The sequence below is a fragment of the Grampus griseus genome, assembly GCF_964374135.1.
Source record: "Grampus griseus genome assembly, chromosome: 20".
NCBI classification, from domain to species: domain Eukaryota; kingdom Metazoa; phylum Chordata; class Mammalia; order Artiodactyla; family Delphinidae; genus Grampus; species Grampus griseus.
Genome location: NC_139014.1, coordinates 9,181,520 through 9,417,010, shown reverse-complemented (window position 1 = coordinate 9,417,010; position 235,491 = coordinate 9,181,520). Strand labels below are relative to the sequence as shown.

Here is a 235,491-nt window from a genome sequence, read left to right as displayed (position 1 = left end):
TGAGCTCTTGGTTATTTAGTCACGTATTATTTAGCCTCCATGTGTTTGTGTTTTTTACATTTTTTCCCTGTAATTGATTTCTAATCTCACAGCATTGTGGTCAGAAAAGATTCTTGATATGATTTCAGTTTTCTTAAGTTTACTGAGGCTTGATTTGTGACCCAAGATGTGATCTATCCTGGAGAATGTTCCATGCGCACTTGAGAAGAAAGTGTAATCTGCCGTTTTTGGATGGAATGTCCTATAAATATCAATTAAATCTATCTGGTCTATTGTGTCATTTAAAGCTTGTGTTTCCTTATTAATTTTCTGTCTGGATGATCTGTACATTGGTGTAAGTGAGGTGTTAAAGTCCCCCACTATTACTGTGTTACTGTTGATTTCCTCTTTTATAGCTTTTAGAAGTTGCCTTATGTATTGAGGTGCTCCTATGTTGGGTGCATATATATTTATAATTGTTATATTTTCTTCTTGGATTGATCCCTTGATCATTATGTAGTGTCCTTCTTTATCTCTTGTAACATTCTTTATTTTAAAGTCTATTTTATCTGATATGAGTATTGCTACTCCAGCTTTCTTTTGATTTCCATTTGCTTGGAATATCTTTTTCCATCCCCTCACTTTCAGTCTGTATGTGTCCCTAGGTCTGAAGTGGGTCTCTTGTAGACAGCATATATATGGGTCTTGTTTTTGTATCTATTCAGAGAGCCTGTGTCTTGTGGTTGGAGCATTTAATCCATTCACGTTTAAGGTGATTATCGATATGTATGTTCCTATTACCATTTTCTTAATTGTTTGGGGTTTGTTTTTGTAGGTCCTTTTCTTCTCTTGTGTTTCCCACTTAGAGAAGTTCCTTTAGCATTTGTTGTAGAGCTGGTTTGGTGGTGCTGAATTCTCTTAGCTTTTGCTTGTCTGTAAAGCTTTTGATTTCTCCATCGAATCTGAATGAGATCCTTGCCAGGTAGAGTAATCTTGGTTGTAGGTTCTTCCCTTTCATCACTTTAAATACGTCCTGCCACTCCCTTCTGGTTTGTAGAGTTTCTGCTGAGAAATCAGCTGTTAACTTTATGGGGGTTCCCTTGTATGTCATTTTTTGTTTTTCCCTTGCTGCTTTCAATAATTTTTCTTTGTCTTTAATTTTTGCCAATTTGATTACTATGTGTCTTTGTGTGTTTCTCCTTGGGTTTATCCTGTATGGGACTCTCTGCACTTCCTGGACTTGGGTGGCTATTTCCTTTCCCACGTTAGGGAAGTTTTCGACTCTAAGCTCTTCAGATATTTTCTCGGGTCCTTCCTCTCTCTCTTCTCCTTCTGGGACCCCTATAATGCGAATGTTGTTGCATTTAATGTTGTCCCAGAGGTCTCTTAGGCTGTCTTCATTTCTTTTCATTCTTTTTTCTTTATTCTGTTCTGCAGCAGTGAATTCCACCATTCTATCTTCCAGGTCACTTATCTGTTCTTCTGCCTCAGTTATTCTGCTATTGATTCCTTCTAGTGTATTTTTCATTTCAGTTATTGTATTGTTCATCTCTGTTTGTTCTTTAATTCTTCTAGGTCTTTGTTAAACATTTCTTGCATCTTCTCGATCTTTGCCTCCATTCTTTTTCCGAGGTCCTGGATCATCTTCACCATCATCATTCTGAATTCTTTTTCTGGAAGGTTGCCTATCTCCACTTCATTTAGTTGTTTTTCTGGGGTTTTATCTTGTTCCTTCATCTGGTACATAGCCCTCTGTCTTTTCATCTTGTCTATCTTTTGGTGAATGTAGTTTTTGTTCCACAGGCTGCAGGATTATAGTTCTTCTTGCTTCTGCTGTCTGCCCTCTCGACAGTTGTCTTTTGAAAGATGCTCTGGGGGATGTGCTGCTGGGACAAGAGTGGGTGTGGAGAAGGAGAGAGGGTGTTTGTAGACCCCAGGGTGGGGGAGGGGTAATGCAGCTTGGACCAGAGGGCAGTAGCCATGGAGGAAGGTGGACCTGTCCAGAGACGTTGAGGAGGCAGAATTGACTGGTGTCGACAGTGGAAGCCAGGACCCCTCTGGTGCCTGAGCAGCTGGCTGGTCATCCACTGGGTCAGCAAAGCCTTAAGGAACACCAGGTGTGGGGGTGTATGGGAGGAGGTGGGGAGAGGGGGAGAGGTCAGTTTTGTGCACTCTGACTTTGAGGTGGTACTTCCAAATAGTAACCTTGAGCTCTAAGAATGGTTCTAGGTCAGCGTGATGGAGACTGGTTACTGTCCACAGATCCCCTTTATCCACTTAGTAACCTGTCAACTTAAAAAAACCACACAATTTAAGAACTGTGAGTTAAGTTTATTCAATGTCTTATTCAGCTGAGTATAACCTGGGAGACAGCCTCTCAGATGGCTCTGAGAAACTGCTCTGAAGAGGTAAGAGAGGAGCCAGGATGTATATGAATTTTTTTGCTGGAATAAACATGTCACATCAAAAGATGACTCCTAATCACAAAGAACAGTCATCTCAGGTTAATAATTCTAGTGCTTTTCTTTCTTTTTTTTTTCTTTTTTGGATTTCAACCACTTTATTTGCTTTCAGGGCACACCTTATAGCATTGTATTATAGGAATCAAGCCGTATATCAACAAAAAATGTTTTTCTAGAACTTTTCTATATATGGGAAGATTCAAGAATCTGGGGTGATTGAAATTTTTCTTTAGATATGCGTCTTAACTATCTAGGGGCAGGTATCCAAAGCTCAGAATGCTTCCTGTTTTTCTCCATCCTCAATGCCCCTCAGGCATGCAGTCAGTGGGCAGCTACAGTGGCTAAGGGCTTGACCCTTGTAGACCTGGAATTCTGGGCAAATTTTCCTTTTCTTTACAAACCCAGTCCACCAAGTCTGGGGGACACGTGGATGCCAGGTAGAGACTACAATTCCAGCCTCCCTTGCAGCTAGGTGTCCGTGTGACCAGGCATGGGCCAATAGGGTGTGAGCAGAGTGGCCTGGGCACCATCTGGACTAATCAGTGAAGACACGTCCTTCCCTCCAGTTCCACTCCTCCCGTATCCCAAGTACAGTGGACAGAGAGAAAGCCAAGTGAGTGTCTTCACGGAAAGAAAGAGAGATGGATGCGGACATTTCAGGCAATTCTTTAGAGAAGGGTGGCTGTGAAGGGAGTGGAAGTAGAAGGCAGGGTGAGTTTGAGGAGGGTTTTCCTCTAAGATGGTAACGGCTTGTTCATTTCTCAAAGATGATGGCAGAAAGAGGTTCAAAGGCAGAGACGAGGACGGGCAGGAGGAGAGGGGACCCAGGGCATGGTAGAAGGGTTCACCTACACGAGAGAGGGCTACAACTCAGTTTTATCAGGTTTGATTGTGGACATTTTAGAAAGTTGGTTCCAATGGTTCCAGTTTTCTACCTGAGGTGAAAGGTGAGACTGTCTGCTGAGGGGGAGGGAAAGGTCAGGGACTTGAGAAGAATTAAGACTCAGAGGAATTGTCCTAGAGCACAGTAGAGTGAGCTGACAAAAGTTAATTGAAAACAAAAACAACCCAGCAGCAACCTGGCAGTGTGTAGACCAGGTGAGTGTACAGGTGTGTGATTTTTTCCCCCCCAGCAGCACTGAGCCTGGGTACCAGTCCAACAAAGGGAGATGGTCAGTATTACCATGGGGGGTAAGGAAAGGACCAGTGGCGAGGTCAGTGCAAGTGTGATACACAATGGCCCTGGGAATCAGAGAGGGAGGGATGGAGGAGAAGACAGCAGGGGATGATGGAGGAGGGCAAGCAGAGGTGCCCACAGGAACTGGAGGGACAAATTAAAGCAGGGCATGGACATGCTGGAAGCAACTGAGGAGGCCGAGGAGCCAGGAGGCCAGGGAGTGATGAGGTTGTCTCTGTGGTCCCTGAAGTCCCCTAGGGGAGGTGGGAAATGAGGGTGCAGGGGACTGCCTCCTGACAGTGATCTAGAGTCCAGAGTCCTGCATGAGTGCAGATGTCTGGGATGTGGAGGGGGAGGCACAAAAGTGGCAGGAGAGCCCGGGTCTCAGAGTGAAGTGGGGATTTCTGTGTGTGGTAAAATAGACTCTGTTGTGCTAGTCTTAGCCTATCAACCACCAGTGTTGTGGTTGGAAAAGCCCTGTGGTTCTTACTGTGATTGCAAGATGCCCTTCAGCAATAACCATCCAGAAACTTGGAAAGAATTAGAAGTTTACTCCTTCCAAGACCTGTGTATGTAAGTTTACTACTTACATACACAGCACATCTGGGGGCACACAGTGAGGTCATGTGTGTGTGGGGGGTGTGTGCCTGAGCTTGTGCTTTTATTGGGGTAGAGGTTGGGGGCCTAGGGTTCTGAGGGCTCACTCTTTATTGGTGAACTTAAAACATAAGAGTGGGAATTTAAAGCGCAGGAAGAGAAAAAATAAACAAAACCAAAAACAAGTAGCCCAAATTGTCAGTTATTAAAATCAACCAAGATCTCTAAAACAAAGGAGCCTCAGTTTGGGGGGTGGCCTGGCTCTTTATCTGGTCGCGTGGCTGGCAACGTGTTGAAGGGGATGCCTCGGCAATGAAAGCTTAATTCAGGCGCTAGCACCACAAAAAAGAAAAAAAAAACTGTCAGAGCTTACACTACATATACCCAAAAGAAAAGTTACCATTCTGACCATTCTTAAGTGGCATTCACACTGTGGCGCAACCAATCACCACCGTCCATCTCCGGAAATTTTTCATCTTCCCAAACCGAAATTCTGTCCCCATTAAACACTAACTCCCCGTTCTTCCATCTTCTAGCCTCTGGCAACCTCTATTCTACTTCCTGTCTCTATGAATTTGACTACTCCAGGGACCTCACGTAAGTTCATTTCCCTGATGAGTTGCATTTCCCTGAAGACTAATGATGTTGAGCATCTTTTCATGTACTTATCAGTCATTTGCATACCTTACGTGGAGAAATGTCTATATCCTTTACCCGTTTTTAATTATGTTTGTGTTTTTATTATTGTGTTATGAGTTCTATATATTTTTTGAATACAAGTCCCTTATCGGCTATATGATTTGCGAATATTTTCTCTCATGCGGAGGGCTGTTTTTTCACTTTCTTCATAGTGTCCTTTGAAGCACAAAAGTTTTTAATTCTTCTTTTATTGATACACTTGATTTACAAAGTTGTGTTAACTTCTGCTGTATAGCAAAGTTACTCAGTTATACATATATACACATTCTTTTTAAAATTCTTTTCCATTATGGTTTATCCCAGGACATTGAATATAGTTCCCTGTGGTATGCAGTAGGACCTTGTTGTCCATCCATTCCATATGTAACAGTTTGCATCTACTAACCCCAAACTCCCAGTCCAACCCTCCCCAAACCCCTCCCCGTTGGCAACCACAAGTCTGTTCTCTATGTCTGTGAGTTTCTTTCTGCTTTGTAGATAGGTTCATTTGTGCCATATTTTAGAGTCCACATATAAGTGATATCGTATGGTATTTGTCTTTTTCTTTCTGACTTACTTCACTTAGTATGATAATCTCTAGTTGCATCCATGTTGCTGCAAATGGCATTATTTTGTTCTTTTTTATGGCTGAGTAGTATTCCATTGTATGTATGTACCACATCTTTATCCATTCATCTGTCAGTGGACATTTAAGTTGTTTCCATGTCTTGGCTATTGTGAATAGTGCTGCTATGAACATAGGGGTGCGTGTGTCTTTTTGAATTATAGTTTTGTCTGGATATATACCCAGGAGTGGGATTGCTGGATCATATATGGTAATACTATTTTTAGTTTTCTGAGGAACCTCCATATTGTTTTCCATAGTGACTGCACCAACTTACATTCCCACCAACAGTGTAGGAGGGTTCCCTTTGCTCCACACCCCTTCCAGCATTTTTTATTTGTAGACTTTTTAATGATGGACATTCTGACTAGTGTGAGGTGATACCTCATTATAGTTTTGATTTGCATTTCTTGAATAATTAGTGATATTAAGCATGTTTTCATGTGCCTATTGGCTATCTTTCTGTCTTCTTTGGAGAAATGTCTATTTAGGTCTTCTGCCCATTTTTCGATTGAGTTGTTGGTTTTTTTGTTGTTGTTGAGCCGTATGAGCTGTTTGTATATTTTGGAAATTAAGCTCTTGTTGGTTGCCTCGTTCGCAAATGTTTTCTCCCATTCTGTAGGTTGTCTTTTTGTTTTGTTTATGTTTTCCTTTGCTGTGCAAACACTTATAAGTTTGATTAGGTCCCATTTGTTTATTTTTGCTTTTATTTCTATCGCCTTGGGAGACTGACCTAAGAAAACATTGGTATGATTTATGCCGGAGAATATTTTGCCTATGATCTCTTCTAGGAGTTTTATGGTGTCATGACTTATATTTAAGTCTTTAAGCCATTTTGAGTTTATTTTTGTGTATGGTGTGAGGGTGTGTTCTAACTTCATTGATTTACATGCAGCTGTCCAACTTTCCCAGCAGCATTTGCTGAAGAGACTGTCTTTTCCCATTTTATATCCTTGCCTCCTTTGTCAAAGATTAATTGACCATAGGTGTGTGGGTTTATTTCTGGGCTCTCTATTCTGTTCCATTGATCTGTATGTCTGTTTTTGTGCTAATACCACACTGTTTTCATTACTGTAGCTTTGTAGTATTGTCTGAAGTCTGGGAGGGTTATGCTTCTTGCTTTGTTCTTTTTCCTCAGGATTGCTTTGGCAATTCTGGGTCTCTTATGGTTCCGTATAAATTTTAGGATTATTTGTTCTAGTTCTGTGAAAAATGTCATGGGTAATTTGATAGGGATTGTGTTAAATCTGTATATTGCTTTGGGTAGTATGGCCATTTTAACAATATTAATTCTTCCAATCCATGGGATATCTTTCCATTTCTCTGAATCATCTTTAATTTCTTTTATTAATGTTTCACAGTTCTCAGCATATAAGTCTTTAACTCCCTTGGTCAGGTTTAGCCCTAAGTATTTTATTTTGAAGCGTGTGATTTTAAAAGTTTTTTTTTTTTTAACATTCCCTTTCTGATATTTCATTGTTAAAGAAATGCAACCAATTTCTGTATGTTAATCTTGTGTCCTGCTACCTTGCTGAATTCAGTTGTCAGTTCTAGTAGTTTTTGTGTGGAGTCTTTAGAGTTTTCTATGTATAGTATCATGCCATCTGCATATAAGGACAGCTTTACCTCCTCCCTTCCAATTTGAATACCTTTTATTTCTTTTTCTTATCTGATTGCTATGTCTCAAACTTCTAATACTGTTTCAAAGAGAAGTGGTAAGAATGGGCATCCTTGTTCCAGATTTTAGCAGGAAGGCTTTCAGGTTTTCACCATCGAATATTATATTGGTTGTGGGTTTGTCATAAAAAGCTTTTATTATGTTGAGATATGGTCCCTCTGTACCCATTTTGGTAAAAGTTTTTATCATGAATGGATGTTGAATTTTGTCAAATGCTTCTTCTGCATCTATTGAGATGATCGTGTGGTTTTTGTCTTTTCTTTTGTTGATGTGGTGTATTACATTGATTTTTGCGTATGTTGAGCCATCTTTGTGAACTTGGGATGAATCGTACTTGGTCATGGTGTATGATCTTTTTTATGTATTGTTGTATTCGGTTTGGTAATATTTTGCTGAGATTTTTTGCATCTATACTCATCAAAGATATTGGCCTATAATTTTCTTTTTTGGTGGTATCTTTGTCTGGTATCAGGGTGATGGTGGCTTCATAGAATGCCTTTGGGAGTGTTCCCTCCTCTTCAGTCTTTTGGAAGAGTTTGAGAAGGATTAGTAAAAGTTCCTCTTTAAATGTTTGGTAGAATTCCCATATGAAGCCATCTGGTCCTGGACTTTTGTTTGTAGGGAGTATTTTTGGTTACATATTCTATTTCATTTCTAGTGATTTGTCTGTTCAAATTATCTATTTTTCTTGATTCAGTTTTGGTGGGCTATATGTTTCCAGAAAGTTGTCCATTTCTTCTAGGTTGTCCAATTTGTTGGCCAATAATTGTTCATAATATTCTCTTATGTTTTTCCCCCCAATATCGGTTGATGTTTCTCCTCTTGCATTTCTTATTTTGTTTATTTGGGTTCTCTCTCTTTTCTTCTTGGTAAGCCTAGCCACAGGTTTGTCAATTTTGTGTATCCTTTCAAAGAACCAGCTCTTGGTTTTATTGCTTTTTTTTTCTATTTTTTAATCTCTATTTTGTTTCCTCTCTGATATTTATTATTTCCTTCCTTCTGCTGACTTTAAGTTTTGTTAAAAGTTTTTAATTTTGATGAGGCCTAATTTATCTTTTTCTTTGGTCACTTATGCTTTTGGTGTCATATATAAGAAACCATTGCTTCATTCAAGGTTATAAAGATCTACTCCTATGCTTTATGCTAAGAGTTTTATAATTTTAGCTCTTACATTTAGGTCTTTGATCCATTTTTTAGTTAATTTTTTAGGTGGTGTGAGATGAGGGTCCAACTTCATTCCTTTGCATGTGTTCCAATACTATTTATTGAAAAGACTCTTCTTTTCCCAATCGAATTGTCTTTGTACCCTTGTCTAAAATCAGTTGCCCATAAATGTATGTGTTTATTTTTGGACTCATCAGTTCTATTCCATTGATCTATCCTTATAGCAGCCACACTCAGTCTTAATTACCATAGCTTTCTAGTAAGTTTTTAAAATAATTTTTTACTGAAGTATAGTTTATTTAAAATGTTTCAGGTGTACAGCAAAGTGATTCAGTTATAGATATTACTATTATATATTATAGATATTACTATTACTATATCTATTCTTTTTCAAATTCTTTTCCATTATAGGTTATTACAATATATTATAGTTCCCTGTGCTATAAGTAGGTCCTTGTTATCTGTTTTATATATAGTAATCTGTATCTGTTAATCCCAAATTCCAAACTTATCCCTCCCCCCTTTGGTAACCATAAGTTTGTTTTCTATGTCTGTGAGTCTATTTCTTTTTGTAAATAAGTTCATTTGCATCATTTTTTTAGATTCTACATATACGTGATATCATAATGATATTTGTCTTTGTCTGAGTTACTTCATTTAGTATGATCATCTCTAGGTCCATCCATGTTGCTGTAAATGGCATTACTTCATTCTTTTTTTATGGCTGAGTAATATTTCCTTGTATATATACCATATTCACCTGTCAATGGACATTTAGCTTGCTTCCATGTCTTGGCTGTTGTAAGTAGTGCTGCTATGAACTGTAGTAAGTTTTGAAATTGAGAAGTTTTGAAATTGGGAAAGTTTGCTGTTTTTTCAAGATTGTCTTGACTTTTTTTGGTCCCTCAGATTTCCCTAAGAAATTGAGGATCAGCTTTTCCATTTCTGCAGAAACACAGCTGGAATTTTGACAAGTATTGTGTTGAATCTGTAGATCAATTTGAGGAGAATTGCCATCTTAACAATATTAAGTCTTCCATTCCATGAACATGGGATGTCTTTCCATTTATTTGTCTTTAATTTCTTTTAATGATGTTTTGTAGTTTTCAGTGTATAAATCTTGCCCTTCTTTTAAAATTTTATTCCTAAATATTTTATTCTTTTTGATGTTACTGTAAATGGAAATTGTTTTCTGAATTTCATTATCAGGTTGCAATGAGTATTATACTAAGGTAAGTCATGCTATGCATGATGCATGTTATAATGTCCATGTACCTCTAAAAAACAAAAGATGTATAGTAACCAAGATAATGGGGAGGGGATGAAACAAATCTAGAAGAAGGCAAGAAAGGAAAAGAAAGGGAATCTAGAAAAGGCAACACAGATAATAAGCACTTAATAAGACAATAGTTTTAAACCCCAATATGTTAGTAATTTCGTGAAATGAAAATGACCTAAATGTTCAAAGGCAAAGTTTGTTTAATCCAAGAGCCTTTCCACTGTGGTGGGTAATTGACGGTTGTTCATTTGCTGCACCACCACCCGTCACTCAGGTCCTGAGAAGGTTCTAGAAGTCCCAGTTCCCAGGAGACTTGCAGAAGTTCCATGGCAGTTGGTGCCCGTCAAGGGAAGGGAGCCATTTCCTTTACTGGTCTGGGAAAGAGCTGCCCATTGTTTGGCTCTGCTCGCTACCTGAGAAGCCATTTGCTGTCAGCTGTGAGTGGCCATGAATTGTGTGAGGGGTGCTTGGAGGCAAAGCTGAGGAGGCTCCAGAGGACAGAAGGAGAACCCAGGCCCTGGTGGACAGAGTAGACCCACTACCCACCCCGGAAGGTGCTCTGTTCTCTGCTCGGGGCCGGTCAGGATTTTGGGCACCCCTTTAAATATTATGCCCACAGGGAATGCCTCATTTGTCCTGGCCCTTTGGAGCTTCAAGGGTGTCCCCGCAACTCTCCAGTTAACCCTGCCCCTATGGGAGAGCCACAAGGGATTGTCCCAGAGGGATGTGAGCAGCTTCTGTGGGGTCCATGGGCACATGATGGGGACTGGGGGGTGGGAGAGGCTGAAGGGCTGGACAAAAGTTGGGGTATACTGTGGCTGGGGTTAGGACAGGGGGAGTGTGATGAACCCCACACCTGCACATTGGGTCCACCCCCTCCTGTCTGAGTTTAGCCTATATCCTGGGGGTGTGATGTCACCTTCCTGGGATCTTTCAACCTGACCCTTTTGTTGCCTCATTTCACCTTTCCCCACCCCCTCACCTTCAGACTGTCTTGCTATGATCTTTTCCTTTTCTCCTTTTCCCCAGAGCCCATCTCAACCTTTCCCAGCCTATTAACTTCCTGGTCACAGTTAACACAAGCACACACCACTGCCGTGCGGCCCTGCTCCACAGTGATACCCACAGCGAGGCAGAGGGCAGCCGTCCAGCCAGAGCAGACAGACACAGCCCCCTGGTCCTCCCTCACCAGCAGCCCACCCACAGCTGAAAACGATGATGACCCTTTCCTTTCTCGATTGGTTAGAACAGGGATTTCAGATGGTTCCAGTGACAGGCGGGAAATGGAGATTCCCCAGGAGACTGTGCTGTATCCGTGTCTCTGTTCATTTAACAGGTGTAAGTGAACGTCAAGATGACGATTACACCAGACGTCAGGTTAGAGTATTTGGAGAGTGTCGCTTCCATCTTCCTAAAGTTCAAGCCGGACAAGTGGACTAAAATGGTCGGAGCAGAAGAGAACATGGGTTTGTTCACCGAGTTCTTTGAGAAACCGGACGTCCTAGTTCTGGTACTGACACTCAGCCCTGCCGGCATGATCATACCCTGCCTGGGCTTCCCGGCCTCCCTCAAGTCCAAAGGGATGTACTTCATCAAGAAGAAACCTGGGAACATCAGCAATGACAACTACAAGGACCGCCTGGTCTATGGGGACATAAGCCCCACTCCCGTGGACCAGCTGATCGCCATCGTGGAGGAGGTGGGTGCATCTAGGCCTTGCTGGGGCGGGGCACAGGGCTCAGGAGAAGCAACACGTGTTTCTCATACTGTGAGTGAGTGGCCTTGAGCGCCACCGCTCAGGGAGCAGGCCCAGGGGCCAGCAGCATCTGCATCGCCTAGAAGCCGGTCAGGTATTCGAGAGCTCAGGCCCGGCTGCCCTGACCGCTGAGACAGACCGGCTCTCTAACGTGGCCTCCAGCCGATGCTGTGCATGTGAGGGCTGAGTGGCCCTGGCCACCGCCTGTCCTCTCTCGAAATCATTAGAACCTCCATACTGCACCGGGGACATCCCTGCCTGTAGCCTCAGAAGGCATGGGCCATTTGAGATCCAGTAGATGGGTTTCCTAGTTCTGAGACTTCAAGCAAAGGAAGGGACCAAGCAGGTGCTGCCCTACGTATCTCTCCACTGTTGGCAGGCATGGCAGGTGCAGCTCCCTCTGGAGAGTCAGACCAGCCAGACTTCCAGTGACTTAGCTTTCCTAGTCATCGTTCTCCTCATCTGTGAGATGCGGCCGTGCGTCCCTGCCTTGTGCAGGCTCAGGCCACAGGGGCCGCTCAGCCGGGACCCAGGCCAGCCTCCTCTCACATCCACCGAGGCAGCTGGCCTGGCCCAAAGCTGGAGCACACGGGTGTTTGTCGTTCTCTGCTCGGGCTGCCCTGACAAAGCGCCACAATCTGGAGGCTGCAAGTCCCAGATCAAGAGGGGAGCTGGGCCGGTTCCTTCTGAGGCCTCTCTCCTTGGCGTGTGGATGGCCGACTTGACACGGCCTTGGGTCTTCACGTGGCCTTCCCTCTGTGCGTGTCTGTGTCCTCATCTCTGCTGAGGACAATGGTCTTATTGGGTTAGGGCCCCCCTTAATTACCCCTTGAAAGGCCCTCTCTCCAAATACAGTCACATCTGGAGGTGCTGGGGCTCCCGTGTGTGAACTGGGGGCGGGGGCACAATTCAGCCTATAGCAGCACTCTGAGGCAGCGCGAAATGTTTGCTTTCGGCCAGGAGTGTGTGCTCTTTGGGTCTCCCTTCATGGAGATGGCACAGGGGCTGGGCTGTCGTCACTGGCTTCAGCACCTCGACTGGCCCCACCTCCTTCTGCAACGGGAGAAGGGCTCAGATCCCCCCGGGACCCGGGCACTGAGGACCCTGCTTCTCCTTTCAGGTCCTCTATTCCCTGTTAAACCAAAGCGAAAACGTGAGCGGATGGCCCCGCGTGGTCTCAGAGGACATTGTGAAGCAAGTCCACAAGCTGAAGAACGAGATGTGTGTGATGGGCGGCAAGATCAAGGGGAAGCCGCTGCTGCCCATCCCGGAGCACCTGGGCAGTCTCGATGGTACCCTTGAGTCCATGGAGAGGTAGGGACCCGGCCGGGGAGCTGTCTGGAAGGAGGGGCATCTGGTCCCCGACCACTAAGGATAAACTGTCTCACCGAAAACTGGTTTCGGAGCTGATGAAACCGAGGAGGGCAGGATGGTGCCTTTAGGTGCTGAGTCTGAGATCGAAGGCACAAGGACAGAACAGGACAAGACACTGGAGCCCCTGAGACTCCAGCTCTGGCAACTGCTGGACACCTGTGCTTCAGCCCCTCCTCCGTCAGACACAAGGACTAGGCCAAGGATGTCACATTGTCACATGGGAAAGGGGATACCCAGCTTTAGGACGTGGGTACTGAGGGACAGTGAGGGGCATGGAAGGGATTTTCAGCAGGTGGAGGCTGGGCTTCTAACTCGAGGCTGTGGCATCCCAGTGGCCCACAGACGCACGAGGACTCCGAGGTGTCGCCTTGCACCCGCCTGAGCGCCATTTGCAACCGCCTGGTGTGTGCGACGCTTGAAGCAAGTTGCAGTGACAGTGTGTTCCCTTACTCCCATCAGAGGGCGACCGCTCCTGCAGGGCTTATCACATGGCAGGTCCTCTAGGCCCCCAGCACACGCCCCATGGTGACCCCAGTCAGAATTGCTGGAGGAGCCCTCGTGAACGTGGATTTTACTCCAGAGCTGGCCCTCCTCACCCTCTTTCTTGGGGGCACTGGCATCCCTGGCAACACCCAGTGTTGGTGCAGGGTCTCTCCTGGCTGACAGCCTCTCCCCCCGACTCTGCCCGGCAGGATCCCCTCCTCCCTGGACAACTCGCTGCTGCACGCCATCGAGACCATCATCATTGACTGGTCCCGCCAGATCCGGGATGTGCTAAGCAAAGACTCGGCCCAGGCCCTGCTGGACGGGCTGCACCCCCTGCCCCGAGTCGAGTTTGAGTTCTGGGACACCCGGCTGATGAACCTCAAGTGCATCCACGAGCAGGTAACGCCTGTTCTGCCCCTGGCGACCAGGCACCCACTGGAGTCCTGAGCACCCAGCCTCCCCAGGGGGACCCCTGAGGGGACCCGGGTAACCCGCGTAGATCCCTCAGCACCGGCAATGGGGTCAGGCAGCCTTCGTCTAGAATCTGTTGAAAGGCTAATTTTCTTCTTTCCTTCTCAGCTCAACAGGCCCAAAGTGAACAAAATCGTCGAGATCCTGGAAAAAGCCAAAAGCTGCTACTGGCCAGCCCTGCAAAATGTGTATACGAATGTCACTGAGGGTGAGCGGTGGCCCTATGAGAACCCTTCCCCCTCCAAGAAGAAGGTGTCAGCCCCTCCTGGGAGGGGCTGGGCAGGCCCCTTGCTGACCCTGGGGTGGAGGCGCCTTCCGCCTCCCCCATCAGCTTCCTTGGGCCCCGCCTTTTGAGGAAGACCCATTCTTGAGGCAGTGGGTGTCCATAAACACACAGAGCTGCCCGTCACCATTTCTGACCGTCGGGAGTGGGGTCCGGCTTCCGCTCCCCAGTGGATGAGCCCCTGTTCCTGTTTTGGGCAGGCCTGAAGGAAGCCAACGATATAGTTCTGTATCTGAAGCCTCTGCGGATCTTGTTGGAGGAGATGGAACAGGCTGACTTCACGATGGTATGTTAGCAAGACAAAGGTCATCTGGCAGGGGCTGGGCTTGTGTCTTGGGGGAGCAGGGGCTGCGGGCTTCCTGGCTGTGGTCGGGCTCGAGGACCTGGCGAGTGCCTCTTCCTTCCCCTTGGGGGTCCCCTCCTGGAGCCGTGGGGAGGGGCGTGCTGAGGTGCTGCGACAAAGCGCCCGCCCGGCCCGTCTCTCCCCAGCTCCCAACCTTCATCACCAAGGTGCTGTATACCATCTGCTTCATCTGGGCCACGTCCGAGCACTACAACACGCCCTCCAGGGTCATCGTCATCCTGCAGGAGTTCTGCAACCAGCTTATCGAGATGGTAGCCCCCCGGCCCTGGCCACCTTCCCTGCCTCCTGATTGGCGCCCCCCCATCCCTCCCCGTATTCCTCAGCAGTTTAAAAACAGGCAGAGATGCTGGTGCAGGGATTTACAGGCTCTGGGCTAAGGCTGGGCCCTCTGGGTGGCCACCCAGTGTTCTCCCAAGGCCTGGGCAGTGCCGGCCCAATCTGCCCCACGCCGGGAGTGGGGAGGAAAGAAAGTGGGGCGGCCCACTGAGTCCCGGCACCCCAAGACTCGGCCGGGGGCCTTGTGGGGTTTATGTGCTCTGACACCAAGCCTCCTCCTGTCTCCCTCAACACCGATTCCCTTTCCTTCTTCCATTTCACGAGCACAGATTACACAACCTCCAAGGTGTGAGTTGCAGCCTTGCGCCCCTGGGCTGCCTGCGTGTGTTAGAATCATGCTCGCAGCCCTGTCTGCAGGCCCAGAGGGACCTAGTGGCCCAGGATCCCGCAGCCGTAGCAGGACTGCGTTTCTGGACCCCTAGAGGGCCCCTAGTCATCTACCATCAAAATCTGGTTGTGCTGTGGCCTTAGCCCGGGGTGAGGGTCCCGGTGAGAGAAACGGTTCGGGCGCCGCGCCTATAAGTGCCCTGCAGTCAGCAGACGGGCTGGGACAGCGGATGTGTCAGAAGAAGTGGCCCAGGGGCCCGGGGTGGGTCATTCTAACCAGTGGAACAGCTGTGTCACCCCTCCGGCTGGTCCGAGCTTGGGGACACCTTCCCTTCTGCCCAGACTCGGACCTACCTGCGTCCTGACGACGTGCTGAAAAGCCTGCAGGGTGAAACTGAGGACGTGCTGAGCAGCGTCTCTCTGTCCCTGAGCGTCCTGAAGGAGCTGTACCGAGCCTACGAGTTCTGCTGCACGAACATGAAGCTTTTCTTCAAGGTACGGCCTGGTTGTAGAGAGCGAACCGGGGGAAAAGGGTCGGGGTGATGTTGGCCCCGGCGTCGGACCCCATGGACATGTCGGAGGCAAACGCAGCCTTTTTTCTCTCTCTCTCTCCCCTAGAAAGACAAGAAGCCAGTGCCTTGGGAATTCCCTTCTTCTCTTGCCTTTTCCAGGATAAATTCCTTTTTCCAGCGTGTCCAGACCATCGAGGTAAAGGTGGTATTTTCCGCGTCATGGGGAAACGGAGTCCCTGGGCCACCTCGGCCAGGCCCGGAGCTATTAGCCCAGAGCAAAGCGACCCATTGTGCTTGCTTTTCCCCTTTCTCTTGCTTTCTGTCTATGAGCAGGTTAATGACAAGGTCAGTGACCCTGGTCAGGAAGCCTGCAGGCCAAGGGAGAGAGTTAGTGGGACTAAGTTAGCCCAAGGGAAGACTTAAGAAGGACCCTATTTGGATACTTGGGATGACACATGGCAAATTAAAATTTTTTTAAAGTTTCAAAATGGTTTCCTCTGGGGAGAAGAGGTGAGGGATGCAGGCATGGGTAGGGCGAGAAAGTTTTCCTTTTTGTTTTGTAATCTTTATGGTCTTTTTTTTTTTTTTAACTTTGTGCACGTTACATCCTTTAAAAAAAAAAAAAAAGTGGGGAACCATTCATTCATTGGGCAGTGATTTTATGATGGATGCCGTCAACAGTGGCTCCAGGAAGGCGTGTCTAGTTCTCATCCACACCCTCTGGGAGGCAGAGCAGGAAGCCCCCTTTAAGACTCCCAGATTCCCATCCTGGAGTGTTTCTTCATGCCTGAAGGCTCGAGCCCAAGGGAAGGTCCCAGCCAAGTTTCTGGCCAAGTAACCACTGGTTCCTACATTATAGATTGTGAGTCAGGGTGATGCTTCTAGGAAAAGGGGGGCTTCTGGGGGTGGGGGAAATGGCCATGCCAGCCACCCCCTGCCTGAGTTCTGTGCCACCCATGCCGCCCTCCTTGGGTGTAAGGGCCCCAGAGCTCAGGGCATGAGGATGCTGTTACTTTGCGTTAGGTTTGCTTGGATTATAGCTCGATACATCTTGGACATCTGCGGGGGGGAAGTGGCATGAACCTTGGCACTGGCTTAGGGGAGGGACACGAGTACCCTACAAGCATCTTCTGTCTAAGCAGCAACAGGCACTGGGTCAGGCACCTGGGGACTGCTTGTCATCCTCAAGAAGCCTTTGGGGTCTCGATCAGGGAATAAGAGCTACACACAGAAGCGTTAGATAACGTGATAGGACTGAATGGAGTTAAATGCCAAAAGGAAGAGCACAGATAGCAATTGGGGATTCTGGAAAAGAAGGCACCACCATGGGCTAAAATAGGTGGGACGGCTTCCAGGAGAAGGCGAGGTGAGACCCACACCTCGGAGGGAGTGAGGGAGTGGGATTTACACGCAAACATCCATCAGGCACCCTGTGCGTGAGGCCATCAGGAACCACCGCGTGCCCTTCCAGCTGCTTCACCCCACAGCTGAGGGGGTGGGGCCCCGGTGAAGTGTGGTTTATTTAGAGGCACGTTTCGCCCAGTGTTGGGTCAGGACAAGAGCCCGACCTTCACCTCTTCCTCCTCCATAATCACAGCTTGGAGGTGGCTCATGGGACCCTCCCTTCCATCTCCTCTCTGCTACAGCAACCCTTCCTTCCATCTCCTCTCTGCTACAGCAACGGCTTTACAGAACATTAACACCAACACACAGAGGGCCGCTCCAGACTGCTGTGTGGCCCCGGGGCTCCTCCCTGCCGGGGTCAGAGCTGGATGAGTGACTGAACCGTTGGCGTAGTTAGGAAGATGAACTGACGAGGGTGCTGGGGTTTTCTCCACCAGGATCTTTATAAAACAGCCATCGAGTTTCTGAAGCTGGAGAAGATGGAGCTCGGGGGCGTGAGGGGCAGCATACGCGGAAGCCAGGTGACTCAGATCTCTGATGAGGTCTTTGAGCTGGTGAAGGTTTTTGCCGACTGCAAATACGACCCCTTGGATCCCGGAGATTCGGTAAGTCGGGGGCCTTGGCAGGATCGATGGCAAATGCCCCGAGAGTGGGAAGGCACACGGAGGGAGCACGTGTGGCAGAGAAAAAAATGGTGCAGAAGATCTGCCCCGGGACTTCCCTCGTGGTCCAGTGGCTAGGACTCTGTGCTGCCAACACAGGGGGCGAGGGTTCGATCCCTGGTCGGAGAACTAAGATCCCACATGCCACACGGCAAGGCCGAAAGATAAAACAAACACCAAAAAAACTCTGCCTGTGGAGCCGCCTCCAAGACGGCGAGCTTACTCAGCCCAGATGTAACCTGAATCCTGCCGGGGGTGGGGGGTGTCCGTGGGCATTAGAGTGAGCCCACCCCCCTGCTTTGCATGCTGGTTACGGTTACAAGGTTGGTGTTTTAATTCGCTTTCAGAGCTTTGATGACGATTACGCTGATTTTGAGACCAAAATTCAGGATCTGGATAGGAGGCTGGCCACGATCTTTTGCCAGGGGTTTGACGACTGCTGTTCTATTGAGTCCTGTGCAAAGGTACGGGTGGGCGGGGACTCTGCATTGACTGAGAGTTCGTCACAGCAGCACCGCGATGCCGAGAATGGTGGTAGAGATGGTCTAATCATGCAGCCTCATTCACAGGTGAAGAGCTAGGCCCAGAAAAGGCCAGGGACCTTCCTCGGGGCCTTAGAGCAAGTCAGCAGTCATCACCTTGAGTAGCACTGCCGCATCTTAGAGTAAGAGAGGAAAGTGAACACGAGGTGGTTATTTACTGAGTCCTGTTGTGCTCCATTGATCCTTATATGATTCAGTTCCCCCACTACTTATAAGGAACAGAAGTTAGAGAGAGGCAAAGTTGCTATAAAAATAAAACACATCCACATTTTGAGCCACTGAGCCACACTGCCACTTTCTTCAACATTTGAGACTCCAGAAATAAGCACAGTGTCCTTACGGGGGGCCGTCTCTAGGTGGTGGGGTGATGGCTGTCTTCTGTGTACTTTTCTACAGTTTCCGAGTTGTGTGCATGAAGTGTGTCGTACTTTTACAGTTAGAAAAAAGCAATGATGTGATAAAAACATTTTAAAAATAGATTGCAGAAAAGCACTAAAACCCCTAGAGAATGTCAACTTGAAAGAGAAACGCACATGTCCAATACAGACATAGGTTGTTTAGCCTCTCAAATAATCAGGAAAGTGCAAGTTAAAACAGCAAGGTGCCTTTGTTATGGGTCAAGCTGGCGTAGTTAGGAAGATGAACTGATGAGGCAGGGAGCTGTGAGGAGCTAGACACTCGTCCCCACTGCTGGTTGGCGCGCCCCTCCCCGAGGATCCCTCAACAGCAGGCACGTTAGGGGGCGTGGAGATGGGCCCCTGGACCTGCTCGGTCCAAGCTCACGAGGCAGCCAACATTCAGTACCAACACACCAGTGCCAGTTCACCAACTTGCAGGCAGAACACTCAACACGAAGCACATCCTGTCTCTGCCCACAGACCTCTTTCCCTAGGGCACGCTCACCCTGCTATTCCCAGGATGGTTTTGAAACAAAGTCCAGCATTTCAGAGACCCCCCACTTCTGTCCCAGGCAAACCAGTACCCTCACCAAGCAGTCAGGAGGGGCTCAGTAAGCGTGGATGAGAACAGAGTCTGTGTGGTAATCAAATGTTTCGCAGCATCAGCCTGTGTTACCTTTCCACTGCTGCCATAACAGATTACCGCAAGGGAAGCCAGCTAACTTAAATAGTAAACTCAGAAGGACAGAATGAACAGAGTAAATTTGCAGACCCCTTACTCAGAAGTTAAGCAGACATGGTGATTATCGGACTTTCCAGTGTTTTGCATACATCACCGTCTCATCAAATAATTCCGAACTCGGGCATTTACACCCATTCGTCAGAGTCACGAACAGATGCCTTGGGCTGCAGGGACCACTGGTGGGTTTCTCCCGGCTCACGTGGGACTTTTGAGATGTAGTTCACGTAGCGTACCATCCACCTGTTTAAGGTGTACAGTTAAATGGCTTTTAGTGCATTTAGAGTTGTACGGCCATCCACAATCACTTTTAGAACATTTTCATCACCCCCAGTCATTCCCCATTTCTCCCCGACCTCCCCGATCTTAGACAATCACTAATCTACTCTGTCTCTCTAGACTTGCCTATTCCCACGTGACACTTCTCTAAAACCTTGAATTAGTCACGATATTTAAAAATTGAGAGAGTGCACGTAAAAATCCAGGTTTTCACTCTCTCTTGGAAAAACAGATCTGGCCACACGGGACACACAGTCCCTCATGGTAACAAGCGGCTGCAGGGGAGGAGCTGTTCCTCGCGATAGACAGCAGTTTGCCTGGAGTTTGCCCCACTCCTCACCACTCCTTACTGTCCTAGCCCAGCATGCGTCACGCCTTTATGTGACCTGCCTTGCCCCTATGACAGAGAGGGGGATCTCTGCAGGATGTAGTGTGTGTAGCTACAACTCATCTGGACAACAGGTGTTGAGTATTTAAGGGGGCAATATAGGTATATGCTTGGGCACCTTTTTATTTCTCTGTCTAGTGTTATGCATGTTTATCATCCATGGCTCTCTACAGGTCAGAACTCTCTCTTCCCCTCACTTTGCAAGCCTCTGGGTTGCTGCCGGTAATGCAATGCCTGGGGGAGATGACCGATAATTAGCACATTAGCTCGTTTAGTTCTCACAAAACCCCAGCTCTTTGCTAAATTCGTTGCCCACATTGTCTATCCCATTTTACCAGCTCCGACAGGTCAAGGAAGTTGCGCAAGGTCACAGGGCTAGCCAGCAAGTAGGGAAACCAGGGCTCCAAGCCAGCTCCAAGGGCCACTGCTGGCAGGATCCCTGTTCTAGACCGCTCATCTGGATGGGCTCCCATGGCCGGGATGGCAGTCGGGTTGACCTGGGTGGCATAGGGCAGTGGCCGATCTTCCGGAGGATGCCGGGGCTGGGGTTGAGTTGGGGACCCAGGAAGCCCGCCACCCCTGAGCACAAAGATCTCTCTCATGCCAATGCCAGGCTGTCCTTTGCCTTTTAGGTTCTTTCAAAAAATGCAAATGCTTGGGGATTTGAAGCTCTGCAAATGTAATGATCAATTAAGTCTTGGATGGAGTTGGTGCTCCAGGCAAACTATCAGTGAATGCAAATTAGGACAGTGCCCCCATGCTGTTCCCTTCCGTGGAGCACCCTTCCCCTGGAGCTGCCTCAGGCGCCTCCTTGGAGAGGCCTCCCTCACTTTGTCCTCCAGGCAGGAGCCCTCCCCTCCGTGCTCCCCTCGCTGCCATCGCCAGCACTGACCTGCTCGGTTTTTCTTCTTCGTGCTTGCCCGCCCCGACCCGCCCCGCGCCGCCCCGGCATCTGTGGTGTGTGGATCTCTATGAGTTTGTCGTCTTCCAAACTAGAATATAAACTCCCTGAGGGCAGGCGCTCGGTTTGGGTTGACTCAGAACCGAGCCTAGCACACAGCAGGTGCTTTGGAGCTTTCCCGGTGGAGGGAACTGGCCCCAGCCGAGGGATTGGAGCTGTTACCACTGCTCACTCCTGGGGAAGACCTTAGGCGGAACCGAGAGGCTCTTACCACCAGGGCTACCCAAGTGCAAAGAGTCCCAGGTAGGGTTTGCAGCCAGTGCTTTAATGTGGAAACACCAGGTCCTCCCCTGTGGTGGGGTCTCCGAGAATTAAGACGATGCTGGAGCTGACGGACCGGGGTGCCAGGCGGTTAGTCCCTCTCGCCTCCTGTGCGGATGGAACCAGGAGAAGAAGCACCCCCAGACCTTCTGCTGGCTGGGTGCCACATTGCACTGTCTTCCAGTGATGGGGAAGGAGGTGGGTTGATGTATCCAAACCGAGACGCCTATTTCCTTCGCGATCGAGAGACCGTAGGACCCCCCTCGGAGGGGAGGAGCTGGTCCAGGAGGAACTCCGTTTGGCACCTGAGGGACTGAAGTCCATCCCCAGGTGCTCAAACTGGCAAACGCCCTTGTTCTACCCCCGGGCGTTCCCCACTCCTGTTGTGGCCTAAATCGGCTTCTGCACTCCACAAGGTGAAGTCCGCTTCTAACATGTAACTTTATGTCTGTGCTGAACTAGAAAGAAAATAAGGCAGAAAACTCTTGTGAACCATCCCCGTCTCTGTCTGCTCACCTTTCTCTCTGCACCGAAGAACATTTCCTCCCCCCTTGACAACCCTGTGCTCTAATCAGGACAGGCCCTTGGGGTCCCCTCCCTGCCGTCCCTTTGATCCCCTGCGTGTTCCCAAGCTGTCTGGATGCTCTTGCGCACTGTCAGTAATTCACACGCAGCCGGGAAAGTTCTAGAGCAATTTTCCACATGAACTCCTCCTGGCAGAAAATGAAATTAACCTCCTTCCTAGAAGCCAGAGGCCAAAAAACATGTAAGCATGAAATAAAAGGAATAGGAGTGGGAGGAAAAAAGCCAAGAGGGTCAGCAACCAACAAGAGGAACAGGTTCTTCCCAACTGTTACATGTCAGTTTCCAGAGAAATGACCCTGGTGACCTAATACGTCCGGAGCCTCTCCGCAGGTATCGGTGCTTAGCAACTCGGAGTTGCGGGGTCTTCCCGGGAGTCCCTGGCTGTCCCGTCTGGCTTTCGGGTACCTGAAAATCTTTCCTCCTTTCTCTGCAGCTATTATTCCACTGTTTCCCCAAAAGGCCATTTTTAGGGACAGTGGTCTTAGTTTTCATACCAAAAAGTAGGACAAATCTGAGACTTGGGTCCAGCCCTTCCAGGCACCAAGGGCTGCAGCCCATATCCCAGAGAAAACGGGGCCGTGTGGTCTGAGCCCTGATGAATCCCCGTCTGTCTCCAGGAGTGCTCTGCCGCGGGCACCCCCAGGCTCAGGCACCCCTCCCCTGGTGACCTCAGGCTGGCTCGGAGCTGCCCTAACATGTCACGTGTCACTGTCCGACCCCACAGCCTCTCTCTCCAGGCTGCAGTAAGGGCCCCTCCCTCACCACTCAGGCTCAGCCCCGGCCTGAGGCCTCCCTGGACACCCACCGCTGTGAGAGGATCTTTTAAGAAACTCTCCTCTGTGGCCCAATTTGAGCCATCCTCCTATTCCAGGCAAGACTCTAACTGAAACACCCAGGTAATTCTACCTTATTCTCTTCTACTAAGCCTTTCTTTAGTTTTAGTTTTTTTTTTTTTACAATTGCCAGTGTGTAGCATCCGCAGACCACAGGGTGATGAGCTCGTTACTTGCAAGGTGCTAGGCCATGTTTATGGTTAGCACCCTCAGATATGTGAGGTGATGTCCCCCACTGGAGTAATCAGGTCAGCGCTCTCGGGCTGACAGGCCATGGAAATGACACATTGAAGGGGACCCGGACTGTCCCAGCTCCTGGGGGAATCAGGCAGCCCACGCTTGAACCCCTGGTGTCACGGCCTGGGAAGGTGCCAAGCTCTCCCTGTAATTTCCTCAAACCCCCAGGAGCTGAGCTCTCCCGGTCAGTGCTTCCTGCTCTCAACACCTATGCACGATGTCTGGGCCCTGTCCCCACTGCCATCTCCACCTGGTCAGCCCAAGGCTAAACACAGGCCCCTTTGTTGGTGGGTGGAACTGTGTCCTCCAGAGAGGATAAAGCCTGGACCCCCGGGACCTGTGCATTATTGGAAATAGGGTCTGTGCAGATGTAACTGAGACGTAAATTGAGGTCCTACCACAGCGGTGTGCACCTTAATCCAGTGTGTCTGGGGTCTGTGCCAGAAGAAGGGAAGAGACACACACAGGGAAGATAGCCCCATGACCAAGGAGGTAGAGGATGGAGTGACGGGTCTACAAGCCGAGGGTTGCCGCCCACCCCCAGGGACCCAGGGGCTGAGACAGACTCTCCTCTGGAGCCTTCAGGGTAGCGCAGCCCTGTCCACCTTGATTGTGGACTTGTTGCCTCCAGGCTGTGAGAGAATAAATGCTGTTGTTGAAGGCTGCCCAGCTCACGGTGCTGTCGTGGCAGCCCCAGGACGCTCCTGCAGACCCTTCCCCACACCCAGCACTTGGCGACTTTAGTGGTTTGGGGACCCCACGTGGTTAAGATTGGCCTCCCTCTCACCTAGTTTGTTCCTGTTTTCCCCGGAGCATTTTTCAGAGCAAAACAAACTTCCCCATGGTGGCTTTTCTTTCCTGGGTGGGTCCTTGAGAATCAGAGCTCTTCCTAAAAGGAATAATTCTCATGACTAAGACATTTCTCCGAAGTGAGAGAGTAGCATGGACATATATACGCTACCAAGTGTAAAATAGATAGCTAGTGGGAAGCAGACGCATAGCACAGGGAGATCAGCTCAGTGCTTTGTGACCGCCTGGAGGTGTGGGATAGGGAGGGTGGGAGGGAGGCTCAAGAGGGAGGAGATACGGGGATATATGTATATGTATAGCTGATGCACTTTGTTATAAAGCAGAAACTAACACATTGTAAAGCAATTCTACTCCAATAAGGATGTTAAAAAAATACAGGAAAAAAAAAAGACATTTCTCCATCCAGTTATAGCGTAAGCCCTTGTTATATAAGTGCAGTATTGTGGTTACTTTTTCTTTTTTTTTTCAATTTTTGAAATGGTATTTCTTACATGTTTAAATCTTCTTTGCCCAAACCCTGATTTCTCCTGGGCCCAGAATAAATTTTTCCAGACCTTGGACCTAGTTTGTACTGTTGGTTTATAAGCTAAGTATGTAGGGACCCAGCGTACATCAACATGGAAATCATTGAGGCGCCTGGTTAGCCAGTTGCCACACAGAGAAAAGCTTCTTTGTCTGGAAGGCGTGTATCTTCCTGATCCTGAAGCGTGGCTGCACACGGTGTCCCAGACACGCAGCTGGGGGTGACGCGGGGATGGGGCAGGTGGCGGGCCCCGGCGAAGGCGCATCTCTCATTTCTCCCCAGCTCCTACACATGTGTGGCAGCCTCTTGGAACGGCCTCTGATTCTCCCCGAGGTGGTGCCCAGGTACTCGGTCATGCTGGAGCTGTTTGACGCTGAGCTGGACAACACCAAGACCCTGTATGACGCCCAGATTGCGGCCTCGGCAGACGGGAACATCCCCCCTATCCATAAAAACATGCCCCCGGTGGCCGGGCAGCTCAAGTGGAGCCTGGAGCTGCAGGAGAGGCTGGAGGCACCCATGAGGGACCTCAAGCACATCGAGCACCCGTGAGTGATGGCCCCGGGCGGCCAGCGCTCCTCCACAGCTGTGGAGTTTGCGGTGGGTTGTGGGGACGTCTGTCCCAGCTCTGAGGCAGGCCCATGCTTACCGTCGCCCAAGGCTTTCCTTCCCAGGGCACGGTCCCAGGAGAGACCCTGACTGCGCCTCCCCCTCCTCTGGGTGCCTTCCCAGCGAGCATGTCGGGAAGGTGACCTTGGTGGTCACCCTCGTGGAAATGAACAAAGACACCCAAATGAGAACAAGCAAAGGCTGCTTCCTCGGTGCTGGCCAGAGCAGGGAGCCGGCCACTGTCACTTGTTTTTGGCAGAGCCTGGAAAGCAGGGGGAGGAGTGGAAGAACCCACAGCAGAACAGAGAAGGCCCCAGGTCTCCCGGACTGGAGGCCATCAGCATGGGGACTGGAGGAGGGCGTCCTGTGTGTTTGGTCAGGAGGCATGTCTGGCTCTCTGGTTGGTCCTAAGTTGGAAGGGAGGACAGAAATTAAGGAAGGTGGCAGTTATGAATCAAGTCCTGGCCATTCAGGGCCAATATTACAAGGATTATCATTTGACTTTCTGGGCTGGTTGCCGCCTGTGAAGGGCGTCATCCACGTGTATGTTCAGTGTCTCAGCCTGGAAGAAACAGAGAGCTGGCTGCCTGCTGCATCACCCCAAGGTCTGGCAGGCACGGTTGGGGTGTTAGCGAGGCCCTGAGGGAGACGGCACCTGACCCTCCTTCTAACTCTGATTCCAGGGTCATGTCCAGTGTGGAGGCCAAGCTGATCTACCAGAAATACGATGAGATGGTGGAACTGCTGAGACGCTACCGTGAGAGGATCTACCAGCAGTGGGCGGTGGGGGTAGACCAGGACTGCCACTTCAACCTGGGGCAGCCCCTGATCCAGCGGGACCCCGTCACCAGACTCATCCGCGTCAACTTCAGCAAAGCGGTGGGTGTCGTCTGGCCGCAGCATCGGGAGGGCAGCTGGGCCAGAGGCTGTCCCAGGGACCTAGGGTTCCCCACGGGGCAAGCCCACGTGAGGCTGACCCCCCTCCTACCAACAGCATGGACTTGTGGGGTTGATGTTTATGTCATATCCAGCTAAAGCTTTATTATTCAAGTGTTGCTTAAAGTATGCCCAGGATATATTTAAGATATGAGACAGTCGTAGCCTCCTTGAAAATAGCTGGAATGAGTACGCTATTTTAAAGCTGGGCCGCCTTTCATGGGATCCCAAGGGGAACTATCAATTTGAGAATTTAAAAGAAAAGAAAAAAAAGGTCTTTTCAGGATCTGAATAAGTGGACCCCCTGGTCAAGTCGGGAAGGCTGGAGGGAATCCACACCGTCCAGGGCTAAACCCCAGGTAGTTAACTAGGTACGCGGGCAGAAGCTGGGGCAGCCTGAATCTCTACAAGCACCTGCCTTTCAAGAACGCATCTGCCCTGCTCTGAGGTCAGCGGTGATACCAGGAAGGCAGGGAACCCAGATGGGACTTTTCCTCTGAAACCTTCTTTCACCCAAATTCATTCTTTCATTCAACAAATAGTTACTGAACACCTACTTTGTGTATGTGTTTGGGATGAATTAGTGAACCAACAAAGATCTCTGTCCTTCTGGAGCTGCCTCCTACAGGGAGAGGGGGAGAGAGAGAGACAGAGAGAGGGGAGAGAGTGGTGGGGCCCCGGTGGAAGGGCCAGGAGAAGAGGGGGTGGGGACGATGAACCAGCATAACGTATAACACATGAGAACGTGATTGGTCGGTACCTCAAAGAATGGGAAAGGCAGGTAAGCGGGGAATGGACAGAGCCGGAGGAAGGGGGCAGGTTGCGGCTTTGGACTTGAGCAGAGACTTGCAGGAGGTGAGGGCGTTGGCCAGCAAAGATGGGAGGAAAGCCTTCGAGGAGAGCAAACAGCTAAAGCAAAGGCCAGGAGGTATGCGTGTGCCTGGTGTGTTGTGGGAGCAGCGAGGAGACGGGGGGGCCGGGGTGGAGTGATCAGGGGAGGTGCAGGGAAAGGGGGTGAGGAGACGATGGGGCACAGAGAGGCTCTCGGGCCCTGAAAGGGACTTGGGTCTTTGTTCCGGGCAAGATGGCAGCCGTTGCAGGGTTTCGAGTAGAGGAGGGCCCCGATCTGAGATGCTGTGTGTGAGTGGGCTTGGGGGGAGGGCAAGGCCAGAAGCACAGAGACCACTTAGGAGTGTTTTGCTGGAATCCAGGTGAGGGATGATGAGAGGGTGGTGGCCTGGACCAGAGCAGCAGCAGTGAAGGTGCGCAGAGGTTAGATTAGATTTTGATCACAGGGCCGATGAGATCCTAGACAGGTTGGAAATCACGTGTGCGGGAAGAGAGGGGTCAGCCCCAGCCTTCTGGGGCTGGGCAACTGGAAGGGAGAATGGCCATCAGATGAGACAGCGGGTGGAGGCGGCCGGCGGGCAAGACTGCTCTGTTTCAGTCACGTTGAGTTTGACATGTCAACTGGACATCCACGTGGAGACGCTGAATAGGCAGGTAGATGCAGGAGTCTCAAGTCAGGAGAGAGTCCCGAGCTGGGGACGTGAGCACAGGAATCACTCACACGTAGATGGTTCTTAATGCTGTGACACTGGGTGAGGTCACCAACGTGAGAGCAGATCGAGAAGGGACCCCATCCGCGGTTCTCCAACACTTAAATCTCAGAAGCATCAGAGAGACTGGTAATGGGGACCAGGAGAGCCTGGTGTCCTGGACGCAAAGGGGACCATGTGCCCAGGAGGGGGAGGGACCAGCTGCTGAGAGGCCACGTGAGACGGGGCCTGTGAAATGACCCCTGGATGCAGCAATGTGAAGGTTACTGGGGCCTCTCCAAGAACGGTGTTGGCCGAGCAGTGAGGGCAGAAGCTCTGTCGGAAGGGATGCCCTGCCGTTGGTCTCCTGGGCTGTAACCAGGGGGTGGAGAGGGACAAGGGAAGGTCAGACCCTAGGGAGGAGCCTTTCTTTAGACACCTGGCAGGTTAGTTACAATGATGGTGTCCACCATGCTGGTGATGCCAGCACTTCTAGACATCAGGAACAGTCAATAGGTGAAGGCACCGTGATCCTACCAGTGGAGCCCATCCCCAATCAGACCTCCCCCCAGCTTTGGGGGCTGTCGAAGCATCCCAGGGACAGACCCTCACTTGTGCTGCTACGTACCATGCCACTGAGGCCACCCCCTCACCTCTTGTGTTCTCTTCATTCACCTTAGCTGGTGGCAGTGCTGAGAGAGGTCAAGTACCTGAACTTCCAGCAACAAAAAGAGATTCCCAGCAGCGCCGAGAACCTGTTCTCACAGTACGAAACCTTCTGGAAGTTTGTGGGCAACTTGGAACTCATTGCCCGCTGGTACAATGAGGTGAGCTGGTGTTGCTTTGTTTTGTTTGCCACGATGGGGGTTTTGTTTAGAACAAACACAGGTGTACGATCCCCACCCAGAGTAGAACTGAGAATGTTTTCCTATTTGAAGGTGGTTGGAGCCACCCTCTGGGGAGAATCCACGTTCTCACCTTTTCCACCTTACAGAGTTGCCCGCGTTCCTTGGCTTGAGGCCACGTCACGCCACCTTCGGATCACAGCACCTTTGCTTTTGTTGTCATGTTCCCTTCCTTAGTTCTTCTTGACTCCCTCTTATAAGGACCTCGCGATCGCATTGGGCCCGCCGATGTCGAGGTCCTTAACTGAATCGCGTCTGCAAATTCTCTTTTGCCAAGTGCAAGGTGACATAGTCACAGGTCCTGTAGATTACGACGTGACGTCTTTGGGGGCCATTATTCAGCCTACCGCAGACACCTCATCCAAAAGGGGCCAATGAAATTCCCTCTCCTTGAACCCTGGGAACTTGGAATTGGGTCCCAGCATCATTCACACCGGAGTCTCAGGGGGAGCAGAGAAACCAGAATGAGCGAAACACGGGCCGCAGACGGAAGGGAGCAGGCGGGTGGAGCAGACAGGCGGAGAGGCCCCACGAGACAGAGGGGACCCCGGGCGTGGGCTTTGTGGGCCCAGTCCCCGGGGCTCTACCAGCGCACCTCCACGTGACCTGAGCCAGCTTTAGTGGGCTTATATTTCTTGCAGCCAGCTTGCCCCCGACTGGAGCCACTGGGTGGAACCTGGAATATTTCTGTTTCTGGGTTTTGCATCTCGATCTGTTGGAGAGATGCTTACACGCTCCCAAATCCCTGATGTGACAGCCCCTTTCCTAGAGCCCCGAAGAGCGTGCCTCGGTCGCCTTCCCTGGCCTGTCTTGTAGGGGCCTTGAACTTAATGCTCGGTTCCAACCAGAATGTGGAGAGGGAGGTTCCTGTTCTGCCCCTCCCCTGCCGGCTTGTTAAGTGCCCTCTGAGTCGGTAGTAACTGCAGCACAGCTCTGCCGTGCACCTCCTCCCTACGGTGGCCAGATTTGACCAAGCCCAGGAATTCCCTGCCAAAAAAGAGAATGTTGGAACATCAAAAGATTCAGAGCAAGGCCTTTGGGACACTGAGGAAGCCTCCCGACCTTGCTAGAAGTGACCGCCTCCTACCTGAATGTGAACTGAAGCACGCCAGGTCATGCCGTCACGTGGATTTGCCAAAAAGTATCACTCCCCCACTGCTCACCCCGACACGCCCACCACAGAACCAACCATAGACCCGTTCCTTACTCTATTCCACAAATTAGATCATGGGGGTGACGTCACCTGAAATGTGTTCAGGATAAACTGGAGTAAGCTGCTTTTCACTAATTTCATTTTTGAAGATAAAATCTTAATTGACTCACTTATTGGTGCTGCGAACTGTGACAGCCCAGGGCCCGCCTGAAGTGCGTTTCCTTGAATTAGCTTTCTCCAGAAGCAGCTCTCTTCAGGTTCAAAGAACGCCGTGTTCATCCGTTCCCTGGAACGCGTCCCGGACGCGGTGTTTAGGAAGAATGGAAGCCTTAGAGATACAGTCATGTGGAAAAATGTTTGTGGGTTACTTTCAGTGCAAGAGCTTTTTTTTTTTTTTTTTTTTTTTTTTTTTTTTTACAACGACGCAATCAGAAACAGACAAAAAAAATCCAACAAACGTTATTTAGAATGAAACAAAAAAATTGATCTTCCACTTCTGAATTTCCAAACAAAACCCAGCCAGTCCCATGCGGGGAAGCATGTTAGCTTCCGCTGTGAACGACATTGTTCTGCTAATAGAAACATCGGACAAGGATGGGGAGCCAGGCAGTGAGACCCAGAGCTCAGCGCCTGTGGTGACCATCATTACTGATGCCGGCTCCCCTCTCTGGGGTGCTCCTGGCCCCTTAGATGCGCTTCTTTTTTTTTTTTTTTTTTTGCGGTACGTGGGCCTCTCACCGTTGTGGCCTCTCCCGTTGCGGTGCACAGGCTCCAGACGCACAGGCTCAGCGGCCATGCCTCACAGGCCCAGCCGCTCCGCGGCATGTGGGATCTTCCCGGACCTGGGCACGAACCTGTGTCCCCTGCATCGATAGGTGGACACTCAACCACTGTGCCACCAGGGAAGCCCCGCGCTTCTTATTCTTAACGTACTTTCTGTTGCCGAGAGAGACCCCAGGCCCCCAGACTGCTAATATCTATTAATGTTTGAGCTAGGTGAGTGTTGGAGTGGGACTTTAAGGGATCTGCTGGGGGGTCTGGGAAAAATGCCCTAAAGGTGTGGATTTATTATATAGGCTGCTGGAAAATAATAAACAGGGCATATTAAATGGATCTCAGCGCTGTGAGCTGTGTTTACTCTGGGCAATCACAAAGGCATAATAACATTTAGCTCTTGTCTGGGCTATTCGTGTAATTGTTTAATATCCAAACTCTGATAAATGGAATCAAGATTTCACATTGACTCACTTTTCATTTCGTCAGTGCTTTCTTCTGCTCCTGTCTGGTTTCCACTGGTAATAGCTGTTAACCTTTATTTCTCTGCCATACCGTACCTTTTCTAAGAGTTAATTGTCTGAAAAGGGGGACATGGGTGGGGAGGGGGCACCATTTAAAGTACCAAATATATGTCAAGGATTATTGTGAGTGGAGCTGGGAAAACTGGACGGCTACGTGTAAAAGAATGAAATTAGAACACTCCCTAATACCATACACAGAAATAAACTCAAAATGGATTAAGAGACCTAAATGTAAGGCCAGACACTATAAAACTCTTAGAGGAAAACATAGGCAGAACACTCCATGACTTAAATCACAGCAAGATCCTTTTTGACCCACCTCCTAGAGAAATGGAAATAAAAACAAAAATAAACAAATGGGACCTAATGAAAGTTAAAAGCTTTTGCACAGCAAAGGAAACCATAAACAAGATGAAAAGACAACCCTCAGAATGGGAGAAAATATTTGCAAACAAAGCAACTGACAAAGGATTAATCTCCAAAATATATAAACAGCTCATGCAGCTCAATATTAAAAAAGCAAACGACCCAATCCAAAAATGGGCAGAAGACCTAAATAGACATTTCTCCAAAGAAGACATACAGATTGCCAAGAAGCACATGAAAGGATGCTCAACATCACTAATCATTAGAGAAATGCAAATCAAAACTACAGTGAGGTATCACCTCACACCGGTCAGAATGGCCATCATCAAGAGATCTACAAACAATAAATGCTGGAGAGGGTGGAGAAAAGGGAACACTCTTGCACTGTTGGTGGGAATGTAAATTGATACAGCCACTATGGAGAACAGTATGGAGGTACCTTAAAAAACTGAAAATAGAACTACCATACAACCCAGCAGTCCCACTGCTGGGCATATACCCTGAGAAAACCATAATTCAAAAAGAGTCATGTACCAGAATGTTCGTTGCAGCTCTGTTTACAATAGCCAGGACATGGAAGCAACCTAAGTGTCCATCGACAGATGAATGGATAAAGAAGATGTGGCACATATATACAATGGAATATTACTCAGCCATAAAAAGGAATGAAACTGAGTTATTTGTAGTGAGGTGGATGGACCTAGAGACTGTCATACAGAGTGAAGTAAGTCAGAAAGAGCAAAAGAAATACCATATGCTAATATGTAGAATCTAAAAAAATAAATGGTTCTGAAGAACCTAGGGGCAGGACAGGAATAAAGACGCAGATGTAGAGAATGGACTTGAGGACACGGGGAGGGGGAAGGGTAAGCTGGGACAAAGTGAGAGAGTGGCATGGACATATACACACTACCAAACATAAAATAGATAGCTAGTGGGAAGCAGCCATATAGCACAGGGAGATCAGCTCTGTGCTTTGTGACCACCTAGAGGGGTGGGATAGGGAGGGTGGGTGGGAGACGCAAGAGGGAAGAGATGTGGGGATATATGTATATGTATAGCTGATTCACTTTGTTATACAGCAGAAACTAACACACCATTGTAAAACAGTTATACTCCAATAAAGATGTTAAAAAAAAAAGAATTATTGTGAAAGGCAAATAGCATCTAATGTACAGTTTGAATTCTATGTACATCCCTCACTTTAGAGAGTAGACCTGTCCTTGAAAACTTACATGTAAATCAAAATGTTGCCGGATAGGACAGTATTCCAAAGCACAACTGGTGCTTGTTATTTAAAGGAATAATTAATAAAAACTGTATACACACTCTGTCTTTTTTTTTTTTCTGTTCTTTGAATCGAGGTTTTCGAGTGTTACATGAATTTCTTAGCTCAGGGTAGACCCGTATCGAGCCTGTATGGAACCTACCCTACCGTTCACTCTGATGCTTTAACAAGTGAAACAGCTTCTCCACAGATCCTGGACCTCCTTTGTATGATCACATTCCGAGCCTTAGATCATAGGCAAGGCGATGTTCTGAGAAACGCCCCAGAAGTGTCCCAGTTACCAGTGTGTATTCCTCTGATTTTCTTTTTATGATTCTAAGCCGGATATTTTAAGCTTTGGATTACGTACGCACTGTTTTTGCATTAGTGAATTCCCTTCTCTTTCTACCCCATAACATGGGTGATTAGGAGTTAAGTATATACGTAAATCCTTGGTGATAAAAAATAATTTAAAAAGTTGGAATCTCCTGAACTTTGATGTACACATAATTCCCAATTAAATACCACTAACTGTAATTGGTTTGGTTGGGATTGAGTAATAAACACCCTTACCAGGAGACGATTTTAAATCTGCTTGGATTTGGAACAAAGGCCCTGAAACTGTAGCCCTTGTTTTGCAGATAATGACCACTGTGAAGGACGTAGAATTTCCACTGATAAAGTCAGAATTGGAAACAATCGATGTCAAATTGTTGGACGCTGAGACGACCTTATTCTGGAACGGCCAAGGTACAAAGGCGACATTCATTCCCCCTTAGGTTGAACTTGGGTGAGGGGGATGGAGGGCCGGGTCCAACCTGTCGGCCACCTGGAGTTCCTGTGGAATTAGTGATCTGCCTACGTGGGGATAGGGAGACCTTGTTTCCCAAGAGACACGATGTGCTTTATTCCTCAGCGTTGCCTTTTGGGAAGCTCTCCGCAATTTCCTCTGCTTCAGGCTCCGGAGAAGCGGACAGACTCGCCGAGCATTGTGTTGTAATAACGAGTGTTAAGCCAGCCCTTGCTAAATCGTTCATTTTGTAAGATCCCTTTATCCTTCTGTTTTAGGTGTGTTTGAATATATTCAAGAGATGCGAGAAATGCTATACAACTTGCAGAACAGGATACAAAAAGCAAAGCAAAACATAGAGGGGATTTCCCAGGCCATGAAGGTGAGTAACCTGCAAAGCACAGAGCGGGGCTTAAATGGGGACCCCGGAGAGGGTCCTGGGGAAACAGGCCCCCTCGGAGACGATCACGGAAAGTGCCCAAGGCAGCGGGGGCCTGCTGTGTGAGGCTCTGGGCTGTACCATGGTGACGTCAGGGTGGCCCCAAGGCAGAAGGGCCCCTGGTCACTCTGCAGAGCTCCACTCCATCTGGGTCTGTTGAGCTCAGCAAGTGTGTGGGCAGGTCCCTCCGCCAGGTGGGTGCCAGGAACGAGGGTGGGGGTGGAGATGCGCTCAGACTCGGCCCCACCGGGAACACACTCATCCCTCGATGCAGAGCAGCACAGGTCCTTGCTTTCAAGCCTCATCCAGAAAACTGGGGGAAAGCCTTCGCTAGCACTTCCCTCCCCCACCATGCTTTGTCATCAGTGCCTGCATCTGCAGACACCTGCCCCGGGCCAGCGCTAGTTTGTTCATTAGAAAACACCTCTTCTGTTTTGAGACCCCTTTGGCTTATCACGGTGTGAAACTCTTTCCTTCGTTACAATTGACGTTCATTTCATCACCATCCACTTAGATTTAACTCAATACATTGTAAGCAAAAGCCATTGCTCACCCCATTTTTTTCTGATTTGTTTTCTGATTCAGTTTTCTTTCAATCAGATTATTTCCCCAAGTAATTGCCTCAGAAAGGGTGCGTTGATGACCTACTTTCTGAATCCTTGCTTTCCAAAACTATCTTTCTTTGGATGTTACCTATAGCTGTCTTGTCCAAGTAAAGGATTTTCTGATATGGTCCTTTTCTTTCAGTAGCCTAGAAGCATCCCTGTACTCGTCTGCTCTGGCTGCCATAACAAAGGACCAGAGACTGGGCAGCTTAAACAGCAGAAATGTATTGTCTCATAGTCCTGGAGGCTAGAAGTTTGAGATCAAGGTGCCAGCAGGGTTGGTTTCTTCTGAGGCCTCTCTCCTGGGTGTGTAGACGGCCGTCTTCTCCCTGTGTCCTCGCACAGTCGTCCCTCTGTGTCTATGTCCTAATCTCCTCTTCTTATAAGAACACCAGCCATATCAGATTTAGGCCCACCCTAATGACCTCACTTTAATCATCTCTTTAAAGACCTTCTCTCCAAATGCAGTAACATCTGAGATGTTAGAGGTTAGAGCTTCAACATATAAATTTGTGGGAGGAGGCACAGTTCAGGCCACAGCCACCCCTGCTTATAGCCTCAATGTTGAAAAAGCTGACAAAGGTATGACTTCCCTTTGCTGATATATTTGATATTTCCTCTGAAAGATATTTTTTGACTTTCCTGTTCTCTCCGTCCAGAGGTAGGTAGAGTCCTTGGTCATCTTCAGTGTTCAGACGTGTCACCAGAGTGTATCCAGACGTGTGTCTCCTTTTGTTAATGTTCCCTGGATCCACAAAGTACTTTCAATCCGAAAATGGCAACCTTGCCTCAGCCCCCAGGCACCTTCTCCAGTCACTCATTCTCTCCTGTGTGTCCCTTTCTGTCCTGTACTCTGAGCATCTCCACACGTGTCTCCAGATCTGGCTGCCATGTCCTGTCACCCCCAGCTCCTGAGGTTCCCCGACAAGAGGGTCAGACACTCCTTCCCCTAGAGGGGCTCCTTTGGGGCCTGACTGGGGAACATGCACAGAGGTCTCTCCGTGGTCCTCCAAGGCCCTGGTTGGTTTTGAGTCACATCATTGGAGGCTCTCTGGCCAACAGTCCTCAGCGGCCCCTTGGCCTCCGCGAGGCCAGCCTAGGATGGGGACACTCACTCTAAAGGCAGTGTAGGAGGGAGTAGGGCCAGAAGCTTTTTCTTCAGACACTTCTCTCCCGCTCACCTTTTCCCTCCAGGACTGGTCGGCCAACCCAATGTTTGAAAGGAAGGACAACAAGAAAGAGGCCCTGTTAGACTTGGACGGGAGGGTGGCCAACCTCAACAAGCGCTACACCGCGGTCAAGGACGCCGGCCTGAAGATCCAGTCCATGGTCATGGTAAGGAGCTGCCCGGGAGGGCCTTGGAGAGGCCATGGGCTCTCCGCAGCCGGGGAGGGAGGAGGGAGAGCTCAAGGCTTCAGAAAACCTCAGGCATCTAAGACCTTTAATCCAGGAGTCCGATCTTACAGTAGCAGACCCTGCTAACTGCTCCCCGGAAGTCTGATTCCTCTTGTCACGTGTCTGCCCTCCTCCCCTAAGGGTGTCAGAGCACCCTCCCCCCACCCCACATGAATCGGTGTGGACAAGTGACACCTTCGTACCAAGTCCCTGGGAGAAGCTGTATCACGGCTTCCCACCCCTGAGTGTGAGGAAGGCCCAGCAGCACGGAAAGAGAGAGGAGCACGGGATGTGGGTGCCCTGTGGTGTTTGGGTGCCAGCACGTTGAAACTGGGATAATGTGCGGGCACGTGCTTGCTGGGCTGCCCGGCCTGAGGGTTATTCCTTTCTGCCAGCCGTCTCAAGGGTCCTTGGGCCCGGGGCCCCACAGGCACGGGCACGGTCGGAGGGGGATGCAGAATGGGAGCCTCATGCCCCTGGTAGCTCTGCCTGATTCCCGGCAGCATGGGGTTCTCGCGCCTTCCTCTGTCTTCCTCCGTCCGTGGCCACTTTAGCCAGCTTGCATTTTCGCCTATTTCTGAGGCAAATGTGAAAGGTGCGGTTCTGCGTTGGCCTGGAAAGGAGAAAACTGCCCGCCCCCCCACCCCACCGAGCTCAAGATATTTTCAGGACAGTTTTTCGGGGTTTCCCAGTGCATGGTGCAAATCATTGCCATGGCCTTAAATGATGGGTCGCCACATCCAGACAGACCAGCAGGCCCCCCAGGAGGAGGGTCTGTGCTGGGCTGTTCTCATGGTCAAGTCATTGATTGGAAGGTCATTGCCCCTGTGGAGTGACTTGACTGGACCAAGAAATATTTTGTCTTGTTTCCAGATCCTCTTCCTTTCCCCTTTGCCCTGGTGCCAGAAGGGCCAACGAAATTAACATGTTAGACTGCAAAAAGGTTATTTGGAAGAGTTAACCGATTAACCTATTAACATTACCAGATGTGTTGGAAACAACATGGGAGAGATAAATCTAGCTTAGCATTGGGAAGAGGTTCACAGCACACTAGCCCAGCTGGAGGGGGAGCCAGGAGGGAACAGGAACCCCAGTGAGGCAGAGGCCAGCGAGCAATTGACAAGGCTTTGTTATCACAGCATTTTTCAGAGTCCTCTACTCCCATAATGGTCATTTGAACCATTGTTACACTGAAGTTATTTAAGCCTGTGTCTTCTCTCCCCTATTAGAATATAACTGCCTGAGGGTACAGACTGGGTCACATTCATCTTTGTGTTTTCCTGTAGCACTCAGTGTCTTACAGTTTCATCTATCCACCCACACATCCACCCATCCACCCACCCACCCACCCACCCATCCACCCACCCATCCACCCATCCACCCACCCATCCACCCATCCACCCATCCATCCACCCATCCATCCACCCACCCACCCATCCATCCACCCACCCACCCATCCATCCACCCACCCAAACATCCATCCACCCACCCAAACATCCATCCATCCACCCATCCATCCATCCACCCATCCATCCACCCACCCATCCATCCACCCACCCATCCACCCATCCACCCACCCATCCACCCATCCACCCACCCACCCACCCCCCACCCCCCACCCCTCCACCCACCCATCCACCCACCCACCCACCCACCCACCCACCCATCCACCCACCCATCCATCCATCCATCCACCCATCCACCCACCCACCCACCCACCCATCCATCCACCCACCCATCCACCCATCCACCCATCCATCCACCCATCCATCCATCCATCCATCCATCCATCCATCCATCCATCCATCCACCCATCCACCCATCCATCCACCCATCCATCCATCCATCCATCCATCCATCCATCCATCCATCCATCCATCCACCCATCCACCCACCAGCTCCTGCTCTGTTCCAGGCATACTACTTAGTGCTGGAGGTATAATGGTGGAAAAGACAGTCAATCCCTGTCCTCGTGATGCCTGGCATCAAGGGGAGGTACAGACCAAAGACAAAATAATTCAGAATTGTCATCTGTGCCATCACAGGCACAAATAACAAATTGCTAGAGGGAACACAGGTCAGCGGGCAGGGACAGGAACCAAACCTGAGATGAATGGGGGGTGGTCAAGAAGGGCCTTTGTGAGGAGCTGACATTTGACCTGAAACCTAAAAGATGAGAAGAAGCCACACCTGGCATGAATGGGAGGGAGCAGCCTGCAGGAAGAGCCTGGAGGGTTCAAGAAGCCGAAAGCAGACCACTGTGTGTGGAGGGTGTGAACGAGGATGAGGGTAGCCCAGGGAATTGTTGAATAAATTGCCTAAAGAGGGAACAGGTAGACCAGTGAGACGACAGCCAGCCACGTGGTTCTGTTTGCAGGAAAATGCGGAACTCTTCAGAGCGAATACGACGAGCCAGCCCTGGAAGGATTATGTCAACTACGTTGACAGCATGGTCTTGGATGAATTTGAGCATTTCATTCGCAAGTCTCTAAATCACCTAATGGACAACATGGTTGTAGATGTAAGTTACAAATGTGAGATACATATATGCATATACATATGTGTATTATGATATTATAAATATGAGAAAGGTTGACGCTGGAATCTATAATCTGTGGTTTCCTGATGAAAGAACAGACTGTCATGTTACAAATGAACAGACTTATTAAAGTCTTCCCAGGGTGACCAATTCGTCCCGATTTTAAACCTGAAAGTCCTGCGTCCCGGGACCCTGCTCAGTCCCAGGTGCTCAGGACATCTGGTCCTTAAATATGCTGCAGCGTAAGTGGGCTATAGAACACCTACAGGGATCTGAGTTGTCCTATGCTGCTGCCAGGTGAGGAAAAGCGGGTACCACTGCCCCCTCCTTATGCTGATTGGGGGTGGGAGGTGCCCTCCTATCGGCAACATCAGCCCCCAGCCCGCTCAACCCTCTGCTGAATTGAGTATAAGCTTAAACCAGGTCAGCACTGTGGCTTTGCTGGTTAATTGCATCCCAGCCTGTTCTCCAAGAGCTATTCCCTGCCCATGTCCTTTTCACTACAGTGGTTCCCAAGTGATTTTGAATACTGCCAGGAGGGCAAGATGAGAGACGCTCTCCCCCCCAAAGCCTACCCGCAGGAAAGGATGGTGGGCACTGCAGTGAGATGCCCTTACACAAGCTGCAGAGGGCGCTTGTCCCCAGAAAATCACAGACCCCAGATTCTGTTGATGAAAGTAGCCGGCATCACCAACTGTTAAGTCTCACCAAGCAAGGCACAGTGACACGGTATCAGCAATGAAGGTAGCTAATTTATAGTGAACTTACAAACTAAATTATCACTACAAAGAGAGGAGAGTCACGATCAAAAGCATGATGAGACCCCGATAACAAAGCATCCTCAGAAAATCCCAGGGAGCCCCCGTGTTTGTGAGTGGCCAAGCAGCGGGAGCGGACCCCTGAGCCAGAGGCTTTAGAAAAGTCTGGTCCCCTGAGTTTGTGACAACAGACCTCTCCCACTTAGCAGCTCACTCAGGCACTAGTGCAGACCCCGCCCTACTCAGTCATAGAACAGGGCTCTCTCAAGCCAGCCACCCACAGGGCCAGCATGGGACTACGTTTGGAGGAAGATCAGTGGCCACAGAGCAGGTCCCGAGGCCACCCATGGGCTTTGGCCCGCACTTTGAGGCTCGCCGGTACGTTGGGCGAGCCTCTACCCTGTCCCCTTACACATGAGGCTGCAACTCAGCCTCGCAGCCTCCCAAGAGGGACCCTCCCAAGAGGGAATAGACAGGGTTATGGCGTGTGTGCTTTAGAAACAGAATCTCCAAGGGACGTGAGGGCTTGTCCTTTCTGGAGCTCAGCGGAGACCATCCTGCCTGTCTGTGACACTCCCTGCCCCTGCCCCACTGAGCACTGTGGCCACAGCTGCTGACACACCTGAGACAGCCACCACCCCACGCGCTCTATGTGTTAGTCGTCCCTCTAGTCCTCACGGTAACCCAAAGAGACGGGGACAGTGATTGCCTCTGTTCTATAGAGCAGCTGTACTCATTTTGTATATTTGGCGAAACTGGGAAGCCGAGGTATCACCCAAGGCCACGCAGCTAGACAGTAGCAGATATGGGCTTTGAACGGAGGTAACGGGCCTCCTCGGCAGTCACGATCACTGCTGTATCCCGCCCTGGACACCCAGCCTGCATTTGGCCCGATGGCGTTGCATTTGGTTGTGTAGCTCTCGCTCAAGGGCCCTCAGGAAGTGTGTTCTCTGCAGCGGCCCCAGCCAGCAGGAGTCAGCCATATACCTTGTCTGGGGCTGGGGTGAACATCCAGGCACTGAAAATGGTTCAGCCCAGGGCAAGTCTTTGACCCCATGACGGCCTGTTTCAGGAGAGCATCGCACCGCTGTTTGAGGTCCGCATGGAGCTGGACGAGGATGGGCTGGTCTTCAATCCGTCCCTGGAGGTGGGCGGGGAGCAGGGCTTCCTGGCGCTGATCGGGAGCCTGGTCACTGACATCTACAATGCAGCCAAGCTCATCCCCAGGCTGGCCAAGGGCAGGATGAACTACAAGGTCAGTCTGGGCTTGGTATGGCCCCACCCCTTTCCCTGCCACCAACTGCTACCCCTAATGGGTCCTGAAGGTGAAGAGGAGCCCAGAGGCTTCCATTCCATCGGGTTCCCCAGGACGGTGGCCCAGATTTCTCTCTCCACTCCTGAGATCCCATCTTTCTCCCCAGAGCGGCTTCTCCTCGGTCGACCTGGTTTTCATTCCCCTGACGGCTCCCCACCCCCAATAAGACGCCAAGTGTGCATCTCCACCCTCACTGGGACTTCACTCCCTCCCATAATTTAAACCCCGTGATCCTCTGAGCATGCAGGCTCTTTGACAGGTGCGCCTTGCATGGGCTCCCGCACCCATTTGCTCTGAATGCATTAAACACCTAATGTGCATCTGACACGTAAAATGCAGTCAGATCAGATCCCGGGGATGCAAAGGTGTGGGAAATTCAGCCCCACCCCCCGCCAAAGGGAGGTCTGAGAAGGTGTGTTTGTCGGCGCATGGTTTGTGGGGCAGTTAAACAAAAATTGGAAAAGACCTAAATGACCATCAAGCACAGGTGTCCTTTAGTAGCTTCCGCCCATCCGGACAAAGGCGTCCGGATGAATCCCAAAAGCGAGCCCGGGATGGAAAGCTGCTCGCGACACGTTTGTTATTAAGTGTTTAAGTTGTGGAACAGTGTTTAGAATGTGATTTCATTCATTTAAACAAAACAAAAGCCTGCCCTCCTATGGATACACTCCAAACTGTTAAGAGTGCTTGCTTCTGGGAAACAGGATCGGGGTGAGGATGGTAGGAGGACAGGGGACGCCAAGGGAGCTTTTTATTTTACGTGCTTCTGCCTCATTTGAGCTTTTTGATAGCGGGCGCGTATTATTTGTAATAAATACTTACAGCGAGATGCTCTGTGCTATTAGGGACAGAGGTATGTGTGCATACGTGTGCATGTGTGAGTGAATGTAGTGATGTGAGGACATGAGGACATACGTGGCAAGGTCAAGGACAGCTTCCCAGAGGAGCTGACGCGCGTTCTGAGTCTTGAAGGGGGAAGGGGATTTCCAGGCAGAGAGAATGGCTTGAGGATTCCTGAGCCGCAAAAAGGTGGTATTTCTGGCCCAAGTGCACACAGCAGGCTGTTGCACAGCTCAGAATAAAGTGAACTATGCCACCAGTGGTCAGCTCAAGAATACACCCAACACAGAGCTGGACTCCCACGTGTGCTCCAGAATCTGACAGGATGCGCATCCGGGGCTCCTGCACCCACCCCGGGGTCCCGAGGGGCTTGGCATGATGAACAGGACAGAACAAAGCAGAATAAGGGTCCCGGTGATCAGGCCGTACCCCAGGCTGTGCACGCCCCGCTCTGGTCTCATTTGTATCCATGAGATTTTAACTCACAGAAGTGACCGAGTGACTACATGGAGAGGTCAGTGCCATTGACAGAAAACGTTAATGTCACTCACAGTTCCCCTGGAAAGGAGAAGCACGGCTGGCTACTCAGGGTCTCGGGGGAGGCAGCAGGTTGGTCAGAAAGCAGAAGCAGGACGGAGGGCGGAGCCCAGGCCAGAGGCTTTGCTGGGGTTTCTGCGGGAAGGTGAGACAGGACCAGGGAAAACACTCGGGGCCAGCCAGTCTGCACATCGGCGGCTCAGGGCTATGGGGGTCGTCTCCAGTTATCTGGTACCTGGCCCTGGGTGATGGGGCAGGGGGAACATGGGCTTGGAGTGTGAGGGTTAGTTAGATAAAGTAGGCGGTTGGGGGATTGGCTGGTTTTCACGTGAAAGGTGTGCTCCCACCCCAACCCTTTGCTCTCTTAGTATTGGCTGGCCCTACGAGGGGCAGTCTCTCCCCAGCCAGCAAGATTTTTTAAGATGCCAAAGCTTCTTAAGATACAGGAAATTTTAAAAGCATGGTTAATACACACCCTCCACCTTGAGATTCTCCAGTTACATAAGGCAATCACTGCCTTTTCGCTAACACCAATTTGGGTTGGGTTTTCTGTCACTTGAAACTCAGAGCATCCTGTCCAGCCCGGGCCTCCCGTGCTCCTACTCCGGCCATCATGTGGTCTCCACGCAGGTCCTCACACATCTGCTTCCCGGCCAGCACAGGGCCTTTGCACGTGCTGTGTTGCTACTCTTGCTCTTTACCTACAGTCCATCAGTTCTCAGACCAATGGTCACTTCCCCAGGGAGCGTTCCCCCACCTCCTCCCTGTTACACCTGAATGCAAGGGTCAGAGTCATGATGTCTCGTTTCTGTGATTTTTTTGGTGAAAATCTGACCCCACTCCTGGGCTGTCCACATCACATGAGCCCTGTCGACACCCCTAGGGCCCCCTCCCCCTGCGTGCACACAGCAGATTCTGAGTAACTACTTAATGAATGAAGCCACGTGAGTCGTCCTGGGGTTTGCCTGGCAAAAGTCACGTCCAGTATATCTTCTCACGGGAGAACATTGCAAACATTGTTTGCAGATGTCCCTGCGTCCCATCTAGAGAGGTTAGCCAACTTGCACCAACAGGGAGCCACTCTCCAGGGCGGGGAGACCACGGGCGAAGCGCTCACCCATCTGCGCCCCTCCTGCCCCTCGCAGACCGACCTGGAAGACATGACCGACCTCATAGAGATGGGGGAGGAGCTGTCCAACCTGGTCATCAGCGCCATAAAGGAGGCTGAGGAGTACCAGGACTCCTTCGAGCGCTACGCCTACCTGTGGATGGACGACCCCCAGGAGGTCATGAAGAGCTTCCTCATCTATGGGCACGCGATCAGCCCAGAGGACTGGGACCCCCAGGCCGAGGAGACCCTCCCCAAGATGCCGCCTACCCTCGCCCAGTTCCAGCAGCAGGTGTGTGTGAACCTCACCCACCGGCTTCCTCAACTCCAGAATCCCTGCCGTGGAGGGGCACTGGACTTGATTTAAAACTTGGGTGAACATTGTTTTTACATTTTTATTTATTTATTTATTTATTTATTTATTTATTTTTGGCTGCGTTGGGTCTTCGTTGCTGCACGCGGGCTTTCTCTGATTGCGGCGAGCGGGGGCTGCTCTTCGTTGTGGTGTGTGGGCTTATTGCGTGGCTTCTCTTTGTTGTGGAGCACGGGCTCTAGGCTCGTGGGCTTCAGTAGTTGCAGCACACAGGCTCAGTAGTTGTGGCTCGTGGGCTCTAGAGCGCAGGCTCAGTAGCTGTGGCGCACGGGCTTAGTTGCTCCGCGGCATGTGGGATCTTCCCGGACCAGAGATCGAATCTATGTCCTCTGAATTGGCACGCGGATTCTTAACCACTGCGCCACCACGGAAGTCCAGGGTGAACATTTTTTAAATGTAAGTTTTATTATAATTCAAGTATGGAGAGACCAACAGATCAGCAGACGCCTGCTGTGAAAAGAGAGGTTGCGACTCACGGCTCCCAAGAGGAGGGGGACACTCCATGCCATGCAGGGCCACATAGGGCCACGCGGGGAGGCACCAGCGTCGGGCAGGAGGCCGAGGGAATGAGGGGAAAGCGTGGCTGAGAGCCTGAACTGTGGTCTTCATGGGGAAGAATGGGCAAGGCGGGGCGAGCAGGCTTAGGATGGGCTAGTTTGGATCAGTGATTCAGGGGCGCACTGGCTGTCCCAGGTTGTCAGGGGCCTGGCCCTGGGGTGATTAGGGCAGGGGGACAGTGGCCTGGAGTGTGAGAGCCCCATAGAGGCGGCGGTTGGGTTGTGAGCTCTGGTTGGTTGTTTGCATGTGAAAGGTGTGGTCCTGGGGGGTTGTCTGCCATCTCTAGGACTTGGCCAGCCAGGGGGCAGGGGCAGTCCCTCCAGGGTCAGCGAGGCCCCCAGTACCAGAGCGTCAGTAATATAGAGCATGATGGGAATTCCCTGGCAGTCTGGTGGTTAGGACTCAGAGCTTTCACTGCCATAGCCTGGGTTCGATCTCTGGTCAGGGAACTACAATCCCGCAAGACGTGCAGTGTGGCAAAAAAAACAGGATATAGGACATGAGAAAACATAACGAACTTACAAAACTTCACCTCTTTTCCTGAAGCTCAGTGAGGGTGACCCAGCCACAGGGAGATGCACATGGGGTGGGGGGACAGCTGGCTGGTGGAGCTTGAGAGCCCAAGGACGTGCAGCAGCATAGAGTTAAGGGATGCCCCATGGGTGCCCGGGACCCCATTCACCCCTTGAAACTTTTGGCCCCTGCTGGCCTTGCTTGATGACGTCCGTTTTTGACAGGCTGTCCCGTGTCAGGGATAGACTGCTGGGCCGCAGGGCACCCCGGGGGTGCTGGGAGAAGGAAACTAGTGCCTCGTAAGGGCCTCCCCCACACACACGTGCTGTGCTGGCCCCAACCCCTGGCCCCGGCAGCCCGACAGGTGAACGGGGTTGTGTCTTCCAGATCGACTCCTATGAGAAGCTGTATGAGGAGGTGTCCAAGTGCGAGAACACCAAGGTGTTCAATGGCTGGCTGCAGTGTGACTGCCGGCCCTTCAAGCAGGCCCTCCTCAACACCATCAAACGCTGGAGCCTCATGTTCAAGCGGCACCTGAGCAACAACGTGGTCAGCAGGTGGGCCCCAGGGCCGCTGGCCTGCCATTGATCATGCCCCAGAGGGCCATGTGCGAGGGGCACCTGCAGGCAGCCTTCCATGAAGTGTCGGTTGGACACCTCCTCCCCCAAACCGGGTGGCTGTTGGGGTGAAGGTCAGGCTCAGAGGCCGGCAGCCCCACGGAGGGTGGGTCCCAGCAGGAAGGTGTCACCTGGCAGGGCGTGGAGGTCCTGGTCCCTCGGTCATTGCTTCTTTACTGAGCACTTACCGTGTCTGGGCTACAGATGCCAAGGAACCGTTCAGGAGCCCTGAGTCGGGCAGGGAAGCCTGACGTGAAACGTGCCGGTGGTACCCGTGCAGTTACAGGTGGGGTCGGGGCCGGGAGGGGCGTGGAGCCAGGAGAGCGTGTAATCCAGCTCCTCTGTCCGGGAGGCCCAGCAAAGGCTGCCCTGAGACGTGGCTCCATGCGGGACTCGCCGACCAGGCGAGCCGGTGAGGCACAGGGGTGCTGGGCAGGCACCCATCACAGGCGGCCTCTCGCCCACCAGCCTCGCAGACCTAGAAGCCTTCATGAAAGTCTCCAGGGCGGGCTTGATGAAGCCTCTCAAGGAGGGGGATTATGACGGCCTCGTGGAGGTGATGGGGCATCTGATGAAGGTCAAGGAGAGGCAGACGGCCACCGACAACATGTTTGAGCCCCTGAAGCAGACCATCGAGCTGCTCAAGTCCTATGGGGAGGAGATGCCCGAGGAGACGCACGTGAAGCTTCAGGTAAACAGGCCTGGGGGGCCCCCGCTGGGGGAGCTGGAGCTGCGGGCAGGGCCAGAGCCAGAGGAGGGCGGGCTCTTGTGCCGGAGCCTGCAGGCTAGACCTCCTCTGCTAGACATGGGGTCCCCGTGGAATGGCAGGGTGGGAGGACAGGGCTCTCTGGAGACAAGGGGACAGTGAGGCGGCCTCCAGAAGGGGGCGGCAGTAGCTCTTCCATTTGATTGGCGTTTCAGTGGATAAAAAGTACCTTCAAGTCCCACACCTGCTCCTGAGCGCAGCAGGAGCCTGGGCACGAGGGCTGGGGGACCAAGAATGGGGTCAGCAGAGACCTGATTGGGTGAGGGCGCCCAGAAGGCCCGCAGCCGGCCCCGGCCCCGCGTGGGACAGGTGGGCCACAGCGGGGAGGCTGAAGGGGACTTCCAAAAGCCCAGTGCTTTACAGGTAATTTGCAGAGCGTCAGCTGTCGGCATCAGAGCAGCTGTATGTGCAGCTGGGCTGGGGCGGTGGTAGTGCAGAAGCTGGGTGCTGAAGCCACAGCCCAGCCACCCCCCTGGAGTTTGTCTCCTCCCAGACCTGGCTGCCTGCCCCCCACTTCTCTGCCCTGGCTCTGGGACTGGTCAAACAGGTGTGACTCCCCCTGCCGGGAGGCACTAACTCCAACCAGTGCCCGAGACCCCACAGCACAGGGGTGACAGGATTGTGTGTCGATTGTGGGTCGGTGGCCGCCGTGATCTCCGCGGTGATCTCATGCTGCCCAGGCCCTGCTTTAGAGCACGTTGTGTTTTGCCCCAGCTGCCCCACCCGGGGCTCAGCTAAGGACCAGGATTCGAACCGTTTGTGGCCGGGCCCCAGGGGCTCCAGGGCTATGAACAGGGCGAGCGGTGAGATAAAAATTCTGACAAACATTTGAGGTGTGTCGCTGCCAACAGACGGTTAGTTAATCGTAGAAAAATGTGAAACAATGTCTATTTGTGGGTAAAGAATTTGGGGGCTGGGATTTTTTTCTTTAAAATATTTTATAATAAGTACAATATTTGCCCAAGCGTGGAGAACTTGGAAAATACAAAAATTCGTCTGCTTGCTAAAGCCATTCTTGCCATGACAAAATCGTAGAAACGGAGGACAGGTTAGTGGCTGCCCAGGTTGGGGCGGGGGGCGGTGCTGGGTGCAGGTACAAGGAGGTAACACAAGACAGTTCCCTCACTGTGATGGACAGCAAGGTATGTGGGTCACGGCGGGGGTTATGGGAATCTATACATGAGGTAGAATTGCCTAGGACTGCACACGCCCACGACGCAGGCACTCACACACACACACACGTGCATGCATGCACATGACACACGCACACATGGATTCAGCTTAAAACACAGGGTGAAAACCGCCAAGTTCCATCACCTGCTAACAGAAACGCCCCAGTGTCGGATGCCGGTTTGGGTGTCGAGCCTCTGCTTTGTGAGATGCCACCACCAGGGGAGGCTGGGGGCGGGCACACAGGACTCTGTGCTATTTTTGCAACTCCCCCCGAGTCTGTAATTATTTCACAGTAGAAAATTTTAAAAAGAGCAGGAAAAGGAGTGGTCCTTGGCCTTTGCCTGTGTAGGAACTGCCGGAGCAGTGGACCAACACCAAGAAGCTGGCCATCCAGGTGAAGCAGAACGTGGCACCCTTGCAGGCCAACGAGGTCAGCATCCTGCGACGGAAATGCCAGCAGTTCGAGGTACCACGGCCTCAGGGGGCGGGGCGGGGTGCAGCGTGCACCGCAGCTGGGCCCTGGGGCGGGAGCCTGATGGCTTCCACGTGGTCCTCCTGCAGCTCAAGCAGCACGAGTTCAGAGAGAAGTTCAGGCAAGAAGCCCCGTTCAACTTCAGCGACCCCAACCCCTACAAGTCCCTCAATAAGGTACATCTGCTCAAGGAGGAGATGGGGTGGTAACTCTGGGGACCCTGATGCTTTCTCATCCTTCCTCAAGCTGTCATTCTCATGAGCCCAGAAACGTGGCCTTGATGGGACTGGGCTCGGGGCCGTGCACGTGTGTGTGCGTGTGTGTGCACATCTGAATATCCTACGAGCCTCACAAACCCACCCTGCGGCTCAGCCCCTCCCTCTCCTAGGTCCCCACGTTCAGCAGTTTGCTGTCCCCTCGGGCTTTGCACTCACCCTGCTCCCTGGCGCCTTCTTCTCCCTGACTCGCCACGTGCAGCTGGTGGCCAAGCCTCACCTGTGTCCCCTGGTTCCCACTGCCCAAGTTCATGGTCAGTGTCCAACGTGCCAGCTCCATGGCCCCAGACCAGGCAGCCCATTCAGGCTCAGGCCCCATGGACTTCCACCTGGCAGGGACGTTTGGGGTACATGGGGCCTGGGGGGCCCCCAGGAGCACAGGGGGGCACCGCAATGCTCCCGGCACAGTGCTCAGCCCCCACTGTGCCCGGGCCCCAGCCCACACCTCGACCACACTCTGCAGTACCACAGGCGTGAGTGAGCGCAAGGGCACCCCAAGATGTCCTTTAGGGCCACCCCACAGTTTCCCTCCCCCGAGCCTCTGCTCTTTCCCCTGCTCAGCCTCGAAGCCCACCCTTCCCAGAGGCCAAGATCCTGCCTTCTCTCCATGGGCATTTTCTCAGTCACGCCCCCAGCCCACAGCATAGATGCCACCATTCTCTCCTTCGAGCCCCCTGAGCACTTAGCCGTGGACGCAGGCTAGGCTCTTTGAAGAACTCCCCTGTCAAGTCTGTTTAGGAACCATGTCCATAGTGAGAGAGGCCCGCAAGGCAGGGTGCAAACACTCGGGACCCCCTGTGTACCCAGTCGAGAGTGGTACACACTCCACACCAAAGCTTTCGCAGCTGCCCGCACTTAGTCGTGTGGCTCAGGACGAATCTTTTTTTCCTCCTCATTGCTTATCTAGATTTTTCTAGTTTTCAAAGCAATCAAGCATTACTTATATACATTTTAATACAATACAAATATATACAGTGAGAGAATGGGGGAGGTTCTGGGAAGTCAGAAAATGTTAGGAGGAAGTCTGGCGTTCGTGCAACGTCCATTAAGAGTCAGTCCTCACACCTGAGCTCGCCGAGATGACCCACCCTCCCATCAGAGGAGAAGCTGGGGGCGGGCGGGGAGGCCGCTGCCCTCCCAGCTGGAAAGTTTGCCGCCACCCTGTGTGCGTGGTGTTGGCTCTGGGCTTCACGGGGAGGGGGATGTGGCGGGGGAGACGGGGAAGGCTCCGCCGAGTGCCGGCACCCTGTTCACCGGCTTCTGCACGCCCCCAGCAACAAAAGAGCATCGCGTCCATGGAGGGCGTCATGGAGGCTCTGTGCAAATCCGGGAGCCTGTTCGAGGTCACAGTGCCGGACTACAAGCAGCTCAAGGCTTGTCACAAAGAGGTCCGCCAGCTGAAGGAGCTCTGGGACATGATCATCATGGTGAGGGGGGCGCCAAGCCTCAGGGGGCGGGATTGGGGGGGCTCCACGGGCAGCATCCCAGCACCAAGAGGGGGCGCTCCCGTTATCCTTCCGTAACAGCCACCTCTGATGGTTGATGGAGGCAAAAAGACGAGTAGGAAGCCTCACTGCTCCTGGTATCAAGGCTGTGTGTCCACAGCGGATGTGCGCGTGTTCGCTCCCCAGTCTCACCTCTTGGCTCCTGTATTTCCAGAGATATTTTAGCTCTTCTCTCTTTTTATTTTTTATTTCATTTTATTTTATGTTGGAGTATAGTCAATCAAGTGTTGTGTTAGTTTCAGGTGTACAGCAAAGTGGTTCAGTTATACACATACATGTACCTATTCTTTTTTTTGGAGGGGGGGCAAGGAATAGCGACTTTATTTGGAAAGCCAGCAGACCGAGAAGATGGCCCACTAGTGTCCCAAAGGACCTTCTTACCTGAGTAGAATTCAGGTTTCTTGTATACTAAAAGGGGAGGGAGTGTGGCTGGTTGTTGCAAACTTCTTGGTGCTGAATCCTTTGTTCTTGCAGCTGTCCACATAGTTCTGGTCGCAATGTTGACCTCCAACAAGACAAGTGTTATTTTCTGTTCTGCAACTTTTTAATCTCTATATGAATGGAAGAGTGTTATACCTTTAAAGGTCAAGCCCGGGAATATTTCAAGCTATAGGTGACATTCTTTTACAAAGGTGCAGGGACAGTAGGACCATGTATCTATTCTTTTTCATATTCTTTTCCCATTTATCACAGAGTATGGAGAGGAGTTCCCTGTGCTAGACAGTAGCTCCTTGTTGGTTATCTTTTTTTTCTTTATAGATAACGGCTTAATTTTATTTTTAAAATTTTTTTTTGACCATGCCGCGAGGCATGCAGGATCTTAGTTCCCCAACCAGGGATCGAACCCGTGCCCCCTGTAGTGGAAGCACAGAGTCCCAACCACTGGACCGCTAGGGAAGTCCCTGGTTATCTTTTTTTTTTAGAGAAATTAAAGTATTTATTCCATATACAATTTAGGTTTTTTTTAAACTTTTTATTTTATATTGGAGTATAGCCGATTAACAATGTTGTGATAGTTTCAGATACACAGCAAAGCGACTCAGCCATACATATACAAGTATCCATTTTATTTGTTTTGTTAATGTATTTATTTTTGGCTGCGTTGGATCTTCGCTGCTGTGCGCGGGCTTTCTCTAGTTGCGGCGAGCGGGGGCTACTCTTCGTTACGGTGCGCGGGCTTCTCATTGCGGTGGCTTCTCTTGTTGCGGAGCACGGGCTCTAGGTGCGCAGGCTTCAGTATTCGCGGCACTTGGGCTCAGTAGTTGTGCCTCTCGGGCTCTAGAGCGCAGGTTCAGTAGTTGTGGTGCACGGGCTTAGTTGCTCCGCAGCATTTGGGATCTTCTCCGACCAGGGCTGAAACCCACGTTCCCTGCATTGGCAGGCAGATTCTTAACCACTGCACCACCAGGGAAGTCCCTACACGTATCCATTTTAAATACAGCAGTGTGTACCTGTCAATCCCAAACTCCCAATCTATCCCTCCCCGCTCTTTCCCCCTGGTGACCATGAGTTCGTTCTCTAAGCCTGTGTTAGCTCTTCTCTCTTGTGCTCTTGAACGAACTTCAGAGTCTCTGAAAAATCCTCCTCCCTCCAAAAGAAAACTCTTACGACTGTAGCTAGAGTTAAATCTACTCCATGAGCAAATCTGGGGAGAATTCCCCTCTTGACAGCCGTATTCACTGTCCCCACCCAGGAGCAGGCTCTGTCTTGTCAGTTATCTTATTTTTTTTTTAATTACATCATAGTGAAATGCTCTAAACGTCTTCATCTTGACCATGCTGAATCTACCTATTCCTCACAGAGAGGGGGAAAAACATCTCTGGAGCCCCAGGCTACCTCACAACCACCCCCAAAGAGAGCGAACCCATCGATGCCTCTCGATGCTTTGTTGTTTTCGCAGTTCACTGAATTCAAGTCTCTTGTGCATGAACGACATTACTGAACAGTCGGTGAAGTCAGATGAGGATGCTGCACTTTCCCTCAATAAACAACCCTTAGCGCAGACCCAAGAATACGGTTACTTTTCCCAGGAGATGACGATAAGCGTTTCTGGTCAGGGTGTTGCAAGAAATATTCTCCAAAACAAACTAGCCAGGACAATTTTATGATCACGGATACAGAGCAGCTTAAACGCACCAGAAAGGGCCATCAACTCCTGTGGGGATTAGGGTTTCGAGTCTTGGGATCTGCAAGGTAAATCTCTTGTAAACACCCCAATTGTTTATCTTTATCTGACACGGATGTCTGTCAAGACCGTGTCTTTCCACCCCAAGCCTGTCTCAGCAACCTCTGACCCGCTCCAGGACCGGCCCGTCCAGCTTCACGGCTGTTCTCAGCCTACCCTGAATTAAAGACTGGCCTCACAGGGTTCTGTCTCCACTCTTGGTAGCGTTGTCTCCCAGTAGTGCCTGTGTCTTGTTTCATCCTTTCGTGAGTGAAATATCTTCTGGTGTTTTTAATCAGTCAGTATAAGCTAGGTTACTCTGCAGTGACAGACAGCCCTAAAACAAAACAAAACAAAACCAAAAAAACTGTGTGTAGTTAACCACAGACATGTATTTCTCATTCACGCAAAGTCCACACTCCAGTTCCAAGCAACCCTTGGGCAGCTCAGTGCACGCATCCACCATTGCCAAGGCAGATGGAGGGAACTGGGGGCCAGGCGTTGGCAATCCAGTGCTTCTGCCCCCAGGTGTCGGGCATCACCCACATTCCATTGGTCGAGGCAACTGACGTGGCTGCACCAGGAAGTGGGACAGAATAGATCCTGGTGAGCAGTGACGGGGCCCACGTTTTGCCAAAATACCTCTTAACTGCTGACTTTTAAGTTGAATCTTTCATGATAGAACTGGGTTGTTGGTTTTCTTCCCCCCTTGTATCCACCCACTTTACCAAGCTCTGTCATTAGTTCTCAAGACTCATTGGATTTTACTTCCTGAGAGCAATGGCAGGAAGGTGGCACAGGTGCCTTCCTGAAGTGTCCCCAGTAGAGGAGACAGTGAGAGTTTCCATCTCAGGTCAACACCAGCATTGGTGACTGGAAGACCACCAAGTGGAAGCACATCAACGTCGAGCAGATGGACATAGACTGCCAGAAGTTCGCCAAGGCTGTGAGGTCCCTGGACAAGGAGGTGAAGGGCTGGGATGCCTTCGTGGGGCTGGACAACACCGTGAAGAACACGATCGCGTCCCTGCGCGCCGTGAGTGAGCTGCAGAACCCCGCCATCCGGAACCGCCACTGGCAGCAGCTCATGCAGGCCACCCAGGTACCGCGCCTCGGGGGAGGAGGGCGCTGCTCCTTGGGGACTCGCTACAGGATGGGCGGGGCTGGCGCTGATAAAGCCGGCTTTGAGGTGCTTGGGCTCTGCGTGCTGGGTTGGATGCTCTGCTGTCACCATGTTGAAGTCCTTAATGATTTTTTAACAAGGGACCCCATCATTTTCATTTGCACCAGGCCCCTCAAATTATGCAGCCAGTTCTGTTGTAAGGTGAATGTCCCCGGGGCTCAGGAAGTTTGAGGCGGAGGAATAGCTCCCCGGGTCCCCCACGCACCACCGGAACACAGAGTCCTGGCACCCAGATTTTCCCAGGGATATCCCCCAGTGGGGGGTCACTGGCCTTGACACTCACAGAAGGCAAATAGGAACATCTCCATCGTCAGCAAACATTGAACAAAACTCTGTGGAACGGCTACTCTGCAGAGGCCCCACGTAGGTGCCAAGGAGGCAGAGAGACAGAACACGGGCCCTGCTCTCAGGGAAGCAAAGGAAGAAAGAACAGCGTGGGTCACGGTGTTTGGGACGCCGAGTGGGATGCTCAGGGTGGTTCTAGGAGCATAGAGTAGGCAGTCACCTCCATGGCGAGGGAAGGGCAGGAACGGCTTCAGGAGCACACGGGATGTGGCCTGGGCCCTGGTGGGGAGAAACAGACGAGCAGAAGGGTTATCCTGAGTGCTGAGACCACTGGCCAGCAGGCTCGTGTACCCCATCCAGGGCCTGGGAGAGACCCCCGGGCGGTGATCAACAAGCAACTAAAACGTCCCAGGAACTGGGCGTCACCGAGGACTGTTGATACCCGGGCAGGTATTTTTCCAGCCATGATTGAGAGACACTTGATTCCATCACTTGGTTAGCCAGTTTCCATGGCAGGCTTGGAATCGGGGCCTGGAAACGTCTGTCTATGTGACAGCGAGAAGGATTTGAGGACTGGGTGACACCATGAAAACACCTGGTATTGTTACTGGAGTAATAGTACCTGTGACTTGGCCACAACTGTTACTAACACGGCAGCTTCCTGAGGTGGTGGATCAGGTCCTGCGACTGCTGTAACAGAGCCCCACACCATGGGGGGCTTAAAACCACAGAAGTGTAGTCTTCCCTGGCTCTGGAGGCCAAAAACCTGAAATCAAGGTGTCGGCAGGACCGTGATCCCTCTGGCAGTCTAGGCGAGGGCCCTTCCCTGCCTCTTCCAGCTTCCGGTGGCCCCAGGCGATCCTTGGCTTGTGGCCGCATCCCTCCAATCCCTGCCTCAGTGGTCACGTGGGCTCTTCTGCATTTCACTCCCTCCCCTTTCTCTGTTGACAACACCTGTCATCGGATTTAGGTTCCGTGCAGTTGATCCAGGACGATTTCATCTCAAGATCCTTAACAGCTGCAAAGACTCTATTTCCAAATAAGGTCACATTCTGAGGTCCAGGTGGACATGAATTTGGGGGGGACACTATTCAATCCCCTATCAGTGGACTCTGCTGTTACCAGTTTGACAGGGAGGAGAGGCGAGGCCTGGAGAAGTGACTGCCCAAGTCACGGAGCTTCCAACTGCCCCCGCCATGGCCTGGGTTCCTCCCTCGCCTGCCTCTCCATGAAGGACAAAGCTGTCCCTCAACGGGAGAACATGTGACCTTACGTGGAATGTGCCTCTTTTTTTTCCCGTAGGTGAAGTTTGAAATGTCAGATGAGACCACCCTGGCGGATTTACTCCAGCTGAACCTACATAAATACGAAGACGAGGTCCAGAACATCGTAGACAAGGCTGTGAAAGAGTCTGGCATGGAAAAGGTAGCCTTTGTGGACAGCAAAGTGCGTTTGGTAGGGGGTGATGCTGAACCCGACCCACCTGCCTAACCCTACTGAACTCTCCTCCCCTACGAAGCACCCTCACTTGCAGTCCATCCTGCCTCGGCCTTCTGAGAAGCTGAAGGGGGGGCGGGGGCAGGAGGGCCGGCCATCAGCCAGTACCCGGGGCAGTTCCAGGACACACGGAAAGTCTGGCTGACTCCTTTGCGATCCAAACGTCTCTCCTCACCTGTTTTTTGAGTTTGAATTGTCACATTTTGGCTTTCTTTTTTTTAACAAACTTATTGAGCTCTAAATCACATACCATACCATTCACCCATTTAAAGCGTGCAATTCAATGGCTTTTAACATATTTACAGATACGTGCAACCATCACATATTAGAATTAGTCAATTTTAGAACATTTTCATCTCCTCAAAAAGCAATGAAACCCAGACCCTTACCTGTGACCCCCCATCTTCTCATACCCCCACCCCAGCTCTAAGCAACCATGAACCCACTTTCTGTTTCTACAGGTTTGCCTTTTCTGGACATTTCATATAAAGAGAAACAAATAATATGTGGGCTTCAGTGTCTGGCTCCTGTCACTGAGCATGTTTTCAGGTTTCCTTCATGTTGTAGCATGTGCCTGGGCTTCATTCTTTCTTATGGCCAAATAATGTTTCATTATATGAATACACCACATTTTGTTGATCTGTTCATCCACTGAGGGACATCTGGGCTGTTTCCATCTGTTGGCCATTGTAAATAACATTGGCATGAACATTTTGGCTTTCTGAAAAGCGCCTCCTTTCTGAAGGGGTTCCTTCCATGTTCTAGGAAACTCTGGGTCCTTTTCAGCCCCTCATGCCAGACACTTGCTGAGCCGATTTCTGTTCCCCCAAAAGGTGCTGAAAACCCTGGATAGTACCTGGTCCACCATGGAGTTTGAGCACAGGCGGCACCCGCGGACAGGCACCATGTTGCTCAAGACCGATGAGGTGCTGGTGGAGACGCTGGAGGACAGCCAGGTGCAGCTGCAGAACCTGATGATGTCCAAGTACCTGTCCCACTTCCTGAAGGAGGTGACGAGCTGGCAGCAGAAACTGTCTGCCGCGGACTCGGTCATCTCCATCTGGTTCGAGGTCCAGAGAACCTGGAGCCACCTGGAGAGCATCTTCATTGGTTCCAAAGACATCCGCGCCCAGCTGCCGGAGGACTCCCAACGCTTTGATGACATCGACCAGGAGTTCAAGGTGAGCACAGCTCTCTCGCCCCTGCCTGGGCACTTTCGGAAATGGCTCCGTTGGAGAAAACAGGGCTCCTGATGCCGTGGCGGCCCCTTTCTCTTCCCAGGCCTTGATGGAGGAGGCGGTGAAAACACCCAACGTGGTCGAAGCCACCAACAAACCTGGTCTCTATAACAAACTTGAGAACCTGAAGAAGAGGTGGGTCCCACACTGTCCAGGGGAGGGGCTTCACTGTGGCAGAAACCCGAGTCATGCGCCCCTTGCTGGCCAGGACGGGGAAAGCCCCAGGTTGTGGGTTAACACATCCCCTTCCTCAGAGTGCGAGCTCTCGGGCCACATCCTGCCACGCCGGCCACAGAGCGGGCCTTCAGCCTCAGAAGAAGCACTGACTGCAGAGCTTAAACTATACCCTATCATACCTGGGGACACCCACCAGGTCAGGGGCTGGCAGAGAACAAGTGTGGAAGATTTGAATCAAACTGGGGCTGTGAACAGCCTGGGCGTCTCCGGGGCTGTCCGTCTAGCGCGTGGAAGGATGGGCTGGAAAAGACCCTCTGTCGAGCAGGACTCAGCAGCCTTGTTTCCTCCCCCAAGGTTGGCCATGTGTGAAAAGGCCCTGGCCGAATATTTAGAGACAAAAAGACTTGCTTTCCCAAGGTTCTACTTCGTCTCCTCAGCCGACCTCCTGGACATTCTCTCCAACGGAAACGACCCCGTGGAGGTAGGTGGGCCCCTGGCATTGTGAAGAGAGGCCGACCTCAGGTGCGGCCTCCAGGCTCCAGGCGGGTCCCGGCTTGGCTCCATGTCCAGGTGGCCCTGGGATGTTGGAGGAGTGTCCACAGGTGTCCCTGTGGCATCTCCACGAGGTCATCCACACCTGAAACCACCCAGGGGCTGGGCCGTGACAGAAAGACCTGGGACTGGTCTCAGAGCCTGCCCTTCCCTCCCCAAGCCTCATCCGCGTCCTCTGGAAAATGGGTGAGATGCCCGTTTCTGAGAGACACGCCTGCTCCTCCTAATAAATCCCAGGCGCCAGGAAGAAAAGGTCTCTTGAGGTTCCTCTTCCAAAAGAGAGGAGGGTTAGCTACCCCGGCGAAGGGAAGCAACTGTCTTATTTTAATCATGAAGTTCCAGACGCACAAGAAGGCAGCCACAGGGTGGCCCACAATTTAGGTTCTGAGCGTCTGACCTAGGGACGCGGGTCCCATGCCGGGGACAGAACCTTCTCAAGGAAAAGAAATCTTCAGGAACAGACATTCGGAAGGTTCCACCTGAGAGCAGTTTTTGCCATTTGTTGGCTAAGTGCGTTCAGTCAACATCCCAGAGGCGGTGGGGGGGGGGGGGCGGGTATAAGCCAAAAAAAAAAAGATGCTTAAAACCTCCCGAGGAAGACCCAGGCTGCGTGTCTCCTGCCTTTGAACCCCTTGGCTGCAAAATCCAGTGATCCCCCCGCCCAATCCAGGTGAGCCGCCACCTGTCCAAGCTCTTCGACAGCCTGTGTAAACTGAAGTTCCGCCTCGACGCCGACGGGAAGCCGCTCAAGTGTGGCCTGGGCATGTACAGCAAGGAGGACGAGTACGTGGACTTTGACCGGGAATGTGACCTCTCGGGGCAGGTGCGTGCGTGTGCGGAGGGACGCCCCCGCCCCAACCCGGGACGACAGTGCAGCGTGTACAGGGCCACACGGCCTCAGACAGGCTGTCACCCCCAGCCTGGGACCACCCCTCTCTCCTTCCCTCTGCCTCTCAGAACAAATGCTTAAGGGGCTTCTCTATAGAATTTCCAGCACAGCCTTACCTACACAGTATGAGGTGCATTGTGAGAAAAAAAAAGAAGAGAAAGGAGGGGACGGAGGGGGAGAAAAGGTTTATTAATGCCGTTGAGTCTTTATTATTTTATTTATTATTATTAATGCCAAGGGGTTAGTGTTAGCGGCACCCGCCCCCCTCTTTGAAGGGGGCCACACACACCTGAAGCAGCCAGTTCTCATTCCTGCCCAGCGTAAGGGGCTTTACTGCTTTGATTTAGCAGAGGGGGGTCCCTTTACCTTGGGCAGCCCGGCCCCCTTTCCAGCTTCCCGCCACCCCAGGAGGCTGCTCCCTTCTGCTGACAGCAAGCTTCCCGGCTGCCCTCCACGGCCCCCCTCCCCCAATCTCTTTGCCCAAGTATTGATCAAGCCTTCGAATCGATCTTGACATTAGCCTAAGCGAAATGTAATTCAGAGGTAAGTCAGCTTGGGGGGTAAAAATCTCACACAAGAAAACCCAAGCTCCCACAACTTGAATTCGGAGAACCTGGCCAGATGGGGTTGGCAGGCCGGTGGCAGGATCCAGTCCTCTGTTCGTTCAGATGCTTCCCACACGTAACTGCTTACAGACATAACCACGAACTACAGTGAGCTCTGCCTGCACTGTCGTTGTAGTTTAAAAGAAAAACCAACCCAATTATCTCATTTCGATATGTTCCCCCCAGTTGCAGTCAGTTGAAGTTTTGTATTTTAAGATACACACAAGGCTCGTCAGCAAGTTTGTCCACATGACAGTCTAAGACCCTGAGATGATGCACCTGGAGAGCTAGTGGGGGCTCCACTAGTAAGGGACACGGGGCAGCGGGGCTGGGGGGACAGGCCCCGCGTCTCTGCACATCAGCACCACTTCATAGGGTCAGACATAGACTATCTTCTCCTCTTGATTTTTCTCTGGTTTCCCCTCCCTTCTCTGCGTAGAAACAGTTAATGCACACGAATGCCCAATGCAGCTAGTTGTGCGGGTACAGCTGGGCTTGCTGACCACATTTTTCAAGCTGGTCATTCTTACTGCTCTGAAAACCTGGGTATTTCTACCCCTGGGATGATAAGGAGGAGGATGACAGATGGTCATTTAATTTGTAAATGACAAAGCAAGCCATCGGAATGAGCTGTGCTCACCCCTCTCTGGTCCCTGTGGCTCCGTCTCCAGGTGGAGGTCTGGCTGAACCGGGTGTTGGACAGGATGTGCGCCACGCTCCGCCACGAGATCCCGGAAGCCGTGGTGACTTACGAGGAGAAGCCAAGGGAGCAGTGGATCTTCGACTACCCCGCCCAGGTCTGAGGCTGGGTGGACGGAGCTCACCTGTCCTGGGTTAGCCACAGTGGGCGGAGAACAGCCACCTTACTGATGTGAACTCTTCTGTCACGCTGAGAACGACACTCATGTTGGCGGGGGGCCGGGGGCCGCTCTGTTTTCAGATTGCGCTCGCGTGCACCCAGATCTGGTGGACAACCGAGGTGGGCCTGGCATTTGCCAGGCTGGAGGAAGGCTATGAAAACGCCATCAGAGATTACAACAAGAAGCAGGTGTGTGCTCCCATCCCCTGTCCATCCAAAGCTTCTTGCTCTGAGGTGCCCACTTGTGCCACTGCCATTTCTGTGGGTCAAAAGCAACCAAATACTGGCACCCCCCAACATCCTTCTGCCCAAGAGTAACCGCTTTAGAAGTACATGATTTTAATTCTCTCTCTTTTTAAAAAAAAATATTTATTTATTTATTTTTGGCTGTGTTGGGTCTTCGTTTCTGTGCGAGGGCTTTCTCTAGTTGTGGCAAGTGGGGGCCACTTTTGATTTAACTTTTTAAAAGATTCTTGGTTAGAAATTTAGAAACTAAAGATAATTTTTAAAATAAAAACCCCACCACCCATATATAACCCCGTCAACAAATTCTTATCTAACATTCTAATCTTTTTGTGTGCATGTAATCGATTCCTAGGCAAAAATATATAAACTGTCCACACAGCTTTAAAATCCTGGTTTTACGCAACGTCCGCCGTCTTTCACGGCATCCGATCTTTTTCTACACCATTTTTAGTGGCTCCTTGATATTCCACGGGGGGGCCTGTTCCCCAGCGTTCCCCACCCCCAGTTGGGGGATAGCGAGAGCTTCTTTCTGTGTCTCGTTGTTGTGAACAAGAGCATGGGGGTCTTCCCTACCCAACCGTGGGGGACCCCCCCCCAGCCCGGAGTCCGCCCCGCGATGGGTGTCCCAGCCGAGGCGCCTTCGCTCCTGCAGATCAGTCAGCTGAACGCGCTCATCACCCTGCTCATCGGAAACCTCAACGCCGGGGACAGGACGAAGATCATGACCATCTGTACCATCGACGTCCACGCCCGGGATGTGGTCGCCAAGATGATCACCGCCAAGGCACGGGCGCCGGGAAGGGCCGGGAACCCCGCGGGGGGCTGGTGCCTGGGACTCCCGTGCACGCCCCCATCCCAGTTATTGCTGCTTCCTCCTGGGTTGAGGGAGGCGGGCGACACTACTCCGGGCAGTGGCTACCGCCTCCTTCATCCCTTGTCTCGGCCCTGGTAAGCGACTGGACAAGCGGCCTGATCAGGGGTGCCCACGGTTCAGCGAGACTCAGTGGTGCACGGAGTTAGGCTTGACGTGGGCACCGTGGGAGGAGCCGGAGGCCGGGGAGCCCCCCCCCCCCCCGGGGCAGGGGCCAGCGGGAGGCAAACCGGCCTGCCCCTCCTGCAGGTGGAGAGCGCCCAGGCCTTCACCTGGCAGTCCCAGCTGCGGCACCGCTGGGACGAGGAGAAGAAGCACTGCTTTGCCAACATCTGCGACGCCCAGATCCAGTACTCGTACGAGTACCTGGGCAACACTCCACGACTGGTCATCACCCCACTCACCGACAGGTGAGGACGCACCAGCCGCCTTCCTGCCTGGCCCTGAGCAATGCAGCGGGGGGACTCTCACTGTTCTCTGGGCCCTTCCCCGTGAGTCCTTGCGCTGTCAGACCCGAACGTGCCCTGCTGAGGCTGACGGGTCCGGGCATTTGGGTCAGATTCAGTCCTGCCACCGGCCAGGCACCCAGACTCGGGGGCCACGATCCTATTCCCTCCCTCCGACCCTGGCTGTATGGCCTTGGGGGTGTTCCTCAGCCTCTCTGAGGACCTGCGAAGTGGGGACGTTATTTTATAAATGCTCAGCAGCTCGTTGAGGGTCAAGCGAGTCATTTAACAGCAAAAAGCACTCAGACCAGCAGCTGCTCAGAGCGAACCGCCAGTGACTGTGACGTTAGGCAGTGGCCTCCTCTAACGCCCTGGTGGGCACAGCCCCCATGTGGCATCCGCCCCGGCAAGACGGTGTCTGCTCTTTGGCGACATCACAAGTGCTTCCCACCGGCTCCCTTTGGTGCCTCCTTGGGGCTTGGGGGGGGTGTCACTGAACCACAGTGAAAGAACGTGGGCGGCTGTGGGGTTGCCGCCCGCGAGGTGATCGGAGGTCCTTTGCAGATGCTATATAACCTTGACCCAGTCCCTCCACCTGATCATGGGCGGAGCCCCCGCTGGCCCCGCCGGGACTGGCAAGACAGAGACGACCAAGGACCTGGGCAGAGCCCTGGGCACCATGGTCTACGTCTTCAACTGCTCCGAGCAGATGGACTACAAGGTACGCATCCCAGGCCCAGGGGGGCCTGAAGTCCCCAGGGAGGACCACCCACGGCCCCTCCCTCAGAAGGCACAGCCTCCACGCCCCAAGTGAGCTCTAGATGTGTGGACACTGCAGGCCGGACCCAGGCAGGAGGCACCAGCTCCCCAGCTTGCTGACGGCGTCCACCAGACAGAGAGGCTGAGTAGTGGTGCCCCGACTGGCGGCCTTGGCCCTCCTGGGAGGCTGGGCCTCTGCAGCATGACCAGCGTGTCTGGTAGAGGCTCTCAGGGTGGGCACAACCAGTCCTGCCTCCCCTGGGGAGGTAACCCCTCCCAACCTACATTCCAAGCTTGTCCCCGGCAACTGGGGGCACCAGACAGAGTGAGCACCTTTGAGAGCTTGGGGGGCAGGGTAGCATGAGGGGTGGGTATAGGGTAGGGGCTGGGTCCTAGCGGTCACTGGAGACTTTGCAGGACAGCCACAGCTCTCAAAGGGCCCGGAAGAGGGGTGGCCATGGAGGTCAGGTCAAAGCAGCCCCTGGGGGCCGGGGGGGACACTGAGATCAGGAGCTCGGGCCTGCAGGGGGCCTCCCTGCCCCACCCCCATCGGAGCCCCACAGTCCAGGGGACCCCATCTTGAGGCTGAGGGTGGGGACAGCTGCCCCTTCTGACTCTCAAGGCCGCAGCCTGCACCGGCCTTCTGGGTTTTAGGAAAGTGAAGTCTGAAGCTGGATCCTCCCAGAAGGAGTCCTGTATGTAAACGTTGAAGAGCCGTCCTGATTATCCAGCTGGGGCCTGCCGTCCGTCCCCATACCTTAGAGGGAAGCCCCCTCTCCTGTGTGCTAGCGGGAAATGCAAGGGCTGAACTTTACACAAACTCGCTAATCTGAGCCCGGGCAAAGCCCCCATGCCAGGGAGGGTCTGGACTCTTCCTGGCACCCGGCCCCGGGCAGGATTATCCCTCCCAGGGAGCGAACGTCCTGCCTCTAGCCTTCTGAGGGCCCCAAAGTTCCCAAGCCTGACCCTCGGCCAGGGGGCTGATGGGGCAGGTAGGGGCTCCCGGCAGGGCTCTCCACGCGTGCTTCTCCCATCTCACCCTTTCTAGTCCTGTGGCAATATCTACAAGGGCCTGGCCCAGACTGGAGCCTGGGGCTGCTTCGATGAGTTCAATCGAATCTCCGTGGAGGTCTTGTCTGTGATCGCCGTACAGGTAGGGCCCGCGTGGTCTCTGGGTCACGTACGGGAACTCACTGCCCTGCCGGCTTGGCGCTCGTCAGCTTTCCTGTAGGGTCAGGTCAGCCTCACTGAGTTGGGGGGTGTGGCACAAAGGTGAGCGGGACCCCAGCCCTGTCCTTCAGGGGCCCACAGAAGGAAAACAGTAAGGATCAGACCCAGTGGCACATATGTAACCGAATACAGACGAGGGGATAATCAGTTTTGCCTAGGGGACCAGGACAGAGGGCTTGGTCTCAATTACCAATGGAGCTGGGCATTGAAGGATGTCTAGGAGTTTATCAGTTAGACAAGGGTGCTGGGAGGGAGAGAAGGAGGAAATGAGCCCGAGTATCTTGGGAACACCCATGACAGAGTGCAGGACTGCCTAGTTCTGGGCTTTATTTGAACTGTCTGTGCCTTCATCTTCTAACCTGTAGAATGGGTTTGCTGGCAGGATTAGGGGTGAGTGCAGGTAGCTGGCCTCCTCCACTGTTGTTTCCCCACCTTGGCATAGACATGGAACTATCCCCAAGCCCTGGGGCTGGAGGCCAGTACTGCAAAGAGAGGACGAGGGCAGCCAGCGCCCCCTGGACCCATGGGCAATGCTGACGGCTGCCTTGGGGACCCCTGCCCCCAAAGTCAGTGCACAGACCCCAGGATAATCACGTAGAGCTCTGTTGACTCGGATGGAGGAGCAGGAACTGGGACGGAACATTAGGAGAGGCTCCACGTGGAGGGGAGAGGTCCCACCGCCAGCCCCTGCCCTGCTGGGTTGTGAGCCGCACGCTGCAGACCAGTCTGGGAGGAAAGTCCTGGACAACTAGGCATGCGCTTTGCTCCAAAGCCCCAGGCTCATAGGTCAGGGCTTAAACTGTGGCTGCAGGGCGCCCTCCAGTGGTGGCTTGGAGATTTGCAGCTGCTCAGCACCACCGAGGGTCAAAGGCAGCTAATGGTCCCTGAATTCAGATTTCACCCGGGGCTGAGTTTCTTTTTTTTTTTTTTTCTTTTTGCGGTAAGTGGGCCTCTCACTGTTGTGGCCTCTCCTGTTGCGGAGCACAGGCTCCGGACGCACAGGCTCAGCGGCCATGGCTCACGGGCCTAGCCGCTCCATGGCATGCGGGATCTTCCCGGATGGGGGCACGAACCCATGTACGCTGCATTTGCAGACGGACTCTTAACCACTGAGCCACCAGGGAAGCCCGGGGCTGACTTTCTGATGTGGGGATGGCTACCAGTCAGCCCTCCCACGGGTCACACTGCCCGAGCAGGAACGGGACACACAGAACGGCCAGGGGATGGGACGCCACTCAGTAATATCAAGGAACAACCCCAACCTGGAGGAACCCCCAGGGCGTCTCACTGAGTGACCAAAGCCCGTCTCAGGTGACACACTGTACCATCCCGCTTACTAACGTTCACGAAAGACAGAATCACAGAAACGGGAGCAGATGAGTGGTTGCAGGGGGTCGGGGAGGGCAGGGTGGGAGAACGGTGGGGGTGGCTATAGAGGGTGACAACACCTGAGGTCACAGAAACGTCCCATCATCACGTGGCTGTCCTGGTGGTGATGCTGCACTACGGTCACCCTTGGGGGGCGCCTGGGAGGGGCCCATGGGATCCCCTCCTCGTTCGTTCTTACAACCGCATGTGAATCTACGGTTGTATCAAAGTTTAAAGTTTAATTTAAAAAAAGAAAAATCAGGAAGGTCCTCTGCAAATTCACAGCCACACGCTTTAGCACAAACGGCGATCCGTCCCGCCCGTCGAAGGTGGTCATTCCCACGTGAACGCGTCTGTATACCCACTGTTTAGGTAAAATGTATCCAAGATGCAATTCGGGCCAAGAAAGAAACGTTTAATTTCCTGGGAGAGATGATAAGGCTTATCCCCAGTGTTGGCCTCTTCATCACCATGAACCCCGGGTACGCCGGACGCACGGAGCTGCCCGAGAACTTAAAGGCCTTGTTCAGGTGTGTGGTGGGCGCGGATGGCATGAGGAAGTGCCCAGGAGGGTGCTGTGGAGGGCAGAGGGCGAGGCCGACCAGAGGGGGCTGTGGGAGAGGAGGAGTCTGGAGACAAGGCCTGAGTAAGAAGGACCAGCCCGCCGGGGCCTCTGACACCTGGGATGGAGGTCCCGTTTCCGGTACATCCGGCCAGTGAGGGAGGACAGGGCTCAGGTGACTCTCAGAGGAGTTGAGTCAAGGGATGCAGGGCCTGGAGACGCCCCTGCGCAGGGTGTAGGAGGAACAAGTGAAGCGGGAGCGCAGCCAAGCGGCGGGTGGGGGCCTGGGAACCCGGCTCCGCACCTAGACTCTCAGCCAGTGGTGCTGTGCTCCTCCTGGCAGGTGAGGTGTGCCCCTAGGTGACAAGGGGCAGGTGGGGGCATAGTTGGAAGAGGGGGAGAAGCCAAGGCAGACCCCGCTGACCCCCTCAGGCCCTGCGCCATGGTGGTCCCCGACTTTGAACTGATATGCGAGATCATGCTGGTGTCTGAGGGCTTTCTGGAGGCCCGCCTTCTGGCCAGGAAGTTCATCACGCTCTACACCTTGTGCAAAGAGCTGCTGTCAAAGCAGGTGTGTGACAGCGTCCTGGGCCCACAGAGCTGGGGTCGGGAGGGGTTACAAACGCAGGTGGCCCGCATGCCTCCACGCGTCCCGGCGGCAGGCTGGCCTCCGTCCCAGCACCCCGCCGGCGCGCTCACGCCCGCCCGGCCCTGCCCTCCACTCGCAGGATCATTATGACTGGGGCTTGCGGGCCATCAAGTCTGTGCTGGTGGTGGCCGGCTCCCTGAAGAGGGCCGACCCCGGCCGAGCAGAGGACCAGGTGCTGATGAGGGCGCTCAGGGACTTCAACATCCCCAAGATCGTCGCCGACGACCTGCCCGTGTTCATGGGGCTCATCGGGGACCTCTTCCCTGCGCTGGACGTGCCTCGGAAACGGGACCTGAATTTTGAGAAGGTGGGTACAGCCAGGGTCACGGTGGCCCGGGAAGCCACACCCCAGCCTCCTTCCCGCCGAGGATGCCTCTTTCCGCCACACACTGTGGCAGGTACCCACACTGGGGTGGTGGTCACGTCTGCCAGCGGGCAATGGCCACACATGCACGGCTCCCTCTGCCTCGAGGAACGTCCTGAGGCTACGGGTTGCCTCTCCAGCCCCTCTTGCAACGCTGGGGGGTCGGGAGAGGAAGGGGAGGATGCTTTGGGCAAACCCATTCCCCGCACAGGGTTCTCAGTAGCACCCACGGCAGAGCACGTAAACATCCCCACGGGCAGGGCCGCTGTTCCCTTCTGAGCTCTCCGCTGGGCAGGGGGCTCAGCGCCCCGTTCCCACACGCCTTCCCCAGGTCATCAAGCAGAGCATCGTTGAGCTCAAGCTGCAGGCGGAGGACAGCTTCGTGCTGAAGGTGGTGCAGCTGGAGGAGCTGCTGCAAGTCAGGCACTCGGTGTTCGTCATCGGGAACGCGGGCAGTGGCAAGTCCCAGGTACATGCCCACCCGGGGACCCAGCCCAGTGCGTCCCGGGCGGAAGGGTGTCACGGACCGGGAAGGAAGCTGTGACGGGGGGCCGGGGACGGCAGGGGAGGCGAGGAGTGGCCAGCGGACCCTGGTCCCACCGATGAGGCCCTTCTCCCAGGTCCTCCTCTCTCCCTCCTCCCCCCTTGATATCAGTCACCCCGCCTCTCTGCAGCCGACCCCCCACCCTCCTGTCCCCTGCCCCCTACCACTGCCTGGGCACAGTGGAAAGCAGAGGGCGGCGGCCAACATGACTGATACCTATAACATCGGAAAATTCTAAACCAGCCGAGTATTCAGCTAGCCACCCACAGGATGGACTATTATGCTATTATTAAAGATCATTTCCAAAGACTATGTAACATGAGGGACGCTCACTGCAAGTCATTTTTAGAAGGCAGAAACTGTAGGAACCAGTTCTCTAAAAAGGAATGTGTGTATTTCTGTCTACACATATACCCATGGGAAACATCCTCAGATGTCCTCAGAAACCCTTTTCTCTGCGGGGGAAGAATGACAGGTAGTTTCCTTCCTTTAATTTTTCTTTCAGCGAGCACCTTACTTTTATTATCAGGGAACTAGTATGAATGTTACCCAGTCTGGGCACAGGTAGCCCTCCTCTGTGCACAGGCAGGAACCATCGCAGCGCGTCTTCCTGGACGTTGTTTGCGGGTCGCAGACTCACCCGCGTGTCGCCAAAGCAAACCAGGCCCAGAGCAGGGATTCTGCCCGTGGGTCTTCAAGGGCCCTTGGAGCTCACACAAGGGCCCTAGCGCAGGGTCTGGGTGCGCGATGTGGCCCTGAGTGAGCAGCCCCCGCCTCGGTGCAGGTCCTCAAGTCTCTGAACAAGACCTATCAGAACCTGCAGAGGAAGCCGGTCGCCGTGGACCTGGACCCCAAGGCCGTCACCTGCGACGAGCTCTTCGGCATCATCAACCCGGTGACCAGGGAGTGGAAAGATGGTAATGGGGCAGCATCCCCGGCAGGGCCGAGAGGGCGAGGGCTCGGAGCAGGCGTCCCAGGCCTGGGTCCACGGCGGGCCCGCTTTGTCGTGGCCGCTCGGCCGGCCTCTGTGCGGTGAGCACGTGGCCGAGCCCCTGAGGGAGGCCCGCAGCGGGCCCAGCGGCGGTGAGGGGGCCCACACGTACGCGTGCGTAATGATGGTGCTTGCGGAGAGCAGGAAGGTCACAGAGGGGGGCTGGTTCATGCTCCCAGGCGGGAGGAACCAGGGAGGCCATGGACACCGGAGCATCAGGGCTCAAGCAGGGCTGAGGGGAGACAGGGCCCCCACCCCATGGGCTACAGGAGGAGAGCCCTGAAGTGCAGGCTGGAGCCTCGGGTGCTGGGAATGGTGTTTCTCCGGGGAAGGGCCTTGGTGAGATCTGTGCTTTATATAAAAAAAAAAAAACTCGGGACATTGGAGAAAGGACAGGTGAGGGGCTAGGGGAGATGGGGGGCCCCAAGGGTGGTCCAGGCGGAGGAAGGGGCAACTGGAGGCGTTGGAAGAGGCGGGTGTGTACTGCTTGCCAGGGGACCATCCCCACCCCTGCCCCACCCAAGCTTCCATGCGTCCCCCTCCCGGGCCAGGAAGCCAGGGAGGCTCTGCTCCAGTCTCCCCTGTGAGAGGCCCCTGCCGCCGCATCACCCTCTGCCCCCCGCCCCGCTTTCTTTTTGTGACTTGGCATCTATCTCTGCACGTGTATCTTGCGTCGTCACCCCCTCCACTGGGATGCAAGCTCTATGGGGTGGGCAGGGGCTTCAGTTGTCCCCACGCCCCCTGCTCTGAGCCTGACTTTTTTTTTTTCCTGTTTTTTTTTTTAATTAATTTTATTTATTTTATTTTTGGCTGCGTTGAGTCTTCATTGCTGCGTGCGGGCTTTCTCTAGTTGCGGCGAGCGGGGGCTACTCTCCGTTGCGGTGTGCGGGCTTCTCATTGCGGTGGCTTCTGTTGTGGAGCACGGGCTCTAGAGCGCAGGCTCAGTATTTGTGGTGCACGGGCTTAGCTGCTCCGTGGCATGTGGGATCCTCTCGGGCCAAGGATCGAACCCCTGTCCCCTGAATTGGCAGGCAGATTCTTATCCACTGCGCCACCAGGGAAGTCCCTGAGCCTGACTCTTTAAGACCACTCAGCAAACCTTTATTGAGTGAATGAATGAAAGAGGGAAGGGATGAGTGAAGGGGTGCAGGGCGGGGCAGTGGCCTTCCATGTAAGGCTGTTGAATCTGAGAACTGGACCAGACTTGGGGGGGATGTCGGGGGGCAGGGTCAGGGGTGGAGTCACAAAGGTGGGTCCTCGGGGTCAGGAGAAGGGCAGGAAATGAGCCAGGTCCCCTCCTGTCTGAGGGCCTCTGCTGTCCCTCTGAAGTAGGGCACTGGCCACCTCTGAGAGAGAGGCCAGTGTTGGCCCGGAGGGGGCGAGCTTGGTCTCAGCCCCTGTGGCCCCAGGGAGAGCCGCCCAGAGCTGGACCTGACAGAGCCCCACCGCCCACAGGCCTCTTCTCCACCATCATGCGGGACCTGGCCAACATCCCTCACGACGGCCCCAAGTGGATCATCCTGGACGGGGACATAGACCCCATGTGGATCGAGTCCCTCAACACCGTCATGGATGACAACAAGGTACAAGGGACCCCTGGATCCCAGAGCTGACCCCCCCAGAATGGCAGTAACGTGGGGGAGGGGAGCATATGGGACATGCCACATGTCTCACCTGCCGCACTCAGCAGACAGGACCCGCTGTGCATGGAGACTCAGGAGGGGGCCTGCCTGGCGTTCTGCACAAAGCGTTATGGACGAGGGAAAGCCCCCCCCTCATCACAAGACGCGTTCCTCACAGGATGCAGGCCCGTGCACCCGGCTCACCTGCTTTTTGGCCGCAGTGTGGGCGAAGGATGCAGGTGTAGAGAGCGTTCCTGTCTGACTGACGCGTGGCACGATGTCGGAGGGGTAGCTAATATCTTGGAAGGCGCGGACAGTGTTGAGAATTATCTAGAAGCAGCTTAAGAAAGTGATTCTCAATTGGGTGGAGGAGGGACCCCCAGAGTTCCTGGGGGGCAGGGGCGGGGTCATGGTTTGAAAGGCAACTTTAGCCTCAGAGTGAAGTCCTACGTCATCCACGCACATCTGGACGCTCTCCATGGCCCCAGGCTGGGAAGGGCCGGGGGGGCTGGCATCGAGGACGGCAGGGAGACGCTGGGCTAGGGAGGCTGGTTGGTGGCTGGCGGGGGTACGGGGAGTGTCCCCGACCTCCTCCTCTTCTGAGATGTGACCTGTGAAACCCTCAGGACGAGGGTGCTTTGGGGCTGAAACCCACAGGCCCGTGTCCCTCACTAGGTCCTCACGCTGGCCAGCAATGAGCGGATCCCCCTGAACCGCACCATGCGGCTGGTGTTCGAGATCAGCCACCTGAGGACGGCCACGCCGGCCACCGTGTCCAGAGCCGGCATCCTGTACATCAACCCGGCCGACCTCGGGTGGAACCCGTGAGTTGGGCTTTTGTTCTCCGGCTCCAAACTATGCAGAGAAAGAGGAGGGCGTTGACGTTGATGTATGTTCCTGTGAATGCGTTCATTCGTTCACTCACTCGTTCATTCATACGATAAATACCTTGTGCTGGGCCCTCCCCAGGCAGCAGCGTGGGGGCGATGAAAGGATGCGGGACAGATGTGTGAATAAGCGATGTATTGCGTGGAGACTGCATCACGGCAGCTAACGAAACAGAAGCTTGTACCACATGCAGGGAACTCTGAGGAGGAGGGAGGGTCTGGGCCTGTTGTGGAGACAGGAAGTCTTCCTGGAGGAGCTGGAGGTTGGGCTGAGCCCCGACAGGAAAAGGAGCTTTCCGGGTAGACAGGTAGGGAAAGCATTCCAAGTGAGAACCAACATTTAAGGGGCATCAGGGCGAGAGTGTGAGCTTCCCAGGAACGGGCGGTGGTCAGGTGTTCGTGGATGGAGCGTGAAGCGAGGATGCTCTTGGCAGGAAGGGACTGACCCTGGACCAGCCTCCAGGGCCGGCACAGGGGCCGTTTCTGACGTGACGAGGAGAGTTCATGGCAGCAGATGACGGGTGGCCACTGGGGACAGGGGAGGAGGGATGGATGTGAGAAATGTTTGAAACCTTAAGAAATGGAAGGCTTGCCATTGATCCTGGAGGCATGTTTTTGTACTTGGACACAAGGCTAGTAATTTATACGCCAGGACGTCCTGCGTGGTCTTGAGTAGAAACCCCAGTGCAACATCCTGGGACGGACAGCCTCAGGAGAAACACCCCGGCTGCATTCGTTCAGTCGTCCACTTCATTCATTCATTCACTCGACCAGTGCTTTCTGCATCTGCTGTGTGTCTGACCCACGGCTGCTCCGTGCTGGGGAGACTGGGTCTCCCGGAGAGATGTGGAGAGTGGTAGGAGAGGTTGGGAGGAAGAAGAATCCTTGAAGCATTCGAGAAGGAACAGGTAGAAGGGAAACCGGGGAGGTGACGCCCCACATAGCCAGGGAGGAAGGAGCTTCAGGAGGGAAGCAGGGTCGCGTCCGGAGGGTCAAGGAGCCGAGGACAGGAAGTTGCCACTGGCTTTGGCAGCTGGGAGCTCACCATTAACTCAGGAAGAACAGCTTCCTGGCACGACAGGGGCAGAAGCCAGATGGCAATTCACGGAGGAGGAATTGAGAGGAGGCCCTGGTAATGAGGGTCCTTCTGGAAATGTCTCACGGCGGCCGGGGCGAGATGAGCAGGCATGGGTGTTTCCAGGCACAGGCAAGTGTGCCGGTGGGGAGGGGGGAGGGGGAGAGTTCATGCTCGATGTGTCTGTGCATCGAGTGGGAAGTGAGACCGCTGTCTCCCAATGCAGCGAGGCCGGGGCTAGGGCGCTACACGAGCGCAGTGACCCTGCAGGGACAGAACCAGAGCTGGCCTGACCCACAGGGGCCTGGGGGCCGCTGAGACCCAGCACCACTATGCCGCCTTCTCCAGCCACACCTGTCATTCTGCTTTCTTAGTGTCCTGTGGCCGCCATGACAAAGGGCCACAAACCGGGCAGCTTCAAACAGTGGAAGTTTTTTCTCTTCCGGTTCTGGAGGCCAGAAGTATGAAATCAGGTGTTGGAAGGGTTGGTTCCTTCTGGAAACTCTGAGGGGGGATCTCTCCTAGGGCTTCTCCCCCAGCTTCTGCTGTTGCTGGCAATCCTTGGCTTGTAGACACATCACCCATCACACAGCCACCTTTCTGAGCCTCACGTGGTCTCCCCTCTGCACATGCCTCTGTGTCCTAACTTCCCTCTTCTCATAAGGACCAGTCGTTGGATCAGGGCCCACCCTCATCCAGGATGCACCCTCTCAAGATCCTTATTTTTTTTTTTTTTTTGTGGTCCGCGGGCCTCTCACTGTTGCGGCCTCTCCCGTTGCGGAGCACAGGCTCCGGACGCGCAGGCTCAGAGGCCATGGCTCACAGGCCCATCCGCTCCGCGGCATGCGGGATCTTCCCGGACCGGGGCACGAACCCGTGTCCCCTGCATCGGCAGGAGGACTCGCAACCACTGCGCCACCAGGGAAGCCCGAGATCCTTAATTTGATTGCATCTGCAAACACCCTTTTTCCAAATACGGCCACATTCATAGACTGTGGGTGGACATGTCTTTTGAGGGGCCCCCATTCCTCCAACTACACATGTCTGGGCGTTTCCAGGGTGGGCAGCAGACAAGGCAAGAGAACTGGAACAAAGTCTGAGCGGGAGCCGCTAAGACGCAAGAGTACGGGAAGGAGACGGTGGGGCCGAGGGGCCCCCGGTGGACGCTCAGCGGGGGCGGGAAGGAGAGCGGAAGGTCAGCAGGGGTGGGCGGGGGCGGGACCCGAAGGCTCACCCTTCAGCCGGAGTGGTTCTTAGGGCTCCAGAGGGATAACCGAGAGAGTGAGTGGCATCCTGGGGACCAGGAGGAGACCCGGGTTTTGCTGGAGAGGAGTGGAGAGGCTGAGGGCCTGCTCAGGCCCCCCCAACCCAGAGAAAGAGCAGCCCTCCAGCAGGGGCAGCCACGACTCGAGGCAGGGGTGGCTGAGCGTATCCAGGAGCGGGAGGAGAAGCAAAGCTCCAGGGCCGGAGGGGCCCCGTGGCCTCTGGGGACAGGGCAGGAGCCTGCAGGGAAGCCACTCGTCCTCCCGGGGTCTGGGTCTGGGTCGGCTTTTCAGATCAAAGCCAGCGCGCACATCTGCACGCACTCAATGTCTCTAACAAGGCAAAATTTCAAATTTGATATATCCGCCTTCAAGAGAGAAGGCAAATGCAGCAGTCTATGTATAGATTTGCAAATCGGTCTCCGTTCTGAAGACCCACTGCATTTGGAATCCAGTTCTCAGCTGCACTGTGTTCGCTTGTGGACATAGAGTGTTTAATGGTTTCCTCTGTTACCTAGTGAGCCCAGGGGCAACGGGGCAGAGTTTTTGAGCTCTTGGTTCTCTGTTCTGCTAGGGGTGCAGTAAGAGGCAGAGCTTCCAGAACGTGCGCTCACTTGCAGAAAGGCATGTCTGCTGGGGCTGCGGAGGGCAGGCGAGCTGCCTCGGGTAACGCGAGCTTCCTGCTTACGTTTTGGGCATCCTAGAAAGGACAGCTCACTGAGCTCATCAGCCCGCAAGGGAGCCGACGCTCTTTCCGCTTTCAGCAGGCACTTGTTCAGCACTTACCGTGGGCCAGGCTCCCCTCTATGAGCTTTAAAAGTATCAGCCCAGGTAGTCCTTCGAATATGGGAGCAATTATCATCACTCCCATTTACGGATGAGGAACCTGAGACCCAGACATGTTGAGTAACTTGCCCGAGGCCACGGCTGGCCACGCTAGAGCCCATTCAAGCCAGGCAGTCGGGCTCCAGGATCCACACCCCTCACAGCCGTTGTGGGCCACCTCCATGCAACCCACTCCCGAGATGTATGTGTGCCGGACAACCCAACATGGCTCCTCAGGAATGCCTGTTGTATTGGTTTGGACTCTTCCATTAAATGCGTCAATTGGCTCAATTCACCATGTATGCTTCAGGCATGGCTGGATCCAGGAGTCCAGATAATGCAGTGATGTGTCCCTGCTCCTCTCCTTTCCTTTCCCTTTTCTTCCCTTCCCATCCCCTCCCTCTCTCTCCCCCAGGTGATGTTATGAAACTTCTCTCTCCTCTCTTCTTCTCCTATGTCCAGCTCTACTGTCCTCAGTATTATCTGCATTTGGGGGTGGAAAGGATGGCTCCCAGTTGTTCTAGGAGGACAGCACCCCACAGCTAGAATCCCAGGGAAAGAGCACACCCTCATCAGATCCTCTTAAGGTCTGGGACTGGCCCCATCACCAGGCAGGAGTGCCGGAATCCCATGGAAGCGTTCCCCAAGCGGAGGGTTGCCGGGGGACCCAGCGTGGTGGCCCAGTCCTCCAGCACCTCCCGTCTTCCCCAGGGTGGTGAGCAGCTGGATCGAGAGGCGCAAGGTGCAGTCGGAAAAGGCCACCCTGCTGGTCCTCTTTGACAAGTACCTGCCCACCTGCCTGGACAAGCTTCGCGTCGGGTTTAAGACGATCACCCCGGTGCCCGAGATCACGGTCATCCAGATGATCCTGTACCTGCTCGAGTGCCTCCTCACCGAGCAGAACGCACCCCCCGACTCTGCCAAGGAGCTGTACGAGCTCTACTTCGTGTTCGCCTGCTTCTGGGCCTTCGGAGGGGCCATGTTCCAGGACCAGGTGAGCAGCCGGCCGCGGCGGGTGCCTGGCCACCCAGACCCGGTCTCCCGGCATCCCCCTCAGCTGGGCCGTTTCTGCGCTCTATTTTGTTTCCCAACAGCTTGTAGATTATCGGGTCGAGTTCAGCCGATGGTGGATCAACGAATTCAAGACAATCAAGTTCCCCTCGCAGGGAACGATCTTTGACTACTACATAGATCCCGACACCAAAAAGTTCCTGCCGTGGACGGACAAGGTGCCCCGCTTCGAGCTGGACCCTGATGTCCCCCTGCAGGTAACTGCCCAGAGCGGTGACGATTTATGACGATTTAGGGGCAGGACTCAGAGCCCCATCCCACTCGCTTCTCAATGGGATGTCCGGTCGCAAACGGTTTTCAACAGTAGGACCTTCCAAGTAAGACTGGGGATTTGACAAACTGTCCAGGTCTGCAGGTTTGTACGGAGGGTGGGAATTGGAGGCTCAGGTGTGTCTGGGGTTACAGCTCCTCCCTCTCTCCCACAGGCCTCACTGGTGCACACCACGGAAACCATCCGCATCCGCTACTTCTTGGACCTGCTCGTGGAGAAGTCGTGGCCGGTGATGCTGGTGGGGAATGCAGGGACGGGCAAGTCGGTGCTGATGGGGGACAAGCTGGGCAGCCTGAGTACAGACGACTGGTTGGTGCAGGCCGTGCCCTTCAACTTCTACACGACCTCGGCTATGCTGCAGGGTGAGGCTGAGGACAAGCGCGCATCCTCACAGCCTGGCCTCGACACACCCCATCACTCTCATCCGACGCGACTGCCCCCCAGTCCCACCCTGACGTTCCTCACAGTGCCTTCTTACTGCAGACCCGGGAGCTTGCCAGCTGCCTCTCCACTTCCCATGCCCCCACCCACTGCCCTCTATGCCCAGAGCAGGGGGACGAGGGTGGCAGATCCCACAGGGAGCTCCCCTCGTAACCAGTCTCAGGTGGCCCCCAGGTCGATGAGCACAAGGTTCCTGTCCCCCTGCCTGGAGCCAGTGGTGCCCACCACCCTCTCCTTTACTCCTGAGGTGGCTGGAGTCCAACCCATCCTGTCTCTGGTGCCCCGGGGCTACCCCTCGGGCCACCGCCTCTGAGATCTACCAGGCACCGTGGTAGTCACCCCATTCCCTTCTCCAGGTGTTCTCGAAAAGCCGCTGGAGAAGAAATCAGGGCGGAATTACGGGCCACCAGGCACCAAGAAGCTGATCTACTTCATCGACGACATGAACATGCCCGAGGTGGACAAGTACGGGACGGTGGCCCCGCACACCCTCCTCCGGCAGCACATGGACCACAGGCACTGGTGAGTGGGGGCGGGGCGGGGGGGTTGCCACAGGGAGGATGCAGGGCTGGGACACAGGACCACGCTGATGGGGTCACAGTTCTGGGGAGAGGTGGGGGATCAAGGTCTCCTCCTCTCATACATTCCGCAAATACGTCCTGGGCATCTGCCAGGCCCCGGGCTGGCGGCTGGGGCCTGCAGTTCCATGGAGCAGGGACAGACAGGGGCCCCTCTAATTGAAGTGTCCATATGGCAGAGAAGACAGAGGGGTGCAGTTCCAGGGTGAAGGGAGCAGTCACAGAGGGCCCCAGCGGCTGGGTCAGAGACCCAGGGCGGGAGGAGGCAGCTGGGAGCTCCATTACTGGCCTTAGTGTCAGTACTTTGGAGGGAGAGCATCTCGGGCACAGTAGATGCCATGGACAGAGGGAGTGTGGCCCCTGGAGGGGGCCATAGGAGCCCAGCGTGGCTGGAGCACGAGAGCCAGAGGGAGAGGTTGCCCGGGGCAGGGGCGGCCAGACCCCAGGACTCATGGACCACTGGACAGAGAACACTTTCTCCCAAGGGCAACGGAAAGCCGAGGGTGGCATGTTTACATTTGCAGTCTGGAAAGGTCAGAACATTCAGTGTGGTTAAAACAAGTATCACTTGAAAGAAGTGTGCCACGATGACCTGGCAAGTGGCCCAAGCCAAACCTGGGGGTTTTGAGACCAGAGGAACCCGAGAAATCTCATCAGGGGTCAGTGAGGGGATGCGTGGAGTCTGCCCCTTACTGCCGAGAAATAGGGCATAGAGCGGATAAGTGGCCTGCTGGCGGTCACAGCCCTGATGAAAGGCACAGCTGGAGGTCAAGCCCACGTGTCTGACTCCATGGCGGGCCTTTCCCCGTGACATGACACCGACTCCAGGGCTCACGGGCTGTAGGAACCCAACAAGGACAGCAGTGAAGCCATGGGGGCTGTGGGCTGTGATGTGGGAACAGGGTGTTAGGGATGGCTCCCTGGGGAGGTGACAGAGCTGGGCCAGGGCGGGGCACACTTGAAGTGCAGCCCTGCGAGAGCTCGACATCTGTGAGGACATGAAAGTGGTGTGGGACGGCCAGGGCCCAGGACAGGTCTGGGGAGGGACAGGGCAGGACGCCGAGGACAAAGCAGGAGGGATACGTGAGGGCTGCCCGCACCCCCTCGGGAGGATCTGCTGGGGGACCCAGGGGTGGCCCCTCACTCTCCCGGGCCCTGGTTGCATGCTCTCGAAATGGGCTCACCAGGTCGTGCATCCTTGCAAAATTGACAGAACTAAGATGTGTTGCGCTCTTCTTTAAGAGGGCCCTAAGGGCTGTGAAACTTCAGCCCTGGGTCCACAGCTGCCCTTGAGTTTGTCCTGAAGCATCTCTCTAGGAGGGGGAGGCATAGTCAGATTTGGAAGATCCCTCTAGAATTTCAGATAAAGGGGCCCCACAAGCAACAGGGAAGGCTGGACCGTTCAGAGGCTCTGTCAGCAAGGGCAGAAGAGACGGCAACACAGACCACCCCCTCCCACACGGATCAGGCGGGCCCCGCGTGGAGGGCAGACCCACAAGCCAAAGGAGAAACTGCCACGTTGGTGGAAGAAAGTGTGACCCGGGGAAAGGTGGGGAGTGCGAAGGACTTCTCAGACCTAGGTTTCAAAAGCATAGGCCAGGAGGCCGAAGAATGGTGACTTTGACCTCCCTGAAAACTGAGTAACGCTGTTCACCCAGAGACACCATGGCCCAGCACAGTATGGGATTAACGGGAGAAATTACTTGCAGTGCCTGACACTGGCAGTGGATTAACACATGGGGCATACAAGGAATCCCCACAAATGGACAAGGGCCGGCGCCAACTCCCAACAGAAAACAAAAAACAATGGGGGGAAAAGCCAAAAGGTAAAAGGCACGTGAAAGACGCACAAGCTCTTTATAGCCTTTGACCTCGTCTGAGCCCCTGGAAGTGTTAGCAGTGCCCTGGCACCGAGGAAGCTCCTCAGCTTACTTGATCGTCGTCACCATCATCATCCTGGATAATTAGAGTGATAATGGGGGGGGTGGTAAACATCTGTGGAACCCTCGCTCTATTTCAGGGGCCCTTCTGAGTTTATTTTCATGCATTAGCTCCATTCGTCCTCATCATGACCCATTGCACAGACAAGAACACTGAGGCACGGCGGGGTTAGCCAGCCTCCCCAGAGTCACGAGGCCACTGAATGGAGGAACTGGAACATAAACCCAGACCTGAACACGGAGCCACTCTGTTGCCTCCTGTTTCAAAATTTCTCTTAAGAGCATGAAGTACAATTGGCCATTTCACATGTAATTGTTATTTTGAGGTGTTTTTTTTTTTTTAACCACATGCAGGGCAGTACTGGGGTGGATGGGGAGCCGGGGGGTGGCTCCGGCAGCAGGACATTATGCTGGCCTTGCCCGCGCAGGTATGACCGACAGAAGCTGACACTGAAGGACGTCCATAACTGCCAGTACGTGGCGTGCATGAACCCCACTGCTGGATCCTTCACCATCGACCCCAGGCTTCAGGTAGGCAGAGCCTGGACTCATCTCGGTCAGCTGCAGGAGCCCAAGGCTCGCTTTGGCAAATGAGAAGGAAAGCATTGATTTGGGATCGTGGGGCTGTGGGCTGGCATTCCCTGGAGAACGCCCCAGCCTTTCAGAAGATGTCAGGACACTCCCAGTGGGTGGGGGAAGGAGGGGGGTGTTGAGAGGCTAGTCAGCTCTCCCTGTGAGCCCATAGGGCTGCCAGACTTAGCAAATAAAAATACAGATGCCCGCTCAAATCTGAATTTCAGATAAACAGAAAAGCATGCCCCATATGATGTTTGAGACATATTTGTACTAAAAAAAAAAAAAATTTCCTATGTGAAATTCAGATTTAATAGGAAATCCTGTACTCTATCTGCAATGCCACCCAGGCAGGACCTCACCTCTGAATGACCGAAGCAGACGGAGACCTGGAATTTAAATCCAGGCTGCGCTCTAAGGCACTCTTTGGCCTCCTCCAAGTTTTTTCTGGAGAGCATGACACGAATTTGGCTGTTTGAGATGTAATCAGTATTTAAGGGGGCTTTACCACACACATGGCATGAGGAGAGAACCTGTCCATTCTGACCATGCCCACGAGACATTAGGCGATGAGGACAGAGTCTGCTCCCCAGGAAGGGGGCCCCGCCCCAAGCTGGTCCCTACGCGCAGCCTGACGAGGGTCTCTGGTTGTTCCGGGCAGCGCCACTTCTGTGTGTTTGCCGTGAGCTTCCCGGGCCAGGAGGCCCTCATGAGCATCTACAGCACCATCCTGGCCCAGCACCTGGCCTATCAGTCGGTCCCCATGGTAGTCCAGAAGATGAGCAACCACCTGGTGGCCTCCGCCCTGGGTAAGCTGACCTGCCTCGCCCCCTCTCCCGTCGGCGAGACCCGCTGCTTTCTGGGGCTGACGGAGGCTTCATACTTGCCCCTGGTAAATATTTTGTTTAGACTTCCAAGTCAATATTTTTTTTAACGATGCTGTTGAGGTATTGTGAAATCCAGTTTCTTGAGGGGGAGGCAGAGGATAGGAAATTCAGTACACAGAAACAATTTACACATCAGTAGAGTAGCGAACTTCCTCCCTCCTCAGCTCTGTAGGTTTCTTACTTAAATTGTCACCATCGCATAGTCCATTTGCTTCAGAAACGATAGCTTAAGCTTTGCACTTCCCGAGGCCATTAAGAGTGTGCAAGAATCGATGTGTCTTTTTCCTGTAACAGCCCTGCACCAGAAAGTGACATCAACGTTTCTTCCCACAGCCGTTAAGTTTCATTATGTCTTCAACCTCAGGGACCTCTCCAATATTTTCCAGGTACTGCTTTTAGCGCTGTGTCATGTCACGTTATGGCCAAGGCCTGACCCACAGATGCTCTCCTCCTCTGCTGCTCTCAGGAGAGAAAGCAAAGTGATCTATGGACTGATTACAGTGATGATGTTGATGATGATGGTGACCATGGTGATAATAATGGTGATAGTGATGATGGCAATAATGATGGTGATGACGATAATGGTAGTGATGGTGATGATGGTGATGACGATGGTGATGGTGGTGGTGATGGTTGTAGTCTTGATGGTGGTGATGATGTTTCCTCTTACGTATTGACTGAGCTAGCCAATGGGTTTGGCCACTTATATCCCCATTTTCTCCTCCAAACAACATGTAATGCTCGTATATCCCCATTTTACAGGTGGGAAGTCTAAGGCTCCCTCCACTTCGAGTGTCAGCTCAAATGTCGTGCCCTCAAGAGGCCCCTCCTCATCCCCACACGCTGTCTCACTGTCCCTGTTTATGTCATTCATAGCACACGTCACAATGTGTAATTACCTTGTGATTTTGTCTGGTTACATCTCCCCACTAGAAGGCAAACTCCATGAAGGCAGGGTCAGTCCCATCATCACTGTGTTCCCAGAGCCCAGAACAAGGGCCTGGAAGAAAAGCACCTGTTGAACTTGCCAGGTCCCTTGGTTAGTGAACGGCCAAGCCAGGCCTGGGCCTGCCAGGCTCGCTGCACGGCCCAAGCTCGCCGGCCACTCCGTGGCCTGATCAGCCCCCTTGTCCCTTTCTCCACTGTCCACCCCCTTAGAGGGGGCAGCCCTTAACCCTGTCTCGTGAGGAGAATCCCCCCACGTCTCTCAGGCCACAGACACACCCTCCAGCCTCCAGGACTTGCGCGGCCTTGGCAGTCCGTGGCTTCCTGGACCTCTGGTGGCCGCTGTACCACAGCCTAAAGGGTCATCCCCTGGGGAAGCGGCCACTTTCTCGTTTGATCCACACGCGGCGCTCGGCTTGCCTCCCGGACACGGCTAAGGAGGCCGACCGCCCCGCGTCTGGGGCAGGGGCTCCTGTTCTCCACCGCAGAGACCCTGAAAATCCCACTGGACCTCGTCCGCCTCTGGCTGCACGAAGCCGAACGTGTGTACGGCGACAAGATGGTGGATGAGAAGGACCAGGAGGCGCTGCGCAGAGTCACCATCGCTTCCACCAAGAAGTTCTTCGACGTACGTCAGGCCGCCACGTCCCCTGCCAAGCCCAGGGAGGCTCCGAGGGGCAGGGTGTCGGGACCCCGTGACAATCCCCGCCCCCCTGCAAGGGCCCTGGGCTGGGGATGGGAACGACCACGTTGGGTCCCACGAGGTGACTCTGCCACGTGGGTGTGGCCCGAGCGAGGAGGAGTGAAGACCTCCCTCTAGCCGCTGGGCACAGACAGCTCTGCTGGGGTCGATGTGCTCCGCTGATGTGTCCGGGGTTTTCGTGGTAGAGTCATTTTTCTGGACTCTCCGTTCATTCCCGATGTGGCAGGGGCCAGGGGATTTTGCCCAGTGGTTTGCGGGGGCCCCTGCAGACGTGGCCTGATATTCTGAGGCCGCCGGGCAAGGTGCTCGGGCTGCTGTTCGTGATCTGTGTGCCCGAGGCAGCGACAACAGAAGCATCTTGTCTCTGACGTCTAGGATCTTGCTGACGAGCTCTTATTCGCCAAACCCAATATCTACTGCCACTTTGCTCACGGGATCGGCGATCCCAAGTACCTGCCGGTGACTGACGTGGCTCCCCTGAGCAAGCTCCTGGTGGAAGCTCTGGACAGTTACAACGAGATCAACGCGGTCATGAACCTGGTGAGCGGGGCTCGAGCAGGCAGCAGCGGGCTGGGGAGGGACAAGGGAGGCGTGTCTGCGCGGTGAGACGCCCGGGGTCTCTCTGGCCCGGTCTCTTCAGGTGCTGTTTGAGGACGCGGTGGCCCACATCTGCAGGATCAGCCGTATCCTGGAGTCCCCACGGGGCAACGCCCTGCTGGTCGGGGTGGGCGGCAGCGGCAAGCAGAGCCTCTCCCGCCTGGCCGCGTACATCAGCGCGCTGGACGTGTTCCAGATCACCCTCAAGAAGGGCTACGGGATCCCAGACCTCAAGGTGAGATGTCGCCTCTCAGTAAGCCGCCCTTCGGGAGGGGGAGCGGAGAAGAGTCTCCCCACTCCCGTTCCCCAGACGAAGCATCCAGCGCAGAGAGTGGGAAGGTCACCAGCAGGGTGATTATCTTAGACGGTAAAGGCCAGGGACACATTCGGCCGGTGCCCACGGCCATGTGACGAAGGTAAAAGGAAGTGTGGGTTTCCGGTAGATTAGAGCCAGTAGAGAGTCACCCCAGATAATAGCGGCAAAGAGATTTGGTTCTCGTCTCTGGTCATCCAACCGTGCCGCATCTTTCCCAGTTTTCCAGATTAAATAATTGAGAACCGGTACTCACTAGCTGTCTAACTACATCCTCAGGGTTCTGGGGGCCTGCTTTTTTTAATTAATCAAATAAATATAAGCTTGATTCAGGTCTCCCATCCCCAAGACGTGCCGCCGAGGCTTTTTATTGATTCCTTTTTCCCGAAAATTTGCTCTCTCGGGGACCTGTGTGCTAGTCAAACACGATCAGTCTAGAGCTTACCATCGTTGTGTCTCGGATTAGAGCTGAAATTGACTGGACCGCGTCACACGGCTCGTCCCTCTTTGCCTTGGTGTCGAGGCTGCCTCTGTGGGCCAGGACAGTGCCAGACCCAGGGGACCCTCCCCTCCGCTCACGGCTCCGAGGCAGTTGCTGGCCAGGTGGCCTTAGGGGGGTGGCCTGGACCCCTGCCGGAGCCTGGCACCCTGGGACCTCAGCAGGACGGGGGTGGTCTGCGGGCAGAGGCCCCAGGAAGGACGATGGGGACGGTGAGCTAGTTCTCAGCCCTGCTCTCGCGACGATGCTGAGCAGGCTGTGCCAGGGCCAGCGGCCTCCAGCTTGGCATTGCCCCCGGTGCGTTCTACACTTCCTATCAGAGGACCAGCCAGCTGGCTGTGTTTTTAAAATCCCAGCCTTAAGGGAGAGGTCTCCCTAATGTAGGTTCTGCCAGACACCACCTCCTGAACTGAGCCGGCGTGTCGTGGGTCTTAGCGGTGCTCAGCTAAGCCGCGCGAGTGGGTTTGCACCGACTCCCCGCGTGCGCTCGGGGTGGTTAGAATCCTCGCCTCTGGAGCTGCGCGGTTGTACTGAGTTGTCTCCACTGGAAAAGTCTCTAGTCTGTTAGCTTAATTGTACTGCTTTATTTTCCTGATTGCATCATACTCTTTGCCCTGTGCTTGTGAGGATTTTGTTGGCCTCACCTTGGGGCCACCTGTGGCAGATGTTGTTTTATCCCCTGGCATTGGCTACAGCAGCTCTGTGATCTGTTTCGTCACAATTCATTGCTCCTGCGCCCGCGACGAACTGGGTCTGTACTCCTCATTGGTTATCATTTGTTAAGTGTTTATTATTATATTTTTATATTATATAAAATATATATTTTATATAAATATATATATTATATATATATTATATATATAATATATATTATATTTATATAATATTATATTATATAAATATATATATTTATATAATAAATATATATATTTATATAATATTAAATATATATTTTATATAAAATATATATATTATATAAAATATATATTATATATATTATATATATATTATAATATATATTATTATATTATTATATTATTTATTAAGTAGCTTCTGTGGATTCGGAAGTAAGGGCAGCCGTAAACAGGGCTATAGGACCTTGCATTGGACCTTGCGTCATATTAGGGGAAGCAGACTCCTGAACAGTTATAAGATGCATTATTATTGTTCTAATGAGAGCGTCACAGTAAGAAGTTAACAATGTGTATGTTATTAGCGTAACAGATGCGTTCATGATGATGTAACATTATTATAAAGTCGTACCATAAGCCACGGGCACCCACTGGAGTTTGGAGACGCGGCGGGAAAAGGGTCAGGATCCAAACCCAAGGGCCATCGAGTGCCTCATGGAAAACCCTGGACTTGGTCCCAAGAAAACAAGATACTGTCAAGGTCATGTGTGCAGAGGAGGGGCAAGATCTGGTGGTGTTCTGGGACAGAGTGGAGGATGGCTTGAAGACAGCAGAGATCGCTCAGGGGTGACGGGTAGAGGGGTACCACAGGAGCCCCGGTGACCCCACAAAGGCTGGAACCAGACAGTGCAACAGGAAGGGAGGAGGGAAAGATGGAGCGAGACCCTCGTCGTGGGCGAGTGCCCTGCACTGACGGGAGGAGTGGGACCTTAGCTGGACTCCCACCTGCTGGGTCCCCAGGCCCCACCCCCCGTGCAGTCCCCAGGCCAGGCAGCGGCGTGCTTTTGACTTCTGTGAGCCCTCTCCCCGAGGCCCGAGTGGTAGCCCAGAGAGCTGGACCAGACCCTCTGGAGAAATGCTTTAAGCTGAGTGAGGGGCCAGGCCCACGTCCCAGCAGCTCGGGCGGCCCCCTCGACCTTCAGCAAATGTTGACCGGAGAGGGGCAGGCGGGGCGAGCGCTTGCCTTCCTGCAGCCGGCAAGGCAGAAGGAGGAGAGCGCCCCTGGCCACACCTCTTCGACCCTCTTCCCTGAGACTCACCCCCAACCTGGGCTCCTTGTTCCTTCGTCTCTGCCGGCAATGACGACGGCCGCGAGGGGCCCCGGAAGTGTGCCCCGGCCAGAGAGGGGAGTGTGCGCCCTGCTCTGTTACCGCCAGTCCCGAGATGCACCCAGACGCAGGTGGTCTTTAACATCCTCAGATGCCGCTGTCCGGACCCGCTCCCTCCTCCTCTATGGTGAGTGAGGAGGGGACCCTCGGAGCTGAGCTTGTGGGGCTGACCATGACGTTGGCAGCTGGAGCAATTACTGACACGAAGTCTCCCTCAAGCAGACGGGAACTGAGGACAGAGGGGGACTGGGAGGGGTGGCGAGGACGGCCAAGACTCCAGTGCCAGAAGAAACCAAGATAGTGTGCAGCCTCGTGTGCGTGGGCGTCGGGGGAACTGAGGGGACACTCGGCAGGAGATGGCCAAGGCGCACTGGGACCTGTGGGGCTGGGACGTGCAGGAGAGGGCGGCAGGTGGAGATCTCGGCCCCTCAGCCTGAGCGCGTGGGGGTGGCGGAGTCCATGCCAGAGAGGTGCAGAGGCTGAGGGGGACGGGATCCCGGGGCAGGCAGGACGAGGACCACGGGCCAGAGCAGCGGTCAGCAGGGACAGAGCAAGCGCCACGGCAGGAAGGCCAGAGAGGGCCGAGCTTCACGACAGTCGAGGCCTCAGAGGCTCCAGGCAGGACAGTGGGCTGGGGCCGAGGAGAGGCCCTGAGGTCTCGGCCGGAGCAGGTTCCCCTGGGGGCCCCAGGAGAGAGCCTGGAAGCGGGAGCTAGAGAAAGGGCAGCGGCCAGAGGGCGCGGCAAACCCCGATTCTCCCGGAGACGAGCAAGCGGGATGGGGGAAGAGAGGTGCTGTAGGCCTGGGGCCACCACGCCGGCCCTCGGCCTTTAGGGACCATCGGTCTTTCCAGAACATTCCGCTCTGACCTGGGTCCCTGCAGCAACTAGCTTCCCTCGCTCCAAGCAGATCCCTTGCCTCAGCCAGTCGAACCGGATTCAAAAGCTGAACTTGGTGGAACTTCGAGGCCCCTCCCAAATTCGTTCATTCCCAAACCACAGGAGGGAGGAACACTCAGGGGTCAGCATGACAGCGGTGCAGGTTGAGCCCGCACCAGCCAGGAGCTGCCCTCTGTTGTGCAGTCGCCACACTCGCCTCCCCCAGGACGACCGCCGGGCTCACGCGCAATGAAGCTCCCGCGTTTAGGTACCTACGGCTGATTCCGGCGTTGTCGGCTCCCAGCCCACATCCACGATGGACTGTGAAATGGGAAGAGTGATGTGTCTCAACACCAAGGCCCCCCGCCGCCTCTCCAAGTAGGACCTGCCTTGGAGGCCACACCCGAGGGCGTGACCGGGGCTCATATCCCACCTGAGGCCTCTGCTCTCCCAGGCTCAGGGCTTCCCTTTGATTTGTTTTTTAAGCTTGTCCAAAAACCCTGGAATTTGGAACTTGCCTTGTGACCCCAGTTATACCCCTGTCAGCTCCAGCTGAGGGACCCTGGTGATGTTTCTCTCTGAACAGATGTCAGGGAGGTGTGCTGCTTCCAAAGGGCAGAAGAGAGCTACTCGGGATGCCTACAATGGACATTTTAAAGCCTTTAAAATAATTACAGAAGCTCTCAGGTCTTATTTAAAAATTAGACGGTAAAGAAAAGCAAATCACCAAACCCCTGAAAATTCACATTCATACTTGGATGACACTGACGTTTTAATATATATTTACAAGTTATACGTGTAAGTTGGCACTTTTCAAACATAGCAAGCTATTCATACTGCTCTGTAACATGCTTTTTTTTTTTTTTTTTTTACTATTCTCCTTCATTTATTCATCCAGAATTACCATGCAATTGTTTTGTCAATTATTTCTTTAAAACCTACCAGTAATGTGATAGGAGTTACGATGAGCAGAGGCAATACTTTCCAGCCTCCCCCTCCCAGCCCGTGGTGTATTCATTCGGGGCCTCTTCCAGGGTCTTCATTTAAGCTTTTTATTCCTTTTTATACGGTAAAGCATACACAACGCAGAATTTACCATTTTAACCACACCATTCAATGGCATTAATACGTTCACATAGTGGTGCCACCACCCCACCGTCCATCTCCAGAGCTTTCTCATCTTCCCCAACAGAAACTCTGTCCCCATGAAACACTAACTCCCCCTGCCCGCTCCCCACAGCCCCTGGCACCCAGCGTCCTACTTTCTGTCTCCATGAATCCGACTCTGCCGGGGACCTCGCATGAGTGGAATCCTACTCATGTGAGGACAAATCCTATTGGTCCTTTTGTGACTGGCCGACGTCACTCAGCATAATGTCTTCTAGGTTCCTCTGTGTTGTAGCATGGTCAGAATTTCCTTCCTTCTTAAGGCAGAATAATATCCCACTGTGTGAATGGACCCCATCGTGTTTATCCATCCATCCGTCGAGGGACGCCTGGGTTGTTTCCACTTTGGAGCTGTGGCGAGTAGAGCCGCCACAAGCCTGGGTGTCCTCCACGGAAGGCCCTGGGTCTCCATCTACAGACCCTGCCCATTTCTTACGGAGCTGATCTCCGGGTGCCCCCGTCTGGGTGGTGGTGGAAGATGCTTCTACACGAGCATCTTCTTGGCAAGACCTCTGAGGGTGTCCTCCTCGGGTCCAGCTCGACCTCAGCGCCCAGTACATCAAGTCGGCCGTGAAGAACGTTCCCTCGGTGTTCCTGATGACGGACTCCCAGGTGGCCGAGGAGCAGTTTCTGGTGCTGATCAATGACCTGCTGGCCTCGGGGGAGATCCCGGGGCTGTTTATGGACGACGAGGTGGAGAACATCATCTCCTCCATGCGGCCGCAAGTGAAGTCCCTGGGCCTGACGGACACCCGGGAGGCGTGCTGGAAATTCTTCATTGAGAAAGTGCGCAGGCACCTGAAGGTAGGGGGTCCCGGGCTTGGGGGCGGGGGGTCCCGGGGACCTTCTAAGGGCTGGTTCTTCACTCGGGGAGGAGTTAGGGGCTGTTCCCGCACAGGAAATGGAAAACTGTTAGGAGAGTATGGTGAGCTGCCTGATGGAGGTGGGCTGTTAGAAGTGCCTTGTGGCCGAAAGAAGTGATTTCTATATGCGCCCCCCCCCCGCAATAGAGCACGTTTAAATAGATTAGTTCACCTTGACCTTCAACATTCCCCCTTGGGGAAGCTGGCTGAGCTACCCAAGTTAGACCGAGAGCACTTTGGGTCCTTCTCTCCCTCCTCGTCCGTGACCAGTAGGACAGCTGCCCCTGGCCAGGTGGCCCTGCTTTCGTTCCTCCCGGCCCCCAAGGACCAGACCTGCTAAAGGACCATAGCCCTCCCTGTTCTGGGACCTCACCTACCCAGTGTGGTTGCCCACACCCTACTCCCTCCTGCACCCAGCCCTCCTTTCCCCTTTGTGGGGCCACCCCAGGAGGGCTCGGGGCTCCCCTGCACCCTCACATCGTGATGCGATGGCCACACTGCCAGCCCAGACCTGGGCGTGTTCTCCCCACCCCCGCACTTGGAGACGGACACCACGCAGAGAGCTTTTCCTTCTAAAGGGGCTTTCTGCAAAAGCAGCGCGATTTGGCCCCAGCACCACCGTCCCCCAACCAGCAGCAACTGTGTCCACTTCTAGGTAATCCTGTGTTTCTCCCCCGTGGGCTCCGTCCTGCGTGTACGAGCAAGAAAATTCCCTGCCGTGGTCAACTGCACAGCCATCGACTGGTTCCATGAGTGGCCAGAGGACGCCCTGGTGTCCGTCAGCACTCACTTCCTTGAGGACACCGAGGGGATTCAGGTGAGTCACGGGGCACAGAGCCGGGAGGGAGGGTTCCCGTCGGACCGGGATAGGGTGAGGCAGCTGAGGCACTCGCCTTGGGTGCAAAACTTAAGGGGGCACCAAAAACTTAATCAAGATCAGTGATGTTTTAATGCAGTATTTTAAAAATCAACATTAATGCTGAAATGCTCAAAAGTGTCAAAACCGTAAACAAAGACAGGCTGCCATTTGTTGGTTTTTCTGGCCCCGACTTACTGTGCCAGGGAAATGGTCGTTTCAATCAGCTGGGGGTTCCGGGCCTCACGCGGCCACGGGCCCACAGGGCTGGTTCCGGGGGATCCTACGTGCGAACAGATTGAGCAGCTCGGGCTTTGAACATAGTCCCTGATTGGAGCCGACTGCAGAGCCCGTATTTACTTTGATAAGTGTATGCGGGCGCACACTTTTTCCTCTTGCCTTGGGCTCCAACATGGCTCTGCCCCCAGGGCTCTGCCCAGGGCTGCTGCCTCACCTTTGACCTACCTTTTTTTGGGGGGGGGGCGGTATGCGGGCCTCTCACTGTTGTGGCCTCTCCCGTTGCGGAACATAGGCTCCAGACGCACAGGCTCAGCGGCCTGGGCTCACGGGCCCAGCCGCTCCGCGGCATGTGGGATCTTCCCGCACCGGGGCACGAACCTGTGTCCCCTGCATCGGCAGGAGGACTCTCAACCACTGCGCCACCAGGGAAGCCCTGACCTGCCTTTTATAGGGCATGACAAGTAAGACAGGGTGATGTAAGCCTTCTTTTTTTTTTTCTCTTTTTTTTTTTCTTTTTCTTTACAGCATCTTTCATTTCTTTTTAAAGACTCTTTTTTTTAACATTTTATTTATTTATTTATTTATTTATTTATTTATTTATTTTTTGTCTGGGCCGTGTGTTAGTTGCAGCACGCAGGATCTTCTTTGTGGCCCACAGGCTTCTCTTCAGTGTGGTGCACGGGCTTCTCTCTAGTTGTGGCATGCGGGTTTTCTCTCTCTAGTTGTGGCCCACGGGTTCCAGAGCGCATGGGCTCTGTAGTTTGCGGCATGCAGGTTCGCTAGTTGAGGCACACGAGCTCAGTCGTTGCCTGTGGGCTTAGTTGCCCCGTGGCATGTGGGATCCTAGTTTCCTGACCGGGGATCGAACCCACGTCCCCTGCATTGGAAGGCGGATTCTTTACCACTGGTCCACCAAGGAAGTCCCTACAGTGTCTTTCTTTTATTGAAAGACGGTGCCCGCATTCACCGTTTGTGCTCATTGCCGGCCTAGAAATGGGCATTAGCCTGTGACCCAGCTGATGCAAGTGATGCGCAGGCCCAGAATAAATCCCACGTGGTTATCGTGTCTGATTTATTTTGATCGCATATTCAGTTATTAAGTGGAATAAAATAAGCCTGAAATTAACCTCTTCCCTAGTTTTTAAAGATGGGTAAAGCCCCCCGCTTATCACTGTCAGAGCGTTCAGTTGCAGGCTGAGCCTTTCCCAGAAATGCCGCCGTCATATGTCCTCCACACCCCGAGTGCCTGTAGGGGCGGGGGCCTCCTGGGACCGGCGAATGGCCCCACTGCTGGCACCAGCGAGGGCTGCAGAGTAGATGCCGAAGAAGCGTGTGTTGGATGAACACATTCCCAAATTAACCTGAATTACAGTTAATGTCCCTTGAACAATTAATTCCTGGGGCAAAGCTCCTAGTGCCTGTCTTCGGGCAGGTGGGGCAGGCCCAGGTGGTGGGGCCGTGACCCTGGCGTGGACGCGGGCCAGAAAGGGCTGGGAAAGGAGTTACTAAAACCCCAGGGCCTGGAACAGGAAATGTCCGATAAATGCTTGCAGAAATTACCTGGTTAATCAAGCATGTTGTATATGCAAGTGTGTGAGTCCGAGAGAGAATAGTGATAACCTTGGCTCTGACCGGGCCCCTTGGCGGTGCAATACCACCGTCGCCCGTGAGAGCCCTGCAGACCTTGCTGTCTTGAGCCTCATTTGACAGCTGAACCACCAAGGTTGACAGAGGGGGTACCACTCATCCAGGGTCCTCGGCGAGGAAGGGAACCCACCTTGTGGTCCACGGTGGCCAGCAGCCTCCTCTTCCATCAGGGCACCGGGGAATGAATGGTTCTGTCTTGTCTTTGTAGCCGGAAGTTAAGGCCTCCATCAGCCTCTTCATGTCCTACGTGCACACGACCGTCAAAGAGATGTCCAAGGTGTACCTCGCCACCGAGAGGCGCTACAACTATACCACGCCCAAAACCTTCCTGGAGCAGATCAAACTGTACCAGAACCTACTGGCCAAGAAGAGGATGGAGCTGGTCGCCAAAATCGAGAGGCTGGAGAACGGGCTGATGAAGCTGCAGAGCACAGCCTCTCAGGTAGGAGAGCTGGGGCCTCGGGATGTGCTTCCAGAACCTTCCCCCAGGCATGTGACACAAAGTAAGGGCAAACCACAGCAAGTATACGGGTTTTAACCTAGACGGTGGATCCCAAACGCCTTCCGGGTGCTGATGTTACGTCGGGTGCTTCCCGGGGGTCCCGCGTCTGGGGGGGTTTGCTCATGCAGGCAAGTGCAGCCCGTGGAGGCGGGTCCATCCCGGAGCCCCGTTCACACTGTGGTGCCCAGATGGAAGCGCATCTGCCGTACTTTCACACCGTGTTAATTTTTAAGTTTTCTGCCTGGTTTTAAATATCCTCCGTGGTGTAGCCCCGGCTCCCTCTTTACTGCCCACCGTTGGCGTCTCCGCGGGAGCCTGGTAAACAGCTGCCGCAGGCCTTGGAGCTGCAGAAGCACAGGTGGAGGGTGGCCCCTGACACAGGCTGCTGCACAGAGCCAAGGCCACCCCGTGGGGGCGGAGAGGGGAACCCGGTGCTGCGGCTGTCCATTCCTTGGACAGAGCTTGCCGGAGCCACGAAGCAGCCTGCTCCCTCCCTGGATAGGAACAAGGGAGAAGCCCGGCTCAGCAGGCGTTTTTCCCCAAATGTACCTTCCGGGAGTGGTCCTGGGACACAGGAAATGCACCCAGGAGAGGGCGGTTACAGCGATGGAGTGGTGGCCTCCTCGTGCTAGAAGTCATCCAGATGGGGAAGGGTGTCTCAGCCCGTCACTTACCACTTCCCAGAACTCCCTCCGCCTGGCTGCCTAGGGCCTCACCCGAGTGCCCGAGGGAGCTTTTCATCCCCGGCTCCAGGCTCTCACAGCCCCACCAGCCTCCCCAGAACCCCTCAGCACCCTGCCTCTGCCGACATTGTTTTTATCCGGCCACCTTGACTGCCACCTCCTTGAACGACAGGAATGGGTCTTATACTTGCGACCCTGTGTACACAGTCGGTGCTCAGTAAATACTTACCTTGGAGAAGCTGAAAAAGCACTTAGAAATGCGTCACAGGGAGTGGTAAGCAACCGGCAGGCCTGCTGTTCTGCTCGGGCCCCGCGGCTCACATGGCCACCAGCCCGGCCGAGTAGGGGGCAGCGTGCGGTGGCCGGGGCCCCAGCCTGCCCGCCTCCCTTCCCTCCTCCTCTAGGTGGACGATTTAAAAGCCAAGCTGGCGGTTCAGGAGGCTGAGCTCAAGCAGAAAAACGAGAAAGCGGACAAGCTGATCCACGTGGTGGGTGTGGAAACAGAGAAGGTCAGCAAAGAGAAAGCCATTGCTGATGAGGAAGAAGTCAAGGTGGAAGTCATCAACAAGGTGGGCAGACGGGCAGCGGCACGTGGCTCTGCCCTGCTGGGCCCCTTCCCCTGGTGGCCAGTATCTCCTACGGGCCCGGGCAAACCAGCAGGAACCCCGCAGGGAGGGCTTCTCTCCCAAGCGCAGGGCCCCCAGCTCAGCAGAGGGCTGCCCTCCCAAGCCCCAGCAGTGGCATCTCCTGAGCTGGTAAGACATGCGGGTTCCCAGGCCCCAGCTCTGCTGAATCGGGTCTGCATCTCAGTGAGATGCCAGTGGCCTGTGAGCACGTTAAGGCTTGAGAAGCCTTCCTCGGAGCCCTGGTCCTCAGACTTGCTGCACCTGGAGCCCCGAGATGTTCCAGTGCCACTGGCCCTGGTGGGCTCCACGCCGAAGGTTCATGGCTTGGGTTGATTTCTCATCGCCTTCTCCTGCATGCCTTTTTTGTCATTAGTCATGCACCTGCGTGAGTGTCTAAATTAAGAGTCCCAGTAATTGTCTGCTGTCTCTTGAGAGGGAGGACAGCAGCAAGTCATTTCTTTGCCTGAGACAGCCTCCTTCCAAGGCCAACGGGAGGGGGACCTGAGCCCTGCCCTTCCCACCAGTGCTGGAGCGCGGAGGGTCCCGGGCCGGGTGGGGTAGCCAGGAGCTCTGCTCCATCCCTCATTGTAACCTGCATGACCACAGCCCTGTTAGGATGGTTGGCAATGTGCCTGAGGTCTCAAAATTAGCAAGTGACATAGTCAGGATCCAAGCCAAGACCCACACCTGCACCCTGAACTCAGGGACCTGCCGTCTGATACATGCAGCTGTTAACATCTGGGTGCCCACCCCTCTCCAACCCCTGATCCAGAAATGGCCCAACATGCTCCAGGGAAGCCTGGAGCTTCCCAGCACCACCGGCCAAGTCAGTGCCTTCCATGCCCTGTTCCCTGAGTTGTGTCCCGCATGTCCCTAAAGTAAGGTATGGAATGGGATTCTCCAGGAGGTGTTCTGCAAAGAGACCCTCTTCTTTCTGTCGTCCTTCCTCCTTGCCCAGCAAAAGCTCCCAGCCCCGACTGGCTTCTTCATCTCTGTTGTCACGCAGATGCTACTCCTGACTGATGGGTACCAAGCTTCTCCTGGTCTCTGCCTGGTGCCTGAAGGCTCAGAGGGGTTCTTCCCGAGCCAAAGAGTGAATGCATGCATGAATGAATGAAGGCGTGCATGCGTGAATGAAGATGTTCTCACGTTAAGGGGAGGATGGGCTGTACCTCTGAAATGGTCCATCCTGGAGGGATGACAGTGGCACCAAGAAATAAGGCCTCAAAGCCAGGGAGTGGCCTGTGTGGCCCCAGGTTTCCCCTCTGGTCCTGGAAGCTGGAGCCAAGAGAAGGACCAGTTCCCCTCCCTGAATCCCAGGTCAGCTGACACCCAGCTCCTTCTAACCTGAGTGTTTCGGGGCAAAGGAGGCAGGGCGGGGAAAGGCGGGCTTCACACGGTGACCCAGCAAGCGAGAGCGAAGGGCAACTCCCCTCGTCACCCCTCGTCACCCCTCCTTGCCCTCACACCGCCCAGGGTCCCCCCTTCACACACGCCACCCAGACGGACCCCTGCATCCATCTTTCCCATCTGCCTTCCTTCCAGAATGTTACTGAGAAACAAAAAGCTTGTGAAACAGACCTGGCCAAGGCAGAGCCGGCCCTACTGGCCGCGCAGGAGGCCCTCGACACTCTGAATAAGGTGAGGGCAGGAGGGGGAAGAAACGGGGATCACGACGCCTGAGAAGAGAGGAAGAGAGGAGACGCCGTGGGGTCATCACCGGGGGCCTCCTGGTCCTGCTCGGGGCTAAATCCCCATTCTAGTCTGTCCGTCTGTCTTTGCAGAACAACCTGACAGAGCTGAAGTCCTTCGGGTCCCCCCCAGACGCCGTGGTCAACGTCACGGCCGCCGTGATGATTCTGACGGCTCCCGGGGGCAAGATCCCCAAGGACCAGAGCTGGAAAGCTGCGAAAATCATGATGGGCAAAGTGGACACCTTCCTGGACTCCTTGAAGAAGTTTGACAAGGAGCACATCCCCGAGGCCTGCCTGAAAGCATTTAAGTGAGTTGGGGCTCGGCTGCCGCCATGGGGTCAGCTCAGTCCTCATCCTGTTGGGAGCACGTCACGTCCAGGCACCGTGTGGTCCCGAGTCTTCTCCCACCTGCCCCTGGCCCCATACCGCATGGTCCCAAGGGAAGTCTATGCTTGCTGGAGTGGGCAGGGTCTTGGGCGGCACAGAGCGAGGTGGGACCCCCAGAGACAGCAGGCAGCAGTCTGGGCGAATCCGCCTGCCCCTGAGCTGCCCAGGCGTCGAGGTGAAGCACGATGCCAAGCTTGCGGGGAGCCTCATCACCCTCTGTCTCCCCAGCCTTGCTCGGCGGGTGGGGGGCGAGCTGCTCCCTTAAATGGGGGGAGGGCAGGGGTGTATTGGTGGGTGGGGTCGGAGGGGGGGCTTAGGTGGCCTGCCCACCCCCTTGGTGGTGCTGTGTGCGGGGGTCATGCGCAGGACCCTGCTTTTGCTCCGACACCTCAGAGGAGGCAGTTGGGTTTCAGCCTTTCTGTATCTTTCTGTTCATAATTTGCCCCGATGTGCATGCACGTAGTACTTTTAGTCCCTTATAGTTTCTTTGCATTTTGCTGCTTGAGGAGGTATTTGTCCAGGTACGAGCACTCCAGCAGAGGGTCCTAGTGGGACTTGGGAAGGGTGTGCAGGGGGGACCTCCACGTCTTGCCCCATAAATCCGATGCGCTAGCATCGGTGAGCACTGCACTTGTGAACACTCTTTGCCTGGCCGTCCCCTGGCAACCCGATTTCAGGGCCGACCTGACCTGACCCCAACTGAGAAAGGGAGCCCCTCGCATGACCCCAGGTGAGACTCCAACCTCTCTCAGCTCCATCTGTTGAGGAAGAGGGCTGGACGATCGAAAACCATTTGCCGACTAAGGAGTAGTTTAAAGTTTAAGAGAAAAGACAAGAAAAACGCAGACCCACCTCCAGGGAGCGGCCTGTGTCAACATGTGGCCTGTTTCCTTTCAGTCTTTTTTCTCGTGCTTCTCCCTGTAGTTGAAAGAATGCTGTGTATATGCAATTACCTGCTCTGCTTTCTATCTTTTACTTAACATCGTGGGGGAAAAAGGCTTTTTCCTGTGTTGTCAAAACACTCGATCAGCTTGACTTTTTTGCCGCAGATGAACCGTAATTTACTTACTACACCTGCGTTGCTGAGGGTTTAGGCTGTCTCCGTGTCTGCCGTCATAAATAACGCCATGATAAATGTCTCCTCCTTGTCACCCAGCAAACTTCTCAACTGCCACCTCCCCATGCTGTCTGGAGTGTGCTTAAAAGATGCAGACGCTTTGTACTATTTGCCCAAACGAAGCGTAAAATATGCCAGAGTGAGGAGGTGATGGGCCGTGTTCCCCACCTACATTCAAATCACACTTCAATTATTATTTTAAATTGTCCCTTTAGAATTCTTCCTGCAGACAGGTCAGTCTGTTGTGCTCAATGACGTTGCCATTATTTTAAAAACACTAGTTAAGGTGCTCTAGTTTCTAGAGCATCTTAACTGCATCTATGGGCATTTTTCCTCATCCCTCTTGTACAATAACACCTACCACATCACCCCTTTTTTTCTTTAACGTCACCTCTTGTAAGTCTCATCCTTAGAGCCTTAGCCTCACTGGGGATCCCTGAAAACTGGGCACTGAGCTGAGGGGACGCAGAAGTGGCCCGTTGTGTGTGTGGGGTGCGGGGGAGCGGGGGTGGCCTCTGGGGCAGCCTGGCTCCGTGTGAATTCCTGCACTGCCCAGTCCAAGCTGTGTCACCTTGGGAGACACACTCAGCCTCTCTGGGCCTGTTGCCCAGAGTCAGATGGCGTGAGGACACGTGCCAGGGCAGGGGTGGCTCCAGGACCTGACATATGGGCAGCACTCAGGGCAGCACCTGACACGCAGCCCCTGATGTGAGAACTTGGTGAAGAAACCCTGGTTCCAACACTTCCTGTCGGCGTTGCTCTGGGCAAGTTGCTGACCCCCCCTGAACCCCAGTCTTCTTGCCTAGGACTGGAGTCGTTGCAGAATGAAAATGAGACCAGCCATATAAAGCAGCAGGAGCAGAGAGGATTAAAAAAAAAAAAACACAGGTTTTCTTCCATCATCTAGAATATAGGACTTGAAATCACTACTTCCGTTGCCCTTCACCCTCCAAATTCTACTCCAGAGGCCAGAATTCTGAGTTTCATTCTTTTCTTTCTTCTTCTTTCTAATCTTCTTTCTAATCACTAATCACTAAGATACAAAAAAAACAAAGTTAAATGTGCTCCCCGTCCTGTTGCTGGTAACGGGGACCGGAGCGGCGGACGGATGCGGAGCTGGAGGCAGGACGGGGGTGGCGGGAGGTCTGCGTCCTCAGCGCCCGCTGTCCTGCTCCAGGCCCTACCAAGGCAACCCGACGTTCGACCCCGAGTTCATCCGCTCCAAGTCCACGGCCGCCGCGGGCCTGTGCTCCTGGTGTATCAACATCGTCCGCTTCTACGAGGTCTACTGCGACGTGGCCCCCAAGAGGCGGGCCCTGGAGGAGGCCAATGCGGAGCTGGCCGAGGCGCAGGAGAAGCTCTCCCGCATCAAAAGCAAGATCGCTGTGAGTGCCGTCGGCAGGCGCAGCTGGTCCGTGTCTCCGTTTGAGAGGGGTCGGCACAGCCGCTGCCATGAATTACGGAGCAGAGCAAGAGCCCGCAGGCCGCTGTGGGGACCTGATCACCCCGGAGGCTGCCGGCGTCGGCCGTGTTCCCGGCCCTCCCGGGAGGAGAGCTGGGGACCCCCAGCGTTGCCCGATTTCAGGGCCTGTCTTGTTCCTTCAGGAACTCAACGCCAACCTGAGCAACCTGACGTCGGCATTTGAAAAAGCGACAGCCGAGAAAATCAAGTGTCAGCAGGAGGCTGACGCCACCAGTAGTGTGATCTCGCTGGCTAACAGGTGCCTTACTCCCTCCGAGGGGCCCCTCCTGTCCTCAGACACCACCCCCCGAAAGGGATGAGCCCACAGAATGGCCTTTCGGGGGGGGCTACGCCCCAGGTGGAGGCAGCAAGGCCCCCAGCCCCCGCTTTCTGAGCACAAAGTGATAAACCCCGGGAGACCCCCAGGCTGTGTGCCTGGCCTCCCGTGGGATGTGGACTCACCTCCACCAGGTCAAGTGACCTTTCGGTCCCTGGCAAGGAGGGCTGCTCGGAGGATGCTAAAGCCAGACCGCAGGCTAGTCAAGCACAAACCTGTCCACACTCTCAGACTCCTGGTGTCATTTAGGGTTGGGGACCAGCCCTCGAGCGGGGGGCCTGAGAAGCACGAGGCACACCCTGGAGTCCCCACTCCACACAGGGCCAGGGGGCCGCCTCTGGACTTCCCGCTGCCCAAAGCGCGTGCTCAGTGGTGTCCGGGCAGCAGCCTCGGCACGTGGGTGACGTGGTCAGGTAGCGTCAGCATCCACGTGACGTCGGCCCCTTGGGGAAGGGAAACTCGGCGTTCCCAACCGCCTCCAGAAAGCATTAGTTTTGCTTCCCTCAAGCGTTTATTGCCCAAAACTTCCCCCAAAGCATGTTTTGTCCTGAACCGCTGAGCAGAGTCAGGATTTGAAACTGGAAGGTCCCTGGCGTGTTAAAGGCGGAGGCGCGCCTTTCCTGGTCCTCCAGTCCGTCCTCTCTCCCCCCCGACACACGTGCTTCTCTTCTGCCCACTGACCCCTGTCCCCATCTCAGGCTGGTAGGAGGATTAGCATCAGAAAACGTCCGCTGGGCCGAATCGGTGGAGAACTTCAGAAGCCAGGGGGCCACACTGTGTGGGGACGTCCTGCTGATTTCCGCCTTCGTCTCCTACGTGGGCTACTTCACCAAGAAATATCGCAATGAGCTAATGGAGGGGTTTTGGATCCCTTACATAAATGAGCTAAAGGTAGGCGGTCCTGTCGCATCCATCACTCAGCACCTTTGGGGGCCCCCGGCAGGGCAGCCCCAGCCAGAAGGCACCTTTGCTCCTGCAATGGAGACTCCAGCCACTCAGGATGTAGACGGTGGCCCTGTGAGGCCGACGCCGACATCCCTTCTGGCCGGGCTCCAAGCTGCTCCTCAGCGTGATGCGAATGTGTGGCTGTCCTCCCCCACGCAGCCCGGCGGCCCACGTGTTGCTCGGAGAGCCGCTTTCCGCTGAGAGGTGAGTAAGGCCACATCGCCCCCTCGGCAGGTCCCCATCCCGCTCACAGAAGGTCTGGATCCCTTGAGCCTGCTGACCGACGATGCAGACGTGGCCACTTGGAACAACCAGGGGCTCCCCAGCGACCGCATGTCCACAGAGAATGCCACCATCCTGTGCAACACGGAGCGCTGGCCCCTCTTCGTGGACGCCCAGCTGCAGGGCATCAAGTGGATCAAAAACAAATACGGCAGCAAGCTGAAGGCCATCCGCCTGGGACAGAAGAGGTGCTCGGCCGTGGCGGGTGGGGTAGGGGCTCCAGAGGTGGCGGCCGGCCGGCCGGGCCACGGTGCTGGGAAGTCCACCTGGGGCCCTTCATACTCGCTAAATGGATGGATGGGTCTTTGAAAACAAACACTGACCCACATGTGGATTTCTTTAGTACTTGGCCCTGGGCACTGGCAGGAAAGAATTAAACTCGGGGCTCCTCTCTCCCCCGTTACCTGCCGCTCCTGCTGGGGGACGGCACTGGCCTCGGCTCCTGCCTGCGTTGGTCCTGCCTGGTCACTTGCCAGCCGGGGGGCTGCGGGCGGTCATCTTCCCGTCTCTCATCGTCATAGATGAGCAGCAGTGGCCGTGACACGGCTGCACTGGGAGGCTTCCCAGTGTGCTGGGCAGTGAGAGGAGACTCGCAGCTGTGGAACGGCTGGCTCAATAGCCCGGAAGCGCTCCACGTGCACCAGCCCTCCTGTCAGCCTGGGGGCGATTTACGCAGAAGCCCTGAGCTCCTCTTGGGAAGGAGGCGTTTGGGAGAGGAATGAGCTCTTGGCCCCTCGGTCCCTCTGGGGCAGGCAGTTGCGCCGTCACCGGGCCCCAGGGCGTTCACGGCCCCTGTGCTGTGCCCACAGCTACCTGGATATCATCGAGCAGGCCATCTCAGAAGGGGACACCTTGCTCATCGAGAACATTGGCGAGACCGTGGACCCGGTTCTGGACCCTCTGCTGGGCAGGAACACAATCAAAAAGGGAAAGTGAGTGGCAGCGTCCACCTCCGCGGGTTCACCCACGAGATCGTCCTCAGTGGTGAGGTCTGGCCTCTGGACTGAGAGAAAGGGCGGGGCATTTCCTTTCCTGGGAGGCAGCAGGGGCTTCAGCAAAATGCGTGAAGGGACACCCAGCTCCCAGGGGAGAGACTGACAACTGTGGGACCACGTTCCAATTAGGAAGGAAGACCTACACCAACAGTTTATTAGCGACTGCCTGCAGATCGCGATCCTTGATGGTCATCTTTTTTTTCTATTTCCATATGCATTTTGCAAATCCTGAGTCTCTTTCTTTCTATTCAGGTGAGATTCACATAACATAAAATTAACCAAAAGTGACCAGTTCCGTGGCCTGTAGGACACTGGTGCCTGGCTCCTTTCACTGAGTATCTTTTCCAGGTTCATCTGAGCTGTAGCGAGTATCTTTCATTCTTTCTTATGGCTGAGTAATACTGCATCGTGCGGACCTGCCACGTTTGGTTTACCCGCTCATTTGTTGATGCGTTGAGCTTGTATGACTGTTTTTTCTTTGGTTGCCCCATGTGGCTCATGGGATTTTAGTTCCCCGACCAGGGAACGAACAACCCGGGCCCTTGGCAGTGACAGTACAGAGTCCTAACCACTGGACCACCAGGGAACTCCCTGTATTGCTTTTCTAATAGAAAAAATTAAATCAACTTTAAAAATGTAAAGGTCGGAGTTGATCTGAGCCACCTATAAACTCAGGGGTGCAGGCAGAAGCCCAGAGCAGAGGTGACGTAAACGTGCTGACGCCCTAGACTCTGAGAAGGGCCTGGTGTGAGTAGTGATACCCAGGGCTGAAGTGAGAGGCCCCCCAGAATGTGAACTCGGCCAGAAAGAGGAGAGCAGAGTGGGGAGCCGGAGAGAAGCGACCCCCCCCAGTGGGTGAGCCGACCCGGGTTCCCACCCTGGCCTCTCATCAGATTCACCTGGGGAGCTCCAGGGATGTCCCGGTGTTCTGAATTGGGGTGTCAACATCTTTCGATGTTAATGGCTCTGGGGTGGAGCCCAGGCCAGAGTGTTTCTGCAGAGGCTTCCAGATGAGTAAGATGTGCAGGCAGAGTCAAGTAAATGCTCCTAAAAAATCAGAACAAGCCGGCTGGAGAGCGAGCAGGTGCATTTTCTAGAAGGGCCGGTCACAGACCAGAGAGGGATGGTTGTGAGTTTTTTGTTTTTTTCCAAGTTTCAGATTATTTATTAATCAGGGTAAACCCCCGCACAATATGCCAACATGATTTCGTGCATTTAGAGGGGAACTACTTCCCGGTTAAGTGGAAAATGGTGCCGACGGCTTCTGGAAGACCTTTATTCTAAGCAGCTTTATAGTGAAACATGTCGTTGAGAAGTCTGGACCTTCCTCCCAGGCTGGCGGGAAAGGCGGTCTGTCTGTGCTGCCATCCCTTGGTCGCCGGGAACCCTCCTAACCCCTCCGTCCGCCGCCCGCCAGGTTCATTAAGATCGGCGACAAAGAGGTGGAATACCACCCCAACTTCCGCCTGCTGCTGCACACGAAGCACTTCAACCCCCACTACAAGCCCGAGATGCAGGCCCAGTGCACCCTGATCAACTTCCTGGTCACCAGGGACGGGCTCGAGGACCAGCTCTTGGCCACCGTGGTGGCCAAAGAGCGCCCAGATCTGGAGCAGCTGAAGGTACGTGGAGACAGGAGGAGCGGGGCAGGCAGCTCAGAGACAGCAGGGGGCAGGTCACTGTGACCCAGGCGTCCGGCGGCTGTGAAGGTGCCCTGCTTGTCACACTGAGTGTAGCTGGTACGACAGCATGAGTAACTCCTCCTCCCCGGCCGCCTCCCGAATCTAATTCTAAATCAAGTGATGGCTTCGCTGAAAGAACAGGAGTCACAGCAGTGCCCGGGCTGCCCTAGAGCACCGCACTCCTGCCCCACGAGAATGTCTTTGCTGCCGGCCCCTGTGTACCAGGCCCTTCCTTGACTGGCTGAGCCATACACGTGGGCTCACAGGGGTCCCAGGCCCCACTCATGTCCCATGGTCCCCACGTTCTTGCTGCACAGCTGCCCATGACAAGCAGCTGCAAGACCCAGATGCAGGGCCCCCTACCCCGCACTGCTTGGGGGCCTCCACTCCGGCCCCTTTCTTCCAGGCTTGCCGTGTTCCTCCCGTTCCGAGTCCCAGGGCCTTGGCCCTGAGCCCCCCCGAGCCCCCCAGCTGGGGGACCAGGCCGTGCCAGCGACTGATTTCCCTTCCCGGTCTCTGCCCCTCCTGCAGGCGAACCTCACCAAGTCTCAGAATGAATTTAAGATTGTCCTGAAAGAGCTGGAAGATTCTCTGCTGGCCCGTCTGTCGGCCGCGTCGGGGAACTTTCTGGGAGACACAGCCTTGGTTGAGAACCTGGAGACCACCAAACACATGGCCAGCGAGATTGAGGAAAAGGTAAAAGACCATCTTGGGGGCTACCCCCTTGCACCCCCAGCCGGAGCACACAGGGGGCATGGGAGCTGGGCGGATGGTCACTGAGAAGAGAAGCCGTAGCCACATGGGGGCCCCTGGGGGCCCGGGGCAGGGTCAAGGCGCGTGGATGCCGGCCAGGCACATCTTCATCCGTTCATCTGTAGATGGACATTTAGGTTGTTTCCCTGTCTTGGCTATTGTGAAGAGTGCTGCCACGCACATAGGGGTGCGTGTAGCTTTTTGAATTATAGTTTTGTCCGGATATATGCCCAGGAGTGGGATTGCTGAATTAGACGGTAGTTCTATTTTTAGTTTTTTGAGGAACCTCCATACTGTTTTCCATAGTGGCTGCACCAATTTGCGTTCCCACCAACAGTGTAGGAGGGTTCCCTTCTCTCCACGCCCTCTCCAGCATTTGTTATTTGTAGACTTCTTAATGATGGCCGTTGTGACTGGTGTGAGGTGATATCTCCCTGTGGTTTTGATTTGCATTTCTCTAATTATTAGTGATGTTGAGCGGCTTTTCATGTGCCTGTTGGCCATCTGTGTGTCTTCTTTGGAGAAGTGTCTACATAGGTCTTCTGCCCATTTTTTGATTGTTTGTTTTGAGGTGCAAGAGGCAAAAATCACAGAAGTTAAAATCAACGAGGCGAGAGAGAACTACGTGCCAGCCGCGGGGAGGGCGTCCCTGCTGTACTTCATCCTGAACGACCTCAGCAAGATCAACCCCATCTACCAGTTCTCGCTCAAGGTGCGGCTGCATCCGGGTCCGGGGCCACTGGGGCCCAGGCTGCAGGTGGGCTTGGGGGGTGGGACCCAGGACACCAGGTCTGACCAGCACCAGCACCGGGTCCGAGCAGTGCCCCAGAGCCCGCATGGGCAGCGTGGAGCCCCCTGCATTCGGTGACCCCCCCCTCCCCAACCAGGCCTTCAACGTGGTGTTCGAGAAGGCCATCCAGAAGACCGCCCCCGCCGACGAGGTCAAACAGCGTGTGATCAACCTGACGGACGAGATCACCTACTCCGTGTACATGTACACGGCCCGCGGGCTCTTCGAGCGAGACAAACTCATCTTCCTCGCACAGGTGACATTTCAGGTAACATCTGGCCTCGATGCCCCATGTGTGGTCCTTGGACGGGCAGCACCGGAGCCCCGTGGGGTGAGGTGGGGTGCTGGGGGAGAGTGGGGGGGGGGTTGGAAATGCAGATTCTCAGGCTCCGGCTCAGACCTAGTGGATCCAAACCTGCATTTTTAACAATGTACGGAACACACCTGGGCTCTTGAGTTGGTACCAGGAAAGGTGTCCCAATGGGAACCATTGAAGGGGAGGGAAGGTCAGTTAAAGGGAGACGTCGTTCTAGTCCCTTCAAGTCATGCCGAGCCGACAGTCCCGCCTTAGCGGTTAGTCCGCTGTGGATGGGAAAGAAAGGTACTAATGAGTAAACATGCCCCCTGTTTTTACAGACCTGCTGAAATATTTAAAGATTTTGGTTCCACTAAATTGATTAAACAACCTCTCCGCCACTTTGTTTGCACCGTGTTATAAGTGTTATTGGGAACACGGATTTCATAGCTAGCTTGGGCATCAATGTCAACCCAGCTTTCCATCCAAACTCCAACTTGGAATTAGGGGTCCAGGTTAAGGAGGTTTCTTTTCCATGTGAATCTCTGAGTAACGGGTTCCCTGTTTCTCCCCTGCTAAGAGCACATCAAGATAAGTTTCCTTGATGCTCCCCCTAATTTTCCAGAGTAGAATGTATTCTTTTCAGGCCCAAAGAACTTTTTATTTTACTAAGATTAAAAAAAAAAAAAAAAAAGAGACCCTGACTCAGGGGAAACTCTCTGTGGAATCTGAGAAAGCAGCTGTGTGAGCTCCTGACTGGGGAGGTTACAGTGACCGCGGCCCCGGCTCCCCTGCCGTCCATCTGAGATGGAGGGGCTGGGCCAGTTGCCCAAAGAGCCACTTCAGTGACCAAGACAGGGCCTGCTAGAAGCCCAGAGAGCTTGTGCGCACCAGTGGCAAGGTGACTTCAAATGTGACCAGAAAACGTATATACCCCAAAGAATTGCAAACACGTATTCAAACAAATACGTGCATGTAAACATTCACGGCAGCATTTTCACGACAGCCAAACGGCAGAAACAACCCAAACGTCCAACGATGGACTGTTGGGTAAACGAGATGTGGTCTCGCCATACACTGGCCCATTATTCGTCCATAAAAAAATGAAGCAGTGACACGCGCTACAACACGGATGAACCTTGAAAACACGCTCAGATGCAAAAGGCCTCGTGTTGTATGATTCCATTTACTGGAAATGTCCAGAAAAGGCAAAGCTGTAGAGACGGAGAGTAGACTGATGGTCGCCTGAGGGCGGGACTGCTGAAGGGTAGGGGCTTTGCCTCTGGGGTGACGGAAAGGCTGTGCACCTGGACAGTGGTGCTGGTCGCACAACAGTGTGAATGCACTACATGCCGCTGGATTTTGGACCATAATAGGGTTAAAGTGGTGCATTTATGCTGTGTGTATTGTACCGCAATTGAAAAACAAACAAGGTGCTGACCAAGCTTTGGGCTGACCCCAAAGGGGCAGGACAGTGCTTCCCCTGCAGGCAAGGGGTATGAGCCCCTGTCGTAGGGCAACATCTAAGCGAGCCCCACGGCCCCTCAGGTCTTGTCCATGAAGAAGGAGCTGAACCCGGTGGAGCTGGATTTCCTTCTGCGGTTCCCGTTCAAAGCCGGGGTCGTGTCACCCGTGGACTTCCTGCAGCATCAGGGATGGGGCGGCATCAAGGTTGGCCTTCAGACTTGAACACTGTGTTCTCTCCCCACCTCGCGGCCTTTCCTGCTCGCCCCAGACATGTTTACAAGGTGCTCCCGGCCGTAACATTCAGTAGAACGAGGAGGCCTCAGAGGTGGGACCAGGCACTGATGGGCTGCCTGCCAGCTCACGGGGACTGTGCTGTCCTACTGGAGCGCAGCAACTTCATCATCACGTCCCTGCAGGCGGCAAGCTGAGCCGCGATGGGCCCCAGGGTGTGCCCAGGGGTCGCCCCTCCGCCGCTTCCCCTCACTTCCAGGAAAATGCAAAGTGTCAAGGCTATTCCTCAGAATCCTGGGGCCCTCACTGTGTCAGTTCAGAAAGACCAGAGGAAGGCGGCCCCCTGGGATGAGCAGGGCCCCTCTTCCAGAGCCCCCGGAGAAGCAGCCAGGAGTCACATCCCCGATCGGATTCCTCCCTCGTCCCAGCCATTCATCCCCAGCAGCTCATCGTTTGAGCGACAGGCCCCATGGTCATGCTTTTCCCGGAGCCCGCGGGGAAGGCGCCCACTGGGATGGGGGAGAGCTGAAAGGCCGTCTGCCCCCAGGCCCTCTCGGAGATGGATGAGTTCAAGAACCTGGACAGCGACATCGAGGGATCCGCCAAGCGGTGGAAGAAGCTCGTGGAGTCGGAAGCCCCCGAAAAGGAGGTCTTCCCCAAGGAGTGGAAGAACAAGACGGCGCTGCAGAAGCTGTGCATGCTGAGGTGCGTGCGGCCCGACCGCATGACCTACGCCATCAAGTGAGTGCCCCCAGCCCCGCCCCACCCCGCCCCAGCCTGGCCTTAGGGCTGGGGAGTGGGCGCCTCCCATCCCAGCCACCAATTCCAGTTCTGAGTTCTCGTAGCTCTGGGGTCTCTGAAGGTGGCCAACAGGAACCGCCGGCTCCCCTGACCCTGGGCGAGGAGAGGCGCCCCGAGATAAGCGACGGGAAGATAAAACTTCCCGTTTTATCTTGGTGGGTTGGCCACCAAGATTTTAAAAAAGCCTGGGCGCGCTGCCAGTGCAGGGGACACGGGTTCGAGCCCTGGTCCAGGAAGATCCCACATGCCGCAGAGCGACTAAGCCCACGCGCCACAGCCCCTGAGCCTGCGCTCTAGAGCCCGCGAGCCACAACTACTGAGCCCGCGTGCTGCAACTACTGAAGCCCGCGTGCCTAGAGCCCGTGCTCCGCAACAAGAGAAGCCACCGCGATGAGAAGCCTGCGCACCGCAACAAAGAGTAGCCCCTGCTCGCCGCAACTAGAGAAAGCCCGCGCGCAGCAACAAAGACCCAACGCAGCCAAAAATTAATTAATTAATTTTTTTAAAAAAGCCTGGGTGCTAATGACCTCCAAGGCCACGACCACGCGGGGTCCTTTAAGGATGCTGTGGGGAGAAAGCAGTGGCAGAGCCATCAGCACCCGAGGACTTTCATGGCCTCAGTGGCTGGATTTAGAGGAAATCTTTTATTTTTACGGCTCGTTTGCAAAGAGAACCATTCTGCTTTCGTGAACAATCTCTCTGGACCTGAAACGCCTCCAGGACTGGAAACTTAACCATCGGGTTTCAGCGCCCGTTCCTTTCACTCCCCAAAGCACAGAAAGACTTCAGGAATATCAACAGCTGTAACATCTGCACGGCCGGCCCGGGCAGGCCATGGCGTCGTGTGGGAGGGAGGGAATGAAACAGGCCCCGTTCTCAGAGGGGCGTCTTGGTTTTCCGTTTGCCCTAGTGGCCTGAAAGCCACCAGATTTCCCAAAAGGCGCCCACGTCTGACAAAGCAGAGGCCTGACTCACACCCACTGGTTGTTCACAGACACGTGTTTCTGTTTTGCTTTGTTTTCTCGGGACTGAAGAGGAAAGGGACCGCGAGGGGTTCTGGGTGCGGGAGGGGAGCGGGCGGAGTGAAGCAAGAAATCAAGTCACGAGGGAGAGTCGAGCTGGTCCAGGGAGAAAGCAGGAAGGCATCCCGGGAAGGTCGGACACGGACACAGCGTGGGGAAGGCCCAGGTGAAGGGCACTGAGCATCCAGGGGGACACCGCCTGCGGGCGAGCTGAGCACGGGTGGGTGTCCAGCCCCACGGCCCCCAGAGCACCCTTGAGAGCCACCCGAGTCACCACGGCAGAAAACGCATCGGAACCACGTGGGCGACCGCAAACGCCAGGCGAACCCAAGTCATGCTCTGCGGCGGTCGCAAGGAAAGCAGATTCACCTCCCGAATCAAACAGGGCGGTGGAGCTCAAGAGCAGGAAGTTCAAGTCCAAGTCCACGGCAAATAGCAACAACACACAGTCGTCAAGAGCGTGGGTTCACTCCGCCCTCCGCCAACCCCTCGAGCCGGGCACCTCCCCTCCTCCGGGTCCACAGGCCCAGGGAAGGGAACTCGCCCATGGCGGGGCGGGGTGCTGGTAACGGGCTCCCCAGAACAGCACCCGGGTCTGTAGCACCTGCCAGCATGCAAGCCGCTGGGGGCGGCTCCAGCACCCCCGTGCCCAGGACACAGCGCTAGGCGCAGCGGAGCCCTCCATTCTGCGTCATCACTGCAGCCGCAGAAAACGACCACGTGGCCCGGCCACGTCAGGAGCAGCAGGGAGCTTGTGACATTCCTGCCCCAGGCAGGACCTGTACCTTCTAGAATTCCTTCCCGGGCAAGGACTCTAGCACTGACATTCCGGGTCAATTCCAAAGGCCAGAATCAAGCACAACCAGGGGCCTGGAGCAGGAGCCCTCCCACCAGCCTGTGGTCAGCGCTGCTCAGGGTCTGTATAGAGGCCAGCAAAGGCCAGACCGGGGAGCGAATGACAGCTATCACTCCCACGGGAGTGGGAAGGCCCACCTGGCACCCGCCCGCAGACTCCCCGTTGACTCAGAGGGAAGCCTCTATGTGAACAGGTCCACCCACGGGTCTTCACGACGCTCAGAGCGCTCAGATCGCCGACTCCTCGGGAATAAGTGTGTTCTCTCCCGGGGAGACTGCCGTCGTCCTTCTTTCAAAGACCGCACTGGACATAAGTTTAGCTCCTGTGTTTCATTCAGATACAGTGAGCTCAGCCACCTGTGGTCAAGGGAGAGGGGCAGAGAGCTGAGATCCCAAGGTCACCCTAAGAGGGGCCTCGACTGACCCCAGCCTTATCAGGGTCAAGATAGAGTTTGGGGCTTGGAACAGAGGGGTGCTTATGTAAAGAGACGTTTGGGTTTTTTCTGTGACTTTCCTGATGATCCGTGTTTTGCGGTCCATGGAGCTCACCAAAGCGACTCTAATGCACGCGTCCTTCCTCCTCAGAGCCCCCGTCGGGGGAGATTCTCAGGACGCAGAGGCCGATCTAGGTTCTGTTCCGTGTTGCTGCTGCCCTGGTCTGGAGAGCAGATAGGAAGTGGGGGGGGGGGGGGACAGAAAGCCACTAGAAACTGATCCCTTCCTTGGGAGCGCTGAGGTGTGGTCACCTGGAACACTTGCGGCCCGGGTTCCCTCCCGGCTGACCTTGCACGCCTTTGAAAGTGGGGGTGGCATCAGCTGGCTGAGAGCCTCTCACCTGTCTGTGCACAGGTGGACGGGCGCAAAGGGTGCCCAGTGCGAACACCGCCAAATACCGCGCACGCTCCCCTCCACACCACCCCTGCCTGCAGGAGGGCCCTGTAGAGACCGACTCTCCAGCTAGAGGCCCTTCTCTGCCTGAGAAAGTCCCCCAGAAAAGCGGTCCCTCGCCTCGGGTCTGACCAGGCGTGTCCCCCTCAGGAACTTTGTGGAGGAGAAGATGGGCAGCAAGTTCACAGAGGGCCGGAGCGTTGAGTTCTCCAAGTCCTACAAGGAGAGCAGCCCCTCAAGCCCCATCTTCTTCATCCTCTCCCCGGGCGCTGACCCCCTGAAGGACGTGGAGGCCCTGGGTAAGTGCGGCCGGGTCTGGGGAGAAGCGCATCCAAACCACAGTGAGACGGCCCTTCACACCCACCAGCAGGGCAGGTATCAGACACACGGAGGTGACAGGTGTCGGGAGGGGACGAGAGACGGGGCCCTTTGCATTGCTGGTGGCAGTGTGAGCAGGTGGTCCCTCCCTAGGTCACACATCGAGTCACCACATGTCCCGGCAATTCCACTCCTGGGGACGTTCCCAACGGACCTGGGAACAGGTGTCCAAACAAACAGGTCCCCTCACGACGGCCAAAGGTAGATCCAACCCACACGTCCATCAGCTGATGAACGGCTGATGGCAAAGTGGTAAATCATGAAAGGGAAGGAAGCACTGACACAGGCTACGCCGTAGACGGAACGGAAAACACTGTGCCGAAGGCTCCACGGTACACGATTCCTTGTATCTGAAACGTCCAGAACTGGGGAATCCGTAGAGGCAGAAGGCAGATTAGTGGTTGCCAGGGGCTGGGGCGGGAACGGGATGCAGAATGACTGTTTAATGGGTACAGGGTTTCCTTCTGGGGCGATAAAAATGTCCTGGAACCAGATAAACAGTCGCACGACACTGAATTATTAAATGTCCCTAAATCGTACACTTTAAGATGGCTTTTAAAGGGGTACATTTGATGTTATGTGTATTTTACCACAATTTTAAAAGGGGTAGGGTGTGGAATTCCCAGCTGTGGATCACAGAAGCTCCATTTCTGTCATTCAGCCATCCCCATGCTTTTCCTGTTTTCCTTTCCTTTAGGGAAAAAATTGGGATTTACCATAGACAACGGGAAACTCCATAACGTGTCCCTGGGGCAGGGACAAGAGGTGGTGGCGGAGAATGCCCTGGACGTGGCTGTGGAGAAGGGACACTGGGTCATTCTGCAGGTATGGGGGTGGGCGGCACCTGTGCCTCTTGGGTGAGGGATCCCAGCCTCAGCGCCCGTGGGGCTTGGCCTGAAGGCCTGAAAGAAAGCAGGTTATGGGATTCACATGCACAAGCGTGGCTGGGGATCCTACAGCCCCTGAAGGAGGGGGCAGGAGGCGCCCACACCAAGCACAGCTCTGCCTGGGTTGGCAGGTGGTGTGAGGCATCACCACTGAAAGTGTGGATTCTTCAGCAGTGAGAAAGACATCCTCGCCTCCCCCCCTCCCCCTTGTTGGCTCGACTGCCCCTCCTCGGTCCTGCAGCCCCTCCAAGCACCCCGCCCCCCGACCACCGCCAGGCCCCGGCTGGTCCCACTGCAGGCCCGCCTCAGCTTCCGGCGTGGCTGACCTCAGTCCACAGGGCCTAGCCTGGTCCCATGCGGGGACCTCAGGTTCGAGTCATTTCTTTCTGTTCATTTTCTTTTACAAAATGATCGCCATGACGAGTCCAGTTACCATCTGTCACCTGTCACCTCATGTTCCCCACACTGTGCATTCATACCTGTGACTCTCCTACTTTGTACCTGGGAGTTTGTACCTCTTCATTGCCCTCACCTATTTCTCTCCTCCCCCCACCCCTCTGGCAACCACCTGTTTGTGCTCTGTATCTGTGACTCTCTTTCTGTTTTGCTGTGTTTGTTCATGTGTTTTGCTTTTTAGATTCCACGTATAAGTGAAATCATACAGTATTTGTCTTTCTCTGTCTGACTTATTTCACTCAGCATCATATTCTCTAGGTCGGGCCATGTTGCCGCAGGTGGCAAAATTTCATTCTTTTTTATGGCTAGTATTCCATTGTGTATATACACCGCATCTTCTTTACCCACTCACCTGTTGATGGGCACTTAAGTTGCTTCCACATCTTGGCAATTGTGAATAATGCTGCTGTGAACATAGGGGTGCACGTATCTTTTGGAATCAGTGTTTTCATTTTCTTTGGATAAATACCCAGGATTGGAATTACTGGATGACAGGGTAGTTCTATTTTTCATTTCGTGAGGAGCATCCAAACTGTTTTCCATAGTGGCTGTTTCAATTTACAGTCCCACCAACAGTGCGTGAGGGTTCTCTTTTCTCCAAGTCATTTCTTTTTTTTTTTTTATAAATTTATTATTTGGGGCTGCATTGGGTCTTCGTTGCTGCGTGCGGGCTTTCTCTAGTTGTGGCGAGCGGGGGCTACTCTTCGTTGTGGTGTGCAGGCTTCTCATTGCAGTGGCTTCTCTTGTTGTGGAGCAGGGGCTCTAGGGTGCGCGGGCTTCAGCAGTTGTGGCGCGCGGGCTCTAGAGCGCAGGCTCAGTAGTTGTGGCTCACGGGCTCTAGAGCGCAGGCTCAGTAGTTGTGACTCGCGGGCTCTAGTGCGCAGGCTCAGTAGTGTGGCTTGCGGGCTCAGTAGTTGTGGCTCACGGGCTCTAGAGCGCAGGCTCAGTAGTTGTGGCTCACAGGCTCTAGAGCGCAGGCTCAGTAGTTGAGGCGCACGGGCTTAGTTGCTCCGCAGCATGTGGGATCTTCCCGGACCAGGGCTTGAACCCGTGTCCCCTGCATTGGCAGGCGGATTCTTAACCACTGCGCCACCAGGGAAGTCCCTCCAAGTCATTTCTTTTTACTCAAGCCTCTCAGAGGAGGGGTGGGGACCATATAATTCTCAGCCCTTATGCTGGTGGAGGGCAGGAAGGACTCGCCGCAAGGCTGGAGGTCCTGAACGAACTGAGAACAAGCTTCAACTCTGGGGACTCAGTTGCTCAGTGAAATTATCAAGCGTGGCCAGCGCCCCGGGAAGGGCGGACAGCGGGGTGGGGAGTGCGGGTGCCGTTGGGGAGGGGCCTGCCCTATGGGCCCGGGGTGGAGAGGAGTGTGCGGGCACTAAGCGCTGGTCTTGGCTGCAGAACATCCACCTGGTGGCCCAGTGGCTGAGCACCCTGGACAAGAAGCTGGAGCGGTACAGCGTCGGCAGCCACGATGACTACCGCGTGTTCATCAGCGCCGAGCCGGCCCCCAGCCCCGAGTCCCACATCATCCCCCAGGGCATCCTGGAGAACGCCATCAAAATCACCAACGAGCCGCCCACGGGCATGTACGCCAACCTGCACAAGGCCCTGGACCTCTTCACCCAGGTAGCGTGGCCTCCCCCCGTGTCCCGTGCCTGGCTCAGCGTCAGCGCCTGCCGGTTCTCTCCCACCCACACCATCCCCAACGCGCACACACTCCCTGAGCCACAAAATGAACAGATCCCCGAAGGACTGTGCAGAATGCAAATGACCTAAAGTGCTGGCGCACAGCTTCAAAGAGCAGAGATGCGCGTCATCCGTGAGTTTCACGACCTGCACGTCAGGCCCGGTAAGTGTGGGCCGGGTCCTCTGCTTGTCCGAGCACCTTAGGAAGGGGCCAGGCTCCCGAGGTGGTTCCCCGAGGGTCATTCAGCCTTGCTGGGGCCACAGTGCTGCCCAGACCCCTGCTCTCACTCCCCGTGAGACGCGATGCTGTGGGAAGGCCGGGTGCGAAGGGGATGGGGCCGCAGCGCCCGGCTGGAGGGCGGAGGTGACAGACGGGAGGGCGGTAGTGCCCGCCGCACAGGTCTCCGTGCTCTGGTCCCGGGCCCAGTCTTCCTCCCTCGACAAGCAGGCCCCACTGCCTTGTGGAGGGACGCCGGGTGCCCTGGCCCTGCAGGGTGGGTAGGGGGGCCTCGGCTTGCCTGTCCACGCTGTGTCCGCCTGGACCTTTGTTCACGTGACTCCTCCCCCATCCAAACCTCCCAGTCCCCAACCTGCCACGTGTGTAGCCTTCCCTGGCACCCCTGCTCCGCTCCGCAAATCCCCAGCATCTGCGTCCGTTCTTCTGGTGCCTGACCTTCACCTGTCCTATACAAGAACCTTCTGGGTGCACGCGTTTGGTCTCCCAAGGGAGTCTAAAACCGTTTTGAAGAAGAGAGCCGATACTCTCTGATAATACCCAACAAAGATTATGTATGGAGCACATTGTGCCGATGTTGCGTAACGTCTGTATCTGATTTCTTTAATTTATGTGACAGTATCTGAGTCATCCACTAACCTCTCCCTATGGGCTTAAAGGACCCACCAAGGTCAGAGTGTAAAGTCACAGAGAATGGAAAGCATGAAAACAGATGTGCAGACCGGGTCCTTCCTCCAAACAGTACGTCCGTGTGCCCAGGACGTGGTAGGCTCAGGGAACAGTGAACAAGACCCGTTACGCGGGTGACTGGCCTAGTCTGGTGAGGGGCGTGGACGCGTTCACAGGAGTGAGAACAGGGTGTGATGAACATGTGGGGACATGCACGGAAACCCCAGGGCGATGCAGCTCACACTGGGGGCTGCGGGCCAGTGCGGGGTCCCAGAGCTGTTTGCTTCTGTCTGTGCTGAGTCAGTACGGAGGTGGAGAGGAGGCATGCGGTGAATTCTGTAGCATTTCAACATCACCGTCAATCCGAGCACGTGATCCGTTTTTCATTTCTATCATATTTTGCCAGAATATCAGTCAGTGATGGAGTGGCGGAGGGTGGCGAGGTCGGCAGGAAGCTGGTCCCCCACTTGCAGGAGTCTGGGGCCTGCTCCAGGCCGCAGAGTGGCTCCCGAGCCAGGCTTGGCCGAGGGGTGGGTGTCGAGGTAGAGACAGCTGACGCCCGAGGGGCAAGCAACAGAAAATGCAAGAGCCTCTGAGCCCCGGGAGCAGCTCCCCACGGCGCGTGGAGCCCGCTGGGGCCTCTGGCAGGGGACATGGGGGCCGGGAGGACGTGGACGGACTGCTGGGCTTTGGGGAGATGCTCTGGCTGCTTGGAGTCAGCAGGAAGCGCGGTCGCTGTCGGGCAGAAGCGAGGTGGGGCTGCCCGGCTGAGGACAGGCGAGCGGGCACGTGGCCGGGGCTTGCTGAGGTGCTCGAGGGCTCCCTAACTTTGTGCATCACCTAAGGCATCTGCAAAGATCGGAAGGGAAGCCATGCGGAAAGCTGTTGCTTCCTGAGGGGACCATCCCAAGTTCGGGGGCCCACTGCCTTCACAGAGTTTCACAGGAAGAGGCAGTAGTGGCTGGGATGCGCCCAGACCATCCCCGGGCACATCACAGAGCCCAGAGGCCCGGGAGGCCAGTGATGAGCGGTCCAACCAGAGGGAAGCCTCCGGAGGCAGACGGAACCCGCCAGGCCTTCCCTCATCCTCGGGCCTGGCGGGTTCCTCCCTCTGGTTGGTGGTCTCAGTCTGCACCCTTTCACGGCCGATGTCTGGAAGGGTCCAGCCAGGCCTGTCTCCTGGGCCCACAGCTGACAGGTGATGGCGCCGTCTCTAGGACAGGCATTGAGGAAGGATCTGGGGGGAACGTTGGGGTGATGGAGCCCCCATCTGTGCCCCTCCCTTCCCATGCTTGCTGGAGGGGACCCCAGCCGGGCATCCGTGTCAGGGCTTCCGTGGAATCAGGACAGGGCCCCTCCCTTGTTACGCCTCGTGTATCTTTTCCCGACGATGACCATTTGATAGGCGTCTGTCCCCTGGTCCAGCTTTCTGGCTGCTGTGCCTGCGGCCCCCGGCCACTGGGAGGCACTCATAGGGCTGAGCGGGTGAAGAGGAGCCCAGCTTAACTTCCAGAAGCCTCTGTGTTCAGAGGCACCCACTTAGCAAAGACTAATCCGTTAAAGTCGCACAAACCCAGAGAGAACTGGGCTTCAGAATTTGGGCTGGGTTGGCCTTTCCCTGGGGCCATCTGCTTTCAGAAAGGCTTTCCTCAGCATCCCCTCCTCCTTTACAGATCGTTTTTGGCGAGTTTGGGGTACTGCTTGCGTGTAGATGATGAGGAACGTTGATAATTGCGGGGGAATTATATTGGGGAATATTTTATTAGGAAGATGTATCAATAATTTGACTTGTAACCAATACTTAGAGTGATACAGCTGCATTTCTGGAGGAAGCAAGGACAAGAAAGCGTCCTCTACCCGACCCTACAGGTCGGGAGAGACTCGGGAAACCGGCTCAGAGCAGTCGATGGCCTTAGGCCCCACCCCTCATCCCCACCTGCACCCCCAGCGAAGCAGCTGGTAAAGACGGCCCTGGTCCTGCCCCGGCCGTCTGTGTGGACCCTGCCTGACCCGCGTGCCTGCCCTCCCGCAGGACACACTGGAGATGTGCACCAAGGAGATGGAGTTCAAGTGCATCCTCTTCGCCCTGTGCTACTTCCACGCCGTGGTGGCCGAGAGGCGCAAGTTTGGGGCCCAGGGCTGGAACAGGTCGTACCCCTTCAACAACGGGGACCTCACCATCTCCATCAACGTGCTCTACAACTACCTGGAGGCCAACCCCAAGGTAAGGGCCCACCTGGAGCCCAGCTGGGTGGTCCTCCCGCCCTGCCTTCCTTTCAATTATTCTGTCTCACGTTTAAGAGACACTGAATAGGTTTCATAGGCCAAAGAAAATCTGAAAACGTGCGACTCCTCTGTGACCCCAGCCATCTGATATAATGGTTACCACCCAGGCCCTGGCCACCACCTCCAGCAGTTCTCAGCCGTCTGGCAATTTTTCTAACTCCATGGGAGTCAATATCTTTGGGGACCTGCCAGTCCTGCACCCGAACAGCGACTCCCCAAGAAAGGCCAGCCCCCCAGACAGCGTGAGCCGAGAGAAGATACCAAAGGGCTGCCTGGGCTGCAGGCCTTGCCGACAGAACGCAGGTTCAGAGGGAAGGCCAAAAAAAAATCTCCCTGGAGACACGGAACGCTCCCTTTCATTTGTGTTGAAAATTAAAACCAGTGTGTCCGGTGCCGTGCAGGCTGTTGCGAGGGCTGCTGCGAGGCGGCCCCGTGGCCGGGAGGGCCTGTCTGCGGGCCCAGAGGGGAGACTCGCGCCCCAGGTGGGGTGAAGCCCGCTGCAAGCCCCCCTCCAGATGTGGCCACCCCCTCGGGAACTTAGAGCCGGCCGTTCTCCCCACCTGACATGGCTCCTCTTGGGATCTTACGTGGAGCGTGGCGCTGGCACAGGACCCATCTCCGTGACCCCCGGGGGAGGCAGAAGGGAACCCCATAAGCCCAGGGCTCCTCCGTGCTCCTGCGGCCGGCACCTTCCTACACCGACAGAGCTCGACGTTCCGCTTACCCAGGAGGCTCCCGAGAACCTGCCCAGGGTGACCGGACACACCCCTGTGTCACCCGCTCCCTGTCCCAGCGCCCCAGGGCCAAGGCACTCGCCGCTTTGGGGCTCGGTGGGCGCCCCAGGGGCCTGGCTAGAGGCCTGAGGCTCACACACCCCCTCCAAGCTTTGGGGACTGAGCGACCAGGGGCGGAGGGTGTCCCACCCATCGTAACAGAGCTCAGATGCACTGGGAGGAGAGACCTGGGCCAGCTGCCCCCAGACCCCAGAGGAAGACGACCCCCCAGGACGGCCACCACCCCAGCCTGAGCCTGGAATGTTGTTGGCTTAGTTCCTGGCCAAACACAGAAAGTCGGCCCTCCTCAGGGGAGGGGGACAGTGGTCTCCGTGGGCAGGTGCCGGGGGTCACTTCGCCTATGACAGGGTCTGAGCTGAATGCCAGTGGCACATCTTACAACACGCGCACAAGTAAATAAACGCAAGAAGATGTGAAGAAAGATTTTCCTCATCACAGCAGCTTCGTCAGAGCAGTTCTCTCCGGGGAGATTCCAGTGGGAGGAGCAGTCTTGCTAGAAGTTTCTAACGACATTTACGCAGACGCTTCCCTCGTTACACACCCACAGAACCCTAGCTGGGTAAGAAACTGCTCGAGAACGCACACCGTGTGCTCCAGTGACCAGCGGGCTGAGATGTGAGTGACACCCCGTGTCCCGCTCAGCAGTGTGTGATCAGGCCGGGCCCCAGGCCTCCACAGCCTGACCTTCCCTTTGTCCCAGCTCGCGGCGGGGAGGCAACGTTGAATAACCTCCTGTGAGGATGTCGCCCTCGGCCCGCAATGAGCCAGTCCATCCTCCCGACTCTGAGGAAGTCGACTCAGACTCTGAGGGCGAGGCCTGGCAACGTGTCTCTGACAAGCGCTCTGGGAACTCCATCCAGCAAGTGTGGGCACACAGACGGCACCCACCCCCCAGGGGTTAGTCCCACTGGCCCGCATCCCAGGAGGCAGGTCATGGGGCCGGAGAGGCAAACTGGGGTGTACCCAGCCCTACTTTGCAGGAGAAACAGAAGCTGTCCCCGAAGCAAATACGCAAAATGCAGAAAAGGCAGCTAGGCACATACCCAAGATAACTAAACAGAGAGAAAAAATGCAAGACACAAGATGACGATCGAGAGGATATTAATGGTTTGTTTTGTTTTGTTTTTTTATTTATTTATTATTTTTGGCTGCGTTGTGTCTTCGTTGCTGCGCTCGGGCTTTCTCTAGATGCGGTGAGCGGGGACTACTCTTTGTTGCGGTGCACGGGCTTCTCATTGCAGTGGCTCCTCCTGTTGCAGAGCACAGGCTCTAGGCGTGCGGACTTCAGTAGTTGCAGCACGTGGGCTCAGCAGTTGTGGCTCGCGGGCTTAGCTGCTCCGCGGCATGTGGGATCTTCCCGGACCAGGGCTGGAAGCCGTGTCCCCTGCATTGGCAGGCGATTCTTAGCCACTGCGCCCCCCTGGGAAGCCCCGATATTAATGTTTTAAGTCAAAGTTCATGAGAGCACATCGGACACTTGATAAATCAGCAAGTTCTTATCCAATTAACTTCAACTTGCCCACATTTGGTAAACAGCGGCCATCCAGGCAGGGCACTGTGGGAGTTACATAAATGCCCACCTTGCCCTTAAACAGCCACAATCCTCGGAGAAACTTGTGTGTGTGCTATGCTGCCCAGCGCGTCAGCTGCCACCACACGTGACATGCAGCAAGTCCCAGCGGAGGGGAGCGAAAGACACTCTGGATTTCAGAAGCTTGGTCTAAAACAAAAAAAGAACGTAAAATACCTTATTCATAGTTTTTATGCCGAGTGCCTGTTGGAACAATCTTTCTACTTAAGTGGCTGCTGGCAAATCTGAAGTTACGTGCGTGGCTGCCCCGTGCAGCTCCCGCTGCTGGACAGCGCCGTGCAGGAGGTGCAGCTACGTGCTGGGACCGGGGCGGGAGAATGGGTTCCTGGCTCTGTGGAGGGGCCGCACTCGAGCCGCTCTGGAGGAGGAGCACGGTCATGGCCATGTGGTGGCCAAAGGAGCGGCATCCCAGGCTGAGGGCACAGCGTGGAAGCAGAGGCAGAACAGAGAGTAGTGAGTGGCCAAGGGTGGGATGCACGGAGAGACCCGGCCGCCAGGGGGCGCACTTGTGTGCACTGCCCGGTTTGGTCCGGTTCCCTCGGGCCCGTGAGCCAAGGTTCTGGCGGGGAGGCTACTTGCTGGAGCTGGCTGTGCCACCGAGACCTCAGGGGCACGCGTGGGCAAGGCTACTGGAGTATAATCGGAACCAGGGCCCTTTGGGGGATCAGAAAGTAGACCCACTCGATAGATCCTGAAGGCACAACGAACTGGACGTGACTCATGGCCAGAAAGATCTACGGTGCCCAAGAGCCCATCCACAAAGAGTTACCGCTCTTGCTGGAGACGGCGGTGAAGGGAAAGGTCACAGGTGGCTCCACACTTCCATTTCCAAGCGTGGGGAACAAAGGGGGCACGGGCAGAGGGAGCGTGTGGGAGCTGGGGGGAGGGCCTGTGGGGTGGGCAGTGCCGGTGCTGGGGTCGGGGAGGTCACGTCAAGGGAGAGCGCAGAGAAGAGGGGCGGGCACAGGGCCGAGCCGTCCTGGCTGGGGGTGGGGTGGAGGCAGGGGAAGCCGGCAAGCCCCTCGTGCGAGGAGCCCGGCAGGAAGAGGGTCAAGGAGGAGCTGGTGGCCGAGTCAGGGGGCAGGAAGGGCCAGGCTTGGGCCTGGTGACCGAGGGTAGCAGGTGACCCTGCAGACCTGGTGGAGGCAGGGGTGACAGGAGGGGCTGGCAGACCCAGGAAGGGGTGGGGCACAGGGTCCCCTGACGGCCGCCGCCCTTCCGAAGGTGCCCTGGGACGATCTCCGCTACCTCTTTGGGGAAATCATGTACGGCGGCCACATCACCGACGACTGGGACCGCCGGCTCTGCAGGACGTACCTGGAGGAGTACATCCAGGCGGAGATGCTGGAGGGAGAGATCCTGCTGGCCCCGGGCTTTCAGATCCCCCCGAACCTGGACTACAAGGTGAGGGCTCCTTCCAGGGACGGGTAACACATTAAACATGAGCTCCCTCTGTGACGCAAAGCAACAGAGGTCAGTGCCGTCCCGCAGGCTCCCTGGCGAGAGCCTCTGTCGCAGATGGACCACCAATAAGCAAGCGGACAGGCAACCCAAGCAAGAGGGCTTCAAAGGCAGCCTCCATGGAGGAGAGTGGAAACTTCCTCTGTGTGCCTGGGGAGCAGCCCCAAAAGGGGGTCAGGGAAATGAGGTTTGGTACAGAGGGCAAGACGTGGACAGAACGTTCTGGGAAGCGATGCTTAATAAACGGAGGACACGGGTTCCAGCTCACACAGCTCTCCCTGCTTACCCGCCCCCCCCTTTTGCAGGGTTACCACGAATACATCGACAAGAACCTGCCCCCCGAAAGCCCCTGCCTGTATGGCCTGCACCCCAATGCAGAGACTGGCTTCCTGACGGCCACCTCGGAGATGCTGTTCCGCACTGTCCTGGAAATGCAGCCCAAAGAAACCGGGTCGGGAGCCGGTGGCGCCGGGGTATCTCGCGAGGAGAAGGTAGGAGCCTGACTACCCATCCAGCAACAGAGGAAGGGCAGGGCCTGGGACATGGGGGCACAACGACCGGCAGCAGCCCCTGGGAACTTGTTAGCAACTTCATCGGAGCCCACTCCAGACCCCGGGATCAGGAACTCAGGGGTAGGGGAGCCTGCAAGCGGGCTGCTGCAGCCCAGACGGAGCACCAAGTGCTGAGCTAGAGAGAGGCGGGGCGTCTCCGCGTACTCGCCCGAGCAGCCTCCCTCCCTGCAGCTCCTCACTTCCCTGGCTGGGCTCCCGAGAGGGCCTGCCCTTCAACCCTGCCCCGCGAACACAAGGGCAGCAGCTGAAGTCCTGGGAGGGCAGTGCATGTGGCTCAGGCAGGGCAGTCTAGACGCTTAAACCAGTCCCTCCAGATGTGCTTAGGTGAGCACGGGGGACAGATCCTATGAACACTCACCGCAACAGCACGGCGCAGACAACGTAAGAGCATGTAATAAACCCCCAGCTGCCAGGGTTACCTCTGCGTCTAAGAGGCGTCGGCACCTTGGCACTTCTTAAAATATTCCCGACAAGCTCTGCTAAAAATTAGCTAAGTACTGGGCTTCCCAGGTAAGTAGACCAGATTCTTGATTGGAAGACTCTCAGTGCTCTGAGGCCCCTTGACATTTTCTTTGTGTAATGACTGAAACCAGAGATCAGTAGATGCTCTGGTGGCCGTGGTGCTCGTGACCACCATGTGGGCCACCCCTTGAGAGGGTGTGCCCCGCACGGTCCCTGCAGACAGCCCACACCAAGGGCAAGGTGATCTGATGGGGGAGGGAAGCAGTGCATCCAGGGATGTCTGAAGGCACCAGGCTAGGGCAGCCTAATGCTCCCGTGGCCAGAGCCATACGGCCGTGACAACGAAGCCAGAACACTAAAGCCGGATGGCCAAGATTACCTTCCCCTGATCAGACGCGGGGCTGCACCTCCGTGATCCCGTTTTTCTGGCAACTCCACCTGCCTTGCTCCTGGGCTCAGAGTTGAACGTCGGGGCAGCACCCGGGCCCTGGCGCTGGGGGAGGGCTGGGGGTGCAGGCGCAGTGACACGGGCTGGCTGAGGGCTGGCTTCCAGGTGAAGGCCGTGCTGGATGAGATCCTGGAGAAGATCCCGGAGACCTTCAACATGGCCGAGATCATGGCCAAGGCCGCCGAGAAGACCCCCTACGTGGTTGTCGCCTTCCAAGAATGTGAGAGAATGAACATCCTGACCAACGAAATGCGCCGCTCGCTGAAGGAGCTGAACCTGGGGCTGAAGGTAAAAACGTGGGTGGCAGGACCTGGGGTGTGACTAGGGACGCGGGCTGGCCACCGCAGGCTGACTTCCCTTGGCCACAAGACCAACAAGCCCCAGGCCGCTGGGCCTCGGCACCTCGAGTTCCCCGGTCTGGAGGAGTGGGCACCTCAGGGCATCTGCAGATGCATCCAGGTGGCCATGGACGCCATCTGGACTGTTCCCTGGCAGGAAACCCTGGTATGGCCACCACAGGGCATCTGCAGGGGCACTGCACAGATCCACGTCAACTCACGACACGGGGGGGGCGGGGCTCGCCCACCTGAGAGCAGGTGAAACAAGGCATAGGACTGACCGGGTCTGCATCTGTGCCGAGCGCCCCAGCACCCCTGTCTGCGTGTCCCTCAGGGAGAACTGACCATCACGACCGACATGGAAGACCTGTCCACGGCTCTGTTCTATGACACTGTGCCCGACACGTGGGTGGCCCGGGCCTACCCCTCGAGGTTGGGCCTGGCGGCCTGGTACGCCGACCTGCTGCTCCGCATCAGGGTAAGGACAGGCTTCTGGGGAGCCGCTGGCCTGACTCTCAGCAAACCTGCCCCCAGGGCCTGAGGAGTGAGGCGGGGGCGGGGGGGGGGGAACATGCATCCCCGTCAGAGGCCTGGAGGCCCCTGCTGGCCTGGCCTTGGTCAGAGCACAGCCGGAAGGGCCTGGGCCACACCACGAGCACGCAGGCCCGACAACGCAGGAACTTCCTCCCCGAAGGAAGCAAAGGGCCAGCGCGAAGCAAGAGCAGCTTCTGCGGCCACAGATGCAGAGGGCCTCCCAGCAGAGCCCAGAGGCTCCAGGGACACCTGTCACGGGAGCCACCTCCTGGGGGAGAAAGAGAGCAGCAGCCTCTTTCAGACCCAAATCCTCTCAATCGTGAGCCCCCCTCCTGGACCCTGCTCTCCCCGTCCAGACCGTGAACGGGCGTCTCGGGCAGGCGGCCGTCCTCTGCGCAGAGGCGGGGAGGCTCTAGCACGGCCCCACGCCCATCTCCTCCAGGAGCTCGAGGCCTGGACGATGGACTTCACACTGCCTACCACCGTGTGGCTGGCCGGCTTCTTCAACCCGCAGTCCTTCCTCACGGCCATCATGCAGTCCATGGCCAGGAAGAACGAGTGGCCACTGGACAAGATGTGTCTGTCTGTGGAGGTGACCAAGAAGAACCGGGAGGACATGACCGCGCCCCCCCGGGAGGGCTCCTACGTGTACGGGCTCTTCATGGAAGGTAACAGGCACTGGCAGGGGAAGCACCAGGGGCACGTGGGCTCACAGTGGCCTGAGGAGCCCAACCACACACCGGCATCCGCTTGGCTCTGCTGCGGTGCAGGCTCGTCCGCAGACCTGAGCCCCCATTTTGAGGCCATGAGGAGCTCAGCCCTGGAGCCCAGGACAGGCATACGTTCTGGGGGTGAGGGTCCAGGAGCCCACCTCTGTCAGGGCTACTGTCCAACCACCGCACCCCCACAAGGCACAGGTTCAAGGGCAGGGAGGCCCGGCCGGCCCCCTCCCCTGAGCCGAGCCCAGTGCGAGGCCATCACATGGCCAGGTCCCAGCAGCGGCGGGGGGCGGGGGGGCAAGGCTGGCACTCATTCAGTTCCGCCCACGTCACCCCTGTCCCGCACCAGGCAAGGTCAGACAGGACCAGCCGGCAGACCCACTCTGAGTTGAGTGCCAGCGACTCCCCCACCCTCCTTAGCGACTGATGTCACCCCTTTACCCCCCCGTGCCCACATCACCAAAGACAAGCAGAGCAGCAACCATTCTCCGTGTTTATTTTGGAATTACAGACAGGAAATGTAAGCATCGTTAAATAGGGTGAGTAGAAGTAAGTCTGGTTCAAGGCAGGACAGTTGTGTGTGCATATACATATTTGTACTGTGCAGGTGCACGCAGGACAGTCGCTACAGAGGGAGGGAAGCAGGGAGTTTAGTCTGTCACTTTCAGCTGGAGTTATGATTTCCTGCCATTGAAACGAAGAAGGCTGGCACATGAGGCTCTGAAACCACCACGCACGTAGACAATGGAGCCCGCGCTTTAGGGCCGATCTGTCCCTCAGAGGTGCACAGCGAGACATACAGGCAGTCACGCCGTGCACACGACCCCCACCCCGTCCTCTGCCTACAGCCCCCCCTGCAGCAATTCCTGTGCAGTCCAGGCCCTGGCACCTGGCCTATCTCTACAGGGGTGCGGGTGCAAGCCAGGCCCCTCCCCTCCCCCACTGCCAGCACGACAGACGGGAACCGGGAACCAGTCACCTCACCCTGGGCCACCCTGACCCTTGGCTGTGCTGTCCCTGCAGGAGCTCGCTGGGACACCCAGATGGGAGTCATCGCCGACGCGCGGCTGAAAGAGCTGACGCCGGCCATGCCCGTCATCTTCATCAAGGCCATCCCTGTGGACCGCATGGAGACCAAGAACATCTATGAGTGTCCCGTGTACAAAACACGCATCCGCGGCCCCACCTACGTCTGGACCTTTAACCTGAAGACCAAAGAGAAGGCAGCAAAGTGGATCCTGGCAGCCGTGGCGCTGCTCCTACAGGCCTAGCTGGAGCCCCGGGTCCCGCCGTGAGGCCCACGCGGCCCGGCGCCAGGTCCTGACCGCAACGTCAAATTTACAGTTAGGAACTCAGCCTTGCAACTGTCCCTTATTTTCACAGGAACTGATGATTGCTTTTTTGTTCTCCTAAATAATCGAGGCACTTTATAACCATGCACATCGAGACTAGCCAGAGGGTGGAGGGCAGCCTGGGAGAGGGGGTGTGGATGGGATTAAAACAATGAAGCCACTTAGCCAGGTTTGTCTGATTGATTCACTTGAGCCAGCCTTCAGCCTGATGGCCACCAGGGGCCTGGCACAGGCTTAGGGGTGAGGCCCCAATTCCCGGCAGCCAGGGGAGCATCCCAGGAACCAAACCCCCAAATCCTGACTTCCCACAGGGTCAGCTGGGTTTATCGTTCTTTTCCCACCGGTGGCATGTAGGGTTAGAGCTGGAGGCAGCCACACCCTTGCCTGATGCTACCTGCAAACACCCACCACTAAGGGCCAGGGTGTTCCATTCCCGTACAGACAGGAGCGGCCACTGCCACAGGCACTGTCCCCTAAAGCACTATTCCTTCTCTCAAGCAAGAAAACCTCCCTCGATTATGGGTAATGCCGCCTCCCTGCCCCAGAATTCCGAAAAGCAAACTATTCCACCGAGGGGCCATTTCCATACAGCTCAAGTGCTTCCCTGTCAACTTCCCACTTTCTGAAATTGCTGGGAACGGGAGGGACCACTTTAAACACATGTCTGTGTCCTGGGAGGTCACAATAAATGGTCGTCCCCTCTTAGTTCTGGGCAGCATCTTCGTTGTCTTTTGTCTCCCTCCCCTCTCCCCACCGTCAGTTCTCACTTCCTGCCAGCAGACAAAGTAGACTTTAAAACAATGTCTACAACAGTAGACAAAGAAGGGCATTATATAATGATAAAGGGATCAATACAAGAAGACAATATAATGCTCATTAAACGTATATGCACCTAATATAGAAGCACCTAAACGTATAAGGCAAATAATATTAACAGATGTAAAGGGAGAAACTGACAATAACACAACTAATGGCAGGGGACTTTAACACCCCTTTAGATCAATGGACAGATCATCCAGAAAATCAGTGAGGAATCAGCAGTCTCAAGTGACACGTGAGGTCAGCTGGACTTAATAGATAACTAGAGCACATTCCATCCAAAAGCAGAATACACATTCTTTTCAGCGGTCAGGATGGATCATGTGCTAGGCCACAAAACAAGACTTGACGGATTTAAGAGTACAGAAATTGTATCAAGCATTTTTCCCAACCACAACAGTATAAAACTAGAAAGCAATTCTAGGAAGAAAAATGGGAAAAATACAAACACACGGAGACTAAACAACATGCTACCAAAATCAGAAAATACTTCGAGACAAACAAAAATAAAAATACAACTTTCCAACATCTATGGGATGCAGCAAAACCAGTTCTAAGAGGGAAGTTCATAGCAATACAGGCCTACCTCAAAACAAGAAAAATCTCAAAACAACCTAACCCACCATCTAGGAATTAATTAGAATTAGAAAATGAAGAACAAACAAAGCCCAAGTCAGCAGAAGAGGGACAACTGCTCAGCAGCCAAGACACCCCGACTTCCAAAAAGGTGAGCGTGTCCGCAGGCACTGCGCCCCAGGGCCGCACGCTGCAGCACCGCAGCGGGCACAGGCGACAGGCGCACGCGCGCACACACGCGCGCGCGCCAGCAGGGAAGGGACCAGAGGTGGCCCGCCTCATCCGGCCTCATTCTGTGAGCTCCTGCTCCAAGGGGAGCAGGTGGCTACCGCGGTGCTGGTCCCAGGGCTGCCCTGGGCCAGGCCCCCATCTGACGGACCCAGGTAATGGGTGCAGACAAAATGAGACGACGATGAACTGGGAAACCAGGGGTACAGGAAGGCAGCTAGCAGGGCCCACAGCCTCCAGCGGGGGCCCACAGGCTGGCACCTCGGTGTTTTCTAGCTTCAAAGCAGAGTAAAGCAAGCACCACGCCGCCGTCGCACGCACACACCTGGCCTCCTCCTAAGTTCAACTTGATGCTGAAGTAGTTCTGTGAAAACTTTTTTCCAAGTATTCACCCAATCCTTGGGTGAAGAAGAGGTCCTAGAAGCCCTAACTCCGAGGCCAATAATTTACAACAATCCTGGGGCCTGGTGGGGCTAAGAGGGAGAAGGAAAAATGCCCCTCAAATCCTCCCTCCCTGGGGCCTAGAGAATCCACCCCTTTGGAAGGCAGGAGTCCTGCCCCCAGAACCTGGCCACCGGGCAACCACCTCTGCCGGCCAGGAGGGGTCACTACAGCCCTTCGTGTCCAGGCTGGAGGGCCAGGAGAGCCACCACCCTGACTGGAGGACATAAAACTGCCAGTGGCCACCAGGCAACTCATTTTAATCCCTGGTAATAACCAAAAAATGGGGAGATTTTCCAGTTTTGCCTTTAGAGCCTGAAATAAAACATTTATTCCACACTCTACACATTGTGGGTAGATGACAAAATTCTCTTCGAACTTTGCGAGAGATGATTCACCTTGCTTGGAGTTGCAATCCAGCCTTGGGGAGACAGAGCCTGGGACAAAAGCTATGCTGCGTCTGAAGGTGCCGTGACGCCCGCAGCAGTCCTGGTGGGTGGAAGGGTAGGGGCCCTGGCTGGAGCGAGCGCCCGGGGGGTGGGGTGGGGGGGCCGCCCAGGACCGTCCCAAAGGCAACCAGCAGAGACAAAGCGAGCAGCTCGCAAAGCGGGCAGCCACAGATTGCTCAAGCCCGGCAGTGGCACAATGCTCGCTCTGGCCCCACAGCATCTGCAGGAATGCAAACGCTGTTTACCGAAAGCCTCTCTCCAAACAGAAACCCAGCGCCCCGGCACAGGCACATTCTTTTGGCTTCCCTCCTCTCACTGTCCCACAGGACAATTTAATAACTGGTTTGGAGGCAAACAGTGTTAACTGATGTGCCACTGCCCCCAGGCAGCGTGGTGTGGCCACTGCTCCACCCAACTCCCCACCACAAAAGCCTGCAGATCTGCCCAGGCCCAGGGGAGGGGCTGACGGGGTGATCCCCGCACCGGCGCCCCACGCACACAGCAAGGTGGCGCGAGCTAGGCCAACCACGGCCTCCCAAGACCCACGGACGAACGCGACCATCGGAGCCGCCAGCCCTTTGGAGGGAGACACGTGAAGCTGCCTCCAGGGCAGGTGGGCAGGGATGGAATCCCGTCTGCTGCCCCCAGCCCCAAGGATGAGCTGCCATGCCCTGGGGCTGCGAGGCCTTCTCTCTGGGCAAGGTTCAAGCACCTGAAGGTCTGGGGACTGGGCAGGGAGGTTCTGAAATCTCCTCCTGGAGACACTGGGGGCGGCGCAGGAGCACACGGGTAGATATCAGAAGAAACACAGGTAAAAGAGTCAAAAGTGGCTGCTAGGGGGAAGGAAGGGCAGCTGCATCTTGTTGGCCTTTCGGTATTATTTTACTCTCTAAATTCGCATGTTATTTGAATGAAATTTAAAGTAATTCAAATGCTGAGAAAAAAATGAAACAAATAAAATTTTTTAAAGTGAGGCTGAAAAGAGAACCATGGTACCAGGCCGCAGGGGACGCGGGCCGCACACAGTGCCAACGCGGACGACGCTCGGCCGCTCAACCCTTCATCCTTGTCCTCCCGCCTCCTCTCTCCCTTCCCCACAGGCCAAAGGCCCAACCATTCCCATCCCCCCAAACCCCTAGCGTGGGCTGGACCAGCAAAGTCCGGCCCAGACCATCCCACCCAGGAGACTGATCCCATCTGGGGCCACACGGCGGGGAGGTCAGGGTCTAAAGGGATCTGAAACACACGGGGGACTCAGGAGAGACCCCACCTCCGACGGCAGCTGCACCCTGGCCGGCCTCCTGGCGTCCGAACAGCCAAGGGGCAGCTCAGGTGAGGCCTCGTCTCGTCCTCCCGTGGGACACGGCCAGAGGCCCGGCCGCCAGGGGAAGGTTCCTGGGCGGGCGGGGCACGTCCTGCTACCAGCTGCCACCACGGCAGCATCTCATCTCCGCAAGCGCACGTCACAGAAACGTCAGGGAGATGAGGCAGCAGCCCCGGGGCCTCTCATGCTGGCAGCTGCAGCGGCCCAGGGCAGCAAGCCAGGACGCTCCCGACCAAGAGCGCTGCCCCTCCGCTCCCACTGCCTTCGGAACGGCGTGCTCAGCGGTGAGGAGGGGGCGCAGAATCTACCTCTGTACCCGGTGGCCACCAGGCCCTCACCCCAGGGCCGCCTCCGGCCCCCGGGGAAGGGAGAGCATTGGTGGGCCCCACAATGCTGACCGCACCACAGCCCCAGGACGTGGCAGAAGGTAAGAGGGCTGCCTCACTTAGCACCAGGCTTCCAAAACCTCCACAACCACCCACGAGCCCAGACACACACCCCTGGACATGTAACCAAGAAAGGATGGAAGGGCCCTGGAGTCCCTGCGAGAGGCCCTGGGGACCCCCGCTGGGGGGAGCCCCCTGTCCCTCTAGTGACCCCCTGGGAAACCGCACTGGGCCGGCCTGGTAGTCAGTACCTGCTGTCCTCAGAAGAAGTTCTTAATCAGCGGAGTCACCATCTTCACCCACAGCTTCACCTGCCGGCTCGGCTGCTCAAAGGTGGCAGAGGACACCGCACCAGACCTCAGGTAGAGCTGCGCCTGCTCCTGGGGAAGAGGGGCGGACAGGGGTTGGGGTCAGCTCCAGCACCGGTGACGCGGCCCGCCGGCCCAGGGGCTCCGTGGGGGCCCCAGCGCAGGTCGCCCCGGTACACATTCCTTAGAAAAGCCAAGAAGCCAGTGTGCTTCAATTTTTAAGACCAAGCAAGACGTGTGTGGGACAGGCAATTTAGAGTTGAAGAAATACAGCTGGTGGAAAAAATATTTAAAAGTTCGCCCTCACTAAATGAGGTAGTGCCAATTAAAATAATGAGATTTTCTTTAAATGAGACACAGTTTTTTCTCCTCTCAAACTAGCAAAAAGTTGTTTTGCATCATCGCCCTCTGCTGACGAAGGCCGAGGGAACAGGCACTCCCGGACGCGCTGGTGGAATGAATGGAAAGGGGGCTCGGATCATCTGTCTGTAGAGCAATTTGGCAACAAGTACCAAAAGCCTTATAAAGCTCCACTTGCAAGAGTTTATCCCGAGAAAACAACTGTGCACTAAGATCCCTGTGTACTGATATTTATCACAGCAACATTTATGACAGAGAAAACCTGGAAACCCCCTAAATGTCCACCAACCAGCTAATTAAATATAATAAACCCATATGACAAATCAGCATTCACCATAAGATAATCATACTCTAGAAAAACATTTACTTAACAATACGGGAATGTGCACAAATATATTAAGTGAAAGACACTGGACATGAGTTAACATACACAATATAATCCTACTTTCGTGAAGAAGAAAAAAACAAGTTACACGTCTCCATACGCACACAGAACAAGACAGACAAGGAGCAATCAAAACGATTTCAGTGACTCTCACTGGATGAAAGGTTTAGCGTCTTGTAACTTTTCTCGATTCTTACAATGAACGATTCTTACATATTTAAAAAACAAGTTAAAAAACACTGATAGAAGCCTCATCTTAAATTGTGTTTAGAATCTTTGAGAGGAAAAACTGCCTCTTTTTAAAACATTACACCCTACAAGTGCTGTGCTTCCTTAACAAGGTATCGAAGCTTTCAAAGGGCAAAAGGCAGCAGTCAGGGGATGTGGTTCTGTTTCCACCACCAGGAGTGGTGACATCCCTCTCCGAACCTTCTGTCCCTTTAATCTATAAAATACTGACTTAACCCACACTACGGTGAGGATCCACCCACGCTGGCTTTGCAAACACCCTGTCCACTGCGGGACCAGGAGCCCCAAGGGGACAGTGGATGCCGCCGCACCATCCCGCTGGGAGCTGGACGCTCTCTTCTCTGGGGGCAGGAACGGAAGCCACGTCCCTGGCAAACTCCTCTGGCCCAGTGAGGACAGGGGATGAAGGACACCGCGCCCTCCAGGACACTACAGAAGTTGCCCCAGCTCTCCGCGGCGCGGGCTGGGGCATCTCGTGCCCGGCCTCACATCTTCCGGCACATTCTTTGCGCTCACTCCCTTGTGAGTGGGTGCTCCCAGGGCCGGGGTCCCTGGCGCTTCAGGTCCGAGCAGACTTTGCCGGCCGCCCGCTGACCATGGCTGGATGGGCCTCATGGAGGAGCCAGCCGGTCTCGGGGGGCTGCTTTGCAGAAGTTTCCACAGACCCGGCTCCAGCTTTATGTTTTCCAATGAATACACAGCCAAGATTTCAATTAAATTACCAGAAACACTTAAGTCTCCTCACAGACTCCACACGGGGATGGAGAAGGAAGTCAGCTGGTCGAGGTTACAATGCTGTTCAAGGGAGTCTTTCTTAGGTCACAAGTGGTAAACCGTGTCCTCTGAACAAAACCAGGAAGCTTTCAGTTTTTATTGTACGTACTAAGTGAAGGGAGGGACTTCGGATTCGGATAAAAATATCTCCCCACTCTGGTGCCCAGTGTGACATGAACAGGGCCCTTCCCTGGGTCCCCAGGAGGACTCCAGAGGCAGCTTCTGAGAGCAGGGACCCAGGCAGCCGGGGTTTCAGGGACTTTCTGGGCTCGGGGAAGGTTGTGTGGCTGGGCAGTCCCAGCATCGGGCATCGTGTGGGCCTCTCCAGAGGGTGGCTGCAGTCCCAGTATATAATAGGTGGAGTTATCCAGAAATGCATTTTTGCATTTCAAAGGCACAGAAATCAACGTGCCTCTAAAGAACGGAAGGACTGCAGTGGCATGAACTGTCACCCTCCCACCATCAAAAGCCGCTGGGATTCAGGTTTGGGAAGAAAAACAAAATATCCCAAATATGTCATTTGGGAACGCAGCTCCTGACCACAAGCGGCCCAGCTTTTCTCAGATCCAGGATGTGGGTTCAGGCCCCTTACTCAGGAAGTGGGGGAGAGCGGCCAGCACCGGGACCCTGGGCAGAGACTTGCTCCCCCAAATCAGCCCAGACCCACAGAGACCTGGTCCTTGCCAGAGGCCACGTTCACACTGACCACTCGCTACCGTCTGAGGAAACCCAGCTCTCAGCAACCGAGGCAAAAGTCCAGGAGACCCCACTGTTCCTCTCAACCCAGCCCGCTCTGAGGCCGGCCGGCCCCTACTGGAACCTCCTCGGTCATTTGCTGGAAGTCTCACCATAGCATCTGTGATCTGCTGAGCAGATCAGATTCTCCCGCTGGCCACCCAGAGCCCGACCGCTGCCACTTCCTCTCAGCCCTGGTCGTGAAGCCCTTCCCAGCACCAAGGCCCCACTCAGTCACTGACAAGATTCCCAGATTGCAGGAGGCAGATCCCGGGGAACAAGGCAGTTACCATTTCCTCGTCCATCAACAAAGGCTCCAACAATTTCGCAACAGTAGTTCCCAAACACAAGAATAAAAGCTTAACTCAGTCTACACGCTTCTGAGGGCTGGCCTACAGCAGTGTTATCTACATTCCCATGACTCAGGAGGGAAGCTGGCACCTTCCCTGGAAAGGCTTTGTTGTCAAGGTCACAAATTTGTGACCCCAAAGGATCATCTAGGTTTCACATACACAGGTGCTGTGCTCGCATTCTCCGAAGTTCATCAGCACTGCTGCAGGTGCTCAAACGCGAAGATTCACACAGAAGCACTAACTTTCAGTTATTCTCGACTTCAAACAGAAAGACCATCACGAAAGGAGGCCGAGACCACTGCCCCTTTGGGAGTCACTGCCACGTTCCTATCCCAGGGAGCAAAGGGCATTCTCCCCTGCCCCGGCTCTCCAACCTGACCGTGGGTCTCCAGCAGCCAGCAGCAGGGGTTCAAGGTGCCGTCCCCCGTGACTCTCCAGCCCCACCTCAGAAGAAAGGGCTGCTCTCCCGTGAGCCGTGCCGGGAAGTCTCTTCCCAGGGGAGCGGGAGGTCCTCGGTGGGCCACATAACACGCCCACCGAGCCAGACAAAGCAAGTTCGGTTCTCTCTCAGGCTCTAGGTCCGCTCTCTCGAGAAAAATGCCTGCCTTCCCCTCTCACAACTGTAAGGAAAGAAATCCTATCACAACTAGGAACGTGACAAAAACAACACAGAAATTCCAAGATACCTTGGAAACAGGGGCCTGCCTTGCCCAACCGCCATCCCCTGACACGGGCAGGAGGCGAGGCAGCCACGACCTTCCACTGCGTCCCGCCCACCACCGGCCCCCACAAACATGCTACAAGGGGCCCCTGCGCCTGGCCAGGCACACCTCTGAGCAGTCCCTCCACCATCTCCTCTGTAGGTCAATCCCCAACCAGATCATTACCAAGTGAAACAATCTGAACTAAAATAAATAGAATTCAAGTTCTCAGCGCAGTAGGATCGTGCATGCTGACTCAAGGGCACAGACAGAAATCTGTGACCGGGACTGTCAGAGCGCTCGCAGCGGCTTAGCTCCCCACGAACCAGCTCTGTCTGCACGGGCGTCTAAGTTCATTCTATGGTTTGGCTCTTTTTTCCGGGTTCTCTGTCTCCACGTGCAGAGACTCTGGCTCCCTGCGTGCCCCTTCTGCCTGGGTGGCAACCCTGCCTCCTGCCTCTCCCTCCCCCGACTCTGAAGCACCTCCTGGGGAGGGTCTTCATCAGAAATGACCGAGGCCGCCTGAAGCTCTTCCCTAATGGACCCAGGTCCCGTGTAACCCTGGCTCCTAACCCCCTCTCATAGTTGATCCGCAGTCTCAGAAGAGGCTGGGAACCAGCGCTATATTCACATGCCAGTGAGAACAGTGTTCTCTTCCCATGCAGGGAAAGAAAATGTCCTCCAGGACGTAAGGAGTTGTGGGGGAGCCCCTGCAGGGCAAAAGCGGGCCCCGGGCTGGAGGCAGAAGGGCCCAGGCTTCGCAGGACAGCCCCGCGGCAGGTGTCCCTCAGGACCGGCCACCAGGACACGCGAGAGGACGCCGGTTCTTTCCTACTCTGCTCAGCCCCCGGCAGGAGACGACGGCAGAGGCAGCCCTCGGGGACCTGGCTCCCAGCTATGCCCCCCCCACCCCCGGGGAGGTCCCACCCACCCCAACCGACCTGGTGAAGCTGCTGCTGCAGGGCCCGGCTCTCCGTCACGATGGCGATCTGGGCCTCCAGGTCCCGGTGAACTGACCTGTACCCAAAATTAGGAGAGCCAATCAACGTGAGGCAGGGCAGGCTGCTCCCTGCCAGGTACAGCCAGAGGCCTGCAGGGAAAAGGAAACGTGCAGACAGGAAGTGAGCACAGCAGCTGCCACAGCCTCTCCAGTCGCGCTCCAACCTAAGAGGAGAGCAGCCCCCCACGGGGTTTGCGTGAACAAGACACCGAGGGGACGGGCTAAGCAGGGGCCACGTCTGCCCAGCCCAGGGTGCTGCCAGGAGGCGCAGGGACCGCAGCGTCTGCAGGGCAGCCCGGCACTAGGGACACTCACTAGGACAGCTCCCCTTTCTGCCACATGGCACGCTGTGGCCTCTTTTCCCGACAAGGCGAGAAGTGGGTTCTTAAAAGGACCATGGTGATGCCAGTGCTCAGGCTCTGTTCTCACCCCCACCCACCCCGCGATGCTACCAGAGCCCATCCCAGAGAGCGCAAGACCTCTAATCCCCACTCTCCGAACTGCCTCAGCCGCGTCCTGGCCACCATCCAGACTCCCCTGTCCTTCCGCAGGCCCGGAGGGAAAGCGGCCCCCAGAGCTCAGGTCACACCTGCTTCTCAGGAAAGAAGCCAGCTGACCCGTGGGCTCAGGAACAGAGATGCTTTCACCCAAGCCAGCAGACGTGGGGCGGTTACGGGCATGACGAAGGACTGGGTTTAAGAGCGGGTTACTTGGCAAAGCAGGCCGTAAGCAGCCTGTGGGGTGGAGGGCATCTGTCCTTCCTCCTAGAACTGGCATGAGGACGGCCCCACCAAAACCCTTGCAAGAGCAGAGGGCAGAGAAGCGAGGGGACTGGTCCAGCCCCCAACTCCTCCCAGAGGAGCGCTCCGTGGGCCCAAGTCAGAGCTCTCGATGTCTGGGCTCCTGTGGGATTTTGTCCCAAATCTCTTAAGGTGGAGCCTGGGTCTGACCGAGCTATTAAGGGTCCCTGCAAGGGGAGGAGCAGCCCAGCACGGGCCCTTTAAGAGGGTTTTGGGGCGGGGGACAGCCGATAGAGCCCCAGCCTGAAAACAGAGCTCAGGTTACTCCACGCTGCATCCACCTGCTGCATCTACCTGAAGACCAGCTGGGCCCTGCCTCCCCAGGGCCACTCGACTCTCCCTCGCTCAGACTGCTGACTGTGAAGCCCATCGGGGCACCAGAAATGAGCCTGCTGGGGGCTCGGGGCTTTAGGCCAGACAGACGAGAGGTCACGAGAGGCCAGCGCACGAGAGAACCTGGGAGGCCCGGTCCGTTTCAGTCCCAACCCAGACAACACTGCTTCTCCCTTTTTTGCTAGAAAATGAGCCAGTTAATACCACAGACAGAGGAAAAAGCAGGGCTCGGTGTGAGCAGCCATGTGGTAGTGGCTCCTGCCTTGCCCGCCACCCTCCCCCAGCCCTGGGAACTCGCCATCTCTGACAGCACCACAGCGACATCTCTGTAATGAAGGTGGTGGATTCTCTCAGAATCCTACATGTCACCTGAAACACGGCAGGCAGGTCCTCTGCTTTGCACCCCATTCCATCCCCTCTGAGTTCCAGGCCCCATCAGGACTACTTCTCCTAAAAAGACTATTCCCCAAACCTAACCTCTCAAGGACATCTGCTGCCCAGACTTCCTTCCTCCTACGGCGAGCCCAGGCTTGCATCTGGCCTCTTCTATCTTTCCCTCCACGCTGTACCAAGAGCGCCCAGGCCAGGACACCCAGTGTGGGAACGTCAGTCCCAGGCTCCTCTGCAGGCCACCCTGCACAGGGCTGGCCTCCTCGCACCCTTCCACCACCACGGGTCTCTCCCCTGCCAACGTGAGACTTTCAAAGGGCACACAGGCACGCAGGAGCAACACAAGCAAATCAACAACATGTAACACACACCACGCTCCTAAAATAGAAGGCCATTTCCTAATTCTCACTCAGAACAGGAGCATTTCCAAGAACGTCTTGGGTAAGAGATGACGACTCTCTGCTGCCTGTTCCTGTAATATGCCTGCCACCCCCCCAACACACACACACGCAGGGGCCACATCAAAGCCACTGGCTTGTCCGTGTGTATCGCTCGATCGACTGTAGCCCGCTCCGCTGGGCCGCTGCATGTAAGCAACCGTGTGGCTCATCTTAGCACGCGGCCAGACCACACGGGTGGGCAGGCTGGCCCTGGCACTCTGCTCCAGATGCCCAGGGAGGTCCGAGTGTCCTCCTCTGCAGTAAAGGCCCTCCATCTGCACTAGGCTCAGCTGCCCCGCCCCAGCCCTCCATAAGCCCAGGGCTGGGTGAGATCTCCACCTGTTGTCACTGTTCCAACTCTTCTTTTATTCAATGTATTTTATTATTTCATATATTTTTTTTTTTTGGCTGCACCACATGGCTTGCAGGATCTTAGCTCCCCAACCAGGGATCAAACCCGTGCCCCCTGCAGTGGAAGCTCAGAGTCCTAACCACTGGACTACCGGGGAATTCCCTGTTCCAACTCTTCTGATGCCAAGATTGGCCCCGTAAAGACATTGGGTCTGCTTGGTGCTACCTGTCCAGCTGGCTTGCCCAAGCCTACTTAGAGAGGGGACAGGTGAGAGCCAGGACTAAGGAGGCCCAACACCCACATGGGTGATGTGGGATTAGGCTGGTGTAAATCACTTGCCACCATGACCCTGTGTCCCTCCAAGGCTCCCAGACCACAGCGTCTGGCAGAGAAGGTGGGAAGGGCCTGGTCTTACACGTACTTATTTGTAAAATCTGCCTAAGGGCTTCCCTGGTGGTGCAGTGGTTGAGAGTCCGCCTGCCGATGCAGGGGACGCGGGTTCGTGCCCCGGTCCGGGAAGATCCCACATACCACGGAGCGGCTGGGCCCGTGAGCCATGGCCACTGAGCCTGCGCGTCCGGAGCCTGTGCTGGGAGAGGCCACAGCAGTGAGAAGCCCGCGTACAGTAAAAAAAAAAAAAAAAAAATCTGCCTAACCGCAGACCGCTCCCTCTCAAGGCAGCCTATGGGTCAGCCATCAGAGGCAGGCAGCCCATCTCAGCCCGGCCCGCAGCTCCCCAGTATGGACCACTGCTTCTCAACCTGTTTTCATTCCTGATCCCTGAAGGAGCTTTTTAGCCCTGCTGAAGACTTTTCCAGCACCCTCCCCAAGAACCAGTCTCTGCTCCGTGAGGCAGCATCAACCCTGTTGGTTGTGTATGACATACACCTATTTCTTCTCTTTTCTCTCTTCCCTGCCACCTCGGCCTCCCTCAGCTTCTTTCCTCTCTGGCCCAGGGTGGACTTCAGGAGAGGGCTTGGATTAAAGAGGCAGCGCTTTTTTACCTACTGACCACTTTGGTGAGGCCTGCAATCACTCAACCAACTTTCCCTGTAGACTCATTTGCACGGTCTTTCTCCATCGAAAAGAAAATAAAGACCATAAATGGCGAGACGGCCACCCTTTGGCGTGCCGTGATGGGGCGGGGGTTAGCGCAGCGCGGGAAGCCAGAGGGGGATGCCACACGGTGCCACCAGCAGCTCCACATGATGCCCACAGCCTCAGAGAGCCCGGGACAGGGGCCCACTACGAACAACAGTCCTTCTAGATTGAAGACCACCAAGTCAGGAGTTTTTAGCTATTGGTCTGTGCCCTGAAGACAACTGGGAAATTCTCACTCGGCCTCCCAAGAGGCCCTTTGGAGCTCCCCTCCCGCCAGACACACAATGCCACTCAGGATGTCAGGGTGAATACACACAAAGGGTGAGACTGCCGGGCAGGGACTCACTGTCGGGAAACACAGCACTTCCCAGCCCAGCCATAAATCTGTTATCAAGCCCCAAGTCCTCATCCCAGGGCCCGACCTTTGGGCCCAACACCTCCAGCATTCCCGGAACCAGTGGATCAGGGAGAGACTCTGCGGCAGCAAGGACGGCACAGGAGGGGAGAAAGTGCCTTTGGGGGTGGGGGGGGAAACACTGAACTTCAGCACCGGGGACAGCAGGTCTCACCACAGAGGGAGCGTGCCATGGGTACAGAGATGACTGGACTTGGAGGCCAACAACTTCCACTGCCTCCCAGCTCTGCAATGAGACATCCTGCCCCACGCCCTGGCCTCCTCTGTAGGGAGAGAGACACCTGCTTCCGCTCTGCTCGCGCCGACGGTCCTTCACAGTCCCAGCATCATGCTGAAGGGTAAACCAGAGAGCCCCAGGCTGCCCGCAGCCCTGGCTCACCCTGGCCTCCAAGCCGCTTCCAACTTCAGTGCCCATCCTCCGCTCTGACCACCCTGGCCCAGGGGGTGTCCTTCAAGCCTAGTGTAGTCTCGGGGCTCCACGCTTCTGTTCCCTCTGCCCGGACCTCTCCTGCCCGGGGGGTCTCTGCTCAGTGTCACCTCCTCAGAGAGGCCCTCCCTGACCCCCATCTAACAGACCGCCATCAACCTGGAGCCCCCTCCTGCTCTGATCTTCTTCAAAGCCCTTTCCACGACCTGACATTGTATTTGGATAGATTCATCCACTTCTTATCTGCTTCCCAGTAACCCACACCTCACGAGGGCAGGGAGTTGGTCTAGTCCCCAGTGATGTATCCCCAATGCCCTGAATGCTGCCTGGCACACAGCAGGCCCTCAATAAATACTTGTTTGAACAAAATAAGTAAAATGCGGATAAAAACACCTCTTCCAGGGCTTCCCTGGTGGCGCAGTGGTTGGGAGTCCGCCTGCCGATGCAGGGGACATGGGTTCGTGCCCTGGTCTGGGAAGATCCCACATGCCGCGGAGCGGCTGGGCCCGTGAGCCATGGCTGCTGAGCCTGCGCGTCCGGAGCCTGTGCTCTGCAACGGGAGAGGCCACAGCAGTGAGAGGCCCGCGTACCGCAAAAAAAAAAAAAAAACATAAAAAACCACCTCTTCCAACAAATGTTTAAGTATATAAAAAGGCCTTGAGGTTCTACAGCAGGAGCACATGAACATTTCAGGTTAGAGACCTTCTTTGAGGATCTCTCCAGGAAAAATTCGAAATTATGCACCCCTCCCTCTCCTCCCCACACAATATTCTGCAATAAATTTCAGAGGGTTCTCAGATCCCTGTAAAAACAAGAGGGGACAGAAGACATCACAGTCCTAACCTCAGATGAATGAATAAGCATCACCTATTCTGAAGCCAGAACAGAACCAAAACACTCCAAGAGGCCCGGAGGCTGGTGCCTGCTCGGTCCAAGGTGAGCGGCACCGCCCCAGGCACAACCCCATCCCCAGGTGAGAACTGCCTCACGTGTGCCCCACAAACAGGGTGGAGCTGCCCTGGTTCTCACTAGAAGTTCACCTTTGGGCGCCATGCCAAGTGGCCTATCGGGAAGGCAGTAAAAATAGTGACAATTCTCACAATCATTAACAGATTCCTCTGTCAGCAGAAGCCAGAAATCTCTTAATCCAGTGGCCCTGCCCCGCCCTCGCCACACACAGCGTGCTGTTAATGCTGGAATATTGCATCCACACGAAATCAAAGTCAACATCTTAACAGCAGGCAGAGCCCACGTCCCCCAGCATGGATGTGTCCCTTGCTCTCACAGCAAGAAATCCCACGATGGTGCATACACCACCTCTCAGCCCCCTCCTCTCCATGGAGCAGAAAGCTAAGAAGATGCGAGAACTAGGTTTGACACACTTCATACTCACTCAGACTCCCCTGAAGTTGCTGCCTCTCCAAGACCTAAAGAGGTTAGTTCATTGGCACAAGGTAGACAGAGCACGCACAACCGCTGACAATGCCATCCTGCTCCTGGTACCCTGTACCCTACTCTCAACCAGGACCAAGTTTAAAAGGGGAACCCCTGGAAGCAACTGAGATGTTGTTCAGTAGGCGAGAGGATAAACCGTGGTCCATCCAAAAAATGATATACATTCAGCCCTAAAAAGAAATGACCTATCAAGCCATGAATAGACGTGGAGGAAACTTCAATGCATGGTAAGTGAAAGAGGCCTGTTTGAAAAGGCTTCAGGCTGTATGATTCCAACTATATAATATTCTGGAAACGGCAAAACTATGGAGACAATAAAAAAAATCTACGATTGCCCAGGGCGGAGGCCAGGGGTGTTGGGGGGAGATAGGCAGAGCACAAGAACACAGAGCGGGGGGGTCCCCTGGTGGTGCAGGGGTTAAGAACCCGCCCGTCAATGCAGGGGACACAGGTTCGAGCCCTGGTCCGGGAAGATCCCACATGCCGCAGAGCAACTAAGCCCGTGCGCCACAACTACTGAGCCTGCGCTCTAGAGCCTGCGTGCCACAACTACTGAGCCCACGGGCCACAACTACTGAAGCCCGCGCGCCTAGAGCCCGTGCTCCACAATGAGAGAAGCCACTGCAACGAGAAGCCCGCACGCAGCAACGAAGAGTAGCCCCCACTTGCCGCAACTAGACAAAGCTCGTGCGCAGCAACAAAGACACAACACAGCCAAAAATAAACAAGTAAAATAAATTTATTTTAAAAAAAAAAAAAGAGCACAGAGGGATTTTAGGGTAGCGCAACTGCTCTATACATTTGTCCAAACCCACAGAACGTACACCACCAAGACGAACGCTGATGCAAACCGTGGACTCAGGGTGACAATCACGCGTCTCTGTGGGTTCATCAATTATAATAAATGTAGTGGGGGGGCTGTGCATGTGTTGGGGGGCAGGGAGAACACGGGAACTCTCTGTACCTTCCTCTCAGTTTTGCTGTGCACCTAACACTGATCTAAAAAAACTAAGTCTTTAAACTCCAGCTGAGCTGGTGGTGCTCCCCATTAGGTCGGAATGCTCCCCCGCTCCCAGAACCCTGTTCCACCTCACCCACCAGGTGAGGAACGAAGGCCGGGCAACAGGAAGCTGACAAACCACCAATCAGAAGCGTTGCCAACTGACGGATGTCGAAGGTGGACCCCTACCCTCCCACACCCCCAAAACCCTCCTGAGGCCAAGCAGATGCTGGTAATAAGACTTCCGGGTTCAGTGTCGCCCTTCACTGAGCCATGGGGAGATCAGCAACAAAACTATAGGTGAGGAGGGCTTCCCTGGTGGCGCAGTGGTTGAGAGTCCGCCTGCCGACGCAGGGGACATGGGTTCGTGCCCCAGTCCGGGAAGATCCCACATGCCGCGGAGCGGCTGGGCCCATGAGCCATGGCCGCTGGGCCTGCGCGTCCGGAGCCCGTGCTCCGCAACGGGAGAGGCCACAACAGTGAGAGGCCCGCGTACCGCAAAAAAAAAAAAAAAAAAAAAAAAACTATAGGTGAGGAGGATGCTTCTCCTCGCCAGGGGTCCCAGCCCTCTGACGCCACACATGGCGTCCCTGCCACGACCCCTGGGACTCTATTCCTCGCCCATGAACCACATGGTCACTTCACAGAAACTCGAACGCATGCATGTCACCATTCCCTCTGAGTACAACCCAAAGCCATCGCCCCAGCTGACACGGAGGTTGAACCTGGTCCCTCCACTTGTGCCAAAGGCAAATTTGGGCCAAGAACCAGGCTTCGAGACTCCCATCCTGGTAACCTGTCCACCACATCATGCTTACCCAGGGTAATAAAACTAACCAGATAAAAACTCCCAATAAAAACTAACCAGATGGGACCACATTGCCAAAGGGGTCTCTAGTACATGCCTTTAAAGAGTGGAAGGTCCCTCTGGTTCTTTGAAGCAGCTCAACTTACTAAAATGGGATATATATTCAAGTCTGCTAGGAAATCGACAGAGTAGCCAGTGAGGCGGCCTCCGCTCAGGCCACTGGGCAGAGCCAGCGCTGCTCCAGCCGAGCACGCACCCCTGCTCCACGTTCCTGGCGACATTCGGTGAGCAGAAAACAACAGAGTACACCCCAGCCCTCGGGGCCTCCCGTCACCAGACTGCACTGCTATCCACTAGCACCCGTGGACTGGCGTGGCCGTTGCCCACGAGAAGGCTGTTTCTCCCCACCTCGCCTGCCAGCGTCCACAGGCCTGGACCGAGCGGAGCTTTCCTGCATCGCCTCGCACGTGGCCACCAGCAGGTTCAACACAGTCAGGGCCCAGAGCCTCGGGGTGCCTGACTCCCAGAGGCATGCAGCGCTGACAGCGCTCTCGGAGGGCAAGGGTCTGGAAGCGGGAACACGGTGTCCCCGTTCCCCCTCATCGCCCAAGGGCTTCTGGGAGCAGGAGCCCGGGGAAGGGAACTGTAGTATAGGCCACTCAGCCATGGGGAAGAATTTTCCGGGGCCCAAACGCAGACACACCGCTTGCACCCAGCATGGCCTCTGCACAGGGCAGGCAATCAGTAGATGGTCCACCACTCCACAGTCCAAATCCAGCGCCACCTGCGCTGCCAGCTCCTTGTCCTAGGTTGCTTTGGGGGAAATGACCATCAAGAGATGACTCAGAAAGGGGGGCTGACGTAAGAGCCCCCACTATCGAGCACAGCCACTAGGCAGGGAAGGGCCTGGCCTCTCATTTCAGCGCTGAGTGATCTGACCTTTGGCTCCTGCTGTTAGGGTGAGGTGTCTTCTGCGCGGAAGCCCCTCTCCACGTGCCCCGTCGTGCTCTCCCTCTCCCCCTCTACTGCACACACCCTGGGATTCCTGGCCTTCCCCACTAAGCCAGCTGCCAGGTGGCAGGGCTCCACCCGCAACAGGGCGTGCGGCAGGAGGGAGCGGCTGGAGCACGCCAGTCCGGGAAAAGGCGAGACACACTGGAAAAGCCGGTTGGGTGTTTCTGTTTCAACGGTAACTGGGGAGTCACTGCACGTTTATCAGCGCAGCTTCACGGAAATAACCCATAGCACACTCAGAACTGATGGGCCAGGCTACGCTGGGGGCCCCAAAGTGACAAGGGACCCCCCGCACCGACCCAGCCACAGGGCAGACGAGGAGCGAGCGCTCTCAACGTGCCTCTGCACGGCTCGCCAGGCACACAGGTCCCCTCAGAGCTCAAAGCTCCTCCCACTATCCAGCTCTCTGTCTCCACTACCCCACCCCAGGCACCACTGTTATTCTCAGAAGTAACAGAGCCAATCCTAAAATACCTTCCACACCCCCGTGGGCTGGCCTGCCTGCCCGGAGACACCTAATCACCGGCCGGGCTTAGCCCATGACACATCCAGGATCGGTACAATGGCAGAGCTCACTTCCCACACCAGACAGTGCCACCTGCCTGAGCAGGCACGCAGGCCTCACAGTAGCAAGTGGAAACCACCCAATCCCAGAGGGCTGGACCCAGAAGGCCTAGGGTGGCCTGGGGGGATTTCCTAGTATACCTCCAGATGGAAACCAATGGTTTAAGGAAACAAGAGTCCAACCTGAGGGTTCAAAGTGACCTCAAGTCTAAACAACATAGATGAGTGGCTGTGACAACACCATCCCCCTCCCGCCTCGCTCAGGCTCTCCGGAAGCCCCCAGGACTAGCGCAGGAGCAAAATGGGTCTCTGAAACACCAGCAAGAATTCAGGAAAGCCAGGCACTTCAGTCAGGGCTTGGGGTCCCCATGCTGTCCACTATTCCTTTACACACAGGACTAACCGAGCTGGCCATGGGGTCTCCCGGAGGACAGAAAGGAGTAGTCACACTCGAGATGCAGATGCCCTCGGCATGGAGAAGGCACAGGGTTCTAAACCCGTTTGTTCACATCGTGGCTATCCCCTGGGATTGTGCCACATGTGGGCTGCCCCACAGATGCACATAACTGTGCAAGAGAGACCATTACAATATGCAATTCACACTCTGACCCACCCTGAGGCAGTCCGGTACATGTAAACATTCTAAGTAGATAGCCTCAGTTTTCTCAGCTATAAAAAAAAAAAAACACGAAGGTTTGGCACATAGGGGAAAAAACAGGACTGCTGAGGAAGGGACTGAAAAAGTGGGCTGTTTGACGCCAAACAAATGATCCCTAAGGAACCCTCTCTGTCCCCAAGAAGGGCAGGGCCAATGCGGGAGAACTCGGATGATCACAGAAAGACTAAAGCACGTGCCTTTTCATCTATTTGAGGGGAGAGGTTATGTGTATATTTTTTAAAACAGCCCCCCAAATGATCTGAGTTTATAAGTTTTGGGAGAGATCTTGCATAACTGAAATGCACATAAATGCGATGACTGTGATGTGCCCGCAGGGCTGTCATGGAGACTGACGGGGGAAGGGGCAGGGCTCTACCAGGCAGGCACCGGCACCACGGGCGCTAACAAGTGGGCCAACTGGTCCACCCCCCGGCTGTCCGGCATGGGGGCCGTCCTCTGGCCAGCCGGCTGCCACGTACCTTTGGCATGAAACGTCCAGCCCCTCCGCCAGTACTCCTGCAGCTGGACCCGCTCCTGCTGCCCCAGGCTGCACACCTCACTGTAGAACTGCCGCTCAATATGCACGTAGGCGGCCGGGATGGCACCTGCCACCCCCTTGGCCCCGAAGAAGCCGTTCACCTCCGGCGAGGCCAGCAGGATCTGGTACTCGGCTCGCGTGCCCAAGACCAGGTCCATGTAGGCCTGGGTCAGGTTGAAGTAGCCAGTGGTAAGGTAGACCTTAGCGCCTCGCTCGGCCTCCGTCAGCAGGGTCTCAGTGACAATCTCATCGATCTGAATCTCAAAGGGCTTCATCTGGATCAATGGGTAAATCCAGGTGTCTGGGGCTGGCCTCTGGTCTCCAGCGGCGGCTGCATCTTCCTGGGTTAAGAGGGAGTTGCTGTGGAAGGTCTGGGCATGCAGCATCTGCTGGCGGGTCCTGGCTGAGTTGATCACATCCATAACCCTCTTATTGGCTGCCTTGCAATACGCAGCCCGGTCACCTAGAGGGAGACATGGCAAAGGGGAGTCAGGAGCAGAGAAGGGAGGCTCTGGACTCCCATTCAGCACAGGAGACACACCACATGGCATGTGACAGGCAAGCACAGATGCCACAACTGATCCTTCACCAAACACGTCTCGATTGAGCACAAGACATTGGGCCCATGTGAGGCTCCTCTGTGGACAGAAATGCCCGGAAAAGGATCTTGCCACAAGAAGCCTGCACTCAGGGGGAAATGAAAAGGCCTCTACCAATCCACTTACGAAAAGTTCAAAAACAGGCAAGACTAGTTGAGGGCGGCAGTGGTCAGGATAGTGGGCACAGAGGGGTCGCGCCTGGCTAGGGACCCGAGGGGGCTTCTGGGAGCCAACCCACTATGAACACGTACATAAGCTGCACACACGTGACTAGTGTGCATGTTACACGTCAGAAAGAACATGTGTCTGACAGAGACACGTTTAAGTATGACCAGAGAGCAGGAGAGCGAGCCACAAAGGGTCAGAGGTGAACAGGCAGGCTCTGGGCCTTGTTTTCACACGGACACCAGTGACGAGTGGCTGCATGGACACAATGAAGGGAAAAGAAGTGAGTCTAAACTCTATCACTAGATGATAAGAGAGTTAATGAGCTAAAGCGTCCAACTCAAGAAGTTAGGAGGAAAAACAACAGGAAAAGCCAAAAAATACAGTACAAGGAAGCACATTATATAAAGCAGAAATTAACAGAAAGAAAACAACAATATAAAAATAGGTAACTTCAACATTGTCAAAAGTTGATTCTCTGAAAAAACTGACAGAATAGCAAGCCTTGGGCAGGGCTGATCAACAAGAGAGAGACGGGCAGCACGACTGTCCTGGTCACCGCTCTCGCGCTCTGGGCTGGGAACAGGCGCACACGCCCGAGTGCCTTCCAGGGCTGGGCAACAGCCCAGAGAAGGAATGTTGCTTGCGGGGATCCCTCCTTACTGACGGCGGCCACCACGGGGGCCGCTCACTCACTGCTTCTCTTGAGCTGCCCTGGTCCCGAACACGGCTGTGCCCAGCCCCCCACGCCCTCTGAGCGTGCTGACTCTCAATTCTGCCCCGAATGGGGGCCCTTTTTTCTGCATATTCACGCCAGGCCTGTTAAGTTAGATCAGGGGTCAGCCAGTGTTTCCTGTACGGGCCAGACAGTAAATATTTCAGGCTCTGTGAGCCAGAGGGCAAAATTGAGAACACTGTGTAGGTGTTCATATAATGCAAGAGAACACAGACTTCCATGAATTTGTATTGTGGAAATTTAAATCATAACAGTAATTATCATACAGCACACAGGCGTAGTGGCAGCAGGCAAGGCAGGCACTCAGATCACGGGCTGGCTCCACAGTGCACAGATCCCCAGGCCCCCGGGACAGGGTTCCCACCAGACATCCCCACTCAGATGCTTCCTTTCTGGCTCTTCTCCTCACATGGGCTAGGTTTAACCCGTTCCCCACATTGCTGACACGGTTGCAAATTCAGCAGCAGGCCTCCTTAAAGGCCACCAGGAAGCCACGGCCACAAGAATCACAGGAATGCAAATAGCCCGGGAATGCTAGATGCCAGGGTTTGCCTGTTTCCAGTGAGCAGGACCGAGGACTCTCCCATTTCACGTTCCAGGCAGGAGGCCGCAGACCTCAATGGAGCCGAGAGCCACAGACCCTCTGTGCTCCAGAGTCACGGGAGGTGGCCCTGAGGGGGGTGGCCATCCACCAGGCCGCTTCCTGTAAGTGCAGGGCAGGCTCCCGGCTCACTCCCGCGGGCACCCAGACCCGAGGCCCACAATCCCACCTTCCCCGGCGGCTCCCTCACCCGCAGAGCATGACCGATAGCCAGTGAGTCACGTCTGTCTGGCTCCAAAGACAAAAGCAGAACAAGGCTCTGCCACCCAAGTCTCCTAAACCCGTGGCAAGGCCCCCAGAGGCGCGCCCTCCTCACCCTCACCACCCCCAGGCTCAGGAGGGCGAGGAGCCCGGGACCCTACCTTTGTAAGGATGCACCATCCCCTCCACCACCTGCACTGTGTCGTCCCCCTGCAACTGCAGGGACACGTCCCCCACCGCGTCCACCAGCTCCGTGAAGAAGTCCGCAATCTCAGGACAGTCCTGCAAGAACACGTAGCGGTCCTGCCGGTTGGTGAAGTAGGAGTCACTCAGGTTTGCGCTACAGGGAGGAAAGCAGCAGGTGAGGACTCAGGCGATAGGGTGCGACAGCAAGTGCTGGTGACCCCGGTCTCAGGGTCACCAGCAGGAGCAGGGGAGCAACCAACTTGGATCAGGTGCACCAGCAGCCAATTAACAAACAGCTACTGACGGGCTTCCCTGGGGGCGCAGTGGTTAGGAATCCGGCCACCAATGCAGGGGACGCAGGTTCCAGCCCTGGCCCGGGAGGATCCCATATGCCGCAGAGCAGCTAAGCCCGCGCACCACAACTACTGAGCCTGCGCTCTAGAGCCCACGAGCCACAACTACTGAGCCCGCGTGCCACAACTACTGAAGCCCGTGCACCTAGAGCCCGTGCTCCGCAATGAGAGAAGCCACTGTAATGAGAAGCCCGCGCACCGCGACAAAGAGTAGCCCCTGCTCGCCGCAACTAGAGAAAGCCCGCGCACAGCAACGAAGACCCTACACAGCCAAAAATAAATAAATAGATAAAATAAAATAAAATAAAACAAACAGCTACTGAGCCTGGCCGCTCACGAGAGGTGGGCGAGAGTGACACTAAGGTGACACAGAGGAGTGACCGCAAGGCTGTCCCCTCACCGAGCTGACCACCGAGAGGAGATGCAGACACTTACAGAGCCAAGGACCACTCGGGCTTGGCCCCAGTGTCCCCCAAAGGGCCTGGATTCCCACCCAGCCCTGCCTGACAAAGTTATTTGTCCTCTCAGGCTTCTTGTGTACAAAGTGAGGGAAAGACCACGTGGGGTGACAGTGAGCATTAGCTGAGACAGTACACGAGGGGCTCACCCAGGAGCAAACACAGAGTAAGGGCTCAGTAAACCACGGCCAGCTTTCAGTCGCCCTTCGTGGCTTCCAGCCTCCGTGGCAGACAGGACACCGGGAAGACGCCGGGAGGGCCAGGCAACCAGACTAAACACGTAGCAGCAGGCCCTCAAAGGCTCGCGGGGACGGACCTTCCCTTCTCTGCGTGCTGCTGGTCTCTGCCCTGGAGACCCCGACAGAAGGAAGCCAACTCACCCGCTCAGGACGACGCTGTTGTCGAAGAGGTACACCTTGATGTGCTGCAGGCCGATGGTCTCGTTGAAGCGCTCGGGGATGAGGAGCCGGAGGAGCCCACGGAGGTTAGGCGTGTGGAAGAGAGACACTCGGACCTGTTCTGGAAACCTCTGCAGGAGTGGGAGCAGCATCGTGCGAGAGTTTTTCCTTCCTGAAGACGTGGGCAAGCAGGAGAGCAAGGACGGCAGTCACACCAGGAAAAACATGCAGCCCGCCAGTGCAGCGCCACCTACCAAGGGCCTGCGCAGCCGTCCAAGTCAGACCGCCGGGGGCTATTTTCAGCCAGAGGGGCTCCGGGACAGCTTCTACCTGGACACCCACCACATCTCGGGGCAGGACTGAGCGGCCCGTGTAGCGGACATCCGCTCTTCCAGCCCCACGGCACCCTCTACCCGCCTCATGGTAACTGCACCCAATCTCCTCCCGGGGGGCACCACCCAGCCCCGCTCTCATATTTCTGCTCTGGGTGAAGATGACTCTGTCCACCCCAGCTCTGGGAAGGCACTCAGGCCCAGGCTGGGCCGGTCAGCACGCTCAGGAGGCCCGGCACAGAGCCCGAGACAGGCCATGCAGGAGCTCCAGGCTGACCACGAGGGAAGCAGATGCTCTTCCAGTGGACAAGATGTGGCAAGATGGGCCTGGGACTGCCAGAGGCTGCCGCAAGGAGCCAAAGAATGAAGCCAGCCTAAAGGTCCAAGCCCCAAATCACGACCCACCCGAATCAGGTCAGACGTGGAAGTCAGAACAATTCTCTTTTTCCCAAAGTCATTTTTACTTGGACTGTCGGTCACTTGCCACAGACAGAATCCTGACGGACAGGCCGTCCTGGGCCATCCCAGAAGGGCTTCAAATAGCCTTGCTGCTGGCTAAGGACAGGGCGGTGAGGGTGTAATTCCTCGTTCTTCCTGAACAGGGAAGAATCAGGGGGCCAGGGAGGGCGTCAGACCTACCTCTTGAGCCCCGCGTGAAGTCTAAGAGAATGGACACCCTGAGGTCGGAAGGAAACGTCGTCTGCAGTGACTTTTCTAGAGTGCTTTCCAGGCAATCCACCTGCCAAGAAAAGACCCCAAAAGAACAGAAATGAAAGATCTGAAAAGATGGTTATGTATTAAAGAAATGAACCAACCTGTCAGCTAATGCCCCCACGGTCCTCTTTGAACACACACACAAGCATGTACACGCACACACCAGCCACGCTTGCCCAGAAGCCAACGCTGCAGAATCTCTTCACCTGAGGCCACCGCGGTAACCGTAATCCGAAGACATGGCGTCTGCGGCCCGGGCCTGGCAGGATGAAGGCTCTGGAAGTCAGGGACGCGGTGCCCAAGGGTCTGGACCTCGCCGCTCTTGAAAACACTAAGACACCAGCTCCCACACACGTTCCAATGGATCATCCTTACAGGCACACAACAAACAGCGCCCCACACACAGACATCACTCGGTAAATATTTGCTGAACAAATAAATCCAAGACACAACCTGCCCACTGTCACTCTCCACAGGCTGGACGTGGCATTCTTCTCCCAGGAGAACAAACACGCTTCCCAAGGTGGCAGCTAAGAGCACGTCCTGAAAGCGGGGCAGCCTTTCCTCACACAGGAAGGGAAGGGGTGGGCTCTCTCCTGCCCCCTACCACAGCCCCTGTTCTCTTCCAGCTATGCCCTGGGGGTTGCTGAACAAGGCAAACCAAGAAACACTTGCTGTGGGCAAGGGTCCATCTCACTCCCTCAGAGTAGAAAGCCATCCAGGGACTCCGACGACACAACGACCTCATTCACACCCACTTCAGCTCAACCTACAGATTCTGCGCTGGGCTCGTCCTACAGGAAGCACCCGCTGCACAACAGCTGACGTCTGCTCCTTCCCAGCCCCGCGTGTCTCGTTGGAAGGGACAAGCACGGCATGACAGCAAGTCTAGGTGGAGCCAGGCTGGCCGCAGACCCGCACCCGACACCAGCCCTGGGCGAAAGCAACGGCCAGCTCGACCTGCCATGCTGGCTCCTCTGTCTAACACAGACTCAGAAAGCCTTCTCTATAAAGGACCAGACAGTAAATATCTTGGGCTTTGCAGGTCAGATGATCCCTGTCACAGTTACTCAGTTCAGCCACTGTAGCAAGAAAGCAGCCATAGACAGAACAAAAATTAATGAGAGTCACTATGCTCCAATAAAGCTTCATTTATGGACACAGAGATCTGAATTTCACATGCTTTTCATGTGACACAATTACTACTCCTCTTTTGATCTTTTGCCAAACATTGAAAATGTAAAGCAGAGGACACGGGTTTGAGCCCTGGTCCAGGAAGATCCCACATGGCAGAAGATCTAGGTGCACGGGCTTCAGTAGTCATGGCTCACGGGCTCTAGAGCACAGGCTCAGTAGTTGTGGCGCATGGGCAGAGCAACTAAGCCCATGCGCCACAACTACTGAGCCTGCACTCTAGAGCCCGCACGCCACGACTACTGAAGCCCGCGTGCCTAGAGCCAGTGCTCCGCAACGAGAAGCCACTGCAATGAGAAGCCCGCGCACCGCAACGAAGAGTAGTCCCTGCTCGCCACAACTAGAGAAAGCCTGAGCACAGCAACAAAGACCCAACGCAGCCAAAAATAAAATAAACAAATAAATTTATTTTTAAAAAAAGAGAGAAGCCACCGCAATGAGAAGCCCACGCACCGCAAGGAAGAGTAGCCCCCACTCACTGCAACTAGAGAAAGCCCGCACGCAGCAACAAAAACTCAACGCAGCCAAAAATAAATAAATAAATTTAAAAAAAAGAAAATGTGAACACCATCCTTAGCCCATATTCCACACATAAATAGGCAGTGGCCAGGTTTGGCCTGCGGGTCACAATTCTCGGAGCCCCGGCTTGGCAGACAGATGGCCTACGGCCCCTGCGCAGGGTGAGGAGGACACGGGCCAGCGAGGTCAGGAGGCCCAGGATCACACCTCCCTGCACCCCTACCTGATCCTCCTGACGTGCCCCAGAATCTGGGGCAACAAGAACAAAAGCTGGCCTGAGACGCAGGCCAAGGAGGGCGGCTCTACCCCAACTCCACGGCTCTACACAGCCCGAGGTTTTAGGGTGACTCACTACTGCCAGTAGGACCACCCCTGCTTAAACCTTACCAGTTCCTGTTCCAAAGGACCTGTCCCCAGGTAGAGGGACGCCATCACGACCCGCCTCTTGGCTACTTTTATCTGCCCCTGAAGAGAAGAAACAATTCAAAATTCATAATCACCATTTTCACCGTTCAGTGAGAAAGATACAGTCCTTTGATATTGGAGGCAAATAACACTGCAAGCTGCACTATCCTGTATCTTCACCAATTAATATTTAAAGCAAGCCCCAAATGTGTGTGGTAACCTACCAGGTAAGGATCCACAACCCTAATTTAAAATACTCAGCCTGAAAGTAAGGCATGATCTAGCCATGCTATAAGATACAGCACAGCCACGAAAAGAATGAAGGTCTTTGCACACTGACCTGAGGGGATGGCCACAGTGCACTGCAGGAACAGAAGCAAATCACTGAACAGAACGTAAACCATGCTCCCCCGTCACCACCCCATGCACACCTGTATGGGTGTGTGTGTGTGTGTGTGTGTGTGTGTGTCCGAGGAGCAGAGCCAGACGAGGGAGTGCGGGGGCAAACTTGCACTCCAGCCCCGTCTGCACAGCTGGGGTTTTATAATGAGCATGTAATTTTTTTTTTAAATAAATTTATTTATGTTTATTTTTGGCTGTGTCGGGTCTTCGTCGCTGCACGCGGGCTTTCTCTAGTTGTGGTGAGCGGGGGCTACTCTTCATTGCGGTGCACGAGCTTCTCATTGCGGTGGCTTCTCTTGTTACAGACCACGGGCTCTAGGCATGCGGGCTTCAGTAGTTGTGGCACGTGGGCTCAGTAGCTCTAGAGCACAGGCTCAGTAGTTGTGGAGCACAGGCTTAGCTGCTCCACGGCATGTGGGATCTTCCCGGACCAGAGCTCGAACCCGTGTCACCTGCATTGGCAGGCGGATTCTTAACCACTGCGCCACCAGGGAAGTCCCAAGCATGCAACAGTTTTGAGATGCAGACAGACAGGTACCTAGCTAGACACACAAACAGAACACACCAACATTCAAAGATGATGCATCAGTTCCAATAGCCAGCATCCTCTCCCGAGACCTGATCCAGCCACGGGAGTACACCAGACCCCTCACCAGCGCGGCCAGGCCCCAGAGGAGGTCAAGAGCAGGAAGAAGGGCAGCACCACCCTCAGGGCAAGCTGGCGAGGGCACCGGGGAGGCAGGACACACACACGTGCTGGCTTTCCCACATGGCCCCCACAGCCTGCACTGTCGACGGAGGAAGAGGGGCATCTTGACTAGATAAACACACCAACACACCACTGGGAAAGGCTTATATGCAAGGAACAAACAAAAGAATTTCCTATGTTTGCTGTTTCCTTCGTTTTGTTATTTATTCAGATGGTTGCTTGTGGGGAAAGTGAGTATGAAGACAGGAAAGAGAGGAAAACAAGTAAAGTGTGAGGCAATCAAGTTCGGGCAGCAAAAGTCTATGCAATTGTTTGCCATGGCACCAGGTCCTCTGGTACAAGCTCAGCTGTCACGAAGGCCTGGGCCCAGGCAGAAACCACGCTGCACTCTCTTCTCAGGGAACACGGGCCACTCTGTCCCAGGAAGAAACACATCCCGCTCCACATAGAACTTGCCGGAGAACCCGCCCATGACTCAGTGCAGAAGGCAGGGAACGGTGGCCTCGGCTTCTTCCTGGCCTGCTGGGCTGAGCCCCTCACGCGTCCCTCCAGGCGCTGCGTGGCCTCACCTCCAGGCCAGGGGACCCCCATGTGGAGACTCAGTCCATCCTTCACCCGGAGTTGATTGGGACACTAAGAACCACCTCCTTTGAAAAACCTGTTTCTTCAAGCCAAGCAGAGAACCAAGTAGGAGTAAAGAGCAAACAGCCTCAGCATCAGTTCTACACAAACAAGGACACACAGGAGAGTCAAGCAGTGTAGGGAAGTGGGGGAGAGCATGCATGCATGTATGTGTGTGCGCACGCACACACACACACACACACACACACACACACACACACACACACACACACACACACACACACACACAGCATACCAGAATGAGCCAGCCGGAAATTAAGCTAAGAGTGGATCTACAGAACAACAGGGCAAAGGAGAGAAAATGTGCAAGCATTCAAATGAACTAGAGTTTGTTGTGCAGAAAAAGGAACATCTACATATATTTCCTGTTATGTCCCAGCACTTCTGACCGCATCATACCTTAATTCTAACATCACTGAATTAATACAAACTCAGAATTCATGTAACTAAAAATTAATTAGCGTTTAATTACTTCATTCCAATGAGCAGTTTAACCACAAATAACTAGACGTGGCATGAACACCTGACTAATGTATTGAAAGCCGAACCCCGCCAAATGCGAGGTTTAGCATCTCTACCGAGAGAGAAGGTACAAACTTTAGACAGAATTACGGAAAAGAACCAGGATCACGAGACCTAAAACCAGACATCCAGACTTTCCAGTTACCTGTAAGTACTCTCCACTGAATTGAGAGGCTCCCGGCCACTTCCTACATATCAAATCCCATCCACAGGTCATTATGTCTCCATTTCCTGTCATCTACTCTATGGAGCTACTGTGTGTTGGAGCCGTTGCCTGGGCAGGAGTCTGCCATGCCCTAACCAGAATGAGGTTCGTTCCCTCCCAGACGTCCTCAGCGGGGACGTGCCTGCTGAGGTCCCCAAGCTCTCACTAACCTCCCGCCTAGCCTACATCTCCAACACGGAACGAAGGGAATCAATCTGTCACAAGAAACAAAACCTAGGACCTGACCCTCAGTGCCCGCAAGCTCTGAGCTGCTCCACCTGAGACATCAGCCACCCAGGAGAGCTTCTGATCACGGCTCAACTCAGCCATCTGTGAAGCGGAAACCTAACAGGTGGAACCCGCAGGAATAAGCTGAGCAGCCATCAAAAGTGTCTAGAACACAAGGTGCTTCAGCCCAGGACTCGGCCAACCTTATGCCCCCAAACCTCTAATTCCATGTCTGACCCTCTCTCTTAGACACAACTTACCTTCATGAGCTCAAAAAACTCTGCAGGTGAAGAAAGCACCCTGACGTGAGAGCTGGAGACTCCGAACTCTGGAACCAGGTTTCTGATCCACTGGAAGCGATGCACACCCTCCGGACACAGGCAGCAAGGAGGCGAGGTGACATGGGGGACAGCTGGAGACAGCAGAGGCGCCAACAACAGCCATGGCGGCCTGGGAAAAGAGACATACAAAGGGTCGCACTCCTCAAATGCTTCCTTACAGTCCCTCTCAGCTCCTGTGGGCAAAGGAGAATTTTTCGGGGTGGGCGAATTTCAGATTTCCCGGACCACCTTAAGAAAGCCCCAGTCAAACTCTGTAAAAGAAGTTTTCAGCCCCTACAAGTTGAGCAACTTAAGAATTGCCAAAGCCTATGGATAAACCCCAAACTTTACGCTGATTCCAAACAACTCAAAATTTAGAGCAGCCACAAGTAAACGCAGAAAAGCCATCGCCTGGTTAATGGCCCCAACGAACCCACCCGCAGAAAGCCGCCAAAGGCTGCTTGCAAGGGCAGGTCTGGTCTCAGGCTGGTGAGTACAACCCAGACCCCCGGTTGTCTCACTGATGAGATAAATGGGCTTTTGTTCAAGGAAGGACCCAGAAAAAATTAAGTTTTCTCTTTAATACTAGGATACAGAGAGAAAAGCTGGCACTGGAAGAGGTCACCTCAAGAGGGGCCGGCAGTGACAACTGCCCCTTCACCCCTGGACACATTCTCCTCAGAGGTCACACCCAGTCTCTGGCTGGTTCCCGTCCACTGAGGCCAAGACCGCAGTAAACAGTCCCCTGCCCACTGAGCCTCATCTTTGTCCGGATGACGAGACACCTGCAGGGGCCGGGGGAGGGCAGTGCACACCCAGAGCCCCACACCAACCAGCCCCTCATCTGACTTCCAGCAAAGAGCGGCAGGAAAATCCTTTTCAGCGCGTGACCTTCACCACGGCCTCAAGAGGGGCTCTAGGGAAAGGACGCTTAAACACCCCAAGGCCTGAAGGGCCACAAATTCCAGGAAGATGATCTCATTCACTTGCCTCCTGATAAAACGCTGAATCTTCCCAGGGTTCCTGAATGTCCCTACACACACGCCAGATGGCCTGCAGCTGTGCTTCCCAGAAAGCCCACCGGGCTGTCACGGCAACTCATTGCCAAGAAAAGTTTAGTCAGCGGGTGGAAGACACCGGGTCTGGACCCTGGGAAGCCAGGGTTCACCATGGGCCTCCGAGCAGAGGTGGGGACCACACTCGCGGGCATCAGCTTGCTACACGTCTCCTCTGGCTCCCGGGTAACAAGCAGCAAATGAAAGGCCTAGACGTGTAAACAAGGGATTGCTACCTCGATTTCCCCAAAGTGGAGGCCATGCTCCTGCTGTGCTCAAGGCTACCTTCCAGAGGGGAGAGGGAGCGCCTTCAGTCCAACGGAAAAGCATGAGAACGGGAAAGGTGCACAACAATCTATCAACGAGAAGCCGCAAAGTGGGGCTAAAGTCTAATGTTCATTAATTAAACATAGTCTGTTTGAGGAGGAAAACCCCACAGCGCTGTAAGATCAACTGATCTCCCAATCTCACAGCACTTATCGCTCAGACCATATAAAAAGTATCCAGGGTGTCGCCGGCAACCCAGGCCATGCAGTCAGTCCCCACGCGTTCTTCAGATGAGCCAACAGACTCAGAGCCGCTCCCAAAAAGGAAGATGAGGAAACACCTCTTTGGCACACAGCAACCCAGGAGAGGGCAAGTGCCAACCTGGGCCTCAATCCAAGTGGTCATGTGAGCACTGATGGTGTACGGGGGAGGCACGGCCGGCCTGGGCACCACTGCCCACAAACCTGGTGGCCTCACAAGCGTACACACCTGAAATCATCTAAGAACACAAAAGAAAATGCTAAGGCTAATGAAGGAAAGGTCAAAATATACATATGGTAGATGTGCTTCAAATGACCAAAAAGGGGAGCTGCTGATGCCTGAGCTGCTGGGGACGCCTCACAACACCGTCCCTCCAAATGGGCTTTGATCGCCCGGTGGGATTCAGACAGTAAGTGCGGGGGCTCCAGGCGAGGAGAGGTGCGAGCAAAGGGAAGAGGCAGGAACTGCCAAAACCCACCAGCGCCAGAAAAACCCAGGAGGGGCTCAACAGGCAGTCCAGAGAAGACACACAGTGACTGTACGGGGGTCAGGCCCCGCCACCCAGGAGAGGGGCTCGGCAGGACAGGCCTGGCCTTGGGCCACCGCGGGCAGGCTGCGGGCCTGTCGGGCAGCTCTCCTGGGAAGCTTCAGTCCAAGTCCAGATCAGGGCCTCAGTCCAAGATCTGCTGAGGGCTTTTTTATGTTACTTCCTGTTTAACCTGTGTACTGACAGGTTTATTTTTGTTAGACAGGAGAAGAACTGAAAACCTATTAGGTTTCAGGGATTCATCGTGGAGGAGACCCAACCCTCAGGTGGTAACTTCACATTCCAAAGAGGAAGGTGCTTGGAAAAAGAGCACAGAGTTTTATAAAGGCCCCACAAGGTCGGCAAAGGTGGGGAGACCACATCCAGAGCCCAGACACTCAAAATCTAACTGCAGCACCTGGGCCGGGGCAGAAGCAGCCAGTCTCCGTGGGAGACAGCGCAGGGGCTCACGTTCTCCGTGCATCTCAGCCAGATCCCCACGGGGGTGAGTTCCCGCTTTCCATGACGGACGCCTGGGAATCTTCTCAGAAAACACTTCTCCCCGTGCCAGCCACAGCCCCTGCTGCACAGTAATCCCAGCCTCCAGGGGCCGACCACCTGCACAAGCAACTTCCCCCTCCAGGCAGCTGTCCCGGGTCAAAACCCTAACCCCCAAGAGACAGGAGGAGGCAGGGAGCTGTGGTTACTCTACAAAAAAAGCAGGGCTGTCACACTCACCATTTAGAGAACTAAACAAACACACACACATTTTCCACATCTAGGCCTGCACTCCCCTGAATCATCTCTTTCTAGATAACATGGAGCTCCCATTTCTAGTTATAGGGAGGAGGAAGTGGCAGGGGCTGGGGGGCCAGATAATAAGGTTCTGCCGCCCTCTCACTCCTTTACTCTGGATCATCAGGGAAGTTTGGAGGACAGAGCTAAGGCCAGATCAGGGGCGCGCCCTGGTACTTGAACTCAGGCAAGCCTAACTACTTTGCTACAGCCCTCAGCGGGTGGCAGAGGCGGCAACAACAGTGCAAAACAATCCTCGGCCCACAATTCTGAAGGTGAAACTGACAGCATCCTCTCCAAAGGGTGGGCTCCAGCCACCACCCACACAGACACCTGACTCTGGGGAAAGGTTCAGCCAGGTGATTTAGGGCTTCCTATGAAATTTGCAAACAAATTCCCTGAGCTGGAGAGTGGGCTGGGCCTAAGTGCTGAGGACCCCTGACCTGGGGCCACTCCCTCCACCTGGAGAGGGGCCTGGGGGAATGGGGTGAGAGGATGGGGGGGGTGACGCTAGGAGAACACAGTGAGTATGGAGTGGGAGGGCAGTGGGGAAGAGAGGGAAGTTTCTTCTCAGCATCTCTAAAAGGAATCCATATCTGGACTGCCTTGACCAAGAACAGCATGCAGTAACACTCTTGTCCATGGTCCGGGGGCCACCATTAAAGCAGGGACAGCAGAAGCCTGCCCTAGACAGGACGATGCACCCACCCGACTCATGAGAGGCACAGGACCGCAGCGGGACTTGAGTTCAGAGTAGCTAGTCAAACCGAAAGAGCGAGAGCAGAACGGCTGCTGAGAGGCCGCGAACACAGCTATGTGCAAGGGAAGCTTCAGAAAACGGGAGAAGGCATTTCTCCTTTGTGTGCAGAGACAGGAGTCTTCCATTCCACCAAACATTCTGAAGCTGCAAGTGCTCCATGGAAAAATACTGCCACACCTTGCGTTCTCCGTTCGTCAGGATGCACAACAGTGCGCCTGGAGGTCCAACCGAGCTCTCACGGGGGCAGTGGAGGCGCTACTAAGGAAAGGCAACGCCAGAGAGTTCCACCTGGGTCTGCACTTCACCTCCACCAGGCCCCGCACAGCTCTCACGGCTTCAGAGGACACAGGTGCTTCCCCTGGGGCCACAGTGGTGTCACCCATCCTTTGGGACACAAGGAAGCAGGCCCACCTCCTAGCGTCTTTTCAAAACAGGGTCTGCAGGGCTTTGAAGGAAGAAAACGGTGATGCCGGAGGACTATCTCCTACACTAACCACAAATCCACCGTGGACAGCACAAGAGTTCTGTCCCCTGTACCACGCCAGGGCACTAATTAAGTGTCCTGCACTCAGGGTCATGGTCTAAAGGTCCACGAGCTCTCCAGGGACTATAAGGTTCGTGGTACACACTCTGTGGTTTGTATCCCACCCAAATCTGTACAAAACGACGAAAAAAGAAAGAATGTTTTAAAAGAAACTGAGCTCTCCGGATTGCAATATTTTCAGAAACTACTTTTTAAGAAAAACCCACCCTCCCCCCGTCACACACATTTAAACGTAAAGAGGTGAAGTGATGAGAAAAGACCAAGTCATAACACTTCCTGAAAAAGGCTCGAAAAACTACACGAAAGGACGAAACTTCCTGCAGCCCCAGCAGCAGGCAGCCCTTCCTGACTAACGCAAGACCTAAACCCAAGTAAGGGAAATGAGAGTGAATTCCCGTAGGTCACAGAAGACCAATGGCTGCTCCCTCAAGGCCGGCACGAGGCCGGGGCTGCCAGCATGTGGCAACACGCTGACTCTCCTCTTGGCTTGTCCAAAAGAAAGTCGATTACATCGAGGGGCTAGAAACCTAACATATACTTATAACCCACAACACACCTCCGTAGCCAAAGGCATCAGGCATAGCCAAGTGCCTGCTGAGAACCACTCACACGTTCTACTAATCCAAACTGCTGCAACCAGCCTGACTTCCCGGCAGTGAAAACGACTCATTTACATTACTCGGATCACGTGTTTACAAGGGAATTATCTATCAGACCGCTTCAATCCCAGGCTAGTTTCTATCTATGAGCACACAGCTGACTGACCAGCCTACTTCATCAGCAGCAGCAATGTGCTCAGAGGGTACTCAGGTCAATATGAACCTGATAAAGCTACAATTTACAAGTCAGTCAGCTGCAAATCTTATTTTAATTCTCTGCAAGATCAAATTTGAATTATTTGGGGAAATCATGCTTTGATTCTAAATATCCCCCCTCCCACCCATTCTACTGCTATAATACAAGAGGTGGCGCTACTGAACTCTAATGAATAAGGAGGACTGGGTCCCAGCATCAGAAAACTCAGAGAAAAAGTAATTTCTGGAAACCTGGTGGTCCCTCAGAGTAGAAACCACTAAGAAGTAGAATAAGAGTATGTTGAGCTGGCATTACAAGGTAAGGAAACCTAATAAAAAGAACAGTTTGCTGGTTATGTTTCCCTCTTACACTCGGGAAAGTTAGGACACCCCACCACCACCCCACACACACACATACACACACATACACACACATACACACACACATACACACACACACACACATACACACACCTAAAATAAAGAAAATAGAACTTGGGTTTCAAAAATAAAGACTTTTCTGCACACATAGCTCAAATTGAAAATAGTTTTTAAAAAAAGAAAAAGGAGACCACAGAGAAAATATTTCCTTGTATGGCAGCAAACTCAGTTAGGAACTAACGCCCTCTTGACACATTTTCCACCAGGTCTCATACCCCAAATAACAAGTCAATTCTGTGTAGTCTGATGACTCCAAGAAACTACCTGAAGTTTCTGTCTTCCTCGCCTGAGCGCCGGACCCGCCCTTCACCTGAACAGTGAGCGCCTCCACTTGGACCCACCTGGATACGAATGGACATGCCCTGAACTCACCTTATCGTCATCCCCCAAACTTGGTCCTCTTTCTTGCTCCCTGTTTTAGTGAAGCATGCCACCATCCATGTAGTCACCCAAGTCAGAAACATGAGCTACCTCCTCAGCACCCCCCTACACACCCCCACCAGAGCTGATTCCAGTCCAGCCCTCTCTTCTCTTCCCACTGTCCATGACTTCATACAAGCCCCACCCCCTCAGGCCTAGACCGCCGCTGCCACCATCAACCTACATCACTCACTATCCTTCCTTGAACACTGGCTCCCCACTTCCTCACCTAGCCTACTCCTACACGCCTCCAAAACACAGCTCCAAGATCATCACCGCCCGGGAGCCTTCTGTGACTTCCAGGTGTGCCTTAGTGCTGCCATGACCTTTCCTACCTTACTTTACTATTGTCTGTTTATGGGTCTGAGCACCATGAAGGTGGGACTATGTATGTTCCCTTGGTACCTAGCACAGCACAGCTGTGCTCTATACACGCATGCTGAATGAGTGAATGAATCCAGCTGTCCACGGTAATGAGTCAGATGCCTGCTTAAGAAAAAACAGCAGTATTTCCAAATCACTAATTAGAAGTAATTTTTTTTAATTGATTAATTTATGGCTGCTTTGGGCCTTTGTTGCTGCACGCGGGCTCTCTCTAGTTGCAGTGAGCGGGGGACTACTCTTTGTTGCGGTGCACGGGAGTCTCATTGCCGTGGCTTCTCTTGTTGCAGCATGGGCTCTAGGTGCGCGGGCTTCAGTAGTCGTGGTGCACGGGCTCAGCAGTTGTGGCTCACGGGCTCTAGAGCGCAGGCTCAGTAGCTGTGGCACACGGGTTTAGGTGCCCCGCGGCATGTGGGATCTTCCCAGACCAGGGCTCGAACCCGTGTCCCCTGAATTGGCAGGCAGATACTTAACTACTGCTCCACCAGGGAAGCCCCTAGAAGTAATTTTAAATAGAGTTCTCTGTCACTATGGCTGTCTCTATAACTGAAAGGAAACCACTGCAGTAAAGAACTGTTCCCTCTCACCACTCCCCTTGCTAGTCACGAGGATTCACCAGGCACTCCAACAGTTGAGTCAGACTGGCAAGCTAAAATCTAAAGTAAGTTCATGGCTACACAGAACTATTATCAATGAATCAATGATCAGAGTTACAAGAAACCACATCATTCGGGGAATGAGGAATTGGTTGGTGCAACTGAACAATAGAGAAGAAACGAAAGTCAGCAGCCACTGGAGGTGAGCGGCCATACAGACATGAGTAACCCCAAACAGCCAGGCCACAGAGAAGCAGAAAACATCTGCAAACCAAATAAGGCAAAGAAAGGGTCAGAACCCCACAGTACTGTAGTAATACTGCTCAAAACATTTATCCTCCGTCCTAGCATAGGCATCACCTCCAAGGAGTAAAAGACGCAAATATCTGACATTTGTGTTTCTATGTCTGTGATTTAACTGAGTTCCTGGTTTAATTTTTGACCCACAGCCTTAACCAACTTAATCAAGAAGAAATATGGAGCCACAAGTCCTGCATCCACTAATGCTATTTACAAAAAAGACTTTTAAGAAGTCAATGTAGACTATCCCCACGGCCACACTGCCCTCCCCCCCTGCAGAAAAACACTCAAGAGAAATGTCTTTCTTAAAAGAATTTGTGGCGATTGCCCCAACAGCCTTTAGTAATCAACTCCAATGTTAAACAGTGATTAATCATGAAGTACTTTTCTGTATAGTTTAAATACATACAAGGGAAATGACAAAATGGCCTAAACATCTCGTCCTTGAGAACATTTTTTGAAACTTTAAACCAAATTTCTCAGTGGTTTGATACCAGGACGTAGAAGTCATCTGACTTCACTACCCACTGGAATAAACAGGTCTTTCCTAAGCACCAATTACAGAGAACAGAGGCCACCTCTTCTACACCCCACTCCCACCGGGTTCACTGATGTGAAACTTAAAGCCGTTCTGATCAGTAAGCTTCCAAGAGTTCCGTCCTGGGCTGATTCTATCACAAAAAGTTCCCCTAAGTGAAACCTGAATTTTTGCTGAAAATCTTCCAAAGTAACCCAATAAGAAGCAAGTTCCTTTCCATACCTAGAATCAGCACACATGACTGGGCCACAGATCTCTCTACCAAAGGCCAGAAGGTCACATCTCACCCTAGTAGCAGATAAAAATCTAAGGCGCAAACTCTGCAAAAAGACGCAGTTCCAAGATTTTTTTTCTTAAGAAACAAGCGTAAGGCTCGAGTCTCTCCAACAAGAAAACTACTTGCACGTAAGTCTTTTTTTTTTTTTTTTTAATATTAGCAACAGCAGCAGGCCTCTTAGGTCAGCATGTACCTGGCAAATGTTTACTTCGATAGACCACTGCCTGAGCGAACTGCTTCAAAGCCTACTTCACTATTTCCATAACTCACTTCAGTACTTTTCCAGAACACAGGCCCTTTGCAAAGTGTAAAAGGGGTTTCAAGTGGTTCCTCTTCCCTGGCCTGAGCGTTCCTGACTCAGGATTGCTTCACAGCCCTCTCTGGCAGGATGTGAGAAATGCTGCAGGCACAGAATCCCAGCAGGGCTGATTCACTCCCGTCAAGTCACCTCGCAGCTAGGATTACTTAAGGAAAAGACCCCTCCGGACCCAAACAGTGTCTCTCGCGAAGACTCTCCAACACACACACCCCGGGGCCCAAAGCAACGCACGAACTCCTCCCCCCGCCCCGGGTGTGCACACACAGCCCCTTCGCTTCACCGTACGAGGCCGGAGGCCGGAGGCCGGGCTCGCCCCCCTCAGCCCCGGGCCGGCCCGACCGACTTCGGGAGGGGTCCCCCACCCCGGGAAGGCCGGCGGCGAGGCGGGACTGCGGGGGCCGGGCGGGCCCGCGCGCGGGGATACGGAGAGCTCACCGCGACGCCGGGAGCGCGGAATGAGGGTCGGGGCCGGGCACGCCCTCAGCCCCACCGCTCTCTCACCTCCTGCGCCGGCGGTCCCGGTTCCTGCCGAGTCGGTCGGACAGGCGCCCCAGGAGAGCGGCCAGCCCAGGGCGGCCAGGCAGGAGGCCCAGCAGCCGCCTCCAGAACACCGGCCCCGCCGCCGCCGCCGCCGCCGTAGCCGCCGCCGCCATGGAGACTCGCCGCTTCCGCTTCCGGCGCGCGAGAACTTTATTGACAACCGCGCGCGCGGACACGGGCGGCGCGCGGGAGCCTGGAGGGGAGGCGGACCCACCCCGCAGCCTCAGTTTCCCGCCAGGGGGACGCAGGTGTGCTGCACGCAGGGACCAGGCCGTGGAGGAGTAGGGCGCGGGCACCAGCATCCCCTGACTCGGTCTTGATACCGGATGGGGGTGGAGAGTGAGGGGCATCACCTGTCAGACCCCACGACCAAGTTCAGGCTGGACCTGACAGGCCGAGCCCCTGCTCCAAGGTGTTAGCTAAGATGTACAGAAGTGGGTGACCGTTGACTCACCCGGGCGCACTGAGAACGAAAAATCCCCACCAGACCCAGGCGGGACCATCTTTCACCTTGTCAGCCCTGGGCCTGCAGCTCCAGGGCACAGAGCAGCTCACCCAGTCTAGATGCTGTAAAGACCCCTCCAACCTCCCCATGCGCCCAAATGCATACACACGCTGTAACCCGCCCCTGGGAACTACGGCTCCATGGCCAAAGAGGCTGAAGGAGCTCATCCCTACAGCCAAGAGCACTTTTTTGTAGCTGATTTTAAAAAGGTAACGGATGACTCTCATCTGTATCATGTGGTTCCTTGGCAGGATCCACAGACGCTGGGACTTGGAAACTGGAAAAGCTGTAGGAGATAATCATATCCTACTTATGGTGGTGAGGGGAGGTGTTGTGTGGTTAAAAGGATATGGACACACAGGATACAAAACATTCCGAATTCTGCTTTCAACAAATTACCCGAGGAAATGAATTATACATTCCCTACAAGAATGTTCATCTCGGGCTTCCCTGGTGGAGCAGTCGTTGAGAGTCCTCCTGCCGATGCAGGGGACGCGGGTTCGTGCCCCGGTCCGGGAAGATCCCACATGCCGCGGAGCGGCTGGGCCCGTGAGCCATGGCCACCGAGCCTGTGCATCCGGAGCCTGTGCTCTGCAACGGGAGAGGCCACAACAGTGAGAGGCCCGCATAACACACACACACAAAAAGAATGGTTAATGAAATTAAGAGTAAAATCTAGATTTCAAAGAGCAGTATAGAGCTTATCCCATTTTGTTAAAAATTTGAGAGTGTGGGTACAGACAGACTGAAACTAAATACACCAGAATGTTAACATTGCTTATTTGGTGCTATTTAAGAGTTTCCAAATTGTTTACAATCAGAGAGTACTTCAGATTTTAATTTTCCCTTTAAGTTCAGATAGCTTTACAAATACAGGGCGAAATTTGATTCAACTCTTCCAAGTGAGAAGTGGTGAATCATCAAATTGCCTAATTTCCAGGAACTAGAATGAAACTATCCCTTGCTTGGTTCCACTTTTGCACCATGCCTGGCACAGGGTAGTTGCAGGGTCAAGGTGCTGAATGGCTGCACCATGATGCTGGGCAATGAGTACCACGTGGACCACAGGAGCATCCTAACCGTCCTGAAAAGAGCTGGCAGCTTCTTTGCGAAATGTGATGCTTTGCTGGGAGAGGTATTGAGACAAACAGCCATAGTACCATCCCACTGGGAATTTCTGATCTAAAGTAAACTATAGTAGCACACAGAGATATTGACAGTACCGTAAGTTAAACTAAGGAGTATTTACATTAAGTATAAACAGCAGACAATGACCCCAGTCCTTTCTGAAGCCACACACCGAGGGCCTCTGGCCTTCCTGGCTACTTTGAAACAGTCCGAGCTACAACCAGAGTGAGGCAACTATGACTTTGCCCTACAACACACACATTTAGAGTTGCAAAAATTTTAAATAATGGTTTTCAGGGATTGAGCAATATTTTAGACGGTTACATTTTTACATGATGACAGCACACAAGCACTGTTTCCTCCAAGAAGTCTCATCTGGACTAGTTAGGGAGAATAAGTAGAGGAGGTAAGTCATGCTAACACAGGTGGCCCAGAAAGTCTGCCTGGGAGCACCCCCAAGCTGCTTGGAGGACAGGCAGTCTGGGCAGACACGACGACAGCTGCTGGGAGTTCTCAAGTCACACCTTGATGACCCCAGACGAGAAAGCATCTGTCCTCTGAAACCCCTCGGTGGCTCGGAAGCCCATCCGCTGAGTCTCCCTCATCCTCCTGTTTGCACCCACTGCCTTCTCGTTAGCCTGCTTGCTTCTTCCCAAACAGGAGGTGCTAGGGTGAGAATGACAGGGTCGATGGACTGATGACCGAGATCATGTCTTCCCAAACGGAAAAGGAAACCCATTCATGAAAAGGAGAGTTGACGTCAGGGAGTGGTGGGCTGCTGCCCCTGATAGCAGGGCTGCTCTCCCAGGCAGGAAACACCAGGAAGTCCTGAGCTAAGGGCCCGTGCCTCACTGTCTGTGATTCACTCCCTGGACCGAAAATCATGCCAGTGTAAGAGGAAAGCCCTTCCTTCCAGAACTTGCTTTGTGAGCGAGGGTCTCTCCCAAACACAGGGCTATTGCAAATCCAGGAAGGAGGGAGGAAGGGGCTGGCCAGCCCACCTCCTGCCTCGGTGATGAGAAACTCTCCTAGGTTAGTTTGACCTGGGGGCTGATGGGCTGCCTCTGAGGAGCGCACTCTTGTTTTGTAGGGAATGCAGCCTAGGTACTAAGGATGGCATGAAACCAGCCTTGGGGCCACAGCCTGCCTCCCCCTCCGTTCTCCTACTCCGTCACCGCCCCGCCTCACCAGCCTGGCCTTTTTACCACCCTTCAAACTCCCCACACACATTGCTGCCCTAGGATCTCTGTGTTAGTTGTTCTGTCTGCTTACAATGTCCTCCACCACTGCCCCCCACCCCCCATCCTTCGGAGCTCTGTCTAAAGCTCTCCCTCCCCTAGAAAGGCCCCCCTGGCCCCATAACAGGATTGTATTTTCTCTCTATTAAGAACTGTGATCTAATCTTATTCATTGGTTGATTGCCGTGTCTTTTGTCTTCCTGCGCCACCCCCCCCCCAAATCTGAGGCCTTAGAGCACTGAGGCACGAGCACCCAGAAGAGGACCTGGCACCAGAAGCCGACTCATTCATGCTGGTTTGATAAATGCATGCATGGCGGGAGGTGTGAGCTCTGAAGCCTCCCGGCTGCAGGAGGGAACCAGCCAGCTTGTGCTTTTCCGCCAAGGGTGGGGCGATGGTGGCTTGGCCTCCTGGGATTTTACTGACCTGCTGCCACAGATCACTTTGCAAATGTGGCAGCTCACAGAGCCCTCGGTCTCCCCTCAGGCCACCAGCCCTTTTCCTGCCTTCATTCTCCCTGGGATATGCTCTCCCCACTGAGCTGTTACCCTGATCTTTTCCAGCCCTTGATACTCTTCCCCCCCAAAACTAAGACCTGACCCCAGTCCTCCCTGGCATGAGACAGGCGTCTGTTCCCCCAGAGCAGAGATTGCCAAATATTTTCTTAAAGGGATCAGTGGTAAATATTTCACACGTTGGGGGCCAGTCTCAGTCTCAAGTCTGGTGCAAAAGCCACAAGCAGTAGAAATGAGTGTGGTTGTATTTTCAATAAAACTTTATTTACAAAAGCATCCTGCCAGCCCTGCACCATAGTTTGCCAACGTCTGTTTCAGAAAATGGCTTTTCCCTGGGCTGCAGCAGTGGACCTGGCATGGGCCCCACCGGGCTTGTATGGCCCTAAAACAGGGAGAGATGAGGTCTTCTGGCACCAGGGACCTGAGGAAGTTGGAGTTGCGGGTTGTGAAGAACAACTTGTCCAAACACTGAGTTCAAACCAGCAACCTTGCTGGTAGGGGTGGAGAAGCGGTCAAGGTTCTTGCATTTGTCATTTAAACTTTTCAGTGTCAAAAATCTTGTCATCTGCAAAACAAAATACCTATTGCTCAATGGCTCTCTTGCCACAAAGAGGCCCAGGATAATCTGGCATTTCATCAGCAAGAAGTCAGAGCCCAGATTTCTGGAAATGCCTCCTGGGCAGAGCAAGCCAGTTCGCTTCTCTGTCCCGGTGAGAAATAAATGCAGCTTTCAGCTTCAGGGGAATCTCAGCCTCTTGTGGTGTGGCAGGCAGCCAGCACCACCCCAACCAGGAGCTGCAGGCCTCCTCGTGATCCAGCAGCCCAGCCCTTGGGGAGACACTGCGGCCCGTGGCCAGTTATGTCCCAGGGAATCCCAGGTTCCCCAGGAGCCACATGGGTGGTGGAGGTGAGCTGCTGGGGGGGCTTCCTGGCAAAACCCCACCCTGCCCCACCTTCCTCTGCTTCTCCCTGCCCAGCCCTCATGGTGCTTTGAAGCAAGAGGCTAGGTGTGCCCCAGGACTGGTACCAGAGTCTCCAGCAGGACAAGTCTCCTTGTTGAGATGAGGCCAAATCAGACCAGGCCCCAGCAGGTGGGAGAAGAGGCTCCGGACTCCCAGGCTCAGGCTTGATTTATTTCCAGTCTCCTGGAAGTTAGGAAAGCGACTCAAAGGAAATCCCCCAAGGTCAGTCATCCTCCTTACGCCTTAGCCTAGAGAGGTGGGAAGACAGAAGCCAGGTAGAGTTGCCACATCTATGCCTGCAGCTCCTGGCAGGAAGGGGAGTGGGGGGAGGGCAGTCATCCTGGGTGGTGGGCTATGCTGAGCTGGAGAGCCCAGGTCCCATCTAGAGGGCCCACCAGACCTGCCAGATTGTTCCCCAAAAGCCCCCAATTCAAATATGGATGTGAAATTGCCAGATTTTTAAATGTTGTCTCAAAAATGTTAAATTCTGTACAGGTCAACCACTGCATCTGTGGGTTTCCTTCAGCCTGTAGCTCACTACTTCACAGGCATCTTTTGATCTGTAAAAAAAAAAAAAAAAAAAATGCCCCAGATACCACAGGAGGAAGGGTAACTGTAGAAGGTCACAGTTCATCTGTACCTTTTGCCTTTTGAATGTTGAACCATGAGGCTGTCCTGCCTGTTCGTGAAACATCTTTTCGCTTTCCAAAGTTCCAGAAGTTAGAGGTTGTGCCTGACCCACCTCCCACAGTAGAATGGAGTCGAATATTCCATCTTCTCTGCGCGTAGCTGCCTCAGGTTGAGCTCGGAAGCTGGGGACTAAGGCCTTTAGTGGGTGGGAGGGAGAGTGACAAATGAGACAGAGGTGGACAGTGGGAAAGATGCTTGGTGGCAGAGTCCAGGCGCCCTGATGCTGGTGGCGCACCTGTCGCGGACTCTGCTTGCTCCTAGCACCTACAAGCTGGGAGACGTGGGGAGGTGACCTCTCCAGACCTCGGCTTCCCATCACTCTGCACGTGTCTCTTCCTCAGGGGTTCCCTTCAGATGTGCCCCCCTATAGACTGGGTGTCCCCATAATATGCTCACAGCCCCTGTGACTTCTCCTGCACAGTACTTAGCACAGTCGAAATTGATTAATCATGACATCAATTGTGGGAGAACCTTGTACTTCTGGAGAGAGCCTGAGCTCCATGAGGGCCCAGAGCGATAAATTCCAAGCACGCAGACCAATCTCTGACACATAGCAGGTGCTCAAAAGTTACCTCTTAAAGAAATGAATGAATGGGGACTTTCCTGGCAGTCCAGTATTTAAGACTCCACGTTTTCAATGCTGGGACACGGGTTCGATCCCTGGTCAGGCAACTAAGATCCCCCATGTCGTGGGGCACTGTCAAAAAAAAAAAAAAAAAAAGGAATGAGCGAATGAATGGTTTTGTAAAGTAAGTCTTGCAGGAGCAAGAAGCGACTCTGAGTAGGTCCACTTACCCCCGAAATCTGGACTTCCAGCAGCATTTTGTTTATAATTATCGGGGTCTTATGAAATCCTGGACGGGGGGCAGTTCACGTACCCAGGTGAAGACACTCTGAACTCCACTCATGTGAGGCCAGGTGAGTGCAGCAAGGTGGAAAGCAAGGGACTCGGAGAGCCAGCCCCCAATGTCATACCTTAGAATCTCACCTCTGTCCCTGCTGGAGACTCCCACCTCCCACTCCTTCTGAGCCACTTCTCTGCCATCCCGGCTGGTTCCGGACCTTGGGAGCCTGAGAGAGGATACATCACATCCCTTTGAACTTGTCCAAGAATCAGTGCGTGCCAATGTGTGCTTCAAATTCAGAGGAGCCAGGGACCTTCCTAGGGGTGTCACACCCCTCGATGGGGGACTCAGGAGGTTTTCGTGGCAACCCTGCCACTGCAGGGAGCCTGAGTGCAGGCCCAGGAGGTCAGTTCAGATGCTGCGTGCACGCCCGGGGAGAGAGGGTAAGCAGCACCTGACCCAAAAGCCTGGTAGGTCGAGGGCTGCCCACCGCTGTGCTCCAGCAGCCAGCCCAGCTGGCTACTGTAGGGCAAGCCGGACCCCTGCATCCACCTGGTCTCCCACGCATCCTGGCTCTCCAAGGGCATCTGGAGCCCAGGAGCCTGCCTCCATCCTCACCCCCCTGCCGGCTCTCCCTCTCGGGGCACTGCCACTTCAGCTCCAGGCGCCGGTCCAGGCTTCATTTGCATTACAGCCCAGATGGTTCACCACAGCCTCGCTTCCCAGAACTGCCCGCTACCCCGGTGTCTGTTCCCGGGCGCAGGAAAGGGCACGCACGGGTGCGTGCACAGTAGCCGCTTCAGAGCAAACAGAGACTATTCCCATCCCAGCTCGGGACAGAGCAGGGCTGGTTGGTTTGGGGTCTGGGGAGATAACTGGCGAGATGCTAGCGCCCCTCCTTTTCTACCCCCGACTCCGAACTTGGAACAGATGTGGATTCTTCTTCGAGCCGGTGGAAGAAACTTCTCTCCCCTCCCAGATACCCCCCACACACTTGGTACTCTCCAGGCCCTCCTAGAGTCACCCTCCCACCCCCTACCCCCTCTGTGGGTGCAGGACTGGGGCCCCCGGGCAGGGGTCTGAGCTGAGACCCAGCCCGAGTGCCAGAAGGGAGAGGAATCTGAGAAGGCAGGGTGGGTAAGTGGGTGGGTTGGTAAAGTGTTTTCTTTCCCTCCCTCGGCACTTTTTCTGGGAAATGCCAGAGGCCAGCTGGGCCTGGAATGTCAGAAGGAACTCCACTGCTCACAGACATCTGAGCCATAAACCTTTTCATTAGCTCTGCCGCCCCTCCCGGCAGAAACAAAGGCCTGCAAACTGGAATGGCGCTTCCGGCTGCGGGCCATTGTCCAGGCCTCCCCCACCCGCCCCTCAGGATTGTCTAAAGCAGGAAAGAGAGAGGTCGGGGTCAGCCTGGTATGCGACCCTCGGACCTTTCCTCCTGCACAGGAAAGGTCATCCCTGCCATTGCCCTGCGGCCAGCAGGGCCGGCTCCCGCCATCAGTCCCGGTGGGCAGGGGCTTCAACTAAGAGGGGCTAAGTTGCCCAAGGAAGCCCAGCCCTGGGAGAGACTCACTGGGGGGCGAGGGGCAGGGCCTCCAAGAGGTCAGGTGAGACACTCCCCCCATCTTCTCCAAATTGTCCAAGAGAAAGGGGGGCAGGAGAGGAGAGACCTCATTGCCTCCTGCCTATTTCCTGTAACCATCAACATTAGCCTAGAAGCTCCAGAGGGAAGGAACCAGTCTTTTTCCCACCATTGTATCCCCAGGCTTCCCCAACTAACTGGCATGTAGTAGAAGCAGAATCAACGTGGGATAAGGGATATCAGGCCACCGGGCAGTTGAACCCAGGGTGCCTCCTTGCGCTGTAGAAAGCCCACTAGTCTTGAGACACAGGGAGGCCTGGGGCTTGGTATTGAGCAACTCCTGTGGTCTGAGGCCAGTCTCCTAACCCATCTGGCTGCAAAGGCAGCCACCAAACAGAACAATGGCAACATTAGTGCCCACGCCCAGGCTGGCCCCCGGAGGATACAGAGATCATGTGTGCAAGGATGGGACCTCGTGTTCACCGAGACGTGCCAGAGCTTCCTGTGACCACCCCACAGGCACCAGCATTCCCATCTAAGAGGCTTGGGCAAGAGTTCATCCTCTGTCACACACCATGAGTAAGTGAAGCCCCATGGGCAGCTGAAACCGCTGTGTACTTCCCCTCCATCATGAATGAATATCTTTATTATCTTTATGACCAAGCACCTTTGCCTGGAAATGGGATTCTGACTTCATAAGAAATGCTGCAAAGGGAGAGATTCTGAAAAGGCAGGAGGCTCCGAAATCCCTTAACCAGGGAAACAGCATGGAGGGGCAGAGAGGCCAGACCTGGATAATGGTTTCTCACCACTACCCATCCCCAGCAGACAGGGAAAGTGCCTTCGGTCAAGTCTGCCCTGGTCTGGGCATCTCTCTTGCCTGGAAGAAGGAGTCTGGGAGTGTGCCCTGTATTGTCCCGATCTCTCCTCCCTGACTTTTCCAGCAAAGTTTGAGTCTTCACTCCCTTTGTCTTCTGATGAGCAGGCCTAATAGTCTCCACCAACCACACAGGGGCTTCTATACCCTCCTTCCCAGCTGAACAGCCGCTCCTGAGCCCTTCAGGAAAAGACCAAAAGCTACTCTAGAAGAAAGCAGTCAGTAGTATCTAAAAATGATGGAAAACAGAAGGCGACACAATCCCTTATTTAAAGAGCCATTGGGCACTTTCTACGTACCAGTTTCTAGGCTTCCATAGGAAAAAAATAATCAACTATAGTCCTTTTCCTCTAGGTTAACAGGGGATGAGTAGGGCACGTGTTTCAGCATAGAAGGAGCTACCCTGGAAGTTTACACTGATCTCCGCCAAATCTTGGAGGAAAAGTAGAAATCAGCCAAGGTGTGGAAGGTAGTTCCACCCAGAGGGAAGCAGCCATGCAGAGACCCAGGCCTGGGGAACGTTCTGGACACAGCCTGGAGCTCCATGTAGCTGGAGCTGGAGGTGTCAGTGGGGCAGAGGCAGCTGATGAAGCTGAGAGGGAGCAGAGAGCCTCAGACGAATACTCACCACAAAGGCAATGGGAACCCCCTGGAGATATTAGAAAGCCAAAGGGAAACTTGGTGACTGGCTGAATCGTTTGAAGACAAGCAGCTTTTTGGAATATCTCTTATATAGGAGATATATAGCTCTCCAAAACATAAAGCCATTTATAGCCATATGTATCCCCTAGTGGCCCAAGCTGCAGCAGCTCAGCCCTCCTCTCCTCCCTCTCCCCGAAGACCTTTCAAAATCATTATAGCTAACATAAACTGAGCATTTAATATGTGCAAGGCACCATCCTAAGCATTTTGCATGCATTGGCTCAGTCCTCACAACCACCTGATGAAGTAGGTACTATTATCAGCCTGTTTTACAAATAAGGAAACTGAGGCACAGCTGGGAAAGTCAGTGGCCCAAAGTCATACAGCTACTGGGTTGTGGAGCCTGGACAGCAGTTCAGTCTCCTGAGTCAGTATGCAGGGAGCCCTGCCCCTCTCCAGCAGGACAGCTTCTTTCAGGCCGCTGGGCATGCGTAATGACCCTGCTCCTCCTCTCTGCTCCTTAAATCATCCAGGCACTCTTGGGCCCACGCTATGCTCCCCGCCAGTCATGCAGCCTTTGCTGCTGGCCCTTGGCAGAGCCCAGGCTCACTTGGGTACTGTGCTGTTGATATTAGGACTTACCGATTTCAGAGGTATGAGTCCCTCCAACCAGACCGGGGAATCCCAAGCTCAGGGGCTGTTTCTTCCTCCTTATCTCTCCCGCCCTCACTTCTGACCCCCTCTCCCCCCAAGAATGAATGATCACAGTCTCATAGGATCATAATTACAACCACTTCTTTCTCATGACGCTCAACACTTGGGGGTCCCATGTCCCCTCACCTCCCCCGTATCCCTGCAGGATTCACCCAGCACTTCTGTGTTCCCAGCGCTTTGCCCCATGCCTCGCAAAGGTAGGCACTCAGTGAGGGTTTTTGGAATGGTTGAATGAATCTAACTTGTGTCAGAGCCTTATAATTTTTTTTTTTTTTCGGTACGCGGGCCTCTCACTGCTGTGGCCTCTCCCGTTGCGGAGCACAGGCTCCGGACGCACAGGCTCAGCGGCCACGGCTCACAGGCCCAGCAGCTCCGCGGCATGTGGGATCTTCCCGCACCGGGGCACGAACCCGCGTCCCCTGCATCGGCAGGCGGACTCTCAACCACTGCGCCACCAGGGAAGCCCCAGAGCCTTGTAATTTACAAAGCAGTTTCTCATCCATTAACTCAAGGGCTATTCCTTGTGAGCCTTCCTTGTCCTCCACGGGGCTCAGCACAGCAGTGGATGGTCATGGTGGCAGCCTCCTAAGCAATGGATGAGAAAAAGAATGAACTCCTGATTCTACAAAGAAGGAGAATCCATTTCATTAGCCCGCAAGTATCTGGAGGGCAAAGACTAGGTCTTATTCGTCATTATATGTCAATGCCCAGCACAATGTCTGGTACATAGAGTCCAATATTTGTGAAGTGTGTTGAATAAATCAATTTCCCCCTCTGCAGGAGTAACAAGACTTCCTCCTGACTACTGCTCTCCTAACAGAATCCAAAGGGGGAACTGCACTGAATTACTTCCATGTCTAGCATATTTTGATGTGCAGAATCTTTTCTTGTCTTTTTAATCTCAGATCTCTGATGGGAAAAGATTATTATTCCTACTTTACGGATGGCAAAGCTGAATTCCAGAGAGACTGGGTGTCCTGACCACATCTCACTTAGTCCCCTGACATCTGTGGGGGAGAGAAGTGATGGCACAGAGCGAAGACACAGCGGCAAGTTGGAGGCGCAGTGAGGTGCCTGTCAGCTCCTAGAGAAGCAAAGGAGCCGTGTCTCCGAGTTCTAAACTCCCGAGGGTCTCTCCCTTCCTTTCTGAGTCCTTATATTCTGTGGCATGGCATCTGGGAAAAGGGCAGCGTCCAAAGCTCTCAGCCCCTGCGTCCTGAGAGATGACAATCTAAGTGCCACTTAAGCTAGTTCTCAGGTGTCTCCAGCACCCCACTGCCTGTTTGGGGACAGATGGCAAAATTTTCCATCCTTTGTAAAGCTGGCCCTGGTTAGCTCAGACCACCCACATCCACGCCGACGTGACCAAGAACAGATCCGCTGTTCACCTCAATCACCTCCTCTCCTCACCCCCGGGGAGAGATCGGGCCCCGACACTCAGAGGGGGCGCACATTCTAGGCTGTCCCGGGCTATCTGGAAGCGGGCTGAAGTGAAAACTGCTTTCCGGAAATCCTCCACTGCTAGACTTTTATTCCCAGGTCTAACTCCAGACTGTGATGTGAATTCTCCTCGGTCCCCCGAGAAGGTCCCTCCCGCCCCAGCTCCTGAGCCAGCCTCCCCACCGCCCCTTCGGGTTCCCGTTCCAGGGCTTGGGGGTGGGGGGGAGAGCAGCACCAAACTCCGCTCCAACTAGCAGACCCCAGGGCGCCCTCTAGCGGACGCGGGGCGCGGGGTGGGGCCATCGCTCGCCCTCGGGCCAGTCCCGCCGCGTTAAGAGCACCTGGCCGGACCCACACCTCACCTCGCAGGTTTGGAGACCCAGAAGTGCGAAAGCGGTTGTTGTTTGCGTTTGTGTTTTTTTGGTGGTGGGAGGCGGCACCCGTGTTGCATCGGCAAAGAACCTATCGGTGGGCCGATGGGCTGAGGCCGGACAGCAGCCACTCAGGCTGCGTCCTCTCCACCCTTAGGACTCCCGGCTTCACCTCGGGGACATGCCCACAGGTGACTGTCGGGCGTCCCCACCCCCCAGGGCTCCCAGGTCCGGTCCCAGTTTCGCGGCCCGGCCTTGGGGTGTCCCCCGTTCCCCTGAGGCAGGCATGGGCCTCCTGGGGCCGCGATCGGGATCTCGGGCGGGCGCGGGAGGGCGAGGGGGTCTCCCCACGAGGTCCGAGAAAAGGGAAGGGGAGCCGGGAGCCTCTCCCGCTCGGCCTCCTGGAACTGCCCGCGCTCTGGGAGCGGCGCCCCCGCCTCTGCCAGAAACTGGCCTTCTTAGAAGGGAGGGGGAAAGTGTGAATGAGAAGTTGGGGGCGGAGCGCGCGCGGGGGAGGGGCCGCTGCCAGGAACGCGCCGCCGGGGCTGGCGCCTAGCCCGCCGGCCGCCCCGGCTGCCTCGCGTTGCGCTTTGTCTCTGCGCGCGTCTCTGCGGGTCTCTGGCCCTGCTCGCGGCCCGCCCTCGGTCGCCCGCGGCCCCTCCCTCCCATCCGCGCACAGCCTTTCATTGCTGCGAGTAGTGACTAAACATTACAAGAAGGCCGGCCGCGCAGTTCCAGGAATCGGGGGGCGGGGCGCCGCGGCCGCGTATATACCCGCGAGCGCGGCCTCAACGCCGGCTCCGACTCGGACTCCCCGCGCCGCCGTCGCCGCCGCCGCCGCCGCCGCGACTCCGGCCCCGCACGCCGCCCGCCCGGCCCAGCTCCCGCCGCGATCCCTCGCCTCGCCCCCGCCCGACCAGCCCGGGGGCGCGCAGGGGGCAGGGCGGGCGTCCCGGCGAAGCCCGAGGGACGCGCGCGCGAGGGCCCTTTGTGGACTTCACGACCGCCAACATCTGGGCGCAGCGCGGGCCACCGCTGGCCACCGCGCCGCCGCCGAGCCTTGGGGACCGTAGGAGGGGCAGCCCCAAGGCCAGAGACTTCGGTTTGGGACCAGGTAGGAAGGAGGGGCGCGGCGTGGAGGGGGGGTCGGTTCACTAGTCCCGGGAGCTTTTCCCGGTTTCCCCTCCCCTTCCCGGGTCATTCCCGGCAGGGAGGGGACGAGATAGGGGGCAGAGCGGATGGAAGCCGGAGATCCCAGGTTCCCGGAATACCCAGGCTGGGGCCCTCGGGCTTCTCGTGTCCCCTCCCTACCCCCATGCCTCGGATTTCTTTCTCCGTCCCTGCCGCCCGGGGCCACCGGACTGAGCGGCGTCCAGAGCGTCCCGGGGGCCCTTCTCCCGCTCCCCACCCCGGCCACGCTCCTGGAGACCCAACTTCCGCGCCCGAGTTTCCCACTCGGCGCCTTCCCAGTGCGCGCTGGGGAAAGGGCTGCCTGGAGGCGGGGGCTGGGCGGGCTCCGTGGGGGTGTCTGGGTCGGAACGAGGGCCCAGGCGAGCGTCTCCGGGGCAGCTGGTGTCCCGGCCGCTCGGCGGAGGGAGGGGAGCCGGGGTGGGCCGGGCGCGCTGGAGGGTTCCGGGTACTAACGCGGCGCGCGCCTTCCTCCCCGCAGCTCCCCGGGATGCGGTAGCGGCCGCTGTGCGGAGGCCGCCGAGCAGCTGCAGCCGCCGCCGCGCAGATCCACGCTGGCTCCGTGCGCCATGGTCACCCACAGCAAGTTTCCCGCCGCCGGGATGAGCCGCCCCCTGGACACCAGCCTGCGCCTCAAGACCTTCAGCTCCAAGAGCGAGTACCAGCTGGTGGTGAACGCAGTGCGCAAGCTGCAGGAGAGCGGCTTCTACTGGAGCGCCGTGACGGGCGGCGAGGCGAACCTACTGCTCAGCGCCGAGCCCGCCGGCACCTTCCTCATACGCGACAGCTCGGATCAGCGCCACTTCTTCACGCTCAGCGTCAAGACGCAGTCGGGGACCAAGAACCTGCGCATCCAGTGCGAGGGGGGCAGCTTCTCGCTGCAGAGCGATCCTCGGAGCACGCAGCCAGTGCCCCGCTTTGACTGCGTGCTCAAGCTGGTGCATCACTACATGCCGCCCTCCGGCGCCCCCTCCTTCTCCTCGCCCCCAGCTGAACCCTCCTCCTCGCCCCCAACTGAACCCTCCTCCTCGCCCTCCTCCGAGGTGCCCGAGCAGCCGTCGGCCCAGCCGCTCCCGGGGAGCCCCCCCAGGAGAGCCTATTACATCTACTCGGGGGGCGAGAAGATCCCTCTGGTGTTGAGCCGGCCCCTCTCCTCCAACGTGGCCACTCTCCAACATCTCTGTCGGAAGACCGTTAACGGCCACCTGGACTCCTATGAGAAAGTCACCCAGCTGCCTGGGCCCATTCGGGAGTTCCTGGACCAGTACGATGCCCCCCTTTAGAGAGCAAAGGGCAGGGGTAGGGGCTAGGGGCCCGGGTCCCCTCTCCTCCATGGCACATGGCATAAGCACAAGAATCCAGCCGTGAGAGTCCTGCAGCTCTGGGTGAGCTAGGGGGCGGACAGGCCCCTCCCTCCGGTCCTCCCCCTGCAGAACTGGGCGGGCGGTACCTGGAATGTGTTTGAGGAGAGGGGGAGAGCCACCTGAGCGCCCCTCCCCCACGCCAGTTTCTCCGGAGGAGCCGGCGGGCCCAGGGGGACCACAGCAACGACCTCAGTGGATTCTCTCTCCTGTCCCGCTTTCTCGACCCCCCTGCGCTTCCAAACGGGGGACACTGCGGGCGTGCTGAACTGGTGAGAACTGCCGGGGAATCTTCGAACTTTCCAACGGAACTTGTTTGCTCTTTGATTTGGTTTTAAACAGAGCTTTAAATCTGAGCAGGTCGCGGGCCTGGAAAAGGGTGGATGAGAGAGAGGGCGCCTCAGGGGCCCAGGGCTACCGGCTGGCCAAGGAAATGGTCACCCCCATCGCCCAGCCCAGGTGAGGAGGGTGGCTGCCTGCTCCACCTCTGACACAGGGGAGAAGGGCAAGGGGTGGCCTGAAGGGGACCTTTCCGCTCCCCCTCTTCCTCCCCTTTCGGACAGCCACCAGAAACACAGGTCCTAGAGTGCATCTAATGCCGGAGAGCCCAGGGCCCTTCCCCTGTTTTAAGGGGGGAGTGGCATTTGGAAGAGGATGGACGGCTGGTCAATTCTTCTTTCCCCACCCATGCTATACCTTTCGGCACCTGGGGGATGGGGCTGGAGGAGATGGAGGAGATGAGCCACCTTTGAGCCCAGATCCTGGACAGAGAAGATGGGGGATTCTACTTTGTGCCTCCTGACTATATCTGGCTAGGAGATTTGCCTTAAATGCTCCCTGTCCCATGGATAGGGACTGGCACACAAGAAGCCACACACTCAGCCAATCCAGGCAGAGGCCAAGAGATTCTCAGAGGGGCGTACACCGGCCACACACCATTCGGCGGGGGAGGTCAGAGATGCATGGGGGGGGGGCAGAGATCCATGCCTTCCACCTGAGCGCAGGAAGAATGCCAGCCCAGTGGGTACTGGCTGGCCAGTGGTGCCTGGGCTCTGGCCAGAGCAGAGCCACCAAGCTCCACAGCCCCCCAGACCCTGCACAGCCCTCCCTCCTCACCCTGGGGGACTGGCACAGGCAGGAAGTCATCGAGAGGCCCTGCCACCCAGCTGCTCCCGCTCTGCAATAGCACTGATCAGTGAAAACTTACAGTAATGTAGCGGGGATGGAATTACCTGGAACTGTTCTTTTTTGGGGAAAACTAAACACAAAGTTTTCTGTGTCAGGTATTGGGCTGGGTGGGGCAGCTGTGTGTTGGGGTGTTTTTTTGTTTTTTTTTTCCTGTTATTTTGTTTGGGTTTCGTTTTTGTTTTTTAATAATGTTTACAATCTGCCTCAATCACTCTGTCTTTTATAAAGATTCCACCTCCAGTCCTCCCCTCCCCCACCCAGGCCTTCGAGGCTGACAGGAGATGCTTGAAGAACTTACCAAAATACCAACAACCCAAGTCAGACTTTGCACATATTTATATTTATATTCAAAACAGAAACATTTCAGTAATTTATAATAAAGAGCACTATTTTTTAATGAACAACCTGACTTGAGCCTTTCTCCCCCGCCCCTTCTGCCTTACTTGCTCTTTCACCCACACCTACACCCTACATCAGAGGGCGGCGGCTCTACCGCCTTGCTGCCCTGGCGCTCCCTGTGATGGAATCAAACTCGGCTTCACGTCACTGACAAGCTAAGGCAGCCACCTAGACTGTACCGAGAGGGGTAATTCCTGCTAGTCTGATTCAGATCTGACCAGAATATGCAAAGCAAGTTCGAAGGAAGCGCTTCAAAGGGCTTGCAGGGAGTATGAACTGAGCTGTGGTCAAAGCTTTTAGAGGCTTCAAGCTATTAGAGGCGCTGGGCTCCTCGTCAGGGAGGTGTTCCGAGAGAGCCCAGACTATGGGGTCCTGGAGGCGACCCGTGACCTCAGCACAGCCGGGTCCATGGGAGGTGGGGGGAGGGGGAGTCCCGATGCAAACCCTGCACTAAGTGGGGCCCTCCCCAGGGGTAGGAGCCCCAGCCTGAGAAGTGGATGGGGCCACATACCTCCCAATAAGAGCAGCCATCTATTCACCTATTTTCAGCCACTCGCACCCTCTGGGCACTCAGAGACCACCTGGGTCGGTGGTCACCTTCCCAGCCACCCCCAGGAGGCTGGTGTTATCACCGCATATTCTCAGGCCCAGCTGTGTGCTCCATGGGAGCGGGGACTTGGACGGGTCACTTCTGATGCCTAGAACGGTGCTCGGTAAATATTTGTTGGCTGACTGGGGGCAGCATCTCAGGTTCACGGAGGTTAGGCAACCTGCCCGAGGACACACCTCTTGGGAATGTGGGAAAGACACAGGTTAGGAATCCGGGAGCCTTTGATTTTTCCAAAGCCCAGGAACTCTCTCTGCCTCCCTTAAGTAAGCACAAAGAATATGCCCGGGGTTGCCCCTAGGTGGGTCCCCCCTGCAAAGTCAAGAGGTTGGTAACCGCCCCCCACCCCCACCCCCACACTCAGCACTAGGGTTCTGCTAAAAAGGCAAACTAAAAGTGCTGCTCTGTGACATTTTCCTTCCATGCTGCTTCTCCCCCAAGGCCCCAAGCCTGACAGCTGGATCAGTGTTCTCCCCAAGTCAGGGGCCCCATCCCCTCCTCTGCCTCGGATGCCTGAAACAAATGCCACAGCCCTCTTCCTGGCCCCCGATAAGCTGCTCAGGAATCAGTGTCCAAAAGGCAACTGAGAGTAAATAAACAAAGTCGTTTTTCTTTCCCATTTCCTGGACTTTTGGGGAAAATAACCTAAAGTGACGAGAAAGGGCGAGGCCAGGCATGGGACCACTGAGTAGACAGAGCACGTTAGGAAGCACACCAGAGAGACTACCACCTCTGGAACTGGGAATGTAGACCCAGGCAAGGTCACCTTCCCAGAGCACAAGGTCAGGTGAGGGGACCCAGTAGGGCCTGGCTCCCCAGCGCCTCGCAGGAGGACGAGAGCCCGGGAGACTTTTGGTAGGCTCTTCCCCACCCCACCATCTGCTGGCCTGACAGCCTCGATGGAACCTTGGAACCCAGAGCACACGAAGGCCCCGTCCTAGGCCCAGAAGGCAGCTGTTTAGCCAGGATGTCCAGAGTTTAGAGGGTGCTAACGGAAGGGGCTGCAGGGGGGAAGTGGCTCTCCCTACCCCTTGGAGGTGGAACTCAGAGGCAGAAGACCCCTGACTCCTTTCCCTCGCTGCCCACCCCACCCTTCTTCCTTCCCATAGGTCTCTCCATTTTCAGACCACAGACCGGACCAACCTTCTGGTTTGCAGACAAGTCAAAGTGACTCCCAGAGAAGGAAAGCAACTTACTGGACTTCACACAGCCAGCTAACGGCAACATCAGGACAAGAATCTCTCAGACTGGTCTGCTCACCAGCACTTCTCCCTGTTTTCCCTCCTCATAGCAACCCGTGTTGCAGAAGTCTTTCTGTACTTCTCAGTCCTTTCAGAGGCAGACACCGCTCCTCCAGAGGACTTTGTGGGCAACCCTCTGTCCTGGCCGCCAGAGGAGGGGTGCACCTGGTTCCCAGACTTGCTAAGAAGCATCCTGCAGGGCATAGGGAAAATTCTTTGCGGCTTGAGCCTCAAAGGGGGTTAAGCACAGGGGGTTAAGCCCAGCTGGGGGTCCCTGGCCAACAGAAAGGGAGGAGATGGAGCTCCCCAGACCGTGGGCCCTATTACCGTGCTTCAAGCGCTGTAGGAATCCACCCCCAAGAGGTCCTTATCCTCTCCCCGGTGGTGCTGTCTTTGGGCAGGCCTCCTGATGAGTTAGAGCCAGGAACGGGAACTCTGAGGCTTGCTCTGGGGGAGGGAAGGAAGGAGGCCACAGACAGGGGAGCTGGAGATGGAAAGTAAGCGGGCACGTGTGTCCTAGTCTAAGGATGTTTGGGAGGGGGCACCGCCGGAGTACCAGGCAGAGAGAGAGAGAGAGGGCAGAGTCAGATAGCCACAGAGGGAGTCTAAGCAGAGACAGAAGCCTGCGGGGTGGGGGACAATGTGCACAGGGGCGGACCGGGAAGACCGAGGCCGAGGTGGGAAGAACCCGGTCCCGGGCGCACCTTCCCGCGCCGCGTCCCGCCCCCTCCGGATCCGGCGGCCACCGGGCGAGCGGGCAGGCGGGCGCGTCGTTCTGGAGGCCTGCCTCTGCCAGGAAGAGTCACTTCCCGGACACCGCGGGAGCCCTGACGGAGCTATGCGAAGAATGTACGCGCGGAGCCTGGCGGGTGGCATCTCCCGGGCCCGCGCCGCCGCCGCCGCAGCTGCCCAGCCGAGTGAGCGCGGAGGACAGCCCACGCCCCCGACACGCCCCCGACACGCCCCCACCGCCCGCGGAGCGGTCGCCGTGGCAACGGAATTACAGGCGCAGAGTGCTGTTTATTCTCAGACCAGTGCCAGGAAATTCGGCCGGGAGGCTGCCAGGCGCACCTCCCTGGGGTGGGGGGCGGGAGAGGGAGGAGAGAGGATGGACCGGCGCGCCCGGGGCTCCTGGAAGGAGAGAGGGAGGGAGGGAGGGAGGCAGTCCTTCGTCCCTGGGGGTCACTGACCCCTCCGAGGGGAGGCTGCTCAGAAAACCCTGACTCTTTGTCGGCCATGAGTGGATCAAGTTTTCCCAGGGGAGCCGAGATCCCCCTCCAGGCCGGCAGCCCCTCCCCCCCAGACCACTGTCCTTGGAGCCCCCCAGCCCCTGCCTGTCAGTCACTCATTCACTCATTCATTCATTCACTCAGCGAGTACCCATTAACACATCCTGTGTGTCAGGGGATTGAGTGTGAACAAGACAAGGCCCTGCTACTCCTGCTCTCCAGAGATTTAGTGGAAGTGACAGACACTAGTTAAAATGTAAATAAAATAAACAGTCTGATATTTGTGCCGCAAAGACTCATCTTTAAGTCACATTTCCAGTACCTCGAACATCCACAGTCCTGTCTCATCCTCAGGTACGGTGACCAGCTTGTCCTGGGTTAGTAGCCCTGAATGTCCAGGACATTTGATCACCCTTCCCTCGGGTCACACATCCATTTCAGTGATAGTGAAAGTGAGACTTGGATTGCAAGGGCAGTTATTCCAGGGTCATGGAGCTCATTAGAGAGAGCCGGAGGTCCTACCTGAGAAAACAGGGCTTTTTTTGGCTCAACCCTTCTCACCTCCCAGAGCTGCCTCCCTCCCAAGGCTCATGAAAGCCAAAGAACCACCTGCGGCTAGTCCCCAGGGAGTGGATGAAATTGCAGATTCCCGGACTCCAAGCTCAGCTTTTCTGAATCAGAAGCCCCAAGGAGAGTGGGGAATCTCAATACGCAACACCTCCTCAGGTGACTCTGAGACCACTCGCTTCCTTTGGGGAAGACAAGCCTGGATCCTCCTCACTTCCCGGGAAAGGGAATATCCTCCTTGAAACTTGACTAAGCCAGAGCTGGGAAATTAGCAGGGAGGGAAGGCCCAGGATCACTGCCCGCACTGGGGCAAGTGCAGACAAGTGCAGCCCTTCCCTCTGCTGGGCTCCAGCCCCTGGGCCCCAGCCTGAGGATGGCAGGGGGAGGAGGACGGTGCTCCTTCCCCCAGTGCTGAGCCCTCCCAGCTGTGCTGTGCTGGGAACAGGCCAGGCATTTGTGAAACCCTGGGTTAGCCTGACCCACTGTCATGAGGACTGCCTGTGGAAGCTGGCGCGGGGAGGGGGATGGATGGCTGTTCCCAGAAGTGGGGAGAACTCTGGACTTCCCACTCCTGAGTGCTCCGGATTGCAGCACAGCCTTAAGCAACAGCAGTGGCCTGGAAGGCTGCATTGCAGAGAGAATCAGAGGCCCCCGGCTCTCATCTGAAGCCAGGGCTCTGAATACTAAAACTGCGCGCTCTCCTCGTAAATACGATCACAGCTGCTATTCGTTGTAATAATCAGGCCCAGCCTTAGAGAAAGGTGGAAAACCTAGACTTAAAAGAAGAAACAAACGATGCAAGTTCGTTATTTACATTACACAATAAAATGTTTCCTCTCTTTCACCTCACCTCCCCCAAATCTTCTTTTCATACAGAAAATGCTATTTGGTATCCATAATGTATAGGATGATGAAGGTATAGACATGAAACGTAAAACCCACGAGGGGGGCTTCCCTGGTGGCGCAGTGGTTGACAGTCCGACTGAGGATGCAGGGGACACGGGTTCGTGCCCCGGTCCGGGAAGATCCCACATGGTTCGGAGCGGCTGGGCCCGTGAGCCATGGCCGCTGAGCCTGCGCGTCCAGAGCCTGTGCTCCGCAATGGGAGAGCCTACCCACAACAGTGAGAGGCTTGCATACCGCAAAAAAAAACAAAAAACAAAAAACAGGAGGCTGATGTGATGTGTACACAACCACAGGGGGCGCTATTCACAGTGTGATCTTTGTGGGTGGGGATCCCATGAAGTTGTGTGATGGGGGCTGCAGCGTTTCTGAGCTTTAGGGTGCATTATTAGTACCTGATGCTTACCTGCCCAGTGCCCCAGGTGACATCAATGCAGGTGGGAGCCCTGTTCTGGGCACAGTGACCAATGCTGGAGAGATCATTGCCAACCAGGAAACATTCAGACTTCAAGAGACTTACAGTCTGAAAGGGGAACCAGACGTGAAAACCAATAAGTATCCTAAAAAGGAATGAGTATAAAAATAAAATGGTATACAGGGTACATCTGGAGGGCCCCAGGAGGAAATGACCTACAGTGGTTTCCCAGAAGAGGTGACTCTGGTGATGGGAAACAGCAGGTGTTCCCTTGGCAGGCGTGGGACAGCGGGGCATAATGATCAGAAACAGGGAGATGGCCAAAAAAGGGAAAAGAAGGCTTTGGGGAACTTCAAGAAGTTTGGTGTGTCCCCATCAGGCACTTCCATGCCAGGCTCATCTTCTAAACATACTGGTTTCATCCTCACGTCACGCACACAGCCCTTCCGCGTAGGATGCACACTGGTTCCCGTGTGTCCCCATCAGGCACTTCCATGCCAGGCTCATCTTCTAAACATACTGGTTTCATCCTCACGTCACGCACACAGCCCTTCCGCGTAGGATGCACACTGGTTCCCGTGTGTCCCCATCAGGCACTTCCATGCCAGGCTCATCTTCTAAACATACTGGTTTCATCCTCACGTCACGCACACAGCCCTTCCCCGTAGGATGCACACTGGTTCCCGCGGCACTTTCCTCTAAGCCGCTTCCAATACATTCAGACTCTCACCCTAGAGGAAAGCTCATTGTCTTCAACTCGCCCACCCACTCCACACCACACTGGGAGACTTACTTCCTCCCATAAAGGTGGTCTCCTTACCTGCCCACCATAGGCTTCACACCTGTGCTCACCTGTGAGCCCATTTCACATTGGGGTTATCCCACCAGCCCAGACAGCCCTTCTCCCTCTTCCAATTCTGCCTCTCATTGGTGGTTGCCAGTTTCCTCCAGGCTGGACTATGAACTCTCTGAAGGAAGAACTCTCTTATTCATTCCTTCGATGATAACTTATTGAATGCCTACTCTGCACCAGGCACTGGATCTTCCAGCTTTTTACATTCATCACAAAATCCGGCAGAGTCAGTGGCGCCCAGTGGAAGCCCACCAAATGCTTGACCCCTGACTGTACAAAAGAAAGAAATGTCTTTAAGTAAAGGGGTTTCTGGAGTCGTTAAAATATGATTTAAATCGTTTACAACTTTTACTTCGGGAAGCAAATAGGCATCTTTTCTTTTTTTTTTTTTTTTTGGCGGTACGCAGGCCTCTCACTGTTGTGGCCTCTCCCGTTGCGGAGCACAGGCTCCGGACGCGCAGGCCCAGCGGCCATGGCTCACGGGCCCAGCCACTCCGCGGCATGTGGGATCTTCCCGGACCGGGGCACGAACCCGTGTCCCCTGCATCGGCAGGCGGACTCTCAACCACTGCACCACCAGGGAAGCCCCGGCATCTTTTATTTTTAATACATTGTGTTGGCATGAATAGCACTTTTGTTTTTTTCAGAACACATCCTAATATATTATCTCGCTCTTCCCTCCTTATATAACTCAGAGGTAAGCGAGGCAGCTCAAATGAAATATGTTGCGTTTTCCAGATGAGCAAACTAAGGTGTCAAGAGATTTAGGCGTGCCTCAAGTCACACAGACGGTTAGTGGAAGGAGCAGACTTAGAACACTGATCGCCTGCCCTTTCCACCACTACCTGCACCTGTGTGTGTGAGTCCCCACCATCCAGGACCTCCACTTAGCAGCTACTGTGAAAGCTCCCCAAGGGACCCAAATGGCAGCTGGATCCACACCTGGCTCTCATCAGAGACCAGTCAGCCCTGGGGGACAGTCCTGGGGCTGCCATTCCATCCATAGAGACTTTGAGTGGTTGCAGGGAACACCAGGGTCATCCCATCTCCCAGCGTCTGGGAGCCTCAGACGTTCAGGGCTCGTGTTCCCAATGGACACAGAATTGCCAAGGAAACTCCAGTGAGACCTCTGGCCAACCCAATGTGCAGAGTTTTGCGTAAAGCCTCAGAGAACCCCAATATCACTCTAAACTATTCCTTCTGGAAGCCAGGGGAGGGATGAGATGACCTCTATATCCCCTTCTGTAATACAATTCTATGAAAAGGAGGCTGGAGGGAAAGGAGCCAGCTTGGGAGGGAGGCAGGCTGGCTTTTGAGCGTGGTCCCCTAGCCATTCGCTGCCCTTTTCAGTGTTCCTTGGCACCTGGTGAAAGTAGGCAAGGGGGTCTGGCGGGAAGGCCACCCAGAAGCTATTCAGAGACCAGCCGACATTGCCCAATCAGGGGGTGGGGACAGTCAATGGAATACTGCCCTACACACTGGGGTTTCCCCACTGGACTCCTCAGGCCATCACTCCAGGGGTTGGCTGGAAACTCAGCAAGGACCCTGACCAGGCTCTGGCCAGAGCCCTGGAGTGGAGGGGAGGAGCCTGCAGGCATCCTGCCAGGCCTCTCCAGCCTTAGAGAAGGAGCTGAGAAGGTCAGCCAAGGGGCCCAGCTGCAACAAGAGACCTTGTGCCCACACCAGGGTAAGGACTGAGCTGGTCCATCCTGAGTGGGGGAGGGGAGGGGCCTCAACCCTGGCAGAATATATAAGGCCCTGGGACCATCAGGCCGGACTCTGTCACTGGTAGGAGAGACATCTGGAGAGGAAGCAATTAAAAGGGCCAGAAGACCGGTAGAGGCTGCAGGCCCCTGGGAAAAAGATGGAGAAATGGCCAGAGATGCCTGGAGGACTTTCTGGATGTGCCCGGGTTGGGCACGTTGCTGCGTGCACAGGCCGCTCAGCACATTTTGAGCTCCGTCTGTAAACGCAACGCCCAGTACCGTCCCTCCGACGTGCGCGAGCTTTCCATGGGGTGATGCGTGATGATGAATCACCCCAGTCTAGCTTCCCACTGTGAGCAACACAGTTAACTGGCAGAACACTGACCAGGATTCAGCGGCGAGGTGGTGGCAGGGGTCCGAGCTTTCCTCTGGGAGGAGAAAGCTGTCCTGATCCAGGATCACAGGTGTTCTTGGCCTTGGAGGGAGGATTCGAGCAACTGAGTCAGCCTGCCCAGGACTCTGCTGTCTGGTCTCAGCGGCCCTCCCTGCTGGTCTCTGGAGGGTTCAGTGGGAAACAGACAAGGACTGCCTGAGAATGCTGTTGGCCTTGGTCTCCCCCTGGCCTGTGGAGTAAGAATAAAGAAAGGTTCACCATCCCATAGGCCCTCTTGTTGGCCCCGACCCTGCAGGGAAAGAACCTTCACCCACATATTTTATTTATTTCACATACTTTCGTGGCCTGCTTCTGACGCGTCAAGCACTATTCTAAGCACGTGGACGGTAGGAACGCATTTAATTCTCCAGCAACTCCATGAGTTAGTTCCTATTATTGTCCCCGTTTTTATAGTGGAGGGAACTACAGAACAGGGATGTAACGTGACGTGCCTAAGGTCACACAGCTAACCAGGAGCAGAGCTGGGTCCAAACCCAGGCAGTTGGGCTGCAGCATCCCTGCCCATGGCCAGCAGGTGCCAACCCTTCCGAGACACCGGACATGGGCACAGGAGCCCCGGACCGGCAGAGGGCAGAGCGCCACTGTGTGGCAGGAAAGCTGGGTGTGTGTCCCAGATCACTGCTTCCTGGCAAATGACCTTAGGCGGGTACTTAACAGTCTAGCCGTGGTTCTTAATCTATACACAGGGATCTCAACAAAACCCACTTCATGGATTGTCATGAGGTAGGGACAAGACCATGTCACAGGTTTAGTATTATTAGCAGGGTCTCCCTGGGACCAGCAAGATTCAAAATGACCTCCCACATTCACCCCCATCCAACCCCCCACACCCCCGCTATGAGGAAAGTGGAGCCCGGCAAGGCTTGGCCACCATTTCCTGTCCCGGGTGGGAGGAGGATGCTTAGGAAGTGTTCCTTCCTGTCTCCTCCTTGGTTTCATCCAAGCCTTTCCTTTCTGTGCCTGCTGCATTTCCTTCTTGTTTTCCACAACTGCCCTCTGTTTGACATTTGGTGCTCGTATGAGTTTCCTGGGGCTGCTATAAGAAAGGTCCACAAACTAGGGGGTTTAAAACAACAGAAACAGATTTTCTCACCGTCCTGGAGGACAGAAGTCCCAAATCAAGATATGAGCAAGGGCCATGTGCCCCCTGAAGTCTCTAGGGGAGGATCCTTCCCTGCCTCTCCCCAGCATTTGGTGATCACCAGCAACCCTTAGTGTTCCTTGGCTTATAGACACATCACTCCAGTTTTCGCCTCCGTCTTCACATGGCTGTCTTCCCCGTGTGCCTATGTCTAACTCTCCCTCCTCTTGTATCCAGTCATTGGATTAGGGCCCAAACAAATCTAGTATGACTTCATCTTTAACTACATCTGCAAAGACCCTATTTCCAAATAAGGGCACATGCACAGACTCCACATGGACGTGAATTTGGGGTATACTATTCAACCCTGTACTGCTGGTTGGTCCTGCAGGATCTAAAATGAAGAACATTTTTTTTTCTTTCCTTGCGTTTTCCAGGAAGAGCCTAGCAAATGTGTCTTTCTTTGCTCTTGGGCAGAGGAACAGGAGGAAGGCCACTTTATACTCCATCCAAGACACCCTGAGCAAAGGACAGGCTTCAGAGGCGCCCAGGGATGGGCCCAGCAGATGGCCTGGCCGAGGGCAGGCCTGAGAGGCAGTCTGCACAGCCGAGGGCAGTGCCTCCTGGGGAGGAGGGAGCATGCGTCTGTAGCCTGCTTGGCATGGCCTGGTCCTCTACAGACATTGCCTCTTTTAGCTGCAGGGATGCTTCCTACGTTTCTCTGGTGAAGAGCTTCAGTATTAGCAACCTCAGGTGACGCTATACACAAGAAAGAGCATCCTCTAGAAAGCTTATTCTGAGCTTCCATGTGCAAAAGACAGGAGAAGGTGAAGCCTCGGGGCCGGGCGTGGGAAATCTGCCAGTGCCACCGTTCCTTGGCAATGTCACCTAGGGAAGAGTCCAGGGGATGCCCAACGGCCAGCTCTTTGCAAAGCCCTGGGTTATCTGATGGTGAAGTGGACACAGGAGCGCGGCAGCCTACACCCCTCAGATGTTCCAGACGACCAGGTTACGGAGAGCTGGGGATATGAAGTTAAGGGACTTTCATCTGCATCTTTCATCCCTGCATCGTCATCATCATCAGAGAGGAAGCATGATGAAGGAAGCTCCAGGCGGTCTGTTAGAGCTGAAAGGAGAGTTCTCAGGTCCTCCCCTCAACCGGGGCCTGCAGCCCCTTCTCTCCGCCCCCTCGGCCCCTCACCTACAGCTGGAGACTCCGGACAAATCTCTGGCCCTGAGAGGCTTTCTGGGGCGTCCAGTTCTGTCTGACATCTAGAGCCTGGGAAAGGAGGGAGGGAGGATGCCAAGAAGGCATGGGGTTATGCTTGTACCTGAACTACAGGAAGGGGACCGCCCTACCCCAGCATACCCGCAGCTGCTCTTCCAGGGACAGGAAGTCAGCTGAGTACCCAGCAGACAGCGTGCCTGGGGGGAGGGGTTCAGACACCTGGGCAGTCCGCTGGGCCATCCACTACTCTTCCGGGCCACACTGGTTCCCACACCCAGGAGGCCAGACGGACTGGGGATTAAGAGCCTGGGTTTTCATCCCGGTTCAGTTCGCCTCCTCAAAGTTAGGAGACCAGGGCAGGTCTCTGAATCTGCTCCCCATTTGTTACAATGGGGATAATAACGGTCCCCACTTCCTAGGGTTGTTGTCATAGATCAGTGAGCGAACACCCACGTTGCCCAGGACATAGTGAGTGCTGGGTCAACACTGGCTGCTCTGATGCCCCTGGGAAGGGGCTGAGCCGTGGACCAACTATTTCTTGCAAATAATCTGGCATTTAACTAGTGGCCTGACCTGCTTGGGGGGAGAAATGGCGCCCTCTTGGCAGCCCCACCTGGTTTAGTAACTCTCCTTGGGAAAGCAGTCATGCCTATCTCCACTTCACACACTGCATGAGCTCTCCCTACACCAGGGCCCCTCTCTGGCTGGCCTGCCCAACCACAGGACAATCAGGCTTTTAGCCAGGCAGTTACAGTAAGCCAGGCCCGCCCTTCCTTACAGGGGGTACCACTGCTCCCCGGCCCCGAGCCTCGGTTCCCAGAGAGGAGACAAAGGGGTATCAGGAGCCCCTTACCGGCCTGGTATGCCGGGGTTGGCTCTTAACGCCCCCCCCCCCCAGGACATGCTGGTTTTTCCAGCGATTTCCAGGGGCCACTTAGTCCTGGCAACCAACCGGTCCAATCTGCAAAGGGCAGCCGAAGCAGCAAGTAATGTTCGGGAGAGGCTGACTCACTTCAGCCAGGCTGGGCCCTCTGTTAATATTCCTGGACCTCAGCCTGGGATTCCTGCAGGTTCCGACAGCAAGTCGAACCATCCTTTTGTATAAGGAGGGTTCCAAGGTAACCCTGAGGGGAAAGGAGGTGGGGAGAGCCCTGGCAAGGGTGTTGATCCCCGCAAAGCTCCAGGCCTGGGGGACGGGATGTTGACAAGGAGGACCTAACTGATCCCAGGCCTGATTGAGGAGGGAGGGCGGGAGAAGGGAAAGAGGACCCCATCTACAGTGCACAGGGCACATTACATAATTATTCTATTTTAATCACAACCACCCTGTATGGTAGATATGACTAATCGCTGGTTAATAGATAAGGAAACTGAGGCTGGGAGAGGTTGAGGAGGTTAGCGGGCGGGTGGAGGTCGGTGAGGGGTGGTGGCTGCATGGGCAAAGAGTGAGGTCAGGCACGTTTTAAACTCTCAGCCTCAGGGCCCAAGGAGGGTAACAGCGGGCAGCCTGTGCTAGTCCCCCACCTCGCCCCGCGAGGCGCACCTCTTGGTGGGCAGGGCAGGCACAGAGCCTCCTCAGGTCACCCTGGTCCAAGACTGCATCTGACTGGGACACCGCGGGGGCGGGGGGCGGGCTCGGATTGGGGTGTCCCTGGAGGCGGGTCCTTGCCACCCTTCCCCCGCCGGCGGGACCTCCCGACTCCCCTGCCCGGGCAGGGCCCCGCGCCAGGACCCGGACCAGGACCGGACCGGGACCTCGGTCCGGGCGCGCCTCGGTTTCACCCACCCCACCCCCCTTCCCGGTGCGTGCCCATGGCAACCGCTACTCTCCGGGCCACGTTTAAAGGGGAAGTGTACACACACGCACATGCCCCATCGCGCCGCCAGCTGCGGATTCCTCAGCCCTTCCATCAGCGCGGCCGGCCCCCGACGACGGGCTTCCTCGCGGACTGTGAGGTCAGCGCCCCGCCCCGCCACCCAGCGGCTGGCCCGCGCCCGGCATCCCGGCCCCCGGTCCCCGATCCCTGCCGCGCACCCTGGTGCCCGTTCCTCGGCGCGTCCCCGAGCTGGGGCGGTCCCTCGCGCCCACCGCCTGCCGCCCCCGGGCCTCCAGGCCGAGCCCTATTTCGGGCGCTGGCGCCGCGGGCCGGGGCAGCCCTGCCCGGAAGGGAGGCTATTCTGGGCCGGGCAGCCCGAGCAGCTGCGGCCCCAGGGCTTCCCGGCAGGGTGCGCGCCCGGGACAGAGGGCACGCTGGGGCAGGGCTCCCCTCCCTCCCCACCGCCCCACCTTCCTCCCAGGCCGCGCCCAGTTCCCTCCTCTATTTTGGCCAGACCCAGGTCCTTCCCTAGGCCGGGAACATTCTCTGGTGCCAGGTCACTGAGAGAATGTCCAGAGCCTTGTGGCCACGGTGCTCCCTCATCCAGTGCCCACCACGCAGGTGCTGGCGCCTGAGCCTCTCCGCCCCTCTGCTCCCATCTCTCGGTCTGGGGTGGTCTTCCCAGCACCCTGTGCTTGCCTGGGCACAGCCAGTGTCCCCCTGTGTCCCATTTGCCTTCCCTTCCTGACTCCCGCCCATCACCCCACGTGACCATATGGTTCAGTGTTGAATTCCCAGTGCCCAGCACAAGGATGGGTGCCCCCCAAATGGTCATTAAATGAAAGTTGTTAAACTGTCACATTGAAGACACCAAACTCCAGCCCCTTGGGATCTTTTTACATCCTATCCAGCTAACCCGTCTGATGAGCATATGCTCCAGCTGGCCCCTGGATCCCTTCCCCCACCAGAGGGAGTGGCCACTTCCATGGGTAGCCTGGGCTTGGTGGGTGAAGCTTTGAGCATCTGCACATGTGGCCCTGGTCCCCTTGGGTCTACTCTGTAACCTTAGGACCCATTGCTGGACTCATCAGGGCCACGCTCTTCCATCTGTGAACCAAGATAAGAATACTTGTGGCCTATCCCACACCATGGTTATAAGGAGACAAAATATATGCGACACCATCAGACTGCAAGTCACATTCATTATCTAACCTAACCTAAATCCCATCTGAGCACACTCAGGGAAGGGAAGAGGAGGGAAACTAACATTGCCAAATTCTCTGCTAGGTGCTTTATTATTTTTAAAATTTTTTAGGTGTTTTAAATATGTCATGTTTAGCAAAGCACTAATCAAACTTTGTCAGCAGAAGCCACTTGGATCTTGTCAAAATGCGGAGGCCCTGAGATGCTGCATTTCTAACCAGCCCCAGGTGGTCTTCATCCCACCAGCACCGTGTGCACCACGTTAGGAGAAGGGAGGGGGAATCCACACAGCGGTCCACACAGCGGTCCTCCTGGTGTTCAGATGAAGCATTGGAGGTTTAAAGAGATTAAGTGGCTTGCTTCAGTAATGAGGCCAGTGCCCAGGCCCAGCTGGCCCACAGAATGTCCTCTGCCCCTCGAGCCTTAGCTTCTGGGTCCTCAGATGACCCACTTTTAGCCCCAGACTTTTTCCCCCTGCAGTTTATGCCCCGCAGCTTTTCCTTCAAATTATCACACTAATACCTGTGAGTAAAACACGTGTACCAAATGTATACTTAAACTCAATGAAAATAAATAAAAAATCAATTGTATGTTAATAAAAAATAAAACATCGCCACGCCCCAATTCCTCTCACCTCACTCCCCAGAAGAAGAAATACGGTCTACAGGACTTCCCTGGAGGTCCAGTGGTTAAGACTCCGCGCTTGCAACGCAGGGGGCACGGGTTCAGTCTCTGGTCGGGGAACTAAGATCCCACATGCTGCGTGGCGTGGCCAGAAAATAAAGTAAAATAAAAGTCATCTTGAAAAAAAAGAAAAGGAATATGGTCTACAGTTTACTGCCAGTGCTTTATGCTGCCATCTCGTGTTTACACCTTGGGTTGGCCGGGGTTAACACTGTGGGATATGGGTAAAAGGTCAGGCCAAAAGCCACCAGACCTAGGATGGAAATCGTGTGTGAGACAGACAGAGAGAGAGAGAGAGAGAGAGAGAGAGAGAGAAGAAAGTGTGGTTCAAATATGGGCCCAGGAAGAGTCAGGAAAGCACTTTCTCCCCAGGGCCCTTTACTTCCATCTTTCAGGGCAAGCTGGAACAGGTGAGGGAAACCCAGCTACATGGGCACCCTGGCTCATGAATAAGTAACCCACCGGATGCTTTGACTCACTCGTCAATAGACAGTTGACTTCCTGACAGAGAGGCTAGCGCCCTCACACTGACACGTGTAAGTGAACGGGTAATCAATTGACAATTAATTACAAGTGGAAGTTACTGGGAATCCAGAACTGCTCGTTCAAAACTCCGTGGGGAAGGAAGGCCGCGTTTTCCAGATGTGCATCTGTGTCAAAGGCCAGAGCTGCAGCGGAAATACTCCCAGTGGTGTCCTAGTTTCCTGAAAAATAGCATTTGCCCAGTCTTGAGGGGGCTTACTGTCCGGGGGGGGCAGTGGCCCTGGGGCCAGAGTGTGTGGGAACTTGGCTGGCAAGGTCAGGTCCTGGTCCCACCAGCCACTCACTGCCAGTGAGGGTGCAGACACCCTGCAGAGGGCCCTGGATCCCTGGCCTGATACTTGGTAGGTGCTCAAGGTGGGGGAGGGGGAGGGGGGTTACTCCTTTGCCCCTCCTTTCACCTGCTCAGCCCCACTGGGTGCCCCAAATCTATTCCTCAATTCTGGGGCTGAGAAGAGGCTTACAAGTCTAGTTTCCTTTCAAGACAAACATTTCCTCAGACTTGGGTAACTGGGGAGAAGTCACAGGTCTCATTTCTGAGAGGGAAGGAGGCCCACACCACGGGGGCAGGGCTGGGTGAGACGGGGAGAGAGGACTGGGAAATCGCACGGCTCTCACTTCTGCTTTGCGGGTTATGGGCGCTGAGCTGCCCATAGCCCTCTCCTCTCAGAACTTCCTCTGAAGAGCCCACTGGTCATTTGCATATGTCTCATTGAAATTCCCGATCAGAGCTCACCGTCTCCTCCCCTCGGCCCCCAGAGGGTAGCTGGAACTTCACTGGGGAACCAAAGACTGGGGACAAGTGGCCGTGGGACAGCGCTGATAGCCCCAAACCTTCCCCGGCTGATTCACCCTTATTCAGTAGACGGACCATTTTTCCTAGAATGTTGCAACAGGGGTATTAGGGTTTTTCCAGAACTTTCCACCCTCGATGACCCAACTCTGAGCCCCTCAAGTGGAACTCAAGATGACTCTCACTGGCAAGGGTTGGGCACTTGCCCTCTGACCTTGGTGTCCCCTCCGTTTTATGCTTTTCTCACGGAGCAGAGCTCAAGTCTCCTGAGGACGGCCTCATTGTGCATCCAGCCATGCACACAGCAGGCTCTTGGCCTGTGTTTTGCTTTCTTAATACATATTTGTTTAATGGATGGGATGACTGGAAATTACTTACCCCTGATGAAGAAACGGGAAAGCAACACCGCTTTAAAATTCTTTAAGAAAAACACAAAACTATCCTGATTTTACCCAATTCATCTTTTTGCTCCTTCATTTTAGGTTGTAAGCTCTCCAATTCCAAACCTAAGTTCTTAGTCATTAGATTCTAAGCTCTTTGAGGGCAAGGCCAATTCTCATCTATCTTTTCTCTCCCCAATCCCCGGTTCATAGTCACATAGTCGGTGCCCAGTAGATTTTGTTATATTGGATCACGTTGCCTTTCTTAGCCATTATTTAGAAAGGCAACCCCTTATAGAGCCAGACATAGCATCAACAGTTAATCTTGGGCTGAGTTGACGGATCACAGTGGCGGTGGGGATGATGATGGTCCTTATTCCAGTCAAGAGGCTGACGTTTGAGCTCCAGGAAAGGAATTCTCCTTCTTTCTTTCTTTTTTTTTTTTTTAATATTTATTTGGCTGCGCCGGGTCTCAGCTGCGGCATGCAGGATCTTCATTGCAGCATGAAGGATCCTTAGTTACGCCATGCAGGCGGGATCTAGTTCCCTGACCAGGGATCAAACTCGGGCCCCCTGCATTGGGAGAGTGGAGTCTCAACCTCTGGACCACCAGGGAAGTCCCCAGGAAAGGAATTTCATTGTGGGGGGGTCACTTGCAGGTGATTTCCTATGGGTTAATGACAGCTAAGGGGAGAGACACTGGGATTTGTCAGATGGGTTCCCTAGACGTTAGGGGACGTTTTTCCAAAAAGTTCAGGGAAACTCTGGCCCAAAAAAAGCTATAGGCCCTAGGAGTGAAAATGGGTCAAGGAAAATCATGAAATAGGAAAAAAAATCCACAGATCAGACGATCTAATCGCAAGTGAGCTCTATGAGAAAAGAGTGCTGGTGGCTGGGGTACGAAAGAAAACACTTCTAGGGACTTGCCTGGAGGTCCAGTGATTAGGGACTTGGAGCTTTTCACCGCTGGGGCCCGGGGTTCAATCCCTGGTCGGGGAACTAGCCGCATGGCGAGGCCAAAAAAAAAACACACTTCTAGGGAATTGAGGTCATATTTCAAAAAGATGAGGAGAGAAGGGAGGAAGGGAAGGAGGGAGGGCTCTTCACCAACAGTGATCCCTCAGGGGCAGACCCAGTCCTTAGGGGAGAAGACTGAACTGTGTCCATTAAAGGAAGAGGAGAGAGAAAACTGCCTTGATTGAGCACCTACCGTGTACTGGCCCACCCCCAAACTCTGTCAGTCTCACCCAAGCCCTAAAGAGCAGAGGCTTGGGTATCTTTCTCACGAGGGAGCCACGCAAGGCAGCCACAACCTCACCCCTTCCCCAGATGGCCTCCCAAGGCCATGCGGACCTGCTCCAAGCTTACCTGCTTCTCAATCAAATTCAGAAAGAAAGGAGGGCCGGGGGAGGCTAATAGGGACCTGAAGTCCGAGAGAGGAGAGGAGACCGACCGTGAGAGTGGGCAGGGAGGCTCTGAATCAACTCGTGTCAGCCCAGGGCAAGGCCATCGCCATCCTGGGACCGTGGGGATGGGAGGGGGGAACTCACAACCCTGGCTGCACTTTCTCTCATCCCTGAGATTGGGCGAGGGACCAGAAGGTGGGCAAACCAGGCCCCACTGGGGCAGAAACCAGACTTCGGGAACTAGAAACCAGCGAGTATGATGTTAATCACCAGCAAAACTCTAGAATGAATCATTAAATAAATTCGTTTATTCATGCCCTTAGTCAACAAATATTTACGGAGCGTGTCTAAGTACAAGCTACTGTGTTAGGCATTAAATTGGGGTGGACTGTTCCCTAAAGGATCTTAGCGGCTACAAGCAGGGAGAAGACGGTGTATAATTTTTGTAAGGGAAATAGGTTCACATGAGAAGTATAGATAAACACTGTGGGGATTCAGAGGATACTTAGAAAAGGCAGAGTATAAGACCTGAACTTGTTTCAGGGAAGGAACAAGACATGTTCATAACAGGTTTATGTAGCAAGGTTTATAAAGGCAAAAAAATTGGAATCCAGTAATGTAGGGTCTGTTGAATAGGTGTCCTGATAATGGAATACTACACAGCCAATCAAAATAGTTTAGCTGTACACTTATTCATATGTGAAGATATTCACAAAACATTAGTAAGTTAAAGAAGCAGATAAAAGAGTATTTAGGTATGATGGCATTTTTATGAATTTTTTGGCATACATACGTCTAGACGTTTTTAGAAACTTGTAGAAATATATACCGAAATGTTTGAGAGATTTGGAATGCTTTACAATTCTTTTTCATCTATCTGGAAATGATAATAAAATGAATACTGACTACCCTTTTTTCAAGGATAAAAAAAAAATTGTAACTTACTATTAGCAACTCAGGCCAAATAAGTCCTTTCTTCTTTGACAGGACTGTCAGATCATAGAAATACTATGGATAGGGAATTCCCTGTTCCCTGGCAATTCAGTGGTTAGGACTCCACGCTTCCACTGCAGGGGGCCCGTGTTCGATCCCTGGTCGGGGAACTAAGATTCCGCAAGCCGTGCAGCTCGGCCAAAAAGAAAATTGCTATGGATATAGAATACGTTGATTCCATTAGAACATTCGGCTTTCTGTGATCGCCTTATGGAAGACATTGAAAAAGTTAGCCTTGAAGATAGCATAGTTAGGTTGTAGCAGGTAGACAGAATTACTAAAAACAAAACAAAAAGCATAGGACTTCCCCGGTGGGCCAGTGGTTGAGAGTCTGCCTGCCGATGCAGGGGACGCGGGTTCGTGCCCCGGTCTGGGAAGATCCCACATGCCACGGAGCGGCTGGGCCCGTGAGCCATGGCCGCTCAGCCTGCGCGTCCGGAGCCTGTGTTCCGCAGCGGGACAGGCCACAACAGTGAGAGGCCCGCGTACCGCAAAAAAAAAAAAAAGAAGAAGAAACCAACAACAAAAAAAAAAACAGAAAAAAAAAGGGAAGGAAGGAAAGACGGAACAGAGTGGGAAATCAAAGGAGAGAAAGAGAAGCAAAGGTGAACACACAGGAGAGGGACAGTCGGGAACAGGGGAACAGATCCGGGAAGTGAGCGGCTAGGAGGCTGCAGAGAAGCCAGAGAGAGACTGGTCTGGAGGTGGGCACCAGCACCAGGCAGCCCCGGAAGGGATCTTTCACCCACCAAGCGGGGTAAGAGGAACAGGTGCAGGGTCGCTGTGGGTGGGGTTTGGGGCCAAGGACTGGTGCTGGGCCTGTCACCCTCCATCAGACACTCAGTCTGCCTGAAGCCATGCCCGAGCACTCGATGTGTCAGGGAGTGCGGAGTGCTGGGAGGCTTCAGAAAATAAGGAAGTCCTCCTCCCAGCCACCCTTCTTGATCCACCCTGGAGCTGGCAGACAAAGTGTGGACACAGGAAAGCCCACGAAGAGTCAAGGAGAATGCACAGCCCACCTCAAGGAGTGATAAAGGCAGGGTGGACTCTGGAGTCAGGAAGATGCCAGTTCAAACCCAGACTTGGTGCTGCTGTGTGGCCTCCAGAAGTTCCTTAACGTCTCTGAGCCTCAGTCTCCCTCTGTGTTATGAGGATACATGAGACAGCAGATGTGCAAGCACTGGGTCACTTTTATGACCACCCTCATAAACGTGGTCACGCCTTAATTTTGAAGTGAGTAATCCCAGCCCTAAGTGAGAAGAAAAGCTGGAATGGTCAGGGTGTCTTGGAGGGAAGACACAGCCTGGGCCCTGAGCAACCTTTGTTCACTAACTAGTCCAGGTGCTGGTTTTGAACCCACTGATCAGAGAGTAGACAGTTTCCCAGCACCGGTCTCCAAGGCAAGCGGGAAATGCCATAGAGCTTGAGCCTTCACAGGCTGGAAGGGCCTGGGCCCCGGAGACCTGGGCACCTGGGTGTCTGTATGACTTCTGGGTGCTAACAAGGTCCCTGGTGAAGGCACCTGGCTGGGGCATCTGGCAGGGTCGGGGACTGACTGCGGCAGCGGCTGCCAGCTTTGCAGACAGTGGGGAATCCTTAAGGAGTGTCCAGCATTGCCCATATGCCCACAGATGGCCATGAAACGTCATAGGCTGTGGGCAGAGCTGGCAGAGGGCAAGTTCAGCCAGCCCCCAGGGGGCCTGGCTGGCGGGGTGCTCCAGGCCCGGCCTCTAGAGTGGTACTTCCTGGGCACATCACTGTGGGGTGCAGACCCCCCTCATTGGGGGCCATGTCTGACCTGGGACATCAGCTGCTATCCCAGCCTCCAGGTGGGAAGGGTCAGAGCCATCCATGAGTCACTGTGCCCACTTCCTGCCACATGGAAGCCATGGCTGAGTCACTGGCCCCCCAAAGGGGAAGACTGGCCACAAGGCCGGAAAGCTGGAGCCCGATGGTAGCAGGAGCGGTGCGGGCAGGGGGGGCTGGCACTGTGGTGACACTGCTGCCCTGTCCCACAGCCGAGGTGCCTCCTGCAGAACCTGGGGTCCTCCACGTAGCACCGACCCGCAGCCGGCAGGACTAGCTCCCTGCTGGTATTTCCACACCCCCCAACCCCCGGCAGTAATAATTGTATCATGCCCTTCAAAACAAAACAAAACAGAAAAGCCCAACTTTTTGTTTTGAAATAACTTCAGGCTTACAGAAAAGTTTCAAAAATACTACAAAAAATTACCGTATACGCTTCACCCAAATATCCCAAATGTTAACATTATACCACGTTTGTGTTACCATTTTCTTTCCCCCTCTCTCCCCATTTCTCCCCTAGGCCATTTGAGAGTAAGCTGCAGACATGATGCCTCTTTCCCCTGAAACACTTCGGCGTGTGTGTCCTAAAAACAAGGGCATGTCTTACAGAATCAACATCAATGTCAGGAAAGGGACTTTGCATCAGATGCTTTTTATGTGCCTTCTCAGATGCTCCTGGCCTACAGGGTCAGCCCTGGTGGGGGTCTCCACCTAGCCACACCTGGCGGGGGGCCAGCACCCCGAGCTCTTCCCTCCTGCCCCGCCTGGAGTGCTGAAGGACCACTCGGCATCCGTGAAGTCTGGGACGTCAACTGGCTGGAGGGTGAAGCCGTGTATAAACTCCCCCTTCCTCCCGGCGTCTGTGCTCCGGTCCATTTTATTCAGTCTCTTGGAAGACATCCCAGGAGACAGCAATCAGTCACATTACGTTCTCAGGGGCAGGCTGTCACACAGGACCTTGCACTCGGAAGAGAGCCCCATGCTTGGGGTTTAGTGCTCTGCAGTCACCTTGAAATTCTTCATAATTTTATCTTTCAATCTGTGTTTTCTACAGATGGGACGGTGGAGCTTGCACAGGGGGTTGCAGCTCGGCTCTCAAGTGCTCCTGCCTCCCGCCTTCCAGGGATGGGTTCTTGGTCACGGCTCTCCCACCCCACCCCCCACCGGCGACCCCTGCCACCAGCATCCCAGCCTTACTGCTGCCCGAGCCCTTCGTCAGCATCCCCCTCAGTGGGTACTGTTCTGCTACCCATTTTACACATGAGATGACAGAGTCTCAGCAAGGTTAACTTGCCCAAGGTCCACCAGCAATTAAGGAATCTGGATTCAAACCCAGCTCTTCCTGCTTTGAAGCCCGGGCTGTCACTCAGCCATTGACTGGTTGTTTATGAGGTCTCTCCTCTGATCATCTAGAAGGAGTGTAATTGATCTCATTCTGTGCACCACGCTGGGACTGCAGATGCAAGAAAAAGCACGGGGCTAGGAGCTGGGAGTCAGGCTGCTGAGACCCACGGGAGCGATGCCGGCACTTTAGGCCACCTGGGGCCAGGACAGGCTCTCTGAGGTGGCCGAGCCGGGGCTGGGCCTGGGCCAGTGCTGCGTTCTTTCCTGAGGCCCAGCTCGCATCTCTACCAGCTGCAGAAAGCGGGTCTGAGTCATCGGAGTCCCTGTCCCTGACTCCTCACCCATACATCGTGCATTCCGGTCCCTGGATCTCGGCAAAACCCCACTAATTTCTTAGTTCTCCCCACCCTCTTCCCTGAAAGAAATCAAAATTTCAAGCTGGGGAGGAGGTCACTTGATCCAAGCTCTTCAGTCTGCAAACGGAGGACCTGGGTTTCAGGCGCTTGCATCTGGGTGGAATTCCAACCCTGCACCAATGAACCTCTCAACATTCTCCTGACTGGGGCTGATAATAGTAGTAACTTACAGGAAGAATTCCCTGGACCATGAAATACAAGGGCCTTCTAGAGAGAGCTCCAGTGATTGCACCTGACACTTTGTGACACCATTACCCACTGCACAGATCTGTTAGGGAGGCGCTATTAGCTTCCCCACTTTACAGAGGAGGAAACAGAGGCTCAGAGAGGTTAAGTAACCTGTCTAAGGCAGCCCAGCTAGCAAAGCAGAACCAAGGTCTACCAGACAACTGTGCAGAGTAGCCACCCTTCCCACCAAGTGCTGGCCCAGAGGAGCAGCGGGCACTGGCCGCCCGCCCGGGGCTCCCAGAGTCCAGGGCTGCAGCCATCCCACAGCGGCCAGCCTGAAGGAGCAAGGAAACCGACCCCCTCCAGATAAACAAAACACTTCCTCCCCAAAGCCTGGGCCCAGAAGGAGGAGGTGCCCTGCACAACTGTTTATAGAGACAGATGTTTGGGACGGAAAAAGAGAGACAGCCCTCCTCCATCCCCATGGAGACAGAGGAAGTTTGCAACTTGGGCAGAGGCAACTGGAATTGAAAAAGGAGAAGGCGAAAGAAGGGAGGGAACCAGATCTGACCCGCTGGAAACAGTCTGACATTTTCAGATGCTGGTGCCTAACAAAGAGGCGTTGCCATGGCAACCAGGCCTGCGGCCTGGGGGCTGCCAATCCCAGCTGGACCTAGGGCCCCGGCCAGAAGATAAATAAGCACACGTGGGATAAATACCGCGGAAGAGCAACTAAATGAGCACGTACACGCCCAGGGGCCTCTCAGCCCAGCGGCCTCCCAGGGACCACCACAAAGTGGGGAGGCTACTCACGGCCCCCCTCCTTCTCTCCTTCCTTCCTCGCTCCTTTCATCCCTCTTTATTTTCTTCCACCCCCTCTCTCGCCATCTTTCTCTCCCTCCCTCCCTCCTTCCCTCTCTCTCTCTCTCTTCCCCCACCTTCCTTCCTCCCTAGGTCTTCAACCTTGCTCCTGTCCCGGCCTAGGAACCACATCCCCATCTTCCTGATGGCCGTTGGCAGATGGTTTCCAGCACAGCTGAGAGCAGAGGACTGCTTTGGCAGTAGAGTGAGGCCCCCGGGGGGCCCAGCATAGCCATGTCCTCTCTCTCTCTGGCTGGAGACCCTGGGCATTTCAGGCTGTAGTTACGGGGAAGGAGGGGGGAGAATGGGAAGAGAGCTTCGGGCTTCTCCTAAGGGATCTGGTTCCTCAGAATTCCTCTGCCTGGCTCCCCAGCCCCTTCTTCTGCACTCACTCCCCTTGTCATCTCACTGCCCCCAAAGCCGTGATGTCCACTGCGGGATCTACACTGTGGCTACCAGCAAGCTGACCTCTCCCAAGACCCTGCTGCCTCACTACACCCCCATCACCGGAATCCCAGCCTTCTCCTCCTCCAGCCCCTCTCCTCCTTGCCTCTCTCCAGGGGAGAGGGGAGGGGGCGGATGGGGGAATGTCTGATGAACTCTGGCCGAGGTGACGGGAATCCCTGAGGCCAGAAGGTTCTGTGGGAAAGAGCTAGAAGGGAGAGCTGAGCTGCAGTGGTCCTGGGGTCAGGGCCTGCCAGTCCAAAGGAGGGGCCCGTACCTTCCTGCCCTCAACCTCAGAAACCTCCCGTGATGTCCCATGATGGGAAGGCAGGCCACAGCTGGAACACATGTTTATCCAGCCTGGCCCGCCCAGGAATGCGCCCCAATTCCCAGGCTGACGATGGGACTGGAAGGTGTCATGGTAATCATCCCCCTTTGATACATGGGGAGATTAACACTTGGCAATAAGGACTGGGCTGGAGGCCGAGTAGAGGCCTTGGCCAGTGGGGACGTGTCCACAGCTGGTGGGGAGGGGAGGACAGCTGTTGTAGGCTGTGTTACGCACAGGTGGCTCAGATGGGAGGCTGAGGAGGGGCGACGGGTGACTACGGAATGGGATCCGTTGTTCCTGGGTCTAGCCCTGAGAAGGAAGCCCAGAATCGAGTCACAAAGAATGCCACCATACGGAAGGACAGGGGCCTCTGGGAGGACAGAGGCTGTTCGGAGCCTCCCCCAGCTGCCGAGCAAGCCTGGTGCCAAAGGTGAAAGGCAGGCTGGGCTCCCTGATGTCTCGAGAAGCCTGGCCACACCTTCTAGAAGCCTAGCTTCAGGACAAGAGGCCCAGGACCAGGCCCCTGCTGCCCGGCCACCCAGGAAGCAGTCTGCAGGCTCAATTCCTCCTCTGTCCCAGCTAGCTGGGTGACCCTTGACAGGTTACTTAACCTCTCTGGGCTTCAGTTACCTTGTCTGTAAAATGGAGATAATAAAAAAAAAATGGAGATAATAGCTATGCCTCACTCAGATGTTGTGAAGATCAAAAGAGACAATATGTAGGAAGCACACTTAATTGTCAAACACTCGTTGAGCACCTACTGTGTGCCAGGCTCAGTGCTGGGCTGTCTATTAGGAAAGAAGTAGCGCAGGGCATTGTGGGTATGTCCAACCGGATGTTCCCACCTGGTCAGGGAAGGGATGTGTGAGCTGTGGCCTGAGGAGGATTTAGCCAAGGGGGCAGCCTAGAACAGGGGGGCAGCAAACTCTAGCCCACAGGCCAAATCCAACTTGCTACCTGTTTTGGTTCAGCCCATGAACAAAGAATGTTTCTACATTTTTAAACAGTTGAAAAACAAACCAAAAGAATACTATTTCATGACATGTGAAAATTATATGAAATTCAAATTTCAATGTCCAGTACAGTTTCATTCGAACACAGCCACACGCATTGGTTTGTTAATTCTCTGTGTCTGCTTTTCACGCTACAATGGCAGAGACGCAAATAAGGACCACCTGGCCCTTTTCAGAAAAAGTTTGCTGACCCCTGGCCTCGGGGAAAACATGTTCAAAGGCCAGGGGGTGAGAGAGAGAAGAACTTTCTGGGCCCCGGGAGAAGCCCACTGGGGATGGAGTGGAGCGATTGCAGGTTGGCAGTAGGAGGAGGGAGGCCACAGAGATGACCCACCCACCGTATCCCACCCAGGAGAGGACAAGAGCTGAGGGTGGGTAGGCTCTGCTCAGCTGCCACCAGCCAGGTGCCAACCTGCACCAGCCTGCTGGGGAGGGGGGGGGAGAGGGAGGGGGAGAGAGCTCCCTAGTCCTATCGCCAGGAAGCAAGGAGCTGCCCATGGGGCCAAGGGAAGGCTTGGAAATCAGAACATTCCCTATCCTTCCCAAGGAAACTGGGAGAACTCTCTCCTTCTGTGGAGCTCGACTATGCCTTCCTCTCTCAGGAGGCCAAGACTGGGCTCAGGGCTCAGGGAGGGAGGGATGGGGAGGGTATCAGAAGCTGCTGTTCTTATTCCAGGGGGGCCCAGTAAGGCCCGGGGGGTATTCCCTCTACCTCTCTCCACTCCTGCTCAGCCAGAGCTGGAGGGATGCTGACACAGCAGATGGAGGGCTGTCCCAGGGGCCTGGTGTGGGCCCACATCTGGCCAGGGGATGCCGAGGTCACATGGCCTTCGGATGAGGGCAGAAGGGCATGAATGTTCAAGGATCCCCTTAGGAGGCTGGGACCATGGGGGACTCTCAGGGTACCCTGGGTATCTATGGGGCAAACCATCTAGCTGGGGGAGAGTGCTGCCTTCTGCCACCCCAATGCACTTGGGGGCTGCAAGACTGGGCTTAGGCGGGAAGAGTGGTACAAGCCCACGAGGTTGGGTGGAGGTGCTTCTCCTCTGCGTGGCATTGGGAGCTGGCCTTTCATTGGAGTGCGCGGGAGAGATGGATTCCTCCTGGGGTCTCCCCTCACCCCACACAGACCTGCAAACCAGGGGTGGCAGGGGTCAGGCCTCCTCAAGAAGCCACCTTTGTACATTTGTCTCTGAGCTCCCTTCCAGAGGTGGGGCCCCTGGGTAGCTGCCTGAGGACTAGACCCCAGGCCACCTCCTCCCCTGAGTATCTGGGACCAGTTAGAGTGACTCTATCAAGCCCTGACCCTCAGTAGTCTCAGTCGTCTTTGCTGCAGGCAAAGGGACTGGGGTGGGGGTGAGTCGTGGGAAATGCAGGTCCATTCCTGCGACAGGGCTGCAGGAGAGCAGAGTCCTCTGGTTAGACGGGGAGAGCTGGCTGGAGGCAGGGATTCCTGCTGCTCGGGCTGAGCCTGCCTCCGGGCCTGACTTCAGAGGCTCCCTTCTCCTCCGGCCTCCTCAGCAGCACAGCTGCAAGGAGCGGAACCTGCGACCTCAGCCCTCCTGGCCTCGCCCCCCCCCCCCCCCCGCCCCATCCCGGGCAGCAAGCCCTCCCCAGGCGCTGGGAGGCCTCCATCGGCAGGGCCGAGGCTCCAGGCCAGGTCTCCCGCCCTCTCCTCTGCGCCGTACCCAGTGGGCTCCATCACCCGGGGGAGCCCCACCTCCCGCCATCCTTGGCCGGGGAACCGGAACACTCAACTCCCTAGATGTTGCCTCACTCTTCACAGCACCTCCCAGCCAAGGTCCCCGCCCTGGCCCTTTCCCACTCCTCCCTCCCTCTCTCCGAACTTCCTAAAGCCCCTCCCCTGCCTGCCTGCAAGTCACCTGACTGGGTCGCTGGAGCCCAGCCCCACCCAGATTCCCCACCCAACTCTCCCAGCTCTGGAAACGCCCAAGAGCCGCCCCAGTGCTGCCAGCCCCCATCCAGTTCCAGCTGCACGCTCGCCCTCCAAGAACGTGCATACACCCACACAGGTGCACGCACACACGTGTACATAACGCACGCACGGTGTGCACAGGAGTGCACACGCGCCCACCTGTGCACATGCAATGCACGGTCATGGGTGCAACATACACACATAGACACGTGCACACGTTCACGTGTGCCTGCACATGCACGCGCGCACGTGCACACACACACACACTCTTGCACCATCCAGTTGGTTTCACGCCCCACGCTCCTTCCTCCCAGGCTCCTGCAATGCTCCTTGCATCTCGAATCCCCTCCAGGGGCCTGCACTTGTGACTTGGGGTCAACGTTAGCTCCCCAAGGCTCTTTCCAAAACAGCACCCGCCTCACCCCTCAGGACAGTGGCACTCTCCTGCTCCCAGGAACTGGCATCTTAGGCTACAATCCATTTTTTGCAGCTGAGATGACAAAAAACAAAAGCCAATCCCCTGTCCCTGTCCAATACTGGTGAATGACTGGGGGGAGGGGGAGATCCCTGCCCACAAGGCTCAGCTTCACTGGCAAAGGGACTTTCCTTAGAAGGAGCAGAGGCATCTTGTATCAGCTCTTAACGATTTGGGAAGGGAAGCTGAATAGCTCTTTACTGTAATTCGAACAACTAAATTATTCATCGAGAGCGGCTGACAGAGATTGGACAGTGACCAGAGAGCCAGGAGACCCCGGCCCAGCCCCGTGACCCAAGCCCGTGCCCGGCCGACTCCCTGCTCCTGAGGGGCTAGTGAGAGGGGTCTGGGAAGACGGTGGCCCCAGGGGTCCCGCACCAATTCCATCTGGGAGGTGGGGAGAGGGGTGGGAGGAGACTGAATCAAAGGGCCCTGGCCATGTGGGGAGCCACAGGGCCCCTGGCCCCTCAGGGACTTGTCTTAACGGAGGGGTCTCACCTGCTCTGACCAGACGGACCCCAGGCCACAGCAGGCTGGCACTGTCCTGAGAGGCCAAGTGCACAGGGGCCTGGCTCCCCTATGCCATCCCCTTCCTCAGCCTGGAACCTTCCCTGCTGCCCCCAGAGGTTTGGGTTGGAGGGGGCATGCCACAGAGTCCTGCCCAAAGCTGAGGCCTGGCCTCCTCCTCCCACAGGAGGCTCAGGATGGGGGGACAGGGAACAGGTGGCCATGAGATCCCATCCCTCAGATTCAAAACACAGCCCAGCTCGTCATCATCCGGGCTCTGGGCACAAGGAGGAAGAGTGGGCGAGAAAGGCCCCCCCCCCCCACGGTCTCCTGCCCGGCTTGGTTGGGCCTCCCCAGACACCCACTCAGCCTGTGGCCCTGTACTCTGATGGGGAGGGAGGCAGGGACAGAGAGCTCGGAATGAAGTCCTCAAGCAATTGGTTGGGGGCCCAGCTCTGTCAGTCCCAGCGGAGGGAGTGACTGGAGGAGCGGGGGTGGGGTGGAGGGGGGGAGGATGGAGTGTCCCGTAACATCCTCTCAGGTCTGGGAGCAGGAGTCTCCTTTCCCCACAAGCTTGGGGGCGGGGGAGGCTTTCTCTCTTTCTCTGCTCGTCTTCCCTCCCGCCCACGACACCCGGACCTGGCAGGTGCTCTGTAAACACGAATGGAACTTATGAACGTACGAACGATGCAAACGGGGGCCGAAGGATGGAAGGCGATCAATGCGTGAGTGCGCATGCGTGGGGCCACAGCCTCGGCGAGGGAGGCGAGGCAGCAGAACAGGAGGGGAGAGTCGGGAGAGGACAAGAGGAAAGTAAGGGAGAAGGAGAAAAACAAGGGGGAGCCTCGTGGTGGCAGAGAACGTGCTGAGACGGGAGGTTAAAGTCAGTGTCCCCGGAGGGGGGACAGGGAGGGGCGGAGGGGGCAGAGGAAGAGGGCGCAGCCTTTTGGAAAGTGGAGCCCTGGGGGCAGCACGTGCTGACTCACCCGCCTGCCTTCAATTTTCCCTGTTTCCTGGGGATTCTCATTTTATTTTCGGGAAAGCTGCCTGCTCCGTGACTAATTTGTTCTTAAACAAACCAAACCCAGGCGGTGGGGAGGCTGGGCGGGGCCTGAGTCACTCTCCGCCCAGGGGGACCACACCTCAGCTCTGGGCCTGGCTTCCCCCCAGCTCCTGGGGGCCCCTCAGCCCTGGCCTGAAGGTGGCTCCGATGCTCCCTGGTGGGGACACCCTGGGTTTCTAGGGATCCCAGGCTGCTGAGTGAGCACCCTGACTGTCCACTGCCCAGAATAGTGCCCAGCACAGAGCCGACGCTCAGTTCATGTTTGTTGACTGACTAACTGACTCTTTGGTTCCTCGTTCTTCTCTCTCATCAACTCCTCCTTGAACCCTTCCTCTCCCCTGAAGCCCTTCAGTTTGGTGACACAGGTTTTTACTAAGAGTTACCCTTCACCAGAACCATACCCTAAGCTACACACACAATAAATTCCTTCAGTCTGAATCTACATATCCTTGTCTGGCCCCTTGGGATGTGCTTCTAGCTGCCTTGCCATTTAGGGTGGCTCAGGGGTGTCCATCTGGCAGCAGAGCCAAGTCAGGGGGCAGCCTGCAACCCAGGCATTCTGCTAGGCAGGGGGGAGATGCTGCCCCCTCAGGTTTACAGAAGAGGGCACTGAGGCTTAGGGAGGCCCGAGGTCACTAAGCCAGGAAGCAGCAGTGCAAGATTTGAACCCAGACCTCAGAGCACCTCCCAGTATACCAGCCTGTCATCTGCTACCCTCCACTGAAGTGGGATCCAGAGCCCCAAAGACACCTCAGCCTTGGGCCTGGTGGGGCAGGATGATATAGATCCCAATGGGAGGATCAGGGTGAGAGTGGGGGTGTTTTCTCCAACTCCAGGTCCAGCCCAGATGCAGCCACTAGAATAAGCCCAGGTCTCGGAAGGCGGGGCATGTGCAAGACAAGCCATTGGCATATGGAAAGAAACACAACCTCTCTATTTCTACTCTTTATCTCATCCTTTGAAACGTTCAACTTTTGTGGGTACATGATATATAAACCCAGTAATAGGGTGCCTATGCTTTACAGATAAATCCACAAACTGGAACATTTTCCTGAAGGGGAGAAACAGCCCCCCACCCCCGTCGGCTGCACCCGGGGACTCACGCATAGTAGGTGGCCAATAAACATTCTGTGCCTGAAGGTGTGCCAAGCGGTTCTGGTTGGGAGGCAGCGGGTAGGGGGTTCTTACTGCGTCGGGAGACCGGCCCAGCCGGCCCATCACGGGGCCCGGGCCCACCTGCAACATCGCGGGACGCGGCTACGGCCGGCCCCGCCCCCTGCCGGCGCGGCACCACCCCCCTCGGCGCGGCCGCAAGTTTACCCGGAAAGGAGGCGGGCTCGCCTCTCAGCAGCTGAGATACCGCCCCACGGCTTCCCCGGCGGGTCCCCCTCCGCCTCCCTCCCGCCCGCCCGGCGGCGCGCCGGATCCACCGGGGCTGACCCACGCCCCGGGCGGCCCTGCGGGGGTGGCAGCCCGCGGGCGCCGCGGTGCCCAGCCCGGCCCTCGGGCGAGGCGGCCCAGGGCTGCAGTCACCGAGCAGCTCCTCGCCAGCGAGCACGTTTCCAGGAAGCACGCGCGGAGCCGGCTCGAGTTCCCGACAGCCGGCCGGGCGCGGGTGCGCAGAGAGACTACGTCTACACCAGCGATCAATGCGCGCCCGGCTCGCCTCCCGCCGCGCGCAGCTGCAAGGGTGCCTCCCATACTCCTTTCTTGGTGGGCAGGTCTTCTCGCCTCCTTGCCTGTCTTTAAAATGAGAGTGTCAGTCAGCCCCACCCCAGAGCCGTGTGAGCATCAGCGGTGCAAGGGCCCAGGACCGTGCCGGCCGAGCCCTCAGAAATCGCCGCTTTTATTGCTACAGAACAAATCCGAGCGCAGGCCTCGCGGGCCAGGTCCGCTGACCTGCAGTTGAACCAGCCGGCTCCTCCCCCTGCACTAGAACTATTCTCTCCCCCCCCTCGCTTTTTTTAAGGGGTTCGAGTGATCAGCAAATTATTCCCTTGGAAAAAAACTCCTTAAAAGAAGGCGAGCAGGGATTGCTCTAGTCAAGGGTTGGGGGCCTCCGAGTTGCCTTCCTAACGCGGAGGCTCGCGGTTCTGGAAGGCTAGGAATGACGGGGTGCGGGGCAAGGAGGCCCAGGTGCCCTCGGATCAGCTCAGCTCGGGCTGCGGGAAGTGCCCGAGACGGGCTTCAGCTCAGCTCACCGGCCCCCACTCCTGATTTGAGAGGCTGGTGGGGAGCGGGAGAGAAGGAGGGAGAGGAGGAAGGTGGGGTGGAAGACCTTTGGGAAGGCGCAGGGACGGCACCCACGCTGCTGGGGAGGTCTGACAGGGGAACAGAGGAGGGGGCTGCAGGGCCTTTCCCCCCGACCCGCCCCCCCCCCCCCCCCCCCCGGCTAACTTTGGGACTTCAAGCACGAAGGAGCAAGGGGCAGGGGGCGGGGCTCCTGCTCTTACCAGGCCACCTGTGTCAGCCCCTGGTTTCCCACAAGACAGAAAGTGGGGTTCTCATGGGGCCAGGCAGCAAAGTCAGAGTAAGATCCCTAAGGCTGCTCAGCCCTGCACAGGGTCCCCCCTCCCCCTTCCCCCCCCCCCCCAGGTGGCTCTCTGCTCACCTGGATGGGGAAAGAGGCCTAGATCTGGGAGGAAACCTGGATCTGAGCCCCCAACCGCCTTAGCCCCCACCAGGCTCAGGGTCCTGCTTCACAGGGATGGCAGTGTGGAGGGGAGACCCCCCGGTATCCTCAGCAGGATCAGGAGCCTGGGGCTGGGGAGGTTTGGGGGTGTTTGCGATGGCATAGTAAGAAGTGTTGCTGTGAATTCACCTCAGGGTGTCTGGAAGTGGCAGACTGAGGACTTGAGTCCCTTGATGTTAGTTGCAGGCAGGGTTCCTTTGAAGGGGACCCTGGTCTCAGGCCAGGCATGTGGGCAGGCTTTTCGAGGCGCTGTCCTGCTCCAAGGTCCAAGCAGGGTTACCCTCCTGCCCTAAGCCTTCCTGTCTTCTTCATCCTGCCTGGAGTGCATCCATTCATGCATTCATTCAGATTCACGCATGCATTCATTCATTCATCCATTCATGCAGTCATTCAGTCCCTCACCCCACCTTTGCTGAGTGCCCCTGGTGGGTGAGACACAGGCTAAACCTGGAGATTCCATGAAGGAGCTCCGACTGGGGGGGGGAGCTCCCCTTTCGAGCCTGGGCGGCCAGGAGCACAGGGGAGAAGCCCCTAAGCCCAAGTTTGGCACCAAAAATAAATTCTTTGAATGGAAATTTGTATTGAGATCAATGTAGACTCGCAGGCAGTTGTAAGCAGTAACAGAAAGATCTCTTTGCTCAGTTCCCCCAATGGTAACACTTTTCAAAGCTCCGTATAATATCACACCCAGCACACTGGCCTTCATGCAATTTGTCCACCTTGGGTGTGGGTCTGGTTGATATAATCCTATCACCTGTGTCTGCCACCAGTCGAGATGCTGAGTAGTGTCACCACCGTGTCACCACCGCAAGGACCCCATGCATGACCCTGTGCACGACTCGGCATCCCCCAGCCCCAAGTCCCTGGCCAGATGTGGATTCTGAGCAGCAAGTAGGAGGCGTTACTCTCACCCTCCCCTCCCCCAGCCCTTGCCGGCTGTGTTTGGTGCCTCAACCTCCCCTCGAGGGCAGTGTGTCGGGTGTCTCCCAACCCTGGCCTGGCACAGTACCTGGCCTGCACTAAGTATTTGTGGGAGGAGGAGGCTGTATCCAAATCAGTGACCCGGAGGACAGGCTTGCCCTGAGGAGGGTGTAGAGAATTCTACGGTTTGTGGGGGAAGGAAGTGTGTGTGTGTGTGTGTGTGTGTGTGTGTGTGTGTTTGTATATGCATGAAACATTCAAAACCAACTGTTTGCTTCTGGGAGGGGCAGTAGGTGGCGGGGGAATGGGGGCAGGATGTATTCGTTTCTTATGTCTGCTGTAACAAATTAGCGGCTTCAAACAATATAAATTTATTATCTTACAGTTCTGGAGGCCAGAAGTCTAAGCTGAGTCCATAGGGCTGTGCTCCTCCTAGAGGCCCTAGGGGAGAACCTGTTTCCTTGCATTTTCCGGCTTTTAGAGGCTGCCTATATTTCTTGGCTCACGGCCCCTTTGTTATAGACGCAATGTTTGTGTCCCCCAAAAATTCATATGTTGAAGCCCTAACCTCCAATGTGATGGTATCTGGAGGTGGGGCCTTTGGGAAGTGATCAGGGTTACATGAAGTCATGAGGGTGGGCAGTCTTTATGATGGCAGCCCGAGCTAAGACACTCCTTCACCATCTTCAAAGCCATTAGACGGCGTCTTCTCATCTCTCCCTGACCTCGTGCCTCTCACTTATAAGGACCCTTGTGATTACATTTACATCCACCCAGATGATCCAGGATCACCTTCCATCCCAAGGTCCTTAAACTTTTTTTAAAAAAATAAATCTATTGGGCTTCCCTGGTGGCACAGTGGTTGAGAGTCCGCCTGCCGATGCAGGGGACACGGGTTCGTGCCCCGGTCCAGGAAGATCCCACATGCCGCGGAGCGGCTGGGCCCGTGAGCCATGGCCGCTGAGCCTGCGCGTCCGGAGCCTGTGCTCCGCAGCGGGAGAGGCCACAACAGTGAGAGGCCTGCGTACCGCAAAAAAAAAGGAAAAAAAAATCTACTTATTTATTTTTGGCTGCGCTGGGTCTTTGTTGCTGCGCTCGGGCTCTCTCTAGTTGCGGTGAGCGGGGGCTACTCTTTGTTGCAGTGCGCGGGCTTCTCATTGCGGTGGCTTCTCTTGTTGCGGAGCACGGGCTGTAGGCACATGGGCTTCAGTGGCTGTGGCTCATGGGCTCTAGAGTGCAGGCTCAGTAGTTGTGGCGCACGGGCTTAGGTGCTCCGCGGCATGTGGGATCTTCCCAGCCCAGGGCTCGAACCCGTGTCCCCTGCGTTGGCAGGCGGATTCTTAACCACTGCGCCACCAGGGAAGCCCCCAAGGTCCTTAAACTTAATCACACCTGCAAAGTCCCTTTTGCTCACTAAGGTAACATAGTCACAGGTGTCTGGGATTCGGTGTGGACATTATTCAGCCAACCCTTTTCACATCCGAATTGTGAACCATACGAATAGATGACCTATTCAAAATACAATGTCAACTAAACAAACAAAGGAGACCCAAGGTGAGGCGAGGTGCCCAGGACGCAGGGAGAAAGCTCTGCGATCGACCCCTTCCTGGGCCTCGGTCTCTCCTCTGAGTGAGGGGATGAGGCAGCATGAATCTGGGACCAGTGGGACCGTGAGGGCTGATTCCACCTCCCAGAACCTCAGCCTTCTTCCTGTTCAGTGGGGATGGTGACATTTCCTGTCCTCCTAGGGCTGTTGTGAGGATTAAAACACTGAGTACAAATCATCCCAAATGCACCCAAAATGGTAACCGGTGGTCATGGGAAAGCTAGTAACAGCCACCTGCCGGCTCTGTGTTCGTAGTGACCTGCCGTATTCCCCCCAGCAGAGAGAAAGCAGTGCCCCGCCCATGTCCCACGCTTCTGCAAAGGCTCCTCATGGCCCCTCCCCCTGTGGCACCTGGCAGTCCCCTCCCCCTACTGAGACCCGGCTCCCTGGGGCAGCATCCCAGCCACACCTGGCACCTCATCCCTAATCCCAGTCATGGAGGTGGCATGGGAGGCTCAGGAACTGACAGCATATGACCCTGGAGTCAGGCGGAACTGGCTTGGAACCCAGTTCTGTCCCCAGACTGGCCATCCACTGCCTTTGTCTGCCCAGCGCCCCTTCCCCTTCTTTCGGTAAAAGGCCCCCAGTAGGCATTTCTCCACCATTCTTGGTCTTTGCGGCTCATTGATGGGGCTGACCTCCTCCATCCCCTGGAGTGGGGAGTGACGCAGGATGGCCCCGTCAGAACATGCACACCCTTGCTGGTCCCAGCATGGGGACAAGACCCAAGCAGCCCCACGGCCAGTCTGGACTTTACCCAGAGCTGCTGCAGCCATTTTTGTCACCGCTAGTGAGAGCCTGCCCGTGAGTGAAGCCAGCAGAATGGAGAGATGGAGAGAGACAGGGTTTAGGTGACACCACTGGCGAATCTGGATCCAGTGGTGCCTGAAGCCCAGCTCTCATCCTGTGCATGTTTCTCGTGGGAACCAATAACACAACCCCCTTCTAACTGCTTAAGCCAGTGTAAGTTGGCTTCACACAGTCCTAATAGCTGTTAGTTAAATGACCCTGGGCATTTCGCGTATATTCTGTGCCTCAGGACATACAGTCAATGACAAAATAATACATGCTCCTATGGTTGTTGTGATACTTATATAAGATAATGAATTAAGTTACCTAATTAGGCACATAGTAAGCTCGGTTGTTATATGATACGAGAGTTATTACTTTGTAGGAGTTGGGTTAGAGCTGCGTTAATCAAAAGAATAAGCATGACACAAATGAGACCGTGCCATCTCACCAGGGAGAAAAGCCTCATTATTGAGAAACCAGCCATACTGGCCTGAAATCAGAACACCTGTGTTGGGAGGCAGACACCCTCTCCCTCTCCAGAGCCAGCAAGACTCTGGCAGGAGAAAACCCCCAACAGCATCTGTGGACACACGCTAAGGTGACCCCAGAGCATCACATTTGTGTATAGTCTCCTCTTTGTGAGTGTGCGCAAAACCCAGGACTAGCTTCCCACCAACAGAATACGGTAAAGGGGATAGGATCTCGCTCCTGCGATTACCGTGTATTATTTAAGACACCATCTTACAGCCTGGAGCTAGAGCCTCAGTTCTTCTTCCCGGGAGCTTCTCCATGGGGTAGTTTGAGCATCCTCATGGAATGGTGACTGGCTTCCCCAAGAGCAAGTGAGCCAAAAGAAGAGGCTACGCTTTACAACCTTGCTCTGGAAATCACACGCTTCCACTTTGTTGTATTCTATCGGTCACATAGATTGGCCTGACTCAGTGTGGGAGTGGCTACTGGGAGTGTGAATACCAGGAAACGGTATCACTGGGGCCATCTTGGAGACTGGTCACCATACGAGGGATGGCAGTAGGGACAGGGGCTGGTGGGGGCTTGGAGAGGGCTATGGGAGGAAGACCCAGGCACTTGAAAAGCTAGAGCACATCCCAATGCCCTAAAGTGTGAGGCCACCCCCGGCTCCTTCCTGAAGCAGTTCAGGGAATGAGCTGATTCAGGGAAGAAAATCACAGCTCCCAGTCTTGCTTCTCCGAATAGGGACGTGGACCCCGCCAGGGAACTGGAGCCCTGCCAGGGGAGGGGCAAGGGGGGGGTACCCCATCCGGGCCACCCCTCTTTGCTGCGTGGTCCTGGCTGCTAACTCCCTTCTCTGAGCTTCTGTCTCACCACTCTCCGTGCAGGTCAGCTTATCTCTCCCTCCGTGTAGAGACAGGGGAACTGGGGAGGGGAGACGGGGGTTAACATCTATTGCGTGCTGCCGTGGGTGGCCCTCTACAGCGCTCTCCCATTTAACCCTGAATGACTCCCATGCTGGGTGCCCTCCAGCCGCATGATCCAGTGAGGAAACTGAGGCTCAGAGGTCCCTAGGTGAGTGGGGTGGAGACTGGGGAAGACTCCGCCCTGATGTCCTCAGGTGGTCGGATCAAGGCTCCTGCACCCAGGGCCCCCTCCCTGGATGGAGCTGGGACTCAAGGGAGGAAAGAGGGAAGGAAATGGTCTGGGGAGGTCAGTGCCTGGAAGGGGGTGTGGGGCTGAGGCTGGGAGAGGGTTGGAAGCCCTGCCCAAGGCAATCCGAGACCCAGGCTCTGACACTGCTGGCCAGCCTTCCCCGCATTGATCTGGGGAGTTCAGGCTCACATCTCTGGCTGCACAGTCTTCCTGGAGCCATCCTGCTGTCTTCTTTGGGGCCAGCCCAACCTGGCTGCAGCAGGGAGGCCCCTGGTGGAAGGAGGAGGGCGGCCAGCACACTTACAGCCAGCTGGATGTTCAGATCTCCTCTGCCCACTAGAAGGCCCTGGGCTCAAGGTCCTGGAAAAGATCTGCCTACTTCAAGGAGAGGGCCCAGCAGGAGCACTGAGGCCAGATTTGAGCAGGGAAGAAAGCTTGTGGGCCTGGAATCCCAGGGCAGAGAACAGGATAATCTCCTGGTCACGTAGGTCAGGTAGACCTAAGGTGCCCCACAAGAGGATTCCTGAAGGCTGGCTGGGGAGCCCTGAGGAATGATATAGGAGAGGGCGCAGAAGTGAGGAAAAGCTGAGGTGTCCCCTACAGAGCCCGGGAGGGCCACTTCTGCCACACCCTCTGGGCTCACTGCCCGGGCTGAGTCCCACCGAGCCCCACCGAGTACCACCCATGCATCCTCACCACAGCCCCATGGGCAGGGTTATTCCCACTCCCTGTGGACCGGCCGTGAGAGGTAAAGTTGCCACTTCACTCCCTCCCCACAGAGTTGCAGGTTCCAAATCTAGTATGAAGGCTGACCTCTGGAGGACTTTGCTCACTGCTTCCCGTGTATGACCTCATCCACCATGAGAACTAAGAGGCTGGAACTGGTACAGATCCCATGTCATGGATGGAACGTCCAGAGGCGTCCTGTCATGTGCCCAGGTCCCCACCGCCACTTGGTGCCAGGATTAACATCCAGGCGTCCCACAGGAGCCAAAAGGTGGGAGCAACCTGAGCACCCACAGACGCACGAATAGATAAACAAAACGTACCCCATCCACACGGGGCACCCTTAGTCCAGTGGAATCTTAAAAGAGGAAGGAAATTCTGATTCATGCGACGACATGGATGACCTTGAAGACATTATGATCAGTGAAGTAAGCCAACAAAAGGACAACTACTGTAGGATTCTACTTAATACGGGGTATTTAGAATAATCAACTCCACAGAGACAGAAGGTAGACTGGAGGTTGCCGGGGGCCCGTGGGGAGGGAGGACGGGGACGTAGTGTCGATGGGTAGAGTTTCAGCTGCGCAAGAAGAAAGGGCTCTGGAGATGGATGGTGGTGATGGCGGCACAACAACATGAATGTGCTTTATGCTCCTGGACACGTAAAAGTGGTTAAAATGGCAAATCTTACGTTATGTATATTTTACCACAATAAAAAATATTAAACGAAAACAAAAAAACCCCAGGCATCGATGTCGGTGTCCATGCCGCAACAACCAGACCGCACGAAACTGGCTGCCGTGTCCAAACCTTTGCTCCTCCCTGACTTCACGGTCCCAGGGCAGCGGGAGGAGGACGCCAACACCCTGGGACACAGGATCCCACAATCCGGGAGTCCTGAAGATGTTCTGGAACAAACTCCGAGGGCAGCTGTCCCTCGGGGCCGACCGGTAGCGGACTAGGCAGCCGGACGTCAACCGCCCCTCCCCTCGACAGACGCAGATCCCGAGTGTAATATACGAAGGCTGACCTCTGGGAAGACGGTGCACATTGCACCCCCCGGGGCATCCCCACAGAGGAGACAGGCCACGCCCACGCCCTTCACACTCACCTACACACCCTGGGATACTCAGACAGACGTAGGCCTCTGATCCCTGGTTTCAATGCAGCGCACACACAGAGGTCCCCTCCCCCAGGTCCCTTGAGCTTTCAGAACAGCAGAGGGGAAAGGGGATCCTTGCCCCACAGGAGCCCAGCTTCCCCCATACCATCCTGCCCATCTCAACTACTGCCCCAAATAAGAGATCGAGTGACCCCAAACATGGGCACCATGGTACCAGGCTCAAGGCAGGCCAGGGCCAAGACCTGTACAGAGACCGCCTAGAAACAGGAGGCCAAAGAATGCAGTGGGCAGCTTGGCAGAAAGACAGACAGAGCTGCCGGGCTTCCAGTAACACGCTGGCCCTGCCCTGACCTCGCCCACCAGCCCAGAGGCTCAGCCAATGGATGCCCGGTCCTGGGCGCCAGCTCCCAGCTGCGCCCGGCCCAGCACAGCTGCTGCAGCGCCCTCCTGGTCACCACCCCCTGTCCCCCGGTGACAACAGGACAGGAACTGGATCCCTGTCCTCTCAGCGTTCCAGCCATGCCGGGAAGGGGGTATCTTTAGCTTTCCTTCCTGGAAGCCCACTGGCTCCCGTCCCACCATGGCCCAGCAGCATCGCCTCCAAGCCCAGGCCACCTCCCTTTCCAGCACCAATTCCCTAGAGGAGGAGCAAGTACCCCAGAAAGGTCTGCTTGGCTGTCTCATCCCCCACCCGGCTCAGGACCCCGTGCCCAGCCTGACGTGAGTCTGCTGACCCCAGTCCTTCTCTCGGCCCATCGTGAAGCTGCTGCACTGCACGGGGGGCGTTGGCCCAAACACGCACCCCCACCCCCATCTAATTAGAGGACCTTAAATAGGATTCAGGTGAGAGGGGATGGGAGTGGCCTGCGGTCACTACAAACGGGCAGGACAAGGCCCGGGGCTGTTCCCAACAGCGCCACTCTGTCTTCCTGGCAGCAGGGTCTGAATCACAACCTGAACAGCTGTCCATGAAGTGACCTGGGGAGGGGCTCCTACCTGCACACCTCCTGATGCAGGGCTGGGCAAAGTCGGGGTGCGGCTTTGAGAAAGTCAGAGTCTGGAAAACAAAGGACAGGGAGGGACACGTTTGCCAGGGCCACGGGGCTGCTGGGAGCAGCCAGAGGAGAAACGCTGGAGTCTCTAGAGGGAAGAAACAGTACCCTGCAGGAAGAGGGCCTGGGGCTGGACAGGTGATAAGGAGCGGAGTCAGCCACAGGGCGGAGAGGACTGGCCCATTCTCGAGCTGCAGGGTGGCCCTGGGGCCTGGAAATGGGCTGAGGGTGCAGTGACCCCCTGGCCCAGGAATGAAACCAGGCAGGTCAGGCCTGGCCTCACTTGCAGGCCCAGAGAAGACACTCCAGCCTGGATCCCTGGATCGTTAAACCAAGACCATGTTTGGTCCACTCTCGTGTGGTGTGCTGAGACTGCAATGGAGGGAAGATTGAGAAAGTCATTCTGTCTGTGTCCCTCTCCCAGGGGCTTGTAGTTTGTGTGGGAAGGGAAGGCAGAGGGAGCACAAGTAAAAAGAGAAACAGTGAGCGCCCAGTTAGCTGCGATGCAGGCAGAGAGCAAGAAATGTCAGAAAAAAGGAGTAAAGCAAAATGCCTCCAAGCAAAGGTGAGGGAGTTTGCAGCTGGTTGAGGAGAAGCTCAGGAAGCCTTCAGGAAGGAGGTGGCACTAGAAGGAGGCCTGACAGGGTGAATGCAGAGCGATGGATGGCAGACATGGGGTCAGGGGGCACAGTGCATGGGACAGCATAAAAGGATGGAAGGTGTGCAACGCTCAGGCCTGTGATTTCAGCCACAAGTAACAAAACAGATTTAAGTCATAAAGACAATCACTGTGGGGGTTTTGTTTGTTTTCTTTAAAAATATTTTTATCTTTTTTTAATACAATTTTAAAGGTTATACTCCATTTACATTTATTATAAAATATTGGCTATATTCCCCGTGTTATACAATACATCCTTGTAGCCTCTTTTACAACAGTCATTGTTTATATAACAAGAAAATCCAGAGGTTAAAGTTCCAGGGTTGGTTAACAGCTCAAGGATATTGGTAAGGGCCCAAGTTCTTTCTGTCCTTCCATGTCACCAGTTTAGGGTGACCAATCATCCTGTTGCCTAAGACTTTGCCAGTTTTAGTGCTGAAAGTCTTGCAACCTGCCAAATCAAATCCAGACTTTTAGTTACTCTAGTGCTGAAGATGCTGCTTCTCAGGGGCACAACATGGTTGCCACAGCTCCGAGCATCACACCCTCATGCAATGACAGTGCACTGAGTAAGAGGAAATGTGGTGCAAGCAAAACGTATTTCTCCTTGAACTTCTCAGAAGCCTACAGAGACACTCCCCTTACATTTCTTCGGCAGGCCTGGGTCTCAGGGTCACCCTGGACCCATCACTGGCAAAAGAAGAGGGGGCTGGTATGACTGGCTAGGCCCCATCACTGTTCATCCCTGGCGCCAGGACTCTGTTAATGCGGAGGAAGGGGGTAGGGCTGCTTGGTGGTACCCAGCGGCGTGAGGACTGGTTGGACAAGCCACACTGGGGGACTCAGCCTGCTCCGAGTGCCAGCTCCGGCCCTTCACGGCAGGTTACCTGTGTGTGCTGCGTTTCACACTCCTCACCCGAAATAGGGGGACACTAAGAGTGGCTGTCCTTGCAGAACCGTGGGAAGCGCTCATTAAATCATGAAGGGCGTTGAGCGCAGTGTCTGGCAAACACATAAAAGGACGGCAGCTGGTGTCAGTGTAGACCAGCCATGCCCACCGCTTTCAGTTCAGTTCCCAAGACGGCGGATGCTGCAGCGCAGACCCCCTGCTCTGGGGCCTCAGTCTCCCCTCTGGAGGAGGGTGTGTGGGACGGTGGGTGAGGAAGGGTCTTCAAGGGGAGCCTTGAATCTGAATCTTGTTCTTCCTGTACAAGTCTTTTTGTTTATGTACGATTATTTCTTTGAGCTGTTTTCCCAGAAGTGCAAATACTGAATCAAAGAGAATGGACTTTGAAATGATGCTTTATTTTAAATTATGTATGTAACTGATGATCCTTGTAGAAAATTAGAACACACAGAGAAGCAGAAAAACTAATATTAAAACCATCTGGTTGGGCTTCCCTGGTGGTGCAGTAGTTCAGAATCCATCTGCCAATGCAGGGGACACAGGTTCGAGCCCTGGTCTGAGAAGATCCCACATGCTGCAGAGCAACTAAGCCCGTGCACCACAACTACTGAGCCTGTGCTCTAGAGCCTGCATGCCACAACTACTGAGCCCGCGAGCCACAACTACTGAAGCCCACATGCCTAGAGCCCGTGCTCTGCAGCAAGAGAAGCCACCGCAATGAGAAGCCCGTGCACCACAACGAAGAGAACCCCCCGCTCGCCGCAGCTAGAGAAAGCCCGTGTGCAGCAATGAAGACCCAACCCAGACAAAAATAAATAAATAAAATAAATAAATAAAACCACCTGGTTGACTTTTTTAAAAAATTAATTTATTTATATTTTGGCTGCGTTGGGTCTTCGTCGCTGCGCACAGGCTTTCTCTAGTTGCGGCGAGCGGGGGCTACTCTTCGTTGCAGTGGGCAGGCTTCTCACTGCGGTGGCTTCTCTTGCTGTGGAGCACGGGCTCTAGGCGTGTGGGCTTCAGTTGTTGTGGCACACGGGCTCAGTAGTTATGGCTCAAGGGCTTAGTTGCTCCACGGCATATGGGATCTTCCTGGACCAGGGATCAAACCCGTGTCCCCTGCATTGGCAGGCAGATTCTTAACCACTGCGCCACCAGGGAAGTCCCTGACTTTTTATTTTTGGAAAAAGTAAATCATTTTTAAACGCAGGCCCATTTGGGGAAAGAAGTGACTTGTGCCTCACCCCAGTCCTGATGGAGGCCCCCAACCCGGCCAACCAGGGGGCCAGGGATTCACCTTCTTGGGCTGAGCTGGAGGAGGGAGAAGTTGGAGTGCTCTGGCGACCGTGGACTCAAGAAGTGCCCAGAGGAGGGGCAAGGGAGCGGGGGTGTGAGAGACACAGGCTGGGCCCCTGGTGGACCCCCAGGCAAAGCAGCGGCAAGGGAAGGTGCAGGGTTTCACTGGGGCTGAGAGAGTGGGGCTCACACTCACAGAGGGGCTGGATGGTGGAGTGGAGCCTTGCGGGGTCTGGAAGAGGAGCGCGCAAGCAGAAGAAATGGAGCATCTTGAGCTGGGAACGCACTCGTGAGGCTGGAGTCCAAGGAGGCAGGGGAGAGAAGAGGCCGAATCCCGCAGGGCCTGGGGAGCCCTGGGAAGGAGCTTGGGTTATTTCCCCCATGTAACCTGCCAACTTTGGAGACAAATAACAGAAGAACCAAGTGTATGATCAGATTTGTGGTTTAGTTTTTAATTTTTCTTTGGCCGCACTGTGCAGCATGCGGGATCTTAGTTCCCCGACCAGGGATCCAACCGGCGCCCCCTGCAGTGGACCTCCAGGGAAGTCCAGATTTGTGTTTTAGAAAGATCACCTCTCCTGCTGTCGGGAGGAAACCCCAAGGGGAGTGAGGAAAGAGGACCAGGTGTCTCTGCAGCTGAGAAGCAGAGGGACCAGGACCAGAGAGCGTGAGGAGGGTCTGGCTTCCGGATCTACCCTGAAGGCAGAGCTGGCCTCACTCCTGGATTGAATGTGGGATGTAAGAGGAAGACAGGGGTCAGCGACAAAGGCACTGTCGGGGCCGGATAACTGGCAGCGTGGAGTTGCCTGGAAGACTATGGGACGGGGGCGAGGAGAATGTGGTTAGAGCAGTGGCACCAGTGGCTGGATACTGACGGATGCCAGGACTGTGCTGGGCTAGTTCTATGTCAACACTGGACCAGCAACCCAAGCTCCACACCCAGTAGAGTGAAGCAGGCTGCTTTTTGGTTTTTAATCTTTTTTTTTTTTTTTAACTGAAATACCACATATATACAGAAAATGCAGAAATCCCAAGGGTGCAGGTGGGTCAGTTTTTCAACTTAACACGCCTATAACCAGCACCCGGGTCAACCGAGTATCACCAGCACCCCAGAAGCCCCCTAGTAACCTTCCCAAGGTATTCACAACCACTCCCTGGACTTCTAATGCTGCATCCTCTTCTCCTTTTTTTGGACTTTTTACGTTGATGGAATCATACAGTGTGAGCTCTTTTCTTCCTGGCTTCCTGCGCTACCATCATGTTGGAGAGATCCGCCCATGCTGATAACGCAGGCCCTTGTTTGTTCCCATTGCTGGGTGGCTGAGTCAACATTTATTTATCCATCCTTCTCCTGTGGACGTTTGGGTCATTTCCACTTTGAGGTATTACAGGTAGTGTCGCAATGAACATTCTGGTCCATATCTGAGCGCACACCTGGGAATGGAATCGCTGGGTCATGGGCTATGAATAGGTTCAGCTCTAGGAGCAGTTTCCAAAGTGGTTACGTCAGTGTAGCTCCCATCAGAAAGAATGAGAGTTCCATGTGCTCTAGGTCTTCACCAGTGCGAGGGGCCTCCTGTCCTTTTCGCTGTAGCCATTCTGCAGGGTGGGCAATGGTAGTCCACTGTGGATTTAATTTGTGAGACTTCTTTTGGTTTACTAGCCATTTGCCACGTGGGCATCCTCTTTGCCAAGTGCCTCTTCGAATCTTTTGCCCATTTTCCTTTTGTACCCTTGTACCCTCTGTCTAACCGATGTGCTTTATATATTCTTTTTTTTTTTTTTTGCTCGCGCAGGCTCAGCAGCCATGGCTCACGGGCCCAGCCGCTCTGCGGCACGTGGGATCTTCCCGGACCGGGGCTCGAACCCGTGTCCCCTACATCGGCAGGTGGACTCTCAACCACTGCGCCACCAGGGAAGCCCCTATATATTCTTTATATATATAATCTGGGTCCTTTGACAACTGTATGCAGTGCGGTGGTCTCCTTCCAATTGCGACTGGTCTTTTGCTCTCTTACTAGCCAGGCGGAGGCTAGGGATGGCTCAGGGAACTTCAGCACCTCTCCCAAATGTCCACCAGGCCTCCCCAAAGAATATTCCATCTGAGTGGAACAGTGCATTTGCCAGACAAGCAGGTCCAAGGTCCCCGAGCCCCAGCTCTCCCTGGAGGGCAGTCCTCTAACCCCCTTTGTAGAATCTTCATAGAAACTCAGGGACTGTCATCGTCCATAGCTAAGCAAGCGTGTGTCCACCTGGACTGTATCCAGGAGAAGAGGTAGGGGTCCAGGCTTAGACCCGAGCATGTCCCCAGTTCCTCCGCTGCAAGCACCTGAGTGGGGCTTTCTGTACATATATGGGCAGAGATCTGGGGGCTGTAGACCCCCAGGAATCCCATGCCCTTTCCCAAGGCAGTTCCTATTTCACACCGGCAGGGACCTGTCCCATCTTCTTACACCTCCCTGCCCTCTTCGTTCACAGATGAACATAACTGCATCCATCCCCAGGCCACCCAGCCTCGCCAGCTGGGCCACCTTGCACGTGAGCAGGACCCCCTCCAGTGCAGGTCCTCTCTCTCCTGCCGGGGACCATCCCTCCTCCCCTCTCACTGTCACCTCCCCAGCAGTCTTCCCTCTACCTCCCACCGCCCACCCCAGACCGGACATACTGGGCCATCTCCCGTCTCATAATCCCTCCCAGGACCCCACGCAGCGCTCTTCTCCCTACCCCGTCGACAAAAAAAACTCCCCGAAATTGGCATCTGTGTCCCTCCCCCATCCACACACAGCCTCTCCTCAGCCCACTCAGGCTTGCTTGTGTCCTCACCGCACTTGTCAAGGTCACCAAAGAGCCACCCCTCACCCCATCCTGGTCCCCTAGCGTCTGCAGCAGCATCTGACACTGCTGGTCCCACCCTCCCCTCAGACCCACACACTCTCCCAGGGTTTTTTCCTCCCGCGCCGAGCAATTCTCGGTGACACCAGCTGGCCATCCTACTGAATTTAACTCAATTCTGACACTGTTTACCTGGAGATCCCACAGGTTGAGGGCTCAGTCCCACGAGACTGCCCCCCACTTCAGATACCAATCACAAGTGGTAGGTCCCTGGGTTACCCACAGCTTCTGTGTAACTTCCCACGACCTCCTCCTCGATTACTCATTAGAACAGCTCACAGAACTCAGGGAAACACTAACACTTACCAGTCTATTATATAATAAAGGACATGAAAGGACACAGATCAGCAGCCAACAGAGGGATACACCGGGTGAGGTCTGCAAGGGTTCCAAGCACAGGCGCTTCCGTCCCCATTGGGGTGGTCACAACCCAGAAGCTCCCCAGGCCCTGCCCTTTGGGGCTTTTTCTGGAGGCTTCCTCACGAAGCCGTGATGGATCAATAACCCCATTCCCAGGCCCTCTTCCCTTCCAGGAGGATGGGGGATGGGCTGCACGTTCCCAGCTTCTAACGTGGCCTGGTCTTTCTGGTGACCAGTCCCCACCCAGAGTCGCCTGGGTGACTATCGCCCCGGAAATTCCAAGAGATTTAGGAGCTCTGCGTCAGGAACCGGGGTCGAGGACCAAATATTAGCACGAAAGATAATCCGCGTGCCCTTAGCACTTAGGAAATTACCAGGGCTTTAGGTGCATTGCGCCAAGAGCTGGGGTCGGAGACCCACATATATGATATAATATATAGTCACGATAATAAATACACATATATTTCTACTCACACAGAATCCCCTCACCTTTTCTTTTTTTTTTTTTTGGCCACGCCGCACAGCTTGCAGAATCTTAGTTCCCCAACCAGGGATCGAACCCAGGCCCCCGGCAGTGAAAGCAACTAGTCTTAACCACTGGACCACCAAGGAAGTCCCATCCCCTCACCACTTCAAACACCACAAAAGGGAAGACAGACGCAGGAAGCAGCATTCTCTTTTAAACGGTACAAAGTACAATGTATGGGTAGTGTCCCCACTGCAGTGCTCCCCGGGGGTTCTCACAAACTCAGCCCAGGGCCAGCGTCACCATCCAGGCAGCTGACCCCTAAGATTGTGTGTTTGGGGCGTTGGCCTGGCAACCTGGCCAAACCCACGACTGGCCTTATTTCTGAGATATTCTCCCGATTTAAGGAGTGAGGCCTCGTCCTGTGGTCACACGCAGGGGACGTCAGCTGGGGCACAGGCTGATAGCCGAGACTGGCACACACTTCGCCGCCTGGTGTCTACGTGTCCCGGGGGCTTCGCAGAGTCCAGTGTCCAGCGTTCCCATGTCCCCAGCTGTGCCTCGCCCTCGAGGGGAGTCCTCTTTGTAGTTTATGCCCCATCTGCCTCCTGCACTCATTATGGTCCCTCACTGGCCCCTTGAAAGCCTCCAGCCCTTGGAGCCTCCCTTGGAGGACCTCTCGTGCCCTCCCTCGACACATCATGACCTGTGTCCGTCTTGCCCCTATGAGATTGCCCTGAGGTCAAGCAGGGAAAGCCGGTGTGGACTTGAAGACCCTCTGGCAGAGGGATTCTGGAGAGACCCCGAAGGGCGTGGGCTGAAGCAAGGGTTTCCAGTGTGTGCTCCTGGGCAGAGATGGCAGAGAATTCTGGGGCTCAGGACTAGGTGCACATTGAGTTGGGGAATAACTGATCCAAGACTAAGGGTAGAAAGGTCAGGAAAGCAAAATGGCAGATCTAGGGTCAGTATTAGTATTCTCTTGAGTCAGAATGTTCCAGAAATCAAGTGGGCTGGCTGCCTCGCCCAGCAGCAGGCTCCCCGTGGGGGGGGGGCACTCCAGGAGGGACTGACTCCTCCTGGGAATACAGGGAACTGCCTGCTAGGATGCCGTGGATCGCAAGGACACAAAAAACAAGTTCCACCCAGCCTAGACCTCGAGGGGCAGTGATTGGCTCACGTACCTGAGTCATCCGGGGTCCCGGGAAGGGGCCTCCATCAGAGGGGCAGCTGTGAAAGGGTCCGTGCTTCCTGGGAAGCCGCTCTGTCCTCCCAGGCTCTCCTGCATGGTGGAAAGATGCCTTTAAGCAGCCGCAGGGCCTGCGCCTCTGGGTCCAAATCCAACAGAAGATGAACACGCTTAGCTACTGCCAGCTAAAGCAGGGATTCACATCTTATGGGGCCACATCTGCCCTGAGGTGGGACCTATGTCCTGAATTACCGTGACCAAGGGACTGAGATATCATTAAACTGGCTTAAACCAATCAAGGCTCACCCCTGTGGGTGGAGCTGGGTCAGTGGGGAAAGTGGATGGTGGGGAGGAAAGCAACAAATGTCCACTCTAAGAGGGGGTTGGGTGGATCCTAAAACTTCTATGATTATAAACGCCCAGAGGACACATGTAGCAGCACACGGTGTCCATATGATAGATGTTTAATAGATGATTGTTGAGTGAATAAAATGAAAGAAAGGAAGGATGGAAGGAACAAAGGGAGGAAAGGAGGGAGGAAGGGAAGGAAGGAAGGAAGGCAGATTAAGAGTAGAGGGTCCCAGTGACAAGGAGAGAGTTCCTTCTGAACAGCAGCTGAAGCCTGCTCTTCCCTGGGAGGAGCCAAGCCAAAGGTGGAGAATGAAGCAGGAGGGTGAGACCCACGGGAGGCGATTGCTCGGACCACCAACCAATGGTGTGGGGCCTAAGTGGAGAGGGCAGAAGTCACCTGAGATGAGGTGGGCTGACCAGGGCTGATCTTGGGAGCTGTGGCCCCGACACTCCTTTGAAGTCCGTCTCGGCCAATTTGGCAAACCCGGAGATGAATTCTCGAATCAGAGAAGGGTGGGGCAGGTGTGAGGGACACAGCTGGACCAGGCTGCTGTGGGTGGGAGGCCAGGTGGAAGGGACTGGTCCCCATTCCCTCCTACCCAGTGACCTCAAGCCCTCCTCGGCTGGTCTGTAGCAGGCGAGTACCCACGGCACCTGGGGAGGCCTCGGGGGCTCCGGGTAGACCTTGGAGAGCCTCCAGCTCTGGCTGCTCTCCTGGCCAGGACACCGCCTGTTCCCAGAATACTGCCTGCCCCAAAGGCCATTCACCCTGGCTGGTCAGGCTGGGCCAAGGGCAGGGGCCCAGCCCAAGAACCAGGGGTGAAGAATGAAAGCGGCCAGCTGCAAGGCCCCGCGTGCCCACTCGGGCTGCCGGACGCGGATGCTGTAGGTGCTCAGAGATGCAGGTCTGGAGGCGAGTGGACAGTATGAGGGGAGCCGGACACAGGCTTCCGCTTGGAAGCATGAGAATTTCTCTTTCCAAATGGTGCAGTGCTTAGCCTAAGGCGCCAGACGTTGGCCTCGGGGCTCCCACCAGAGTGAAGAGGGGGTTGCCGGGGAGGCCCAGAAAGCTTAACAGATGGTGGAGGCCGAGATCCCTGCTAAAAACCCAGGGTGAACCGGTGTGGGCTAAGAGATGGTACCACTGCAACTGGGGGACCCAGAGGTCTTCCGCCTTCAGCCACGGTTTAGGGGGAGCAACTGACCCGGAGGCTGAGTGAGTGTGAGGCCGAGAAAGAAGGGCTGCCCCCTGGGGAGGGGAGGTCCTGCGGCCTGGGGAGGGCCACCTCTGCCGTTCTTTGCACACTTTTCATATGGAGGTAGCTCCTTGCCTGCTGTACCCGATGACGCAGGGATGGGGCAGTGACAGAGACAGGAGAGCTGGCCCAGCTGCCACATGTGCAGGGTCCAGTGTAGAGCAAAAATGCAGGGCCCTGGGGTCAGAAAGTATTGAGAATTTCAAGATGGTGAAAGCAGAGCATTAAGCCCGGCACAGGGTCCTTCGGGCACACCCAGAGGGAAGAAGAGGAGAAAAGTCCATGGTGGGGGAGCTAGGACATTACAACGGGCACCTTAGGGGCACACTGCATACATACCAAGGCCCTGAGGCCACACGCCAAGGGTCCTAACAAGAGCCCTGGAGTCTGCCTCCCTTCCCATCTCACGTCTCAGTTAAGCCTCTAAAGAATGCCCCTCCCACCCCAGGTAGCTGTCATTAGCTCCATCTTACAGAGGAGGAAGTGAGGCTTGGAGGGGAAGAGACTCAGGGGCATGCAACAAAGAGTTGTCTCAGGCCTGTGCTCCCCTCCCCAGAATTTTGGGGCCCAAGCCCTGACTCCCCCTCCCTGGGTTCAAATCCCAGCGCTGGCCTTACCACAGCTCTGGCAAGTTATTCAGGCTCTCTGGGCCTCAGTTTCTTCATCTGTAAAATGGATCTTGTATCAATAGCCCCTACCCTCCATAGGGTTATTTCTCATATATACACAGAATGCGCAGCAACAGCAGTGGACACAGCAAAGGCCCCCAGTACGTGTCCTCCACTGGACCCACTGTGGTTCTTATCTGCTGAACTTCCTCCCCGGTGCCAGCTCCCACAATACCCCCCAGCTTCTAAGTAAGTCTCAGCCACCATCTAGTAAACAGACTTCCACCTGCAGGAAGCCAGACCACTGCCCATCGCCCAGGTAGGACCACACACACACACACACACACACACACACACACACACACACACTTTCTCCTGCACACACTCACCCCCTTTAGCCTGCCGCTCTCACCGCGGCTGTGCCGGGCGGCTGCACCCAGTGGCTTTGGTGGAGCACAAAGCTGGGCCGAGAAGGTCTCCCTCTAGCGGCCCCAGAAACAGCAGCTGCTCGCTTGGGCCTGACGCCAGACCCGCAGCAGTAGGCAGCAGGAAATGTGCTTTGACCCCAGGCTGAAGCGGAATCCCGAGGGGCCCCAGCTCCCTCCCACCGCCCAGTCCGGCAGGGACACCTGCCTTCGGTGCACTCATTCATCTGCGCAGTGGGAACCCAGCACTTGCCAGGAGCAGCCCCAGCCGGGGGCTCAAATCTCAGAGCAGAACGACAAGGTCGGAGACCTCCAGAAAGTCCCAGGCCGTGGGGAGCAGAACAGGTCACTGGCAGGTGCTGAGTGCCACGCCAGGCTCACCCAGATCCAGAGCATCAGAGGGATGGGCACAGCGGGGAAGGCACCCCACAGCCCCTGACATCCCACAAAAGGAGAGAAGAAGGGCGGGAAAAGCACTGCAGCCCCTGGAGGCAAGAAGCTGAGGAATGTTTGGCACTCTAGGCAGTTGGGCTTTGCTGAAATGTAAGGAGGCTGGGGGTGCAGGAAGAGAGCGGGCGGGAGGGGTGAGTTGACACCACGCAGAGTGGGCATAACACGGACCAATGAAAGAAAACGAGTGGCTGGTGGCCTTTGCCATCCTTGTATCACACGAGTGCCTCGGCCATTCCTGACAAAAGATTCCAAGGCACCTTTCCCCAACCTGCTGATTCGGACTCAGCAGGAAAGAAGCCGGAGAACCCATATGTTGACAAGCAGCGCAGGTAATTCTGAGATCAAGTCTGGAAATCACCGGGGTTCTCTGTGGCACCGTCAAATTGCCTGCCAGGCCTGTGATTCTGAGCTGGGGGTTCTGGGGTGAGCCCCGGAAGCTGCCTGTGTAACAAACACCCCAGATTCTAGGGCAGGAGGTGCGGCTGCACTCTGAGGACTCAGGAGGGACCCCAGGGCTAATGGTTTAGGAGGGAACTAACCCAGGCTCTGGTGACCTCAGCCACTCCCACACTCTCTGGGCCTCTGGTCCCACTCGGGAGAGGAGGCACCCTGTCACCAGCCTGCTCCAAAGGTGCTGATGGACACAGACCAGGCTGGGGACCTGCAGCTCCTGCCTTTACTACGGAATAGCCACGTGTCCAGACAGCCTTCCTCGCCTCCGAGACCGGCTTCTGCACAGCCAGATGGGACCGTGAAAGCCCATGTGCTCTCATGAAGCTTCCTTTTTTCTTCTTTTAAAGAAATTGTGGTAAGGGCTTCCCTGGTGGCGCAGTGGTTGAGAGTCCGCCTGCCGATGCAGGGGACACGGGTTTGTGCCCCGGTCCGGGAGGATCCCACATGCCGCGGAGCGGCTGGGCCCGTCAGCCATGGCCGCTGAGCCTGCGCGTCCGGAGCCTGTGCTCCGCAACGGGAGAGGCCACAGCAGTGAGAGGCCCGCGTACCGCAAAAAAAAAAAAAAAAAAAAAAAAAAAAAGAAAATTGTGGTAAAACACACATACCATAAAGGTTGCCATTTTAACCATTTTAAGTGTTTTAACTCAGTAGCATTAAGTGCGTTCGCATTGTTGTGTAACCATCACCACCATCCATTTCCAGAACTTCTGCAATTTCCCACATGAAATCTCTATCCCCATTTAACGCTAACTCTCCATCCCCCCTCCCTCAGCCCGTGGTACCCATTTTACTTTCTGTCACTATGAATGTGACTGCTTTAGATGCCTCATGTAAGTGGAGTCACACAGCACTTGTCCTTCTGTGACTGGTTGATTTCCCTGAGCACAGTGGCCTCAAGGTGCATCCACGTTGCAGACTGTGTCAGAATTTCTATCCTTTCAAAGCCAAATAATACTCCACTGTGTGGATGGACCACATGGTCCCCAGGGTCACCTCCTACTTGATTCCATCCATGGGGCTGCTGCTTCTCAACTTTTCCATCTTACCTCCGAACTGGCAATAATAATAATAATAATAATGTTACTTAAATGGACCCCCCCCAAAAAAATATGGCCACCAAGAAGCTATGAATGTGATCTCATTTGGAAAAACGGTCTTTGAGGATGCAATTAAGTTAAGGATCTGAATGAGGTCATCTGGATTAGGGTCCACCCTAAATCCAAGGACAAGCGTCCTGAGAGGAGGGACGAGATGGCCGAGTGGAAGGACCTTGAGCCCACCTCCTCTCCCGAGCACACCAAAATCACAAATAACTGCTGAACAACCAACAGTAAAAAAGACTGGAACCTACCAAAGAAGATATTCTACATCCAAAGCCATAAAGAAGAGACCACAATGACAAGTATCCTTATAAGAGACAGGAGACAGATGCAGAGACACAGAGAGACCTGAGACCACAGAGGCAGAGATGAGAGGGACGTGGCCACAAGCTAAGCAACGCCGGTGGCACCAGAAGCTGGAAGAGATGAGGAGGAATGCTCCCCTTGAGCCTTGGGAGGGAGCAAGGCCCTCCTGACACCTCGATTTCAGGCTTCTGGCCTCCAAAACCATGCAGAATCGATTTCCATTGATAAAAGCCACCCGACTTGTGGTAGTTTGTTTTGGCAGCCCCAGGAAACCAACACAGGGATCATCCAAACGGAGGCCACTGCATGCCCTGGTGACCAGCCCTTCTAAGTCAGTGTGTTTGGTCCCATTTCACAGGCCATGGAGGCTCTCCAGGAGGCCGGCAAAGAAGTTGCTTCATCCTTTTGAAGTCTGCCCAGGGGTCCCTGACTGCTAGGCCGGGCTCCGTCGAATCAGGGGAGACACAGAGAGACCACTTTTTCTGAGAAGGATGTTTTATGCGTTTTACAGGCATCCTTTTATTATGTTTATTATTTACGGCCAGTTTTGGGGACATAAAATGGCAGCTGTATTGTTGGGAGTAAATTTCATTTCCATGGCTTTAAAACACAAATGAACAGTAACCCCGTTAGTAGCTGAATATTGTCATAATTCTGCAGAATATAAACTTTACTGCAATAATAATTGTAAAACACCAAGAACCCACTGCAGCAAAATTTGGGGGAATAAATGTTATTGTTGGGCCTCAAACACTAACCAATAATTCCATTCTGGCTGCAAAGGAACCTCATACTGGTGAGCATAAAGTGTTCTGGGCAGGTAACTATAAAGCAGCAACACTGAGGGAATATTGAAAAACTGCAGTGGTGTGACTGGGAATCCATTTTATGCCTCTGACACAAATACAACAAATGATTCCCTTTGCAGTCAAATTTTCAATCATCCTGCTGACAAGAATTTTTTTACTGCTGCTATCATGAAGCTATAAAAGGCAAAAAGAAGTCATTTCAGCTCCAGGAAAGGTGGAATGATAGAAATGCAGCTTCCATGCAAGAAATCTTATGGGGTGGATGGGACTATGGTTGCCAGATAAAAGACAAGATGTTTGGTGCTTCCCTGGTGGCGCAGTGGTTGAGAGTCCGCCTGCCGATGCAGGGGACACGGGTTCGTGCCCTGGTCTGGGAAGATCCCACATGCCGCGGAGCGGCTGGGCCCGTGAGCCATGGCCGCTGGGCCTGCGCGTCCGGAGCCTGTGCTCCGCAATGGGAGAGGCCACAGCAATGAGAGGCCCGCGTACCGCAAAAAAAAAAAAAAAAAAAAAGACAAGATGCTCAGTTAAATGTGAATTTCAGATAAACAATGAATAACTGTTAGTGTGTCCCACATATTGTGTGGGATACACTTACCCTGCAAAAGGTCTGCTGTTAGTGTATCCCACATATTGTGTGGGATACACTTACCCTGCAAAAGGTCTGCTGTTAGTGTATCCCACATATTGTGTGGGATACACTTACCCTGCAAAAGGTCTGCTGTTAGTGTATCCCACATATTGTGTGGGATACACTTACCCTGCAAAAGGTCTGTTGTTTATCTGAAATTCACATTTAACTAGGCACCTGGTCTCCTGTTGTTTCATTTTACTAAATTTGGCAACTTTTGGTGAGACTAAAGAACAACGATGAACCTCCGCTCCCCAATAAGTGAATTCTTAATGTGCAGAAATGCTGGGATGCCAGGGAACATTCACAGCTGCAAGTGCTCAGAGGTGGCCAAGCGGGTGCTCTTGGTCTCAGTGGGCTTTAAACACACTGGAATCCTTACTTCCGGGCAGTGAGTAGGGCTCCAGCTAGAGCACCAGCTCACCAGGCGGGCGCTTCTGTCTGCTGTGCTGTCCCAGCCCCTAGAACAGCACCTGGCACATAACAGGCACCAAGCAGATGGTTCCAGAAGAGATGAAGGAAGGAAGGACAGAGGGAACAGCCTGCTTCACACTGGCCATCTCTGGGCATCATTCTTCATCACGGAGGCGGAACCACCACTTGCCGGCCCATCACCTGCTGGTGCTGTGTCCCTCTGTCTGCTCCTTGTCTCCCCACTGGGATTAAATCCTCTGAAAGCCGCCACTGCACCTCCCTCCTCATGGCCCCGGCCCCGCCCGCCCGGAGACCCTGCACACCGTAGGTGCCCCCGCATCTCTGCTGCCACAGCTGCTGGTGGGGACAGGCCAGCAGCTGCAGGCACCGGCTTGAGTGGCTCTTCTCACCCGGAGTGGGGTCCCTGGTGGAGGCAGGGCCCCCTCCTCATGTGCTTTGCATATGCTTTGCATAAACACTACCCTTGGTGGGAGTTTAAAGATCTCTCTCCACCACTGCTGAAGCCTGAAGTCTGGTGCAGTCAGAGAAAGGGCCTTTTGTGCATCCCTAGGTGGGAAGGGGCAGGGGGCCAAGGTGAGGGGCCTCAGGGCAACCTGCTCCCTGGGGCTGGGCAAGGCTTGCCATGCCAGCCAGAGGGCAGAGGACCAATGCAGGGCCCTGGAGAACTGGGAGAGTCCAGACGCCCACCCCTGCTCACGCTGGGCCTGGGAAGGTGGGCACAAAGGAGACTGGCCCCGGCACCCCACAGGGCTGGCCCCTGAAGCACAGAGGGCAGATGTCCTCCCTGGGGGTTTCTAGGGGACCGACTCCACCCCCAGAGCTGGCCCCTCTCCCAGAGGCCAGGTCACAGGGTGAAGCTTCTGGCCACAGAGAGGGTGGGGATGGAGGCTTTGTCCCCAGATGCTGCGCCTTCCTTCCTCTTTCTGGGAAAGGAGAGGCCGCCCTGCCCTGTAGGCCCTGGGAACCTGCCCAAAAGTCTCCCCCAAGGCCACTCCCGGCTCCCTGCACCTGAGTGGCGGGGAGGGGGCATGGAGTGGGCAGGGGCAAGCAGCACACACCTCTGAGGGTGAGCCCCAGATCCCAGGGAGCACAGATGAGGGAGGGGGGACGGGAGGGAGTGTCAGCACAGTGGGCAGCACTGCAACCTCCGCCACGTCCCCTGCCACGCCCCCTCTGCCACGTCCCCTCTGCCACGCCCCCGCAGAGTGGCGGTGAGAGGCCAGGTCTCCCAGGGGAGGGTCACAGGGAGCTCTGGTGAAGGGCCCTGTCCACCAGCCTGGGAGATGACCTCTCCCTTCCATGCCCGGCAGACCCTTGGACGGAGGCCTCCCTAGGGCCACCTGCCCCCTCAGGGCAGGCAGGGAGCAGCATTCGTGGAGCTGGGCCGCGTGGGGCTGCGGGCTGGCAGGCGCTCACTTCAGGCCTGGCTGGGACGGCATCTGGGCTGGTGGTGAGGTTGCGAAAGGGGGGCAGGGGCCCCCCCGCCCCCTCAGCAGGCTGTACCAAGCTGGGCAGGATCCCTCACTGGCCCCTGCTTCTCTTCCCAGCTGTCACGAGAATGGTCCTGCTGTACCTGTCATCTTCCAGGGAGGGGTTAGCCTGGGATTCAAGCGCAACAGGAGGGGGAGGAGAGGAGCTTGGCTGTGAGGGGAGCAGGGGGGCGACGGGCGAGGGGAGGGGGCGGCCCTGGGCGGGCAGAAGCTGGCGCCCTGACCCGCGTTCTGTCATTACCGGAATCGAGGAGGGCCTCCTGGGGTCTCAGCAGAGCTGCCTGCTGGGAAGTCCCTTCCTCAGAGGCCCCTCCACCCCTCCCACAGGCCTGGCTGTGCCCGCTGCCCCAGCCTGGCCCCTCTCCTGGTTCCGCTGCAGGCGATCCCCTGCGGGCCTGAGGCTCGGGGTGGGCATCCACGCCAGCTGGCTCTGCCCCTCTCGAAGGAGGCCTCCTCCACCACCACCACTTGGTTTACAGGACACCAGGCACTGAGGCCCAGGCTTCTGGGCCACGCGGGGAGCAGAAAACCCCTGCTGAAGGGTGGGTGGGGCCGTGGGCACTGAGCAGGTGGGAGGCCCTGCCTGGCCTGCCTGCCTCTGAGCCCCCAGCAGGCAGGCTCTCCGCGTCACTTCTGCCCATGAGATCCACCCAGCAAACCCGTTCCACAAGGAGCTCGATAACAGGCCAAGGCCCTGGGGACCAGGCCAAGGAGCAGGGTTTTAACTGAAATCTAGCATTTTAACTGAACACAGTCAGCTTATTGGTGAGTAGGGGGTGGGCAGCTTCCTTCTCAACCCCGCTTCCCAGAAGGAAGGAAGTCCATATTGTTAGATGCCACAGCAGCCCTTTTGGGCAATGAGCTCCTCTTCCCAAGATGCTATCAGCCTCCAAATGCCTCATCTTGGGAGAGGAGTCTCAGTGCCTTCTCTCCTCCCAGTCTCTCCTGCACCCCGGTGCTGCCCAGAACCCTGACACCAGTTCTCAAGGGCCAAGGGAGTCTTGGGCCAAGGGAACAGGCAGGCCTCCCCTGGCAGTGACCTGACAACACCCACCCTACCCTGGCAAGGGCCTAAGGTCACGGCTCAGGTGTAGACCTGCCTTTGAACCCTAGCTATGTGCCTCTGGGCAAGTCATCTACCCACCCTAGCCTCACCCTACACTGTGCGTCAAAGCATCCCCCCACACTGGGTTGTTGGGGGGTTGAAATGGGACGGTGCTCGGGAGTGAAGAGCCTGGCTTGCTGTAAGCTCTTAGCACACGTTAGGCAGAACCACACAGCACTTGCTGCTAAACCCACCCTAACTAGTATCAGTTACAAGAAACAGAAACCCACCTCAAAAGAGAGCTCAAGTCAAAAGGAGATTGAAACACAAACCAAAACCACTATTAGACACTACTTCATACCCAGTTAGATGGCTATGATGAAGAAAGAATGAAAGAAAGGAAGGAAGGAGGAAAGAAAGAAGGAAAGAGAGGGAGAGAAAGAAGGAAAGAAAGACAGAAAGAAAGAAAGAAAAGAGAAAAGGAAGGAAAAAAGAAAGGAAAAAGAATTGGAACCCTTGTGCATTGCTAAAAGGAATGTAAAATGGTGCAGCCACTGTGGAAAACGGTATGGCAGTTCCTCAAAAAGTTAAACATAGAATTATTATATGATCCCGCAATTCCACTTCTGTGTATACACCCCAAAGAATTGAAAGCAGCATCTCAAACAGATACTTGTACACCCATGTTCACAGCAGCATTATTCAAAATAGTCAAAAGGTAGAAGCAACCCAAGTGTCCATCAATAGAAGAATGGATAAACAAAATATGGTCCATCCAGACAATGGAATATTATTCAGCCTTAAAAAGGAAGGAAATTCTGACACACACTACGACATGCATGAACCTTGAAAACATTATGCTATGTAAAATAAACCAGTCACAAAAGGACAAATATTATGTAATTTCTCCTAGATGAGGTACCTAGAATAGTCAAATACATAGAGATAGAAAGCAGAATAGTGGTTGCATGGGCCTGGGGGAGGAGAGAATGGGGGGTTAGTGTCTAATGGGGACGGAGTTTCAGTTTAGGACGATGAAAGCGTTCTGGAGATGGATGGTGGTGATGACTGCACAGCAATGTGAATATCCCTAATGCCACTCAACTGCACACTTAAAAATGGTTAAAATGGTAAATTTCAGGTTATGCATACTTTACCTCAATTTTTTAAAAGTTTAAAAACATCTTACCAAGAAAAAATAAGCAGATCAGACAAATATAAGAAGATATTTACAGTTACGGAATCTGGGTGATGTTCTACGGGGATGTGCTATACCCCTCTGCCTACTTTTGTTTTCTATAATTTATTTATTTTATTTATTTTTGGCTGTATTGGGTCTCCGTTGGTGCGCGCGGGCCTTCTCTAGTTGTGGAGAGTGAGGGCTACTCTTCGTTGCAGTGCGCATGCTTATTGTGGTGGCTTCTCTTGTTGCAGAGCACGGGCTCTAGGCACGCGGGCTTCAGTAGTTGCAGCACTTGGGCTCAGTAGTTGCGGCACGTGGGCTCAGCAGTTGGGGCTCGCCAGCTCTAGATGTAGGCTCAGTAGTTGTGGTGCACGGGCTTAGTTGCTCCGTGGCATGTGGGATCTTCCCGGACCAGGGATCAAACCCGTGTCCCCTGCATTGGCAGGCGGATTCTTAACCACTGTGCCACCAGGGAAGTCCCCAAAACTATTTTCATAATAAAATTAAAAATAAAAACGAGGGAATTAAGTTATCAATCCTGCCTCTTCACTCCCTTCTAGCAGAGTTAGGCATCCATGTCCTTGACGTTGGGCATAGCCATCTGTCTTAGCTTGTATAAAGTACCATAAACTGGGTGGCTCATAAGCAACAGAAATTTCTCAGTTTGGGAGGCAGGAGATCCAAAATCAAGGGGCAGCATGGTCAGGCTCTGGTGAGAACCCTCTTCCTGGTTCACAGTCGGCACCTTCTCACTGTGTGCTCACGTGGGGAAAGGGGCTGGGGAGGTCTGTGGGGTCTCTTTTATAAAAACACTGATCCCATTCATGAGACTGGAGCCCTCACCACCTACCAAAGGCTCCACCTCCTAATACCATCATATTTGAGGGTTAGGATTTCAACATCTGAATTTTCGGGGGACACAAACCTTCAGACCAGAGAGCCACGTGACTTGCGTTGACCAATGGGATGGCAGTGATATGCACTGAGCAGACTTGAAATGCGCTTGCACAAGGAACCTGCTCTCTTGCATGGCTGAGACAGTCCCAGAAAGAACACACTTAGGGGCTCTTGCTGGTCTAAGGAGGACAAGAAACATGTGGAGCAAATCTGGACCCAACCCACAGCCCGGAGCCAAGCCTGGATCTGCTGAAACCCAGCAAGCTCACAGACATGACAGCAAAAAATCAATGCTTACTGTGCAATGCCACTGAGAATGTGGGGCTGTTTGTTATAGGGCCTAATTATGGCAGTAGCTGACTGATACACGGAGTTTCTCATGGAACACAAGAGAAGTCACTAGTCTGTACTGCATCTGACAGACAGGTGCTCTCTGGTTAAGACAAGCAGAAAAGTAGCTTATGGGTGTATTGGTTAGCACTGAACAGCCTGCATAGAATAGCACTGCTGGACCCTCACTGCATGCTGTCTGACCCTACCATAGGCCCTGCGAAGGCTGTCTGGACACCAAACAACCAAGAGGACAAATGTCCACCACCAGCGGGACTGCAAGGAGGGGCTGGAGGCAGGCTTGGGCTCTCAGCTCTGCCTCTGCTCCTTCCTGGGACGCAGACTTCATCACACCCGCTCCTCCTCACCTCCTGGGCCCTGTGCATCCACATGCACCAGCTTCCCAGGCTTCAGCCACCTTGAGGGAGACCTGCTTCTCTTCCTCAGCTGAAGAACCCCTTAGGTGAGGTGCCCATGAGCTCCCACCATAACCCTGCTGAGGGCAGGGAGGGAGGTTCCCGGAGGTGAGGAAGAGAAGGCAGGGGAAGCAATAGGCGTCACTGCGGTGGGGGGCGGGGGGTGTCTCATAGACGTGGGTTCAAGCCTCCGCTCCGACATTCACTCACTTGTGACTTGGGGTCATTGTCTAAGTCAGGTGTGATATGAAAGTCAGTTGTTCGACAACCTCACTCGTAGAACTGCTAGGATGTACGGAAACCCCTGGCACATAGCAGATGCTCAAGAAAAGCACACAAACAGCAATGCTGACAGCAGCTCTGGAAGGAGAGCTGAGTGCATGGGGAGGGCTGCCGACGACAGGAGCTGGGAGGGCGCACACACCCCCTGAGCTGTGCTCAATGCACCCCATCTCCGCCCACATCTCCCGCTTGTTAAACACAACAGGAGGCAGAGGAAGAGGGAATCCACTGGCGTGGACCATAGGGCAGCCTTCCGGTCACAGAGCAGGCGGGGGGTGGTGGGGTATGGAAAGATGACAGGGGATATCTGGCCGGGGACATCCAGTTCCCTGAGGGCTGCCCAAGTGAGAGCCCCTTCACTGTGCTTCCTGAGCTCTCCCCCCACTCGCAGACACACATCCTCATTTGAGGTGTCCCCTGGGGTCATCTCCAACCCTCTGTCCCCTCATCTCCAGGCCTATGAGTCAGTCAGTTCCATTCCCCCTTTCCTCCTCCCCACAGATCAGAGCTGTCATGGCTTCTCCATCCCCATTGCGGTGGTCTCGGCCCAGCCCCCGCCATGCTCATCTGGACCAAGCACTCTGGTCTCCAAACAGCTCCCCAGCTGCATCTCCCCTCCCCAGCCCGTGTGCCCCACGGCTGCATGGCTGGGGGTTCTAAGGCAGGTCTCCCCGTGCCTGCAGGTGCCTGCTCTCCCATTCACTGTGGTCCAGCGGCCACAGAGGCAGGGGCTGACACCCCCCTACCCTGCGCAGTGCTCAGGGCCCCCACCTCCCCTGGGGATCACAGGTGCAGCAGAGCACGGGTCCTCGAGCCAGACAAAAGGGGGTGTGAGCCCAGCTTTGTCACTCCGTTTACTCACATTCATTCATTCACTCATTCATTCAACAAACCCTCATCTGTGCTAGGTTCTGCCCTGAGCTCTGCAGACCCATCAGGGAACAAGTCCACGCCCCTACCTTCATGGGGTCTGCACTGAAGGGTAAGGGAGTTAGTCCTCGTAATGTGCTTAGGACAGGGCCTGGCGTGGAGTAAAGGCTATAGAGATAGTCGCTGTTATTATGAACTGCTAGCACCCACCTAGCGAGCCAGCCGTCTCCAGGCTGACAGCGTCCCGCCCTCCTTGGTCCCACAGATGCCCGGATGTTTACATGTCTGATCCCACCACCACAGCCTGGAGGGCTGGATCGCTGCCTATTTTCCTGTCACCCCCTAGGCCCACACAGGGGCTGGGGGCACAGTGGGCGTGCTGGACTCAGTGGAGAGAGACCCATGGAGCCCAGAGCCAGCCCACAGGTCCCCTGCAGTGGGGTGCCTCTGCCCCGAGGGACATGGGACCGTGTGCAGAGCCTGGCCCCAGGACAGGAGTCCAGCGTG

The 235,491-nt window shown here is 55.0% G+C and overlaps 3 protein-coding genes and 1 long non-coding RNA gene across 4 annotated transcripts; 2 read left to right on the top strand and 2 right to left on the bottom strand.

Annotated features, from left to right (window-relative positions):
- Positions 1–10,993: 10,993 nt before the first annotated feature.
- On the top strand, positions 10,994–121,065 carry DNAH17 (dynein axonemal heavy chain 17; the record flags this gene model as incomplete). Its single annotated transcript, XM_082679965.1, has 80 exons — positions 10,994–11,338; positions 12,516–12,709; positions 13,462–13,654; positions 13,835–13,934; positions 14,210–14,295; positions 14,499–14,624; positions 15,379–15,528; positions 15,655–15,744; positions 17,390–17,557; positions 17,962–18,078; positions 24,453–24,718; positions 25,463–25,658; positions 27,934–28,080; positions 32,884–32,992; positions 33,311–33,414; positions 35,271–35,411; positions 37,849–37,992; positions 39,841–40,023; positions 42,606–42,860; positions 44,400–44,569; positions 45,098–45,320; positions 46,918–47,034; positions 47,130–47,216; positions 48,590–48,742; positions 51,838–52,086; positions 53,755–53,877; positions 54,783–55,130; positions 55,231–55,322; positions 55,719–55,845; positions 56,587–56,739; positions 58,082–58,207; positions 58,351–58,458; positions 59,168–59,299; positions 59,636–59,796; positions 60,397–60,553; positions 61,640–61,744; positions 63,562–63,719; positions 64,184–64,322; positions 64,480–64,707; positions 65,096–65,233; positions 66,093–66,225; positions 67,755–67,882; positions 68,597–68,745; positions 72,682–72,964; positions 73,065–73,238; positions 73,467–73,674; positions 74,110–74,275; positions 76,700–76,802; positions 77,506–77,653; positions 78,026–78,117; positions 79,143–79,304; positions 79,755–79,919; positions 80,020–80,211; positions 85,390–85,656; positions 86,371–86,532; positions 88,667–88,900; positions 90,048–90,212; positions 91,815–91,910; positions 92,054–92,271; positions 94,645–94,852; positions 95,073–95,188; positions 95,965–96,157; positions 96,446–96,681; positions 97,303–97,425; positions 98,906–99,110; positions 99,702–99,866; positions 100,495–100,635; positions 100,811–100,981; positions 102,557–102,679; positions 103,254–103,447; positions 106,423–106,571; positions 107,348–107,475; positions 109,398–109,625; positions 112,622–112,813; positions 116,485–116,664; positions 117,027–117,212; positions 118,309–118,491; positions 118,876–119,019; positions 119,518–119,743; positions 120,818–121,065. The coding sequence occupies 80 exons, from the start codon at positions 10,994–10,996 to the stop codon at positions 121,063–121,065; spliced, it is 13,392 nt and encodes a 4,463-aa protein (XP_082536091.1).
- Positions 120,019–159,534, bottom strand: PGS1 (phosphatidylglycerophosphate synthase 1; the record flags this gene model as incomplete). Its single annotated transcript, XM_082678784.1, has 10 exons — positions 120,019–120,910; positions 125,621–125,749; positions 130,176–130,324; positions 140,471–140,992; positions 142,993–143,171; positions 144,209–144,398; positions 145,198–145,297; positions 147,373–147,450; positions 150,359–150,548; positions 159,194–159,534. The coding sequence occupies 9 exons, from the start codon at positions 159,532–159,534 to the stop codon at positions 125,630–125,632; spliced, it is 1,869 nt and encodes a 622-aa protein (XP_082534910.1). The 3' UTR covers positions 120,019–120,910; positions 125,621–125,629.
- Positions 159,535–172,154: 12,620 nt separating this feature from the next.
- Positions 172,155–173,288, top strand: SOCS3 (suppressor of cytokine signaling 3). The gene is made up of 2 exons (XM_082678809.1): positions 172,155–172,210; positions 172,411–173,288. The coding sequence occupies exon 2, from the start codon at positions 172,499–172,501 to the stop codon at positions 173,210–173,212; it is 714 nt and encodes a 237-aa protein (XP_082534935.1). The 5' UTR covers positions 172,155–172,210; positions 172,411–172,498; the 3' UTR covers positions 173,213–173,288.
- Positions 173,289–178,293: 5,005 nt separating this feature from the next.
- Positions 178,294–181,038, bottom strand: LOC309838637. The gene is made up of 3 exons (XR_014298374.1): positions 180,692–181,038; positions 179,831–179,947; positions 178,294–179,291 (listed from the first exon to the last, which is right to left on the bottom strand). It is a non-coding gene; the product is annotated as an uncharacterized lncRNA (long non-coding RNA).
- Between the last annotated feature and the right edge of the window lie 54,453 nt (positions 181,039–235,491).

What these genes read in the sequence shown, in the direction of transcription:
- SOCS3 (XM_082678809.1), top strand. Translation starts at nt 172,499, where the DNA reads ATGGTCACCCACAGCAAGTTTCCCGCCGCCGGGATGAGCCGCCCCCTG.